Source organism: Mesoplodon bidens (genome assembly GCF_964165515.1).
Source record: "Mesoplodon bidens genome assembly, chromosome: 2".
NCBI lineage: Eukaryota > Metazoa > Chordata > Mammalia > Artiodactyla > Ziphiidae > Mesoplodon > Mesoplodon bidens.
The window spans coordinates 148,226,457-148,470,249 of NC_138177.1; the positions used below are offsets into that span (position 1 = coordinate 148,226,457).

General features: G+C 48.3%; 8 protein-coding genes and 1 pseudogene across 19 annotated transcripts; 3 read left to right on the forward strand and 6 right to left on the reverse strand.

Moving 5' to 3' along the window:
- Window positions 1-20,059: 20,059 nt before the first annotated feature.
- On the reverse strand, window positions 20,060-41,009 carry LOC308605087 (fatty-acid amide hydrolase 1-like; annotated as a pseudogene). Its single transcript has 13 exons — window positions 40,986-41,009; window positions 40,561-40,749; window positions 31,628-31,754; window positions 31,231-31,379; window positions 30,784-30,917; window positions 29,997-30,200; window positions 28,299-28,339; window positions 27,739-27,862; window positions 26,721-26,818; window positions 26,303-26,402; window positions 24,538-24,648; window positions 21,566-21,708; window positions 20,060-20,188 (listed from the first exon to the last, which is right to left on the reverse strand). The product of its transcript is annotated as a fatty-acid amide hydrolase 1-like (transcript).
- A 6,668-nt stretch (window positions 41,010-47,677) lies between these two features.
- LOC308613061 (fatty-acid amide hydrolase 1) lies at window positions 47,678-64,666 on the reverse strand. 3 transcript variants are annotated; one of them, XM_081225999.1, is made up of 15 exons: window positions 64,200-64,664; window positions 58,626-58,739; window positions 56,141-56,275; window positions 55,801-55,934; window positions 55,515-55,721; window positions 55,225-55,265; window positions 54,869-54,993; window positions 53,132-53,257; window positions 52,499-52,605; window positions 51,247-51,346; window positions 50,927-50,967; window positions 50,162-50,201; window positions 49,558-49,666; window positions 48,844-48,989; window positions 47,678-48,370 (listed from the first exon to the last, which is right to left on the reverse strand). In XM_081225999.1, the coding sequence occupies exons 1-15, from the start codon at window positions 64,392-64,394 to the stop codon at window positions 48,242-48,244; spliced, it is 1,749 nt and encodes a 582-aa protein (XP_081082125.1). In that variant the 5' UTR covers window positions 64,395-64,664; the 3' UTR covers window positions 47,678-48,241. The 3 variants fall into 3 exon arrangements, with proteins under 3 accessions (XP_081082125.1, XP_081082126.1, XP_081082127.1); XM_081226000.1 differs by having other exon boundaries at window positions 52,499-52,596; window positions 64,200-64,662; XM_081226001.1 differs by lacking the exons at window positions 49,558-49,666; window positions 50,162-50,201 and having other exon boundaries at window positions 64,200-64,666.
- A 10,906-nt stretch (window positions 64,667-75,572) lies between these two features.
- Window positions 75,573-120,068, reverse strand: UQCRH (ubiquinol-cytochrome c reductase hinge protein). Of its 3 annotated transcripts, XM_081226003.1 has the most exons (8): window positions 119,674-120,068; window positions 116,426-116,452; window positions 102,161-102,331; window positions 97,914-98,257; window positions 93,464-93,618; window positions 90,065-90,225; window positions 83,793-83,917; window positions 75,573-76,797 (listed from the first exon to the last, which is right to left on the reverse strand). In XM_081226003.1, the coding sequence occupies exons 1-8, from the start codon at window positions 119,725-119,727 to the stop codon at window positions 76,521-76,523; spliced, it is 1,314 nt and encodes a 437-aa protein (XP_081082129.1). In that variant the 5' UTR covers window positions 119,728-120,068; the 3' UTR covers window positions 75,573-76,520. The 3 variants fall into 3 exon arrangements, with proteins under 3 accessions (XP_081082129.1, XP_081082131.1, XP_081082130.1); XM_081226005.1 differs by lacking the exons at window positions 75,573-76,797; window positions 83,793-83,917; window positions 90,065-90,225; ... (1 more) ...; window positions 97,914-98,257; window positions 102,161-102,331 and adding exons at window positions 112,594-112,815; window positions 115,529-115,687; window positions 115,800-115,947 and having other exon boundaries at window positions 119,674-119,854; XM_081226004.1 differs by lacking the exons at window positions 75,573-76,797; window positions 83,793-83,917; window positions 90,065-90,225; ... (1 more) ...; window positions 97,914-98,257; window positions 102,161-102,331 and adding exons at window positions 112,594-112,815; window positions 115,529-115,687 and having other exon boundaries at window positions 119,674-119,852.
- Window positions 98,903-101,522, reverse strand: LOC308612668 (sperm head and tail associated protein-like; the record flags this gene model as incomplete). Its single annotated transcript, XM_081225316.1, has 3 exons — window positions 98,903-98,916; window positions 99,437-100,621; window positions 101,519-101,522. 3 exons carry the CDS (start codon window positions 101,520-101,522, stop codon window positions 98,903-98,905), a joined length of 1,203 nt encoding a protein of 400 aa, XP_081081442.1.
- A 47-nt stretch (window positions 120,069-120,115) lies between the features above and the next one.
- Window positions 120,116-138,933, forward strand: LRRC41 (leucine rich repeat containing 41). 2 transcript variants are annotated; one of them, XM_081225991.1, is made up of 10 exons: window positions 120,116-120,371; window positions 123,937-124,023; window positions 125,804-125,874; window positions 132,005-133,151; window positions 136,006-136,266; window positions 136,809-136,973; window positions 137,066-137,164; window positions 137,701-137,823; window positions 138,048-138,123; window positions 138,239-138,933. In XM_081225991.1, exons 1-10 carry the CDS (start codon window positions 120,173-120,175, stop codon window positions 138,456-138,458), a joined length of 2,448 nt encoding a protein of 815 aa, XP_081082117.1. In that variant the 5' UTR covers window positions 120,116-120,172; the 3' UTR covers window positions 138,459-138,933. The 2 variants fall into 2 exon arrangements, with proteins under 2 accessions (XP_081082117.1, XP_081082118.1); XM_081225992.1 differs by lacking the exon at window positions 120,116-120,371 and adding an exon at window positions 121,831-122,361.
- RAD54L (RAD54 like) lies at window positions 133,178-206,727 on the reverse strand (the record flags this gene model as incomplete). 6 transcript variants are annotated; one of them, XM_081225994.1, is made up of 19 exons in its annotated part: window positions 133,178-135,841; window positions 139,038-139,263; window positions 139,364-139,527; window positions 143,249-143,428; window positions 143,739-143,817; window positions 144,171-144,294; window positions 144,455-144,565; window positions 145,076-145,206; window positions 145,353-145,427; window positions 146,464-146,590; window positions 150,176-150,326; window positions 155,609-155,733; window positions 155,959-156,247; window positions 156,366-156,435; window positions 156,880-157,015; window positions 157,749-157,809; window positions 162,717-162,836; window positions 164,229-164,315; window positions 165,047-165,145. In XM_081225994.1, the coding sequence occupies 18 exons, from the start codon at window positions 165,074-165,076 to the stop codon at window positions 139,053-139,055; spliced, it is 2,271 nt and encodes a 756-aa protein (XP_081082120.1). In that variant the 3' UTR covers window positions 133,178-135,841; window positions 139,038-139,052. The 6 variants fall into 6 exon arrangements, with proteins under 6 accessions (XP_081082120.1, XP_081082124.1, XP_081082121.1 ...); XM_081225998.1 differs by lacking the exons at window positions 133,178-135,841; window positions 165,047-165,145 and adding exons at window positions 196,162-196,230; window positions 206,530-206,727 and having other exon boundaries at window positions 139,031-139,263; XM_081225995.1 differs by lacking the exon at window positions 133,178-135,841 and having other exon boundaries at window positions 139,031-139,263; window positions 155,609-155,730; window positions 165,047-165,158.
- Window positions 206,728-210,056: 3,329 nt separating this feature from the next.
- Window positions 210,057-219,434, forward strand: POMGNT1 (protein O-linked mannose N-acetylglucosaminyltransferase 1 (beta 1,2-)). The gene is made up of 22 exons (XM_081258734.1): window positions 210,057-210,159; window positions 210,626-210,795; window positions 211,401-211,515; window positions 211,651-211,769; window positions 212,428-212,493; window positions 212,584-212,697; window positions 213,481-213,598; window positions 213,792-213,890; window positions 214,268-214,395; window positions 214,740-214,810; window positions 215,040-215,115; window positions 215,311-215,394; window positions 215,485-215,526; window positions 215,733-215,791; window positions 216,108-216,180; window positions 216,263-216,391; window positions 216,476-216,601; window positions 217,526-217,590; window positions 217,766-217,810; window positions 218,170-218,305; window positions 218,551-218,660; window positions 218,760-219,434. Exons 2-22 carry the CDS (start codon window positions 210,676-210,678, stop codon window positions 218,845-218,847), a joined length of 1,983 nt encoding a protein of 660 aa, XP_081114860.1. The 5' UTR covers window positions 210,057-210,159; window positions 210,626-210,675; the 3' UTR covers window positions 218,848-219,434.
- Window positions 219,435-221,600: 2,166 nt separating this feature from the next.
- On the reverse strand, window positions 221,601-226,562 carry TSPAN1 (tetraspanin 1). Its single transcript, XM_081226006.1, has 9 exons — window positions 226,548-226,562; window positions 226,235-226,367; window positions 225,738-225,802; window positions 223,170-223,376; window positions 222,885-222,959; window positions 222,689-222,787; window positions 222,454-222,609; window positions 222,271-222,354; window positions 221,601-222,083 (listed from the first exon to the last, which is right to left on the reverse strand). The coding sequence occupies exons 3-9, from the start codon at window positions 225,792-225,794 to the stop codon at window positions 222,036-222,038; spliced, it is 726 nt and encodes a 241-aa protein (XP_081082132.1). The 5' UTR covers window positions 225,795-225,802; window positions 226,235-226,367; window positions 226,548-226,562; the 3' UTR covers window positions 221,601-222,035.
- Window positions 226,563-227,433: 871 nt separating this feature from the next.
- On the forward strand, window positions 227,434-230,135 carry P3R3URF (PIK3R3 upstream open reading frame; the record flags this gene model as incomplete). The annotated part of the gene is made up of 3 exons (XM_081214767.1): window positions 227,434-227,498; window positions 229,560-229,807; window positions 230,092-230,135. The coding sequence occupies 3 exons, from the start codon at window positions 227,434-227,436 to the stop codon at window positions 230,133-230,135; spliced, it is 357 nt and encodes a 118-aa protein (XP_081070893.1).
- Between the last annotated feature and the right edge of the window lie 13,658 nt (window positions 230,136-243,793).

Sequence of the window (243,793 nt, forward strand, 5' to 3'; positions counted from 1 at the left end):
GAGGGATGTGACAGTAACCCGGGGGTGGAGGCAAATTAGCCTGAGTGGTCAAGGAAGGCTTCCTGAGGAGGTGATGTATTCTCTGGAACCTGAATCCTAGGGAGGGACCTGCTCCATGAAGAGCTGGGGGACAGGCCTTGGGGCAGGGCACCAGCCCGTAGCAAGTAGTAAAGCTGGGCGTGCAACTCAGGCTGCCTGACCCCAAAGCCCAGAGGCTGAGGCCCCACCTTTCCTCTTCCACCTGCCCAGCCTAGACTGAGCCCCAACCTCAACACGGGCTGAGGCCTTAACAGCAATGTCCAGACCCAATCGCACAGGCGCCCGTCCAGCTCCACGCTGCCCACTCCACTGCTGGCTCCTGGATTGGCCGGTAGGTGCTGGCCCCTGTGTGCTTCCATATCCCACTGATCAGAGACTGCCTCGGTGGGGAGCCCTGCACCCAGATCCTCTCTGGAGCTAGGGCCTGCTGCTTCCCCCAGCTCCTGAGGAAGCAGGGGCAGGGGCAGGGCACAGGGGAAGCTGGAGGGGCCCCCCTCCCGCACCCTGCGCAGCCATAGCCAAGCTCCCAGGAATCCCTGGCCCAGACTCGGGAATCCCCAGAAACGCTTAATTAAGTCTTGATTACCCACTGTCTCTGCAGCTGCCATTAACCACCTCCCCAGCCTGGGCCCAGTTAGGCCACGTAATTAAATTAGTGCAGGGAGAACACTTCCAGGCAGGAGTAAGGTACTCCTGCTGGGCCTCTTGGAGGTTCTGGGGGACTGATATGGAAAGGCTCAGAGACACCAGGGGAGCATCCAGGGTCACACAGTGGGGCTAGAACTGGGGCTCAAGTGTAACTCCCTCAAATTAGTTCTGGCTCCCTCATCCTACCTCTCTTGAGACCTCTACTCATATTTTAAACCTTAAATGTCTCTATAATGACAAGAGATTTGCTTGCTGTCCTTAATTAAATTTATGCCAATTCACTGAGCTTTTGGAGGGGTGGATTTGGGGCTGGAGAGGGGAGACCGGGATGTCCACGGGTGAGAAGCAGGAGATGGAGGTGAGGGGTGCTCTGCATGGAGGCATTTCCCACCTTGGGGATCAGAGGGCTGGGGCAGAGGGAGATGGTGGCAGCAGGGGAGGGAGAAGAGGGGGCACAGTGGAGGACTGAGACTGTCCACGGGAGCTCCCTGGGGGAAGGGGGAGTCACTTTCCTTTTCACAAAAGAAACCAGAAAAACAGCCTAAAAGAACACCCTGAGGGTGGAAGTATTTGCACCATAAGCCGAGGCAGAAGGGGCTGGAGAATCTGGGCCTATAGAGTGAGGAGGGCCTAGCTGGAGTCTCCACTGCCACATCCCCTGAGCCAGGCCTCCCTCCCTGCATCTTCCCTCCCTCAATCCTGGAGGATGCTGGCTGACAGCCCTCCCTCCCCCAAACCCAGCTCCTTGTCACTTCAGAAAATCAGAAATAAGCCTTAGTGATTAGAGGGAGACGCGAGTGAGATGGGGCTTAGAGGCCCAGGCTCAGGGAGGTGTTAAGAGGCGAGCAGGACTCAGAGTATTAGGGGGGCAGAGCTAATAGCTTCTCTGGATGCCCCTCCCCCCAGGACTGTAGTACCCAGGGGAGGAGGGAGAAGGAGAGAGGGAAGGCAAAGGGATGAGAAGATGTGGGGAAGAGAGCGGAAAGAAGGAGCGGAAGGGGAGAAGGAGGCGAGGGAAAAGAGGAGCTGACGGGGATGGGGTGGGAGAGACCGAGAGAGAGGAAAGGCAGGCTGGATGGGATTGAGGGAGAGGAGGGAGTGGGACACGGAAGTAAAGGAGAGGTGAAGGGAGATAGTAGATGGGAAGAAGAGAAGTACAAATTAAATCACAAGATGTCATTTTACCTATTTGGTTGAAAAATAATTTTAAAAAGATAATAGCCAGTGTTGATGAGAGCAGAGGAAATGGAGAATTGAGAGTACAAATTGGCACAGCCTTGGAGGTTCTGGAGATGGAGAGCATTTTGGCAATAATTATCAGCATTTTAAATATGCATCCCCTGGGGCCAAACAATTCCACTTCTAGGCATCTGTCCCACAGCAACACTGGCCTCTGTGCACAGCCATATAGGGACAGAGGTGGTCGCTGCAATGATGCTTGTCATCCCAAACCTCAGAAACAACTCAATGTCCATCAAGAAAGGACTGACCACATATATCATGGAGCAGCCACACGGTGGATTACTATGCGCCCAGAAGAAGGAAGAGCTCTGTGCACTGACATGGAGAGACGCAGCCGATATGACATATTGTTCAGTGAATACAGTAGGTCATTAAACAACATGGGAACTTCCCTGGTGGTCCAGTGGTTAAGACTCCACGCTCCCAATGCAGGGGGCCCCGGTGCAATCCCCGGTCAGGGAACTAGATCCCGCATGCCACAACTAAGAGCCTGCACGCAGCAACGAAGATCCCCAGTGCCACTACTAAGACCCGGCGCAGCCGAATTGATTAAAAACCAATATGAATAGTAGGGTCCCAATCTGAAATGTTTTTAAAAAAAGAACATTTAAAACTACGTGTGGTGTGTATGTGTAAATGTATGGAATCAAATGTCTGAAAGTAAAGAGAACCCCCGATTACTGACTGGGATTTATGGGGCGGGAGGTAGGGTGGGGATTTAGCTTTTCACTTTGCATTCTTTTGCATTACGCTTTTACAATAAGGTTTTTTCAAAGCTTGTGTTAGTTATGTAATAATAATATTTAAGAATACTGCTTTTTTTTAAGAGGGATGTGGAAGGAAGGGAGGGCAAGAGAGAAGAGTGCGAGGGAAGGAGGGAAGGAAGGAAGGAGGGAGCGGCGGCAGGGAGCAGACTGGCCCAGACAGGAGTAGCGGTGCCTGGCGGGGGAGGAATGGAGGGGAACTACCATCAGGCAGGCCCAAGCACATTCCTTACCCCTGTCCCAATCACGGAAAATCTGGCTGAGGCCTGAGTAATTGAAGGCTAATTGGGTTTTAGGCCTGTTAATGCTCCTGTGAATGTTTGCACTGAGGAGAGCCAGTCTATCCGGATAAATGACTCCCCGTGGGACTCTAGGGTGGAAAGAGACACAGAGGAGGAAGGGCCTTACGGATGATGAGTGGGAGCGCAGAGCTTTGTAGCCCACGCTGAGGGGGGTGGGGCGTGCATGGGAAAGTGGAAGAGTCCTTGCACTTCTGTGGGGTGGGGAAGTGGAAGAGAGAGGCTGGTTCTGGGAGGTTCTGGGCCAAGCCTTCGTGGGAGCAGGATCTGGGCAGGCAGCAGAGAGGGCACCAGGAGACAGGCCAGGACTGGTGACCCCAGCCCAAACCCTCCAGACTGCAGGGTGGGGGTCTGGTCTCCGAAGGGAATGAGGAGATAAGTCTGGCCACCAGTGATAGGCAATGAGGGTGCCACCAGGGCCTCAGCCCACATCCAGGAGCAGGTTATTTGGCTCACAAAGGGATGGGGTCCCTTTTAGAACTATTTCCTGGGCTGGGCTGAAGTGGGCCCTTCATACACACCGGAGCACCCTGCACCTCCTGGCCCACATCACAGCGCTCCCTCCCAGATTCCCCACCACTGAATCCAGCTCAGCAGCCGTCCAGCAAAGAGGCAGCTGGCCTGCTGGGCTGAAGGGTCTCTGAGGCTCCCCATTCTCTAACCAGTGGGCATTATTGGCTTCTGACTGTGGAAGCTTAGGGAGGCTCCATGACTCTGGCGTAAACATATTGCCAGCAGGGAAGAGGCCAGAGGAAGGATGGCACCTCTAGTTCTCCCTCAAGAGACCAGCTGATGCCAGCGGAGGCACCGTGAAGGGGAGTCAGGCCCAGGCAGCTAAGGAAGACAGAGGGAGACCCTTAGCATAGAACGGTTTTGTTTTGCAGAATAGCTGCCTGGGGGAGCTCCGTGTGCCACAGGAACTGGAAATCCCAACTCTTGACTCCTGAGGAACCCACGGTGAGGCCCTTCCGTGGGTAATCCCCACCCTCGATAATCCCTCTTCTCCAGGGGTCAGGAATACAGGATGTGCTTTTAAAGGATCAGCTGCACATTTGTTTCCTTCTCCGCCTCCTCCTCCTCCTCCTCCTCCTCAGGCCTGACTCGGGGACTTGGGCCCCTGTAACAAGGCAGGGAAACATTTAATGAGTTTGTATTCCCGGAGAGCACGGTGACTGACAGCCGCCCCGGGGGTCACCTCTCTTCTTGTCCTGGAAGAGGCTGCAGCAGCTGCTGGGCTCTGTGTGTGCATGTGCGTGCACGCCTGTGCCCCGTGTATGCACACCTGGGGCTGGGCTGGAGAGGGACTGGCCAGGAACACCCTTCCCATGAACAGAGGCCACTGGGACGGTCTGGGAAAGGGGGAAGGATGTTGGGACTGCTGTCCCTCCTGGGGGTACCTCTAGCCACACGGCCCAACCCTCCATCTGGTCTCCTCAGTCACCCTCCACACTCAGCCTGGGCCAGCTTGGTGGGAGGGAAGCCTGAGGCTGCCCGCAGTGGGGTTTGAAGGAATCGGGGGGGGGGGGGGCATGGTCGATGTGGAAGCCTGCGTCTGCATGGGTAATGAGGCCAGGGACTGGCTTGTCAATAGCATTTAAGTACTTTTCTCCCATTTTCAAGCCAGACTGAATTATTTATTTGTTTCTGGTCAATCGCTGGTAATGTCATTAGCATTTGTCCATCAAAGGTAGGGAACAGAGGGGAGTGGTCCCCCTCAACTGACCCCCGCCTCTCAAACTGACTCCCAAAGGTCAATCTGTCCAGTCCCCTAGCCCTGCTCTCAAGTTACCGGAGGACCAGAATTTCTCGGAGACCTTGCTTACATCCAGGACAATCTCTGTCCCTATGTGCCACAGCTTCCAGCCTAATGGAACAAGGACCCATAGTGGGTGCCCCTCCTATTCTTCTCACACACACCCCGTCATTAACTTAGAAACCCAGTCCTCCCACGTTCAGGCATCACAGTGACTGGCTGACCCTTGGGAGAGCAAGCCAAGCCTGGTAGTGGAGGACCTGGACAGATGGTGGTGGGGTGGAGGGTCCTGGGGCAGACAGTCTGGGTAGGGTCTGCCTTTTCTCTTGGTCCAGAGCCTGGTCTGCTTCCTCAGACTCAGCTCCTAAGGAGCATCCTTTCTTGCCCCACAGACTAGGCTCCCCAAGCAGAATTCTGCTGCTCCTCTCAGACCGGGTTCATAGGAAGTGACCTGCCTCCTCCCTCAGGTTAAGCTCTCAGACCAGGTGCCGTCTCCTCAATCAGCTCCCTAGACAGAATCTGGCTCCTCTTTCAGGCCAGGATCCCAGACTGGGTCTCCAGGGCAGGACCTCTCTCCCCACTCAGTCCACGGGATGCCTACACCATTGAAACCAAGGGGCCAAGGATTAATCCCCAGGGAAAGGACTGCCGGTCCTCACCCAGCTGGGCTGCAGGCATCTAGGTCAGGAGCTCTGGAATCTAGGCCCTTCACTGATCAACCTAATCTTCTCTCCCTGACCTTGAGACTTAAAAAGGAAAGTGAAGGGTGAGACTTCTCACAGAGATGGGGGCTTACGGGGAGTGCTCTTGGGAATGATGCCCACAAAGCAGTGCGGGACAGGACTGGGCAGAGGGAGAGGTTGAACTGTGATGCAGTTGCAGCGTCGGCCTCAGCCAATCCCACAGAAAACTCTGGTGCTGGGATGGCCTTTCAGAGTCGCCCCAGATGGAGGTAAAGGGGCCAGAGCTTTGTACTCCTGCATTGACCAGTCATCCTGTGGACTGTCTCCAGGGAGAGGGCATAACCTTGGGGGAGGCAGCTGAGAGCAATACCCCTGGGAGGAACTTGACCATGAGCCCTCAGCAGCCAACACTCCAGCGGCTGCAGGAATGAGTGCCTCGGCCCTCAAGGAGGATCTGGGCAGCACGGATCGATGGGGCACCAGGAGTCTCAGTGGGATGGCTCAGTTCATGGACATGTGGGTAGCTATGAAAATCGGGCGCCATGGCTAGACAGGGCAGTTCGGGTGGGCACAGCAGGATGAGAAGGTTTGGGGTCACATGAAGGGCCAGGGCAGTGTTGGGGACAAGGCAGAGATGGTTGGGGGACCCCAGTGGACCAAAAGTTTGGAGAACGAGCGGGGGTCTTCTGTATGCTGCTCTGGCCTGGGCCCAGGCTGGGCCTGGTGGGCCGGGCAGGTCTGAGCACCCCGGGTGGATGGGAAGAAGCCCCCCTACCCTCAGAACTGCCGGCTCCTCAGTCGCTAAGCAGGATTAGCCTCCTCTTCCTCAGGAGGAGGGGTTCTGCTCCTGCATCAGCCACCAGCTCTGGCCCTAATCCGCCTCGCTTTCTAATCCACCCACGACTTTCTCAGGCATTAACGTTGGGCTCTCAGCTCCCTAAGCACCACCCTGAAGATGGGAGCCAGGCTCTGAAGGGAATTAGGCCAGCCTCAGAGGACAGCTCTGCAGACAACTGGGGGGAGGCTGAGAACCCACCCCGCCTCTCCTCCTCTGCAGCCACCCCGTGTAGACAGGGCCCAGGGTCTCATAGGGGTCTCTTCCAGCTAGAGCCAGGTGAGGAAGGGTGCAGAGAGGGGCTGAAGAGGATCCCCTAAGAGAGGTGCGGAGTCTGGAGGTGGTGTGGACAAGGATATGAAGGTAATCACAGCCCGCCAGCGACAGAGGTACAGGAGAGTTCAGGACCTTCTGTGTCATGTGAGAGACTGGAAGGCCAAACGGAGGCCAGATTGTGTAGGGCCTTGAATTCCACCAGCTGAGGAATTTGGGCTTTACCTTGGGAAGACTAAGGAGTCATGGTGGGGAAGTGGTAGTATTCAGAGCCACTGCTTTGGTGCCTGTGGAGGACTCGGGGAGAGGGGTAAAGACTGGGGGTGAGAAGGCTCTTGCAATGCCAGTGACAGGCAATGAGACCCAAAGAGGCCCACTGCCCAAGGTCACCCAGCACCGGCTCCCACTGCGGCGGGACAGCACAGCGCCCCGTGTGGCGGCAGGGGCAGGTGCAGCCCCAGCCCGGTTCAGGGGCTCCGCGTGCACCTTTAAAGGAATAGCTGGGGGTGCCCTGGGGAGGCGAGATGGAGTGACAGCCCATCGGCTGTTGGCGGCTGCCCAACCAGGGCTCTTAACTGTCCGTTATTCTAGTTATTCGAATCAGGTAGCAGCAGCCTGACTGCAACACAGGACAGAAGGAGTGGCTGAGTGAGCAGGACCGTCACCTGCTCCAGGACACCTCCCTCTAGGGGGTGGGAGACCCGTCAATCCGACTCCAGGCTTGTGAGAGCGACCACACACAGGCTTCTTTCCTCTGAGAGGGGCCCAGGCAGGGAGCTGGGAAGGCAGGAGAGGGTGTGAGTCCAGGGGTGCCCAGGTCCTGGAAGCCAGGAGGGGCCCATGTCTGCTCATGAGCTACTTCCTGGGAAAACCCAGTTTCCCTCTCTCCCCTTCACACCCCCCTTCCCCACCCCATCCCAGGCTAAGTTGTCTGCAGATATTTCTTGGATGGTTATTAGTATTCATTAAACCAGGTACTTACTAAAATTCTCCCTACCCTATCCCTTGGGCTGGGAGGCTGTTGTTTGCCCATTTTTTACAGATGAGAAAAATGAGGCTCAAAGGGAAGTCCCTTTTCCTAGACCCACACAGCCAGTGACAGCGCAGAAACCAGGGAAGCAGGAGAGGATGGCCATCTACAATCCAGGAAGGCAAAGTGGTGCAGTGGTTACAAGTGTAACTGTTGCCATCTGACGGGTTGGGGTTCACATCCAAGCTCTGCCTGCTGATTTCGAGCTGGGTCCCAAGATTCTCATTCATAAATGAGTTAATAATGCCAACTCACAGGCCCCCTTCAGCAAATAGACACACAGTGTCCCAGTGGGAGCCCCCGTGCAGGCTGGGGAGACACAATTGCTGTTGTCGCCACCCAAGGCCACTGAGTGGGCAGGCAGAAGGCAGAGGCTGGTTCCCAACTCTGTCTGCTCCCACAGCTCTCAGATGCACCTGCCCGAAGGTGGTGGCAGGCAGCTGGGGTCCCCAGGCTCCTTGAGGGGGGTGGGCAGTAGGGCCAGTGAGTATCGAGCGGGTGGTGGGATGTTAAAAGGCTGGGAGGTTCATCACCGCAGGTTCGTTAGGCCATCCCGGCAGGCCCTCTCATTGGGCCCTGCTAATGAGCTTCCACTGGATTATCCGCTCCCACCTCCGCTCAGTTTACTCTGTCAAATCGAGTTTGCATTTTAAATGGGAATTTGACAAGACGAGCAATTTGTCTGCTGAGGAGGTTAATGGGTATTAGCCCTGCGGACTGAGGAGGGAGAACCCCTGCCCCGGCACAGCCTGGCCTCTGCCCGGATCAATGACCCCGGCTGCTGCTCCTCCCTCCACTGCAGCCACTCTGGGCCTCCCACTGGCCAGAGGCTGTCCCTGTGTCTGGCTCACCACCTCCAGGCAGTCTTCCCAAAAGTACCCTGCCCTGGGCCACCGGCTACTGCTTAGGCTGGGTGACATTCCTTCCTCCTGGACTCAGACAGGGCTCCTGAGGGCTGGGCCATGTCACCCTTCTAAGACTAATGACCTCCCATCTCAGACCCAGGTTCCCAGGGCAGGACCAACTTTTCCCTCACTGTTGGGCTTCCAAGGGCTTCACAGTATCCCCTCCCTCCCACCTCCCTTCCACTTCCCTCTCCCATAGGGACTTGAAATGGAGCCAGGAGGGCTGGCATTGCCACATCTTAAGTTTCAGTGCTGAGATATGGCTGGAATGGTTTGAAAGCCATCACCTCCAAGCTTGGGGCCCCATCTAGACTAAGTCCCAATGTTGGGGCTCACAGGGGACCTGGGGAACCCTTCTGAAACTTCCGGATGGGGCATGGCTTCTATGAGCCACCCCCTACAAGCCTGAGCAAGAACCCAGGTTTCTGGGACCCCAGCATGAGCCCAGGAGTGGCACCAGGCCAGGGTGGACTCAGGCTATGGAAGAAGACGCTTCAGCCTCCCCTCCTCCCTGGGACCCGGCGCCCTTGCCCGCCCTGGCTAATGTGCCACAATTACCTCCTAAGTGCCCAAACAAATGTGGCTGCTGGGGAAAGTGACACGGGCTCCAGGTGATGGATTCGTGCCATCGGGGAGCCGGGCAGAGCGCGCCCCGAGCGGGGGGGGGCAACACTAATATTGTATCAGCGTCGGCGCCGGCGCCACGAGCCGGTGATGAATATGTGTCACTTTACACGGCGCACACTCGGGGGCCTGGCTGCGCAGGCATGGAAAATAGAGTGTCTGGGATTAATGATATTGAAAATGATAGAGAGCAGATTGGAAATGGCTTCGCCCGCCCGACCCGCGGAGATGGAAACGTACCTCACAGCTATCTGCCCGGCTGGGCCCTCCCTCCCCCCACCTCCACCAGCCGCAGAGGCCCACGCACAGGAAGGACCCTGCGTCTCCTTCCCACCAGCAGCTCCTTGGGATGGCACACATGGGAGTAAACCTGTGTGCAGAGACACAGGCATCAAGGAAATCTCAGCCCCTGACTGACCTTTGACCTTGGTGCCAGATGAGCCTGACCCCAGTCACCCAGTGAACCTTGACCTTGGCCACAGACCAAGCCCTGACCCTGGTTCTAGCTGAGCCCTGTCTCTGGCCCCTGATTGAGTCTGCTGGATCCTGAGCCTCTCGCAAGACCATGAGGGCTGGGGCAGTGGAGCAGGGGGTGGTGCAGGGATGAGACAGGAGAGTGTGGATCACTCAGCACACTGCATCCCCTACTGGAGGGCAGCTCAGGGCCCAGTTAGTCGCTCCATGGTGTGGACTCCTGAGTCAGTAAGCAAGGGAACAGGTTTCTTGTCCATTGATGTCAGTTTTAATGTTTAATTATGTTGTTTTATGACTGTGTCTGCACACCTAAGTACTTGTAGTATTTGTACATGTGTGTGTCTGTGTGTACACCTGTCCACGAATATACCCGTGAGGTTGTCTGGCATGTGTAGGAATATGGGTACTGGGCTTGTCCCTGTGTGTGCCTTGGTGTGTACAGGCATCTATGGGGATTCTATGTATGCATGTGAGTGTGCCTTAACTTAGGTGACTCTGTGCAGGGCTCTGAGTAAGCCTGTGGTAAGAGTGTGTGTGTGTGTGTGTGTGCCTGTGTATATATGCTTACCCACAGGTGGAGGGACTCCTGTATGTGGGCTTCAGTCAAGGAAAAGCCTTTTATGAGGCCTGATCCTAATCACAGGCTAAATTCCCAACATCAGGGCAAGATGCCTTTCCCTGTTGGAATGAAATCTATCCCACTGGGATTCCAAATTTGCCAGATGGACAGCAACCTTGAGATCATCAGTCCAGCCTCAACATCCATTCCAACATCAGTCCCAACACACCAAGGTAAGGAGGATTCACCTACATCAACATCATTCATTCATTCAATAAGTACTTCTTGAGGATTTGTGATACGGCAGTTACTATCTTTGAGGAGCAGGACAAACATGGTTCTGACTTCGTGGAAGGTACAATCCATCAGAAGAGATAGACACTAAACAAGCAAAGAGATAAGTAAACAAATAATGACAGAGTGTAAAAAGGGCCACAAAATAAATATTCAGAAGGCCACAAGAGAGTTTACAGGGTGATCAACCCATCATTAGATGGAGTGGTCAGGATTGGCCCTTCCGTGCAGGTGACATTCAAGCTGCAGGATGAGGAGCCAGCTGGGTGGAAAGAGAACAGTGAGTGCAAAGACCCTGGGCACATTCTAGCCCCTGTCAGGAGAGAGAAGTCAGGGGAGACTCAGGAGGGGAGGGTGGGGTCAGAAGAGCCTAGGCCTAGGAAGCCAGGGTGAGTTTAGGTTTTCTTTTCGGTGGGATGTGGAGTCATTGGAGGGGTGAACCAAGAGAGTGGTATGATCATATCTGCATTTTAAAAGAAATTGGAGGGCTTCCCTGGTGGCGCAGTGGTTGAGAGACCGCCTGCCGATGCAGGGGACACGGGTTCGTGCCCCGGTCTGGGAAGATCCCACGTGCCGCGGAGCGGCTAGGCCCGTGAGCCGTGGCTGCTGGGCCTGCGCGTCCGGAGCCTGTGCTCCGCAACGGGAGAGGCCACAGCAGTGAGAAGCCCACGTAATGCAAAAAAAAAAAAAAAAAAGAAAAAAAAAAGGAATTGGAGGTGTTGAGAGTAAAAGCAGTAACCTTCCAGGAGGTTCTGGTATCAGCACCAGGTCCAGGAACCATGTCCTCCTGGCACCGCCAGCATCTCCCACATGCACCATCATTAATACCACCAGCTGGTGCTTCACTGAGGCCCTCCCGGCAGCATCTGAGGGACTAGGGTCCCCATACTCTCCCCGGTCCTGCCACTACACCACTGCCTGGACCCCCTCTGCTTCACTCTTCATCCTGTGGGGTCTCCTGGAAATGCTCTCTCCCCCAAACCACCTGAGTCTTCCTGGCCCTTCTCTCTTCCAAAGACCAGGACTGGGAAATCTAAAAGCTGCTCTGAAGATAGCAGGAGGGGAGGAGGGGGTCTCACACTGGCAGTGAGAAGCCCAGATCTAGGAGAGCCTCCAATTCTGAAGGTCGAGGCACAGCTCCCAGGCAGCCCACTCTCAGCTGTGGGAGCTCTGAACACCACCACCCCCATCCGCAAGTGTCCCCACGGGGTTCTAGCAGATTTGTACCACCCAGGGAACAGCCCCCAGTCTGTCTGCCCCCTAGGCTGTGAGCCGCTGGAGGGAGGAATACCAGGTGTCTGATTCCCCACTAGCACAGCGCTGGCGTGTGGAGGCCCACGGAAACCTGAGTGGAGGGGAAGGACTTGCAGCAAGTCCCAGGAGGTGGGGCAGGGAGCAGAGCTAGGTGACCTGACTCCACCCCCAGGGCCAGCACCACGCCTCCTGCCCCAGTGCCGAGATGGGCGCCCCCCCCTGCCCGCCACAGGCTCCCTGTTGGTGGCGACTTTTTTGGCAGGGGGCAGTAAGAGGGGGCTGAGGTCTCTCGGGGCTGCTTCTCTCCCCCTCTCTGCTTCAGTCTCTTGTCTTCGGCTCACTCGCTTTCTCTCTCAAGCTCTCAATCTCTCCTGGTGTCTCTCCGCTCCTTTCTCTCCCTCCTTCCCTGCCTCTCTCTCCCTGAGTCATTTGCAGAGCGGAGATGGCCTAGCCCATCTGGGAGCGAGAGCGCGGCCGGTGACGGAGGCGCAGGTAATAGCCGAGTGGAGGAGAGAGACGTGGAAATTTATGACATTGAAAATGACTGAGAGAGAGAGTGTGTGTGTGAGTGTGGGAGAAGGAGAGCGTAGGGGGGTGGGAAGGGAGAGGGAGCGCTTGCGCTTTCTCAAACACACACGCACACATGCACACTCCTGCCCTACCCCTCCCTCCAACCTTGCAGAGAGGAGAGGACATGGGGGAGAGAGCTTCCAGCCCAGAGACAGACAGGCAGACAGACAGACAGACAGTGGGTAGGGGTAGGACAGGGAAGGCAAAGGGAAGGAGGGGGAAGAAGAGGGAGGGAGACCAGGAGACAGTGAGGCTGAGGACCTCTGGGGGAGAGACAACCAGAGTATCTGGCTGTGGTGCCTGCTTCTCTCTGGCCTGGTCCCCACTTCAGAAGCTCTCACCTGAGGGCAGGGGTGTCCCCATGGCATATGGCAACAAGGAGTCTGGAGTCCAAGCTGGAGATTATCTAGGGTTGAGGCTCAGAAAGGGCCAGAACGTGCTCCAGCAGGTCTCCTTCCTCCTAGCATGGCTGTTTCCCCCACTCGGGTGCTGCAGTGAGGGGAGCCAGGAAGTGGATGGACTAGCTCTTGTGAACACCCACAACATCTCCTCCCTGTGGACCATGGGAGGCAGGAGAATGGCCAGAATGACCTGCCCACAGGGACTTCCCCGGTCCAGTGGTTAAGACTCCATGCTCCCACTGCAGGGGGCACGGGTTCGCTCCCTCCTGATCGGGGAAGTAAGAGCCTACATGCCACTCAGCCAAAAGAAAAAACAAAAAGAAAAAAGAAAGACCTGCCCACATCCTCTTGAAGTCAGAGGAGAATCTGTTTCCTTGGGGTGTTAAGCCCCTAATCCCCTCTGCCCTAGCCACACCTAGACCACTCAGGATGGCACTGCTGGAGACAGGAGTAATTAGACAGCCTTCATAGAACTGCACCCCCATCCCATGGCCACCCAGACCCAGCAGGCTACACTCCAGTCTCATCCTCAGCTCCATTCTGCTACCTCCTGGCTCTGATGCTGCTGAGTCCCCTCCCAGTCACCAGACCTTAACCCTGGGCTCAGCTCTTTGCTCAGATTCTTTCCTTCTCTGGGCTGACGTTTCCTCATCTGTAAAATGCCTATGCCCATCCTCCTTGGGCCAGAGAAGCAGTGCCAAGGCTCAGGGTGGACTTTGGTCTACCTAAGTCTAGAGATTCTTCTCCATTGGAGATTGTGGGTCATCTTAGCTCTAGAGACACTCTCAGCGGTTCTGGCTGACTTTGTGGGGGAAGGTGGAGGAGACAGGACTCCTAGGCAGCCCCCCTCCACAAAAACCCAGCCATCTCCCAAGGCAGCCGACATATCAGGTACTCCAAGGGCAGAACCCTCCATGCCCAGGTATATACAGAAGGCTGAGGTCACACAGCTGAGAAGGTCTAAGCCAAGCCCTAGTCTACTAGCCCAGGCCATGCACCAGGCCCCATGCCCTGCCAGATGTGGGCAGGACAGGTGCCTTAGGGCTCTGAGAGACCTTGCCCCCATTCCCAGCAGCTTGGGGCCTAACTCTGAACAGGGGTCCAGGTTTCCCCAAAGTGAGGATCACTCCCCACTCCATGGCCCTGCCCCCTTCTCCCTGCCAGCCTTACACTGAGGCCCCTTTCCCTCCCCTCTCTTCTCCTTCCTCCTCTGCTCTGGAGCCCTCTCTGCTGGAAAACTTTCTTGGATTAATCCCTCCTAGACCAGGGCATCTGAAGAGATGGTAGATGCAGTAGTTGAAAGCATAAACTTTAGGGCCAGAAAGTCCCCTAATCACCACTCTGCCCTCTGGCTGGGTGACCTTGGGCTCTTCGTTTAATGTCTCTCAGCCTTACTTCCTCATCTGGCAAATGGAGATATAAATGTCTGGCCCCAGGATTGTGATGACGATCACATGAAATCATGAATGTAAAGTGACTGGCACAGAGGAGGTGCTTGGCAAATGCCAGCTGGCATCTGGCCCCCAGTACCGCATCTAACTGTGTCTTAGCTTTCTGCTGCACTTAGAGGGATGAGGGTGAGAGCTGAGGGTGGGGAGAGGAGGAAGAGCAGCCAGAGCTACAGTGGGAGAGATTCAGGGTAGCCCCAAGAGGGACCTCCCCATTCTAAGACCCTGGAGGAGGCCACATTTCAACGGGCCTGCCTGGTCCAGTCTGTTCTGAGGCCCGTGCCTTCATCCTAGAGGCAGCTCCAAGGCAGCAGCGGTCGCTCTGGGGAGCAGTGGGGGAGGTGAAGAGTTCACTAGGCCCAAGGGCTGCAGGCCAAGGGCCTCCCACCCAGCCCCCCGTGCCCTGGCCCAGCCCATTGTGGCCGCATAAAAGGTGACGGATGGTTAATGGGGGAGATAACGGGATTCATAAGGGAAATTTATCGGTCACTCTGGTGGTATAAATATGTTTATAGCAGACCAAGGGGAAATGAAGAAGCCCTAATAAATCACTGCGAAGCCACCAGCCATTAATAGGCGAGTGGCCGCAGGAACCCCAGCGTTGGCGCTTGCAGACACCCCCTCTGGCTGCCAGCTAATGGCATGGCGGGGCTGCAGACTCATCAGGCCGGAAGCCAGCCCATGCACACCGTGTTGGGAACAAGACCCCACAAGCCACCTCTGCCGGACTTGAGCTATCCTGCCCAACTTGCTGTGGCCCCCTCAGTAGACCTGGGCTCAGTCAGACTGGAAGGGCTGAAGGAACAGGACAGGGGTACACGGGCCAAGTCTGGGAGGCCCCGTGGCATGGGGGTTAAGGAGTCTCTGGAGTCAGACCTGACTTCAAAACTCGACGCTACTACTTCCCAAACCCTGCCCTTCTTTGAATTTCCTTGTCTGCAAAGTGACTTCACAACCTCAGAAAGCTGTTGAGAAGGAGAGAAAGATAACCCACTAGTCACAGCACTTGGCACCTGTAAACCTCAATAGATGTAGCTATTCTTACTTTAGGCAGGGTCTTTTCCTCTGAGGGAAAGTGCTATGCAGATGTGAGAACACTCATTTTACACTCAGTGTAAAAGTGATTGCACTGTCCCCATTTTATAGGTAAGGAACCTGAGGCTCAGAAGTTAAGAGGCTCTCAGAGACCACACAGCTAGAAGAAAAAGGCTCTGCTTGATTCCTAAGCTTAGACTTTTCCCTCTGCCGTTTAGACCCTGCTCCTTCCTCCTTCCTGGGGGTTCCCTGTCCCCACCCACTGCAGAAGAAGAGGCCCTGAAGCACTAAAGGCAGAGCCCTGGGGGCTCTGGCAGCAATTTGCTGGTGCTGGTGAGCCAGGCCTCAGGTCTCCTGCCGCCAACCCTCCCCTCCCTGCCACTGCTCCTGCCCTCCTCTCACTCACCCTCTGTACAGCAAGGGCTGGACTCAGTTACTGTGAACTCACCCTAGCACCAAGGTTGCTTGAAGCCTTCCATGTGATCAGAACAGAGGCTTTACACTTGGCCTTTCCCATCCAAACTCTGGTCTTTGGTCACATCCTCAGGCCAGACCAAGGTCCCCTCTAGCCCAGCTCACCCCTTGATCCATTCATTTAGCAAATACTTATGTGTCTCCCTTCACAGGGCACAATACTAACCAAGGCCCTGCCCTTATGGTACTTACTGATCACATGGAAAAGTCACACCTGGATCATGGAACATGGGGTGTGTGCTGAGGCTAAGGCAGGCAGAGCAGCTGGGGAGGCCTGGAGTCAAAGAATGAGTAGGAGCCCAGTAGGAAAAGCATTTCCAGAGAGGGAACCGCTTGGGTGAGAACCTGGGAGGCAGACAAGACTTCCTGAGTCCACTGGGGCTGGTTTCACCTCTTCTCTTTCAATGCTGAGAGGCTGCACAGACACCCGCGCATCAGGCTCTGTCCTCACTTTGTCCCTGCTCTTCACCCACTCCTCCTGGTGACCTAACAACACAGTGTCCTGCCAGGACAGGCCCCTCTGCAAACTGTGCTTCTCACCCTATCACACTCTGAGCCCCAGATCTATCCCCAGGGCCCCAGGAGTCCAGCCTCCCCCAGCACAGGAGAATTGGACCCTGGGGGAGAGGGAACGGGCCTCGGTGGTCCTGGGGCTTCACCTCTCCCGCCCCCGCTCAGGGGAGAAGAAACCAAGCTGCCTTTGCCTGTCTGACTCTCCGCGCGTTTCTCTAGATCTCAGGCTTTCGGTCTCGCCCTCGAGTCCCAGTTTCTCTCTCCCTGTCTCTGCGGGTCTCTGGATCTCTTTCTCCCAGCCTCTCTCCCCGTCGTCACTCTCTCCCTCCCGGTCTCGGGCCCCGTCTCTCCAGTCTCTCCCTCCCGACGCCGGGCGGGGGAAATCGCTCCGTAAATAGGCGGATGGCCCCGGGCGCTCCGGGCGCAGACACTCGTTTTTAGAGCCGGTAATTGACTCCTTTCAGTTGATAATTCATGGCTTGCATATGCGCTTTAATGCGGGCGCCCGGGGAGGGCGGCGGGCGGGGCGGCCAGTGCGCGGAGCTGCGAGCGACGGAGCGGCCGGGGAGCCAGCCGGTCTCGGGGCGGGTTGCGTCCGGCCGTCTGTCCGTCAGTGTGCGGGCGGGGAGGGCCGCCTCCGCCGGGTCTGTCTATCCGGCCCACGGGAGACCTGGCGCGGGGATATACCCGATCGCGGTGGGTGGGGCGCAGAGGCCCGGACAGCCGCTGGGCAGCGAAGCGAGGCTGACCGTCAGAGCCTTGGAACTGAATGGGGAGGGGACGGACACCCCTTCCCCTTGCAGCCAAAGGGGAAACTGAGGCCCAGAAAGGAGATAGGTCTTATCTGCATCCCACAGTGCAGAAACTGGACCAGAACTCAAAGGGTCCTAGTCAGGGGTCTCAGTCCCAGCCTTTGTAGAACTAACCACCCCCACCCCCGGGAAATTTCCTGTTACTGAGCTAAACTCCTCCCCATGAGTGAACCAACCTCAGGCTCTCAGACTGGCTTCCCCAGGAGGAGCTGGCTCTTCCCTGGGAATTCTGGACACAGACTCCCAGACCTGAACCAGCCTCTATCCCCACTGTGACTCCCAGGCTGAGGAGGGGCAGCCCATGTCCTCTTCCACCTGGCCTTCACCTTCTGTGGATGTCTCATCCTGAGGCCGTGTCATATGTAATCATTATTTCCATCTTACAGAAGAAACTGAGGCTCAGAGAAGCTGGGAGACTTGCCCAAGGCCTCGGAGGAGGCAGAGCCGGAACCTGGACATGTGGACACTCAGATGAAGCCCTCCAGGATGGAAGTATCGATGGAGTGGGAAGGGGAGAGGGAGGCGATGCCCTGTCCCTGGAGGTCCCATATGCACCCACGCAGGCCTCAGAGCAGCCCCTATGAAGAAAGGCTCTGAGGAAGCCTTTGACCTAGTCACACAGACTAGAGAGTGATTTCAGCTAAAGATGGTGCTGGCAGGAAGTGAGAGATTAGAGGTCAGCACAGGAGATGGAGCTGGGACTGGGGAGAAAGGCAATTGTTGACCCCAAACGTCAGCTCAAGAGAAATGAGAGAAGCCCAGCCTGTAGGGAAGTCTTGCCCAGGATGAGGTTTCCCACTTACTTTGCCCCTTGGGCTGGTATCTGCCACTCCCTTTCCCCAGGCTGATTTCAGCCAAAAATAGGATCTGCCCCCATCTCCTAAAATCTGCAAATGCACCTGGCTTATTCCTGGTTCTCCAATCTCATCTCCACCTGCTAGTCTCCTGATCTGCGATCTGCGCAATGGAGTTAAGTCTGGGAAAGACCTGATGACAGGGGAGAAGGCCAGGTAATGTCTGGACTGTGTGAAGCTCAATGCTGCCCCCTGGTGCCCAGACTGGTGCAGCCAGTGGGACGCAGGGAAAGGAGGCAGGAGGCACTTGAGATAGAAAACCTCTCTGCCCCCCACATCTCTGAGCCTCTTAGACCTCTCTCTTATGGGGGAGGAAGGACAGAGTAGGAGCCAGCCCAATGAACCCTGACTGAGGGAAACCATGAGGATCCTTCTCCAACAGAGATCTCAGACTCTGCAGTAGAGCCTGGAGAGAGAAGGAGGCCATGGTGAGGTCAGCAATAGCCCTGTCCAGCCTACACCTGAACAACCCAAATGATTCCTTCTATTGTAAGCAGAGTCAGGGCTGCCTTTCTGGTGTGATTCCTGGGATCTCCATCTTAGTTAAACTCAGGCCTTTTTCTGCCTAAAATTCCATCATTTGTGTTCAGAGGAGGTACTCAGCAAATGTAGGATAGATGGATGGATGGATGGATAGATGAATTCCATTCATCTGCATTAAGATATTATCTCCTGGGCTTCCCTGGTGGCGCAGTGGTTAAGAATCCGCCTGCCAATGCAGGGGACACGGGTTCGAGCCCTGGTCCGGGAAAATCCCACATGCCGCAGAGCAACTGAGCCTGTGTGCCACAACTACTGAGCCCACGTGCCACAACTAGAAGCCACTGCAGTGAGAAGCCCGCACACCACGCAGCAACGGAGACTCAATGCAACCAAAAAAAAAAAAAAGATATTATCTCCAGGAAATCTGGGCTATCAAACACAGGGAGGAATGAGTTCATTAGTTTGCCTGATTGATTGGAAGTAGGGCTACAAAGAGGAACGGGATAGAGGAAGGGGAAGTTTTGATGGGGGAGAACCTCAAGAGAGTTCAGGTGGAGGGAAGATCATGGGGGAGTTGGGAGGGATCAAATAAGGCTTCCTGGAGAAAGTGGCATTTGAAACAGGGTTTGAAGGGCAGAGAAAACCGTGATGATGTTTATGTAAAGAGAACAGTATGAACAGAGGCAGAAGCACCCTTTGTGCTGGCAAGAAGGCTCCCGTTTGAGGGAATGGAGGGAGGCTGTGCTATGGTGGAGCCATGCCATAGGAGGCTGTGGAGGCCCTCAGGAGGTGCTGGGTGTCAGGCCAAAAAATCAGCAGCTGGGGGACTTTCCTGGTGGCGCAGTGGCTAAGAATCTGCCTGCCGATGCAAGGGACACAGGTTCGAGCCCTCGTCTGGGAAGATCCCACATGCCACAGAGCACCTAAGCCCATGTGCCACAGCTACTGAGCCCACGTGCCTAGAGCCCGTGCTCCACAGCAAGAGAAGCCACCACAATGAGAAGCCCCTGAAACACAGCTAAGAGTAGCCCCCGCTCCCCACAACTAGAGAAAGCCGGTGTGCAGCAACAAAGACCCAATGCAGCCAAAAATAAATAAATAAAAAAATTTTTTTAAATTAGCAGCTGGACTGTGAGCAGGGTTTAAGTCCCAACACAGGGTCTGTTCTGCCTCTGCTTCACTCCCTTGGCCTTGCTCTATGTAACTTTCTCTAGAAAGCAGTGGGAGCCATGGCAAGTTCTTGATCAAAGAAGTGTCTAGGAATCACAGCTCACTAATAGTCAAGTACTGGCGGGTACCATGGACCTCATCAAATCTAAGCGCCCTCAATTTGTAGATGAGAAAACTGAGGTCCAGAGAGGGGAAGTAACTTGCCTAGCATTGCACAGCAAGCCAGTAGCAGAGCCAAGACTTGGACCCAGATCTCCAACCCCTCAGTTTGGGGCTCCTTCCCCTCTGCTGCAATTGGGACAGCATCTTGGGGACTGAGCTGGAGGAGAGCAGCTGGAGGCAGAAGACAACCCGGAGGCTACAGCTCCACCTCCCCACCTAGATCAGAGATCACGAGGCTGGCCAGTCAAAATGTTTATTAAGCACTTCATCCTCTTCCCTATCTTGGGATAATCTGAGGCATCTGTATTGAGCAGACATGCAGAGGGATAACAAAGAAAAACTCTGGTGGGCTTCCAGGAGGAGGAGAAATGAGGCAGATCTGGTATTTATGAGAAGGAAGGGACATAGAGAGCAGACTTAGGTGAGGATGTAGAAAGGCCTCCAGGAGAAGGAGTGTCTTGTCACTTGAATTCCCTGTGCCTCTTGACCAAGGCCTCCACCTCCTTCATGAACCGGAGACACAGTTCCTCTTCTCATGGCAAAGCAGTGCACTGCACAGCCGCCGAAAGCCCCACAGATCCTCTCACCACCTGCATAGAGAGTCTGTGGACTCAGAGCCTGCTTCCTGCTCACAGACCCCTTGTCCAGCCTTCCTCACCACCTTTAGGTGTGCATTAATCCAAATATCTCACCCCAGTCTATATTAAGGTAGAGATGTCCTGGATCTTAGATTTCCAGGCTTCCTCAGCTCTCAGCAAAACCTGGGAAAACAGTTCTGCTTTGGCTACAATTCTCCAGGGTTAAGATATAAAACTTGCTCCCTGTGTAGAGAGCTGACTATAAGGATGAAATATAAAACCGAGTATCCACCCCAGTGTTCTCAGCAAAGGAAAGAAGAATGTGCAAATCCCTGACCCAGAGTCTCATTACACTTCTGCAATGAAAGGGGTGCCTTGACCCCAAACACAGGCCCAGGAACATAGGGGCTGAGCCTGAGTCCCTGCCATGAAATCCAAGCATAGTTGTAGGCATTCAAACATGTTTTCATTGCTTTATGATGATATCATATAAGCCCTTATTTGCCTTTGTCTCTGGAGCCAGGTCACATGGCTTCAAGTCCTGGCTCCTTCACTTCAGCTGGGTGTGTGGCTTTGGTCAAGTCCCTTAACTTGTCTGTGCTTCCATTTCCTCATTTGCAAAACCTCACAGGACAGTTATGGGATTTAATGATTTAATATATATACAGCACTTTTAAACAGCTCTTGGAACAGAGTAAGAGCTCAAAACACATTAGATAGTATCATTATTGTTATCTTCTCAGAATTCAGGTCAGCAGTTCCACTGGGTAACTCTAGCACTAAAATCAATTTCCAGAAAAAATAAGTTACTTAATGTCTGACTCAGACACATGCATACTTTTCAGAGCCAGTCTCTCTCTTTCCCTCTCTCTCTTCCTCTCTCTCACCCAAGTCAGGGTTGTTATTTTAGACCATGAATTAAATAGGTCCATGGAAATATTTCCTTTGTGAAGCGCTCTCTGAATTAGTAATAGTAGCGTTTATTGAACACTTCCTACATACAAGGCATTATGTTAATTGCTTCACTCTTTTTCCATTTAAACTTTAGCACAAACCCGCAAGGTAGATGTTTTAAATCCCGTTTTCCTGGGGAAGAAACTGAGGCCCAGAGAGGGTCAGTGTCCAGTTCAGTTACAGAGTAAGCTCCTAACCAGGGACCTTCGCCCTGCTCCACCTACCCTGCCTCCGGGATCAACTTTCCCTACAGAAGTGTTAAGGAAACCACTGCTTTTGCAAAGTATTCTCCCCTGACAAGGACAGAGGTTGACTTGGAGGTCAAATAGTGTGTCCTCAGGGATGGGGTGAAACTGCATCTGAAGTCGTAAAGGGTAAACACCAGGAATGAACGGCCCCACCCCAACAGGGAGAGAGGCAGAGAGGGAAACTGACCTGGAAATTTTTGTTGGAACGATCTCTGTAGTAGCCCCTGTAGAAGGCCAGTTCCTCCTCATCTTGTAGCATCACGGTGGTGACGGGCACCACACCGGCAGGGAAATTCAGGATGTTGTACAGGGCCAAGTAGGAAGATCTACCTGTAGGAAGATCCAGGTAAGCCCAGAAAATTATCTGCTCAGAAAAGACTCAGTGGGAAAGAATGTGGGTGAGCACTCCCTCAGGGTCCTTCTTGGAACTGCAGCCCTCTGCTTGTAGTAGCCAGTTCAGTGCAGGGGGTGGGCCTGACCACTGTCTCCTGCTCCCCACAGTGGAGGGAAGGAGAAAATCAGAATCCGCTCTGTACACATGGCCAAAACGCACATGAAAAGATGCCCAACATCACTAATTATTAGAGAAATGTAAATCAAAACTACAATGAGGTATCACCTCACACCAGTCCAAAGGGCCATCATCAAAAAATCTACGAACAATAAATGCTGGAGAGGGTGTGGAGAAAAGAGAACCCTCTTGCACTATTGGTGGGAACGTAAATTGATACAGCCACTGTGGAGAACAGTATGGAGGTTCCTTAAAAAACTAAAAATAGAGCTACCATACGACCCAGCAATCCCATTACTGGGCATATACCCTGAGAAAACCATAATTCAAAAAGATACATGCACCCCAATGTTCATTGCAGCACTATTTACAATAGCCAGGACATGGAAGCAACCTAAGTGTCCATCAACAGAGGAATGGATAAAGAAGATGTGGTACATATATACAATGGAATATTACTCAGCCATAAAAAGAATGAAATAATGCCATTTGTAGCAACATAGATGGACCTAGAGACTGTCATACTGAGTGAGGTAAATCAGATGCAGAAAGACATCATATGATATCATTTATATGTGGAATCTTAAAAAAAAAGATACAAATGAACTTATCTACAAAACAGGAGTACAGTCACAAATGTAGAAAACAAACTTATGATCACCAGGGGATGGGGGGGCAGGGATAAATTGGGAGATTGGGATTGACATATACACACTACTATATATAAAATAGATAACTAATAAGAACCTGCTGTATAGCACAGAGAACTCTATTCAATACTCTGTAATGGCCTATATGGGAAAAGAATCTAAGAGTGGATATATATATAACTGATTATTATATATATATATATATATATATATATATATAACTGATTCACTTTGCTGTACATCTGAAACTAACACAACATTGAAATCAACTGTACTCCAATAAAAATTAAAAAAAAAAAGAATGCGCTCTGCAACGCCTTACTCAAGTGCCAGGCACTGTGCTCCCCTCTCTGTGTTGCTGAGTCCTTGACTCTTCTCCACCCCGTGAGATGGGGATTACTATCCCGCATGTACAAATGGGAAACCGAGGTGGCAGACAGGTACATAGGTACACAGCTAGTGGGCGGCAGAGGATTCAGCCATGCCCTCCAGTACATGGGGCTCCAAGAGGGCTGGAGTGCGCAATGCAATCCTGAGTTGAAAAGGCAGCTCCTCCCAGCAGCCACCTGTGTGCAGGGAGTGAGCATCAAAGCAGCAGTGAGGTGGACAGAGGGCACTAGAGCAGAGCCAGGTGTGGGGTGTGCCTTTGGGCAGCCACGTGGGGGAACCCAGAGGAGAGGACTCCAGGCTTGAGGTGGGTTTGCATTCTGCACGGTATCACCTCTGAGACCTGCACCTGCGCTGGGGATGGGTTGCTGCCCTGTGCTGAGGCTTGCATTTGCAGGTGGGCTGGGCTGAGGCCACCTTTGTAAGTGAGACAGCAGAAAGCATGTTAAGAGTGAATGGGGGGGACTTCCCTGGTGGTCCAGTGGTTAAGACTCTGCGCTTCCACTGCAAGGGGCGCGGGCTCAATCCCTGGTCAGGAAACTAAGATCCCAAATGCCATGGGGCCAAAAAATAAATTTTAAAAAAACGTAACATTTGAGGATTTCCCTGGTGGTCCAGTGGGTGAGACTCTGCGTTCCCAATGCAGGGGGTCCGGGTTCGATCCGTGGTCGGGGAACTAGATCCCACATGCATGCCGCAACTAAGAAGTCTGCATGTTGCAACTAAAAGATCCCGCATGCCGCAACTAAAGATCCCGCATGCCGCAAGGAAGATCCCACCCACATGCTGCAACTAAGACCCAGTGCAGCCTAAATAAATAAAATTTTAAAATGTAATGTTTTTTTTTAAAAAGAGTGAATGGATATGCTAAGAGAAAGAAGTCAGACCCCCAAGCTTCATACCTCATGATTCCATTTATATGAAATCCTAGAAGAGGCAAAACCATAGTGACAGAAGGCAGACCAGTGGTTGCTGGAGGTAGGGGTGGGGTGAACTGCAACAGGACATGAGGGAAATTTGGAGGATGATGGAAATAGTCTATATTTTGATTATGGTGGTGGTTATACATGTATATATACATTTGTTAAAATTCATCAAGTTACTCAAAATTGGTGAGTTTTACTGCATGTAAATTATACTCCAATAAAGTTCATTTAAAAAGTGAGTGGAGGGAATTCCCTGGTGGTCCAGTGGTTAGGACTCCACACTTCCACTGCAGAGGCCACGGGTTCGATCCCTGGTCCGGGAACTAAGACCCCACAAGCTGCAGGACACGGCCAAAAGAAAACAGAAAAAAAAAAAGTGAATGGAAATTGGGAGTGAGTGCTAACAGGTACAGGGTTTCTTTTCAGGATGATGAAAATGTTCTGGAACTAGATAGTGGTGGTGGTTGCATGACATTCTGAATATACTAAAAACCACTGAGTTGTACGCTTTAAATGGTGAATTTATGTAACCTGAATTTTTTCTCAACTTAAGAAAAATTTTAAAAATAGTGAATAGCATCAGAGGTCAAGGCCACAGAGGCTGTGGCAGGACTCAAAGGTCCTGGACTCCTAGTCTCAACCCCCACCCCACCCCCACCCCCGCCAAGACTCAGTGCCCTCTCACTTGATGCCATGGCAGGATAGCTGATATAGAAGGCAGGGTCTCCAGAGCTGGTGCCAGCAACATGTCCAGGTCCAGAGACATCCACTTGGCTATGAACTCTTGCTGATATTCCTGCAGGGATAGTGGTGGGCAGGAGGGGTAAGACTGGCAGAGGTCAGTGTTTTCAGGACAAGGTCAGGTGTTGCCAGGCCAAGTTGGAAGAATGCCTAGGCTGTGAGATGCAGACTGAGATGGGGGCAGGATGGGGGGATGTCAGGGTCTTCCCAGGGGCCAAGGCGAAGGGATGGGGAGGGGAATCTGAAGCTACAGTGATTTGGGGACAATGCATCAACCTGGCCCCAGGGAGGCAGACTACATTAACCTCCTAGGTCACCATCCTGGTGCAGCTGGGCATGCCCTGCCGGCCAAGACAGAGATCTACCCCCTGTTGGGCTACTCCTGTCATCACTCAGGTGTCTACTGCCCCTGTTCCGGCAGTCCCTCAAGGTCTCCCCAGGCATACATCGCCTCCACTGCTGTGTGCTGCTCTCACAGTTTCTTGGGTGTCCTTGGGTGTCCTTGGGGAATGGGGAAGACTGAGAAGTCCAAAGGTCAGCACGGGAGGACTCCTTTTCATACAAATGGGGACATGACACCCAGGAGGCAGGGTCTGGCCTCAATGCCGGCTGCATATCAGCTGGCAGCCGATACAGGAAATCACCCTGTATCTTGTCCCCTGGACAAGACACCTTGCCTGTCCAATGTTCCCAAGAGTACACATCCCCTGATCAGAGCCCTACCACCACCACCAGCCAAAGGGACCCACAGTCCCCCTCAAAACCACAGGTCCCCTCCCCTAAACTGCGAGGCCCCAGGTCAGCCTTCAGGCTGCTCCAGCCCCAATTCCAAACAGCACCTCAACTCCAAGCGCACCAGGCCAAGCCCAACAGCAAGGCCAAGCCCAACAGCAAGGCCAAGCCCAAACCAGCCTCCTCTCCCAGCCACATCCCCACCCCAGTTCCAACCTTAACCCCAACCCAAACCCAAATCTAACCTCAACTCAGGCCCAGCCTTTATCCCAGCTTAACCCAATTCTAGCATGCCCTCAGAGCTCAACTCCAATTCTAACCCAGCCCCGGTCCCAGCCACACCCAAAAGTCTAAATCTAACCCCATGTCAGGCATGACTCTAAAACCCTAATTAGATCCCAAAGTCTAAACAGCCCTGTCCCCAGCAGACAAGCCCCCACCAGCCACATGACACTCATCCAATTCCCATGGAAAACCCTTGTGAGCTGGACCTGAGGAGACTCGACTACTCACCCCACTTAACGAATCTCTTCCAAATTCTGGCCAGTCCGGGGCTCCCAGAGGTGGGGAGAGAGGCGGAGACCAACTTTAGAAACCACAGGGCAACACCAGCCTACCCGGGACGGGGGTCCAGGAAGAGCAACTCTGCTCTGTTTGTCCCTAAGTCCCTGACCACCGCACCAAGCCCTGGGCCCCCTCTAGGCCCCACCCGCTCTAAATCCCCTTCCCTCTCACTGACACTCCCCCTGGCTGAGCCTCTCTGAAGCCCCCTCCCCTCTCTGAGAGCACTCCTCTCTTTTGGCCCCATCCCCCCTCTTTCAGTTCCTCTCCCGTTGAGCCCTTCTCTGAACCACCACATTCTCTGGGCCTCTTCTTCCTCTCTGACCCGACCTCACCTCCCTGGGAGCCCCCTCCCCTTTCTGAGCCCCTGTCCTCTCTGGGCCCCTGAGTCCCTCCCGCTCTGGGCCCACACTCACCATGTACTTCAGGATCCAGGCCAAGAAACACTTGAGTGGGTCTGGCAGGCGGAGCTGGCTGACCGTGTCCTTCATGTTGGGGTCCACAATGTCCCCCTTACTGAGGAACCACAGACACAGAGCTGGTCAGTTACAGCCTTCAGCCACCAGCTGGCTCCCACCGCCCAGCTTCCCCTCGGTAGATAAGCCACAGAGGGAGGTCAGACCCAAAGAAACACTCTGTTCCCACCAGCACCACCCCTGGAATGTGTGCGTCCTGAAGACGGGGCCTGAGTGGGTGACTTGCTGCATAAGGTCACACAATTAGCCAGAGGCATCCCACCAGCCCAGGCCCACAGCTCCCCTCCTAGGGCTCAGGTTGCCACCAGCCCCCTCCCCATTTCCACCATGCGCCATATCTGAGTCCCAGCAGACGTACAGCTTCTCCAGAAGACTGGCCCCTCCCTCAGCAAACAGACCCCCACCGTACAGGTGTAAGAAGGCATACACGGCACGGGGGATAGTGAAGGGGATGACCTGGGGAGACAGAGGCTGAGTCAGGGCCTGGAGCTCCTCCTGCTCTGCCCTGTGTTCTCTCTGCATCCCTCAGGATTTAGAGAGAGGGTACCAACTCACCCCTCACCTCCATCCGCCTCAGCCCCGCAGCGGGGCATGAGAAACCTCGTGCCATGCCCACTCCCTCAGCCCACACAGAGATGAGACAGAATTCGAGCTGCCTATTTAGCTGTGACCCAGCCCCTTGCCAAGTGCTTTACTGTGAGCTCACTTAACCTGCACAGCCACCAGGTGTGGTAGAAACCTGAGGCTCAGGGGGGTGAAGAGACTGGCTGGGCCATTCTCAAAGGGAAGGCAGGGCCGCCTGGGGTGGGAGGTGGGGGAGGGGGGATTTCGAGGACAGAGCGCTCCTTACAGGCATTTGATGGAGGCAACAGAAACCCCGGCTATGGGAATCATAGGCGTGAGCCCCGAAGTCCCCACCACCGAAGGGGGATGCCTTCCTCACAGGGTGGGGCCCACCCTGCTCCCACCTCCACCCCATCAGTCTTCTGGTCCAACCTCTTCATTGTACCAGTGTGGAGACTGAGGCCTAGAGAAGCGACGTGACTTGGCCAGGGTTACCCAGAGGCCTAAAAGCCCAGCTTCACTCGATACCAGCCTCTAAACCACACTTGCTGAGTACGCTGTCTGTGTGTGTTGGGTATATGATGCTGGAGTCCCTCCCTCTCTGGGGGTAATATCTTCTACGGCTCAGGGCAACAGAGAAGCCAAAGCAGCGGGCATCCAGCTGGCTGACTGAGCGTGTGGGCTTCCTGCTCACTGCACCCTGGGCTGAGAAAGGAGGGCTTCACAGGGGATGGTCAGACAGCAGACCTGCCAATGAGGAATGAGGGGCGGGGGGGAGGGAGCCCCCCAGGTCTGCCCTCCACCTGGCTCACCTCCTCCCTGAAGGGCAGGGGGGCATGGTGGGGTGCAGCGGGTGAACGTCTTCAATCAGCAGCGCTCGCAGGCACAGCACCAGGCTCTTCACGTCCCGGGCCATGGGGCCAGCCGCTGTGGTCACTGCACAGAGGGGGCGGAGGGAGGCAGTTACACCGCATCCTTTCTGCTCCGGGGACCCCAACTGCCTGGCCTCGGAGAGTGGGACCCAGGCTGTGATCAGGGCAAAAGGAAGAGGTCCTGGGGCCAACCTGGGTCAGGGGTTGAGGACGGGTGGAGTCGGCAGACTGGCTAAAGCGACTCTAGTGCCTGAAAGGAGACCCTCATCTGGGGCAGAACATCAAGAGACCGCTAGGAGACGTTAAAGCTAAAGAACAGGAAGCTCCTCTCAGTGGGGCAAGGGTCACTGGACTAGGGAGCCACGCAGAACCTTCTCCCAGATTCCTTGATCACCAGTGGGGCTAATCTGTCTGAGATACAGGACAAGTGAAAAGTCCTTGGAGAAAGGCAGGCAGGTTTGTCTTTGAATGGATGTGGCCAGAGGCAGACAAGACCTCACCTGATTTCCTGCCCTTGACAGCAGAGGCAACTCCGGAGTAGCTGCAAAACCCCGCCCACCCAGAGCCCAGCTCAGCACCTGAAGGGAAAGACTTGGGTGCCAAAGAGGCTTGAGCACCCAGCCAGTGCACTCCCCCGGGACCCAACACACAAGAATGGGAGCTATTTCAAACCCTCCCATGACTTTCTACTGCCCACAGCATAAATCTGAGCTCTTTGACTGCCCTTCAAGGCTCTAAAATATCAACTCCTTCCAGAACTTCCCCTTTCCACACACCCATATTGCTCCAGGCAAAATAGGCTGCTTACAGAATTACAGCCTTCTAGATGTCACTCCAGCTCTGCATGTCCATCCTTCAAAACCAAGCTCAAGGGACTTCCCTTGTGGATCAGTGGTTAAGACTCTGCCTGCCAATGCAGGGGACATGGGTTCGATCCCTGGTCCAGGAGGACCCCATGAGCTGCGGAGCAACTAAGCCCATGCGCCACAGCTGCTGAGCCTGTGCTCTGGAGTCCATGAGCCACGGCTACTGAGCCCATGTGCCACAACTGCTGAAGCCCTTGCACCACAACTACTGAAGCCCATGCACCTAGGGCCTGTGCTCTGCAATGGGAGAGGCCACTGCAATGTGGAGCCTGCGCCCAGCAACAAAGAATGGCCCGCGCTCGCCGCAGCTGGGGAAAGCCGCGTGCAGCAACGAAGACCCAACGCAGCGAAAAATAAATAAATAAATAAATAAATAAATAAATAAATAAATAAATTTTAAAAATCCAGGCTCAAATGCTGCCTCCTCCAGGAAGCCTTCCCTGCCTTTGACCTGCCTCTGAAAATTTAAAATCTAAGCTTTTAATAAATCTCTATTGTAGAAAACGTCAGCTTCATCCTGTAAGTTCCCACAAGATTTGACCCTCTCTTAGAGCCTCGATCACTTGCTGACTAAGCCATTCAGATGTCTAAGAGCACAATAGGGCCAGGGGCTAGGTCTGAGAGTGTTCTGTGTCCCCATTACAGGGCCCACAAAATGTAGGTACTCAGAGTGGGGTTGAAAGATAGGTGGAGGGGTGGATAGATGTACGGATGAATGCAAGATAGATGGAAAGATTAATGGAAATACGTATGGAGAGGTGGGTGGATGGATGAATGGAGGCAAATATGGATTGACTGATGGCCAGTTGAGTGGATGGATGGAGAGATAAATGGATGAATGGATGAATGAATGAACGAATGGAAGGAAGGATGTGTGTAAGTTCTTCAAGGGCTGGGATATTTGTCCATTTTGTTCACTGATGCATCCCAAGTACCTAGTACAGTGTCTGCCTTTGTCCAATAAATTAAATGGCAGATGAATGGTGAAATTGCTTGATGGATAGAGACTGGGATGATGACTGCATGGGTGGATGAATGGATGAGGAATTGTTATAGATGGATAAATGGATGGGTTGATGTATGAGTAAGGAGAAGGGTAGGTAGATGGATGCATATACAGACAAATGAATTAATGAAGTAATGAATGAGTGGACAGTCTATTCCACTGCCACCCATACCAAAAGTGGTGTGTTTAGCTGTGACTGAGGCAGGAGTTATTTGAAGCCCTCCTACCTTCACCCACTTCCCCTAGTACTGAGCTAATGAGAGTTGATGTGCGGACCAGACCCTTAGTTCCTCCAGGCTGGGCTGGAGGAACCCACCACCGAGTACCTGAGGCAGTATCCTGTGGTCCGGAGGCCACAGACACCACAAAAGCTGGCTGGAATGCAGACACTGCCACCAGTGTTGGTACCCATGCCCAGATGGGATTCCCTCCTGCCAGGAGAGCTCCCTCACCCCATGAGGAGCCCCCATGTGTCTTCTTTAAGTTCAAAGGGTTGAATCTGTGCATGGATGGGGTTGCTGCAATCAAAGCTGAGGGAAGCAGAAGAAAAGGGGCTGGGAGGGGAAGGTTTAACTGGAGAAGTCTGGCCCGCCCACAGAGAGGCCGACCTCCCACAGAGTCACCCCCAGGGCTGGTGAGCTCCACCCCGGGGGCTGGAAACCTCCTGGTGTCCCTTCAGCTGAGGTGAGGGGCTGCTGCAGCAAGAGACCAACCACAACTCCTCAAATAAGGATCAAGGAGCCCACAGCTCTGCTATCAGAACTGGGAACAGGTTCCAAAAACAGATAGAAATAGATACACCAACAGCTGAGTGGGGTGCAGGGGAGGGGAGGAGAATAGAGAATAAGAACAATTAGAGAGAAGCTGGAATAGAAACAGAGATGTAACTTTTCAGAACCTTGGGACCTGAGGGCCTTTAGGGAGCATGGAGTCCACCCACACGTTGTCAGATGAGGAAGTTGAGGCTCAGAGGGCAGAGAAGACTTGCCCAAGAACCTCGGTCCCAAGGTCTGCATGACTGGCCCTCACCTCACCCTCAGCCCTGAGTCTGGACTCTCACCTGCTTCTTTGTCCTGGGCCCAGCCCCGGCCCCGGCCTGCCTGTTGCAGAGAACTGAGCAGTGTCTGGGGGAAGTTGGTCTTAACGAAGGGAATGGCTACCCGGGCCTTGAGCCCTTTCACAATGACCCCATCCTTGGCCACCGGCTTCTCCAGGAACTGGGCCAGGCCACATGTCGAATCATGGCCCTGCAGAGAAGTGACATGAGCTCCAGCCCCTGGGGGCCAGGGTGGAATCAGCCAGCGGACAGACTCTCATCCCCACTCCGCTCGCACTCACACACATTCTCTTGCCCTCTGAGACACAAGTGCTGCACCCTTAGAAGTATTCACAGATGGCAGAAGAGCACGGTGGTTAAGAGATGGCGTTTGGGAGCCCGACCACTGGTTCGGTTTCCCAGTTGGTCACTTTCTAACTGTACAGCCTCGATTAAGTAACTTGCCCAATGTCACACACTCAGATGCTCATGTGTATACATGCACGTGTACCCCCAGGGCTCACCACGCAGTCATAGGTAGCCTTGGGGCTGATGGGGACCCCACAGAGAAGGCCTCGCTCCCTCTTCTTCATCTTCTTCAATGCCTGCAGTTGTTCCTCCATTCCCCCAGGACCTCTGTCCAGCAGTTCACCTCCTGGTTCACTTTCAGTGCCTGAGCAGCACTGAGGGAGACCAGAGGTGGGCTCAGGGGGTGGCCAGGCACAGGGCACTGAATCACCCCATCCCCTCTGCCCACCCTGACTCAGAGCAGAAGTGACAGATGACTGTGGCACGAGTCACCTCCCAAGCTGGCTGCAGCGCCACAGGGTCACACCTGTCCCCCAACTCCTCTAAGCAGAACAACGATGGGTGACATCCCCCACTCCACCCAGAGCCCCAGGGTTGGACCCTGACCCCGACCTCCCCCCCCCCCCCGCCCAGGTAGCTGCAGAGGACGCTCTCCAGACTCAGCTTGTCAGCCCGCAGCTTCTGGGCCAGCTTCTCCTGGGGCAGCTCCAAGAATGGGCTTGGGGTCCAGCTCTGGCTCCTGTGGAGTTGGGGGGCGGGCAGATGTCATACTGCTCCACTCAGGGACCCCCACACTTTCAACATCACGACCACATATCCCAGTGGACACGGTGTGCTCATCACATGTTCCTGTGCTCATCCTTAGCATAAAAGACATCTCCTGGTCTGTCTCCCAGTTGGCATGAAAGCCCTACAGGGACACAGGTGTCCTCTTCTGTGTCTGCCTCCCCAGAGTCCAGCCCAGGGCCTGGCACAGAGAAGGCCTGCCCTCCTCCTCATACTGCTATCCAGCAGGGACACAAGTGGAGTGGGAGTGACTCTACAGGCACATCTTGGGACACAGGGGTTACAGAAAGTGAGGCTCAGTTCTGTGAGGGTTGCCTTCAGGGCTCAGCCCAGCATCCCACCTTTCCTTCTTCTCCAGTCCTCCCACTCCTGCTGGTCTGACCTTGGGGAAGGGCAAGATCCAGCGTGGGTGGCAGGAGAGCTGGGAGCCAGCCTTGACCACAGCACTGGTCAGCTCCCCTCCCATGGCCTAGGTCTCCTCAGAGAAGAAAGGACCGGAAGTCAATCAGGAGTCAGCCATGCAGGTGAGCACAGACAAGCCCCCCAGCTGCTCTAAGCTCAGCCCTTCAGCGTGTGAGGGAGGGCCTGAATCAGCCCTCAGGACTCCAGTCAGGGGCAAGGGTGATGTGACAAGGACCTAGCACACAGCGGGCCCTCAAGAAGGCGAAGCTATCTCCCTCTGCCCTCCACGGTCCCAGCTGAGACCCTGCCGCTGGCAAGCTGGAGTGTGGGTTGGGTGGAGCTTTCTTGGTCCTGGAGGGGAGCAGGGGGAGACAAAGGGGTTTTCTTGGGAGGTTGGGGGCTCCAAGGCTTCTTGGATTCTTCCTAGTCCTCATCTTATTATCCTCTGCAGCATCTGACTCTGAGACACCTTCCTTTTGGAAACTCTCCCTGCCCTCAACTCCCCTGACTTTCCCCTGTTCTCCAGCAATTCCTGCTCAGTCTCCTCTGGCCCTCCTCTCTCCTTACCTGTCCACCTTCCCTGGGCAACCTCAGCGGCCACATGGGCCCCACAGTGCCCAGATCTCCCCATTTCTCCAGTCCAGGCCCACCTCCCACCAGGCCTCAAACCCATTTACCCACCCACGGACCCACAGTCATCCAGGACTCATCATTTTTCTGTCAAACCTGTTCTTCTTCATGAGATTCCCAACTGATGATACTTGTGTCACCCATGCAGTGAACCTCAAGATCACCCTGGATCCTCAGACCCAAGTTTTTTTTTTTTTCTTTTCACACACACACACTCTATTTTATTTGTACAAAACACCAAGCATTGTAAATGGATGACCACAAGAAAAGCAACAATGATTGCAATTACCAAACACTAAACACACTCATCCTATGTCATAATATTGACAGACCCAAGTTCTGACCATGGATTGATAAATGCTAACACAATCACATGTAAGATAGATGTGTTACAACACTTCATACGTGCCAGGCCCCATTCCAAGCATTTTACATATAATAGTTCATATTACTCCTCACAACAATCCTAGGAGGTAGGTCATGTTATTTTCTCATTTTACAGAAGACACTGAAGCACAGAGAGCAGTTTATCCAAGGACCTGGATTCACACCGGCCTGTGCAGCCCCAGTGACCATTCTGTTATCCACACACAATGCCAATAGGTGGTCCTGCCTCCTTCAAATCTCCCACCTCGGACTCCTTCTTGCCTAGAACCTTCTCTGTCTCTCAGTTTTCTTACAGCCTCCTCACTGGCCTCCCTGCCTCTAGACTCTACCCCTCCAGCTCAGCCTCTTCACTACAGCCTGGGTGATCCTTTCCAGAACTTATAAAACCCAAATCTGACGACAGGTCCCAGTTGCCCTCAGAATAAAGTTGCAACACCATTCTCTTCAGGATGGTTTAAAGGCTCTCACCATAAACATATAACGTGTTCACACATAGATACACCAATATTCGCAGTTACCCAGTACTTACAGCACTAGGAACACGTCAAGCACTCTGCCTGTCCCATTTCATTAAATCTTCACCAAAACCCTTAAATGGGTGCTTTTTAAATTTTTTTTTTTTTTTTTTTTTTTTTTTTTTGCGGTACGTGGGCCTCTCACTGTTGTGGCCCTCCCATTGCGGAGCACAGGCTCCGGACGCGCAGGCTCAGCGGCCATGGCTCACGGGCCCAGCTGCTCCGCGGCATGCGGGATCTTCCCGGACCGGGGCACGAACCCGTGTCCCCTGCATCGGCAGGCGGACTCTCAACCACTGCACCACCAGGGAAGCCCTAAATGGGTGCTTTTATTATCATTTCCATTTCACCAATGAAGGCAGCTGGGACACAGAGGTTAACTTTCTTGCCCCAGGTCATAAAGGTGGGGACACTTAAGCCCAAGTCATCTGTAGCTTCACCGTTACCCTCTAATGGTTCTTGGGAGGGGAGCTTTTCTGATGAAGCACTCCCTGGGTGCCAGGCACTGCACTAGGCCTTTTCTCTGCCTGGGTCCCGGTGGGCCCATCTCACCAGCCTCTTCTTGCCTATTCCCCTCCCGTATACTGCTGCCCAATCCTTCTATTCACTGTGCCATTTTGCCATCTCCGTGCCTCAGCTCAGAGCTCCCCAGCCTGTTTGCCACAAGTGAGACAGGCTGGGACCTGGGACCCTTTGCTGGGACCTGGGCCCCTTTGCTGCTGTGCTGCAGAGCTTGCACCTGGACACACCTCTCCTCCAGCAACAAAATACAAAGAAACTGTATGGGACTAAAAATGACTGCATACATGCACGGTTGGGGCAAATTCTGGACCCAAAAGATACAAAGAGACCAAAAACCCAACTGCCACTTTTGAAGAAGCTGGAGCAAAAACAGGGTGTCGGGAGCAGAAGCAGGGTACTGCGCATGCCCCCTGCACACAACACCACCTAAGGGGTGGGCAAAACACCTAAGCCACCCCTCTGGCCTGATCCCTGGACACACCCCTACCCTCACCCCATATATGAAACAAGCTTGCCCCCCTTCGGGGAGCGAGCAAGCAAGGGAACATGTTGTTTGTTCTTGCTCCCCCCACTACAGAAGGGGCCCCAATAAAGCCTTGCCTGCATTTCTTGTCTGGCCTCTAGCCAATTTCTATTGATTGGGGAAGGCCAAGAACCCTAGTCAGTAACACAAGGACTTTCAGGAGGGCCCGGATATGCATCACCCTGGACAGGGCGAGCATTTGGCTAGAATGCACCTCAACAGCTGCACCCTCCGTGCCTAAAAAATATTGAAATCCTTCTGAGTCACTTAGCAAAGAGCCACTGCCCTGAGCACTGCACCACCCCAGATGCCCTAGCCCCTCCCCTGGGATTGCATCCTCTCTTCACAGCCCAGCAAATAAAGGGCTCCTCTAGGCACAGCCTCTGACTCCCTCAGGGGCCACGGAGGGCCAGCCTGTGCTCATCCCTTGCCTTTCTCTCCCCAGTCCTGAGGAGCCCCACGAGCCCCATCAGGGACCACCCAGCACTCGCCGGTCCACGGACACCCCATCAAGACTGAACGCCAACCCTGATTCCCACATAGCTACCTGGAGAGGTGGCACCCCTGGTGGCACCCTGAGGGCAAGTGCCCAGTGTCCATCTGGACCCTTGAGGCTAGCGTTCCCCTGCAGCTGTCCTTGCGTGGCCACTGGTGAAAATGGCAGCCTCTCGGGAAGCTGGGGAGAGGTGGGGAGAGCAGGCCAGGAGACAAAAGTGGAGGCCCTGCAGGCCTCTGCTGGGACTGCTCCTCTGGCAGTGCTGGGGTGGGGGTCTTTCAAGGGCCTGAGGAAACTTTTCACCAACCCTGATGAATGGAACAAATCTATTAGAATAAATTCACTGAAACTCACTAAAAGCCCACTCAGCAAGGACAACATTAGTTTTATTGCTAAAATGAGAACTATCACTTAGATAGTGTTTGCTGTATACCCACTGTAAACATTTATTAACTTACTTGTGTACTATAATTATAATCATCACCCCATTGTAGAGATGAGGAGGTTAAGGCACAGAGAAATTATTTTAAATGTAAGCATCAGAGTCAGGATTCGAACACAGGCAGCCCAGCACTCTCTTAACTACCACACTCTTAACCACCATGTTATACAGGTTCTCCCAAGGCCTGTGAGATCAGGTTTGATGTAATTTATATGACATTCTAATAACAGTTTTATGACTTAGTTGACAACAGAGATGCTTGAATATATAAAATCTTGGAGGGCATTAGAAGACCTAGGAGTTGCGAGTGTCACTGCTACTGTTTCAGCAGAAGCTGAGCTAGACTCAGCCCAAGAATGGATGCATTGGCGTTGAGAGAAAGTCTCTACTTAATGAGACTGCAAGTCACCTAATGACTCAGTTTATTGAGAGAGCTTTGAAAGATAGGGACATCTTCAAAAGATGACAACCACATCAGACAATCCCCACAAATTTTCTAAAAATCAACAAATTATTTGGAAATTATTAGAATAATCTGATGAAAGAATTGAGCCTCAACTTCTATTGCTTTTAAGCCATTTTAGTACATACTGGGTGGGCCAAAATGTCGTTCATTTTTTTCCATAAGACGGCTCTAGTAGCACTTAGTTGTCTTTAACTTCATTTGAAACAATTTTGTTAGATTGTATGTGACAGCTGTCATATCAGAGTGCATTAAAAAAAAGACTTACCAAAATTGGTGAATTTTTGTGTAGCCTTTTTTTTTTTTTTTTTTTTTTTTTTTTGCGGTACGCGTGCCTCTCACCGCTGTGGCCTCTCCCATTGCGGAGCACAGGCTCCGGACGTGCAGGCTCAGCGGCCATGGCTCACGGGCCCAGCCGCTCCGCAGCATGTGGGATCTTCCCAGAGCTGGGCACGAACCCGCGTCCCCTGCATTGGCAGGCGGACTCTCAACCACTGCGCCACCAGGGAAGCCCTGTGTAGCCATTTTAATATTGAAGACGGAAGAAAAAAAGCAACATTTTCGGCAATATTATGTTTTATTTCAAGAAAGGTAAAAATGCAACTGAAACACACAAAAAGATTTGTGCAGTGTATGGAGAAGGTGCTGTGACTGATCGAATGTGTCAAAAGTGGTTTGCGAAGTCTAGTACTGGAGATTCCTCGCTGGACGATGCTCCATAGTCGGGTAGACCAGTTGAAGTTGATAGTGATCAAATCAAAACAATAATTGAGAACAATCAACGTTATACCACGTGAGAGATAGCTGACATAACCAAAATATCCAAATCAAGCGTTGAAAGTCATTTGCACCAGCTTGGTTATGTTCATTGCTTTGATGTTTGCGTTGACATAAGTTAAGCGAAAAAACCTTTCTTGACCATATTTCCGCATGCAAGTCTCTACTGAAACGTCATAAAAATGTTCCATTTTTAAAACGAATTGTGACGGGCAATGAAAAGTGTATACTGTACAATAATGTGGAACAGAAGAGATCATGGGGCAAGCAAAATGAACCATCAACAACCACACCAAAGGCCAGTCTTCAACCAAAGAAGGTGATGTTGCGTATATGGTGGGATTGGAAGGGTGTCCTCTATTGTGAGCTCCTTCCGGAAAGCCAAATGATTCATTCCAACAAGTACTGCTCCCAATTAGACCAACTGAAAGTGGCACTTGACGAAAAGCATCCAGAATTAGTCAACAGAAAACGCATAATCTTCCATCAGGATAATGCAAGACCACATGTTTCTTTTTTTTTTAAATACATTTATTATTTAATTTATTTATTTTTGGCTGCGTTGGGTCTTCGTTGCTGTGTGCAGACTTTCTCTAGTTGTGGTGAGTGGGGACTCCTCTTCGTTGTGGTGCACGGGCTTCTCACTGCGGTGGCTTCTCTTGCTGCGGAGCACGGGCTCTAGGCACGTGGGCTTCAGGAGTTGTGGCACGCAGGCTCAGTAGTTGTGGCGCTTGGGCTTAGTTGCTCCGCGGCAATGTGGGATCTTCCCAGACCAGGGCTTGAACCCATGTCCCCTGCATTGGCCAGCAGATTCTTAACCACTGCGCCACCAGGGAAGCCCAAGACTGCATGTTTCTTTGATGACTAGGCAAAAACTGTTACAGCTTGGCTGGGAAGTTCTGATTCATCTGCCATATTCACCAGACATTGCACCTTCGGATTTCCATTTATTTTGGTCTTCACAAAATTCTCTTAGTGAAAAAAATTTCAATTCCCTGGAAGACTGTAAAAGGCGCCTGGAACAGTTCTTTGCTCAAAAAGATAAAAAGTTTTGGGAAGATGGAATTATGAAGTCGCTGAAAAATGGCAGAAGGTAGTGGAACAAAAGGGTGAATACGTCGTTCAATAAAGTTCCTGGTGAAAATGAAAAATATGGCTTTTATTTTTACTTAAAAAACTGAAGGCACTTTTTGGCCCACCCTGTAGTGTAGAAGAGATCACCCCGTCCTGCCGAGCCCCACAGGTCCAGGGACGTCGGGCCTTCTCCACGCTCAGCTGGTCCTGCCTCCACGTGTGGTTTGAAAATCAAAGAAAATATATTTTGAAGTTTTTAGTAGATTGATTTATTATTCATATTTCCAAAGTGGTTGTTAAATATGTTTAATGTCATAAAACCCCTCAACCCTCGGGGTGGCCACTTTCCACCTGAGGTGACCAGAGCCTCCTAGGCAGCAGCCTTCAGCCAGTGGACCCTACAAATATTATTTTCTAAGTATTCTATAGAAACATTGCCTTATCTCAGGCTTTTCTCTCTCTGGTACTGCCTTTCCTGTTCCTTCCTCCTTTTGGAAAACTCCTACACGTCCTGCAAGGCTTAGTTCCAACACCACCTCTCTGTGAAGGCTTCCCCACCAGCCCTCTCCAGACAGAAGAGATCACCCCTCCTGCTGAGCCCCACACCTCCCTGGGCGTCTGGCCTTCTCCACCCTCAGCTGAGCTGCCTCCCCTCGTGGTCTGCACAGCTCTGTTTCCATCACACCCCACCCAGACCGGGAGCCTCTTTAAGGCAAGCCTGGGTCAGATGTCAGATTCATCTGTATAATGAATCTGTCCCCAGGGTCCAGCAGAGGCAAGACCCAGGGGAATCCTTTGTGAAATATTCCTAAATGGAAATGAATTGGATTTGTTTGAATCTTGTGAGGGTTTGACCTGTGTTTCAACCTCCCACCTGCCTGGGTCAGAAAGCTGGTCATCTGAGGCCTTGAGGGTAACCCTGGCAGAGGAGTGACCTGATTGGGAAGGTGCCCAGGACAGACATGTGTAGCTATGTTGGGAAGAGAATAAGGTGCTGAGAGCCAAGAGGCCTTGAGGGAAGGCTGGAGACACCGTGGGTAACCTCACCCCAAACCCTTTACACTCCTCCAACCAATCAGACAAGCCCCTCCAGGTACCCAGCCAATAACTACCTATCCCAGACACCCACACTTACACCAACCAGACGCCCAGACTCAGACTTCCTCACACATCAGACACACGACACCATGTGTACACACTCAGCCAAACATGCAGACCCAAGCCAGCCGTAGATACCTAGATGAATACATGTCAATCAGTAACATGTACACACCCAGCCAGGCACATACACCAAGGCCCGTAACCAAACCCAAGCAGCGTACAGCCAGACACACACCCATCCAGCACACAATAAAACGCCAGCAGGAGGCACACACAAGCAGACCCTGGTGTTTGCAGTAAAGGAACCTAAACTCACCACTGCACACAGATGCAGCCTCCCCACGCACACAGGAATCTTCTCCATCACACGGATTCGCCGCAGCAACCCCATTAGCCCAGATTTCCTCCTCATCATCCAGGGAGGGGCAGCTGCTCTCTGGGGGCAGATTGATTTATCCAACTAATTAGCCCCAATTAATATTAATACACATTCTCAGGAACTGCAGCAGCTCGGGCAGAGAAGCTGCCTGGGCCATCAATCACCGTCCGGGGGACAGCAGAGGACACTCAGGAACTCCAGAGCACGGGGACAGCACCTCAGGCACTACCCCAACCCCCGCTCCCCGGGCTCCCAGAGGGAGTCTGCCACTATCACCCAAGGTATCAGCAGCCCACCCCTCCTGGGGCAGTTGGGGAGCCCAAGGCCCAGAAAGGGACTGTCACATCCTGCAGGCCACACGGCAAACTGCAGGCATGGTGCAGAGTTGTCTCTATGCCTCTCCTTCCCCAGCTCCCTCTGCCGCTCTGGGAAGGCTTTGCTGACGTACCCGCAGCTAAACCGCTTCACTGCGAGGCCCAGCCCAGGCACAGTGACTTGCCTCAGTGCCTTGCACTAACCCCAGGCAAGCTGTTCAAGCCCCCTTTTAAGAAACATAGCTTCCTGGGAGGACCCCAACTCCAGTGACCCCATGTGCTTTGCACCTGTCATGTGCTCAGCAAACATTTGCAGAGCCCCATGCTGGCGGGGGTGGGGGGGCAGTGAGAGGCAGAATGTGTAGACCAGGGTCCTGTCCCAGTGGGGTCTGGGGGTGCTCAGGGGCTGAAAGGGCCCTGGCCTCCTACCTCCAGTCACATCCATAAGTTTATTTTATTTCAACAAATAGCCCAGGTAAACACCCACAATGCTGCTGAGCCCTGTGCTGGGCACTGGGAGAAAAAGAAAATACACCGCCCCCGACCTCAAGGGGCTCAAAGGACACAGATGGAGGAGGAACTGACAGGGACACAAGGAGCCAGGGTGGGGAGCTGAGGCGGGGGCTGCTCCCTGTCTTCTGAAGGAGATGGGGCAACACTAGGGGCCCTGTCCTGAGGTGGGACCCACCACTGGGACTGAGGGCTGAGGGCCTCAGGGGTCAATGTCCGCTCACCTGCTGCCGGAGACATTGTGCCAGGGCTGCCATCTGCTGCAGCGCCCCCTCTCCGCGCTTCTGCGCCCTGGGATCTTGCTCAGGGCTGGAGCCTGATGCACCACCAGCGAGTAAGACAGCCAAGCCTCCACAGGCGTCGTGTGGATGCACCATCTGCTTCCTCAAGAGCGCTGCCTTCTTATTTGTCAGCTACACAGCCAGAGCACACTCCCACACATCTTCCCCAAAGGGGCAGGAGCCACGGTCCCAGGTGTTGACAGAACCCAACCTCCTCCCAGCCAGTTCTTACTGCCATCTGGACTTATCCTCTATCTGGACAAAGTCCCCTGTTCCTCAGGCCGTGCAGAAGAAGGGGCTTTGGCAGAAACTAGCCTGAAGAGGAGCCCAAGACTGCAGGTGGGCAGGTGACCAGGCTCTGATCGCACCTCCTTCACGTCCTCCTCCCCCATCCCACCCATCAGACACCCCACCAGCACCCTAATCTGACCCGCACCAGTTCTGGATGGGGTTGCCTGTGGCTTGAAGGATAATCGCCAATGCCCTTAACATGGCTCATAGGTCACAGGGAGAAGGACTGAACAGCCCACGGCCGCCCAGAGTTAGCAGCTCACTCTGCGGGTGTCTGGGGCTCAGGCAGAGAAAAAAGGAAGGGACACCGGGGGTGGGGAGCAGGCAGAGCTCAGAAGGCATCCGTCCCAGGGGACATGATGTAAGGACGTGAGGACTGAGGCAGGCAGGCATAGCACTCACCCCTGCCCCCACCAGCCCAGCTAGACTTTCATTCCTGATTCCCAAAGCAAGGCCACACTGCTGCCCCTGGGATTCCAGCCTCCCCAGTCTACTGGTTGTCCCTTCCAGACTCATGTCCCGTTTCTTCATTGGACTAGGAGCTCCCTACCAGCAGGGAGAGCGTGCAGAGAAGGAATCTGTGGGGTGGGGTGGGGTGGGGGGGCGGTGAGGGGATGGAGGTAACCTCCTGGAGAGGGGCAGGAAAGACGGGGAAGATGTGCAGCCGTAGAGCAGGAGGGACTTGATTTGGGAGCCCTTCCACTCTTGTCTGGTTGGGCCCGGTCCTCTGTATCAGAGGAGGAGGGGGGAGCAGTCTGTCACATCTCAGGCTGCCAGTCACCCGTGAACAGGAGAATGGCGGCCGCACCCTCAAGACTGGGGAGTCAGAAGCAGATTTGGTGGGAAGGAGATGGGTTTGTGGCTCGTAGTGTTGGGTCTGAGCACCCAGGGTCACCCAGGGCCGGATGTGGAGTCACGACCTACAGGGTAACCCCAAGGTCATCCACCCTCTAACACTCTTCACCGTCTCCCAGGGGCCTCTGGAACTAGCCCTCCTCATCAGCAAACTCCCCGCGTCCCTCCTCCTCTCCCCCCACCATTCCCTTCCCCACACCGCCCCCCTCACTGAACCCTGGCTTCCCCTGATGGCTCAGCTCCCCCAGGCCATCTGGCAGCTGCACCACCCCTGCAGCACCCGGGGCCTTGTTACATCACCCTTTCCTGATTGCACGCCTCCATTACATCACCCCATTTTATCTCCTCATCACACTTACCATTCGCTGAAATTATCTTAGTTACTTATTTCTTGCCTTCCTCCCTAAACAAAGTAAGTTCCGTAAAAGCAAGTACCTTGTCAGACTTTTTCAAAGTGCCTGGCACACGACAGTTGCTCAGTAATATTTCTTAAGTGGAGGAATGATAGATGGGTCGAACCCTCCCTTCCCGCCTTTATCTCGATGTATCTCTATTACCTCTATGGCTCCTTTCTAGCAGCATGTAACACGCTTAAGTCTCTCCCATCTTAAAAATATAATTTAAAATTTTTTCAAAGATTCTCTCAGATCTACATCCTTCATAGCTGCCACCCTGACATCTTTCCTCCGCTCCCAGCCAAGTTTCTCAAGTTGTCTACACTTGCTGCCTTTATTTCCTCATCTTTCACTCACTCCTCCACACAGTCCAGTCTGGTTTATGCCAAATCATCTCAACAATCTCCCTGAAGTTAATTCAGCAGCATTTGAAGCCATTGCCACCACCCTTCTTGAAATACACTCTCTCCTTGGCTTTTATGACAATGCAGCTCTTGGCTTAAATGTCACTTCCTTCAGGAAGCATTCCCTGACACACACACACACACACACACACACACACACACACACAGGTTGAACCAGGTACCACTTAGTTTACTCTGATAAAATAAAGTAGTGCTTCTGCTTTACTGCACTTCTAACAAGTGTTTTTTGTTTTTTGTTTTTTTCTTTTTTTGCGGCACGCGGGCCTCTCACTGCTGTGGCCTCTCCTGTTGCGGAGCACAGTCTCCGCACGCGCAGGCTCAGTGGCCATGGCTCACGGGCCCAGCCACTCCGCGGCATGTGGGATCCTCCCGGACCGGGGCACGAACCCGTGTCCCCTGCATCGGCAAGCGGACCCTCAACCACTGCGCCATCAGGGAAGCCCCTGACAAGTGTTTTTATGTGATTGTGCACTTGGTGTCTGTTTGCTAGAAGAATGAAAGCTCCATTCAGGCAGGGACTATTTCTGATTGGTTACCCTGAAGTAATTCCTGTGGGAGGAGTTCTATACGTTTATTGGATGGATGGAGATGAAGTGGGTATAGAGATGGGGAACTGGATGGATGAGGACTTGCAGACGAGGAGAAAGTCACAGGTTGAATATATACTGGGAGCTATTTGTCCTTATGGGCACAAATCAAGGTCACAGCAGTAGTTAAGATAAATGTGAAAAGGGCTGAGGACAGGGGCTGACCAGGCCATTCCTGTTTAGGATGAGAAGGAAGTAACAGGTGGGGCCAAAAGGGTTCACTAATAACAAGTCACTCACTCCTCCATTCAACAAGCCTTCACTGGGTACCCACTGAGTACCAGGCGCCGTGCTAGGTGCCGGATATGCAAGGGCAAACCCCACACAGCCCTGACCCCAGGTGACTTCATCTGCCTCAGGTGCACAGGGCCGCCACTCCCAATCTATGTGTAGGAAACCTGGGAGGTCTCGCCAAGGCTGGATGGGACGCTCAGGACTTGATGAGACTGAATTATGTGGCAATATCTTATGCCCAGGTAGTCCGAGCCGGTGGTCTGGGGTGACACACCCCACGGCTCTTTCCATAGCTCTGATCTGATTGTTTATTGGCGACTTGGATGAGGTTGGAGAGGTCCAGTGCTCAGGTTTGTGGATGGACAAAGCTGGGAGGCAGCGCAGAAGGAGTGGGCAACGAAGCCAGGATCCGAAAGGTTCTCAACAAGCGGGAGCCCTGGGATGACCCAAAAGATGGTGCCTTTTAGGGACAAGTGGCAGGTCCTCTGTGTGTCCTAAACTCCAATACCACAACCCTTCTGTAAACAGACACCAGCAGAGGAGCACAGTGCCTGGACGTGGCTTCTGTCTCCAGTGTTGTGGTCACTTAGCACAGAACCTGGCACCCAGAGTGTGTTTACTGCCTATTCTTGGGATGATTGTGCAGACAAGGAAAGTACACTAAGTTTGGAGTCGGGCATGTGGATTCAACTCTTCTCTGTTCAAGTCTTTGCCCTTGGACAAATCAGCAACCCTTTCTGAACTTCAGTTCCCTCATCTATAAAATGGAAGTAATAATGCCTACTTTTTCCAATGAGATCATGGATTATCAACTCCACAACCTAATCAATATTGGATTCTATTATTAAGACACAGCCCCTGCTTTTGAGCATGGACAGAAGCACCAAGAAGCCCTTTCAACACAGCCTGACAGTTGTAAGAGGATGACCACCCTTACCTTGGAATAGTGGGATGGGGGAGGGGATCTTCAGGTGGAGACATGAGGAAGAGCATTCCAGGTAGAGCAAGCACAGTGAGCAAAGGGCATGGCGGTGGGAGGTGTGCAGTGCCCTGAGCACCACCTCAGGGCCCCAAGGAAGGGGAGGAATCCAGAGTGGTCAGTTGCACAGCCAGGTGAAGCGTGGCCTTGTGGGTCAGAGCCAGGAGTCTGGACTGAGCACAAGGTTTTAGGCGTGATGAGATTTGCTTTTAGAAAGGTCACTCATCTGCCATATGAAAGACAGTTGGAGAAGACCAGTCTGAAGAGGGGAGGCCAGGCAAGAAGCTATGGCAGTGGACCGGGGAATAGGGGAAAGGCTGAGACCAGGAAGTAGCCACGTGACTTAGAGGGTATTGAGGAGGCTGGACTGGTCAGACAGGAAGAGGCGGCGGCTGGCTTTTGCTGTCACCCCTCTGTGCCTCAGCATCATGGGACACCAGGCAGAGGCTCTGACATAGAATGAATCAGATATCGATTCTAACTCCCCTGCTTCTAGCTGTGGGAGCTTTCTGTAAAATGAGGACACAAACACCCACAACAGGGTGAATAGGATAAAATGACATGATCACTATAAAGTGCCCAGAAGGTAGATGGCTCATATTCAGAATGTCCTTCCCCCCTTGTCCTGATTAAAAGTCACCTTATCACTTCATTCATTAAATACGTAGGTCTTTACTATCACACCTGCCTGCCTCCCTGCCTCTTTTCAGTCAACGAATATCCTCCAGAATGCAGCTCCGAGAGGACAAGACCCTAGTCTGCCGCATTCATCACTGCAGTCCCAGCATCCAGTACAGCGCCTGGTCCCTAGTAGATGCTCAGTTAATGTTCACTAAATTAACTAAGCACCTTCTAGGCACTGTTCCACAGGCTGAGTATCAGGCTGAGCACGACAAAGTGCAGCTCTCCAGAAGCTTGCCTGAGTGGAGACCAAAAAAAAAAAAAGTATGATTCCAGATAGTGATAATGCTATAACGTACAAAGGGTGGCATGTTAGAAGGTGTCAAGGGGAACTGTTTGCCAAGTGGGTGATCAGGGAAGGTGACATTGGCGCCAAGTGTTCCAAACAGAGGGACAGCTAACACAGAAGCTCTGGAGCAGGGACGAGCTTGAGATGATGGACAGACCAAAGGGTGCTCACGTGGCTGGAGCACGCACGATGAATGAGAGGAAGAGACACCCAAGAGGAGGCAGGGGGGTGGGCAAGGGCCACGTCACGTGGGGCCTCACAGGACTCGAGGAGGAGACTGGACTTTATTGACGGGTGATTGGGAAGCCACTGCAAGGTCTTAAGGAGAGAGGTGGCTCGATCTGATATACACTTTTAAGTGATCACTCTGGCTGCTGTATGGAGAATGGATTGGCAGACAGGTGAGAAAGGAAGCAGGGAGCCCACCTCAGTTATTAGTGTCCAGGTGAGAGGCAGGTGGCTTGGACCACAGTGTAGAGGTGGAGGTGGAACGTAGCCGGTACTCGCTTCCTCGCTGACCACCTCTGCCGCCCTCAGCAGCATTTGGCCCTGTCTACCTTTTCCCCTGGCCCTGATCACAAGAGAGCCAACGTGCTTGCATCCTCCACACACACAGGCCCAGGAGCCTCTCAGGGATGGGAGCCAGGCTTGGCGGAACTCCGGCACCACTAAGCACGGGGCTGGGCACGGCCCTGCTGGGGTTCAAGGGTGACATCAATAAACCAGGGAAGGAATGGAGGAGAGGTGGCCCCCCACGGCAGCCTCGTGTCTAAAAGCACGAGGCTATCATTAACCAAAGAGAGAAATGGGGCAGGAAGCTGGGGCAGATGGCACGTGGTTTTATGGAAGGACATGAGGCAAAGTGACAGAGCAGTTAAGAGAAATCAGGGCAAAGTGCAGCAGCTGCCTGGTCACCCCAATCTAGGCATCCATGTGGGTCGGGCCTTCTAGTCAGCCCCAAGGTAAGGTCTCATGTCTGCCCTGAGATTTGCCCCACTGAGGCAGGGACGCCACTGGCAGAAAGTACAGGTGCCACTGGGCACGTGACTTGGAGGGGAAAGCACCACTGGAGAAGCAGGAAAATCTCGGTGGAGAAGGGAGCCTTGGGAAAGCAGCTTGCCCTGAAAAGAATATGAAGGAGGTCAGGTGGGAGCCAGGGGCCCACCCTGCCCGAGGGCTCAGGCCAGAAACATCTCCGACAGCAAGCGGGCGAGTTAGGGCTGGAGCCAGGGAGGAGCGAGGCAGCTGGTGGACCCAAGAAGCCCCCGAGTCATCCAGACGAGCTAACCCTCCACCCACCAGGCAAAGCAGTCCAGAAACAGATGAGCTGGCAGGGTTTCCCTGGTGGCGCAGTGGTTGAGAGTCCGCCTGCCGATGCAGGGGACATGGGTTCGTGCCCTGGTCCGGGAAGATCCCCCATGCCGCAGAGCGGCTGGGCCTGTGAGCCATGGCTGCTGAGCCTGCACGTCCAGAGCCTGTGCTCCGCAACGGGAGCGGCCACAGCAGTGAGAGGCCCGCGTAGGGCAAAAAAATAAAAAATAAAAAAAATAAAGAGATGAGCTGGCAAACTGGTCAGAGCTGAGCCTGAGCTGAGACAGCTCACTTCCACCTGCCAACCGTCAAGTCCCAAATCACCTCTCTCTCTACCTGGGCCACGGCCCTAGCTCAGGCCCCAGGCCCCCTTCCCCACATTAGGATCATGGAGCAGCCTCGTTACCCTCTCCAGGCTCTGCCCCTCCAGCCTACTCTCCTCGCCACACCTGTCTGATCCTTCAAGAGCGCCCCATTGCCCTTGAGACTGGATTCAAGTTCCTGAACTGGCCCTCCAAGTCCACCTTGATCTGACCCCCACCTACATCTCTGCTGCTCCTCCTCCACCTTGATCTGACCCCCACCTACATCTCTGCTGCTCCTCCTATGCCCATTCTGGGTGTAGTACTGTTCCTTCTCCCTGGGATGTCCTCACCCCCTATCTCAGCCCTGGGGACCTTCTATACTCAGCACAGGTACTCCTCCTTCAGGAAGCCTTCCCAGAACATTCCAGTCCTGGGCTGGCCCTGCGAGCACTCTCTGCCAGATCACCTTGTCTTGTGCTGGCCTCCTCAGTCCTGCGGGTTCCTCTCCCCAGCAGCATCCCAGACTCCCCGCTGCCCTGTGCCCAGCCCTGTGCTGGCCACTGAGGACAAATGTAGAAATAGTATCCCTGCCGTCAAGGAGAGCCAGTGTGCTAAGGGCGGTGACCCACCCGCGGATGCCCACCACACAGCGCAGACTGGGAGGAAACAGCCCACCTACTCCAGGGATCAGAAGGAGAAAGAGGGATCTGAGCTGGGCCTCAGAGGATTTAGTGGTAAGGGAGCAGAAAGGGCATTCCCAGCAGAGGCAAGGAGAAGAGAAAAGACAATGTCTAACAAAGTAGGGCTTAGTCTAAGGGGGGTGGGAGGGGTGGGTGTGAAGTGCTGGGGCTGCATCGCTCATCCTGAGAAGCCTGCATCCATCCTGCGAGTGACAGGAACCAGAGGAGGTGTTGGAGCAGGAGACTGACGTGGCTGGAGTCAGGTTCTAGAAGGTCGGGTCTTCAACCCCCAGTGCCCTAACGATGACTTCCAGAAAGGACACAGACCAGGAACCGATTCTTGACTGTTAGTGGGCCTTTGCCCATGTCATGCCCACCGGCTGCCACGTTGGGGGTGTCAGGGCAGGGAGGGGAACAGGGGAGGGAGCGAGGTCCAGACTCAGTGAGTTTGGGCTTCTTGCAGGGGTGAGGGGGAGGGACTTGGAAGCCTCTGCCCCAGGCTGAACACTTCCTCCAGGGTGGCAGCTGTGCCCTGAGTACGCTGGGCGTGGCTCCAGTGGGTCTCAGGCCCTCTAAGGCCAGGCGGCGGCAGTCAGCATGGCTGCCTCTCAGGGGTCATCAGTCGCTCCACCTCCCGCATGAACCGTAGACACAGCTCTTCCTGCCACGGCAGAGCCACGCATTGCACAGCCACAGGCAGGCCCACGCTCTTCTTCACGGCCTGCAGGGGACACAGGCATCAGGACAGGAGGTGTTGAGGCAGGACCCCACCCTGGGCCCAGGAAGCACCCCAGCTGGAGAGGAGGGCAGCACAGCAGGGCCAGCCCGCAGTCTTTAGGGGTCTTGCGTTAAGAAAGACAGACAAGAGGATGTGAGGGCGATCTGGCTGTGACATCTGTCACCCCACTGATCGCCAGGGTTGATCTGGCTGATCTGGCTGGCTAGGCGGGTGTCCCCTTCCTCCCTCACCACTCCATGTGCGTCCCTCCTGAAGCTGCGTGCTCAGTCGAAGAGGACGACCTTCCCCGATAGAGGAGGACCGTTCTTCAGTCAAGGGTATACGAGTAGCTGCGCTCCCCTGCTAGATCCTCCAAACAAGCTCTCAAGACAGACAGACAAGGATACTCGTGTTTATACTGTCTCCTCCACTAGAGGAAGGGGAGCAGGTGTGAGTCCAGGGGAAAAGGGACTTACCTTCTGCAGTGCCTTGTCCCAGATATCCCCAAAGCAGCCCTTGTAATGCTCCATCTGGGCCTCGTCCTCGGCGGTCACTGTGGTGACAGGCACGACCCCCGCAGGGAAGTCCAGGCAGTTGTAGAGCAGAGTATAGCTGACGGCCCCTGAGACACAGCACATGTGGCTGGAGCAGGTTGGGTGACCTTCCATGACAACTGTCCTCTCTGAGCCCCAGTCTTCCACCCTGTGAAATGGCACCCTGCATCCACAGACAGGGAGAGGTTCTCTCCTAGGGCTGAGACTTGAGTGAGAGTGACAGAGCCCAGGAATCCAGATTCAGGGCAGGCTGGAGAGCCCGCTGATGAGCTTGTCCTGTGCCTCTTCCCTGCAGCTTCCCCCCACCTGGACTGTTGTTGCTGTTTTCCTGGTTTATCCAAATCCCACCTGGACTTCAAACACCACCTCCCAAAACCATAGACTCTGTAACAAGATCTCCAACTTGAATGGTGCTGAGGACAGGGAGCTCGTTCCCTCCCAAGGCATCCCACATGACTCCCATCTCTCCAGTCAACCAGACTGTGAGCCTCTCAAGGGTGGAGTCCTCCCCCAGGGGTGCAACCCACCCACAGGGCTCCTCTTCTTCTACCGCCCAGCAGCCCCACCAGGCAAAGGGCTGAACTCATAGGAGAGAAGAGACAGGTGGCCGGGCTGTGATGGGGCTGCAAGCCTCACCTGTGGCCTTGCCTGGGCCATTCAAGTCTAGAGCAGGGCCCAGCATGGGGGTGAGCAGCACATCCAGCTCCACTGCTCTCCACTGGGCAATCACAGAGTGACGGTACACCTGGGGAGGATACCCGTACACCAGCTGAAGCACTCAGACCCAGCACATTACACGGACTCTCCAAGGCAGGCAATGTGGCTGGGGTGACTCTAGCCCTGCACCTGCCCCGGATGTGAACTGAACCACAGTGGGATGGAGGACCTCGGGGTATTCAGACAGGGCTGCTCTCAGGGGGCATCAACTGCTCCACAGAACCACAGACACCACTCTTCCTACCAGGGCAGGGCCATGGAGTGCTGGCTACAGGCAGCACCAGAGTGGCAAAGAGGTATCCAGGACAGGAGCCCCAGGCTGGCCCAGGCCCCTAGGATGGGTGTCCAGGCAAGTGAGGGTCTGACAGCAGTCCCCAGGCGGCCCAATCCAGGGAGTGGAAGGCAGAACGAAGGGCCACTCCAGGGGACCAGTGGGACCAGTGGCCGAGAGACCCCAACACAGGTGCCCTGTCCAACTCCACCCCCCACCCGCCCCACCCGAGTCTAGAGGCTCTGGCCTCACCTCAATCTCGTGGTGCAGTTCCCAGAGCTTTCCAGCTGACCTGGACAGAGGGAGTGAGGTCACCAACCATGATGATCACAGCCATGGGAATTAGCAACATCAGACCCCTACTCTCGACACCTCCCAGATCTCATTCCTCCTCAGACCCTTCTCAATTCCAGGGCGCTCTGAGAGGAAAGTAGTGCAGGGCACAAGTTCTAATCCCTAAGTTCATGTCCCACTGAGTCCCCAGGAGGGACTTAGGCCTGACTCCTGGCTACCTTCAGGACACAGGAGAGGCCAGAGCCACCCAAGGTCCTAAATGCCTGGTGGTAACAGAAGGAGCAAGTCCACAAGATGTCAGGGCCTGAGAATGGGACAACTTATTCCCAGTTTTTCCGGCGTGAGCCACTGAGGCGCAGGCAAGAGAGGGCGCGGTGCGGTCTGATCTCTAAGAGTAGCACCCCTCATGGGTTCCCAGCATCCCCCGCTCCTGCCGCCTGCCAGCTCCTTCCTGGGCCTTTCCACCCATGCCCAGCCAGGGCAATCTTCTCCTCTCCACCCTCTCCCATCCTGTGCTCTCCCTCAGGTCTTTGCTCTCCAGGCTTTCCTGGACCTTGCTAAGACATCTTCAAGATCCTCCTCGAAAGCCACAGAGGTTGCCACCCTGCCTGGGCCCTTTCCAGCCTCAGAAGCTACTTCTCTCATCTTTTCCTGTTGGAAAGCACTTGGACCCAGGTCAGGGGAAAAGGGGGACAAGCATCTGGGCATGGGAAACATTCTTACCGAGACTTCATGCTGCTGAGAAAGGCTGACAACCTTGGGAGCTGCAGAAGGACAGACACAGTCAGTGACTCAGCTTTGGGCCAGGTGTGGCAAAAATCTTCTTCAGGCCAAGCTGCCCGTGCCTCCTCCCTCTGTCCCTCCCCCCGTGTCCCGGGTCAGCACCCCTTTCAGCATGCATGTTAGCTGAAGATCAAAGGGCATGGGGGGAGGAGAAGAGACTAGGTGAGGGCTGAGAAGAAGAGGAGACTAAGGGGAGGGGGGAAGAGCCCCAGAGGCTCCTGCCCAGCCCAGCCCACCCCTTCTATTCCTTGTGCCCTCACCAGAGGCCTTATCATGAAAGCCAGCAGTCCTTTAAGCCATCTGGGCAGCCTCAGAATTGAGATCAGGTCTCCCAAGCAGGGGTCCACGAAATCACCTTTGCTGGGAGACAAAGGGTCCAGTCCAGACACATCCACCCCAGGCATCCCTCCTGGCTCACTCCCACCTACTGCATCCCCCGGTCTCTACTCAGTGACTCTGCCTACCTCCCTCCTCACCAGACTCCGGCAGCCATGCTCTCCAGCCCCTTCATCTCAGCCTCTCCTTTCCAACATGTGGCTTGTGTCTGCAGACCCTTTGGGATGCCTGGGCTCCACCCACACCCAATGGAGCTCCCCAAGGCAGGACTCCCTGTCTCCCTCCCTGGCAAACTCAGCTTAAAGCAATTAGAACTACAGGCAGCATCTCCCTGGCCAGGGTGTGACACTGAGGGCATTCCCCCCATGGATGCGGATATTGGCCTGGAGGCACGAGTGGTGCAGTCTTGAGTGGGCACCGTGATCCTTGTCTCTGAGGCTGTCTCTGCTCTAGATCTCAGGGAAAGGTCTCAGGCGGCTGATCCTGGAGCCTCATTCCCAGGGCCAGAGTGAGGCGTAGCCCCTTCCGCTAAAGCCTGGACCATACTTAGCTACTGGGGGAAGTCCAGTCAGTCTGGGCATGTCCCCAGGAGGCACCTTCACAGGCCTGTCCTCTGCCCGTGTCAACCTTTAAGGACTGAAAACACCCAAGTGGAACCAGCTTCTCTAAACGTGAGCTCTGCGAAGTCCCTTAAAGTGGGTCTGGTCCAACCTACTGACTTTACAGACAAGAAAACTGAGGTCCTACTCAAAAGAGAAAGACGTGGCTCAAGTGAGAAGAGCCCGGAGTCACAGGATGAGGTCTACACCCCTGCCCTCCTATTTGACCCTACCCTTGTCTCTCAATCTCTCCCAAACAGATAGGCAACTCCCTGCCTACCTCCTACCTCCCAGCCAGCTCAGTTCAGGATGAGGCCATGGATGCTCAATCCAGCCTCCCCCTGCTACGGCACCTTTCCAAAGACTCCCTGGCAAGGTAGTGCCAGGCTCAGCCTGCAGTCAGAGGGGTGGCAAGGTCCCTACCCAGAATGCTCAGACCTTCTTCACGTTCCGCTGAGGCCTGTCCTCCATCTTCCCCCAGCCTGGCCTGTCCTCAGGGTTACAGCACCCAGCTGCTCTTCCTGGGTCTCCCCATGTCCTGACCCCACCACAGACCTCCAAACCCAACATCACTCACAAGTTCTGTAGGAAGCTCTTGCCACCGTCACTGAACAGCCCACCCGTCGACAGGGTCTCCAGAGCATGGGGTATGTTGCTTGGCAGGAAGGGAACCAGCTGCAGGGACTGAGGAGTGTAAGACTCCCAGACCTAGAAACCCTTGGGTCCCACCACCCCCATGCTACCCAGGCAGCCCCGAGCATGGACTGGACCAACCCTGCCTTCACGGTACCCTCACTGGAGCCGCAACGGTGGCCTTGTTGGCCCGTGGTAACTCCCTGTAAGATGCACATCAGGAGAGAAGTCTGGAGCCACACAGAAACTTGTCTCAGATGAACATCCCCAAACCTGCCATCTCAGGGCCCCAGGAACCTCTGGACAGCTGTGCGCCCCTGTCTGTGGTCGACGAGCCCCTCCCAATGCAGCCCACAGCTCACACATCCCCAGCACAGGGGTGAGGTCACCATCAATCATGTACCCCAATACTTCTGATCAGCCCTTTTTTACTGGTCCCCCAGGGACCGAATTCCCATCCCCAACCACAAAACAATCAGGGTGGAAGGATGCCAGGGATGGGTGGCAGCCATGGGTACCAGGAAGGCTACCCTAAAAGAGGGGCGATGTCAGGACTTGTGGGCTCCCACCTCCATACCGTGTGGCCAGCAGCTTCGAGTCTCTTCTTGGTCTCCAGCAGGGCCCGTGTCATGGCCGGGGTGGGCATGGTATAGTTGTCAGTCTCATAATACCCCACACGCAGGGGCTGAGAGCTTGTGTAGACCTGGGGGCAACACACAGGAGTCAGAGTCAGGTCAGGAGAGGGTGGCCCCAAGCAGGGCTCCCAGAGCTCAGAGTAGCTACTCAGCCCCAGACGCAGCTTTGAGGCTACACCCTAGATCCCCCAAAAACTGACTACCAGTGAGGTCAGCCCCTTCTGCATCTGACCCCTTCACAAAACACCTTCACAATGACTTTGCAGGTGGGCAGAGCAAGAATGAGGATTCCCACTGGTCCTACGAGGAAACTGAGGCTTCAGGTCTAGATAGGGAGATAGGCCCAGAGTGGGGCTGGGACTCAGCCAAGGCCACTTGTCAGGGCAGAGCTAACAACACTAGGTCAGGAAGCCAGGTATCCTGTGTCCTGAGCCGAGGCTCTCCACAGCCTATTTCGAGAATGCTAGTCCTGGCTCCCGTAATAGACTGTTTCAGACCTCAGGACAGGAGCCTCACTTCCTCCCCTCCTCTCAGGAAGGGGTTCTTGAACGACTGGTTTCACTTAGAACATCTCCTCTGCTGAGGAGGGGTAGCTCACCCCATCCCCAGCCCAGATCTCCTGACTGCCCCAGGGCCTTCAGCCCTTCCAAGGCAACCTGGGCTGGGTGAGGGCAAGAGGTCTGTAGGGAGAAATGCCAGACTGCTGAGAAATGGCGCTGACATCACACAGACAGCTTACTGTCTACATTAACATGGCTTTAGTATTCCACTGCCCACATCGATCTAACTTGACTACTCCTGAATGTGTTGTACATAAAGCACAGATAACTTTATCAGTCATTCTTAAAAGACCCGTCAATTCTTCAATACAAGCACCAAATGACAGCTTATCCTCTAAGACTCCTTGAACCCCTCTCCTCAGAATCCTCACCTTGCTGTATCCACCAGTCCTAACCTATTACATCATGATCTGTACCCAGTCCTAACCAATGCCCCACACTCAAACATCCATCTGAAACCAACTTCAACATCTAACTTCGCGCCCCTCCCCCACGCTGCTAAGGCTCTGCGGGGCAGCACTCCCCCTCACCACAGAAAGCATTAAACTCAGCCTTATCCGATCAACAGGCTGTTATGATGATATTTTGGGGAGCCAGCATCTGACACTGCCCACAGATCCCAGCTTTCTCTGGGATCTGTCTTTAACTCACTCAGCCTACGCGCCAAGCATCCCTCTGGAGGCTGGGGATATGGACTATAGGAAAGGCTCCTAATTACTGGGGATCAAACACAGATAAGGTACAGGAGTGCTGTCTCAAGCTGTTCTTAGCCTCGAGGCCACTCCTGTTCCGCAGTGACAGCCCCCAGGCTGGGCCGGAAGGTGGGCCTTTCCTCAGCTCTGGCTCCCAGCCCACCAATTTGAAAGCCTCAGAGTTTCCAAATGCAGGCAAGGGCGCCATCTGGTGGCTGTCTGCAGAGACACTGATGCTGGTCTCAGACACCCGCCCCACCCTGTCCCCACCTCACCCCCCTCACCGCCCCCCCACCCCCGGCCCCGCGGGGGTGGTTTGCAGGAGACAGGGCCTCCAAGTCCTGCTGCAATGCGGGGGCTGCTCTCTGGGCACAGGAGCACCAGTGAGACCTGAATCCACCCCATGCCCACCCCCACCCCGGCTCACCTCCTCCCTGAAGGGCAGGGGGGGCACGGTGGGGTCCAGGTGGAACATGTCCTCACACAGCAGGGCTCGCAGGCACAGCGCCAGGCTCTCCACGTCCCGGGCCATGGGGCCGACCGAGAGCTGTACTGTGGGGCAGGGAGGGTAGGAAAGAGAGAGATCACCCAGCCCCAAGGGGCTCTGGGGCCAGGTCCAAGCAAGGGGTGGGCCGTGGCCCAGGAGTGTGAGCAGGGACAAGACGTAGGAACTCAGACCTAGAGTGGCCTGGGGGCCCAACACTGCCCCAAGGAGAGGCAGGGGCAGAGGTGGATCAGGCAGACCCCCCTCCTCCAGGGCATAGAGGGAACCACAGACCTCACCTGCTACCTGTCCATAGACACAGCCCTTCAGGCCACTCTTGCTGGATAAGAAACACAAGATGTTGGCAATGGGAAATGGCCATCCTCTGCCCAACCCCACATCCATACAGCAGCTCCCAACTCTCACCACTTTGGAAACTAGGAACCAAGGACTATGGTGCTGTGATACTACCTCCCAGCAAAACCCCAGTCAGGGAATCCCTGCCTGGAGCCCAGAGAGGTAGGAAGCTAGGCCAAGGTCACACAGCAAGAGACTCAGAAGCTCCCTCCCCCGACCACCTACACCATACCTGATACGGTTCCCTGTGGGTTTGAGGCCGCAGATGCCACAGAAGGCGGAGGGAAAGCGAATGCTTCCTCCGATGTCGGTGCCTAAGCCCAGTGGGGAGCCCCCAGCCGCAACGAGGGCCCCCTCACCCCCTGAGGAGCCACCTGGGCTCTTGGAAGACTTCCATGGGTTCACGGTCTGGCCAAAGAGGGGGTTACCACAGTCATAGCTGGAGGAAGCAGAAAGGGGTCAGCCCATGTCACGCTGGCACCGGTGCCCCTGCCCCTACCCTGAACCCGAGACACAACCTGAACATGGACTGGGGGACATTGGTGTACACGAAAGGCAAGGCCCCCTGCCGCTTCAGCACCTGCACCACCACGCTGTCACACTCCGCCGGTGCCCCCTCGTTCAGGCTCAAGCCCAGTGTCGAGTCCTGGCCCTAGAAGGAGGGATGGGTGAGAGGGATGTGGCTGATGAGCCAGGGGCGCCTCAGCAGCACAGGGTCTGTTCCCACCACCACCCCACAGGCCAAGGCAGGGCATACCCATGGTGCCCTCTCAAGGTCTTTGGACCTGGTACTTCCTCTGAGGGCCCAGGGTGACCCAGGATGCAGAGCTGGCTGGCAGGGACTGGGGCAGGGCACACCTTGTAGCTGAAGCACTCCTTGAGGCTCACAGGGATGCCGTAGAGCAGGCCCTGCCTTGGGACCTGGCACAGCTGAGTCTCACAGTCTGCCAGGTAGGTAGTCACACAGTTAGTCCCTTTGTTCACTTCCCAGGCCTGGGGGAGAGAGAAATGGATACAAGAACAAGGTGAGACTGGCTTTCCTTTTTTTGTTTCAGTTGTGTTAAAATTCCCTTACCACCCAGGGAAAGGGTAACCAGAAACATGACCCAGAGGCACAGCGGATAACCGAGGCCCAGCACTCGCCTCACTAGGGACATGTGGCTCCAGCCTCACCCTGGCTGTCTCTGGCCTTCAACTCCAAAACGGCCAGAGAGAGAGAGTACTCCCAGGGCCAGGGCACAACCAGGGCACTCAAAGGGGCAAGATACTGACCTCAGATGCCCCCCAGAGGCCCAGCTGGGAGGAGGATGACCCTTGGCCACACCCCCCACCCCGTCCTCCTCCAAGCCACACCCTCTGCCCAGTGAGGCTGGCAGATCCCCCGTGTCAGGTCACACTGGGAGGCAGTGCAGGGCAGGGCTAGACCCAGGCTACAGCCTCCCAGCTCCTCTGCCCCAGGAGGTCCCAGGTGAAGCCTCCCCTCCCCCAGGAACCCTTGAAGCTGATAATCAAGTCTCATGGAGGAGTAGTAGGGTAGCAACTGACAGGAACATGGGTGTGGCCCTATTGCCACACTCTGGTATGTGAAATCCGTCTCCTGCCCCGGTCAGAAAGAGAGGAGGCCAATCTGTAGCCAGAAGCAGAAAGCAGCTCTCTGTGGCTGATTAAGAGGGGCAGGAGCTTCTTCAGGGACATTGATTCATTAGAAGCAACCCTGGCTGTTGAGACTGTGTGTCCTCTCAGTGCACCCGGCCCAAGGGTGTCCAGTCCTTTCTCTACAGGCCCTCTCTGCCCCCCTCTCAGCTGCAGTCACTCACACCACTCTCATACACACCCGTCAGTCCCCCTGGCACTCAGGTCCACCTGCTTAGGGGTCCCACTCACTACCACATGCTCTCTTCCAAGAAATCATATCAGATACAAGTCACACTCATAGAAGTAAGTCAGAAAGAGAAAAACAAATACCATATGCTAACACATATATATGGAATCTAAGAAAAAAAAAGGTCATGAAGAACCTAGGGGTAAGACGGGAATAAAGACACAGACCTACTAGAGAATGGACTTGAGGATATGGGGAGGGGGAAGGGTAAGCTGGGACGAAGTGAGAGAGTGGCATGGACATATATACACTACCAAACATAAAATAGATGGCTAGTGGGAAGCAGCCGCATAGCACAGGGAGATCAGCTCGTTGCTTTGTGACCACCTAGAGGGGTGGGATAGGGAGCGTGGGAAGGATACGCAAGAGGGAGGGGATGTGGGGATATATGTATACATTACTGATTCACTTTGTTATACAGCAGAAACTAACACAACATTGTAAAGCAATTATACTCCAATAAAGATGTTAAAAAATGCTATGGCATATATAGACAAGTCACACTTACAAAGCACAATTCCTTCTTTCATTTTGTTTCAAACACATTTCTTGAGCACTTACTATATAAAAGACATAGCGTTCGGCACTAAGGTGCAAAGACAAATAAGACTCTGTCCACCAAAAGCCCACATTTGCCTTGGGAAAGAGAAAGATAAGGCAAGCCCTACAACGTGATGAGAAATGTGCTGTTAGAAAGTGAACACTGAAGAGGAAACCCTAACTCAGGCTGGGAGGGGAGGAGGGTCCTGGGAGGCTTCCTGGAAGACTCCAGAGACTCCTCTCTGAGCCCTGAAGACTCTTCCGGGGGAGCCTGTTGTGCTGAGCGGGGCAAGAAGAAGAGCCTTGCAGGTAAAAGGAACCCCACACGAGCCAGTGCAGGCGCTGGGTGCCAGGGAACTGCCGGCAGCTGAGCCGCTGATGCCCCAAGCTACAGGAGGCCTTGGCCAGAGAGGATGCTGAAGAGCTGAGAGGGCACCTGGCCAGGAGGCTGGAGCTTGGTCCCAGAGGGAGATGGTGGTGGAGGACCAGGGAGGCTGAAGAGGGGGAGACAAGGGGATGGACTAGAGACAGCTATAGGAAGGGAACAGACCAGACTTGGTGACTGATGGGGTGGGGGCGGAAGGGAGAGGGAAGTCTGGGCTATGAGCCAGGTTTCTAGCTAAGACAACATGCTCAGTGTCCCCCCACCCCGCCCCTGCCCCCCTCCCCGAATACACACACAGAGCCATTCTCTCTCTTCTCTCTCTCTTCTCTCTCTCTCTCTCTCCCTCTCTCTCTCTCTCTCTCTCTCTCTCTCTCACAAACACACACACACACACACACACACGCACACACACACAGAGTACCTCCCTGGCACTGTGATCCCACCACGGTCCTCAGTGGGACAAAGTCCAGGCCAGGTTTTCCCCCCAGCCTTGCAGAGAAAGAGGAGGAAGGAGCAGGGTCACTCCCAGGCTTTACCTTTCCCAAGTAGGTGAAGAGTGCAGCCTCTGGAGACAGCTCCCCACTGCGTAGCTTCTGTACCAGCTGAGGCAGAGGTAGGGCCAGCAGTGCCTCTGAGTCCAGGTCAGGGTTCTGGGGAGACACCTCGGATCAGTCCCCCACTCCCCGCAGGCCCCACGTGCCTGCAGCAGACACCAGTGGCCCATGTCCCCAAATCCCCACACCTACCAAGCACATGCTGTCACCTGCCAACCCGTGACAGATGTGCCCACCCGCACCTCTGACGCCACAAACGTGGTCCAGCCTGGGCAGGCCCTTGCCACCTGTGGACAATACAGATCTATCTCTTCAAGAAGCTTACCTGAGGGGGGTCCAGGGAGAGGCCATGCCCAGGCTGATCATTAGACCATTACTAACAGGGACCACCAATGACTACCTACTGTGTGCCAGGCACCATGCCAATGTGCTCCATGTTTGGATTAAATCTTACTACCATTCCCATTGCACAGCTAAAGAAACTGAGGCTCAGCAAGGGGAAGTGCCTTGCCTAGAACTTACAAATAAACTATAGTTCTCTGCCCATTCAGCATGGGCTGCCCACTGGCTGTCCACCTGCACCTAACTACTCAACACCTTGTCAGGGGAGGGCAGAAATAAGAAAACCCTGTCCTGGGTGGTTAGGGTTGGAGCTGGAGCCACATCCAAAAGAGAGGGTTTTTTTGTTCAGTCCAGATATGCATTAGGCACCTACTCCGTACCAGGCACCATGCTAGGCAAGGGGATACAGCAGTGAACAAAAAAGTCACATCCAGGCTTTGGGGGAGCTTACACAAGGTGCAGAGTTGGGGATGAGCAGATAATTCATAAGTAAATAAGAATTTTAGATAGCAAGAAATAAAGAAAATAAAATGGATGCAGTGAGTGGGCGGCACACAGGTAGAGGGTGGTCAGGGAAGAGCTCTCTGAAGGAGAAGGGATGTTTGATCAGACACCTACTGCCAGGCCTCGAAGGCCCCCAGGGTCTCTGGGGTCAGCCCCTGCCTGCAAACATCCGCTGGCTTCCCCCTCGACGGTATCGGGTTAATTAGTAAATAGGGCTAGGAGGACATCTGAGTTGCAGGCACTACATCTCGTCTCTACCCTCCTCCGCTCCTGCCAAAGTCACCAGGGACATCCTTGTTGTCGAATACAACAAACACTTGACTCTGTTCATTCTGCTCCAAGTCTCATGGAGGCAGTCAGAGGGCTCGCTTCAGTTTCCTCTGGGCATAGACATACCCCCCTCCCCGGGGTTCCCTCCCGCCTCTCCGCTCCTTCTGTCATGCGCTCATTCAGTCAACACGTAAGTTCTGAGCATCTCCTATGTGCTGAGGACTAGCTAGGGCTGTGAATTTAGAGATAACCAAGACAGACAAGTCTCTGCTTTCAGAGCTTACCTTCAAGAAAACAAACAAGTTAATTGGGAAAAGAATTTGTAAAAGAATAAAAGAAAAAAAATATTTTTTAAAGAAAGAAAACAAGTTAACAAAAAATGGACAGATCACAGCAAGTGTGAGAAAGGATAAACGGAGTCTGTGACAGAAAGAACAGAGGAGTGACTCAGATGGGCTGGGTAGGTGGCGGTGACATTTCAGATGTGATTTGAAGCATGAGAAGGAGCCAGACGCAGGAGAGACAGAGGCTCCTGGAGGTTCCTCTGGCACCTCTTCTTCCCTCTCTGATGCTGGGAGAAGTCACTCCTTCTCATGGCTTCCACTCCAGGCCCTCTGCCTATCCCACAGCCTCCAGATCATCATCCTTCGACTGACTCAACTGAGCTCAGACCTACTCGCTGGGCTGCTCCCTTTTCTCCCTCTGTCCCTGTGTCGTTCCCCTGAGCTCGGTGCCTCCCCACCCCTCTCCACTGGCTCCTCTTCCCTCGGGGAAGGACGCTGCCCTCCATCTTCCACTCCCCCCCTCTCCCTCCCACCCCCATCCAGTCACCAAGCCCCCTAAGTAGATCTGGCAAATGGCCACCTCTCTGTCCCCTCTACCAAGACCCTCGCCAGTGCACATCCTTTCTCTCCTGGGTCAGACAGGGGCCACCCAATCAGCTGCCCCACCCAAGCTTTGCGGCCAGGCCAGATAGTGCAATGTCCAAGGCCACCTTGCCCCTCCCCTTAAAGTCCCCTTCACACCACAAGCTCCAGGAGATGCTTCCAGGCCGTGGTCCTGTCAGACTCCCCTGAACTCCCTCAGTGCAACACGGGCCCCTCACACCCACCACACGCCCAGAGCTGAACGCCCACCACACACACCCACCACACAGCCTTTGAAGCCTGGCCTCAATATCAGGAACACTACCTCTTCCCTGAATTTGTTAAATGGATACAACACTCACTTGGGATTTTTTTTTTTTTAAATAATACAGGGAGCTACAGGGAAGGAAAAAAAGAAAAATGGATCCATGATCTCCCCATCAACACACGAGACAACCCCTAGTGACGTATTTTTTTAAAGGTATACAGAATGAAAAGTGAACATTTCCCCCCACCTCTAGGGCCACCCTGCCCAGTCCCTCTTCTGAAAAGGAAACCACAGTTAACAGTTTCTGATGAAACCTCACAGGAAAAAAAAAATGTCTGTGAAAAACCCACAATGTGGGGCTTCCCTGGTGGCGCAGTGGTTGAGAATCCACCTGCCAATGCAGGGGACATAGGTTCGATCCCTGGTCTGGGAAGATCCCACATGCCGCAGAGCAATGAAGCCCGTGCGCCACAACCACTGAGCCCGCGTGCCGCAACTACTGAAGCCTGCACGCCTAGAGCCTGTGCTCCACAACAAGAGAAGCCACCGCAGTGAGAAGCCCACGCACTGCAACGAAGAGTAGCCCCAACTCGTCGCAACTAGAGAAAGCCCGCGCGCAGCAACGAAGACCCAATGCAGCCAAAAATAAATTAATTAAATAAATAAATTTTAAAAAATTAGTATGGAGAATGCAGGGAAGTGTACAAATAACGTCTCACCAAGCATGTGGCCATCTGTATGCCTGCTTTTTCAAGCAAAGGATACTATAGCTATCATTGAATCACTGCCCCTCCTCCATCTGTTTTTCTCCTTCTGAACCACCTACTGTCCTAATTTCAGGTATCCTAGATTGTCCTCCAAGTCTTTTTTATTTTCACTCATGGGTTTTTTTTTTTATCGCTTTTGTCCTATTTCAAGGTATCTCTTCCATTTGATCATGTAGGCCACTGATACTGATCGAAACAAAAACCATACTGTTCTTCGCGTTATTCATTGAATTCTTTGGTTTTAAAATCAGCTTCAAGTTGGTCTTGGAGACGCCAGGAGATGGAACTACAGGTCAGATCCAGTTGAAGGAAGTAGCATTTGTAATCCAGTGGGATTTTGACAAAAGGGCTTGTAAGGGATGTGTGGGAAGGGCATTCAGGATAAAACTACAGGTGCGGAGGCACAGAGGGATAAGCAGGTGTTCTGGGATGGCTCTCCCAGCCATAATATTCTGTCCATGGTGGTCCCTCTCTTCAGTCCAGAAAGGATACTGAAACTCATTCAGGGGGCAAGGTGGAAACAAATGCAGCAAATGGGCATGTTACAGGTTAAGCTTCATGCGGTCAACAGAGAATACAAGAAATACACCTCACTCTAAAGTTGCTCTAGAGTCCAGAGAAAGATGAACCATCTTGCGATGTTCAGGAGGTGCTTAGTACTCCCCCTCCTCCAGCAACGCCTCGGAACACAGGAGGTATCTGGGTCCCAACTAGCTTTCCTGCGGTCTATAAGGCAGGAGCTGTACTACAAGCTGCTGTATTCTTCCAGGGCCCTACTAACCTTGGGCCCCTTCCCAAGGCCCTGGATAAGCTCAGTTAAACTGCCCACCTCCTACCCATTCCCAAAGCTATTGTCATGAAGACCTCACCTTTTTGCTGATTGCTCAACACATTGAGGCTCCTAAGATAGTTCTCCCTCTCTTCTCCCAGTCACTGGAAAACCAGAAGGTGATTTCCCTGCTTTCCCATCTGCAAGAGCCAAGTTTTGGTGTTCCGAGGCCAGGCTCTGCCCCATGGAGGCTGTTTCAACAGCTTTTGGTATTTCAGGGCCAAGGCTTCTACCCTTGGAGAGCCAGTTCTTAAAAATAATGAAAGGCTGTTGCTCCAGAAGGAAACTGTGTAGATGCTGATGCTTGGAGTTGAAGTGAGGGAAGACCCACCCTTCTACCACCCCACACCCCTACCAGCTGGTGGGTTCCTTGCAACCAGGACGGGAGTCCTGTAGGCACAAACTGTGGACAGATTCTTACAGCTGCCTCCACACAGCCCTCGGTGCTGGCAGAACTCAGCTAGCCAGCTGCACAGGACCTGGAGCCTCGGGAGCAGCCGAGGGTCTCCAGGCTGAGCCTGGGATCACTGCAAGGATCCCTGAGCGGGGCACCAAGGAGGTCAGCCAGAGAAGGAGGATCAGACAGTGACAAACCTGTGCTCAAGTAGGGAAAGTGACCAGTTTGTATTGAATACCTAAAAACTGACTGTATACTTTTCAGCCAGCTTGATGAGTGAAGGCTGGAACCAGATACATTTTTATTTCAATAAATAACCAAATACGACATTTCCTGGTCCAGGAATGGTGTGGAGTAAATCCATACCATTACATCCAGCTAAAACCTCACGGCCATCAAGGCCATACCCAGGGCCTGGCATTCAAGGCCAGGGTCTCTCTTCCTAATCTTTCTCCCCTGCTCCTCTCCAGCGGAATGAGGCTGGATGGTCCCACCAGGCATCTGGGTTCTAGTTCCAGCTCCTGCCTCGTGCTGTCCCATTATCCGGAATGCCTTCCCACCTGTCAGATCCAAATCCTATCAAACACTCGGGGCAAGTCTTCCCTCCCTCAGCACATAAGAACTGAGTTCAGCATTTTGACTTGGAACTGGGTCCAGTGTGTCATACACCTGGAGGGAAAGCCTCCCCTTCTAGGCCTCTCCCTCGCCCCCATACACACACTGAGCTGATCCAGAGGAGAAAATCTTGTTGACAGATCACCCACCTAAACCTATTCATGGAAAGGGCTTATAACCCATCAGACTCGACAGCCTAGGTGGCAGGGGTCCAGCTCCGCCAGTAACTCCCTGTGGACTTGGGCAAGTCCCTCCCCAGCTGCCTCTTAGCATCCTCAAGCACATATCAATAAGTCTGAACTGTAAGCCCTCCAGATGCCCTTGGCCATCACTTTATGATTCCAAAGACCTAAACCCGAGCATCCTATTGGTTCTCACACTTGCGTTTTAGAGTCCTAATAGTGGTCTTGAGATTCTTTGGCACCAGAGCAAAACTCCTCTTTGACCCAGTGCGCGACAGCCTTCGACAACGTGCCCTGTCCCTTTCGTTTCCCTTCCTCCCCTAGGCCCCACCTGGCTCAGAAAGAGTACGGAATACATTACGGCGAGAGGAGTTTCGGAGAGTTACGAACCTGCGCTGCCCACACACCTGCGCTGCCCGCTGCCCGCCGCCCGCCCCTCCGCGCCCCCGGGCGGCTGAAAGTGCTGCCGCCACCCCAGGCCCTCCCCCTGACCCCGATTCCAACCCCGGCCATCACCTGGAGACGGAAGCGCTGTGCCGCCTTGTCCATGGTCTCCAGGGCCGCTTGCTGCCTCTGTCGTGCCCGGGCCGCCGCGCCCCGCGCCGTCCGGTGACTGGACCAGCGCAGGGCCAAGGCCGCCGCCACCAAGCAGCAAGCCAGGGTAGCCCCAGAGGGGCCGGAGAGCGCGGCCCACAGTTCATCCAGCACCATGGCCTCCCGCCGCCGACCGCTGCCGAGGGCAACCGATGAAGAATCAGCACGCGCGGACTTCGCCGCAAAACCCGGCCTGGATCAACCTGGGATCCAGCGCCCGCCTGCGCTGGAGGGAGGGAGGGGCGGTGCCGCAGCCGCAGACCCGCGGGGCGGCGCGCTGTTGCCTGGCAGCCGGCCAGAGGCCGGTAAAGCGCAACCGTCAAGGTCAAGCGCGGCAGCTGGGCTAGGACTGCTCCCCAAGTCCTCACGCACTGGGCCAGGCGGAGCGGGAGGAGCACCCGATTCCCTTAGGCGCCCTCGGAAGCTCGAGCGTAGCAGCGGTTCGGCGCCCCCGTCCGGCCCGACCTCTGCCCGACGCACCCGAGAGCCCCAACTCCTGGAAAATGCAGTCCAGCCAGAGCCCCTGCGGGGAATAGGACGGAGAGCAGCGATAGGTTGAGCTCCCGGACCTGTTTAATCCCCGCAAACAGTTTAGCAGCATCTTCCTTGGAGAACCTTGGGTTGGGCGGTGCATCACAGGGCACCCACCTCTCCCCTGCATCGGGCTTTGGGGTGCCAGGCAGAGATGGGCACAGGATGTTCCTCTCAGGGAGCCCACCTGCTGCCCCCTCTCCTCCCCCACCCTGGGACCCGGTGTCTCCCTCCCTGGGCTCTTCATGGCCAGAGCACCCATCACTTGTCCTTTTGCTCAGCCACCTCCCACAGACTGACCTTCCCAGGGTCACTCTTTTCCAGTCCTGGGCCCTCCTGGATTTCACACTCAGGAAACAGAAAGAACTGCTTCTGTCTGGGGACCTGACACCCTTCATTAGGGGGGTGGGTGGATTATATATACACACACATAATACTTCTCCCATCTAGGCCTCTCTCACAGGACTTTATGTGCTTTATTTCATTTGTCCTCCCAACAGACCTATGAGGAAAGCATTTTTATTATCCTCATTTACAGATGAGGTAACTGAGGACAAGAGAGGTTAAATGACTTCTGTGGGTCACAGAGGTGGCTGAGTGGGGATTCAAACTCAGGCCCAATCCTAAACCATTGCTCTTAACCATCAAGCAGTACTACCATTACTGCCCCTGGAAATGAGGCTTCGTGGGATGGGATGTGGGAAAGTGCTCTGTGGCTGGAAAACTCTGTCTGCTGAAACACTGCTGTCCATCCAGTTCTGTCTTTACCTCTTTGAATCCGTGCCTTTTCCTGTAAAAGGATGAATGCCTACCTCGCAAGATTGTTAGGAGGAGTCTGTGAGATCCTTGCTGTGAGCTGGGGAAACTGAAGGAGGTACCAGATCTTCAATCAGGCCTTATGGAGCTCAACGTCTGGTTGAGAAGGAAAAAACATGCATAGACCAAGAAACAAAAGACATGCTTTGGTGGAAATGCAGAGATCATGTGGCATGAATCCAAAGAGCCTTGGATGCTGGGCCCTTAGGCTGAATAGCCCTTGGGAAAGCCAGATAGCACAGTGGTTTAAAGTTTGCCTCTGGAGCTGGAATGTCTGGTAACCCATCCTTGTTATGTGACTGTGCCCCAGTTTCCTTACCTGTAAAATGAGGATAATAGTACCCCTGCCTCCGGGCCAATTCTCTAGTACTATTATAAGAACCAAATGAGCTAACACATGAAATGCAGCCAGAACTGGGACTAGCCTATAGAAAGCAATCCATGCATGTTAATCAGCATATTATTGTTGTTGTTATTATCAGAGACCTACAGAGAGGGGTTTTCTGACCTGAGAACCCCAAGCTCAGGAACCAGACTCCCTGAGTTCAAATCCTAACTTTGCCACTTACTGTGTAACCTTCAGTAAATCACTTTAACCTCTTGTGCCTCAGTTTCCTTATCTGCAAAATAGGAGATAATCATAGTGACTGCTTCATAGAATGTGAAGATTAAATGAGTTAATTCAAGGGAAGTTAATTAAAAAGAGTTAATTCAGTTAATTAAATGAGGTTAGAACAGCACCTGGTCCACTGTAAGAGCTCAATAAACATTGACTCATTATTTTAAACAGAGATGTGACACAAATGTTTTGGAAAGGCAATGTGGAGGAGGACGGGGAGAGGGAAGCTGGAGGCAGAGGCTGTGGAATGGAAGAGCAGGTGGATATGAGGATCCAGTGGGGCTGGGTTTCCAGGGCTCCACCTGTGTTACCAGAAAAGCATCTGTAATTCAACGCCACACCATTCCTCGAGACAAAACAGCACTTGCCTGCCCTCAGGTGGTGCATGTAAACTAGAGTTACTTGTATTTGCAGTCGCTCAAGCAGGCCCTGGTGGGTTTCCTGAGCAGGATCAGGGTCCTCCCCCACTAGCTGGTGAGCTTGAGCAAGTCATCCTTATGTATCCTCAGCTGTCAAGTGGGAAGACAGGTAAATACCTTGCCAAGTTCGGTCAGAGGTGGGGGCAGGGCAGAAAGGATGATGGGTAGAGCTTGCAGAAGGGGAGGAAGCTTCTCAGATTCCAGAAGGTTTGAAGCCTGTCTTTGTTCTTGGGGTGAGAAGAGGGAGTGTGCCCCTGTTCTCAGTAACTGCTCTGCTTTGTTTTCTTTCACTTCTGTGAGGCTTTCCTCAATACAGAAGGGGAGGGCAGGAGCAGGGCACAGCCTGGCTCCAAGGAACTCACAGTTCCACAAGTGACATAGGATACCACACTCAGAAGCACTACCTGTGGGGCATTTTATAATTTCAAAGCACTGACAGGTCTTTGACCTCAGCTGACTGAGCTCCCCAACCACCTCAGAGGCCCCCTACTCTTACACTCCCCCCAGAGGGAGGGGAGAGTTTGTCTCCTAAGGCAAACCATTCCAATACCACAGCTTTCTAGTCTCCGCTCTTTGCAAAGAGCTCCTCCCTTCAGAAGGGAGCTATTTCCCCACCCCTGTAAATCTGGGCTGAACTTTGTGACTTGCTTTAACGATCAGAATGCAGTGCACGTGATGTTGTGTTAGTTCTGAGCCTAAGCTGCAAGAGAATTGTTTTCTTTCTCTCTCCTGGAACCCTGCCACTGCCATGAGAAGAAGTCCAAGCTAGCCTTCCAGAGGATGACGCCATGTGGAGTAGAACCTCAGCCAGCTGTTCCTGCTCAGGCCCTTACACAGGTGAGAGCCCAGCCAAGATGAGCAGAGCCACTTGAATGCAGATACATGAGTGAACCTAGCCAACTAACAGACTCAGAATAATAAATCGTTGTTTAAATCACTAATTTGGGGGTTGGTTTATTACAAAGCAATAGCTAATTGACATACCTCCCAATCCCCATGGCCCAGATGAATAACTGAGGCCCACAGACAACCAGGGACTTGCTTAATACTCCATAGTGAGTGGGGGCCCACTGTGAGTCAGACCTGGATCTTTGAGACTCACTGCTACCTCTGTAACAGGGATACACACACACCTAGACTTTAGAACTGTTATTAAAAGTTCCTGGGCTTCCCTGGTGGCACAGTGGTTAAGAATCTGCCTGCCAATGCAGGGGACACGGGTTCGAGCCCTGGCCTGGGAAGATCCCACATGCCATGGAGCAACTAAGCCCGAGCACAACTACTGAACCCACGTGCCACAACTAGTGAAGCCTGTGCGCCTAGAGCCCGTGCTCCGCAGCAAGAGAAGCCACGACACTGAGAAGCCCGCACACCACAACGAAGACTAGCCCCCGCTCGCCGCAACTAGAGAAAGCCTGGGCACAGCAACGAAGACCCAACACAGCCAAAAATTTTAAAAAACAAATTAAAAAAAGAATTTAAAAAATTTCTTGTATTAAAAAAAAAGGAAAGTTCCTAGTCGTTAGCCTGGAAACACACCAACCACATCTCACCCTTAATCTGTTTTCCTCAACCTGTTTTAACCCATGTCATCCTTTGGATATACACAAAATGTTTTCTCCCTCCTAAATTTATTTGAAACTGTGGGGTAAGTTTCTTCACCATTCTGCCCCTGAGTTTCCTCATCTGTTAAATGGAGGTACTGTACTACCTCACTGGTTATTGAGAATTAAATGAGTTAATTTTAGTAAAGTATTTAGAACAGTGCCTGACATATAGCAAGGGCTATATAAAATAATAGAATAAAATAATGTGACTAAAAATGAGCCATAGCAATAGCAATTTTATTAGGGAAACATTTTTTTTTTTTTTTTTTTTTTTGCAGTATGCGGGCCTCTCACTGTTGTGGCCTCTCCCGTTGCGGAGCACAGGCTCCGGACGCGCAAGCTCAGCGGCCATGGCTCACGGGCCCAGCCGCTCCGCGGCATGTGGGATCTTCCCAGACCGGGGCACGAACCCGTGTCCCCTGCATCGGCAGGCGGACTCTCAACCACTGCGCCACCAGGGAAGCCCGGGAAACATTTTTATTTTGATCCTGAGAGCTACATATTTTTCACTTGGCTCTGGTGACATCAATACGAGTATTGAATCAGCTTGTATGCCATAACCTTTGTATCCAAGATGGTGTGGAAAAAAACATCTCGTGGGTGGCAAACCAGTTTTTGAAAACCAGACATGCAGAAAAGCACATGCCCCCCTTCTCAAGCAGCATCGGTAGGACATCATTACATATTTACCTCGTACTTCACAGAGGGTATATTCTTGGTAGGTTGTGTATAAATCAAATCTTAACATAAATCTATCTTATTTAAAGAACTCATCTGGGGAACCATTCTGCAAAGTGAGGATGGCTTTTGTAAAATCAGTATACCTTTGAGGGACATTCAGAATTTTGACTAGAGGTAGACAGCGCTTCTTTGTGTCTAAAACAAATCTACCCTCCCAAGGTTCCCTCAGGTGACTCTGGTCCTTCTCTCTTGGGCTGCCTGCTACTGAATCCTGATACAACCCAAAGAGGCCTCTTTCCCTTGGCTCTCTAGGACTGGAATTTTTGCAATTCCTGGCTCTACCAAGGTGAATCCCTTTGAAACCAGAAGGTGTGGGACCATTGTCATCAGTGACTCTGATGTCACTATGCTGACAGTCTGGATATTCAGCTACCAAGCTCTCTGGCTTCTGCTCAAGCTGGCGACAACCTGCTTACAACTTCCTTCACAAACAGGGGCACCTAAGAGAGACAGAGCCCACAGTTCTAGCGGACGCCCTCATCTGGTTCTGTACGTTGGGTGAACACACGGGTAGGGTTCAAACTCAGTATCTAACGAGTCTGGCAGACTGTCAGAATGAGCACATGTACAAAGGAAGGTCCTAACTCATTTCTCGGCCTTCCTCAAACACTTTAGGTCCCAGTATTATTCTGTGCCTTTGAACACACTTCCCTTGGCCTCTAGTGTCCGATGTTCCTCCAAAATCTTCACCCCAACCCTGCAACACACACTGCCTGGTAAACTTCTATTGATCCTTCAAGACCCAATTCAGAGGCCTCAGGTTCCAGATGGCAGATGATGCACACGTATTTTGCAGATGAAGCACATGCATTTACCTTCTTCATTAAAATAACAGAAGAACATATTTTTAAAAGAATAACAACAACAAAAAGAATAACAGAGGCATTATTGGTAAACAAACAAACCCCCAAAAAAGTAAGATTCTTAGAAGATAGAACGCAGGTGATATCAAATTGAAGGAAAAGGAGAAGCAGTCTAAGACACCAGAGGGAGCCAGGGTCTTCCCCAGGAAAGACCTGGGGAAGGTCCAAGCAGGAATGGGCAGTGAGGACAGTCTTGGGAATATACAGAGTACTCTTTTGGAACTGCTGTGACTTTGGGGCTGTTCCCTGCCCCCTTCAATAAATAAAATAACAGTCCAGGTTCGAGTCTGATAAAATACTCTCTAAATGAAGTGCCCCAGTTTGGGAAGGGCAACCACTAAGGGAATCAGGGCTTGCGAGGAACAGAACAAAGAGGAACTGTGTGACTCTGGTCCCCTAGAACAGACAAGGAAGGGAAAAAAGAGAAAAGGACAGTGACATTGTAGGAGTCCCAGCCTACCTGCCCACTTCTTGGTCACATTCCATCTCCTGACCAGTCAACCCTCTTGAGTCAGGGGAAAAGCCTCCTGGGAGGTAAGACCAACACAACTCAAGAAGAAAGGCATACCACCAGCCACCTTTCTTGACTAATAGTTTGTTCATTCATCCATTTATCTCATCAGGTGCAGAGGGACTGAATTCATCATACCCCTCAGTTCACAGGACATTATCATCATTAATCCATCCAAGCCCCTCTCATATATTCTCTGTTTATTTTTTTATTTTATTTTTTTTGTGGTATGTGGGCCTCTCACTGTTGTGGCCTCTCCCATTGTGGAACACAGGCTCCGGACATGCAGTCTCAGCAGCCATGGCTCATGGGCCCAGCCGCTCCGTGGCATGTGGGATCTTCCTGGACCGGGGCACAAACCCGTGTGCCCTGCATCGGCAGGCGGACTCTCAACCACTGCGCCACCAGGGGAGCCCTGTTTATTTTTTATCTTTGCTCCCCAATTTTATCCTCCCTCCACCCATAAGCAACTCATAATTTAATGCCTATCTTTTTGTTTGTATATGATCTTTTAAAATGTGTTGTTTTCTATGCACATAGCTTTGAGATATAACTGGTGTACAATAAACTGCACATATTTAAAGTATACAGTGTCATGAGTTTTTTACATGTGTATATACATGTAAAATCATTACCACCATCAAGACATCTATCATCCCCAAAAGTTTCCTCATGGTCCTGTGTAATCTAGCCTTCCCTAGGCAACCACTGATGTGCTGTCACTATAGATTGGTTTGCATCTGATATTTTCTATTCTATTCTCTTTTGTTAAAAATATACATAAAATAGATAAGCAACAAGGATTTACTGTATAGTACAGGAAACTTTATTCAATATCTTGTAATAACCTATAATGAAAAATAATCAAAGTATTATGTACATATATGTGTGTATATATATATATATCTGAATCACTTTGCTGTATACGTGAAACTAACACAATGTTGTAAATCAACTATATTTTGATTTAAAAAAATCAATAAGAAAAAAATAAGGAGCTGATCCATGCCCGCTGGATAGGTCAAAAGAGACCAAGGTAGGGACTTCCCTGGCGGTCCAGGAGTTAGGACTCCATGCTTTCACTGCTGAGGGCCTGGGTTCAATCCCTGGTGGGGGAACTAAGTTCCCGCAAGCCGTGCAGCCAAAAAAAAAAAAGAGACAGAGAGAGAGAGAGAGAGACCAAGTTATACTTCAGTAACGACACAAACTCTCAGAGGCTGAACACGGCAGTTGTTTTTCACTCTCGCCCCGTGTCTAATGCAGGTCCACAGGGGGTTCTGCTCAACAAAGTCACTTGGGCACTCAGGCTGATGTAAGTTCCATCTCAACATATGCTTCCATGGTCACTGTGGTGGGAATGAGGTGGCAAACCTGATGTTCACTCTCAACCCTTCCATCCAGAAATGTGGAAGAGAGACACCACTTCTACTAATATTTCATAAAGCAAGTCACATAGCCATGCCCAACTACAGAGGGAGTGGGGAAGGCAACCCTTCTGAGGAAGAGGAGTAACCTTTCCTTCAGGAAGAGGAGTAACTAGCTATCTCTGAAAAATCCTATGCCTACCATATGCACAGAACTGATTCCATGACCACGAATGAATTATGGTTGTGAACCACAGTCCAGAAAGCACTAGTTTAAAGGTTTTCTATTGATCTGCAATCTGGCTCACTACAACTTTCTTCTACTGACCCCAGCTCTACTGACTCTGGAGACACTCAAAACACACCTGCACGCCCTGCCTCAGAACAGTCCTATTTAGATACAGGCATCTCTCATTCTCTCTCTCTCTCTTCTCTCTCTCTCATTCTCTCTCTCACTCTCTCTCTCTTTTTCAGCAACAGAGACATCAGCGGTTTAACTGATAGAGGGAGCTTACATGTCTGTGCAAGGTCCTGGAGCAAAACCCCTCTGCAGCGGGGCTGGACTTGGCAGGCCCAGACTTGGTGGCAGTCTTCACTCCCAGGGGTAGGTGTAGGTTACCAGTTATAGGGGGAATTGATGTTAGGTTGGCTTATTTGTTACCAGGGAAACCAGCAGACGGGCACACCTCTCACTACCCCTATGATAAGCTATCATGGTGGCTAAAGTTAGAACAATCATTAACTAGGGCCTGGGGCAAGCATGTAGGAAGGTCAGTCAGATGAGTAGGGTGCAGGTGAAGCAGGCACTGGTCGAGCAGGGAATGTATAGAGAGCAAGAGAACAGCTGTCTCCTGGCTTAATGCTCCCAGTTCTTCTTCCCAGGATGGAGCTTTCAGTTTCCTTTCCATCCTGGTCACCCTCCCAGGTACACCTGACTTTGCCAGTGTGCCTCCTAGTGGGTCACCTCAAACTTCAGTCTGAACAGCAGGGAATTCAGCAGGTCCCTTTACCCAGACAGGGGAGGGCTGAGGAAGCTTAAGTATTGGACTGACCTTCAGAGCATTTTCTGTTGAATCAGTTATTTAACTTCCTCATTCAGCAAATACTATTGATAACCATACTCCCAGTGGGAGGCCCATGGAAATCTGATCAGGTCACTTTCCAGCTTAAAACTCCTGCATTGGCTTCCAATTACTCCAAGTACTCACTCCTTCAGAGCCTGCCAGCCCTGGTGCAGTTGACTTCCGCCTGTTCTCTGACCTCATATTTCACAAGCGTCCCCTTCTCTCTGCATTGCAACATACTAAACCTCTTTCAGGTCCCGGAATATATCTCTCCAGCCTCAGGAGCTTCTGTCACACAGTCTGTTATCTCTGCTGCAGGACAGCCCTCACACACACACAACCTCCTCCTCTGCCTCACTAATCTACCTCTTCCTCATCCCCAGGTCTGTTTGAACATGTCTTCCTCCAGGCTACATTAGGTCTCCCAGGTATACACACTGTACACTTCTCTCAGTACTTTGCTCACTCGTAATTTAGTTGTAATTCATCTGTAATTTCTTATCTTTCTTGCCCACTAGATTGTACATCCCTTGAGAACAAAGACCTTGTCCATTCTGATCACCCCTCTCTCTAGTATCTTGGATGAGGCCTAGCACATATGAGATACTCAGTGTGTACTCATGCCTTTTATGTACCAAACACATTGGCGCTGGGGGGTTAGAGATGCAAGATACTAGCTTCCTGCCCTGAATAATTCTCAGTTTGGGGATGGGGTGAGGAGAGAAAGCACACAAGGGAAGTGTTATATTCATAATATATACAGAGGGCTGGGGAAGCACAGAAAAGGGAACTCAGTCTGCTTTAGAAAATCAGAGAAAGCTTCCTGGAGGGGGTGGAAATCTGGGCTAGCACGATCAGAGAGAAAACGGCATTTAGACAGAGAAGACAATGTGCCATGATACAGAGGCACCAGGGGACAGGTTATGCTTGGGATACACAAAGAACTTGTGAGAGAAGGGAGCATTGGGGGATAGCAGAGATAGAATCAACAACCAGGAGCCAGGGCAGAGTTTGGACTTGATCCTGCAGGCAATGCAGAGAGAACAAAGGATTGTAAGCAGGTAAATGACAGTCAGATTTGGGTTTTCCACACGTGTCAATTATTTGTTGCTGTGTAACAAACCACCCCCAAAACTCAGCGGTTTAAAAACAACCGTTTTATTTACTCATGATTCTGGGAATCAGCAAGCTAAGCTAGTCTTGACTGGAGTCACTCATGCAGTTTGGGTCGTTTAACCACTTAACTGAGGTTAGAAGGTCTTAGCTTGGTGTCCATCACATGTCTCCAGCAGCTAGCCTGGGCTTCTTCACATGGCAGTAGAAAAGTTCCAAGGTGAGAGTAAAAGCTGCAAGGCCTCTTGAGGCCTAAGCTTAGAATTTACACAACTTTCATTCCACCAAATTTAACGGGTCAAAGCAAATCATACAGTCAGCCCAGATTCAAGGGGTGAGAGGAAAGAGACACTGTGACTTGGTGAAGGAAGTAGCAAAGCCATAATGCATTGGGACAGGATGTGAAGTTCAAAATTTATAATACCAAGTATTAGCAAGGATGTGAAGCAAAGTACTCTACCTTTGGATTGAATCTCCATGATCTGTGTGGGGAATCTTGGCTGCGGGAGAGCTCAGATCTTTTTTATGCTACTCTGGCCATATAGTCAAGCCACACACATGTAACCAGTTAGGCCAGCTGTAAACCGTCAGTAAAGAAAGTGACCTTGGGAGTCAGGGGAGCTTCAGATTTAAATAGCACATTAGAAATGCCAATGCCCCGGGCTTCCCTGGTGGCGCAGTGGTTGAGAGTCCGCCTGCCGATGCAGGGGACACGGGTTTGTGCCCCGGTCCGGGAAGATCCCACATGCCGCGGAGCGGCTGCACCCGTAAGCCATGGCTGCAGAGCCTGTGCGTCCGGAGCCTGTGCTCCGCAACGGGAGAGGCCACAACAGTGAGAGGCTCGCATACCGCAAAAAAACAAAAACAAAAAGAAATACCAATGCCCTTACCTTGGCCAAGAGTGAAAAAACAGACATCCAGATAAACACACAGCCTTTGCAATCCAGCTGTAAATCAACTCTCTCTTCCATAATGTGAAATTCTAGAATAGGCAAAACTATAGTGACAGAAAGCAGATTAGTGATTACCTGGGACCAGGAGTGGGAGAAGGGGATTAAGTGCAAAGGAGCACAAGGAAACTTTTTTGAAGATGGAATTATTTTCTATATTTTGATGGTGATGATGGCTATACTACTATAATGAATTATCAAAATTCATTTAAATGGTACATTTAAAATTAATAAATTATATCATGTAAATAATAACAAAAAAGAATAAAGTTTTATTTTTAAAGGGTATCATGCTACATTTAATCTTTGGGACTAAACTTTTCATTTAATATATTTGTGCTAAAAATCATTCATATTGTTATGTGTTATTGTAGCTCATTTGTTTTGACACCTGTATAATATTCCATTGTGTGAATATTCCATTTTATTTGTCCACTCTCATGGGCATTTGGGTTTGCTTTTGTGACCAGGGCTGCTATAAACATTCTTTTTTTTTTTTTTTTGCGGTACGCGGGCCTCTCACTGTTGTGGCCTCTCCCGTTGCGGAGCACAGGCTCCGGACGCGCAGGCTCAGCGGCCATGGCTCACGGGCCCAGCCTCTCCGTGGCATGTGGGATCTTCCCGGACCGAGGCACGAACCCGTGTCCCCTGCATCGGCAGGCGGACTCTCAACCACTGCGCCACCAGGGAAGCCCAATAGTTTTTTAAAATTTATTTATTTTTGGCTGTGTTGGGTCTTTGCTGCTGCGCACAGGCTTTCTCTAGTTGCAGCAAGTGGGGGCCACTCTTCATTGCGGTGCGCGGGCTTCTCATTGCGGGGGCTTCTCTTGTTAGAGCATGGGCTCGAGGCATGTGGGCTTCAGTAGTTGTAGCATGTGGGCTCAGTAGTTGTGGCTCACAGGCTCTAGAGCACACAGGAGCCACTGGAGCCACTAGACCTCTTCCCAGCCACATTTGGGAAGCAGTGCTGTTGACAGCAGGAGGAATGGCTGGAATTATTCAGCTCAAGAGAGCTTTCTCAAATTAAGTAAGCATATTATTATGCACTGGCTTAACATTTTAGTTACTTGTTCCTTAAATTAGATCATGGGATACATGGAGAAACTTGGTAGGCCTGTTTAAGCCCTTCGGCTGCTCAAGACTTATCATGCAGAACTCACCTCAAGTGTGAGACGGGCTCTGTAACCAGAGGCCTGTAACCAGGCTGAGGTCCTGTGCTTTGGGTACCTGGGTACAAAAGGAACTAACACTACTTGCACTGACGTGAGGCCCCCCAACTACAGTCCCAGCTCCATGTAGCTTCAACAATTTTATTGGCTAAATGCTTCTTCCCAAGTTTACAGCTTAAAGAGTGGCCCTGCTCACTGGTTCCTCCTCCTAAGCCCCTAATGGGGCAGGAACCTTTAGCACAGGCTCAGAGATGGGGAGTAGGGGTTGGAAGTGGGGTGTAATAAGTGAGTTAGAAACGTGCTGATGCTCCACAATTGGACAGCAGGACAGAAAAACTCTTACTTCCTACTGCTGAAAACTGTCTACAGAAAGACATGAATGGGATGGAGATAGGCCAGAGGGCATCTCTGCCACTGGTCTCCACAAGAGTACACCCTTTGTCTTCCTACAACAGGACTTCAGGAACAGGGTGATGCTATGTCATTCTACACATTTTGCAAAAGTACATAGGCCCAAAATTGGCCATGAGGTTTGGGATTACCAGCTCCCCAACCTGGCAGGATGGGAAGAAAGAAAATGTGTCCATGAAAAGCTTTCGGAAGTGAGTCAGGTCTTCCACATGAACCTTGATGCCGTATTGATTGGCCAGGAGCTCAATGGTGCCTTGCACCACATACTCATTCTGTAAGTGTGAGAGTGAGCAGGTGGAATAGACAACGTGGCCTCCTGGTTTGGTGGCAAGGAGTCCAGCCCTGTAACCAGAAAGAGAGAGTAGCAGTGACTAGTGAGCTTCCCAGAAGTAGAAGCGCATCAGAAGAAGCTGGAAGCATAGTATTGTGGGATGGGTAGCTGTGTTAGGCTCTGAAGTGCCTTCCACACTGACACCACCTGAAAGTTGTTCTCAAAGCTGAGAGCAACCCAACCTTACTCCATGGGCTCTCCTCCAAAAGTCCTCTTGAAATGGTCCCCTGATCTTTGACTCTGGTTGTAAACCAAACCCTGATGCTGCCTATGGACTGAGTCCCTACCCCAGCTCTACAGAGCTTTAACCTCAGTAACTATTTTTCAAAATTGTGCTACTCACTGACATGGAGACTAGCATAGAGGTAAAAGTGAATCTGTGCAGCCCATCCTGCTATGCATGTCCTACCACACAGTCTTTTCTTTTTTTTTGAATTTTATTTATTTTTTATACAGAAGGTTCTTATTAGTTATCTATTTTATACATATTAGCATATTTATGTCAATCCCAGTCTCCCAATTCATCCCATCACCACCACCACCCTCCCCATCGCTTTCCCCACTTGGTGTCTGTACGTTTGTTCTCTACATCTGTGTCTCTATTTCTGCCTTGCAAACCAGTTCACCTGTGCCATTTTTCTAGATTCCACACATATGAGTTAATATATGCATATATTGTTTTTCTCTTTCTGACTTAATTCACTCTGTATGACAGTCTCTAGGTCCATCTATGTCTCTACAAATGACCCTTTCAATCCTTTTTATGGCTAATACTCCACTGTATATATATGTATCACATCTTCTTTATCCATTCATCTGTCAGCATTTAGGTTGCTTCCATGACCTGGCTATTGTAAACAGTGCTGCAATGAACACTGGGGTGCATGTGTCTTTTTGAATTATGGTTTTCTCTGGGTATATGCCCAGCAGTGGGATTGCTGGGTCATATGGTAATTCTATTTTTAGTTTTTAAATGAACGTCCATACTGTTCTCCATAGTGGCTGTATCAGTTTACATTCCCACCAACAGTGCAGGAGGGTTCCCTTTTCTCCACACCCTCTCCAGCATTTGCTGTTTGTAGATTTTCTAATGATGCCCATTCTGACCGGTGTGAGGTGATACCTCACTGCAGTTTTGATTTGCATTTCTCTAACAATTAGTGATGTGGAGCAGCTTTTCATGTGTCTCTTGGCCATCTGTATGTCTTCTTTGAAGAAATTTCTATTTAGGTCTTCTGCCCATTTTTTGATTGGGTTGTTTTTTTAACATTGAACTGCATGAGCTGTTTATATATTTTGGAGATTAATCCTTTGTCTGTTGATTCATTTGCAAATATTTTCTCCAATTCTGAGAGCTGTCTTTTCATTTTGTTTATAGTTTCCTTTGCTGTGCAAAAGCTTTTAAGTTTCATTAGATCCCATTTGTTTATTTTTGGTTTTATTTTCATTACTCTAGGAGGTGGGTCAAAAAAGATCTTGCTGTGATTTATGTCAAAGAGTGTTCTTCCTATGTTTCCCTCTAAGAGTTTTATAGTGTCTGGCCTTACACTGAAGTCTTTAATTGATTTTGAGTTTATTTTTGTATATGGTGTTAGGGAGTGTTCTAATTTCATTCTTTTACATGTAGCTGTCCAGTTTTCCCAGCACCACTTATTGAAGACACTGTCCTTTCTCCATTGTATATCCTTGCCTCCTTTGTCATAGATTAGTTGACCATAGGTGCATGGGTTTATCTCTGGGCTTTCTATCCTATTCCATTGATCTATATTTCTGCTTTTGTGCCAGTACCATATTCTCTTGATTACTGTAGCTTTGTAGTATAGTCTGGAGTCAGGGAGTCTGATTCCTCCAGCTCCACTTTTTTCCCTCAAGAAAAAAGATTGCTTTGGCTATTCAGGGTCTTTTGTGTCTCCATACAAATTTTAAGATTTTTTTGTTCTAGTTCTGTAAAAAATGCCATTGGTAATTTGATAGGGATTGCATTGAATCTGTAGATTGCTTTCGGTAGTATAGTCATTTTCACAATATTGACTCTTCCAATCCAAGAACATGGTATTATCTCTCCTTGTGTCATCTTTGGTTTGTTTCATCAGTGTCTTATAGTTTTCTGAGTACAGGTCTTCTACCTCCTTAGGTAGGTTTATTCCTAGGTATCTTATTCTTTTTGTTGCAATGGTGAATGGGATTTTTTCTTTAATTTCTCCTTCTGATCTTTCGTTGTTAGTGTATAGGAATGCAAGAGATTTCTGTGCATTAATTTTGTATCCTGCAACTTTACCAAATTCATTGATTAGCTCTAGTAGTTTTCTGGTGGCATCTTTAGGATGATCTATGTATAGTATCATGTCATCTGCAAACAGTGACAGTTTTATTTCTTCTTTTCCAATTTGTATTCCTTTATTTCTTTTTCTTCTCTGATTGCTGTGGCTAGGACTTCCAAAACTATGTTGAATAATAGCGGTGAGAGTGGACATCCTTGTCTTGTTCCTGATCTTAGTGGAAAGGCTTTCAGTTTTTCACCATTGAGAATGATGTTTGCTGTGGGTTTGTGGTATATGGCCTTTATTATGTTGAGGTAGGTTCCCCCTATGCCCACTTTCTGGAGAGTTTTTATCATAAATACATGTTGAATTTTGTCAAAAGCTTTATTTATCTGCATCTATGGAGATGATCATATGGTTTTTCTTCTTCAATTTGTTAATATGGTGTATCACATTGATCGATTTGTGTATATTGAAAAATCCTTGCATCCCTGGGATAAATCCCACTTGATCATGGTGTATGATCCTTTTAATGTGTTGTTGGATTCTGTTTGCTAGTATTTTGTTGAGGATTTTTGCATCTATATTCGTCAGTGATATTGGTCTGTAATTTTCTTTTTTTGTAGTATCTTTGTCTGGTTTTGGTATCAGGGTGATTGTGGCCTTGTAGAATGAGTTTGGGAGTGTTCCTTCCTCTGCAATTTTTTGGAAGAGTTTGAGAAGGAGGGCTGTTAGCTCTTCTCTAAATGTTTGATAGAATTCACCTGTGAAGCCATCTGGTCCTCGAATTTTTTCGTTCTTTTTTTTTAAATTAATTTATTTTATTTTATTTATTGTTTTTGCTGCATTGGGTCTTCGTTGCTGCACATGGGCTTTCTCTAGTTGTGGCAAGTGGGGGCTACTCTTCATTGCGGTGCACAGGCTTCTCATTATAGTGGCTTCTCTTGTTGCGGAGCACAGGCTTTAGGCGCGCAGGCTTCAGTAGTTGTGGTGCACGGGCTTAGTTGCTCTGCAGCATGTGGGATCTTCCCAGACCAGGGCTTGAACTCTTGTCCCCTGCACTGGCAGGCAGATTCTTAACCACTGCGCCACCAGGGAAGTCCCTGTTGGAGGGTTCTAAATCACAGTTTCAATTTCATTACTTGTGATTGGTCTGTTCATGTTTTCTATTTCTTCCTGGTTCAGTCTTGGAAGGTTATACCTTTCTAAGAATTTGCTCATTTCTTCCAGGTTGTCCATTTTATTGGCATAGAGTTGCTTGTAGTAGTCTCTTAGGATGCTTTGTATTTCTGCGTGTCTGTTGTAACTTCTCCTTTTTCATTTCTAATTTTATTGATTTGAGTCCTCTCCCTCTTTTTCTTGATGAGTCTGGCTAATGGTTTATCAATTTTGTTTATCTCCTCAAAGAACCAGCTTTTAGTTTTATTGATCTTTGCTATTGTTTTCTTTGTTTCTGTTTCATTTATTTCTGCTCTGATCTTTATGATTTCTTTCCTTCTACTAAACTTGGGTTTTGTTTGTTCTTCTTTCTCTAGTTCCTTTAGGTGTAAGGTTACAGTGTTTATTTGAGACTTTTCTTGTTTCTTGAGGTAGGATTGTGCTACTATAAACTTCCTTCTTAGAAGTGCTTTTGCTGCATCCCACAGGTTTGGATCGTCATGTTTTCATTGTCATTTGTCTCTAGGTATTTTTTAATTTCCCCTTTGATTTCTTCAGTGATCTCTTGGTTATTTAGTAACATATTGTTTAGCCTCCATGTGTTTGTGTTTTTTACAGGTTTTTTCCCTGTAATTTATTTCTAATCTCATAGTGTTGTGGTTGGAAAAGATGCTTGATTCAATTTTCTTAAATTTACCAAGGCTTGATTTGTGACCCAAGATGTCATCTATCATGGAGAATGTTCCGTGTGCACTTGAGAAGAAAGTGTAATCTGCTATTTATGGATGGAGTGTCCTATAAATATCAATTAAATCTATCTGGTTTACTGTGTCATTTAAAGCTATGTTTCCCTATTAATTTACTGTCTGGATGATCTGTCCATTGGTGTAAGTGAGGTGTTAAAGTCCCCCACTATTATTGTGTTACTGTTGATTTCTTCTTTTATAGCTGTTAGCACTTGCCTTATGTTTTTGTTTGTTTGTTTGTTTTTTTGGTTTTTTTTGCGGTATGCCGGCCTCTCACTATTGTGGCCTCTCCCGTTGTGGAGCAAAGGCTCCGGACGCGCAGGTTCAGCAACCATGGCTCACGGGCCGAGGTGCCCCGCGGCATGTGGGATCTTCCCAGACCGGGGCACGAACCCGTGTCCCCTGCATCGGCAGGCAGACTCAACCACTGCACCACCAGGGAAGCCCTTGCCTTATGTACTGAGGTGCTCCTAGGTTGGGTGCATATATATTTATAATTGTTATATCATCTTCTTGGATTGATCCCTTGATCATTATGTAGTGTCCTTCCTTGTCTCATAACATTCTTTATTTTAAAGTCTATTTTATCTGATATGATTATTGCTACTCCAGCTTTCTTTTGATTTCCATTTGCATGAAATATCTTTTTCCATCCCCTCACTTTCAATCTGTATGTGTCCCTAGGTCTGAAGTGGGTCTCTTGTAGACAGCATATATGTGGGTCTTGTCTTTGTATCCATTCAGTGAGCCTGTGTCTTTTGGTTGGAGCATTTAATCCATTCACATTTAAGGTAATTATCGATATGTATGTTCCTATTACCATTTTCTTTATTATTCTGGGTTTGTTCTTGTAGGTCCTTTTCTTCTCCTGTATCTCCCACTTAGAGAAGTTTCTTTAGCATTTGCTGTAGAACTGGTTTGGTGATGCTGAATTCTCTTAGCTTTTGCTTGTCTGTAAAGCGTTTGATTTCTCCATCAAATCTGAATGAGATCCTTGCCAGGTAGAGTAATCTTGGTTGTAGGTTCTTCCCTTTCATCACTTTAAATATATCATGCCACTCCCTTCTGGCTTGTAGAGTTTCTGCTTAGAAATTAGCTTAGAAATTTCTGCTTAGAAATTAGGGAGTTCCTTTGTATGTTATTTGTCATTTTCCCCTTGTTGCCTTCAATAATTTTTCTTTGTCTTTAATTTTTGTCAATTTGATTACTATGTATCTCGGCATGTTTCTCCTTGGGTTTATCCTGCCTGGGACTCTCTGCGCTGCCTGCACTTGGGTGGCTATTTCCTTTCCCATATTAGGGAACTTTTCAACTATTATCTCTTCAAATATTTTCTCGGGTCCTTTGTCTCTCTCTACTCCTTCTGGGACCCCTATAATGCGAATGTTGGTGCGTTTAATGTTATCCCGGAGGTCTCTTAGGCTGTCTTCATTTCTTTTCATTCTTTTTTCTTTATCATGTTGTGTGGCAATGAATTTCACCATTCTGTCTTCCAGATCACTTATCTGTTCTTCTGCCTCAGTTATTCTGCTATTAATTTCTTCTAGTGTATTTTTCATTTCAGTTATTGTATTGTTCACCTCTGTTTGTTTGTTCTTTAATTCTGCTAGGTCTTTATTAAACATTTCTTTCATCTTCTCGATCTTTGCCTCCATTCTTTTTCTGGGGTCCTGGATCATCTTCACTATCATTATTCTGAATTCTTTTTCTGGAAGGTTGTTTATCTCCACTTCATTTAGCTGTTTTTCTGGGATTTTATCTTGTTCCTTCATCTGGTACATAGTCCTCTACCTTTTCATTTTGTCTATGTTTCTGTGAATGTGGTTTTCCTTCCACAGGCTGCAGGAATGTAGTTCTTCTTGCTTCTGCTGTCTGCCCTCTGGCAGATGAGGCTATCTAAGAGGCTTGTGCAAGCTTTCTGATGGGAAGGATTGGTGGTGGGTAGAGCTGGGTGTTGCTCTGGTGGGCAGAGCTCAGTAAAACTTTAATCGACTTGTCTGCTGATGGGTGGGGCTGAGCTCCCTCCCTGTTGGTTTTTTGGCCTGAGGTGACCAGCACTGGAGCCTAGAGGCTCCTTGGTGGGGCTAATGGCGGGCTCCGGGAGGGCTCATGCCAAGGAGTACATCCCAGAACTTCTGCTGCCAGTGTCTTTGTCCCTGCCGCTTCTGCAGGAGACCTTCCAACACTAGCAGGTAGGTCTGGTTCAGTCTCCTATGGGGTCACTGCTCCTTCCCCCTGGGTCCTGATGCGCACACTACTTTGTGTGTGTCCTCCAAGAGTGCAGTCTGTTTCCCCCAGTCCTGTCAAAGTCCTTCAATCAAATCCCACTAGCCTTCAAAGTCTGATTCTCTGGGAATTCCTCCTCCCACTGCCAGATCCGCAGGTTGGGAAGCCTGACGTAGGGCTCAGAACCTTCACTCCAGTTTGAGAGTCACCCACCCAGCGGTTATGGGATTTGATTTTATTGTGATTGCACCCCTCCTACCGCCTCATTGTGGCTTCTCCTTTGTCTTTGGATGTGGGGTATCTCTTTTGTTGAGTTCCAGTGTCTTCCTGTTGATGACTGTTCATCAGTTAGCTGTGATTCTGATGCTCTCGCAAGAGGAAGTGAGCGCACGTCCTTCTACTACGCCATCTTGAACCAATCTCCACATAGTCTTTATGTCCCAGAGAAAGACCATCCAATGATGACTGTCTCCTCCAGGCAGATTCCCAGCCAGAAGACCCTTCTACGGGTAATGGTTTTGGCAACAGCTTCTAGCCCCCAAGCTCCCCAGGTGACCAGACCCCCCCACAGCACTCTGGCCCAAAGTCCTGAGTTTCTGTAAATCTATTACTCACGCAAGAAGCTGCACCTGCAACATAGGCAACATCTGCCGCTCCTTCTTCCTTGAACGCTGAAAGATGTTGTTCTCCTCCTCATGAAGGGAGTGGCGATCTGTCGTACAGGGCACATCCACCAGCACCTGCCCAGGAGTGTTAAAGGGTAAAGTATTAGGGCTCCTTACAGGCTCCTCTTCCTCAGGCCAGGGGTATTTTAGGCCCCTAACCTGGAGGGTTCTGCAGAGTGCTCCCCTGGCCCATCCCCCCACTGCAGAGCATCTGACAAAGCTTCTCACTTTAACCTGGTAGACAACTGTGAAATAATCAGTGGGAAAATAGTACATCTAAGTATACTCATGGCTGGTCAAAAACCAAAACCAACATACAAAAAACTGAATTAAAAAAAATTTTTTTTAAAAACTGAATTAAGTAATTGATATCAACCTAAAAAGAAGTCTTCGGTGCTTCAGGGCTCTGTCCTTGACTCTGTCCCTAGCTATTTGAATGAAAACATCCAATTTACAGATGATATAATACCCAAAGGATAGCTAATATATTGAATAACAGGATCAGGAGTCAAAATTATCTTATGCTAAAACAATGTCATATCCAATATGGAAAAGTTTTAAAGTGAGAGATGGAAAGTCATTCATTCATTGAGGAATTCCTCAGTGGTCCAGTGGTTAGGACTCCACGCCTCCACTGCTGAGGGCCTGGGTTCGATGCCTGACCAGGGAACAAAGATCCCACAAGCTGCACAATGTGGCCAAAGATAAATAAATAAATAAAGGTATTCATTTATTTACTAAGAGCCTACTCTGCGATGGGCACTAAAGACCAAAACAAACAAACAAAAAAAAAAACAAAACCTACCCACCCCCGCAAAAAAACAGTCCTGTATTTACACTTCAAAAAGTAAAATCACGACTTCCCTAGTGGTGCAGTAGATAAGAATCCACCTGCCAGTGCAGGGGACATGGGTTCCAGCCCTGGTCTGGGAAGATCCCACATGCCGCAGGGCAACTAAGCCTGTGTGCCACAACTACTGAGCCTGCGCTCTAGAGCCTGCGAGCCACAACTACTGAAGCCCACATGCCTAGAGCACGTGCTCTACAACAAGAGAAGACACCGCAATGAGAAGCATGTGCATCGCAATGAAGAGTAGCCCCCACTTGCCGCAAGTAGAGAAAGCCTGCGTGCAGCAATGAAGACCCAATGCAGCTAAAAAATAAATTAAATAAAATTTATTTAAAAAAAGAAGTAATATCATTTGTGGAAAAGATCTATAAATTTTCAGTCAAGCAGAAATTCCGAGTAAATTAGTAATGACCCAGTGTTCAATATTCTGATGTACTCCTAGGCTGAATGAATTGAATGAATTGATACAATGTATACAGAGTAAGAGAAATAATGACTACCTTGTATTCTGGTCAGGTGGTATCTCAAGAAATGTGATGAGGCTAGCGTCCACAGGAAAAATAGACATTAACTAAATAGGAATGCTCAGAGAAGGGCATAGGAATGCTCAGAGAGGGTCACTGGGATGTTTAGAAACCACACAATAGCAGAAATTAATACCTTCTGTTTCCAGGAACGTAGATATCTATCTTGAAACCCTTGTGATACAAAATATCTAAACATAAAATATATTTTTAAGGGCTTCCCTGGTGGCGCAGTGGTTGAGAGTCCGCCTGCTGATGCAGGGGATGCGGGTTCGGGCCCCGGTCCAGGAAGATCCCACATGCTGCGGAGCTGCTGGGCCCGTGAGCCATGGCCGCTGAGCCTGCGCATCTGGAGCCTGCGCTCCGCAACAGGAGAGGCCACACAGTGAGAGGCCCGCGTACCGCAAAAAAAAAAAAAAAAAAAAATTAAAGGGAAACAAGCCTCCTTGAGCAAGCGTTAGCAGAAACAACCACCAGTAGAATTAAACCCCCAAAGAGTTTTCATATTGAAATTATCTAATGTAGAATTAAAATATAAACCTTCCTGGGACTTCCCTGGTGGCACAGTGGTTAAGAATCCACCTGCCAATGCAGGGGACATGGGTTCGAATCCTGATCTGGGAAGATCCCACATGCCACGGAGCAACTCAGCCCGGGCGCCACAACTAATGAGCCTGCGCTCTAGAGTTCGTGAGCCACAACTACTGAAGCCCATGTGCTTAGAGCCCATGCTCTGCAATAAGAGAAGCCACCGCAATGAGAGGTCCGCGCACCACAACCAAGAGTAGCCCCCACTCGCACCAACTAGAGAAAGCTCATGCACAGCAACAAAGACCCAATGCAGCCACAATTAATTAATTAATTAATTAATTTAAAATATATATATATATATAAAAACCTTCCTAAATAAAGTAAGTAAAACAAACACTGTAAATAATTTGACAGAGCCAAAACCAAATATATCGTGACAATTGTTTTAAAAGAATAAAATTGGGCCTCCCTGGTGGCGCAGTGGTTGAGAGTCCGCCTGCCGATGCAGGGGATACGGGTTCGTGCCCCGGTCTGGGAGGATCCCATATGCCGCGGAGCGGCTGGGCCCGTGAGCCATGGCCGCTGGGCCTGCGCATCCGGAGCCTGTGCTCCGCAACGGGAGAGGCCACAACAGTGAGAGGCCCGCATACCGCAAAAAGAAAAAAAAAAAAAAAGAATAAAATTTACAGATTGGTTCACAAAGCAAAACCCAACTCTATGCAGTATATAAGAGACATATCTAAAAGGAAGTGATTTAACAAGGCTAAATATAAAGAGATGGGTAAAGGTATAACTGCAACACCTATAAAAAGAAAGCTGTGAGTGGGGAGGCAGGTAGGTATCTTGCCATAAAAATGCAGAGCTCTGGCACTCCAGCTGATGGCCAGGTAGAGTTGGGGGAGAGATAGAGTTACCAAGAGTGTATGGAGCCCTGAGACAGTATTCTTCTTTGCATCTAAAGTGCTTCACCCTTGCCTAACACGTAGTATGTGTTACTATGTTATAGTATGCACAACTATTTGTTCAACAAATAAATTAACAAAGATATCTTCAGGACATTAAAGCTGTTTTCAAATGTCTGAAGCACTTTGATGTGAAATGGGAGGCAGCTCACTGTTCTAAAAGGCATAGCTAGGACCGATGAATGGAAATAATAAACATAATAAGGATTGTGATGATGACAATATTATTAAATGCTTTCTATATACCAGGAGCTATGCTAAATGCATTCTTATTTAACCTTCACCTATGTGATAGGCACTACTATTATCCTTATTTTACAGATGAAGAGACTAAAGCTTAAACTGAAAGGTTAACTTGCCCAAACTTCTCTGGCTGATAAGTGATAGAGCCAGGACACCAATCCAAGCAGTATGACTCTAGAATCCCTGTACTCAACCATATACCATAAAATCTACACATCTTAATTCAATAAGAGGAAGAATTTTCTAACAGCAGAGGTGTTCAACCACCAAACCTCAGTGAGCCCCTGTCAATGAAAGTGTGAAAGCACAGGCTGAATAACGATGATAGCTACTACCTGCCTAATCTTCACGGCCAGTTGATGTACTAAGCACTTTCCCTGGATATGCTCATTATGAATCCTCATAATAATCTTACATAGCAGTATTTCCTATTTTACAAATGAAGAGGCTGAAGTTCAGCGAGATCAAGCAGCTTCCCCAAAGTAGGTAAGTGGCAACCTTGTGATACAGAAACAAGTTAGGCCGACAGCAGAGGTCATGCTCTCTCCACTCTGCTGCCCCCATATGAAAAAAGCTGAATAGAGGATTCCTACACAGGTGGGAAGCAGGTCTCTCAAGATATCCAAGATTCTATAAGCCTTGGTCTTTCCTTCAATTTCTTAGAGTGGCTGAGGCAAGATGGTAAGAACTGGACAGATTGGACAAATGTGTCAGATGACAACACAGAGACAATAGCAATATGACAACAATATGACAATACGACAATAAGAAACAATATTTTTTACATTTTTAGAAGTATATGTTTTAAGTAAACGTTTTTAGAATGTGCCAATTAAAAGAAAATACAAATAACTTAAAAATATGAAATGAGGGGCTTCCGTGGTGGTGCAGTGGTTAAGAATCCACCTGCCAATGCAGGGGACATGGGTTCGAGCCCTGATCCAGGAAGATCCCACATGCCGCAGAGCAACTAAGCCTGTGTGCTACAACTACTGAGCCTGTGCTCTACAGCTCACGAGCCACAACTACTGAAGCCCATGGGCCTATAGCCCGTGCTCCACAACAAGAGAAGCCACCGCAATGAGAGGTCCATGCACCGCAACCAAGAGTAGCCCTCACTCGCCGCAACTAGAGAAAAAACCTGCACACAGCAACAAAGACCCAATGCAGCCAAAAATAAATAAAATAAAATAAATAAATTTTTAAAATTAAAAAAAAATATGAAATGACTTTCAACTTCATTCATAACAAAATGCAAATTAGATGCTTCAGTTTGGCAAAAACCAAAAAGTTGGACAACATCAATGGTGGCAGGATATGAGGAAACAGTACTCTTATTCATTACCAGTAGAAATGAAACTGATTTGGCCTCCATAGGGAGTGATTTAGTAACCTCTGTCAATATCCTAAGTACATATAAACTGTTATCCAGCAATTATACTCCAAAAAACAAAAACAAAAGCTTGAACTTCAAGGCACATTATTAAATTTAAATAAATACAAAGTTCAGAAGAGTAAACATAATATACTACCATTCCTTTTTCTTTTTTAAACATCTTTATTGGAGTATAATTGCTTTACAATGTTGTGTTAGTTTCTGCTTTATAACAAAGTGAATCAGCTATACGTATACATATATCCCCATATCCCCTCCCTCCTTTGTCTCCCTCCCACCCTCCCTATCCCACCCCTCCATGTGGTCACAAAGCACGGAGCTCCTCTCCCTGTGCGATGCAACTGCTTCCCACTAGCTATCTATTTTACATTTGGTGGTGTATATATGCCAATGCTACTCTCTCACTTCGTCCCAGCTTACCCTTGCCCCTCCCCGTGTCCTCAAGTCCATTCGCTATGTCTGTGTCTTTATTCCTGTCTTGTCCCTAGGTTCATCAGAACCATTTTTTTATTTTCAGATTTCATATATATGAGTTAGCATACGGTATTTGTTTTTCTCTTTCTGACTTACTTCACGCTGTATGACAGACTCTAGGTCCATCCACCTCACTACAAATAACCCAATTTCGTTTCTTTTTATGACTGAGTAATATTCTATTGTATATATGTGCCATATCTTTATCCATTCATCTGTCGATGGACACTTAGGTTGCTTCCATGTCCTGGCTATTGTAAATAGTGCTGCAATGAACATTGTGGTACATGACTCTTTTTGAATTATGGTTTTCTCAGGGTATATGCCCAGCAGTGGGATTGCTGGGTTGTATGGTAGTTCTTTTAGTTTTTTAAGGAACCTCCATACTGTTCTCCATAGTGGCTGCACCAATTTACAGTCCCACCAACAGTGTGGGAGGGTTCCCTTTTCTCCACACCCTCTCTAGCATTTATTGTTTGTAGATTTAAAATACACATTTATGGGCTTCCCTGGTGGCGCAGTGGTTGAGAGTCCGCCTGCCGATGCAGGGGACACAGGTTCGTGCCCTGGTGTGGGAAGATCCCACATGCCGCGGAGCGGCTGGGCCCGTGAGCCAGGGCCCTGAGCCTGCGCGTTCGGAGCCTGTGCTCCGCAACGGGAGAGGCCACAACAGTGAGAGGCCCGTGTACCGCAAAAAAAAAAAAAAAAAAAAAAAAAAATACACATTTATATTTGTATATACACAAAGAAAATATTTTAAGAGGATACAGTAGAAAATATAGACAATAGTCATCTGGAGGGAGAGGAAGTAGATGGCTGTGAGACAGGAGTAAGAGGGAAACATACTTTTCCCTGGATACCAGGCTGTGCCTTCTGCATTTTGTACCATGTACTGTATTAATATTCAAAAATAAATAAAATGAGCTTATTCATATTAATTTAATGAGGGTTACTATGCAACCAAGTGAGTTGCAAAATAAAATAAGCCTAATAATTTTTTTTCCAGTCAGACAGGTTCAAACTCTTTTTGCTAATTGCCTCTAATGAAGATAGTAGCCAGTTATCTAAACTGAGCTAACAATTCTACAGATGGCTGTTTTCACCAAATCACCCATAGAGAGTTGGCCAGGTCCACAGTCAGCCATACATCCTCAAATATATATGGCTAGATCTCAGGGCCTAGGGCCAGGATGGGGATGCCAGATTTGGCTAGCTGGATGTCCCAGGTCAGGAATCACTCACCCGGTCATAGGTGTCCCCCTCCAGTTCTCCCCACTTCCTTCCATCCCATGATGTGACTCGAACTCGATTCCTATCCCTGACGTCTTGAGGCACATAGCTGTGAAGGACCTTCTGTAGTCTGCCTGCTCGTGAAGTGGAGAGATCATTGGCAGCGAGATTGCCTGTGGGAGCATAAATTTTAGGATTGTTTTTTCTACTTCTGTAAAAAATGCCATTGGAATCTTGACAGGGATTGCACTGAATCTATAGACGTTTTGGGTAGTATGAACATCTTATGCCCGCAGGAATAAAGCAACTTCAGAGGCCACAGCAAAAGAACACATCCCACCAGCAATGGTGCTAATGGAGAGTCAGACCAATTCTCAGGCATAGCCAATTAATGCAGACCCCAGGGTCAGGAGCAGGTGGAGGAGAAACGTTTATTACATGCATAGCACAGTACTAGACACTCCGGAGTGGGGGCTGCAAAGGCAAACACCGACATAGGCCAGAAAGGTTATGTAAATAAATAAAGCAGACCAGGTTAAAACATTTATTTCTAAAGAAATACGTTCTCTCCCACTTTTCTTGAAATATGTGTCTCTCTTCATCTTTGGTAGATACTACACATTATTTACCCAAAATTTATTCTCCTCTTATTCCTTAGTAATAGAACTCCAATTTTATTTTAGGGAGGGGGAAGCAATATTCCCCAAAAGACTACATTTCCCAGCCTCTTTTGACAACCAAGTAAGACAATATGACTAAGTTTTGGTCAATGAGTTGTAGGCAGAATTATTGTGTGGGACTTCTGGGAAAATGTTTAAAAGGAGCTGATACAATCAGGAGATGTGCCCCTTTTGTCCAGTCTTTTCTTCCTGCCTGGAATTTGAATGTGATGACTGGAGTTCCAGTAGTCATGAGGACCATGAGGCAATCCTGGGGATGGAAGCCAGCAATAAAATAGGTTGAAAAAAGAAAGAAGAAGCTCAAGTCCCCTAATAATTGTGGAGTCTCCATACCAGCCCTGGACTGCCTATATCCCAGCTCTCTTATGTAAGAGAGAAATAAACATTTCTTCTTTAAGCCGGTTAGTTGAGTTTTCTATTGTATATGACCAAACCTAATCCTAAATGATTCATCATCTTTCTTTCGTTTTCCCTTTTGTGATATACACGACTTCAAGAAATATCTCACTTTGCTCTTGGCTCTACTATAAGAAATAATATTACTGTAAGCTTAATGATAAATGGCAATTGATACCTGGTCTCAGAGTCAAGGAGTGAAAGGGAGCAGTGGACATTGTGGTGAAGAACTAGAGAATACATACCTTATCCAATGGTGAACCAGCTTAGTCTTCCCACAAAGAAATATGTCCCAATTTTTGAGGGCACTCAAAGAAGTCAAAATTGGATTCTCTGCTCAAGAGGAATTTGCAGCAGGATATCAACTGACAAAAGAAAAGCTGGGTTCCAGTTCTGGCTCTACCTCCAACTCATGTAAAAGATTCAAGTTACTGGGCTTCCCTGGTGGCGCACTGGTTGAGAGTCCACCTGCCAATGCAGGGGATGAGGGTTCGTGCCCCGGTTTGGGAAGATCCCACATGCCACGGAGTGGCTGGGCCCGTGAGCCATGCCGCTGAGCCTGCGCGTCCGGAGCCTGTGCTCCGCAATGGGAGAGGCCACAACAGTGAGAGGCCCACGTACCACAAAAAAAAAAAAAAAAAAAAAAAGATTCAAGTTATTTAATCTCTCTAGAGCTCAATTTCCCCCTCCATAAAATATGAGGGCTGGTCCCTTCTTACCCTGTAATTCCTATCATCTCCTTGGGATCACCGAGTCACTTGAGTGAGGAGCTCGGATAGGGTGAGGTGTTGGTAATTCAGCAAACCTTAGAAAAGCAACTCTCAGTTACTTCTCCTTCGCCCTTCTTCCTCTTCTGAGTTCCAGTCCCTCCTCATCCAAGTAACCCTACCTTATCCATTCCCCCTTCTGAGGGATTCTCACAGCACTCAGTCAGATTAACACAGCCCAGTACACAGGCTGGGCTCCCTTGAATTGGACCCATTAAACCATATCAACATTTCTTCTCCATTCTCTCTGGACTTCCAGAAGCTGGTGATCAAATGTGGTACCTCTCTGAATCACCTGTAGGACCTACCTTGAGGCTGGAAGCTGACTCAAACTGTGCAAGTTGGCTAATGAGAACTGGAAAAGAAGGATCCAAGCCCAACAAAAAGGTTAGGGCATATGGCAAGTTAAGCCTGGCTGAGCTCCAGGATCAGTGTGAAAAATACAGCCCCCTTGTGGATATTTCTCAAGATAAAAATACTGCCTATTTAAGGCAGGATGTCGGCCAACGGATGGCTGAAGTGAATACTTACAATGTACAAGGCCCAGCCTGGGCTATACTACTGAGTAACACTTAGGCCTGTCCTCAAGGAATTTATAATCTTGAGGAGGAAGAAGATGCATACCCAGTAAAGCTCTGATGCAAGGCTAATGTGCTAACAGTTGCAAAGGTGATGCCCATGGTGTGGGAGCACAGGAGACAGAGGCAGCACTTCTCAACTGGCCAGCAGGGATCATGAGGGAAGACTTCCAGGAGGTGGCACACTTGAGCTGAGGCTGGAAAGCTTAAAGGGCGTTGACAGGCCAGCTGCGATAAGGTGGGGGTGTTCCAGAGAGAATCCATAACATGGCAAAGTTGGAGGCTTATTCAGGCAACAGAGAGTAGCAGGTTTTGGCAGAAGCACATAAAGCCTGGGGCAGAGTGACACAGTAAAGCTGTAACGGGAGACTTCCCTGGTGGTGCAGTGGTTAAGAATCCACCTGCCAATGCAGGGGACATGGGTTCGAGCCCTGGTCCAGGAAGATCCCACATGCCTGGAGCAACTAAGCCTGTGCGCCACAACTACTGAAGCCCACGCACCTAGAGCCTGTGCTCCACAACAAGAGAAGCCACTGCAGTGAGAGGCCCACTCACCGCAACTAGAGAAAGCCCGCGTGCAGCAGCGAAGACCCAACGCAGCCAAAAATAAATAAATTTATTTAAAAATGAAAATAAAGCTATAACAGGCTGCTGCAGCCACATCTTATCACTCTAGCTGGCAGGCTAAGGAAATGGAACTTAATCTTAGACACAAAGTAAACAGACGCAGAGGGATGAAAGCATCATGTGGTAGATTAATCAGGGCTCTGTTTTAATCTGCCTTCAGAGACCTTGCTCTGATCAGCAGTCTTCCCTGGCCAACTAACAGAGAAAGAGAGAAAATCATTGCAAACAGAAAAAACACACCAGCTTAGCAAGCAAGCACTATCCTACCTGTGACCCGGACCAGAAAGCCCATCATATTTAGTGTGCCCTTGACTGGGTGAGGTCGGGAGCCCTCCCTGCCAAGACACCAGCCCTCTGACTTACGGCAACAGCCAGTCTGAAGCAATGCTAGTGTCTTTCCCCCAGGGGCGGCACACAGGTCAAGCACGGTGTCACCAGGCTGCAGGCCGAGGGCCAGGACAGGCAGCAAGGAGGCAGCATCCATCAGGTAGTAATCCATGACACCCAGGCTGCCAAGCCTAGAAGAGAGGAGACCACCTTAGAGTTAAATGCCAAGTCAGGAGACCCGCTGGAAGTCAAGGTCACAAGTCCATGCCCTCAGGAGCTACTGAGCTCTACTCAGCAAAAACTAATTTCTCAGACCCACACTCAGTTGTGTACTTACTCACTCATTCATCTACATAGCAGCCAGAGCAGCCTTTTAAAACATAGATCAACTCACTCTATTTCAGCCACACCAGCCATCTTGCTATTCCTTAATTAAGCCATGCATACTCCTGTCTCAGGTTTTTGTAGTTGTTGTGCTTTCTGCCTACAACACTCTTCCTCCAAATATCCCTCATTTGCTTCCTCATTTCTTTCAGGTCCTCCTCAAAAGTTACCTCATCAAAGAGGCACTGGCATACCCTGACTACTCCATCTAAAAATAGCAGCCCCCTACTCCCATCTATCTATCTTGCATTCTTTTTCTTTAAAGTATTTATTATTCACTTTATATGTATAGGTTTGTGTGTATTTTACCCCTTCTCTCTCTCCCTATTAGAATGAAGGTAGGGACTTTTTCCTGCTTTGTTCATTATAACATCCCCAACACCTGAAACAGTGAATGGCATGTAGTAGGAACTCAGTTTTACTAGGTTACATATTGAGATACAAAGTGCTTTGTGGGTTCAGGAAAGAGTGCCATCCACTGTGCCTGTCACAGTCAGAGTTACCTGAGTTAGATCTGATGAAGGAATGGGCCTTCATTCGGTTAAAAAAAAAAAAGGGAAGAGGAGCATTCCAAGCAGAAGAAAAAAGAAAAAGCAAAAGCACAGATGCATGCAAACTCATAACTTCTTTCAGACATAGTGAGAAATCTGGTGTGTTAGAAATACAAGGTACATGAGATTGAAGTTGGAAAGCAGATAGAGGCCAAGGGTGTAAAAGGTCTTAAACCCTATGCTAAGGAGTTTGGACTATAACCTGTAGGCAGTTACCAAAAGTTTTTAAAGAAAATGACATGATCGGCTAGTTAGAGTTTTAGAAAGCTAGGTGGGCTACAAAGAACAAATTAGAAACAGAGACACCAGTGGGAAATCTGTTACAAGAGTCCAAATGAGAGCTAATAAGGCATGGAGAGAGGCAACACCCATGTGGGTAGAGAGAGAGGGACAACAGACAGATTGTTGTCACAGAAGGCCCTCTCACTCCCAACCCACTTGTCATAAGGGCAACTGTGGTGGAGCCATTCAGCCTGAGACACGGTTCAGCACGGACAGCCTTTGGCGACAGCCTCAAGGAGGCAGAAACTTGGTCCTTGCTGACCTGACAGGAAGGCTCTGGAAGAAAGATGCGACAAGATATAAGACAGAGCACCACTGAGAATCAGCTCCAAGACCTACAATCCCCAGTCTCGAGGTCACAACACCTCTGGCGTTCACAAATGGGCTCAGGCAGTGATAGGATATTTTCAAAGTCAAATCACACTTTGTGCCACAACTACTGAGCCTGCACACCACAACTACTGAAGCCCGTGCACCTAGAGCCTGTGCTCCACGACAAGAGAAGCCACCGCAATAAGCCCACACACCACAAAGAAGAGCAGCCCCTGCTTGCCGCAACTAGAGAAAGCCTGCGCGCAGCAATAAAGACCCAACACAGCCAAAAATAAATAAATAAAAAATAAATAAACTAAAAAAAAAAAAAAGCAGCACGACAATTTCTCAATTTCAGGAGGTTCCTGGACTCCCTAAATACATCCTTGAACTCCCAAGAGATTAAGATCCCCTTGATTTACAGGGAGCCCATTAAGACAAGAAGGAAAGAAAACTCAAACATAGAGGGCTGCTTCCTCCACTACTCTCTGGATGTCCTCAGGCAACTTAGGAAACCACATGGGTCTTACTCCATAGATCTGCCTAAAGCCAGTGCCTCCAAATTGGTCTCTAATCCTGCTCCAATCTATGCCCTCCTCACAGTGACTAAAATGATCTTCCAGAAGCACAACCTTGATGGGAATAACATCGATAGTAAGAGATACTATTTATGAGTGCTATATTACAGGTACTATACTAGGTGTTTAATATGCATCATTTCCTTAATCCTCACCACAACCCTGAGAGGCAGGAGAACCCAGATTCTAGAGCCTGACTGCCTGGATCTCAAATCCAGCCCAGTTGCTCATCAGTTGTGTGACCTTCTGCAAATTACTCAACTTCCCTGTGCCTCAGTTTCCTCATCTGTAATAATACCTATCAGATAGGATTAGTGTAAGAATTAAAGGAAGTAATAGAAGACAAGTACTTAGAACAGTAGCTGGCACATAGTGAGCTATACTGTCAGCTATTACTACCATTACTTTCCAGATTATTTTCCTGATAAGGAAACCAAGGCTCAGTTATCCAATGCCACATGTCTAATAAGTGGTGAAGACAGGATCCAAACCTAGGTTTTCTTTTTTTTTTTTTTGCGGTACGCGGGCCTCTCACTGCTGTGGCCTCTCCCGTTGCGGAGCACAGGCTCCGGACGCACAGGCCCAGTGGCCATGGCTCACGGGCCCAGCCACTCCACGGCATGTGGGATCTTCCCAGACCAGGGCACGAACCCGTGTCCCCTGCATCGGCAGGCGGACTCTCAACCACTGCGCCACCAGGGAAGCCCCAAACCTAGGTTTTCTTAACCACTGTACATTATTACCTTTCCTCTACTCAGAAACCCTCTTCAGTGGTTCTCTAGAACAGATGAACATATTGCAATTACAGCAATATGAATTAAAAGGCACATGTCTGAAGCTGCCCAGCCTTCGTAATTCCAGCCATTTAAAAGCAACCCTGGACCACCAGGAAAATCCCCTTCCCCCAACCTGCTAGCTCATGACATTCAAGATTCCCATACATGGCCCCCATGTACTTTTCCAACCTCATCCCTTACTTCTCTTAAGCATACAGTCTTCCCTCAAACCAGCAGCTAGGACAATTGCAAAAGCCTCCTAATTTACAACACCATTTCTAGCTTTGCCCCTCTCCAATCTATTTTCCACACAGCAGCCAGAATGATATTTTAAAAATTCAGATCTGATCATGTTGTTCCCCAGCTTAAAACCTTTCATGGCTGGGGCTTCCCTGGATGCCCAGTGATTAAGACGCTGAGCTTCCACTGCAGGGAGCACAGATTCGACCCTTGGTCAGGAAACTAAGATCCTGCATGCCACACGGTGTGGCCAAAAACAAACAAAAAACCACCAACAACAAAACAAATAAACAAACCTTTCATGGCTCCCTCTTCCTTTTAGAGAAAAAGTCCATGATCCCATAAGGCCTGTAAAACCTTCAAAATCTGGCTCTAGCCCTCTTCTGTAGCCTCACATCACACTCCCATCCCCACTCCCACGCCACCAGCTTTAATTCCTACTCAGCTTTCAGGTCTTAGCTTAAATTTCACTTCCTCAGCATTAGATCTCCTAACTATAAGACTTCATAGCATCCTGTACGTTTTTTCTGTGGCACTTATCACAACCATAAATAGTTTTTTTAACAGTTATCTCCCTCACTAGGCTGCAAGCTCCATGAGGACTTGTGCACTTAAGAGTGCCTAGCATTTGGTAGACAATAAATATTTGTTGAATGAATGAATCAATCCTTCAAAGATCAATTCCCACATCCTACAGCTAACACTGAGCTCTCCTTTTCTCAATTTAGCATTTTATTACAGTCTTTTTTCATTCAACTTCATATACATCTGAGCATTGGATAAGATGACTGGAAGGTCTCCTTTTTTTTACCCCAGTCTGGTCTGGTACTAACTTTGTGTCCCTAAGCAAGCCCTATTTCCTAGGCAAGTCCCACCTCTTATTTGGTATCATGAGGTTACTTGTCCTACTCATTTTGATGGGGGCAAGTGAGAAAGCAGTTGTAAATAACACACATTTTAACTGGAGAGGGTGCTCATGTAAAAAGGTTTTTTTGGTTTTTGTTTTTTTTCTTACTTAGGCAGTAGAAGTGGGGCACTTAAGCAGGTTCAAAGTGCAGGTTCTGAGGTCAGACTGCCTGGGTCTAAATACTAGCTTCACCACTTACTATCTAAGGGACCTAAAGCAAGTAAGTACCTTAACTTCTCTGCACCTCAGTTTCCTCAAATGTAAAAGAAAAACAATAATATTGCCCACCTCAGAGGGCTGTTGACAGAACAAAAGGAGATAATGCCCAGCATGTATACGTACTCAGTAAATATTAGCAATATTAAGATCCCTATTAAACAGGACAGGAGCTGCGTCTCTTCCTGTCTACTTCCAGCAGACACTCAGGACAGCCCCAGCCCCAGCTCCATATCCTACCTGGCAGGAGGGAAACGGCTGACATCCCCTCTGGCGAAAGTGAAGCATCGAAGGTTTGGACTGCAGGCCCAGGAGGCAGGGGGTGGAGCTACAGTTTGGCCATTCTCAGGTTCTGGTTCCCCGTGGAAGATAGCTTCATTCACGAAGTCCCTGGCACTCAGCTGCTCCAGCTCAGCACTCACACAATCCCAGGCAGCAAAGTTATTGACCAGTGCACCATACTTCTGCTCTGAGAGGAGACTGACCCGGATCGATGGCCAAAGATCCCCAAATTGCACACTGTAGGTCATGTCAAAATTCTGCAGAGCCAGTCGAGTGGCAGGAAATTTGGGCTCTGTGGCAGCCTAAAAGAATGAGAACAGGCCTATTGGTCTTCCAGTCTTGCCTCTATCCCCTTCCTGCCTGACCCCACCAGTACTTCAGAGCGCTGGGGCAAACGTGGATCCAGCTAGTGCCCACTCCTGTCTTTGCATCCTGTCTTTGCATCCTGCCTCTGCCTGCCAAAGAAGTGTGTGAGAGACAAGCAGTGGGGAACCAGCCTTTCTCTCTCAGTGTTGTGAAAGTAAGCTATAACTCTCACAATAGTATGTGGGGGTCACCAATAAAAAGGATACTCCTTTGAGGCCTTGGAGAGGACTCTTGAGAAGAGTCTACAGAAGGTTGGTAGAAACTATGTAGGCCCTGGGTGAAGCATCAAGTTTAAATATAGAAGATGTTTTCTTTCTGAACAGTCCTTCCATTTTCTAAAGCACTTTCATGTCTCCTAGTTTAGGTGAGCACCACAAGAGATAGCGCAGTGGGATACAAAAAATATCAACCTTCTACATTTGATGGAGAGTGAGGGTAACTTACCTAAGGTCATGCAGTGACTGACACCACAAGGCTCAGAATCACAGGGCTGAGGGTCATTTTGGGAAAGTCCCCAGACTCCAGGAAGGTGGGATGAGGAGAGCTCACAGAAACTTTGAGGTGTGAACAAAAGTGGGGACTTACAGGATGACTGCTATGAGGGTAGCAGAGAGGGGCACGAGTCAGGCTTGAAGAGCGCAAAAGAAGACTGAAAGGGAAGAAAGGCCTCAGCTGAGGAGTCCACAAGTTGGTCCTGGTTGCCACAGCTGGGATGCTTGCTATGGCTGGCAGCCCTGTTACTGTCTATGAATTTTGCTTTAGCCTGGATTTTTGGTCAGAACTCTTTCTGTGCCCTCATTTCTTGTTATGGTGGGGACTCTTGCTCCGACCTTGACTTCTGCTATGGTGGGGACTCTTGCTCTGGCCACGACTTTTGCCACTGCAAGGACTCTTGCTTCGGCTCCGACTTCTGTTATGGAGGGCACTCTTGATCGGGCCCTGACTTTTGCTATGTTGGGTACTTTCACTCTGGCCCTGACTTTCAAAAAGTTGAGGACTCTCACTCTGTTCCTGATTTATGCTTTGATGGGTCCTATTGCTCCCACTCAGACTTCTACTAAGATGGAAACTCTTTCTGTGACTCCATTTTGTACTAGGGCTATGGGTACTCTCACTCTGGCTCCAACTTGTGCTTTGGAGGGTGTTCTTGCTCTGGCTGTCACTATTCTGGCATTCACTAATAACAACAGTCGAACTACAGTTGGCATTAGTGCTACAGCTGGAACTCTTGGATGAAGACAAAGGACAGCTGTAGGGGATCTGGGGAGACTCCTTGTGGCAGTCTGGAGAAGCCACAGAGTAGACATGGAGGCCACAGGGCATAGTATCAAGATGGCCCCAGGCTCGGGGGGCAATGGGTAAATTTGGGGGGTCAAAGGGTGTTCTCAAAGGGATAAAAGAATAGATATGCGTAGAACAAGAAGGCGCCACAGGCTGGCGATGAGGTTGGGGTGGGCCCCTGGGAGTGCTATAGGTGCCACAGGGGGGCACCACGGGCTGGTTATGACACTGAAGGGGACCTGTGGATTGATTGAGGGAACCAGAGAGTAGGCAGGGATCGCGGCGGGTGGGGGAAACCACAGAATATACATGGGTGCTGCAGGGGGGTCCAATGGGGGGTCCTCGGGGGCTGGTCTGAGCATAACTATTGGGGAAGACAGGATCACAAGGAAGGCGAAGGGGAAGGGAAGTGGGGATAACTGTTTTGAGGGTTCTAGGGACCACAGTAGGTGCGGTAGTCCTTTGGGGAAGTTCTTTGGGGCAGGAATTTGAGCAAGTTGTGATGGATGTCACCATACAAGAAGGACCGGAGAAACCAGAAGGGCAGGAGGGAGGTGGAGGAGAGGTGCTGGCCTTAGGGGACGTGGGCTGGTCAGGAGGAGTGTGCTGGGTGACCAGGGAGTGACATCTGTGAGGAGCACTTGGCTGTTTTAACTCTGAGGATTTGGGAGACTTAGCTTGGGGGCAAACTGGGATAGGGAGAGGGGGTTCCTTATAGCTTCTGCAGTGGGGTGCCTGGGGTGGAGACATAAACTGGTTGCCTGGAGGCGAAGGAAAGAAGGCAGAAAAAGGACAGTGGGAGGACAGGGGAAGAGGTGGTTGCTGGGGACAGGGTGGACCAGAAATTGTAGTGCCTGAGGTTGTGCAGGGACAAGAGCTCCCACCAGTCTCCCAAGAGTAAATGGACTCAAAGCAAGGCTTCCTGGAAACCTGGGACTGGGGCGAGCAAGGAGAGCCAGTACTCCCAGGGGGTAGGCGGATGGCACAGTAAGGGCTCCCAGCGGCAGGTATGCGGGCATCTGGGGGAAGATGGGAATAGTGATAAGAGCCCTCCTGAGGTGAGCTGGGACAAGATGTGCCTGCCTGAGAAGAAAGTGGGGAGCCACAGTAATTTTTTCCAGGAGGGGCGTCAAGCTGTGGTTTAGGTTCACAAGCGTCTGGATGCTTAACATGGCCATGGTAAAAGCTGCCAGTGGGTGGGGAAGATGTTGGGGAAAGAGGAGGATCATTGTAACTTCTCCCTGAGGACCAGGAAGAGAGCAGAGTGGAGGTCATGGGCCCAGTTTTCAAAACCCTGTGAGAAAGGGGTGGGGAAATTATAGGTCTAGTTTCCACGGGCCAGTGAGCATGAGGAGGTGAAATTATGAGGCCAGTTCCCAGGGGCCTATGAGTAAGAGGAGGTGAAATCATGGGGCAATTTCCCTGGGTCCCAGCAGTGATGGAAGGTGAAATCATGGGGCCAGTTTCCAAAGGCACATGAGTGAGGGGAGGGGAGGTCACCGGGTTGGTCACTGGGGCTGAAGGGTATCCACCACAGTAACAGCGATAAGTGTGTTGGTCAAAGTAAGGGCCTCGGGGACAGGGACATGGTGTTCTCAGGGGACTGATCCAGCTGCAATAAGGGCTCCGCGGACGGGCAGGGGGTGACCCCACAAGGCGGAACCTGTCAACACAAGGACTTGGAGGGGACGAACCCGAGAGGATAGGCTCCCGGCAGTAGGGCCTTCCTAGGAGTGGAGAACAGGGTTCAAAAGAACATCTTCCTGGGCGCAGGGGAGTCTGTGGGGGTGGGGAGAGGGGCGATGGGGGCGGGGAAGGAATCACTCGGGGTAGGGTCGGGGGCTGGCCGGTTATGGAAGAAATTCCAGGGCTACAAGTGAGGCCAGAGAAAGGACCCCTGGATAAGTGGGGAGAACCCATGGGGTGAGAGGAGTCGCTGCACCTTTTGCCTGGGCTTGGGGAAAGGCCGGGAGGGTGGCTACTGTAACTTCCTGGGCGCCAGAGGCGGCTCGAGACTGAGGAAGGAGTTGAATCCTTTCCCGGAGGGCAGAGGAAGGAGGGAAGGGGAAGTCGCTATGTCACCTTCCTAGGAGTGAGAGAGGCCGGGCTGGAAGGTTTAGGAGGAAAGGAGTAGAAGAGGTCATGCGGTGGGGGAGCGGGGGAGGGGAGAGGGAGGAGGAGAAAGGGGGAGGGGGGGAGGGAGGAAGGGAAGTGGAAGGGTTAGTGGGGGCCCAGGGGAAGGTAACCAAGAGCCGGGAAACAAGAGGCGAGACAGAACTGAAAGAATGAGGACGGGGGTGATGATGTAACATAGAGAGGCGGAGTCTGGAGTCTGCAGACTTAAGGCTTGTGACGAAATAAAAGGGCGGACAGAGGCGATGACGTAACAGATGTGAGAGGGAGGCGCCTAGTCACGCCCCCTGAGGGGCGGGGGAAAGGAGGCCCAAGGCGTTCCAGAGGCGCGGGAGTAGCGAGCCTAACTGAGGGTGCGGGAAGTGGGAGGGCTGGAGAAGTTTCCCAAGGGGTGGTGGCGAGACACTGCTGTCACGGGACCTTACCCATTTCTTCTTATGTCGTTGTCTCCGCGGAACCGTCATGAAGTCCGCACGCTTCAGCATGTCCCGCACACCTCTCCCTACCAGCGCAGCCATGTCGGCGTGCGCCGCCGGGTAATTCCGACCGGAACCGCAAAGGGAGACGCGCAGGTTCCGGAGAGGTGGTGCGCCCCACTGCGGACGAAAAGGGGAGAGAGTTACGGCTCTTTTTGGGGGCTCTGCCCACCGATACGTCGCAGATGCAAACCCAGCCCAGCGTAGGGATCTTTTGAGGGTCTGGAAAAGAAGCATTTTTCGCAGAGAGTGTTGGCTCCGTCTGGATTCTTGTACAGACTCTGTAAGTCCCGTAACCCAGTTGGGGGATCAGGGAGGACTGGTAGCTGACAGTTGAGTACTGAAGGAGTTAGGTAGGCAAAATGGAGCGAGAAGAGCCTTCTAGGCAGAAGTACAGAGAGAGATCCTGAGGTAGAGAAAAACGAGGCTAGACTTCTAGGCAGAGGCGGTTTTATAGTGAAGCTAATTAAGCTTAAGTTTCAGGACCTGTCATTTGCACTGCCCTTTTTAAGGCTCGTACCTAATTTTTGTATTATTTTTCTTAAAGAGGGTCTCCCAAATTTTTTAAGCTTCCACAGAACTTGACTCCACCACAGGAGCCAGTGGAAAGGAGGGTCATGATCAGATAATTGTTTTTAAAAATGAACATCTGATAGCCAGCGATCGGAGTAGGTGGGAGTACGGCAGGGAGATCAGATGAGAGAAGACCATGGTCTGGATTAGTGTGGTGGCAGTGAAGATGGAGAGAAGATGGATTCCCCTTATAGTTCAGAGAAAGAAGTACAGGACTTGTTGACTGATTGACCCTATCTACACTAGTATATACTACACCACCAGTCAATAGCTGTCCTCTTACTCTGTTTTTATTCTTCTGATTTATTATCAACTGATATGTATTTATTTTCTTATAGTGTGCTAAATAATAATTTTCAAAAGGTTAAAAACATAACTTATAAAAATATAAAATGAACACATGCCAAAGATTTTATTCATCATAATAAACTGCTTATCCATTATTATCCTAAATAAGGAGGGAACCAGTGATATGGTAAGACTTGTTCAAATGAGAATTTGAGTTTCAGAGATTTAGATTATCAGCCAAAGGAATGCTGAAATGAATTTGCTAATAGTTGCGAAAACATTAATATCCTATTAAGCAATAAACTATAATGTTGGGGGTTATCTTTTACCAGAGAGAATTAAATTCCATCTCTACTGGACAAAAATCCATTTGCATTTCTATGGATAGGAATTATTTGCATTGCTCTCAGACAAGGTTTGCATTGCCATCAGTTTTCTACAAGTTAACCTCTACCCCTACAAAGCTGTAAGATAGCCTAGTCAATGTAAAGTCAATCAAAGGTATACCCCAGCACTACAATAAAAGATCACCCAGTAATCCTCTTTCTGCCCATTTACAAGTTCTGGACGATTTTTCTGGATTTGTCTCCCCTCACTAGGATGTAATATTTAAAGAGCAAGGGTTTTGTTTGATTCATTGTTGAATTATCAGCACCTAGAACTGTATATGATACATTGTTGGCTCTCAATAAATATTTATTGAATGAGGGAGTGAAAAATGAGAAAGTAGCGATGTGAGTTTAAATTTCTTTGAGAAGTTTGTTACAAGGACCTAGCAGTTGTAAGGTGGAGGGAGGTACATGTATAGAGAAAGGCCTTTTTTAAAAAAAAGCTCAGGGTTTCCCTGGTGGCGCAGTGGTTAAGAATCCGCCTGCCAATGCAGGGGACACAGGTTCGAGCCCTGGTCGGGGAAGATCCCACATGCCACGGAGCAACTAAGCCCATGTGCCACAACTACTGAAGCCCGCGCACCGCAGCTATTCAAACCACTTGCCTAGTGCCCGTGCTCCACAACAAGAGAAGCCACCACAATAAGAAGCCTGCGCACCACAACAAAGAGTAGCCCCTGCTCACAACTAAAGCCCGCGTGGCAACAAAGACCCAACGCAGCCAAAAATAAATGAAATAAATCTATTAAAAAATTAAAAAATAAAAATAAAAAGCTCATAATAATAACCTATATGGGAAAAGAATCTGAAAAAGAATGGATACCTGTATAACTAAATCACTTTGCCGTACACCTAAAACTAATGCAACATTGTAAATCAACTATAATATAAAATAAAACTTAAATTAAAAAAAGATATTTAAATCCAGATAAGGATCCAGTGAAGAAAGATTCAATACACTAGAGAAGAGATATCCCAGACACATCTGTTTTCAAAGGCTTACACCAAATATGGAGTGTCAGAACCACAGCCACAGTCTCCCTGGGAAGGGCCCCTTCCCACTCCAAACCTCAGTTTAGTTTACCCATCTAGAAATTGGGGGAACAAGGGAGAGAGGGTTGGACTAGATCAGTGATTCTCAAATGTTTTGGTCTTGGAACCTCTTTAAAATCTTAAATATTATTGAGAATTATTGAGATGTTTATTTTGTCTATCAATATTTACCAGCTTAGGGCTTCCCTGGTGGCACAGTGGTTGAGAGTCCGCCTGCCGATGCAGGGGACGCGGGTTCGTGCCCCGGTCTGGGAGGATCCCACATGCTGCGGAGCGGCTGGGCCCGTGAGCCATGGCCGCTGGGCCTGCGCATCCGGAGCCTGTGCTCCGCGGCGGGAGAGGCCACAACAGTGAGAGGCCCGCGTACTGCAAAAAAAAAAAAAAAAAAAAAACATATTTACCAGCTTAGAAATTAAAACTGAGAAATTTTTAAAAATATTTATTCATTAAAAATAACAATAATAAGCCCATTACATGCTAACATAAATATCTTTATGAAAAATAATTATATTTTCCTAAAAGAAATTTAGTCAGAAGAGTGGCATTGTTTTACAAATCTCTTGCAAATTAATGTCTGGCTTAATAAAGCTAGATTCTCAGATATTCTTCTTCAATGTGTTGTAATATGTTGTTCTAGTTGAAGTATATGTAGAAAATCCAGCCTCACACAGATATGTAGTTAGAAAAGAGAGGGGTATTTTTATAGCCTTTATAGGTAACTGTGAATATTCTTTGATACTACACCAAAATTTGACAAGTGATAGTTTCCTTCAAGGTTAGTGGCAGTGTAGAATCTGAAACCATATCAAAGAACTTTTCATAGTCTGTTACATTAAGATCTGTTGGTCTATCATGCATAATTTTGTCAGATCTTACAGTGGTTATTTGGAAATTGTTGGTTCACTGAGTTATGCAGATCTTCCTTTTTTTTTTTTTTTCTGGCTACGTTGGGTCTTCGTTGCTGCATGTGGGCTTTCTCTAGTTGCAGCGAGCAGGGGCTACTCTTCATTGTGGCTTCTCATTGCCGTGGCTTCTCTTGTTGCGGAGCACCAGCTCTAGGCGAGCGGGTTTCAGTAGTTATGGAGCACAAGCTTTGTTGTTCCGCAGCAAGTGGGATCTTCCCAGACCAGGGATCGAACCCATGTCCCCTGTATTGGCAGGCGGATTCTCAATCACTGTGCCACCAGGGAAGTCCCGGATCTTCCAAATGTTTTCACATTCATTATACAATATATATATTTTTTTTAATCACATTTGTTAATATCACTACTGATCTCATCAGAAAAGTCTTTAAATGTTAGGCAGCTTTTAAACTCACAGCAGCGCATACAAGTTTTTCAAAATCCTAATTTTTCATTGAAAACGCAGATTTTATCTTTGGCAACAAATACTGTCAATTGTTTTCCTCAAAGTGGCAGGCTTACTTTTCAGGAAAATGCTAGTATATTAAAATACAATTGATTTTTTTTTTTTTTGCGGTACGCGGGCCTCTCACTGTTGTGGCCTCTCCCATTGCGGAGCACAGGCTCCGGACGCGCAGGCTCAGCGGCCATGGTTCACGGGCCCAGCTGCTCCACGGCATGTGGGATCCTCCCGGACCGGGGCACGAACCCATGTCCCCTGCATCGGCAGGCGGACTCTCAACCACTGCACCACTAGGGAAGCCCAGTACAATTGATTTTTGTCAACAGATCTTGTATCTTGAAACCTTGTTAAATGCAATTTTGTTTTGGTAACTTTCTTTGAAACCTTTTCAGATTTTCTGTGCACAAAGTCGTGTCTTTTATGAGGTCACGTTTACTTCTTTTTTCAAATCTGTATACCTTTTTTTCCCTTTGTCTTACTCCACTGGTTACGACTTACAGCACACTGTTGAACACAAGTAGCAGTAGTAGACAAGACGTCTTTCCTTGCTTCCATTCTTAGGGGGAACACATTCAGTATTTCACCATTATACATGATGTTAGCTGTAGTGGTTTCTATTTGTTTGTTTTAATATTTATTTGGCTGTGCCAGGTCTTAGCTGCAGCATGCAGGATCTTTTTTTTTTTTTTTCAATTTTTGGCTGCATTGGGTCTTTGTTTCTGCACACAGGCTTTCTCTAGTTGCGGAGAGCGAGCAGGGGCTACTCTTCATTGCAGTGTGCAGGCTTCTCATTGCAGTGACTTCTCGTTACGGAGCACGGGCTCTATGCACGCAGGCTTCTGTAGTTGTGGCACTCGAGCTCAGTAGTTGTGGCTCGTGGGCTCTAGAGCACAGGCTCAGTAGTTGTGGCACACAGGCTTAGTTGCTCCGCAGCATGCGGGATCCTCCCGGACCAGGCCTCAAACCCGTGTCCCCTGCATTGGCAGGCGGCTTCTTAACCACTGTACCACTAGGGAAGTCCCTATAATACATATTTTCTGTTTAAGATTTTCATCACTGGTTTTCAAAAAGTTGAAAATAAGTGACTTGTGGTTTCCTTTGTGTTTATTCAGGTTGGGGTCTGTTGAGCTTCTGGGAACTGTGGGTTTATAATTTTCATCAAATTTGGAAAATTTTAATAATTACTGCTTCAAATATTTGTTCTCTCCCCTCCCCCTCTTGCTCTCTTTCCTGGGCCATTCGATATTGTCCCTCAGCTTACTTCCTTTGGTCATTTATTTTTATTATTTATTTATTTGTTTATTTATTTATTTATTTTTATTTTTGGCTGCATTGAGTCTTCGTTGCTGCGTGCAGGCTTTCTCTAGTTGCAGCGAACGGGGGCTACTCTTGGTTGCGGTGCGCGGGTTTCTCATTGTGGTGGCTTCTCTTGTTGCGGAGCACGGGCTCTAGGTGCGTGGCCTTCAGTAGTTGTGGCATGTGGGCTCAGTAGTTGTGGCTCGAGGGCTCTAGAGCGCAGGCTCAGTAGTTGTGGCACACAGGCTTAATTCCTCCATGACATGTGGGATCTTCCTGGACCAGGGCTCGAACTTGTGTCCCTTTCATTGGCAGGCGGATTCTTAACCACTGCACCACCAGGGAAATCCCTGTTCATTTATTTTTAGCGTTTTTTTCTCCTGTTCTTCAGTTTTTATAGTTTCTGTTACTGTCTTCAAGAACATTCTAGTACACTAATTTTTCCTTCTTTATCAGTGTCTAATCTTTTGTTAATCTTGTCCAATGTATTTTTTATTTCAGATACTGTATTTTTAAGCTTTAGAAATTCTATTTGATTCATTTTTATATTTTCTACTCATTATGTTGATTGCCATTAAATCCTTGAGCATATTTGTAATAGCAATTTCAATGTCCTCGTCTACTATTTTATCATCTCTGACGTTCTGCGTCTGTTTATTTACTTTCTTTATTTTTCATTGAAGTATAATTGATTTACAATGTTGTGTTAGTTTCAGGTGTATAGCACTATGAGTCAGATATATATATATATATATATATATATATATACACACACACATATATATATATTCTTTTTCAGATTCTTTTCCCTTATAGGTTATTACAAAATATTGAGTATAGTTCCCTGTGCTGTATAGTAGGTCCTTGTTGGTTATCTATTTTATATATAGTAGTGTGTACATGTTAATCCCCAACTCCTAATTTATCCCTCCCCCTCTTTGGTAACCGCTCCCCTTTGGCAACCATAAGTTTGTTTTCTATGTCTGTGGGTCTATTTCTGTTTTGTAAATAAGTTCATTTGTATCTCTCTCTCTCTTTTTTTTTTTTAGATTTCACATATAAGCGATATCACATGATATTTGTCTTTGTCTGTCTTACTTCATTTAGTATGATAATCTCTAGGTCTATCCATGTTGCTGCAAATGGCATTATTTCATTCTTCTTTGTGGCTGAGTAATATTCTGTGGTATATATATATATATATATATATATATATATATACCACATATTCTTTATCCATTCACTTGTCGATGGACATTTAGGTTACTTCCATGTCTTGGCTATTGTAAATATTGCTGCAGTGAACACTGAGGTTCATGTATCTTTTTGAATTATAGTTTTCGGGACTTCCCTGGTGGCACAGTGGTTAAGAATCCGCCTGCCAATGCAGGGGACACAGGTTCTAGCCCTGGTCTGGGAAGATCCCACGTGCCACGGAGCAACTAAGCCCATGCGCCACAACTACTGAGCCCGTGTGCCACAACTACTGAAGCCCATGGGCCTAGAGCCCGTGCTCCACAAGAGAAGCCCTGCTCGCCACAACTAGAGAAAGGCTGCATGCAGCAACAAAGACCCAACGCAGCCAAAAATAAAATATAAATGAATTATAGTTTTCTCTGGCTATATGCCCAGGAGTTTGTTTATCGACTATTTTTTTCCTGGTCACATTTACCTGCTTCTTTGCATGTCAAGCAGTTTTTTTTTACTGAGTGCTTGGTATTGTGAAATTTACATTGTTAAAGGCTGGATTTTGTTGTCTTCTTTAAAATGTCTTGGAGTTTGTTCTGGCAGGCAGTCAGGGTTTTGTTTGTTTGTTTGTTTGTGAATCAGCTTGATCCTTTTAAGGTTCCTTTTTTTAAGATTAGTTATACCCTATCTTGAGTAGCCTCTCTCTATGGCTAGTTTTAGCTCTACTGCTGAGGTGCAAGTTCAACAGGAATTCTAGCTGGTCAAACTCAAACATCTTGGGGACTTCCCTGTGGCACAGTGGTTAGGAGTCTGCCTGCCAACGCAGGGGTCACAGGTTCGATCCCTGGTCTGGGAGGATCCCACATGCTGCAGAGCAACTAAGCCCACAAACCACAACTGCTGAGCCTGCCAGCCACAACTACTGAAGCCCATGCGCCTAGAGCCCGTGGTCCGGAACAAGAGAAGCCACCACAATGAGAAGCCCGCCCACCGCAACAAAGAGTAGTCCCTAATCGCCACAACTAGAGAAAGCCCGTGTGCAGCAAGGAAAACGCAACGCAGACAAAAATAAATAAATAAATAGAATTACAAAAAAAACCCCACCTCAAACATCTCCTAACCCTCTGCTTACAGCTTTGGGAATTATTTTTACAGCTACCCAGTAGTTCTTTGCCTGGCTACATGGAGTTTCATTCTATTCATTTGCAGCTTAGTATTCAGCAACAGACTTAAGCATCCTCTAAGCAGAATTCAGAGCTTTCTCTCTGGTAATTCCCTCCTCTTTATGATAAAACTAGCAGCACTTTGCTAAATATTCGCTAAAATCTGAGTAATGAGTTTAGGGCTGTTCACTGTAAAATTTCAGCTTTGCTGTATGTTTGAAAATTTAATAGATGTTTGAAAATGATCAGATTACATACAACAAATATAATAGCACCATGTATATAGGTATTTGTGAAGATTATACATCACTGTGAAATGGGTTCTAAGTCAGAAATGGCTGGAAAATGCTGGCCATCCCTGTAGCTAAGGACAATAGGTTGAAAGAGCTTCTAGGTTAAAGTGGCCCTTTGCCCCATTTTTACAAACATAATCCTTCAGCTTCTCAGACGCTCCATTGCCATGTTTGTCTATGAAGCCTCAGTATTGCAGGCTATATTGAATATCAGTATGCTGATTACTTCTGAAGCACAAGGCACTCATTTCTGGCATGGCTCACTTTCTGTGTATGACTGTTTACATATAGGTCTTTCTCATGTGCAACCAGAGATTGCAAACTAGTGAGGCAGAGCCAGCCCATAGATGTGTTTTATTTGGCCTAATGCTTTCAAAAAGTTGGTTGTCCACATTTAAAAATTGGGACATTTCACATAAAACAACTGATCTGGCAACAGTGGCTGTGCATTTCCACATAGCAACAGTTGACTGCAGTGAAAAGGCAATTTTCTTATGTCTGCAGGGCCTGCTTCCCTCAGTTATCACTCAGGTAGTTGTTTGCAACTCCTAGTCCTCTACTGTCTAATGTGATAACCACTAGCCACACAAGACTATTGAATATAAATTAATTCAAATTTAATTATAATTAAATAAAATTTAAAACTCAGTACCTCAGTCTCATTAGCCACATTAGCATATTGGACAATACAGAACTTTGCCATCATTGCACACTGTTCTATCGGAGAGTGCTGACCTAGCCTGTCTCCCCAGTTGGAACAGGCAACATTTTTCCTATCCCTTGGGCAACATACCTTATTAGCGATACTTTGGAGCCTCATCACTATTTACTGTTTTTATGGGGAAATATGCCATGTCCTAACACTAGACATAAGCTTATGGATGGCTCACAGCACTAGCTGTTGCTTTAAGTCTGAAACTGGCCTCTGTTTTACACGTTTGGAACTTATTGTGGTTTATTTTTAATAATTTCAAACTTTAACATTGATACATCATTGACATCTTTCAGACTCCATTTAAGTTTTAACCAATTGTCTCAATAATCCTTAACAACAAAAGGATCCAGGTTAGAATCACATTGCATGTCTTTGTCTCCTATCTGAAATGGTTCTGCAGTCTTTCCTTGACTGTCACGCCCTTGACACAAGTTAAGGATTATTTTGTACAGTGAACAATTTTATAGAATGTCCCTCAATTCGATTTATCTGGTTGGATTCATCTTATCTATTTCTCACAGAAATCCCGGTGATGCTGTGTTCTTCCTATATTACTTGTCCCATTATTGGTGATGCCAGCTTTCATCTAAGCTGTCTGCGTGTCTTCTACAGTGTACTTTCTTCTTTTGTAATTAATATGTATCCCCTTCTCACCAAACTTTCAGTTGATTCATTCATTAGTATGGCTCATGGATTTGTTTTATTCAATGAGTTACAATCCAGTACTTTCATTATATATTTTGATGCTCAAATCATCCCAGATTTGGCTATACTCTTGATATGTTCCTATCATTCTTTGAGCACTTCCTTCTTTCTGGAACAAATGTTCAGGCTCATCTTATACTTTCCCCATCCCAGCCCTGGAATCACCCATTTCTCCAAGAAGCCCTGGTTCCTTTTACTGGAGAATGAAGCCCTTTGTGGGCCAAGGTAGGGAATGTATATATTCCCTACATACACAAATTGGCATCTGTATTTACTAAAATTGAAACCTGTATTTATTTAGTTCATACAAATAACACTGCAAGCTTCATTCTGGTTTTATCCTTTTCAATATTTGTAACTCCATTCTCTGCTAGCTCTCGTTATCTTCAATATATTTACTTATTGGATCAATTCCCCGTGTATGTATGGAACAAATCTTCCATTGTCAGCACCGCCTAGCCAGGTGCTCTTTTCTCACCCTGCTTTGACTCCAGTACCCCTCTCCCCTCCCCCTTAAAAAAATTAAAAAAAAATAAAATAAATTTATTTATTTTAGCTGTGTTCAGTCTTCATTGCTGCACGCAGGCTTTCTCTAGTTGTGGCGAGCGGGGGCTACTCTTCGTTGTGGTGTGTGGGCTCCTCATTGCCATGGCTTCTCTTGTTGTGGAGCACGGGCTCTAGGCACACGGGCTTCAGTAGCTGTGGCACACAGGCCCTAGAGCACAGGCTCAGTAGTTGTGGCACACGGGCTTAGTTGCTCCACGGCATGTGGGATCTTCCCGGACCAGGGCTCGAACCTGTGTCCCCTGCATTGGCAGGTGGATTCTTAACCACTGGGCTACCAGGGAAGCCCCACAGAAAAATATTTTTAAAGAAAAGCAATCTTGGGGATTTCCCTGGTGGTCCAGTGGTTAAGACTCTGCGCTCTCAATGCAGGGGGCACAGGTTCAATCCCTGGTAGAGGAACAAAGATCCCATGTGCCAAAAAATGAAATGAAATGAACCATCTATAGATTTCAAATAATAAAAAAGAAAAAGGGGAAGGGGAAGGGGAGGGAAGGGGAGGGGAGGGGAGGGGAGAAGGAAGAAAAGCAATCTTATTGGACACTGAGACCAAAAACTGTCAAAAGACACTTTTGAGATAAAAGAAACATTCATATGAACTGAGTATTTAATGATATGAAGCAATTACTGTTAATTTAAAGTGTGATAATGGCACCAAGGTTAAATTTTTATAAGTCCTATCATTAGGAAAGATATACTTGCTAGGTAATGGGTACATGGGGGTTAATTATTATTCTGTCTATTCTTATGCTTGAAAATTTTAAATTAAAAAAAAAGGACAGAGGCAAGATTGCTGATCACTGGACTTTATTAAGATGGAATCATTGATAATTACACAGAAGCTACCTGCCTAAGCCAAAAATCCTTGAGGTTCACGTGAACTTAGTTACATAAATAAGAAACAAATGTCATGTTCAAAACCATAAGGAAATATCCCGAAGCCCGGGTGATGAAGGCTGGGGTGAACGAATCTGCACACTTACTTCAAGCTGTTAAAGAGTTTGTGGGCCACCTAGATGGGGGAAAGAAAAGGATGTCATCAACTCGTATCTCTAATGTCATGAGTTACAAGGGCCTTCATAACCTGGAACAGTACTGCCTCTCCTCCCACCACTTGCCTTCTGACACCCCCACACCCTTCGGGAGCCCTAGTGAACTCCCTTCAATTACCTGAATCCTAGCTCCCTTCTAACCGAACTCTCTTTCTCACTTTTTCATCTTTTAATTTTCCTTCAAAATCTAAACTTACATGTTATTTCCTGCAAGCTGTCTCTAACAAGCTCCTGTCCCTCCTGTCTTCCCCACAGAAACTTATGCCTCCCATATCACAGTGCTTATTAATTCAACAAATATTTATAAAACATCTATTACATGCCAGGTACTGTTCTAGGTGCTGAGTGAGTCAACGGTAAACAAGACAATATCTCTGTCTCCTCTGGAACTTAGAGAACAATGAGAAATATAATATATATATACTTTGATAGTGATAAATGCTATGAGGAAAATAAAATAGGGGTGGGGGGAGGGAATAGCAACTTTAAATAGAAGGGTCAGTAAAGGCCATCCTGAGGGTACACCCAAGAGATTTACCGTTTACTAACCGTTCTACTTCTGCCTCTGCTGGCTTATAACTCAGTGTAGAATGGGACTATGTTTGTCTCATTCCCAGATCTTAACCTAGTGTTGCCTCATAAAAGTATTTAAATAATATAACATTTACCATTTTAGCCATTTTAACCTATCCATTTCTGTGGCATTAAGTAATTCACATTGTTCTGCAACCATCAACTTCCAGAACTTTTTCATTTTTCCCAACTGAAACTCTGTACCCATTAAATAATAATTCCCATTTCCCCTCCCTCCAACCCCTGGCAACTACTATTCAATTTTCTGTCTCAATCAATCTGACTACTCTAGATGCCTCATATAAATGGAATGATATTTGTTCTTTTGTGTTTGGTTTATTTCACTTAGCATGTTTTCAAGGTTCACCCATGTTATAGCATGTGTCAGTTTCCTTCCATTTTAAGGCTCAATAATATTCCATTATATGTGTATACCACATTTTGTTTATCCATCTCACCAATGGACACTTGGGTTGCACCCACCTTTTGGCTATTGTGAATGTTATGAATATGAACATGTGTGCACAAATATCTATTCAAGTCCCTGAACAGAGTCTCAATTCTTTTGGGTGTAAACCAAAAAGTGGAATTGCTGGATCATATGGTACTATGTTTAATTTTTTGAGTAAAGTACTTATTTCTTTTTATTGCCAAATAATATTCCTTTATATGGATAAATCACATTTTATATATCCATTTATCAGTTGTTTTGTTTCCAATTATGGCTATTACGAATAATGCTTCTATGAATATCTGTATATAAGTTTGTGTAGAGATGTTTTCATTTCTCTTGGGTATATAACTACGAGTGGAATTGCCGGGTCATATATTAACTTTACGTTTAACCTTTTGAAGAACTTCCAGACTTTTCCATAGGGCTGTACCAATTTACATTCCCATAAGCAGTGTATAGGAGGTTTCCAGTTTTTCCACATCACCAACACATTTTTTTTTCATGATATGGAGAATTGTATATAAATGTTCCCTCTTTCCACTAAAATCATGTTGAAAAAAAAAGTTGTATGAATAATTGTATATAAACCAGAGGATGGATAAAATATGAATATATATCAGTGGAAAAGAATATAATGCCTCTTCATAATATTTTACATGTACATGTGCTTATTATGATTTCATTTTTGTTTAAAAATCTGATAGTATATACCAGAAAACGTGATAATCTCTAGACAGTATAATCTCAGTTGGATTTTTGTCTTTATAAAAAAAATTTTCCAGGGAATTCCCTGGTAGTCCAGTGGTTAGGACTCCGTGCTTCCACTGCAGGGGTTGCAGGTTCAATCCCTGGTCGGAGAACTAAGATTCTGCAAGCCACGTGGTGCAGCCAGAAAAAAAACCAAACAAAAAACATTTTTTCCTTAACTATCACAATGTGTTTAATATGAGCCTGTGTATGAGTATGTGTACATGTACATTTGTGTGTTTGCATTGTATATTATAGAATTAAAACAAAATACCTAAATTGGGATTGCTGAAGCATAAATTATGAAAGTTGCCTGAGTGGAGATCATTAACTATTTTACTAGTTATTTAAACTATTAAACTATAAACTAGTGGGGAGTTTATTGATTTATTGACCCCCTTCACCCATTTCTCCCTACCTTTTTGATTATAGCCATCCTTGTGGTATGAAGTGGTATCTCATTGTGGTTTTGATTTGCATTTCCCTAAGAGCTAATGGTGTTAAGCATCTTTTCATATGCTTATTAGCCACCCAATCAGTTTTAATATAAACAATTATATTGAACTTTGCCTACCCTGTAATTTATTAAAATACCTTACTGTTATATGTAAGGGAGTCAAACACAAGTTTACTTAAAAAAAACAAAACAAACAACTTTTGTACCAACTATTATGTACAAGACACACTGGAGGATATAAATTATTTTAAAGAGTAGACTTTCATACTTAAAAATACAAAATCCAGTTTCCCCACTGTTTAGCAGTGTAAATTAGAACATCACTTCTCTTCTCTGAGCCTCAGTTTCAGCACTGTCCTGCCTCTAGGATGAAAAGGTGGTCAGCACCAAGTCTTCCCTGGCCACTGTAAGCTTTCCCCTTCCTGACCTTAGGCTGACTTACGCAGTGGTCCCTTGCATGCAAGAAGTCCAAGAGCTCCTCTGTGCAATCCTCTGTCTGTGACCTGGAGGATACACGCTCATCACAGAGCTCTAGCTGCTCCCGAGCCTTTACACATTTCTCCAGCTGCTCGCATTGCTCTCTCACTGTTGTTAGGGGATCCTGAATGAGAAACACCCACACACAGAAAACCAAAATGGGGGTTTTAGGAAACCCACAAACCGTATGCTTTGATTAATACAACCACCAAACCAAGGTGCTGCCTCTGAATTACCGTGCAGAAGGCCAGCTGGCAGAGCCACACTGCCGCCAGAAATGGCAGAATGGGGTCTCCCATTCAATTCTGATGCTAAGTAGTAGGGGAAAGTTTCACATTCCTGCCTTCCAGGGTTGCCAGTATGCACTGAAAGCCTCAGTCCTATCTGAAAAACAAGGTGGTAAAGGAAACCTGGCCAAACCTGAAGTAGATCTATAGGAGGCCTTACTTGTCAACACAGCATTTTGGGATATGTAATGTCTGTGAATTTCAATTCCTCTCGTCTGACAGCCGGGCCTATGCACCCCAGCTGCCCAGCTAGAAAGGCAATGTTACATGGAGAAGGACAATCTAAGAAAGGTTCCTTCTAGAATTTTTATTAAACCACAAAAAGCATATGACTGAGTACCAGGCCTTCAAGATCCTGCTCTGCTCCCTGACACCATGACTGGAGAAGCCCCAAACCCAGAGAAGACTCAGCTTCCCAGGCCCACACGCCCCCCAAACACTGTACAGGAGGTATTAAAGGATTTTTCCACTCCCATTCTCTCTAAGGTGTCAAGACTCCTTAAATTGCCCTTAGAGTTTCATGAAACTCAAACTTTCTTTTACTGAGAAGCTTCCAAACCTGAGACAGCTCTTACCACTAATTCCTCCTCCTCCTCTTCTTCCTACAAAATGAAAACAAAATTAATGTCAGCAGCAATTTTGTAACACATATATTCCCAATCATACAGATGTTATAATCACTGAGGATTATAATTATAATCACTGAGGATACACATTATTAATCTTTTTCTGTATTTTATGACTTGATGTTTTAGGAGACTTGCTAATCCTGGAGAGAGTCCCTCCCAGGACTGGCTAATTTCTAGAGTTAGCAAACAACTTGCCTGGGGGCACGCATTTCATACCAAACCGACCAATCCAAAACCCTTCTCAACAACCAACTTTCTCTAACTCTCCTACACTAAACCAATTATTGCCCCTGCACTAATCACATCAGGGCTAAGTGTCAAACAGGGACCAGCCCAAAGCCCAGAGCCCACCACGAAATTATCCACTCTTAAACTTGCTAGAGCACACCTATCCTGCCTCACTCATTCCTTTTTCCTTCTGCTCCTGATTGATCCAAGCACTTCCCCATGTGGCCCTGGGTGGTATGGCCTGCCCCCTTCTCTTGGGAACTATAAATAATAAACTCTTCTTTCAAAAACAGTTGTCTCATCTTAGTTATGCTTTGAAGAAGGGTGATAAATATCATTCTAGACAGGGCCACTTATATAAACAACTTTTTACCAATTATACAATTTAAATTATTTCTGAATAAATTATAAAGTAGTTTAAATTTTAAAAAAAGTTGTCTCCATGCTTGTAACCTTACCCTACCTGATTAAAACAAGTCCTGGGTATATTTCAACAAGGACACACAATCACGTTCATCAGCAACAAACTTAAGTGCGCACAACACTCTAACGTTAATAAGCACTTTCATATTTGTAATGATTTGATTAATCACAACAGTCCCTTAAGGGGCTCCCAGTTTAGGAATAACAAACACTAATTAAACGTTTTCTGATATAGATTCAAGCTGTCATATTAAAACTGCCATATCAATTTTAATGTATAGATTTTGCAAATACTATGCTATATGTAATACCTAACTGTATCTGTAGTGTACATGTAATATATTTATGCTCATTAAATGTTTTAATTTTTTCTGAAAAGATTCAGGCTGTCAGATGTTCATATGGAATCTGCATAACTTAAGTATTTCATTCTAAATTCTGGTAGGTCCCAGTATTACCAGAAATAGCTAAATTTAATCCTCACACCCCAAACCAAGTTAGGAAGAAAGCTAACATTTTTTTTTCCTAGGCTCTGACCTTGAATTGGGAACATGAAAATGGCCAAACCTAAACTCTACTTTAGCCAGAGCTTAACTAAAGATAGTTTCGGTCACTGCTTTTTGGCTTGCTGAGCTCCCAGGACACTAAGTAGACTATCAACATAAGTGCACCAAAGGTCTACACAACTCCATTCACAAGCTCGAAAACATCAGGCCCTACCTGTTACTCCTGATTCAGGTGCACAACCTTCCAAGAGGAGCAGTGTAAAAAAAATTCCCCTTGGGAGCAACAGCATAGGCCTAAATCTGTGGCTTAGCATAGTCTGGTCAGTAACTCAACCTGTCAAAAGTAAGGCATTTGCCTGACTGTGCATGCATGTGTCCACATTTGGGGGAAGGGAAAGAAAAGGTATACATACAGAAAAAAAGAACTAGCTCAGAGATCCTTCACTGTGTTTTCAAAATTCCAATACAATCTGCCCCATTCTCTACCATGACCTTCAGTGAAAGGACCAAAGCTCATGAAAGCTGGGAGTGAAGGGTAGGGCAGGGTCAACTGTAACCCAGGCTATTTATTCTTACAATTAGCAAAGGTGTCTTCTAAACATGAAGATTACTTAGGAGGTAAAATTCTAGTTTTCCATTAAACAAGGTTTCTTAACCCTTTTTTAATCTCTTTAAAAAAATTCATCCTGAATAAAGTTTTTCCAGGAAACAAATCACATTCTGCCTGAGTTAGAAACCGGAAATTAGCACATTCTGCCTGAATTAGAAACCGGAAATTAGCTTCTAGGATTAGCATCCTAGAAGCAAGACCTTTATATCCTTTCCCTATTAGCAATGCTACTACACTGATCATTTTATGTCTTTGATAATTTTGTGACAAAAGTATCATGGCATGTTTTGGGAAAACAAATCCAAATACAAGTCTGAATATAGACTACTTCATGTAAAACTTCATGTCAATGAGAAGAACCAAGGTCACACTACATAAAAAGATTCAGTCTCCAAGAGGAACAGGTTCTTCATAACAAACTTCAGTTTTCTTATTTTAAAACTGACTACTTGTTTACTTTCTTCTCCCTCATCTACTGCTGTGGTGAGCCCTACTTAACTTTCTGGTATACTTCCAGCTGAACTTCCTGAGGCTGGCTCCATTTCTTTCTGGTCCTCTTTCCGATAATAAGACTAGAAAAAATTATGGGATAAACTATAGTTTCCAACTATTCTGAACCCACAGCTGTCAGGAAGTGACCAGAAAACAAAGAAAAGACAGGAAATATGATGGGAAACAAAAAACTAGCTGGCTTCTGTAAAACTGTGTAACACTGTGGCTAAGTTTTGGCTCTGGAACCATGCTGCTTGGGTTCAATTCCTGGCTCCAATATTTACTAGCTGTGGGTCCTCAGACAAGATATTTAACCTCTCTATGCTTGTTTCCTCATCTGTAAAATGGCAACACTAAGAGTACCTAATACTTACCTCACAGGACTATTGTGTGTGGCTTAAATGATTTAGTACATACAAAGCACTTGGAATCGTTAAGCAGCCAATACATTATTATTACATTGGCATTCTCAGCCAGGGAAAGAGCTCCCTCTTTTATCACAGAATTATACCGCACATCCCCACACTGTCCCCAAAGACACCTCCCCCTCCCTCCACCCAAAGAAAAAGAAAACACGTTTTCACAGAAACTAGCGTTAAGGCCAGCTGCCCGGAACCTCCACAGAAGATATGGCAGGATTCCCGACCTGAGCTGAGGCGAGGGCTGGGTTGGTCCGCTTGCTCCCCAAACCCGATAAACTAGGGGCTCTGAACACCTAACTGACTAAACCTTCACCACATTCACAGAATGGGGAAGCCAAGGCCCAGAGAAAGCCTAGTCATCTACTTGCCCAAGGTCACTCGACGAACTCCTGGGAAGGGTAGGGGGAACCAGCTCTCCCGACCCTGCAAACTCTACGGGGGAAACGTTTTTTGGCGGGCTAGGTCCTGAGCCTCGGGGCTACTTAGAGGGTCGAGTCGCTTGCCTGGTCTTACCTCATTGGGATCTCCGGACCCGGTCAGCATCCTTTGCTCTTCCTCCATCACCATGTCCGACTGCTGTTGTGGATTCAACACGAGCAGCTACAGCGGCACCTATTCCACTTCAGGATCAAGAAGGACTTGTAAGGGTCACTCAGCGGATATCCGGCGATCTGGCCGGAAGTGCGGCAGACTAGTCGTGGTCGCGAACACACGCTCCGATTGGCATGTACTACTGCTCAGAGGCAGGGAATGGGGGTAGCTGGTATTTGCACCAGAGGAGGATTTGCTAAGGAATTATCCCCTTAGTCACTCCAGACCCAAAAATATTGACCCTTGGAATTTACTTGAATTGTTGGCTTCTAAGCGACTTGGAAAGTATGCAGAAGTATTCGATGTTCCTTTAGCGCAATTCCCAGTCTTCCCCACATCGCTGATGGAACCGTCCTAACTGCTGACCTTTTCAAGATGGCGGCCCGCGAATGCTACTCTCGGGCTCGCGCACCTCCCCAAGATGGCGGCGCCCGAGGCCTGGCGCGCCCGGAGTTGCTGGTTCTGTGAGGTAGCGGCGGCAACGACCATGGAGGCCACGTCCCGGGAGGCGGCGCCAGCGAAGAGCTCGGCCTCGGGCCCCAGCGCTCCCCCCGCCCTGTTCGAGCTGTGCGGGCGGGCGGTGAGCGCCCATATGGGGGTTCTGGAAAGCGGGGTGTGGGGTAAGTCGCGGGGTGAGGGGCTACCTCTGGCAACGAGCGGAGACGGCCCAGCGGCCGGGGGGCGCGGGGGGCGAGGCCGGGAGGCCTGGAGCAAGGCCCAGCCCGGGGCACTGGAAGCCAGACCTTTGGGTCGGAGCATGAATTCCGTGACTGACAGGACTGGGCGCAGTAAAGGCGGAGACCAAACCGGCAGGTGGACCCGCACCGCGGCCTGGCCGGGGGGCGCGGGGGGCGAGGCCAGGAGGCCCGGTCTGGGGCGAAGCGGGCCGGACGACAGAGGCAGGACTGACTAGCCGGGCTGTGGGCTCCGAAGTGACACTCGGGCTGGGCCGGGCTGCGGAGTCTCGGATGTCGAACGGACGGTCAGGGATGGCCCTTCTGCTTGGGGGCGGGGGCCGAGGTTGCGAGGCCCGGACGGAGGCCAGGAGGCCAGGCCCGGGGCCTCCGGCGTCTGCCTGACAGACCGCGGGGGCCGAGACTCCGGAGGCCAAGCCGCTGAGCGAGGGCAGCCAGTGGACTGGAGAGCGAGGAGATGGGGCTGCCGGAGAGGCCGAAAGGCTCGGGGCGCCGAGGCCTGTCTGACGGCCCGGGGCTGGAGGGAGCGAACAGACGGCCAGGGCCTCGGATGCCAAACTGACTGAGCGACGGACTGACGGGCTGGGCACGGAGTGCCGGAGGCCGCTCGGATTGGCCGGAGCGGCGAGGAAGGGCCAGAGAGCGGGTGAAGGGAGGCCGGGAGAGGATCAGCAATCGACGGAGGCGCGAATGATGGACAGGCGGGAAGGGCCACGGAGGCCCCAGGCGGGGCGACGGCCCGGGGATTCCGAACTGGGAGGGGGCGCGGCGCCGCTAGGAGGCCTGGGTCCGATTGGAGTGAAAGGAGGCCCGGGCCTGAGAGCGGCCGAGACCGCCAGGCCCCGCCTGGGTTGAGGGCGCCCAGGCTGAGGAGCAGAGGCGGGCGGCCTAGGGCGCTGGGGTGAGGGCCTGGGAGGGTGAGTCGACTAGCCCGGCTGGGGGCCTGGGAGCACGGCGGCGGGGTGGGCCGAGTAACGGAGGAGGGAGGCCTGCGGGCGGATGGGCACGAGGAGGCCGGGCCGTGTGGTGGGTACCGCTGGTCGCAGTCTGGCAGCTGAGGAGGAAAGCGCGGGTGGGCGACCTGGGCACCGACGGTGTGAGTGAAATAGAGGAAAGTGAGAGCTCTGGGGGTAGGCCTGCCCGCACGGGGCGGAGGGAGGCCTTGGGCCTGACTGACTGCTGGTGTGAGGGGGTGGGGCCCGGAGGCCGGGGCTGAAGTTGGGTGAGGAGATGGCAGGCCAGGCCGAGGGCCCGGGGAGGGGGAGGGGGTGGCAGGAGAGGAGGCCCTGGGCCTGGGGGCAGGGGTGTCTAGAGTAGGCCTCAGGAATGGTGGTGGTGGTGCCTTTGCGAGGAGGAAGGCCCGTGTAAGGTCAGGAGTGGGGGCTTGATGTCCTGGGATGGGGGTTTGGGTTACATGCGTGAGGAGGCCGATGTGGAGAAAAGGCCCTGGCGTTTGGGGGGTTGGGCCTCCAGGAATGAGCCCCAAAGCTGTGGAGTGGTTAAGGAGGTCCAGGGATGGAGGAAGGCCCTTGGTGGTGGTGGTGGTGCTGGTGGGGACCGATCCTGAAGAGGCCCAAGTGCCTTGTCTGCTGGGGGAAGACTGTTAGAAGTCCTCAGGCCTAGTGAGGGAGAGGGGATTGTGGAGGCCCTGGACCAACAGCTAAAAAGAGTAGGGTCAGGCTGACTCATGGGAGAAGAGTCTCAGTGGATCTGTGCAGGAGGCTCAGAAAAATCCTGGGGAATGTGGAAGAAGGTACAGTGGATCTGGCTGTGTCAGCCTGGACCTTCCAGAATGCTAAACCTGGCTACCAGGGCAGAGGACTGGGGTGGAGGCCCGAAGTTGGGAAGGGGAAGCACTGAAGATGTGGGCTGGAAAGAAGCAAGGAAGAGCCTGGCTTAAGAAGAATGGAGAAAGGTACAGAGGAGTTTGTGAATAACGGGATGAGAATCCCTGTGGCTGTGAGAGGGGATGGCTAAACAGGGGAGCATTATGGACAGAGGAGGAAGAGCTCCTATGGGCCTAGCCCAGGTGGACAGTCACACAGAATCAAGCTAGGTCTCTTAGAAGGGCCAAGTAAGAGGCCTGCTAAGCAATGCTATTTTGGAGGAAGGTCTCAGTGTGGGCTAACAGCCAGGAAAGCCTTCCTGGAAGTAGTGCACTAGCATTTCTTTGTGTAGAAAGAGAAGAGGGGAAAATGAGTAAAGGCAGCAGGAAAGGATATAATGAGGAATAGAATAGGTATGTTATACCTTAAATGCCAGGATATGGAACTTGGACTTTATCTTGAATGCAGTAGAGTGACTACATTAGTATAATAGCATAGGGAATTAATGCTTTTCTTGAGCAGGTACGTTGAGTACCTACTATGTAGAAAGAATTGTACTAGGCTCTTGGATATCTAGACTCAGTTATTGCATAAGTAAAGATAAAAGGAGATCCTGGAATGTAAGTTTTGAAAGAATTTTCTCAAGTATCAAGATCTTAAGACTTGTTCTTGGCAGGACAGAGATGCTTTTGACAGGATAAGAATAATAATAGCTAAAATTTAGTGAGATTATGGACAGGCATAGTCTTCAAAAGATTATGAGCATGGTCTCCTTTAATTTTCACAACAATCTTAAGAGGTAGTTATTATTATCTCAATTTTAAAATTGAGGAAACTGAGGCTCAAAGACATTAATTTGTCCATGAATTCATAATTAAGTGGTACAATCAGGATTTCACCCAGTTTTGTCCAATCTAGAGACTAAACCATTTAGCCACAATACTGTAATGCCTCTCAGATCTAGGGAAGTTAGCAAGAGCAAGTTTTGTTTTTAAGATATATTGAATTAAGAGTATAGAGCCTAATTATTTCTATTCTTCATAGGAAAGTGCTAGTTCAGGGTATAGTGGGAGCCCAAAGGATGGAAGTGGCCAGTTTGGAAGAGTGGGAAGGGAATTCAGGAAAGGCTTAATAAAGGGCATGTGATACGTGAAAGATGAGTAATTGATATGCTGAAAATGGCAAGAACATTCCCAGTGGAGAGAACAGCATGACAAAGGCACAGGCAGAAAGCAGGGAGTTAGGTAACTGAAAAAAGTAGTTTAGTATGGCTGAAGTGTAGGAGGCAAAGCAGGGAGCTGGAGAAGTTAGTAGGGCCCAGATTATGAAGAACTTTTTTTTTAATCACACATATTCAAAAGGACCTTTTAAATGCGGAATGGTCCATTAGGCTTGGGCAGAAGTGAACTGCCAGCTCCTAAATGAGCCTATCAGCTTGCTTTGTGGGATTATCTCACCCTTGAAGACATGCATGCCCCTGAAATTCCAGCTGCCAACTAAGTGGCTGAAGATAAGTGGACCAGAGTTTGAATTAAACTTAGGTTAGCTTCTATAAGTTCCACTCGTCAAGTGAGAAGTCTGCCCTTCCGTTTTCCTTTCCAGTAGGATAAATAATGCTTGCAACTCTGGGAGAAAAAAGTAAATTTTATGTTTGGTTTTTGTAGCCCTCCCAGGCCCAATACTTCAAAGCATCTTACCTCTGCTCAATATATATTACTTGGAGAGGATTGAGGAAACTGCCCTCAAGAAAGGTGAGTGTTTTTCTGTCTTTTTTTCAGTCACTGATTGTAAGCAAGGCACCATGATGTTCTTCAGGTAAATATTATACCTGATACCTGCATAGAACTTCATGCTTTTCAAAAGTACCCTCACACCTATTTTCTTATCTGATTTCTCAGTGTCTTGCGAAACACAAAACAAGTATGTGATCCCTATTATACTAATAAAAAAGAAACCACAGGCACACAACAATTAATAGCAAAGCCAAATAGAACCCAGATCTTTTGCAGGATCTTAGTTCCCTGACCAGGGATTGAACCCAGGCTCGGGCAGTGAAAGCACCAAGTCCTAACCACTGGACAGCCAGGGAATTCCTGAACACAGATCTTTTTTTTTTTAAGTTATTTTTTTAAATTAATTTATTTTTGGCTGCATTGGGTCTTCATTGCTGCACACGGGCTTTCTCTAGTTGCGGTGCACGGGCTTCTCATTGCAGTGGCTTCTCTTGTTACAGAGCGTGGACTCTAGGCACATGGGCTTCAATAGTTGTAGCTCACGGGCTCAGTAGTTGTGGCCCGTGGGCTCTAGAGCGTAGACTCAGTAGTTGTGGCGCACGGGCTTAATTGCTCTGCACCATGTGGGGTCTTCCTGGACCAGGGCTTGAATCCTGTGTCCCTTGCATTGGCAGGCAGATTTTTAACCACTGCGCCACCAGGGAGGCCCCAGATCTTTTTTTTTTTTTAAATAAACTTCAGTTACGACAATTTTTTTTTAATTCATTTTTTATTTATTTTATTTATTTTTGGCTGCATTGAGTCTTAGTTGCAGCACGCAGGATCTTCGTTGAGGCATGCAGAATCTTTCATTGCGGCGCCCGGGCTTCTCTCTAATTGTGGCGTGTGGGTTTTCTCTTCTCTAGTTGTGGCATGCAGGCTCCAGGGCGTGTGGGCTCCATAGTTGTGGCTTGCAGGTTCCAGAGCGCGTGGGCTCTGTAGTTTGTGGCATGAGGGCCCTCTAGTTGAGGCGCGTGAGCTCAGTAGTTGTGGCACGCGGGCTTAGTTGCCCCACGGCATGTGGGACCTTATTTCTCTGACCAGGAATCGAACCTGCGTCCCTTGCATTGTAAGGAGGATTCTTTACCACTGGAGCACCAGGGAAGTCCCGAACCCAGATCTTTTGAATCTTTTTTTTTTTTTTTTTTGCGGTATGCGGGCCTCTCACCGCCACGGCCTCTCCCGTTGCGGAGCACAGGCTCCAGACGCGCAGGCTCAGCAGCCATGGGTCACGGGCCCAGCCGCTCTGTGGCATGTGGGATCCTCCCCGAGCAGGGCATGAACCCGTGTCCCCCGCATCGGCAGACGGACTCTCAACCACTGCACCACCAGGGAAGCCCCTTTTGAATCTTTTGAACTAGTTTTTCTAATTTATCAAGCTGCCTCCCAAACTCCTCATTGGACACATCTGTTAACAGCTAACGTTCATCTAACTAACCCTGTTCCAAGCACTGTCTTAGGCACTTTACCTGGAGAAACTCACTTAATATTTTCAACAACTCTGTGAAATTGCTATTATTAACTACATTTTATAGATAAGGAAACTGAGGTACAGAAAAATGAAGTAACTTGCCCAAGATTACACTGCTAGACTATGGTTTGCTGATATTTGAAGCCAGGCAGCTGTCGTTAGAGCCAGTGCTCTTTACCACTCTGACATGTTGCTCCTGTGAACCTAGAAAAGGACATTAAAAGGCTGATGTACTTCACTCATGGAGACCAAGGAGCAGCCAAGTAAATGTGATATTTCTCTCTACAGGCCTCTCCACTCAGGCCATTTGGCGCCGACTATGGGATGAGCTGATGAAGACAAGGCCTTCCAGTTTGGAAGTAAGTTAAGGCACCAGGTAGAACTCTGGCCTGACTTTGCACAGTGAAAGCAGGAATAGCACACAAACACAAGCTGGGTACTGGTAAAGTGCAGGGGCAGGCATGGAATGAATTTGGGAAGAGGTCTCTGATGGCTTGTCACGAAGTTCTTTTCATTTGACATTTGTCACTGACTTGCTTGTTCACCATGTTTGCAGGTGACACAAAACAGGGAAAGGTAGTGATCACAATGGATGGCAGAACCTGGATTCAGATCTTGACAGGGCTGGAGCAATGGTCAAACCTAACAAGATGAAATTTAGCAGAATAAACCAACTCTCCACTTGAGTCTAAAAAATTCTAATTGCATGACCTCAGGGTAGTGGGTGGAGGGGTCCGGCTTAGCAGCAGCTAGAATAAAAAAGATTAAGGGGGTTTAGTCTACATTGTGCTAAAGCTACTCATATAATGACTGTATCCTGAGCTGTGTGAACTAATGTAACTATAATGTAGACTGAAAGACAAGGGGGATGATAGACCTGCTTGACTCTGCAGTGGTCAGGCTATCCCTGGAATATGTATGGAGTATGGAGAAAGAAGTCAAAGCCACATCATGTGAGTCACATTTGGAAGACTGGAGATGTTTTTCCCGAAAAAGAGAAGACTTGGGGAACATGAACTGTCTTGAAATATTTGAAAGAGGGATTAACAGACTTGTTCTGGGTGGAAGCTAAAGGAAGATAAATTTTTGCTAAACTGTAGAATTTTTAAACTCTGAGGTTATTGGTGATGAAACAAGCTAATTCCAGAGGTAATAAGCTTCCCATCACTAAGTGCTTAATAGAGTCTGGATAACCACCTGACACAAGAGTACTGTATCAATAGAAGAAGTTCGGCATTGTTGGAGATATTGGACAAGATGACTTTTAGGGGTCCTCTTAGCCCTTAGAATAATAAGATTCTATTATTCATTGGTTCAAATATAACTCACTGGAGCTCTAATTTAAACAGAATTCCTTTTACCGCTCCATAATTAGGTGACAGGACAGATTGAGTTCAATAAACATTTACTCAAACTTACCACATGCCACATCTTATGCTGAATATTAGAGGTACAGACACAATCCCTAGTCTTGAGGAACTATCAGTTTAGTGGGGAAATCTGCAAACAAATACATCATGTATGGTAGGCCAAGTGGTATGATAGAGTGTAGCGAGGAGGTTGAAGGAAAAGGGAGTAAGAAAGTCTTTCCTGGGAAGTAGTATTTGAACTGGGCTTTATATAGTGAATGAGGCCAAATGACAAGAGAACAAGCTCTTATCAGAAATTGGAGATTTATTTATTTATTTACTAGGTTCAGTAATAACATTCAGCTCCATCTCCTTCAGCTTTTCCACTTCCAGATCTAGATGCAACCCCTGGAGTTCAGCATAATGACATTGAGGCCCAATGAAATTATCAGGCATTATGTATGGGAGTTAGGCCTTATGAGAAAGAGAAGTGGACACAAGAATGTTAAGAAACGGCAACAGCTTCCTGCAACCTTTAAAGAAACATGAGATTCACTTTGTCACAGTGTCTCCCAAGTAGTATGGTTGACTAACAGGTGATGGAGACTGTAATATCTTTCTCTTTGAGAAAGCTTTTTCCACCATTATCTCAAGCTTCCTGGGAAGGAATGTCTATTTGTTATCTGTTTCCTTGTCTCAGAGTATTTCAGAATATATAGGAAGCCCCAGGCCTGGTGGCCTAATAGTCACCTACACAGAAGTCCTGACTTGGAGCATCATATCCATTCCAGAGGGTGTCTGCTTCCACTTCCCACTTTTGCATAACAGTAACCTTCACTTCATTCATAATTCAGACAGTTATTGAATGATTATTCAGTTCCAGGCACTACGTTAGGTTCTAGGTATACAGTGGTGAGCAAGATAGAGTACCTGATTGCTTATAGAGCAATAGTATTTCAAACTGTGTAGTACTAGTGTATATGTGTATTAAGAGATCTGCAGAATAAAACAGATATTCTGGAGACAAAGCAATGGGGAAATGAAGGATTATTCAATCAGTGGTTCTCTAGTAACTGGTTAACCATTTGGAAAAAATTAAGTTAGAGCCTCACTTTACAATATACTCAATTTCTATATAGATTAAAGATTACATTGTAAAAAGTAAAAGCACAAAACAATTTTAAAAAAGAATAAAGGTGACTGGTTATCTAATCTCAGGGTGGAGAGTGCTAGTAAATAGGCAGAACCAAAAAAGAAAATATGGACACATCTGGCCACATAAAATGCCAACACTATAAATACAATTTAAAAGGCACGTAAAAGAATGTTTGCAACAATATTTGCAAAATAAAAGGATACAGAAGATAAGACAGGTGAACAGTAGAATAAAATGAATACAGATTTGGACAAGTTTCAAAATAATACAAAAATCTCCAATAAAGTAAAATATGTTCAATCTCATTAATAATAAAAAAATGGGAAAGTAAAATTATACCTCTTAAATTAGTGAAGTCTTGTTTTAATTTGGTTTTTTAAAAGATAATTCCAGGGGTGGGTAGGACTTGCATTTTAATATGCTGGTGGTGGGAGCAGAAATGTTACAACTTTCTTGGTGGGCAATCTGGTGATAATTGTCAAGAGTCTTTAAAATATTCAAATTCTTCAACTAGAAATTTTAAGAAGTATATATCTTATGGTATATAAAATTGAGATACTCATGAAAATTTATTTCCAGATGTTCATTACAGCAAAGTTTAATATAAAAAGCTAGAAACAATTTAAGTATTCAATAATATAGAAATTATTAAATATAGTACATCCATATTTTAAAAATATTAATAAAGTCATTCTAAAAATATTTAAATACGTGGTGGTAAAAATGTTTAATGATGTGGTGATATGTAATTTTTTAAAAAAAAGCCCAGCATTTGAAACTGTTGAGAATTGTCTCAGTGTTATAAACACAAATACCTATAGCTCATCACATATACATATACACTCCCAAAAGTTGGTTTACACATGATTTTTGATTTGCTTCCTTATAGTTCCACAAACAATATTTCTGTTATCAGAAAAACAGTGGACGATATATAGTTTATGAGCATTTGCAGACTCTTAACAGTTTAGTACAAGCAAATATTTAGCTCTCCCTAGTTTGTACACACTTCTTCCTTCCCTACCAGTACCTGAGCTGCCAGCCCGTTGTGGATGGGCCAAGGACTGATTGTGTTGGTAAGCAAATGTCATGTCACCTCTTTGGTGGTGCCTCATTTCCCTTACTCTCCCCCAAAAGAAAGTATTTAAATCACTTTGCATTGTCTGAACTATAGTGTGTGAACTATAGTGTACGAGTCCACAAAATGAGTGGCTTGGGCTAGATCTCTCAGGTATTTTTCAGCTTTGAAGTTTTAGCATAGAATCTTCTTCAAGGTGGTGATGGAATAAAATGCAGTGAATTGCTATCTGTTTATGCATTAATTCATGAGAAAGAAGCCATTGCAATAGTCGTCAACTAATTTTACATGCTCATTTAATTTTCACAACAACGCTGTCATGTAGGTATAGTTATCTTCCTCAGTTTACAGATGATGAAACTGAGACAGAAAGAGGAAAAGTGACTTAACCTAAGGTGACAGTTCATGAATGGCCGACCTGACATTCAAGTTGAGGCAGTCTGGCTCTGGAGTGCATGCTTTTAATCACTATGTCATGCTGCTTTCACTGCGGTTATCACAGGTCTGGGGTGTTCCAATTTCAAATATTCTCTCCTGTTGTCTTTGTAAACCAATAAAATGTCTGAAAAACCCAAGTATTTAGTTATCTAAAGTTCATATTCCGCATGCCTTATAGTCGGAAACAGCCACAATATCTTGGTTCATGTTCACCTCTTTGTCCATATTTTAGGCCCAGACCTCATGGTAACCATCTATTTCACTTGTGAAGTTGAAGCCTTGCTAGGGATACCTGCAAGTATTTTTCAAGGCTGTGTGGGCCAGCAAATGTGTGAAAAAAGTGCTAGAATGAGGGAGGATTAAAGGATTCAGGAATACCCTCTTTGCTTCCACTTAAGGCTGAGTAGAGATTTGGCTGCCAGGTATTTTTTTCTGCTGCCCTCAGGCCCCCACACTGCTGCTGGAGGGGCCTTTCTCACTTGTTGCTGCCATGCAGTTAGCTTAAACATGAAGTTGTTCCTAATTATTACCACAGCAGGGTCTTGGGGAATAGCTAGGGCAAAGGGAATGACACTTTTGCCTGAGAATAGGGGCCCACCTCCTGCCAAGAACCTCATATAAACTGAGGGTCAATCTGGTATGAGGGAATGCACAGAGGCAGGGTAGACACCAAAGGAAGTATCTTATTTTTAGCCTTTGGGAACCTCAGGCCCCACTACCTTCAGGCTGAATAAGGACCCTGCTTAACAGGCTCTGCCTCCATCCAGTCCATTTCACATTTCCCATGTGGGGTAATTATTATCATTAACAACAGGAGAAGTTACATTTTGTATTTTACAGTTTACAAGGTGCTTTAAACTTGCACTGTCTCATTTGATCTTTACAACAAACCTGTGAAGCAGGTGATATTATCCACATTTTACAGATGAAGAAAGAGGTTTAAAGAGGTCCAGAGTATAGTGGCAGAGCTGGCACTTTTATCAGTCATCAGACTTTCTGTGCACCTTAGGAGAGAATGGGGACTTAGAGAACTATCAGTATTTGTCTCAGTGTGTCCTTTTGGGGTAGGTAGCAGTAATTCCTAATCTCTGATATATACATCAGAATCATCTGGGGAAGGTTTAAAAAATAAAGATGCAGGGACCTTACCTCAGATGTAACATAATATAATCACCAAGTCTGGGTAATGGCATATGAATTTTGGGAAAAAGCTCCACAGTAAATTCTGATGTATATCAAAGCTTAAAAATCACTTGTGGAAAAAAAAAATCACTTGTGTTCAGTTCTTCTAAATGTATCAGAATAGCCTGATGAAATCTCATACCCATCAAAGTACTGCCTTGGAGAAAACTAAGATTTGCTGCCTCCTCTCCAGGAATTTCGAATCTGGTTGGGATGAGATGTGTATACAGGCAGAGACTCAACACCATGAGACATGTACCAACATCTAAGACCTGAGTAGTCAGTATCAGAGTTCCAACAAGAGAGGTAGGGGGGAGGGGTAGAAAGTGGGGCAGACACTCAATGAGACGAACAGCCTCAAAGAGCAAAATGTTGGTAGGTCCTTTCATGAAGTCTGTTTGATCTGGCAATGGAGAGCATTTCTGGCAGAGGTAGGAAAGGAAAAAGGCGGCACGTTTGGGTCAGTGAGGTGACCAGTTTCGCCAGAGCAAAGCATTCATGAGCAAGATGTGGCAGATAAAGCTGCTCAGGTAGGCAGAGGCTATATTGTGGACAGCTTTCCCTGCCAGCCTGAGGAACTTCAAATGTGTTGCAGCACTGATCCCCTAAGCCCTGGGGAGACATTAGGGGTTTTAAAGGAGAATAATGTAATCAGAGTTTTGGTTTTTAATACACAGATGAACCCAGTGGACTTGTGCAAAAGTTTGGGAAGGGGAACAAGCAGAGGAATCAGGAAGCTAATGAAGTAGCCAGGTGTTAGGTGATAAGGGTCTGAACAAAGGTGGTAATGTTAAGAATAGAAAGTTAGGATCAGGTTGTGAAAACAAGTGTGGAAGAACTTACAGGGTTGAGTGTTTCACTTGGGAGGCACTACAGTAATAGTCTCTGAAACCAAATTTCCTGGGTTCAAATCTTTTTTTTTTTGGCTATGCCGTGCAGCTTGTGGGATCTTAGTTCCCCGACCAGGGATTGAACCTGGGCCCTCAGAAGTGACAGCTCAGAGTCCTAACCACTGGATCACCAGGGAATTCCCTCCTGGGTTCAGATCCTAATCCTGCCCCTTAACTGTGTAACCACAGGCAATAACATTTGTGCCTTGGTTTTCTTACCTGTAAAATGGATCTAATAGTAATATATACCTCAAAGATGTAAGGATTAAATGAATTTGCATACATTATTTAGAATGTTACCTGGCTCAGTAAACAGCTAGCTATTGGAAGAAAGGAAACTGGGTTCCATGGGTAGCACTTAGTATCACAGCTGTCTGGAATGTTCTCTGCTTTCAGAGTGTGACCTGTTGGCGAGCCAAGTTTATGGAGGCCTTTTTTTCCCATGTTCTACGTGGGACCATTGATGTGTCTTCTGACAGGCGTCTTTGTGACCAGCGCTTCTCACCTCTCCTGCATAGCTCCCGCCATGTCCGGCAGCTCACCATCTGCAACATGCTGCAGGGTGCAACTGAGCTGGTGGCTGAGCCCAATCGCAGGGTTCTGGAGACCCTGGCCAGTTCCCTGCACACCCTCAAGTTCCGCCACCTGCTGTTCTCTGATGTGGCTGCTCAGCAGTCACTTCGGCAGCTGTTGCATCAGCTTATTCACCATGGGGCTGTCAGCCAGGTGTCGCTGTACTCCTGGCCTGTACCTGAGTCAGCCCTTTTCATTCTTATCCTCACCATGAGTGCTGGCTTCTGGCAGCCAGGCCCCGGTGGCCCACCCTGCCGCCTCTGTGGAGAGGCCTCCCGAGGCCGGGCCCCGTCCCGAGATGAAGGGTCCCTCCTGCTGGGCTCACGCCGGCCTCGCCGGGATGCTGCTGAGCGATGTGCTGCAGCCCTGATGGCCTCCCGGCGGAAGAGTGAAGCCAAGCAGACGGCCAGAACCACACCTGCCGCTCGGGTAACACGCCGGAGCACACAGGAGAGCCTGACAGCAGGCGGGACAGACCCTAAGAGGGAGCCGCTCCCTCCAGCCACTTCCTATGAAGCTCCTGGCACCAAACGCCCACCCTCTGCTCCAGCCACCACCTCCTCTGCCTCTGCTTCCTCTTCTTCCACATCCTCATCTAAACGGGCTCCAGCTAGCTCAGCCCCCCAGCCTAAGCCCCTAAAGCGTTTTAAGCGAGCTGCAGGGAAGAAGGGTGCTCGCACCCGTCAGGGGTCTGGTGCTGAATCTGAAGACCTATATGACTTTGTTTTCATTGTGGCGGGTGAGAAAGAGGATGGGGAAGAGATGGAGATCGGGGAAGTGGCTTGTGGAGCATTGGATGGATCAGATCCCAGTTGCCTGGGGCTTCCAGCACTGGAGGCCTCCCAAAGATTCCGCAGCATTTCCACCTTGGAGCTCTTCACAGTTCCACTCTCCACAGAGGCGGCTCTGACACTGTGCCACCTGCTGAGCTCCTGGGTGTCTCTGGAGAGCCTCACACTCTCCTATAATGGTGAGTGCCCTGGAGGGGCAGGGGTTGGGTCTCCCAGCAGCACCAGCTGTGTGCCCAACCCTGTGGAGGGGAATAGGGGGTGTGATCAGGAAGCTGCCTCCTCACAGGGAGGCAGAAGGCACACACATGATATAGTGGCAGACCGTCGGTGCTAGAGATGAACACCAGGTCTACAGGCTTGATCTAGTTGGAAGCAGGGGTTCCTGAGGGACAATTAGAATCTGAAGAATGAGTCTACCTTAGATACGGTAGGCAAACCAAGGACAGGTGGGAGAATATAGTGTATACAGGGCCAACCAGGGCTGAGGTTGGATCTCACTAGTCATATCAAAGCAGCTATACAAAAAGGTGTGGGACACCTTTTTTTAAAGAAAATCAGACCAGCAACCTGCAAAACAGCCCTCAGTTCTTCCCCATCTGGTTGTGCCCAGCTAGCCAAATTTCAGTTCTGGTTAAATCCAGCAATCTGCCTAGGTTGCTGAACACTGCTAGAGAAAGTCACACAACTGCAGATTGGTGCTACTATATACATTCATGGTCATCATCCGCATATGAACCCTGTTTGCAACATCAGCTCCGTTCCTACCCTACCACTTCAAACCCTTCCTTCTTTTCCTCTCAGCAGATGACCACCTACTTCACAGAAAACAGAAGCCATCACACATGAACTCCTTCAACTTGTTAACCAACCTATAAACTCCTACACTTGCACTCTTCCTTTCTTCCTTCATCACAATGGGAGAAATGGCTGCCCTATCTAAGGCTAACTCTTCTGCCTGTGCTCTGGATACATACCCTCTTACCTCCTTAGGAAAGCACATTTTTCAAATGCCTCAGTAAGAGCTAACTTTTATATACTGCCTACTATGCATCTGGCATATTTTAAATATTCTTTAACTAGTTTAATCCTTACAATTCTAAGGTCAAGTGACTTGCCCAGGATAAGTTAGTAAATTGTAGAGCTAGAATTCAAACCCAGGTAACCTGGCTCCAGAACTCATGCTTATAAACCACTTAATGCTGCCTCTCTTTTCTCAATCAGGTATCCACCAAAAACTACCAGCACCACCTCCATCTATTCCATTTATTAACTACTGTCCTATTCTTTCATGCCCTTCAGAGACAACCTTAAGAGTCATCTGTGCCCTCTTCTCTCACAGCCACTCCAGCCTTGCTTAAACCCCATCTACTGCATCAAGGACCTCGAGGTGACCAAGGTCATCCTTGTTGCTAAGTCCAATATATACCTTCCAGTCCTCATCTTAAATTAATTCTCGGCATCATCTGCTATTAAGTATTGTCTTCTTCAGGAAATAGTCTCATTTCTACTACCTCAAAATTTTCTGATTTTTTTTCCTCCTCCCTTTCTGGACATTACTTCTCTCTTAATGTTCAGAGATCCTCAAAACTCTCCCAGTTTACACATGCTTCCTGGACTTGGTTTCAAAGACCAACTATGCTGAAGACACCCCCATTTTATGACATTAGCCCAGGTCCTCCTCCTAAACTCCAGACCTATTTATTCATCTGACAACTAGATATCACAGGATTCATAAACCACACTCCCCAACCTGAATGCATCTTCTTCCTTCTAAACAGACCTTCCTTCTCTTCTCAGTGACATTACAGATGATTCAGTTGCTCAAAAGAAACTTGGATTCTTACTCCACATATATTTGGTTACCAGGTTGTACAATCTCTCAATTCATTTATCTCCACATCTGTAATTCAGACTACCATTACCTCACCTGGATTCATCATTTCAGCAGTTCCTCCTGACTCCATACACACCATACAACTCATTTTTTACACCGCAACCCAAGCATTTTCAAAACTGCAAATCTGTCAATCATCTAAAAATTCAATGGCTTCTTGTCACTCTTATGTGTTTTACTTAGAGGGCCATTCATGTTCTTACCCTGCTTACCTCTATAGTTGAATCGTCAACACTTCCCTCCCTCATACTTTACACACCAGCCACATTGAGTATTTCTCAGTTCTTGGAACCTGCCACTCTTTCTCCTTCAGGTCTTGATATATGCCAAGTTTACTCTGCCAGTCACTCCTCCTCCTTTTAGCCTCTCTTTTATGTTCTTTAGGACTCAGCCAGAGTCTTTACTGACGAAAGCTAAACTGGGTGTTAAGTACCCATCCTTTTACTTCCACAGCACTCTACTTCCCTAGTTCCCATCATATGCTTTTGTTATCAGGCTGTATAGGCAGGAACAAGATCTGGTGCTCATGACTACCTAGCAAAAAAAACATGCTTACCAGCTGCTTACCATGGGTAAGGTTTAATTGAATGAATGAATCAAAAGGAGCCTGCTCAGTCCACGGAGAGATAAAGGTGTGGCTTCCAAGGAATTACTTGTTCTGTGGCATTAAGCAACTGCCCTAACCTTTCTGGATCCTACTCCCTTCTGTGGGATGTGGTTATCGTTTTCTGCCCCATTCCCACCCAATGAATTTAAAAGTATTCCCTACTGGATCACTGTCACTCTCCTGCTTAGTTTTCAGATGTTCCCCATGACCTATAGCAAAAGTCCAGAGATCTCTGCTGCTGTCTAGGCCCATCATTCAGCTAGCAGCCACATGCTGTCCCACCAAATCCTATCTTCTGTTTTGTGACTCTGCCCTGACTGATGTTTGAGGGCATGGCCCAGTAGAGGAGGCATCAGTAAGCTGGTTACCTGAGGAAAAAGCAAGACAACGGATGAATAGCTGAGAATGATTTAAAATAATCTGGTCCAAAGCTCAGATTTGGTAGTTATCAACAGAAATATTTGGAGTTGTCTCTGAATATTACCCCTACTGATACTCCCATGTGACTGACCCAATCTCTTTCCTGCCATAGGCCTGGGCTCTAATATCTTCCGCCTGCTAGATAGCCTGCGGGCCCTGTCAAGCCAGGCTGGATGCCGCCTCCGTGCCCTGCATCTCAGTGACCTGTTCTCACCACTGCCCATCCTGGAGCTGACACGTGCCATTGTGCGAGCCCTGCCCCTGTTGCGGGTCCTCTCTATTCGTGTCGACCACCCTAGCCAGAGGGACAACCCTGCAGTACCAGGGAATGCAGGGCCCCCTAGCCACATAATTGGGGATGAGGAGATACCAGGTGAAGTACTATGCATGTGTGTCTATCTCCACAGAAGTGTGCAGGTGTATTTGTGTGGGGAAGGCAAAAGATCTCTAATCCAGGCCTGTCACCACACGTTCCTGGCTTATCTGTAATTTGTTGCCTTTAGAGCCTGTTCTTAAAGATAACCATGGGTTGGATAGATCCCAGACCAACACCAGCCCCGTAGGGAGTGACTATGGCAGATCTGTCTCCAGAAAGGGGTCTGAACCAAGAACAGACCTGACCGTTAGACTAGATTGGGTGCCCATGCTGTATGTTCCCTTAGTTCCTGCATGTCTCATATCCCACCATTCTGCATACTCTATTTGTGTCTGATTAGTCATCTTCTTGGATTAAATGCACCATTAAGGACAAGGACTAAATCGTATATTAGCATACTGCCTCGCATATAGTAGACACTCAAGGACAAGTAGACGAATAAATGATTTTTCAGTGAATCCTTTAAGGACAGGATGGGACCTGCAATGGGAGTGAAGTAGCAACAGCCAGCTGTAATCTTCTCTCCCTACCATATCCAGAAAACTGCCTGGAACAGCTGGAGATGGGATTTCCACGGGGAGCCCAGCCAGCCCCACTGCTCTGCTCTGTACTGAAGGCCTCAGGTTCTCTGCAGCAGCTGTCCCTGGATAGTGCCACCTTTGCCTCTCCCCAAGATTTTGGGCTTGTGTTGCAGACACTCAAAGGTAGGACCCAGTTAGAATGGTAAAGGGAGAATAGAAGGGGACTTTGCATTGTTCTTTGAGAACACTAAGGTCCATGAACTTTCCCGATCCAGAGTACAACCTAGCCCTGAAGAGGCTGAGCTTCCACGACATGAATCTGGCTGACTGTCAGAGTGAGGTGCTGTTTTTGCTACAGAATCTGACTCTTCAAGGTAAGTTCATCCAGAGCCTGGGGCATTCGTGGGTCCTCACTGCAGATCTGCCATGGTCTCACTGAGTGAGCAAGCCACTGTTCTTTTCTTGGCCTTACGTCAACTATAAAATTATCACAGAACCTGCATCACCTTCCTTCTAAAGGGTCCCCTACTCAACTCTTCCTATATTAAACATGGGAAATTACTCACTTGGAGTGCCTCACCTAAAAGTTTTTCTTACCTTCCAGTGGCTGACAAATGATGGTGGTGGGAAGGGATGAATGTGCTGCCAGGAGCCCCCTCATAGACTTGTAGCTAATGCCCACCCCTGCATAGAAGGAAGTGTATGGAGGTCTGCAGAGAGCCTCCCCTGTAGGCTCAATCTCTGGTTTGAATACTGACTGAGTTGCAGCCTTGCTTGGTGTTTTGGATAAATTATTTTCTCCTTCTGGGACTCTGTAAAATGTTCATACCCCTTGCTAAGGCCCTGGGGCCGGAGGGGCAGCACCAGTTCTCATGCTGCCATCAGAACTTATTCCACTTTCTCTTGACAGAGATTACCTTCTCCTTCTGCCGTCTGTTTGAGAAGCGCCCGGCCCAATTTCTGCCTGAGATGGTTGCTGCTATGAAGGGCAACTCCACACTGAAGGGCCTCCGGCTGCCGGGGAACCGCCTGGGTGGGGGCAGGGCCCTGAGGAGGGAGAGGGGGAAGGAGCCAGTCCTTTGACCTAGAAATTCAGTGGGTGAAGGCATACACCTCTCCACTGGGAAGACGGGGGTTGGGATATAGTTGTGCTGGAGCTTTAGGAGTCTGAGCTTCTCCCCAGCCAGAACTGGGTTGGGATACCCTTGTTCCCTGTTCTTGGGTAGAGGTGATGAGTATTTCTCCCCTTCTCCCCAGGGAATGCTGGCCTACTGGCCCTGGCAGATGTATTCTCAGAAGATTCATCCTCCTCTCTGTGTCAGCTGGATATCAGGTACATGTGGGCGTGGGGAAGGTGAAGGGAGGGCAACGACAAGGGATGGAGCTGCAGGGACACAGACCAGGGATTAGTTGACTCCTGGGTGTCTAATCCTTCTCACCCCTACCAGTTCCAACTGCATCAAGCCAGATGGGCTTCTGGAGTTTGCCAAGCGGCTGGAGCGCTGGGGCCGTGGGGCCTTTGGTCACCTGCGCCTCTTCCAGAACTGGCTGGACCAGGATGCAGTCACAGCCAGGGAAGCCATCCGACGGCTCCGCGCCACCTGCCATGTGGTTAGCGACTCGTGGGACTCATCCCAAGCCTTCGCAGATTATGTCAGCACCATGTGATGGGCCCATGCCTCACAGGCCCATACTCAGTACCATCAGCTTGCAGGGGCTGAGGCATGGGCTGCCCAGAACTCCCAACCACCAATTCTATCTTTCTCTTTCTGTCACCTTTTTTCTCTTTCTTCCTTTTTCCCTTGCACTGAGGTCTTGGACGCCTTGATGCGGCCTAGCAAAGGCATTCCCACAACTGGGTTGAGCCTTTGGGCTCCTTACTCAGTACCCTGGGCCAGGAGGTCACAGTGGTCATTAATCACTGAGGACAGCCCCCACCCCCTTCCCTGCCCCGGGGTTCCTGCTTTCCCTCCTCAAGCAGTTACCCAGGCTTTAGTGAAGTGTAGGAGTGCCCACTACCAGGCCTTTCCTCTACTGGGCTCACCATGCTGCTCCCAGGCCTCAGTCCCTTTCATACCTTTATTCCTTTCTTTTTTTTAACCAAAAAAGTTTTTCTTATAAAATAAATTTTGGGCAAACATCATGCAGCCCTTCTTGATGACTTTTCTCTCAGAGAACAAAATTCAACAGTGCCCTATGGGGCAGGGAGCCCCCTTTCCCCAACTTCTTCCTCTAACAGCTACACACCAGACCAGCTGGTTATCAGTGGAGGCCCCGCTGCTCCTCATGGGAATGCTGGTGGAAGACGAAGGTGATGGCAGTGGAAGCAGCATCCCAGGCAGCCTGGAGTACCTCATCCTTGAGCCCCCGCTTATCAGTGCTGTGGTTCCACTGAGCCAGGTCTGAGGTGCAGTCAGAACCATCAGGGGGTGGCCAGACCTGGTAGTTGTTGACACAGCGGCGGCAGCGCAACCTGCGGGCAGAGGACAGAGCTGTGGTTACTGTAGATCCATCCCATCTCCATGCTGTGTAGGGTGTTCAGAAGTAATGGCCAGCAGGGGCACTCCACCCACCTGTCATGTGTGTCACTGAGGCTAGCCTCATCCAGGGTAAACAGCTCCTTCAACTCGCCTAGAGAGAAGTGCCGCTCCACATCCTGCTCCTCATCCACCACACAGCTGCTCAGTGCCTTCTTGTGGCTCTGACGCTGAAAGATCTTCTCCTCAATGGTTCCTGCCTGGGGGCGGGGTAGGGGTGGAAGCCAGGGGTAAGTCACCTCCAAACATAGGGGGCAGGAAAACCCAGGGGTTGAAACTATAGCCACCCAAGAGAAGGGGAGATGAATGATAAGAGTCTTGCAGCAATACCTCTGTTCACCTAAGCCAGTGGTCCGCAACCTTTCTGGCACCAGGGACTGGTGGTTTCGTGGAAGACAATTTTTATACAGACTGGTGACGGGTGGGTGGGTGGGTGTGGGGAATGGCTCAGGTGGTAACACGAGCAATGGGGAGCCCCAGATGAAGCTTTGCTGGCTTGCTGCTCACCTCCTGCTGTGTGGCCCAGTTCCTAACAGGCTGTGGACCAGTTCCAGTCCCCGGCCCAAGGGTTGGGGACCCCTGATCTAAGCCCATTTTCCAAGTCTATCTTTTGGAAATATGACTTGTGCATGTCTGCCCACCCAGGATATTTTCTGTACCAATGAAGGATTCCAGGGCCTCACTAAATTTCTTCAGGATGGGCTGAGGTTTGTCTGCAGCAACAGATCTCCACACCAAGTCCAAATCTCACTCACTCAAGTAAATGTCATTTGGGTATCCTATGCCAGGCCCTGTGCTAATGCCAGGATACAAAGCAGAATCCAATATGATCCTTATTCTTAAACTCATAGACTACTGGGGGAGAGAAAGATGTATAATTGGTACAATGATAGAAATCTGTATAGGATACCCAGGGACCCACAAGAGGGATGGTGGAATGCAATAATGTTGAAAAGCTTGAAAGTAAGGATTATCCTTGAGCTGAATCTTGAAAAATGAACAGATGGTTTACAAGGAAAGAGAGAAGGCATTCCACATATAAGAACAAAATCAATAAGCCTGGCCTACTAGAGGACTGTGAGGAGTTTGGCCTGTCTAGAGGATGGTAGGAGTATAGTACATAAGAGCTGGGACTGAGAAAGCCCCATACTGGAGAAACTTGGATGCCAGGCTAAAGAGCTTGGCCTTGTCTTGGAAGTGAAAAGCAAAGTTAGAATTTTTGGAAAGCTCATTCCGGAAGTAGTTGTGAAGAATGGGCTCTGATAAGACCAAAGGTAAAGAATTAGGAAGTCAGATGACTGTGATTTTAGTATGGGATGGAGAGGAAGGTTAGATTAAGGAAATTTTGAGAAGGTAAAAATCAATGGTATAATTAGAATCTGGTTAGGAAACAAAGAACAGTCCAGTAGGATGATACCCAGATTTGGGTTGGGTGGATAACAGAGCCATTAAATGACAAAATTCAGAAGGGGATACTCGTAAGACATTTAAGTAGAAATATACAGTAGGTGATGGAAATATGGGTCTAGAACTCAGGTAAGAGATCTGGGCTAAAGTTAATTAGAGACTTGTCAATATAATGAGTGCATATAATCAAAGCGGTAGGAAAACCAGAGTGGAGTTTCCAAAAAGAAAAGAATTTTAAGATTTGTAGCCAACAGTGTCAGATACACAAAGAAGAAAAATCAAGAGTCTCTTGTTTTAGCAATTAGGAAGCCAGTACATCGAAAGCAGGTTCAGTGGCCTAACTGGTGAGATGAGTGAATAGGAGATGAGATGAAGTAAATCTGTAGGCTTTGGGAAAATCTGACAGTGAATGAATGAAAAGTAACCCAAGGTAGTCACTGCAATAGGACAGAGGGTTGAGAAACTTGTTTTTAAGGTGAGAGCTACTTGACAATGTTTACAGACTTCAGGGAAATAAAGGAGAAACTGATCAACCAAGAAAGGAAAGGATAGGAAAGGGGTCTAGAGCAGAGCTGGAATGATAAGCCTCGAACAGAGAGGAAGGAAATGATTTTCCTTTGAGAATGGAAGGGAAGAGCAGGTGTAAAGACTGACAGAAGAGAGGAAGTTAGGCAAGAGAATTCAAGCTTGGTAGCCTACATTTTCTCTGTGAAGTAGAAGAGAAAGTCTCTCCAGAAAGAAGGAAAGACAGGGCCAGGTAGGAAGCTTGAGGAAAGTGGTGAAGGCTTGAAGTAGCTGGTGAAGGAAATGAGATATGGCCCCGCTCAAAATGGACAATGAATCTGTGGTAGCGCCAATCCGTAAATGCAAGCTGTATCTGGCGCAGAAGCTGAAGCTAAGGATCCACATGGAGTAGGTATTAGGGGAAGAGTGGCTGAAAGGATGCACGATGAGGATCAGGCTGAATAGAAAGGGAAGCCAGACTGGGAGGAGCTGTGGCGGGAGTAACTAGGGACATTAGGTTGAAACAGATATAGGAGGTATGAGAAAGCTGGAAGGACAGGAAATGAGAGTAGAATGATAGGTATTAAAGTTCTGGGTACTGTGTAGTTTTGGTACTGTTACAAGTTCCATACTGTGGCCTTTGGAATAATGCGAGTAAAAAAATGAGGGGGAGGACTTCCCTGGTGGCACAGTGGTTAAGAATCCGCCTGCCAATGCAGGGGACAATGCAGGGTTTGAGCCCTGGTCTGGGAAGATCCCACATGCCACGGAGCAGCTAAGCCCGTGCTCCACAGCTACTGAGCCTGCGCTCTAGAGCTTGAGAGCCACAACTACTGAGTCTGCATGCCTGGAGCTTAGCTCCGAAACAAGAGAAGCCACTGCAATAAGCCTGTGCACCACAACAAAGAGCAGGCCCCACTCACAGCCAACTACAGAAAGCCCGCAAGCAGCAATGAAGACCCAACAACGAAGACCCAATGCAGCCAAAAATAAATAAATAAATTTATTATTTTTTTTGTTTAAAAAGGGACTTCCCTGGTGGCGCAGTGGTTGGGAATCTGCCTGCCAATGCAGGGGACACGGGTTCGAGCCTTGGTCCGGGAAGATCCCACATGCTGCGGAGCAACTAAGCCCGTGCGCCACAATTACTGAGCCTGCGCTCTAGAGCCCGGGAGCCATGACTACTGAGCCCGCGTGCCACAACTACTGAAGCCCACGCACCTAGAGCTTGTGCTCCGCAACAAGAGAAGCCACTGCAATAAGAAACCCGTGCAACACAACGAAGAGTAACCCCCGCTCGCCACAAATAGAGAAAGCCCGCATGCAGCAACAAAGACCCAAGGCAGCCAAAAATAAATAAATAAAAAATAAATAAAATAAAAAATGAGGGGGAGTTAAAGAGGTCATTAGAGATGAAGTCAAGGAAACGTGAAGGCCAGAGTGCTGGAAAATTGCATGGTCCTTGAAGTCAGCCAGGATGATAGCTGGATTTGGGGAAGAAATGAAGACTGAACTGGTGTCCAAAGTTATTGATGAATTAGATAAACAGCAGAAGGTAGATGACTGTAGCAAGGAAAAGAGGGTAGTCCAGACAACATGAGCTTCAAAAGAGGTACTATAGGATGGATGTTCTGACTGATCAGAGAACTTGGAGAATGCCAATACCACTTCTTAGCCCCGTGGGACATGGAGTGTGAGAAGACTACAAGGCAAGCTGTACAGAAGAAATCAGGTGTAAGAGAAAGCAAGTGTCCTGTGAAAAGGATGAGGCCACAGGGGAGTTTGTTAACTACTGCACAGGCATCCAGAGGGCATAGTAAGAAGGATCTGAGGAACACGGTGGTGAGAGAGGGAGAGAAAAGAAGAATAAAGAGCTCCAGGCTAAGCCCATAGCCTGGCCACTGTTACGGGCAGAGGGGCCAAAGAGAGGCAATGAGAAACAACCCAAGGTGGTCCTGAAAGTCTTATTCCATGACCCACACCTATGCTGACCATTATCACCGTCCTTACAGAGAGCAGGCGATAGATATAACAGGTCTTCTTTTGACCGTCACGCCAGACCCGGGCCATGGCTTGTTCATCATTGGCTGGGTTCCAGTCAGGGTCAAACATGACCAGTCGGTTAGCCCCAATGAGATTGAGGCCACAGCCCCCAGCTTTGCTGCTCAGCATGAAGACAAAGTCAGGACTCTGGAAAGAGAAGAAGGAGAAAAAGAACCACTTACAGCCCAAACTAAGAATCCTGCTCAGCCCAGCCAACTGTTCTCTCATGTGCAGACCAATTGTGAGGACCACCAGTTTGCCTACCAGCCGGTTTACCAGCCCACAAGGTCAGTTCCCAGTACAGCCATCACCAACCTATCAGCCTAACCCTACCACACCCACCAGAAAAAAAAAAGTCAAGAGAGACCTAAAGCAGAGCCCCTTTGTAGATTCTCTGTCAACCCTTAGTTCTGATGTTATTGCATTAGTGGTGTGGGGACAGGAGCTGTGCACTTACGGACGGATTGTTGAAGCGCTCCACAACCTTGGCTCGCTTCTTAATGGACATTGTGCCATCCAAGCGAACATATAAGTACCTGAAGGGGAATCCAAAGATCAAATCAAGAAGGAAGCAGAACCCCCTTGGAGCCAGAGCTACTGAAGGGACTGAACCAACCATGCTGGAAGGCTGTTCATATACAGCCTGAAACCCTAAACTCCCAAAGGGAGTGGCAGGGAGCTAAGGGCTAGGACTGTCCTGTGGAGTATGTGAAGGACAAAGGACTATTCTGCTTGGAGATGGAGGTATGGCCATTGCAGCAATAAGGGCACAGACATCTTCTGGAAAGTCCCTCCTGCACCCACATCTTCGTCCATATCCACCAATCAGAACACCTACTTTTCCTAGGGGTACAGTAGGAGAGGTACCCCTTTGACAGCTCTTCCCTACCTTCGGGCCCGGCAGAGTTTCTCAAAGAGGTCCAATGTCTGAGTGTAATTGGACACCAGCACTACTTTGTCACTGCTGCGACTTCGGGTCACCGCCAGAATGTAATCAAGGACCAGCATCTTACCTGGGGAGATCAACAACCATCAGCACCCAATGGGCCATCCCAATGGCCCAGGATTCTTACTCTTGATATCCTGCCGTGAGACAGAATAGATCTAGCACAAAGAGACAACCTCCCACCCCTCTTCCCAGAGGAGCCCAAAGACTGGTAGGAAAGGACTCACCTGACAGCTGAGGCTCTAGAGCCTTGGAGCTATACCCAGGGGGAAATATGTCCAAGGTACCTTCAAAGCCATCCTCTTCCTCCACACACTTGTCATAGATTAGAGCTGGATCTGAAAAAAACCCCAAAATGCCAGCTACATTGCTTTCAGAAGTTTCCACTTCAATGCTCATTAGAACGCCCTCTAGAACCCTACCCAGACCTTCCTCAGCACCAGATTTGCTTGTTTCCAAATCCCAGTGTGCAGTCAGTGCCACCTGGGATCACGAGTGGACAATTTTGCTCACTAGTGTGTTCTGTCAACAAGAGGCGAGCTATACCAGACAGGGCAAAGTTTGTTATTTTTCCCCGTCCAATATTTTATATGCATATGTGTGTGTGCACACACTCTCACGCACAGTCCTATATATTCCAAGCATCAAGCATGGGTCAGGCAAAGGATAAGCTAAATTTTCCAAAGCAAGGTCTGGTTTAGAGTATACAATACATGAGCTCATGCCTTGTGGAGGCATAGAATTACATGTGGCCTCTATGAGGACTATGGACAAGTTTTAGTGAAGGTGGTTGAACTACCTTCCTTGCTCACTCTCACAGAGGACCCCAGCACATGGATCCAACTCACGATTACATAGTTTCTTTAGTGAAGTGATGGAAGAAAGGGAAGACACACTCATCTTGCCCTCACGCAACTCTTCTGCCGGCTTGGCCTGTCTCAAAAACCTCTTGTATAATTCAGTCTGAAGGGGTGTCAGCCTGAAAAAGAAAAAAAAAAAGGAGCTGGGTCAGCAGGAAATGCTGGACCACACTTCTGCCCTCTAAGGACACACTGAGAGCCCAGCCATACCTCAGGGACTGAGCTTTTACCCACTCACTCCACACCCCTCAGTTGAGTTCAGTACCTACAACAAACCACCTGCTCGATCTTCACAGGCAGATATTTAGAAAGGATATCAGATGTCCTCCGTATCAGGCACCTGGGAGAACAAGATAAAAAGACAAGGGGCTGATAAAACTGCCACACTAATACCAGAATAAAAGCTACCACCCAAAGGACCAAGAGTGATTTTCTTTTCTAGTAGCAAATGTCAGAAACCCATCAGCCCTATGGCAAAGATATCTATACCAAGGTCTCAGTCACGGGAACAGAGACCCTTTCAAACAGTTTAGTGCAGACGGACAACTCTCTCTTCCCCTTCAAAAGGTCAGCTGCCTTTCAAGAGAAGGCAGAGGTCTACTAAGCCTGGTGCTCTGACAGGGGAAGTAAGCCGTAAACCACTGAGCCCTAATGGGAGTTTCAGCTTGCATTTGCCCAAATGCCAGCTGCCACATAGCCCAAGGTTCAATGAAAGTATGCCCATACTACCTGGCAGACCAGGAAGGACAGGATCAGGTACCTAGCAGCAGCTCCTAAGAGCACACTAACTCTCCTTCCTGCCATCTTAACCTGAGAGGGAGGTGCCTGTTGGCAAAAGCAAGACTCTTCAGGAAGCAAATCATCAAGTACACATAACTACAACAGAGGACTCCAGAATGTACCTGCCCCTTGAGCTATGTGGCCCCCCTGGAGAGAGCCTTGTCAGCCTGGGAGCCATACCAATCCTTCAGATCTACTACCTGTCACAGAAAGCTATGGGACGTGGGAAGGGATGCCTGGTGCTTTAGGGATGAGACTGACTGAGAGGAAACTTCTGAAGTACTAACAATGCTCCAAGGGATATTCTGCTCAGAAAGTCTAGCAACAGAAAAAAGCTTCCTCAGCAGGATGCTAAGCAGCACCAAACCAGACCACAGGGCCCAAGGTCAGGGAGAAAGCAGGGAAGCAGCCTGCAAGACCCCTTCATTTATTCAGTGACTACTGTCAGGGCACAATCCCACTCTCTTAGGAGAATCCCAGACCTCAAGGCCAAGGCCACAAAGGATTGGCTTTGGATGGCTAAGGAGGCAATTCTGATAACCTAATGTGGGGGGACCCAAAGGGAGGTACTACTGTCTAGCCCACCCCCCCATTACCTATTCACAATGCTGATGAGCTCCCGCAGTCGCTCCTCTCCTAGATGCCTATCTTCCTCACTGGCAGCTGCATCTCGACCCTTCAAAATTGGCAATTCAAAATGCTTCTTGAACTCCTGGGCAGTTCCTAAGCACAGGAGAAAAGGCATTAAAGAATATAGAAAAGTAATGACTTTCCCACTGCTAGTAATAGCAGACTACTTTGTCACAGACCAACCTTTTATTGAGAACAACAAAGCTGAACAAATTATAGGCAATTTCTGTTTGAATGGATCAGAGAGCTACCAAAGCAGCAAAGACTTGATAAGGCCAAATAATAAGATAGCAAGTAGATCAAAACCCAAATATATAACTAATTACATTAAATGTAAATGGACCAAATAATCCAATTGTCAGACTGGATTTTTTTTTTTAATAGCCCACCTATATACTGCTTATAAGAGATGAAGTAGCATGTACAATGAAGTACAAGACAGTCCTCAACTGGGACTTCCCTGGTGGTCCAGTGGTTAAGACTCCACGCTTCCACTGCAGAGGGCACAGGGTGGGGAACTAAGATCCCATATGCCATGCAGCACAGCCAAAACAACAAAAAACAAACAAAAAACAGTCCTCAACTTATTATGATGGTTTGACTTATGAATTTTCGACTTTATGATTGTGTGGAAGCAATATGCATTCAGTAGAAACTATACTTCAAATTTCTAATTTTGATCTTTTCCCAGGCTAGCAATATGAAATACCCTACTCTCTCTTGATGATATTGGGCAGCAACAGCGAGCCACAGCTCCCAGTCAGCCACGTGATCATGAGGGTTAACAACCGATATACTTATAACCATTCTATGCCCATACAATCATTCTGTTTTTCACTTACAGTACAGTATTCAATAAATTACATGAGATATTCAGCACTTTATTATAAAATAGAATTTGTGTGAAATGCTTTTACCCAACTGTAGGCTAATTTAAGTGTTCTGAGCACATTTAAGGTAGGCTAGGCTAAGTTATGATGTTTGACATTAAATGCTTTTTTTCCTTAAAGGTGTATAATTATTTTATATGCCACATACCACTTTATGATTTTTTTTTTGTTTGGGGTGCTATGCCAGGATCTTAGTTCCCCGACAAGGGATCAAACCTGCACCCCTGCAGTAGAAGCGTGGAGTTTTAACCACTGGACCACCAGGGAAGTCCCTTAAATGCAGTAGAAGCGTGGAGTCTTAACCACTGGACCACCAGGGGAGTCCCTTAAATGCATTTTTGACTTAAAATATTTTCAACTTACAATGGGTTTAGCGGCTCAGAAGCCCATCATAAGTTGAGGAAGATCTGTACTGATACATGCTACAATACGGATGAAACTTCAAAACATTATGCTAAGTATAAGAAGCCAATCACAAAAGGTCCCATATTATATGATTCCATTTATAGAAAATATTCAGAACAGGCAAGTCCATAGAGACAGAAAGCAGATTGGTAGTTGATAGGGGTTGGGGGTAAGTGAGGATAGGGAGCAACTGTTTAATGAGTATAGAGTTTTGCTTTGGCCAGGAATTTAAAAGGTCAGGTACCTCACAAAAGAGGATCTCCAAATGGCCAATGAACATATTAAAAGGTGTTCAACTTTTTTTTTTAAACAATCTTTTTTTTTTTTTAATATTATTTATTTGGCTGCGCCAGATCTTAGCTGTGGCATGCAGGATCTTCGTTGCCACGTGCAGGGTCTTTAGTTGCGGCATGTGGACTCTTAGCTGCTGCACATATGTGGGATCTAGTTCCCTGACCAGGGATCGAACCCAGGCCCCCTGCACTCACCGGGAGCGCAGAGTCTTAAACACTGGACCACCAGGGAAGGCCCAAAGGTGTTTGAGTTTTATTCAACATTAAATAAATGCAATGAAATATCACTAAACACCCACCCAGAATGACTAAAAATTTTTTTTAAATGTGTTCTAAAGATAAATATTGGTGATGCTATAAAGCAGAGGTCAGCAAACTATAGCCATGGGCCAGCCACCTGTTTCTATAAATAGTTTTATTAGAACACATCCATGCTCATTCATTTACATTTTATGGCTGCTTTCATAGTGCAACAGCAGAGCTGAGTAGCTGTGACAGAGACAGTATGGCCTACGAGCCTAAAATAACTATCTAGCCTTTTTTTTCTGGCCACGCTGTGCAGCATGCAGGATCTTAGTTCCCCGACCAAGGATCAAACCTATGTCCCCTGCACTGGAAGCACAGAGTCTTAACCACTGGACTGCCAGGGAAGCCCACTATCTACCCTTTTTTTTTTTTTGCGGTACGCGGGCCTCTCACTGTTGTGGCCTCTCCCGTTGCGGAGCACAGCCTCCGGACGCGCAGGCTAAGTGGCCATGGCTCACGGGCCCAGCCACTCCGCGGCATGTGGGATCTTCCCAGACCGGGGCACGAACCCGTGTCCCCTGCATCGGCAGGCGGATTCTCAACCACTGTGCCACCAGGGAAGCCCTATCTACCCTTTTAAGAAAAAATCTGCTGGCCCCTGATGTAGAGATACTGGAATTTTCATATACTGCCGGTACAATCACTCTGGAAAACTGGAGTATCTACTAGGGTTAAACACATGCACAGCATATGACCCAGCAATTCCACTCTTACAACAGAGGAACGCATACTATGCTCAGGTAAAAAATATGTACAAGGGCTTCCCTGGTGGCGCAGTGGTTGAGAGTCCGCCTGCCGATGCAGGGGACGTGGGTTTGTGCCCCAGTCCAGGAAGATCCCACATGCCGCGGAGTGGCTGGGCCTGTGAGCCACGGCCGCTGAGCCTGCGCATCCGGAGCCTGTGCTCCGCAACGGGAAAGGCCACAACAGTGAGAGGCCTGCGTACCGCAAAAAAAAAAAAAAAAGTACAAGAACGTTCACAGGATCATTATTCAAAATAATAAAAAACTGGAAACAATTCAATTGTCTATCAACAGTAGAACTAATAAATTCTGGTATATTCATAAAATGGAATAGTATACTAAAGTGAAAAACTACTGCCATAGGCAACAACATGGATGAATTTCATACACATAATATTGAACAAAAGAATCCAGATGCAAAGGAAAATATGCCATATGATTCTTTAAAGTTCAAAAATGGGCACTAATAAACCCTTCCACAGATATCTATGTGCAAGAACTGCCCAAGCTATGGTTGCCAGGGGCTGAGGGGAGCGGGAAATGGGGAGTTGCTGCTTAATGGGTAGAGTTTCACTTTTGCAAGATGAAAAAAGTTCTGGAGATGGTTGGTGGTGATGGCTGCACAACAATGTGAACATACTTAATGACACTAAGTTGCACACTAAAAAATGGTTAAAAACAAAACTGCCCAATACAGAGTCTGCTCTGAGGCCAAAGCTCTTGTGAGGCAGCTAGGATGTGATGAGCAAAAATGTCTGGGGATAGTAGTTCCATCCCCAGCTCATAGAAACAATGCCCTGCGTAGCCCCTGCCACATCTGCAGTGGAAAAGAAGACCAGAGTGGGCCTTGCTGAGTTGCTCAGCAGAGCCAAGGTCTCCCAATGGCTTTGCTACTCCTTGACATGAGAAGTCTTCCTAGAAGAGTGCCTAGTGACCCACATATAACTAGTGGTCTCTCCTCTCTCTCCTCAGCTAGCGTTATAATCCCAAGGCTAAGGCAAGGCTCCTCTCCAGTACAGCAGACAAGGCCAAGATTCTTACCCAGGATTCCCGAATTAACAAAATGTACCAAGCTGAAATACTCAAGGAGATCATTCTGGATGGGAGTCCCGGAGATGAGGACCCGTCGGCTGGTGTTCAAGCTGTCCAGGGCCTGGTAAGTCTGATTCTCAGAGTTCTTGAGCCTGTGTCCCTGCAAGGAAGTTAATTCTCACTTAGGCATGGGCACAATGTGGCCTCCCTAACAGTAGCAAAATCTTGTATAGACAGGCAAAGAGGAATCATGAGCATTACAGGTCCTGAGGAATCATGAGCATTACAGGTCCTGAGGCCTTGGGAACTGGGCAGGGGGCAGCAAAAGCGAGAGTTTACCCACTCTCTTGGGGAGAAATGCCAGGCTCAAGAGACAGACCTTCAGCTTCTAGACCAATGCTATATCCATAAAGCATGGATTCTCTATTTCTTCCCCTCCTCTTCCCTGCCCCAACCTCCAGAGCCATGGCAGCCTGCCTATCCTCTTCAGAGATCATTCAGACATGTTAGAGACCCGTGCTTTCAGGGAATCCTCCCTCTGTACTAGCCCAACCATCCCATAACCTCCTGAGCCAGATGCCTTCTGTATTAGTCTCCAAGCTATCAGTGCTAAGGGGACTTGGTCCAGGCTCGTCCTCTCCTCTTTGCACAGAATCCAGCCAGCTCAGATATCTAAAGAGCGAGCCTCTCTTTGCATCTCTTCCCCAATCCCTGTATCACCCACCCCAATACATACCTGTTACTTCTCTTTTAAGCCTTTTTCAACAAAATGGTAAAGGACCCTATCAACTTTCCTCTCTCCCCAAAAATCACACGGGCAAGGTCAGGCCTGTGCCTTTTCTACCCCCAGTCCCTTTCAGCCCCGCACTGGGCAGGGCACACAAAACACAACCACCAGTGAAAGAATGAACAAATAAGCCAGCCTTTCACAGTGCAATTAAACACAGACTCTCTACTGACTCTCCCATCTGTGGGATCAAGCCCAAGCTCGTTAGCTTAGTACTTCTCAATAAGGACCCAGCTGACTTCTGTGACACTCTCCACAGCTTGTCACAGTCCAGGAAACTATAACTCACCACTCCTAATGCTGGATTTCCTTAGGTCTCATTGCCCATGCCATTCCTCTGCCCACAATTCTCTTCCACAGGCAAATTCCTCAAATGTCACCTCCTATGCAAAGCCTTCCTCAATGACCCCAGGCTGTTGGGGTCTCTCACCTCTGGCTCTTATGGCACTCTGTACATAACAGCTGTGCACTGAATCCTTTTAATGTGCCAGGCACTATACTAAGCACTTTACCTATATTCTCTTCTATAATCCAGATAACGATCAGAAGAGAGGAAATTACAATACCCTTTTAGAGAAAATGAGGTTCAGAGAGGTGAACAGTTATCCAAAATCATGCTGGTATCAAGTAGCAGAACTGAGATTTGAACTCAGGTGTGTGAGATTCTGAAGTCCGGGCACTATACTACTCTGCCTCTCATCTACTGCTATATACACTAATCACATTCGATTGTACTTTATCTCCTCACCAAGGCAGGAACTTTTAAAAGCAGAGACCACGTCAGATTTGCCTTTGTAACAGTTCACGGGACAGAGCCCCACACAGAACACTGCTCAGTGAACGCTTGCTGAAGAATGAATGAATAAGCAACATTGCTACTTAAGAATTAGACAGACACCCATAGAATTTTAATTTAAAAAAAAAAGACTGTATGTTGTATACCTAAAATGAAAACATTGTATACCAATTATATGTTTAAAAATTTTTTTTAAAACATCCTAAACAAAGAAAATAAACTTAAAAGTGACTGGAGGATCCAAGCAACAGCCCTGAAACAAAAGGCTGAGACTTCTGAGCTGAAGAGGGAAATAAGATTTGAAACTTGTGAAGATATTACCCAAAAGGCCCTGGGGAAATGGGCATCCATTGGATCCCTCTAAACTGAAGCTCCCTGACGGCTGGCAATCATGAGATCCCCAGGGCCTGACACATAACAGGTACTTAATATTAATAACTCAATTAATGAACTGAACTGATGCACTACCCCTGTGGGTCTCTGTGAAAGGGAAAGCCAACCCCAGCTCCTGGGGGACCTTCCTGGCTCCAGACCCGGCTCCTGCCACCATCGGCCACGGATTTAAAACCCAAATGCTGGCATCTCAGCAAATCAGATATTTGGCCGGATGAAAAGTTGTCAGAGTTCTTATTTATAAGCTGCTGCTGAACTTCTGTTCTGGCAGAATTCTCAGCTTATCCATTTAAAAGCAAAAAATGATACCAAGATTAAATACCACCACTTGTCTCTTTGAAACATGAGCCCCATGAGTAGCTTCTTGTTTTTAATGCATTTCCCAGCATCTGACTTGCTTTGTGTTATAGCACTTGTAAAGGAACATACATGGGTCCTGATGAGGCATACAGGGACAGTCCTTCCATAACCAAGCCAAGCTTCTCCCTACACCAAGCTTTGGTTACAACCAAGGCATTAAGAGAGAAGAAAGAGCCAGGACTTAAAATCTCAGACCTGGATTCAAGTCCCAGCCCTTCTCTGAGCTTCAGTCTCCTCATCTCCAAAACTAAGATGATGATGATGATGACGTCAATCCCTCCCCTGTTCATACACCTTACAAAATGCTTCCCTATATCCTCTTTCTTGATCTGTATCATGTCCCTTTCAGGTAGACCATGTGCTATCTACTCTATAGTCTCAGAGCAGTCTCATCTGCAGTCATGCTTACAAGTGGCAAAGCCAACACTGATCCCAAGTGTTCTGACTTGCCCTGTCTAACTCAGATTACAATGTGGATAAAGATTTTGAACAGTTATTATGCTATTATTATGTTATTATTTCTGTGTTCCTGAGAAAAGCATCAGTTGGGAACATGAAAGCCTGGGGCAGAACCTTCTCTTTCCCAGATCCAAACAGGACAAACTTCTAGAGTAGGCTGACTATCTTTCAGGGCTTTGGCTTCCTCAGGTCTCTGACAATTAACACACTGCTGACAAATAAAAGGTAGAAAAAAAAGAAAAAAAACATAAATAAATAAAAGGTAGAAGAGCAGAAGGGAGGGCCAGGACCCTGCAGTCTGGCAAGAGGCAGCCTGGTCCCTCATGCCAGTCAGCTCAGAAAACAGGAGAGAATGAGGAAAAAAGGAAACACTATAGAGCAGAAGAAAATCTAGATGCCCCCCAGTCCTCAAGGGCTCAACAGCCTGCCCTGCCTTCCCTTCCCTTCCCCAATGCCCTGGCCTCTAGTCCAGGCTCCTGGCACAGTCCCCCTCCATGGTGATGAAGCAAATGCCAGGGTCCTGGACAGTGGCCACGTGCATACCCCATCTCAATCTGCTAAATCTCTTACTCCTACCAGGGAATGGCCCATCAGGGTATCGGAAGTTGGCAGACATGCCAGACTCTTCATAAGGACAAAAGCTCAACTGGGAAACAGCTCACTACTAGCAAGCATGGTACCCCAAAGTAAGCTTTTCTTCTCTGTCCTCTCCCCAAACCCTCAGATACAGGGTAATCTATAGTCCCCAGAGCACAGTCAAGCCTGCCAATCAGTTGACAGATGGGGCCAAGTCTTTCAGCCACCTCTCCACTAAAGCCCCAGGGGTGTGCAAAGTGACCTTACTTTCCCCAAGATGTAAACAATGGCAGCAGGCTCAGGGTAGCCAAGCCCCCTAAAGACGTGGGAAATTCTTTATACTGGGAAGCTCCCAGCCACCCTCACTCCCTTCCAAGTAGTTGCATCCCTACCACCTTTCATGTACAGTGCTGGAAAAGGCCAGAGAGTAACAACTGCCGTATTTTCCTTAGTCCCAGAGAGTCAACACAGACTCACAAGGTGTATGGACTATCCACACTGGACTTTCCTATCTCCGTGCTTCTGTTCACGAGTCCTCTCAGCCTAGAATAAAAACCAAAGCTGAGGGGACTGACTTGGTGGTCCAGCGGTAAAGAATCCGCCTTCCAACGCAGGGGACGTACGTTGGATTCTTGGTCGGGGAACTAGGTTCCCAAAAGCCGCAGGGCAGATAGGCCCGCACACCACAACTACTGAGCTCATGCACCTCAATTAGAGAGCCTGCGTGCCACAAACTACAAAGCCCACACACTATGGAGCCTGCATGCCACAACTAGAAGAGAGAAAACCCGCACGCCACAATTAGAGAGAAGCCCACACGCCACAACGAAAGATCCCACATGCCTCAACGAAGACCCTGCGTGCTGCAACCAAGACCCGACGCAGCCAAAAAACAAAATTAAATAAATAAATAAATAGGTAATACGTACATAAAAAATAAATTAAGGGACTTCCCTGGTGGCGCAGTGGTTAAGTATCTGCCTGCTGATGCAGGGGACACAGGTTCGAGCCCTGGTCCGGGAAGATCCCATGTGCCATGGAGCAACTAAGTCCATGAGCCACAACTACTGAGCCTGTGCTCTAGAGCCCGTGAGCCACAACTACTGAGCCCGTGTGCTGCAGCTACTGAAGCCCGCGTGCCTAGAGCCTGTGCTGAACAAGAGAAGCCACCGCAAGGAGAAGCCTGCGCACCACAACGAAGAGTAGCCCCCACTCACCACAGCTAGAGAAAGCCCACACACAGCAACCAAGACCCTACGCAGCCAATAAATGAATGAATGAATGATATAAATAAACAAATAAAAGGCCCTGCATTAGATAGATAGATAGATAGACAGACAGACAGATAAGGGACTTCCCTGGCGGTCCAGTGGTTAAGACTCTGCGCTTCCACTACAGTGGGCATGGGTTCAGTCCCTGGTCAGGCAACTAGATCCCACACGCCATGTGGCGCATCCAAAAAATAAAAATAAAACAGAATTTAAAATAATTATTTTTAAAGGTGAATTATTAAACAAAACAAAAACAAAATATCACCCAGAGCTGACATGTACTAAGGTCTTATGACATACCAGGCACTGTGATAAAAGCTTTCTTTCATTTAATCCTCACAATAATCCCATAAGGCAGATATTATCACCCCATTTTATTGACACAGAAAAAGAGGCTTGGGTGGTTAAGTAACTTACCACTTACTCTGATAAGTGGCAAGCCAGGATTTGAACAAAGATCTCTCTGATCCTAGAACCTGTTCCCCTAAACACTGTACCATGTCTCTCCACCCATCCAAATCCCTCCCACCCTTCAAAGTCCTTTGGTCTAGGAAAACTGTCTAGAGGCAACAAAATCAATCAGCCCACAGCACCTCACTCTCCTTGGCATTCCAAGCTCTGCTTAACCCCTCTTTCAGCAAATTGGTACCATGGGCTCTCCCTCCCATTTGCCTCCTCCAAGGCAGTATGTTCTGTCCTCTGCATCCCCCAGTAACCGGCACAGCTCTTGGATGGCAGTTCTCAGTGAGAAGACTTTGACAGACTTTCTCCTACCACCCAGACAGCTGAGCGTCAAGTACCTCATCACATATGACCAGTCCAACACTCCCTCTCCGGAGGACTCTGACATGAAGGCGGAAAGTCTCATAGGAAATGATGAGGATGGGAGAAGGCACTCTGGCTCCACGCTGGTTCATAAATCCTTCTACGACAAAAAAGGTGTCAAGGGAACAAATCTGAGAATATCAAAGAAAAAACCAGTTTGACGATTCTTTAATTTAGCCTGGAAATAACTATTTCAGCTCTTTCCACAGGAATTCTACTTTCTGCCACCCCCTCCCTGCCCTCAACCCTGGCCATCAGTGAGGATACACTTAAGACAGGAGCAGGTTGTATGGAGGAGTGCGGCCATGTTTGTTAAGGCTCCTACCCAGCTTTTGGTCTATCTCATCCTTAGAGCCTCCGTCGATGGCTAGAGGTTGGATCCTCCCTCCAAGCCATTTCCCAACTTCATTGTACCAGTTCTTCACTAGGCTGGAGGGCGACACCACCACTGCCTTGTCAATTTCTGGCTTGCACTCTGGACTCTGGCGCAAAAGTGTCCACATCAATGTGATGCACTGCAGCGTCTTGCCCAGGCCCATCTCATCAGCCATGATGCAGCCATGGCTACCAGGGATGCGCCGACTGGTGACACACTCCCACAGGAACTTCACTCCCTGGGGAATAACAGCACTCAGCCCACTTTGGCATCCACACTGCTGCTGCCCCAGGGATGAGAGCCCCTTAGGTGCAGCCCCTACCCTAGCCCAAACTCACCCCCCCATCCCCATTTACCTCTCTCTGATGAGGCCTCAAGACCTTACTGAGAATAGGATCAACGACCACATGGACAGGGAGTTTTTCCCTGAGAAAACACAACAAAGAAAACACAGAGCTCAGCCACGGGCAAGGGCACACCCTCAGAAAGTTGTGTCCTGTTGATTCAGAGGCAGCTGCCTAAGAGAGGACCTCCTTGGCCTGGTGCAATCAAACCATAGCAAATTCCTCTCCAGGATGAGAAAGTTAGGAGATGGAGATGGGTTCCCTATGTCATCACCTTAACCCTCCCTGTGCCCCTGAGTGAGCCTGGTAGGAATGGATGAGGAAACCCCACTAACTGGACATGTCCACATGTTCTTCCCCAGGCACTCTCCTTCCCCACCTACTCACTCTGGATGGTACAGTAGTCATGACAGCACTCTGAAAACTTATGCAGGTCCCAAGGTGAAATCACACCGAAATGCTCTCTGCCCTCCAGGTTTGTACACTTAGAGGACCAGAACTGCTCAAGAAATACCAGTGCACATACTTGTCAAGCTTCAGCTGGTCGTGGGCGCTCAGCAAGGGAGGCTCGTACAGAACCAAGGCACCTTCTTCCAGAGGGTCATGGAGGGCCCGGCGGACCCCAGCCCTTTTGAGGCCCAATGCCCGAGAGCCCAGAGGACCTAGAAACCAACAATTTGTCACCTGAGCCTCTAAGTTGAGGAGCTCCAGCAGGCCCAGCTCAAATGCCTATCCTTCACATAAACTTTCCTAAGCTTCCATATGACCCCCTCTCCCAAAAAGCTCTCCAAAAGCAGTCTGGGCACCTCTGCCTGACCATTACCCCAGTCTGCCTCAGATCAGAGTCTTCCCCATATGACTTCTCCCAATCAACTACAAACTTCTGGGGGGCCAGGTCTCGTTCATCTTAGATCAAATAAATCCTGGAAAGGTCTGAAACCCTAAAGGGGCCTTTCAAGACTGAGAGGTCTTGAGAATTCGCCTCCTCCCTCCCAGCCCCCAGTTTTAGCACAATTCTATGCCCTACATAAGGCAGAGGGAAACCCTATAGAACCTAGGCCTCTGACAGAGCCAACCTCATAAAGGAAATGCTACTGAACTCACTTGCACTGAATGCAGCCTGGGTCCATCAGCCACCCTGGCCCACCAGGAGCTTCCTGAACACTGACATATCCCCACCAAGAAGATGAGGGGCAGTCAGTCTTGGTAGCCTTTGCCGAAGCTGTCAAACACAGACTTCATGCAGGCCCCGGGAAGGTCACCCCATACATAGTCACCACTGGACTGGCATCTTTAATTCCAAGGTAAGCTGTACTTACAAAAGCAGAGGTTTTAATCTATTCAGGCATATTCACACGTGACTAATTTAAGAAATAGAAAAGTCTCCATTTTTACCTTGATAATTTGGAATGGGGATTTTGAAAGGCTTTGACAAAATGCTTCGAATAAACGCTTCCTAAAAAGAGAAGAAACAGGGATTCAGGACTGATTGGAGATGTTATGGGATAATATTTTTACAAATGCAGTCTAAAATGCCTGCTTAAGCGTCGTAATACATTCAGAGCATTGTATTTTGATTACGTTTCATTCAGATGCATCTAGAACAGGAGATGTGCTCCATATTAGATTATTAGGTTTTGTACAATGGCTTTTACCTTTGAGGCTTTGCATAAGGTTCCACAAATCCCCAGGGACAAGAGAGTGCCAAAGCAAATACCTAGCCTTGGTCAACCATAAGGCTCAGAGCCTTTAGCTCATGAAAGACCATGCTAAGTAAGGACACCTAACTATTCCCTAGGCTGCAGCGCCTTAAGAAGAAAGCACCACAAACTCACCCAATCCCAGTACTAACAGAACTCCAATGTCTGGATTCAACCACTGTCCTACAGGGTTACATCTTTCCAAGCATAGCGCACATTTCCTTTTTTGTCATATCAGTTCTGCCTACTGCATCCAATTCCCATATCAACTCTCATATCAGCCTCCTTGGGAACTAAACAGCCCTTCAAAGAGTAGTGGTAGCAGGAGTAAAAGGAGCGGTAGTATTAGTAAAATAATGTTGACAACAACAGCAAAAGTGACAACAATAATGATGATTAACAATGTATGCCAGATGTGATGCTAAGCCCTCGCATTCATGTTACCATTTAATTCTCATTAACAGTCCTATGAGGTCCATATATTACTGGCATCCCCATTTTACAGATGAGCAAATTGAGGCTGAGTGGTTTCCCAAGTCACACAGCCATGACATTTGCAGGACTTTCCTGATTCCAGGCCCTTACTTGTAACTACTGGGCAATATGGCTTCCCAATCCAACCTGTTTGAGTATAGCCATGTGGATCAGCCCAGAGTCAGCAGCTTCCTGCCATGGGAAGGCACGAGAGGAAAAAACATGAGAAAGAGGACATGAGAGAGAGGGGAAGCCAATCACCAAGAAAAAGCAAGGGACAAGGGTGACAGGAAGTCTCTGTGCCATCACTTCGGCCTGGAATCAGCACTGGGCTATGGGGCTGGGGCAGTAGGCAGGGGAGTCCACAGTGCCAGCTCCTGAGCTAACTGAAAACTCCCATCAAAGTTCTATCTATATGCACCTGAGCCCTCGGGGAATTACAATAGACTGTAAACCTCAACAAAATAAGAGCTAGAACCCAAGAGAGCAAGGCGAAAACAAGAGCAGAAACCCTAAAGGTAGTCTTAGTGGAATACATTAGTGGAAAAAGAAGTAATGAAAAATACTCTCTTCTAGCAATAAGGTATTTTAATAGGGAAAAAAGCAAGCCTGTCTTGCCCTGAAATTCTTACCTTTTTAATTCTGACTCACTTCTATACAGATTATAAATTAAATTCTAGAAACTCAATGTACTTTAAATAGGAAAAATGTAATGAATATATTTGGCAATCTATTGGAAGATAGAAAAGGAACGTGGAGAACTGAACTTCATCACCACACTAAATAACACGACAAGCCCAGGGTTGGAGAAAGGCCCAAATTCTTTATTTGCATATTTCTTTTTGAATAAAATCTTTTGACTATGTTTAATTACCATAGCAATGATGAGAAACTCATATATAGAACATTCTAACAAAAAGCTACCTTTAAGTCAAAGGAGAGGAAAAGGAAGGAAATGGACTCTAATTTCTTTCCTAACTTGGCATCAATTCTGCTTTTAATTCTGAAACTATTATTTTCAAGACTGTCAATATAAGAGGCTAGTATTGAAGCTCTAAGTAGCCAAGAATTTATGCTCCAAATTTAAAAAGACTTTCAGTAAAACCCAGGAGCCACAAGTTCTGCAGGTAGAAGTGCAGGCTTGTGCAACTACTGTGGAAGAAGGTGAGGACCCATGGCCAAAAACATCTGAGGGCAGAGCCTGCAAGACTTGCAATGGCCAGCCTCCAGGAATCTGGTCTGGTAGTACTCACTAGACTCTGACAGAGGCAGAGGAGAAAGCATGCTCTCACTTTACTTAGTTACTGAAAATTCATACCACCCTTTCCTTCTGATGATAGAAGAGGAAGAACATCCCTCCTCCCCACCAAGGTCAAAGCTTCCCTCTTCCACAGAGAGTCACTCTATCAGGTCTGCCTGATCTCTCCTGTTGTCTCATCTTCTCCCGCTCCACTAGCTCTTTCTCACCAGCATTTAAAACATGCTCAACTCTCTCCTATCTCAAAAACAAAATGTCCTTGTACTTCTTATCTCCTCCCCTTCAAACTTCTAGAAAGAGTACTCTGTCTCCCCTTCCTTATCTCTCACTCCTCCTATCTATCTTCTGCCCCTTCCACTCTTCTGAAGTGATCCTGGCCAAGGTCACCAATGGCCTACAAGACCTTAACTCCAAGGGATATGTTTCTACCCTATCTTACCAGTCAAAGCTGGCCACTCCTTCCTCTCAAATATTCTCTGCTTTTGACTTCCATGACACCACTCTCCCACTATTTTGCCTTTCTGGGACCTCATGCGCAGTGCCCTAGTGCGCTCTTCTTCCTCTGCCCAATCCCTTTAAAAGTCAGTGTTCCTCAGGGCTCAGTCCTAAGCTCTTCTAACTGTACATTCACATGGACACTCCAATACACTTTGCAGGTGTCAAACAAACTCTATGCCAATCACCCCAAATCTATTTCCAGTCCATAACTCCCTCCTACATACCACACCCACATCTGCAAACCCAGACATCCTACAGGACTTAAAACTGATTGTGTCTAAGGCTAAAGTCTTCATCTCCAGAGCTGCACTGACTTTTGTGGTCCTGAAGCATTTCTGCCTTTGGAGACCCTTCCTCCACAGCTTTCAAACAGGCTGTTCCCTCTATCTAGAACACTTCCTGTTCTCTTCACCTGGCAAACTCCTCGCATCCTTCAGAACTCAACCTAATCAGCATGTCCCTCAGATTCGGGTCTCCACCAGCCTCCAGACTGTTAGGCGCCCTGTTTGCATACTCCCACCACATCCGCACTTATGTCATATAGTTCTATAGGACAACAAAATGAATCCAGAATGAAAACAGTCCCGGAGGACTACACACCACTTCTTAAAGCTCAAGAAAATGATTAAACAATGTATTACTTAGTGAATTATATATATATGGTAAAACTATCACAAAAAGCAACGGATGATGAATATAATTCAGGATAGTGGCTACCTCTGGGAATGAGAAAAGGGATTATGAATTTGATGATGTTCTAGTCCCGGATGGTGGGTTCACAGGTGTTTATTTTGTTTTATATTTTATATACATTATACATATGCTTTTGTATTTATCAAATACTATGTAAAAATGTTTTTAAGCATTTGCTGAATGCACAAATAACTAACCTCCACTACACGTTCCCATCAACATACTCCCATTTTTCCTTCAAAATGTCCCTGTTGGGCTTCCCTGGTGGCGCAGTGGTTGAGAGTCCGCCTGCCGATGCAGGGGACGTGGGTCGTGCCCGGGTCCGGGAAGATCCCACATGCCGCGGAGCGGCTGGGCCCGTAAGCCATGGCCGCTGAGCCTGCGCGTCCGGAGCCTGTGCTCCACAACGGGAGAGGCCACAACAGTGATAGGCCCACGTACCGCAAAAAAAAAAAAAAAAAAAAAAAGTCCCTATAAAGGAAAAACACGATCCTGTGTCTCCTCTACTCTCAATACTACACTTCTTCTGACACCAGATGTGTGGGTTTTCCATACATGAAGCAAATCTTCGGCTCCGCGTGGGTGCCCTACAACTTAATTCCAACACTATCTTCCAGGAGAAAGCATCAGATCCTAAAAGGGTTCAGTCCCACGTGACTGCCTTCCCCACTGCTTCAGATGCAAATCTCAAGTCCAGGTGGTTACCTGTGCTTCTGACCACAAGCTATAAATCAAATGTTCCCACAACCCCCTCCTTGGGTTCGATTAATTCGCTAGGTGGCTCACAGAACTCAGAGAGTTTACTTACTAGATTACTGATTTATCACAAAGGATATTAAAAGATATGAATGAATAGCCAGATGAAGAGACACACAGAGGGAGGTCTGGAAGGGTGGTGAGCACAGGAGCTTCTGTGCTAGGGGAGTTTCGGGTGTGCCCCTTCCGACTTCCAGCTCACCAAATCACCAACCAGGAAGTTCTCCAAACCCTCCCATACCTTTTGGGTTTGTAAAGAGTAGGACTGATTAAACATTGGCCATTGGTGGTTTGGTTCCCCTGGCAACCAGCCCCAAAGTTAAATGCTTTACAAAGTCATCTCATTAGCAAATTCAGGTGTGGCTGAAAGGGGTTTGTTAGGAATAACAGAAGACACTTTTATCGCTCTTATCACATTCCAAGGGTTTTTGGAGCTCAGTATCACTCTGTCCCTCAGAAAGTTTGGAGGAAAAAGCTTTGGATGGAGCTAGGCAGATCTGACAACTCTGTAACTTTGAGCAAATTACTTAACTTCTCTGAGACTCAGCTTCCTCATCTTAAAAAATGAGAGTTACATGAAATAATGCACAGAACCTGCCACTTGATTTTACCTTTGATTTTACTAGAGGATACACGTAAAAGCTGTAGGACTCTAGTACTTCTTAGAAGCCATATGCAGAGTCAGAGACAGTTCTCTGACAGGTTCCAACACCCTGCCATAGCCTTCACTCTCCTGCACCCTCTTGTCCTCAGCAATCTGAGCCACCTGAGATCTGGTGCCCAAGTAGCTATAAACAAGGGGAATTCCAAGTCAGGCACACAATCTCTAAGGAAAGAGGTCAGGCCTTTTCCAGGCCCCAGGAGCTGTGGGCAGGCCCAAAGCCCCCACTGAAGCAACTGCTGGCTACTGTGTGAGGACCAAGGGAGCCTCCCTAGACAAAACAGGGCACACACAGACATTGGCAGGTTGCAGTTAGGGCTTACATGTTGACTGCTGTCCAGACACGGTGGTCGATTCGTTAGTTGAGTCAAAGGTTTCCGAAAAGGAGACAGGAAACACTCCTGGCTCTGGGTCTCACTGCTGGATTTCCGTTTCTTAGGAGTCTAGGAGACAGAATTGGGGAAGGTAAAGTCTGGAAGATAGAGTTCACCACAATGGCAACTAACATTTTAAATGCTTATTAAGTGCCAGGCACTGTGCTAAACTCTTCACACGTACAATATTATCGTGTATCATCTTCACAGTAATCCTAAAATACACGTTTATATCCTGATTTAACAGGTGAGAAAACTGGAGCTTAATGAGGTTAAAGAACTTGCCTAATCTGAGGGGCACTAGAAGAGGTAAATGAAGTGGGCCTGTGAAGGGCAAGTCCATCAGTAGCACAGAGTCATGCTGCCCGCAACTCTTCACTCTAAAAGCCCCAAGGAATACTGAGTGACCCTTTGCTTCCCTCCCTGAGTTTACCAATGGAGGATAAGAGTTCAGCTGCTCCCAACTCCCAGGCCTCTGAGACCACTCTCAACCAACCACACCATAGCAGTGAGAACACCAGCACTGAAAGCATTTTCTGGAGCAACCGGTAGCAGACAGTACCAAATACTGCCCCAGGTTCAAGTCTGAGACCCATGTGAGTGGCAAGGGGCAGGCAATGTGTCTCCCTCACACGTAGAGGAGCCGCCTGCACACCAGCAGTACAACTACAGAGTAAGCCCCACTGAGCCACCAGGCAAGAACCCACTTGCACCAGGTTGCCAAGGTATTTGAAGCTATAAGGCATACCTGAAACAGAAACACCAGGCCACTTCCGCTCTCTCTACAGGCTTTTACTCACTCACTAACCCCGCCCAAAACTGCCTTTGAGAAGTTCCTTACCTAATCTCTTCCTCCAAAGCTCCAGTGGCCAAACACTGCTTCTTGAATTGCTCTCTGAAGTACATACTACATCTTCCTACTGATTTTGGTTACATAGGTCCTGCCCACAGCCAGCCCCAGAAAGCCTCCAAGGCAGAGCCCAGTCCAAAGTCGAACATAGTGCCCTTGAGTACTTGCAGGGACTGGAGGGGCATTACCCCTCCAATCTAGGCCCAAGGGAACTCAGACTCTAAGGTAGGCCCAGTACACTCTACTGTTCTGTGATATTGGGCAGGTGACAAAGAGCAAAAGAGCGGGCTGCTAGTTGCTGTTGGGGACCCCCCCTTTTTTTTTCCAAGGGAGCCAAAGGGCCCAACCCAATCAGCTCTTTGTTTTGGAATGCCCCTTCCTAACCAGGAAAATTGAGGCATATTAGCTTCTAATAAGCACCTTGAGAACAAAGATTTTATTTATGTGGTTCAATGCCTGACACATAGTCAGGCATTGAAGTTTACTGTAAGAGGCTTCTAGAGGTGACGGGGTTCACTCCATGTAACCCCAGAAAACAGGTTTAGGGTTCCTTTCTGCCTCAACAGCCTGCACCCCCACCTCCCCTATCCCCTTGAGGGCAGAGGACTCACCACTGCTCCAGGCCGCCAGTCTTCCTCATCACCGGGTCCGCCTTCCGGTTTTCTCTTGGCCAGCTGACTGGGAGCTAAGCTCCTCCTCTGTAAGGAGAGGACGGAAGGTGAGCCCATTAGACACCGCCATAGGGCTAGCCACAGCCTCCCCTAGGCCCATATTTACCATTCTGGGCCAGGAACATAAAATGTCAAGTACCCATCAGCCAAAGGTCAAAGGCACCCAACAGCTGAGAACGCAGAAGCCTGGTAAAGAGCGGGCTGCTACATTACTGAGAGCATGGGCTAATTAAAGAGGGAGCATGGATGGAGGGAATACAGCCAGGGGCTGAGGTTTGGGCCCAAACTGTGAAAGTGTCGGTCTCCAGTTAGCCGAGGCAGCCGAGGCGGAAGAGAAGGCCAAAAAGGAAATACCCAAGCAGAAATGAGTAGAGGTCTGGGATGGGGCAAAGAGGCAAGGTAGACTGCCAGACTGAGCAGAGTGGAGTCGAGATAATGTTCCCAGGTGGACGTGAAGGCAGGGGGTAGCTGCGGGGGGGAAAGGGTAATCACAGGCCAGGCGAGAGGTTACGGTGAAGATTCGAGGCCTGGGGAGGGCGAGTCCGGAGGAGTGCGGATGCCGGACTGAGGGAGGCCGAGCAGGGGTCCAGGCAGGACAAGTAGAAGATCCGGCCTTGGGAGGGTAATCCCAGGCGAGGCTGGAAAGAGCGGCAAGGCTGAACCTCAGCCCAAGCACACCCCCTCAACCTTCCTCTTCCCAAAGCGCGCGTTAACAGCCGCCAGGACTCCCGGGACCCGCCAGGCCCGGTCAATCGAACCTCCCGCGGTGCCGCCACCGCACCATCCATTGGCTGCGTTCGATGACTTCGGCGCTCGCGACCCAAGGACGGGGGCAGGCCTAGCGCTGTGGTCGCTGAGAGTCCTGGACTCTGGAGCTGGGTAGGCTAAATGGACGAGCGAGGAGGAGGGACTTAAGAGGTAGGGCGGGGCCTGCAGTGGCGGGAGCCGTTGGGCGAAGTGGGCGGGGCGAGCGCGACCACCGGGTTTTTGCACCCGCGGGCTGGACTACGGCTCCGGTCCACTGCCGTTTGCGGGAGGCCGGTGAGCTTCCCAGACGGCAGCTGAAGTGACAGTTTGCCTCCGACGGGGCCGCGGAGGACCTGCCCCTGTGTGCGGAAGGCTGAGAAAGGCGGCACGTGTGTGTGTGTGTGTGTGCGCGCGCGCCGGACCTGGAGAGGAGGTCGAGGTTCGAGTCAGATGTCGCTTAGCCCGGCCCTCTCCTTCCCACCTCCCCCGCCGGGGGTGGAGGGAGTTTTTCCTCCCGGACTCCCTACTACGTGGTCAGCTAGAGCAGTGAAAGCCCCCAGGGGACGTGAATTTAAGGTCTGGGGTGTCTCGGAGGAAGCTACCTTCCTTTCCTAGGGAAAACCGTGTTGGTGGTAGTGTGGTTTCGGAGTCAGGCCTAATCCTATACACTCAGTCTACCTGTAGACTCCGTCTCTCAAAAAGTCAATTACTTCATACCGAAAATGTACATTATATTAGTACTTTGGCTATTCTGAGAATTAAATTAATGTGCTTAAAATTCTCAGTATAATGACAGGCACAACCCAGGTGCTCACTAATAATAGTAAGGGTATACACATAACATTTACTGCCAGGCACTTCTAAGCTTCTTAGTTATAATAATTTATTTAATGCTCACAACGGTAAGTTAGGTTTATTTTTGTCCCTGTGGACTAAAAATCATTCACAACCAAAAAGTTGAGAGTTGTTTTCTTTGGCGGGAATTTTTAGGACTTCAAGCCCAGGAGGCAGCATCTCAAGTAACCCTGAGAGAACTGCTCTGAGGAGGCGAGGGGGGAGCTAGGATATATAGGAGTTTTGCAACAAAGGGCAGGTAGTCTGGAACGTAAAAAGATGACTACTAGTTAAAGAAAACCAGAAATCGCAAGTTAAAGAATTTACCGCTTTTCTATTTATGGGAAGATGTAAGATTCTGGGATCAATGAAATCACTCCTTTGATCTGCACCTCAGCTATCGGGGGCCAGTATCCTGTGCTTTCGCATTCAGGGCTCACCTTAGGGAGTGGCTGCAGTCTGAAGGCTGCTAGATGACAGGTATTTGTTTCCTTCCTGAGTTCCCTCAGGGCTCACCACCTTCGGTGCTGGCTGCACGGCTGCAATCGCTGATGACTGTGACACCCTTTGTTTTCTGATATGGCAGGCAATATTCCATTTATCATCCCTATTTTACAGATGAAGAAATGCTCAGAGACACTAATCTAAGGTCACACACCTAGTGAGAATACCCAGGATCTGAACTTAGAGTCCCTGTTCTTAGTCACCATGGTATGGTAAGGAGGGGCTGAGCCAAGTTTTGTGGGGCCTGAAGCTTTTGTAAGTACTTACTGAGACCTTCTAAAATTAGGTACACATTAAAATTAGGTACACATTAATATTTAGAATGAGATTTTAAAAATTACAGAATCTTGGAAATTTAGGTCCCTTTCTTCTGAAACCTCTAGGCAATTTATCAGAAAGTCTTCCTGTTGCAATCTGGCTTCTCCCCAATTAGAACACTCTGATTGCAAATCCCCAGTAACTTCTGGGACTCCCAGGGTCTGTGCAGGTCGGCCCTGAAGCTTACCTTTAGCTTTATGGTAAATCTGCCTCTGATGATAACTGTTACTATTTGCCTGGGGTGGGGCAGGGGATAATTTCTTACTGATTTTTAAATTATTTATTAAATTTTTAAGGTAATTGCAGATTCACATGCAGTTGTAAGAAATAATACAGAGATCCCATGTACTCTTTACCCTTTACTCCATTTCCCCTAATGGTAACATTTTGCAGAACTATAGTATGACATCAAGACCAGGTTATTGACAAAAATGCAGTCAAGATACTGAACATTTCCATCACCTCCTGAGAATCCCTCATGTTGCCCTTTCATAGCCACACCCATCTCCTTCCCCCTCTCACTTCTACCCCTTCCTGAATCCCTGGTAACTAGTAATCTATTCTCCATTTCTATAGCTTTGTCATTTCTAGAGTGTTATATAGGGCTTCCCTGGTGGCTCCACCAGCCAATGCAGGGGACACGGGTTCGTGCCCCGGTCCGGGAAGATCCCACATGCCGCGGAGCGGCTAGGCCCGTGAGCCATGGCCCCTGAGCCTGCGCGTCTGGAGCCTGTGCTCCGCAACGGGAGAGGCCACAGCAGTGAGAGGCCCGCGTACCGCAAAAAAAAAAAAAAGAAAAAAGAAAAAGAATGTTATATAAATGGAATCATATAATAGTAACTTTCTAAAATTGGATTTTTTCACTCAGCATGATTCTCCAGAGATTCATCTAGATTGTTGAGCGTATGTATATCGATATGTTTCTTAATATTGCTAAATGGTGTTCTGTGGTGTGGATGTACCTCAGTTTATTTAGCTAGTCACAGGTTGAAGGACATCTAGGTTGTTTCCAGTGTTGGCTATTATGGACTGCTACAAGCATTCATTTGCAGATTTTTATGTAAACATAAGTCTTTATTCTCTGGGACAAATGCCCAGGAGTGCAATTGCTAGGTTATAGAGTATTTGTATGTTTAGTTTTTTTTAAAAAAACTCACAAATTGTTTTCCAGAGTGGCTGTATCATTTTACATTCCCACCAGCAATGTTTGAGTGATCCAGTTTTTCCGCATCCTCACAAATTTGGTGTTGTCACTATTTTTTACTTTAGCTGTTCTGATAAGTGTCAAGTGATATATTGTTGTGATTTTAACTTGCATTCCTCTTGTTGCTAATGACATTGAACTTTTTTTTTTTTTTTTGGCTGCGCTGTGTCTTTGTTGCTGCGTGTGGGCATTCTCTAGTTGCGGTGAGTGGGGGCTACTCTTCGTTTTGGTATGCAGGCTTTTCATTGCGGTGGCTTCTCTTGTTGCGGCACACGGGCTCTAGGGTGCACGGGCTTCAGTAGTTGTGGCGCGCAGGCTTAGTAGTTGTGGCCCACAGGCTTAGTTGCTCTGCGGCATGTGGGATCTTCCTGGACCAGGGATCGAACCTGTATCCCCTGCGTTGGCAGACTGATTCTTGACCACTGTGTCACCAGGGAAGTCCCCAGTTTTTCCTTTTTATGGATCATGATTTTGGTGTCAACTCTAAGAACATTTGACCTGGGAATTCCCTGATGGCCCAGTGGTTAGGACTAGTGCTCTCACTGCAGGGACCCGGGTTCCATGCCTGGTCAGGGAACTAAGATCCTGCAAGGTGTGTGGCGTGGTCCAAAAAAAATGGTTTAAAATAAAAACAAATAACACTTGACCTAACCCTAGATCCCAAAGATTTTCTCCTATGTTTTTTCATAAAAGTTTTAGGTTTTATGTTTTGCATTCAAATATGTGATCCATTTTGAGTTAATTTTTGTATAATGTGTTATATTTAGGTAGAGACTCATTGCTTTGCCTATCGATGTTCAATTGCTCTAGCACCATGTTAAAAAATGATTAAAGATAATTTAGGTGATACAAACTTAATTTAGCACTTCATGAAGCAGACAGTAGCCATTCAGAAAACTGCTAAATGGAGCAAAAGACAGGAAGCTTTTATAGGATAAAGAATAATGAACAGGAAGAGAAAAATAGAAAATATCTGATTGACTGGGGCCACATAGTCAACCCTATTTGGGGTGAGAAGGAACAGGAAATAAGTATAGAGCCCGAAGCTGGCTTGATATTTGGGGACTGGCTGATGATACAGTGTGTTTCTGTTGAAGTGGAGCATCTATGGGAACATGAAGGTTATCTAAATTTCTGTGTCACCATGAGCAGGAGTGGCTCCATTTGGGCCTAGACATTTATTTCAACAACCATTTGTTGAAAAGGCTATCTCTCCTTCATTGAATTGCTCTTGTACCTCTGTCAAAAATCAATTGGGCATATTTGTGAGTACATTTCTGGGATCTCTGTTCTGTTTCATTGATCTATGTGTCTATTCCTCCATCAGTACTACACAGTCTTTTTTTTTTATAAATTTATTTTCTTTATGTATTTATTTATGGCTGTGTTGCGTCTTCCTTGCTGCATGTGGGCTTTCTCTAGTTGTGGTGAGCGGGGACTACTCTTTGTTGTGGTGCGCGGGCTTCTCATTGCAGTGGCTTCTCTTGTTGCGGAGCACGGGCTCTAGGCACACGGGCTTCAGTAGTTATGGCACACGGGCTCAGTAGTTGTGGCTCGCGGGCTCTAGAGCACAGGCTCAGTAGTTGTGACACATAGGCTTAGTTGCTCCGCAGCATGTGGGATCTTCTTGGACCAGGGCTTGAACCTGTGTCCCCTGCATTGGCATGCGGATTCTTAACCACTGCGCCACCAGGGAAGCACCTACACAGTCTTGATAACGGTAGGTATTTGTCTTGAAATTGGGTAGACTGATCCCTCCCACTTTATTTTCTTTTTCAAATTTGTTTTAGCTATTCTAGTTCCTTTGCCTTTCTGTATAAATTTGAGAATAATCTTACCTATGTTTACAAAAAACTCTTGCTGTGATTTTGATAGGAATTTCATTAAAACTGTTTATCAATTTGGAAAGAATTGACACATTTACTGTGTTGAATCTACCAATCCGTGAACACAGTATGTCTCTCCATTTATTTAGATTTTGTTTTATTTCATTCACCAGCATTGGGTAGTTTTCAGTATACAAATCCTGTACAGTACATGTTTTTTCAGATTTACACCTAAGTTTTTTTTTTTGAGTGATTGTTAATGGTATTGTATTTTTATTTTTGTTTTCCTCGTGTTCATTGCTAGTATATTGAAATGCAATTGGTTTTTGTATGTTTATTTTGTATTCTGTGACCTTGATGAACTCACTGATTAGTTCTAAGAGGCTTTTTGGTAGATACCTTGGGATTTTCTCTGTAAACAATCACATCATCTGCATTTAGGGACACTTTTATTTCTCTTTCTAGTGTGTATGCCTTTTATTTACTTTTCTTGCCTTGTTGCACTGGCTAGAACTTCCTGCACTATGTTGAATAAGAGTGACAAAAGAAGACATCCTGTCTTGTTCCCAATCATAGGGGGAAAACATTGTCTTTCACCATTATGTATAGCGTTAGCAGTAGGTTTTTTGTTGATGTTCATTAACAAATTGAGGAGTTCCCCTCTATTCCTTTTTCTGGGAAGTTTTATCATGAATAGCTGTTGAATTTTGTCAAAAGCTTTTTCTGTATCAGTTGATAAGATCATGTGACTTTGCTTCTTTAGCCTGCTAATATGGTGGATTACATTAATTGATTTTTGAATATTGAACTGGCTTTGCATCCCTGAAATAAACCCTGGATGGTTATAATATATGATTCTTTTTATAGATTGTTGAATTCTATCTGCTAATATTTTGTTAAGAATTTTTGAATCTACATTCATGAGGGATATTAATCTATAGTTTCTTTTTTTTTCTTTTTTTTCTTTTTTTTTTTTGTTTTGCTGTACGCGGACCTCTCACTGTTGTGGCCTCTCCCGTTGCGGAGCGCAGGCTCAGTGGCCATGGCTCACGGGCCCAGCTGCTCCACGGCATGTGGGATCTTCCCGGACCGGGGCACGAACCCGTGTCCCCTGCATTGGCAGGCGGACACTCAACAACTGTGCCACCAGGGAAGCCTCTGTAGTTTCTTTTTTTTGTACTGTTTTGTCTGGTTTTGGTATCAGGGTAATATTAACCTCATAAAATGAATTAGGAAGTGTTTCCTTCTCTTCTATTTTCTTTTTTTTTATCTTTTTTTTTTGCTTTATAACAAATTTAATCAGTTATACATATACATATGTTCCCATGTCTCTTCTATTTTCTAGAAGCTATTGTGTAGAATTGGTATTAATTTTTCTTTAAATGTTTGGTGGAATTCTCTAGTGAAATCATCTATGCTTGGAGATTTCTTTTATGGGATTTTTAAAGTAGGAATTCAATTTCCTTAATAGTTATAGAACTATTCAAATTATCTATTTCATATTGGATAAGTTGTGGTAGTTTGTATTTTTTTTGAGGAATTGGTCCATTTTGTTCCAGTTGAGCTTATAGTGTTCCCCTACTATTTTTTTGATGTCTGAGCATCTGTAGTGATATTCCTTATTTCATCCATAATATTAGTAATTTGTGTCTTCTCTCTTTTTTCTTGGCAGTCTTACGAGAGCTTTATCAGATTGATCTTTTCAAAGAATCAGCTCTTTGTTTCACTGATTTTCTCTATTGCTTTTGTTCTTACTGTGTTTTCTTAGATTTTACATTTGTCTATTTGGCACCCATTAATCACAGGGACAAACTAATGATTAAAGTTGTTTACATCTCCCTTGCAACCTAGCTTTTGCAGGCATGTGAAAATCATTTTACAGACTGTTCAACCAATCCCAAGTCTATATGCCAGCCACTTTCCTTATAACCCTCATACTCCAAGCCAATATTTTCCCTGCCCTAAATCACCCAGGGCCAAGTACCAGATGACCAGGGACAGACCAAAGCCCACTAGAATTATTCAAATTAGCCAATCCTAAACTATTTTCCTGCCCTGCTGTGTCTTTCCTGTGGAAACCCCAATAAAGATTGTGCCCCTCACTCCTTTCTGCCTCCTGACCAATACTGGTGTTTCCCCCATGGTCTTGCATAGTGTGCTATGCCTCCCCTTTGTAGGGGAACTGTGAGTAGTAACATTAAACTTTTCTTTCAGTGACATTAACTTCTCTATATAATCATTCAGTCAGTGATCAACTGAGACCTGTTAATCAGTTTTCAATTTCATTGATTTCTGCTCTTGTCTTCATTTTTTCCTTCCTTTTGCTTGCTTTGGGTTTATTTTGCTCTTCTTTTTCTAGATTCTTGAGGTAGGAGATTACATTATTGATTTGACATTTTTCTTCTTTTTTAACATATGCTACAAATTTTCCTCTCCACACTGCTGTAGCTGTGTCCCACAAATTTTGTTGTATTTTCATTTTCATCCAGTTCAATGTATTTTTTCCCTTGAAACTTCCTCTTTGACCAATGGATTATTTAGAAGTGTATTCTTTAGTTCCAAGTATTAAGAAATTTTCTTCTTATCTTTCTGTTATTGATGTGTAGTGATTCCATTGTGGCTAGAGAACACACTCTATATGATTTCAACTCTTTTTGGTTGTTGTTGAGATTTGTTTTATTATTGAGGATATGCTCTATCTTGGTATATGTTCAGTGAGCACTCAAAAAGAATGTGTATTCTGCTGTTGTTTGGTGGAGTATTATATAATATTCATTAGATTTGTTAGTTGATGGTGTTATTGTAGATGTCTATATTTTTGCTGGTTGTGTGTCGAGTTGTTCTTTTAATTGCTGTGAGAAGGATACTGAGGTCTCCAACTATAATTGTGGCTATGTTAGGGCTTAATGCTTAAGTCTGCCATTTTGTTTTGTTTTGCTTTCTGTTTGTTCTCTGTTTTTCATTTCTCTGTTTCCTTTTGCCTGCATTACTTGCTCCCTATGGGAACATTTTTAGCATTTCATTTTGATTTATTTATAGTGCTTTTGTATAAATGTATTTTTATTTTTGGCTGTGTTGGGTCTTTGTTGCTGCACGCAGGCTTTGTCTAGTTGTGGCAAGTGGGGGCTACTCTTTGTTGCGGTGCACAGGCTTCTCATTGAGGTGGCTTCTCTTGTTACAGAACACAGGCTCTAGGTGCGCGGGCTTCAGTAGTTGTGGCACGTGGGCTCTAGAGTGCAGGCTCAGTAGTTGTGGTGCACGGGCTTAGTTGCTCCGGAGCATGTGGGATCTTCCCAGACTGGGGATCAAATTTGTGTCCCCTGCATTGGCAGGTGGATTCTTAACCACTGTGCCACCTGGGAAGTCCTATAGTGCTTTTGAATGTATGTCTTTGTATAGCTTTTTTTTAGTAGTTGCTCTAGGTATTACATTTTATCCACAATTTGTCCCAGTCTACTGGTGTCATCATTCTACTAGCTCAAGTATAGAATCTTTAACTGTCCTTACCTCCTTTGACTCTCCCCCATTTATTATAATTGCCTTAAATATTTCCTCTACAAACACTTAGGACAATATCAAAAAGTGTTGTAATTTTTGCTTCAATTAACGTAATTTAGAAAACTTAAGAGGAGAATGAAATCCTACTGTGTTTACCCATATTTTTTCTTACTCTATTCTTTCTCCTTTCCTGATGTTCTAGTGTTCCTTCTTTTATATTGTTTTCTTCCTGCTTAGAGAACTTCCTTTAGTTATTTGTTTAGGTATGTCTGCTGGTGATAAATTTTCTTAGTTTTCCATTATCTGAGAATGTCTTGATGTCCCCTTCATTCCTGAATGACGTTTTTACTGGGTATAGGATTCTGGATTGACAGCACTTGAAAAGTATTGTGCTCCTTCCTTCTGGCCTCCATGGTTCTGATGAGAAATCCGTTGTCATTCTAATTATTTTTTACCTATAGCTAAGGTGGGGTTTTTTTTGTTTTTGTTTTTCTTTTTTTGGTCTGGCTGCTTTTAAGATGTCTTCTGTGTCATTGTCAGAAGTTTATGATGTGTCTTGATGTGGGTTTCTTTGGTTTTATCCTGTTTGGAGTTTGCTCAGTTTCTTGAATTTGTAGGTTTATGTTTCTTGACAAATTTTGGAGATTTTCAGCTATTGTTTCCCCCAGTACCTTTTCACCCCCTCCCTCTTTCTCCTGTCCTTCTGGGACTCTGACATGAATGTCATATCTTTTGCTGTAGTCCCACCAGTCCTTGAGCCTTTTTTTTCTCTCCCTGTTCAGACTGGAGAATTTCTGTTGTGGTATCTTTGTGTTCACAGATACTTTCCTATGTCCGCTCTGTCCATTCTTCCATTGAAACCATCCATTGAGTTTTTTAAATCAAAAGTTACTGTATTTTTAGTCCCAAACTTAGAATTGGTTCTTTATATCTTCTATGTCTTCACTGGACTTTCTGTTTCCATGCTGAGACTTTCTATTGTTTTGCATTTATTTCAAGCATGTTTGTATTGGCTCACAGAATTTTTATGATGTCTGCTTTAAAATCTTTGCCAGATATTTCTAATATCTCTGTTATTGTGGTATTGGCATCTGTTGGATTTCCTTTTCTCTCAAAAAATAGAAAATATGGCAAGTGTCTTTTTTGTTTTCTGTAACCTGGATATTTTCCTGAATGTTATGAGACTCTAGATCTTATTTAAACCTTCTGTTTTAGCTGGCTTTTTTTTTTTTTTGGGACACTGTTCAGGCAAGAGAAGTGAGGGCAGTGCCAAGTTACTGCCAGGTATACATAGAAGTCCAGGTTCCTTACACAGCTTCCATTGATACCTGAGGAGGGGGACTTCTCCTTACTGCTGGGCAGAAATGTGAGTGCAGCACCCTACTTGACCTTTTCTGACACCTCCCAAGTGAGGATGTTGGGGTACCCCCAAAAGCAGGAAATCTAGGCTGCACACTTGGCCTTTGCTGATATGGGTAAGGTAGGGCTACAGTTTTTTTCTGTGTTGTTTAGCTAGGCCAGAGCACTTATTGTCTAGATGATTTTCTCCTTGCTGAGCTGCTTCTTTTTCTTGGTCCTTTGGCTAGAGAAAACAGGCTTTTATGGGGCTCTTTTGGTCTGTACTCGTTGGCATTTCTGGTTGCCAGTTTCTTCAGCTCTAAGAAAACTCAGGGAACTCACCACCATGTCATTCCTCAGGAATTCCTAGGAATCCCAAGATTCCTAGCCAGTCTCTCCTCTCTCTATCTTTCAGAGTCTTCTTATTTTTGTTTTATATATAAAGTCCAGGATTTTTAGTTGTACTTAGTGGGAGGAATAGGGAAAAATACATCTACTCCCATATTCCCAGTAGCAGAAGTTCCTATTATTATTACTTTTAAAGGATGTTTGAGCTAGGTTGTAAAAAATAAAAGGAGGAATAATTAATTAATACAACTGGCAGAGAGCAGAATCTCAGAGAGAAGGAGCAGTGTGTATTAGAGCACAGGTGTATGAAACTGAAAGCTGCGATGCATGGCCTTGGTGAGAGCAGGAGACTGAAGAGTAGGGAAAGGTCACACTGGGGAAAGCCTTCCTATTGAGCTAAGGGTCTCAGCCTACTTTGCCTCCTCCATATTCTATCCCCATTCTCTTATCCTGTGTGGCTGACCTCTAGTAGGGGCCCCAGGAGGTAAAATCTGGCAATGAGACAAACAAGTGAAATCTGGATTCTTATTATTATTATTATTATTATTATTAATTTATTTATTTGGTTGCGTCAGGTCTTAGTTGCTGGAGATGGGCTCCTTAGTTGTGGCAGGCGGGCTCCTTAGTTGTGGCATGCAGACTCTTAGTTGCGGCATGCATGTGGGATCTAGTTCACAGAGCAGGGATCGAACCTGGATCCCCTGCATTGGAAGGGCAGAATCTTAACCACTGTACCACCAGGGAAGTCCCAAAATCTGGATTCTTAAAGGGCTTCCTATCTGCCCTAGACAGAGAAAGGAAGCCTGATGGAGGCTCCTGCCTCCTAGGAGCCGAGCTGGTGGACCCTGAGCTGGCAGACCGGAGCCAGCTGAGCTGAGCTGCGGACTGGAGCCAGGCCAGAACTGCTGGACCATGATCTCTCTTCCCCTCTCAAAAGCCTGGTACATCCATATACATACATAAGCCACAAGCCTGTACTTCATCATTGCATCTGTGGGCCACTGGAAACTGACCAGTGGTCAGAAGACTGCCTCTAACTTGATGTGTGACCTTGAGCACATCATTTTCTCTTTCTGGGCCTCAACTTCCTCATCTATAAGATGGAAATAATGGTAATTCCTGGGCAGCCAGCTTCACAGGACTATTGTGAGGGTTAAAGCTGAACTTATGGGCTTCCCTGGTGGCGCAGTGGTTGAGGGTCCACCTGCCGGTGCAGGGGACACAGGTTCGTGCCCTGGTCTGGGAAGATCCCACATGCCGCGGAGCGGCTGGGCCCGTGAGCCATAGCCGCTGAGCCTGCACGTCCGGAGCAAAGCTGAACTTATGCCAAATGTCCATCAGCTGATGAGTGGATAAATAAAATACAATGGAATAGTATTTAGCAGTAAAAAGAAATGAAGTACTGATGCACATTACAACATGGACGAACCTTGAAAACATTATGCTAAGTGAAAGAAGCCAGACACAAAAGGCACACATTTTATAATTTCCCTTTACATGAAATAATCAGAATAGGCAAATCTATAGAGACAGAAAGTAGATTAGTGGTTGCCTGGGGATAGGAGGGAGGCAGGGAAGAGTAGGACTGCTTATGAGTACTGGGTTTCATGTGCAGGTGATGAAGATGCTCTGAGATTGATTGTGATGATGGTTGCCCAACTCTGTGAATGTACTAAAAACCATTGACCTGTACACTCTAAACAAGTGAATTGTATGGTATATGAATTATATCCCAATAAAGCCATTTTTAAAAGCAAAAAGATGAACTAATAACCACAATTACATTAAAATCATAATAATACTTGTAGCTGACTTTTAGTCAGCATTCACCATATGCCTGGCACTTTCCCAATCACTTCCTACATATTATTTAATTCTTAAAAACCCTGTTGGTAGGTATTGTTATCCTTATTTTATTTATTTATTATTTTTGGCTGCATTGGATCTTCGTTGCTGCACGTGGTCTGTAGTTGGGGGCTACTTTAGTTGGGGCGAGCGGGGGCTACTCTTTGTTGCGGTGCACGGGCTTCTCATTGCGGTGGCTTCTCTTGTTGCGGAGCACCGGCTCTAGGCACACAGGCTTCAGTAGTTGTGGCTCAGGGGCTCTAGGGCACAGACTTAGTAGTTGCAGCGCACAGGCTTATTTGCTCTGTGGCATGTGGGATCTTCCCGGACCAGGGCTCGAACCCGCATCCGCAGCGTTGGCAGGCAGATTCTTAACCCCTGCGCCACCAGGGAAGCCCTATCCTTATTTTATAATTGAAGAAATTGAAGCTCAGAGAGAGACCAGTGCACCTCTTTCATTCAGTGACATGTGCCACCACAGACCAGGGGCAGCCCAGCTGCTGAGACCCCTCTAGGCAGCCCCAGATACTAGAAATGATTGGGCCTGCACACACTTTAGCCCCACATACGGCTTCAGCTCCCTTCAGGCCACAGGTGTGGAAGCCTGGGGATTTCCATTCATTTCACAAGTATTTATTGAATACCTACTCACTAAACAGGCATCTAAGAAGCGGGATGGAGTAGTAGTTAATAACTAGATTGCCTGGGGACTTCCCTGTCGATCCAGTGGTTAAGACTCTGCACTCCCAGTGCAGGGGGTGTGGGTTCAATCCCTGGTCGGGGAACTAAAATCTCTCATGCCACATGCCACATGGCGTGGGCACAAAAGAAAAAAAAAAAAAGCTAGACTGCCTGGGTTCAAATCTCAGCTGTCCACTTATTACCTTTATAACCTTGGCATATATTATGTTCCTTAACCTCTCTGAACCTAAATGAACATAATAATGGAGTAATAATAGCCACCTCATACCTATAACTCATAATTACATGTTATATATATAAAACACTTAGGACAATGCCTGATACATATAAAAGTGCCAGATGTGGTTACTACCATTATCATGTGCCAGGCACTCTGATGTCAGGCACTGGGGAAAGAGTATTGAATAAGATATAGTCTCTATCTTCATGAATGTTATAACCTACCTTATTTATGAATTTATAAATATACTCTAGTCCTTCAGGGAGAAAGGAGCTATATTTATTACAATTAGGTTTGGCTGTAAGTTGTAGAAAATCCAAAATAACAATACCTTACAAAAGATAAGTTTATTTCTCCTTCGCAGAAAAGGCCAGAGACAGGAAATTCAAGGCTGGTAGTGTGGGCTTTACAAAGTTGTCAGCTTCTTTTTTCTTCCCCATCTTCAGCATGTGAATTCCACCTCACAGTCAAAATTGCCTGCTAAATTTCCAGATATTCTGCCTGCATTTAAACCAGCAGGAAAGAGGAAAGGACAAAGAATTGGACTTTCCACCCTTTAAGAAAACTTTCTGGATGTTGCCCATCAAGGTAGACACGGATGATGTAAGACAAGGATGATGTAAGAAATGACTTGCTGTCTGTGATGGCTAATTTTATGTGTCAACTTGACTAGACCACATGGTGCCCCGATATTTGGTCAAACATTCTGAGTGTATCTGTGAGGGTGTTTTGGAGGTGATTAACATTTGAATCAGTTGATTGAATAAAGCAGATTGCCCTCCCTAATGTGGGAGGGCCTCATCCAATCAGTTGAAAGCCTGACTAGACCCAAAAGGCTGACCCTCCCCTGACTAAGAGAGAATTCATTCTGCCTGACTGCCTTCAAACTGGGACACCTGTTTTTTCCTGCCTTCAGACTTAAACTGAAACATCAGATCTTCCTGGGTCTTGAGCCTGCCAGCCTTCAGATTGGAACTACATCATTGGCTCTCCTGGGTCTCCAGCTTGCCAATTCACCCTGCAGATCTTGGGACTTGTCAGCCTCCATAATAGTGTGAGCCAATTCCTTATAATAAATCTCTCTCTCTCTCTCTCTCTCTATATATATATATATAGATAGATAGATAGATAGATAGATAGATATAGATATAGATAGAGAGATAGAGAGATAGATATAGAGATAGGTATATGGATATATATATATCTAGATATAGCTATTCTATTGGTTCTGTTTCTTTGGAGAACCCTAATGCACTGCTCATCTGTAGAGCATGTGGTTATTATCAAACAGCCTCTGGCAGTTGGCTCCTTCATGCTACACAGATCCACTTTACTTGGGGTCATACTATCCCATAGTAGCTTGCATCAGGTGACTGAGAGAGTGGGACTATAAAGGCCCAACAATTTGGGCCCAACAAGGTACACTCTGACAGGCAGTAAGTGATACAGAGCTCCCCACTGAGTTGCCTGCATCTTCACAGTTTGACTTCTTTCTCTGCCCAGTCCTGTTTCTGCACCCTTCTTCTCATAGCTGTTCATTTGTAATGAGTATCTAGCACCCCAAATTCCTTCTCATCTTCTGACTCTGAAGAACCCGACCTGAAAAACCTATATTACATTACCTCAGCCACATATAAAGGCAGAAGCTGGGAAATATAGTCTTTATTCCAGATGGCCTTGTGCCCATTGAAAAACAGGGAGTTCCACTACTTGTGAAAAAGGGGGTGCTGTAGTAGATCAGGGGGACCCAGGGGGGCCCAATGTGGAGTCAAAGGCTTGTAAAGGAGAAGAGGCTCCCTGAGCAGGTAAAGAAGGTTTCAGGCACTTGGAAAACGTAGATTTTTGCTTTGCCACAGCCAAATGAAGTGTTTCTGGTTCTGGTTCAGTCAGACTAACCTTTCATGAATAACAATTACAAAATTTGGGGAAAATTTTTTTTTAATTATTTGAAGGCACTGGAGAGTGACCAAAAGTAAGCAAAACTGGAGGTAAGTAACCTTGGAAAACAACTGCAACTGGTGAGATTTGTGAATCTGTGGCGTTTTGCTGAGAGCATTCCCCAACCTGCAAGCAGCTCTGGTGGGGAAAAGACACAGCTTTACTGCCTTGAGGTGTTAGAGATTAGAGTTCGGGGCTGGCAGAACAACCAGAGTTAGAGGAGAAATCCTGGAAAGCAGAGAATAGCAGGGGGGGATCCCCAACATTTGCATAAAATAATCCGCCCCAATCCTTGTTTGACTGCTAACCTACACTTGCATAGGGTTAACACCAGGCAGCCCAGTTTAAAAAAAAAAAAAAGCAGCAGCTAGAAGGTGAAAGAACTGGGTGAGGATATCAGCTTTTGCCTGCTGGAGAGAGGATTTGGAGTTGAAGTCTAGCCAAGCTAGCTTCCTGCAAGAACAAAAACTATTCTTCAAAGGAACATAACAGAATCTAGAATCCTGGGACATATCATTCTTAATGTCCAGTATCTAACAAAAATAGTGGGCAAGTGAAGAAACAGAAAATGTTATAAGTCAGTCAACAAAATCCTCAAGATGACTCAGATGTTAATTTAATTCAGCTGTTATTAAGTTTCAGCAACATAAAGGAAATGTATGCAAATGAAATACCACTGCATAGCTACTAAAATAGCTAAAATTAAAAAGACAGACAATATGTTAAGTGTTGATGAGGATGTAGAGCAACTGGCACTCATATACATTGCTGGTTGGAGTGTAAAATGGTATAAGCATTTTCAGAAAAGTGTTCGTAGTTTCTTGTAAAATTATACTTACCACATGACCCATCCATTCCACTCCTATATTTATCCAAGAGAGCTTTTATTTGAGAAACAAATGTTTACAAAATAGCCTGTACATGAATGTTCACAGAATCTTAATTCATAAGAGCCCCAAACTGAAAACAACACAAATGTACATCAATAGGTGAATGGATTAACAAATTGTGGTATATTCATACAGTGGAATACTACTCAGCAATTACAAGTAACAAACTTTTTTTTTTTTTTTTTTTTTTTTTTTTTTGGTACGCGGGCCTCTCACTGCTGTGGCCTCTCCCATTGCGGAGCACAGGCTCCGGACGCGCAGGCTCAGCGGCCATGGCTCACGGGCCCAGAGGCTCCACGGCATGCGGGATCCTCCCGGACCGCGGCACGAACCCGTGTCCCCTTCATCGGCAGGCGGACTCTCAACCACTGCGCCACCAGGGAAGCCCCAAACTTTTTTTTTTAAGGTTTTTTTTTGTTTGTTTGTTTTTTTGCGGTATGCGGGCCTCTCAATGTTGTGGCCTCTCCCGTCGTGGAGCACAGGCTCTGGACCTGCAGGCTCAGCAGCCATGGTTCACAGGCCCAGCCGCTCCACGGCATGTGGGATCCTCCTGGACCGGGGCACGAACCCGTGTCCCCTGCATCAGCAGGCGGACTCTCAACCACTGCGCCACCAGGGAAGCCCAGTTTTTTTTTTTTAATCTTTATTTATTTATTTGGCTGCATCAGGTCTTAGTTGCGGCAGGCGGGCTCCATAGTTGCGGCTCACAGTCTCCTTAGTTGCAGCTCGCCAGCTCCTTAGTTGTGGCATGCAAACTCTTAGTTGCAGCATGCATGTGGGATCTAGTTCCCGTACCAGGGATCGAACCTGGGCCCCCTGCATTCAGAGTGTGGGGTCTTAACCACTGCACCACCAGGGAAGTCCCAGTAGCAAACTTCTAATCCATAAAATATGTATGAACCTCAAAAACATGATGCTGAACAAAAAAAAAAGCCACACATAAAAAAAGTACATGTTGTATTATCCTACTTACATGAAATTCTAAAACAAAATACTAATCTTCATTGATACAAAGCAGATCTATGGTTGCTTGGGGCCAGGGCAGTAGAGAGACTGACTGCAAAGGGTCATGAGATAAATTTTTGAGGTGATGAAAATGTTGTATGTATTGATTGTAATGATGATTACATGAGTGTATACATTTTCAAAACTCATCAAACTGTAACTTAAAATGGGTTCATTTTCTTATATGTAAATTATATCTCAATGAAATTTATTTTAATTAAAAAAAACAAAATAAAGACAATTTCAGATCAATAAAAACAGAAAATCATCACCACCAGATATGTACTACAAGAAATGCTAAGGAAAGTTCTTCAGACTAAAGGAAAATGACACCAAATAATCCACAGGAAGGGAGATCACCAAAAATAATAAGTATGTCAGTATTGTAGGCGGAATAATGACCCATTAAAGATATCCCTGACCTAAACCCAGAATCTATGAATATGATAGGTTACAAAGGAGAATTAAGATTGAAGATGGAATTAAGGTTGCTGATCAGCTGACCTTGAGATGGAGAGATTATCCTGGATTATGTGACCCAGTGTAGTCACAGATGTCCTTATAAGTGGAGGAAGGAGGCAGAAGAGTCAGTGTCAGAGAGCAGATGGCCTCTAGAAGCTGGAAAATGCAAGGAGACAGATTCTGCCCTAGAGCCTCCAGAAAAGAATGCAACCCTTCTGGCACCTTGACGTTAGCCTAATGAGGCCCATTTCAGACCTCTGACCTCCAAAACTGTAAGGTAATAAGCTTGTGTTGTTTTACACCACTAAGTTAGGTAACAAATTTGTGTTGTTTTACACCATTAAATTTGGTAATTTTTTACAGTGGCCATAGGAAACTAATACTGTTGGTTATTATAAAAGTCTGGCTTAAAAAATTGTTTTTCTTCTCTTAATTTCTTTAACATGCATATGACATGTTAAAACAAACATTATAGGGCTTCCCTGGTGGCGCAGTGGTTAAGAATCCGCCTGCCAATGCAGGGGACACGGGCTCAAGCCCTGGTCCAGGAAGATCCCACATGCCTCGGAGCAACTAAGCCCATGTGCCACAACTACTGAACCTGCACTCTAGAGCCCGCGAGCCACAACTACTGAAGCCTGTGCACCTAGAGCCCGTGTTCCTCAACAAGAGAAGCCACCACAATGAGAAGCCCATGCACCGCAACAAAGAGTAACCCCCCACTCGCCCCAACTAGAGAAAGCCCGTGCACAGCAACAAAGACCCAATGCAGCGAAAAATAAATTAAAATATAATAAATAAAAACAAACAAACATTATAAACTATATTCTGGGGTTTATGACATGTATAGGTATAGTACAGCGACAACAGTAGCTCAAAGGATTGGGCCAGAGAGGGAAAATGGAACTATACTGTTGCAAGATTCCTGTATTTTACGTAAAGTAGTACAATACTTGTTCTCTCATCAGTGAGGAAGAGTGTTAAAATCTCCAACTATGATTGTGGGCTTGGTTTTTTTCCCTTTAGTTCTTCCAATTTTTTCTTCATGTAATTTGAAAGCTCATTTTATTAGGTACATATGCATTTTAATTTTTTTCTTTTTTTGCCACACCAGGTGGCTTGCAAGATCGTAGTTCCCTGACCAGGGATCAAACCCAGGCCCTGGGCAGTGGAAGTGTAGAGTCCTAACCACTGGACCACCAATGAATTCCCATACACATTTAAAAATTTTAAGTCGTCATGTATTGATCCTTTTATCATTATAAAATGTCCCTCTTTTTCTCTGGTAATACTCCTTGTCTTGAAGTTTATTTTGCCTGATATTAATTTCCAGCATTCCTTGGATCAGTCTTTGCATGCTTTATTTTTCCCAAACTTTTACTTTCAACTTATTTTTATCTTTGTATTTAAGTACATCTCTTGTGGAGAGCAACAGTTGGATCTTGCTTTTTTATTCAGATTTGACAGTCTCTGTTTTTTAATTGCAGTATTTAGTGCACTTACATTTAATGTAGTTATTGATAAGTTTGGACTTAAGACTGCCATTTGCTATTTATTTTCTATTTGTTTCCTCTATTGATAGACCAAGTGGATAAAAATTCACCAAGGAGATAGAAGACTTGACCAATACTATCAACCACCTTAACCTAATTGACATTTATAAAACATTATACCTAACAACGGCAGAATGCATGTATTTTCAAGGGGACATGGAACATTCATCTAGATAAGCCATCTTCTGGGCTATAAAGCAAATCTCAATAATTTTTAAAAATTGAAATCATACAGAGTATATTACCTGGAATTAAATTAGAGATCAATAAAAATAAGCTCTCTATAAAGCCCCAAATATTTGATAGTTAAGCAATATACTCCTAATTATTATGGACCAAAGAAGAAATAGCAAAGGAAATCATTAAACATATTTAACTGAATAATAAAATACAACATAAAAAAATGTATGAGGTGCTTCCCTGGTGGCACAGTGGTTGAGAGTCCACCTGCTGATGCAGGGGACATGGGTTCGTGCCCCGGTCCAGGAAGATCCCACATGCCGCGGAGCGGCTGGGCCCATGAGCCATGGCCACTGACCCTGTGCGTCCAGAGCCTGTGCTCTGCAACGGGAGAGGTCACAACAGTGAGAGGCCCACGTACCGAAAAAAAAAAAAAAAAGTATGAGATGTAGGTAAAGCAGTGCTTAGAGAGAAATGTACAGCTTATATTTTTAAAAAATAGAGGCTTAAAATCAATGATCTAAGTTTCCACCCAAGAAGCTAGAGAAAGATAAGCAAATTAAAGTAGAAGGAAAAAAATAATAAAGATTAGAGTAAAATTTGATGAAATAGAAAACAAATAATAATAGAGAAAATTAATAAGGCCAAAATTTGGTTCTTTAAAAAAATTAACAGGGCTTCCCTGGTGGCACAGTGGTTGAGAAGTCCGCCTGCCAATGCAGGGGACACGGGTTCGTGCCCCGGTCCGGGAAGATCCCACATGCCGCAGAGTGGCTGGGCCCGTGAGCCATGGCTGCTGAGCCTGCGCGTCTGGAGCCTGTGCTCCGCAGCGGGAGAGGCCACAACAGTGAGAGGCCCGTGTACCGCAAAAAACAAAACAAAACAAAACAAAAAAACTGTAACCTACTATTTGAAAACAAACTAAAAGACACTAAGAAAATGATATATGAATGAACAACATAAATCCCAATTAGAAAAACTCAGCACTTGAAGAACCTAGGAGCAGGACAGGAATAAAGACGCAGATGTAGAGAATGGACTTGAGGACACAGGGAGGGAGAAGGGTAAGCTGGGACGAAGTGAGAGACTGGCATGGACATATATACACTACCAAATGTAAAACCAATAGCTAGTGGGAAGCAGCTGCATAGCACAGGGAGATCAGCTTGGTGCTTTGTGACCACCTAGAGGGGTGGGATAGGGAGGGTGGGAGGGAGACCCAAGAGGGAGGAGATATGGGGATATATGTATATGTATAGCTGATTCACTTTGTTATAAAGCAGAAACTAACACACCATTGTAAAGCGATTATACTCCAATAAAGATGTTAAAAAAAGGGCTTTCCTGGTGGTGCAGTGGTTGGGAGTCTGCCTGCCAATGCAGGGGACACTGGTTTGAGCCCTGGTTTGGGAAGATCCCACATGCTGCGGAGCAACTAAGCCCATGTGCCACAACTACTGAGCCTGTGCTCTAGAGCCTGTGAGCCACAACTGCTGAGCCCACGTGCCACAACTGCTGAAGCCCACGTGCCTAGAGCCCATACTCCTCATCAGGAGAAGCCACCGCGATGAGAAGCCTGTGCACCGCAACGAAGAGTTGCCCCCGCTTGCCGCAGCTAGAGAAAGCCCGCACGCAGCAACAAAGACCCAACTTAGCCATAAATAAATAAATTAATTTTTAAAAATGTTAAAAAAGGAAAGAAAAGAGAAAAACTCAACACTATCTCAGGCAAATAACATTCAAATCTTTTTTTAAATGAATTTATTTATTTATTACTGGCTGCGTTGGGTCTTCGTTGTGGTGCATGGGCTTCTCATTGTGGCTTCTCTTGTTGTAGAGCACAGGCTCTAGGCACGTGGGCTTCAACAGTTGTGGCACGTGGGCTCAGTAGTTATGGCTTACGGGCTCTAGAGCATAGGCTCAGTAGTTGTGGCACACAGGCTTAGTTGCTCCGCAGCATGTGGGATCTTCCCAGACCAGGGCTCGAATCCATGTGCCCTGCATTGGCAGGCGGATTCTTAACCACTGTGCCACCAGGGAAGTCCCTGTTGAAATCTTTTGATCTGAATCTCTTACCTCACCCAGCATACTAAAAAATTGACAGTGGTCCTTGTGCCTTTTCTATCAAATCTAAAATTTGATCTTCTTTCAATCTTAAAATGTCTTTACTTTGGTGCCCCCACTTTAAGCAAGCCAGTATGCTTTTTTTTAATCCCACCATTCCTTGCTTCCAAGGCCATTTTATATATCCTATGATGTCCCTACCCTCTTGGCCAATTGTTCTTAGCCAAATGCACAAATCAGGTCTCCCTGAGAAATTCTTTCCAAACTTAGTCCCCATCCCATTCAGATGATATATTTATTTGTTTTCAAATGTATGTGTATATTGTTTTCAGCACCAAACTGTATATTCCTAAGATACGTTGGCATCTGCTCAGGGGCTCCCTATACTGGACTCAAGAAAAAAATCAGTTATTATCTAAGCCAGGGGATTCCAATCAACTGGTCAAGTTTAAGACATGATTAGTTGAAGCTACTGATGGTCACACTTGAAAATACGTCTCTCTTTAATACCTTTCCCTAGTTCTTGCACATGAGCTCTCATTTATTCCTCCTATAGAACCATTTATTTGTGATATATTAGTATAACTGTGTGCTCAAATAAGTTTGGAAAACAATACTTGCTCTATATCATGTCCTTTTTAAAATGTTGATAAATAACAATATATGTTTCATATAATAAAAAAAAAAAGAAAAACTCAGAAATGAGGTGACAGGTCTCAGGGAAGAATTAGAAATGAAAGAAAAAAATCATTTTAGAAATGAAGACCAAACTAGAAAGTACACAACAGCAAATAAACACAATAGATAATGCCTTAAATAAATAAAATGGAAAAGAAAAAATTTTAAATCAAAAAGGAATGAAGAAAGGTAAAAAGGATTTGAAAGACAATGACCAATACTGAAAATAGGCAAAGAAGACTAAAATAGAGATAGATAGACAGTTAGATAGCTAGATAGAGAGAGAGATAGATAGAGTCCCTGAAGAAGAAAACAAAAACAAGGTAACAGAACAAACACTAAAAACCATTGAAGAAAATTTTCCTGAAGTAAAGAAAAATTTGAAGCTACACATTCAAAGATCATACTTCAAAGCTGAGAATATAGTCCCCAAATGACCAGCACCAAGACATTCTAATAAAATGACTGAACTTTAAAGAAAAAAATACTTTGGGCATCTAAAAAAATACACACACAACACATGACTTAGAAGGAAAGATTAGATTATCATTAGACTTTTCAAATACTTTATGAATGAAGTAACATATTTAAGAAACTCAAGAAAGTAAAGTGTGAACCTAGCAAAAGACTTAGTAAGTATAAAGGGCACAAACTTATCAACATGTAAGATCTCAGAGAATACTGTTCCCAAGGACTTTTCCTGGGGAATCTAGTAGAAAACCAACTTGAGACAACCAAAATGAGTAGAGTGACTTAAGGACTGGAGGTGAGTATTATAAGATTACTTGTAGAACTAAAAGTACATAGGGGCTAAGAAGAAAAAAGAGTATAGCATATCATGACTATATGCCCTGACAATGTAGGTTCACTACAAAGTTGTTTAATGAGGTGGAGAATGGTAAGTGCATTTCCAAAATACTTTTTAATGTTTTCAGTAATCATACTGGTGGTAGTATTAATATTGTTATTCTGAGAGTGCTTTGTGTATGGGATAAAAGAAATGAGTAATTGTGGAATATTCTAATTCTATCATCTCCTGTGTCCTTAAAACTAAGATTCTCAGTATGGAAGAAAGGAGCCAGAGAAGAGATTAAGTAAAAGTTCTTGAGTCTTTAATTTGAATTGAAAGTATCACTATGTACTCCTGAATTATTTTAGTGTGTGTATGTGTGTGTACTATATATATAGTCTATCCACTGAATCTGTAGTTCTGTCCCCTGAAAAGGCCTGGCGGTGGTCTTGAAATATAATTTCTTACTTAAAAAACTGAAGGCTTCTTAGAGAAATGGTTGATTGCAGTCTGGGGCAAGAAGTATAGAAGATGACCGAGGAATATTTTGTCAAACCAAACAGAAGGAAAGCTATCAAAGATTACTAGAGTTACTACCACCTCCCTGGTGGCACAGTGGTTAAGAATCTGCCTGCCAATGCAGGGGACACGGGTTCGAGCCCTGGTCTGGGAAGATCCCACATGCCGTGGAGCAACTAAGCCCGTGCGCCACAACTACTGAGCCTGCGCTCTAGAGCCCACAAGCCACAACTACTGAGCCCACACGCTACAACTACTGAAGCCCGCTCGCCTGGAGCCCATGCTCCGCAACAAGAGAAGCCACCGCAATGAGAAGCCCATGCACCGCAACAAGGAGTAGCCCCTGCTCGCCACGACTAGAGCAAGCCCAAAAGCCCACGCGCAGCAAAGAAGACCCAACGCAGCCAAAGGAAAAAAAAAGATTACTAGAGTCACGTCAAAAGAACCAAGGAGACAGTTTAATGAGACTCCACTGGCCAAAGTTGGGGCACTTGGCAGTTCAATAATGACAATTATTCTAATTAATGATTGAAACCCATCAAATATATATAAATCCATAGGTTCATAATGATATATATTTTTTTCATAGTGGTATTTTTTAGGGTGGTCAACTTTGGAGGATGATAGGGATTCAATTCATTATCTTCAAAACTGGTGAAAAAAGAATCAAACATTTATTCTGCCTTTCCTATGTGAACCGTACCCTCAGAAACCAAATAGTAGATAAGAGGATGTTTCTCTTTATGAAAGTATTTCAATGAATAAATAAAATTGTAGAATTAATGGCATCCTCAACGTATAAATGGCTACTGGCAATAAACATCAACACCTGAAAAAAATTGTAAGCGTAGAGACTGGATTTATATGCTTCTTAGAGTCTTGCCGAAGTGATCAAATCTGAGTCTGATTCAGCCTCTGGATCCAGCTGCCAATTTGCAGGAAATATTGAGAACACGGGAACATTCAGAACTGCATTATGAGTACGTAATCAGCAAAATCCAGACTGTGGTAAACTCTACACTTCAAATGGCCCAGGTTGTTCAACAAATAAATTGTAAGGAATTAAGAAAGGGATGAAGGGGGGACTTTAAATTAAGAGACTTAAAAAGACATCAAATGTACTAAGTGAAGTAAGTCAGACAGAGAAAGACAAATATCATATGATATCACTCATTTAGAATCTAATTTTTTTTAAAATGACACAAGTTAACTTATTTATAAAACAGAAACAGACTTACAGATATCGAAAACAAACTTATGGTTACCAAAGGGGAGATGTGTGGGGGAGGGGTAAATCAAGAGCTTGGGATTAACATATACATACTATGTTGGTTGTCTAAGGTAGACAGACAACTAACAAAGACCCACTGTATAGCACAGGGAACTCTACTCAGTATTCTGTGATCAGCTATATGAGAAAAGAATCTGAAAAAGAATAAATATATGTATATATATAACTGAATCACTTTGCTGTACACCTGAAACTAACACAACATTGTAAATCAACTACACTCCAATAAAATAAAATAAAATAAAAAGACATCAAATGTTTGCAAGTGGACAAGACTATAGTATCTAAGAATGTCCATTTGGATGATAAAGATATAAAATAAAATACAAAGAAGTGAATACTGTAATCAGGAAATGGTTGCTTATCAGCAGAGGAAGGGGATTATAATTGGGATGGGGCACATGGACAGGACTTCTGGGTGGGTTCTAGTTCTTACCATGGCAGTGGTTATAGGAGTATTTGCCTTAGAATAATTCATTAAGCCTTACATTTGTTTTGTGTGTTTTCTACACTTGTCCTTTATTTTACAATGAATACTTTTTAAAAGAATAGCAAGGTGCTCGCTTCGGCAGCACATATACTAAAATTGGAACGATACAGAGAAGATTAGCATGGCCCCTGCACAAGGATGACATGCAAATTTGTGAAGCGTTCCATATTTTTTGATGCTCCATGTACAAAAAAAAGAATAGCAAGGCAGTATTATGAACAAATTCATGCCAATAAATTCAACAACTTAATTGAAACAAATTCTTTGAAAAACACAACTTACCAAAACTAACTCAAAATGAAATTAAAAGTTGGAATAGCTCTATATGTATCACAGAAATTGAATTTGTTATCAAAAACCTCCCCCACAAGGAAAACTCCAAGCCCGTATTATTTCACCGATGAATTCTATCAAATACTGAACAATGCTACCAATCTTACACAGATGCTTTCAGAAGACAAAGAAGGAGGAAACACTTCCTAACTTCTTTTAAGAGGCCAGCATAATCCTGATACTAAATTTTTAAAAAATTTTATCAGAAAATTGAATAGTTATATTTTATTATATTGAGGAATTACTAATTTTAGGTGCCATAATGGTAATAAAATTCCTTATCTTTTAGAGGTACAAACTAAAACATTACAAATGAACTGGAATCGTATCTAGTTTTGCTTCAAAATAATCTTGGTTAGGGGGAGAGTAGCTGAGGGAATAAATAAACCAAGATTGGCCAGAGTTGATAATTACTGAAGCTGGGTGATGGATGCATGGAAATTCATTATACTATCTTCTCTACTATTGTTTACACTCAAGATTTTTTATAATATAAAACAAAAATAACTACAAATGATTAAAAGACATTAAATAAATATAAGCTATAAGTTCACAACAATAATTTAAAGAGAAAGCGAAACAAAACAAAATCATTGAACACCAAGTTGCTAGGACATCAACTTACTACTTTGAAAGGGATAAATAAGGGAAGAGATTTAAGCATTTATTTTGTCATTCTGGTCTGAACTTTATTTCAGGGTAACCAGATGGTCCTGGAGGATGTGAAAATGTTTTTCTGTACAAAATTAGAATAAAAGAAAAAATAATAGCATTAGGAAATCATCATTTTGTAATTGCTAGTGAAATAACCAATTAATAAAATGGTCATTAATGGATGGTAAAACAATTTGGTGAAAAGTTGACAGGGAACTTTATGATGCAGGATCAGGCTATCACCACCTGAAAATGGAAGGAGCCTGGGACCTGAAATGGGCAGTGAAGGAGAGCCGTACAACCAAGAATACCTGTGCTCCTGTGTAAGTGAAAAATAAATCTTTATTGTGTTAAATTACTGTAATATGGGGCAATTCATTATAAAGGCTGGCTTACTATTTATATATATTAAAACACATAAGCACATAATTATTTATATTTTCAAAGATACATACATATCCAAACACATACTGAACACATTAACGTGTATGCCTGGGTCAGGGAGAGGAATGACAATAGGGATCAGCGATTAAAAAAAGATCAAACAAAAAGAGACTTAGTATCAACAGATGATGAGAGTTCACCCCGCTCTGAGGAGCATGGTTTAAATATTAATGAATAAAAAGATAATAATTTTAAAGAGAGACAACTAATCTACCCTTTCTAGAGAGAGCTCAGGCTAGTTAGCTGGTAGTTATCTTCTGCCTTGAGGGGGAGCACGGAATCGTCGTGGAGAGGAGGCAGTGTTGAAGATAGAGCCTGTTAGAACCCTCCACCATGTTCACCAGGGACATCTCAGGCCTGAAAAATTCCCTAAATTGAGAATTTCTCCCAAGTCTGACCTTCACTCTCAGCTCTCCTTGGTAGTGAAGATGCAGGAGGCACTCGCCATTCTCCAGACATGGGGCCTGGGCCTGGCTAGCTCCCCTTGGCACCACCTCTCACTCCAGGCCGAAGGAAGCTAGACAAAGCATAGAGGCTCCTTCTGGGTGTGGATGCATCCTCCTGCCCACCCTCCATCTCTGCTTGTGGAAGGCTGAATAGTGGTCCTTCCTCCAAAGATGTTCAAGTCCTAATCCCCAGAATCTGAGAATATTTTACCTTATATGGCAAAAAGGACTTGGAAGGTATGGTTAAATTAGGGATCTTGAGATGGGGAGATGATCCTGGATTATCCCAGTGGGCCCAATGTAAGCACAAGGATATGTGATCACAAAGTAATCCTCCTAAGAGGAGACAGAATTAGAGAAAGATGTAAGAATGGAAGCAGAGGTCAGAGAGGAGAAATACTATGCTGCTAGCTTTGAAGATGGAGGAAGGGACCATGAGCCAAGGAATGCAAACGGCCTCCAGAAGCTATAAAAGGCAAATAAATGGATTGCTCCCTAGAGTCTCCAGAAGAGACTCCAGAAGAGGCCTGCCAACACCTTAACTTTTAACTTAACCCAGTGAAATTGATTTCGGACTTGTGACGTCCAGAACTGTAAGATAACACATTTGTGTTGTTTCAAGCCGTTAAGTTTGTCACAGCAGCAATAGGAAACATGTACACTGGCCCTGCTGCTGGGCAGCATAACCTGTTCTTCTAGAAGCGTAAGGTCTGTGAGAGAGGGGAGTGGGGAATCAGAGAAGACTTCCTGGAAGCCCCTCCAGTCAGACTGACGTAGGTTCCTACCATAGTTCACTTATGATCTGTTAATAATTCATTGTACAGTGTTGCTAAGAATTAAATGGAATAATACTTAAAATTACCTATTACTACCTAATTACCCACTTTTAAAATTATAAGTCACATCTCTTCGTGGGTTTACATTCATTTCTCCATTCATTCAACAGGTATCACTGAACATCCAGTATGTGCCTGGCACCATGCACAGAGTGAGCCTGCATCCAATGCAAGATCCAAGCATTTCTCACCTAAGCTGCCACTGAGCTTCCAGTCAGTCCAGTGCTCAAGTTCACCACCTCATCCTAAATGCAGGCACTTACACTTGCCCATTCACATGGTCTCATCTCCTTGGTGGACTCATCCCAGCCAGCACCACCCCTTATACTCCCAGGCACTGTTTCTGCAGCTGCCAAGAGCTCTGTCATCTCTGCCTTTACCCCAAGCCCTGACAAGTCCCCAGCCCACTTGGAGGATAGTATGCTCCCTCTGATCATATCTTCAAGCCTCCATTTTCATCCCATTCTCTTTTGTCTCTCTGCCTCTCTCTCCCTTTTCACCCTTTTCTTCTTTGAGCTCCTAAACAGGTCCTCCTCATAACCCAGAAAGGTCTAAACTAACAGGAGAGCTAAGCCTTAAACAGTCAGTCCAGAGGCACGTAGGAGGGACCAAGAATGTGTGCTTACCAGAGTTCCTGGGCTTCTCTAGTAGTGAAATGGAGTCTAAGGTATTGAGATGGGATGTCCAGGCTACCTGGAGTTCCCAGGCAGCCCCACTCACCCACCTCTGCAACCCCTCAATACCCTCAGATGCCAGTCCAACTGAGTTGTAATCCCCTGACTTTGGAGCTCCCCAACTCCACAGGACCCAACTGGATCTCGTTATCTCTCATCTCCCACGCCTATCCCCTGCTTCTCACGTCCAGGTCTGGAATGTTGAATTCTGCCCCCATGATGTCTGGGCCTACTCACCCTACCTTCCCAGGAAAATAGTTGTTCCAAGATTGATCTTCCCTATATCTGTGGTCCATATTAATGCACCCTTTACCCAATCCTGGTCCAAGGGTCTCTTTCCTCAGAGCCTGTGGCTCTTTCTCTAAATACCGAGCTGCCTCTCTAGGGTGGGGTAAGAACCTATTAAAGCAGGGAGAAAATTGCTTTCAGATCCTTTGGGCTTGGGTGGTGACAGGGTGGGGTGGGGAAACAGTCTGGCCAAGTGATGGAATTGTGGGTGGACAGGCAGGCAGGCAGGCAGGCGGGCGATCTGGGTTCTTTAACCTGAGCATGGTCACAGATTTACCATGGGTGACACTGGTAAAGTCTCTGCCTTCTGTAGGCCTGTCTCTCTAACCGGTCTGTGCAATGAGAGGGCTGGTCTTCTTTAAGGCTATATTTGAGCCTGAAGGTTTCACCCAGCTATTCCAGCAATGGTGCATAATGGTCACAAGAGGGCGGACAACCTCTTCAGCTCAGAAGTTTACAGATTAAATGAATAAGCAAGCTTTGAAAAGGAATACAAGAGTTCCAAGTGGAAAGGTAGTTACCCATAAGTCACCACAAAATGGCAACAGAGTCAGGGTATTGGGAAGGGGTATTTGAATTCCCAGCCTGAGGGGAGGTCAGGAGCCCCAAGACCCAGAGGGGTAAGGAGAGGGCTGGTGGGCAGCAAAGAAGAGACTTACGGATATTCTTTAGAGATTTCAATCAGTTTGAGAGGAGAGAAGGAAATGTATTGCCCCAAAAGGATTGGGGTGGGGGGGTTGCAGAACCAGACTTGAGGAGTTTAGGGGAACTGGAGATAATCAACTTGGCTTCCATCCCTTCCTCAGCATAGAATGAAAAGTAGAGAAACTGCAGGAGTTATTCCAGGATTTGAGGAAGACTCCTCCAACTCACGAGGGCACAGCAAATAGGCAAGGATCACCTGACATCCTTTTTTCTCCTTTTTGCCTTCCAATAATCTAGTTTCAGGGCCCAGGAAAGACAGGGACCAACATAGGGGCAGTTACCTGGGGTTCAAAGGGTTAACCTCCAATAATTCATACTCTGACTTCAGCCACAGCCTTTGTCCCCACCCTCTCTCTGGGCCTGTCCCCTCCCTGAGCCCCAGGTTGGCAGGTTCCGAGTCTCTCCTTTAGTGTAATTCACTAGGGCCCTGGGACCCAGGCCCAGAGCCAGTGCCCTGCTCCCTCTGCAGGTCTGGGGAGTCTAAAGCTTGCTCTAAGGAAGAAAGGAAAGCAGCCTTTCCCTCCTACTCCGCCCCCTCCCAGGATGTGGGCCCTAGGACCAAAGAGCCTCTGTCTTTCTCTGCCACACCCCCCATTGTAACCCAGACAAGGGGATTCCTTGTGTCCTGGCCTCAGGCAGGCATCCTAGTAACCAAATGGTGGAAGGTCTGGGGCAGGATGGGGGCAGGGGAATCACGGGATCTGAGAAGATACCTCCCCCTTTCGGAGATTCTGGTACACCCCAAGCTTCTCCTCCCTCTGGCTCCCATCAGCGTTGGAGAGAGAAGGCTGAGGAACTCATCTGCATATAAAAGGTCTGAGGCCCAAAGTGGAAACCAAGAAGGTGTGAAGACACAAAGGCTGAACCTCCTGGCGGACAGATTTGGAGCCAGAATACAAGAATGGGGGCAACCCAGGGACAGAGTGAGACAAGGGACTGTGGCAGGGCAGGCCAAACAGACTTTTGAGAGCTGTAGGTGGAGGCTCCTGCCAGTTTCCTCCCTAAAAGCACAGATATAGGAATGCTGGCAGCAGACAGGCGTGTGGTCAGAGAGGAAGTGAGAATCCCTAGGATAAAATGAGAACTCCCCGTTTAAATACTAAGAACCTCTCTGAGAAGAAGTACAAACATCTGACTGAGAAACCTTCCTGCGAGGAGGGTGGCATGTTCCCACTCACAAGAAATAATGGTAGGGAGAATAAATGATACGGTCTCACTTAGCAGCAGGGGCTCAGACACCCCTATACTGACCTATCATCACTAAAAGACTGGTACAGAGGAAAGGCTAATCCATCCTGGCAGGAAATGACATCACTCACCAGACAGGAAGGGGTGGCTCTACCAACCCCAAAGGCTTCTGGGAGGGCCAATCCATGGAGGGTTGGCCTTGAATGTCCATGTCCCTCCACAATCCTCCATCTTGGCCAAGAGGGGAGCCAAGGCTCCTAGATGTTGGGTGAGGCAATTATACCCCCATCTCTTCATCAGTGATCTCGCAGGGATGCTAAACCATCAAATCCCAGTTGGGAGGAAAGGGGAAGAGATACCATCACACCTGGAGCCACAGGTCAAGCCTCTAGAGTCAATGTAACCATGAAAATAGCTCTAAGGACCCTATAATTGAAGGATAAAGGCAGAGCCTCCCCAGGGACCAGAGAGATGGTGAGGCCAGGTTTCCATGGTAACTGATTTCAATGCAGCCTCTTCCTAATCCCAGATTGAGGGAGAATAAATTTGAGGGAGACCAGGGCCTAGCGATGAAAGAGCCATAGGAGTACAAAAGGGTGGAAGAGTTGTTACAGGAAGGTCACATCATCCTGGCACTGGCCCCAGTACCAGTGGGTCTCAAAGCCCAGCTTGGTACTCTCATCCTCTGGTGGCTCAGGAGGTCCACCTTGGAGCCCCTCCCCTGGGGGCTTCCATACAGCCCTCAAGCTTCCTAGCCTGGTGGCTGTCAGGTCCACCTCAGTCCTGGTCCTCTCCCCACCGGGTATAGCCTTTGCCCAGTCCATCTCGGGACGGGGAGCCCCTGGAGGGCCCTGTTCATCCAGCTCGCTGGGGGCCACTGTGTCCAGGAAGCTGCCAATGGAGACACTGTCCAGCCGGTCAGTGAAGCTGGTGTCTGGCAGGCTGTCCCAGCTGCCTCGCCTTGAACGGCCTGGGCTCCCGCCTGTCAGGCTATATTGGCTGCTGGTGAGGCTGCTGCAGTGGCTGGTCAACGTCCCCCGCTCCTCCAACAGCCAGCGCACTGCCTCAATGCCCTCGTTCAAGGTCACCAGCTGCTGTAGGATCTTCACGTCGACGGCTCGCAGGTAAGCCTAGGGGAGTGGGAGAAGGAATCAGTTCCAGGTTCTGGGCCACGGGTTTCCCCAGTGTTTCTAGAGGCCTCTACCTTGTGATCCAACCAACTATGCTTCACTTTCAAGAAGCATGGAAATAGAATGGTTTGGAGTGTAGGCTTTAGAAGCAGAGAAACTGCTGTTTAAAATCTCAGCTCTACAACTGATTAGCTATATGACTGTGGGCAACTTTCTTACCTTCTTTGAGCCTGGGTTTCCTTGTTTGTGAAATAGGGTTAGGTCACTCACCTCATAGGGTGGCTGGGAGAATTTTGTGATGTTGTTTTCTAGGCACTGAGCACTGTGCCTGGTACAGAGTAAAATCTCAGTAAGTGTTAAGTGCTAAAATCCAATCCTACTGAGATTTGAACTTCACAGATAGGGTATTAACTACTGAACCAGTCCAGATTCACCAGTAAGACTTAGAAGCAGTCATCCAAAGAGTAGCCTGGGGCTTCCCTGGTGGCACAGTGGTTGAGAGTCCGCCTGCCGATGCAGGGGACATGGGTTCGTGCCCCGGTCCGGGAAGATCCCACATGCCGTGGAGTGGCTAGGCCCGTGAGCCATGGCCGCTGAGCCTGTGCGTCCGGAGCCTGTGCTCCGCAACGGGAGAGGTCGCAACAGGGAGAGGCCCGCGTACCGCAAAAAAAAAAAAAAAAAAGTAGCCTGATAGGCAGCCAAGTGTTAATTGGGAAGTAGACTGGGCCAAAATGAGGCAGGAGCTGGTGGGGTAAAGAAGGCACTAACCTGGTCCTCCTTCAGGATGTTGGTAGCAGCTGCTCTGGGAGGGAAGTGTTGGCTAGAGCTTCAAAGGGTCAGAATCTCACTGGCTGGGGATTCGGGGCTTCCCTCTACTATACACCAGTCTCCTTGTCTGCACTGGGAGTTACTGGGTAATCTCTAGGGTCCCTTCTAGCTCAGATGCACTGAGTTATCTTCCCCAAGCACAAGTGTGAACTTGTCCCTCCCTTGCTCAAGAACCTTTTCAGGCTTTGCACTGCTCTTAGAGAGTAAAATCTAAGCACTTTAGCAGCAGGTATTCAAAAGCCTGTCATAATACAGCTCTTGCCCATCCCTCTAACTTCACCTCTAGCATATTTCTGTGGGAACCCCAGGTCCTGCCACACACAACTTTTAAAATTTCATTTTATTTAGCTTTACTTTTTTTTTTTTTGGCTGCACTGTGCAGCATGTGGGATCCCAGCTCCCTGACCAGAGACCAAACCTGCAGCCTCTGTAGTGGAAGCATAGAGTGTCAACAACTGGACTGCCAGGGAAGTCCTAGGTTTACCTTTTTTTTAAAAAAAATATTTATTTATTTATTTGGTTGCACCAGGACTTAGTTGTAGCAGGCAGGCTCCTTAGTTGTGGCTTGCTGGCTCCTTAGTTGTAGCATGCAGCCTCCTTAGTTGTGGCTCGCTGGCCTCTTAGTTGCAGCTTGCCAGCTCCTTAGCTGCAGCATGCAGGCTCCTTAGTTGTGGCATGCGAACTCTTAGTTGCGCCATGCATGTGGGATCTAGCTCCCTGACCAGGGGTTGAACCTGGGCCCCCTGCATTGGGAGTGCGGAGTCCTATCCATTGCGCCACCAGGGAATTCCCTACCTTTACTTTTAATAAAAGTAATAGATGTAATAGATTAAAGAAGCAAACAGTTCTCAAAGATTTATTATGAAAAGTAACAGTTCCCCCATCCTAGTCCTAAATCCCACTTTCCAAAGACAGCTACTATCGCTTTTTCAGCTGTTTATTTCGGTACTTACCTTCTAATTCCCAAATAACTGCTTATTGATTTTTAAGTTTTAGGTATTTTCTATTGACTTCACACACAATAGAAGTTTAAGGATTTAACTCTTTCATGCTACTCCCTACTCCACTGCCATCTCATACCCTTCCCATCTCCCCACATGCCCAATATATGCAATAAAATTAATTATTCAGCATTTACCTTATTAGGATTTGGAAATGCTATTCACAGCTAAGCCATGTGGTTTACTATGGTTACTTTTCCTTTCTTATAACTTTAAGTTTTCCTTTTTAGATAATAATAATTATTATTATTACTACTGCTACTATTTTGCTTAGTTTGGTATATCATTATCAGTAAGTCATCCCTAAACTCTCTCCCAGTTGTCTGAATTTCCCTCTCAAGGCTTTTAAATGCAACATATGTTCTATCTATTCCATCTTCTTAGAGGCAGCTCTTTAGGAGCCTTCTGATCTGCTCCAATCTGTCCCTGCTGCACAACTGTCCTCCAGAGATCTCCCTTCACTATCACCTTGGGGATTCAACTTTGCCTCTCTCCTGAGTTGGATCCCTGTTTGCTGGATCCCAGATCTTCTTTATTGATTACTCCTTCATGTGTGTGGTGCTTTTCCTCCAGTAGCTTCCTGATAAAGTCTGCATAGACTATACCTGCATAGGAGGTATATTTGTTGAAGCTTCACATGCTTTAAAATGTTATTTGCTCCTCACACTGTTGACTGTTCAGCTGAGTATAGAAATCTAGGTTGAAAATAATTTTTCTTCAGAATTTAGAGCATTGTTCCATTGTCTTCTAATTTTCAGTGTTACACTTAAAAAGTCTGATGCCATTCTGATTTCTGATTCTTTGTATGTGACCACCTTCCCACTCTTTCTAGAAGTTCTTAGGATCTTCTCTTGGTGCCCAGTTTTCTAAATTATCACAGTAATTTGCCATGGTGTGATTCTGTTTTCATCCACTGAATTCGTCACTTGTTGGGCTCTTTTTTTTTTTTTTTTTTTTTTTTTGCGGTACGCGGGCGTCTCACTGTTGTGGCCTCTCTGTTGTGGAGCACAGGCTCCGGACACGCAGGCTCAGCGGCCATGGCTCACGGGCCCAGCTGCTCCGCAGCATGTGGGATCTTCCTGAACCGGGGCATGAACCCGTGTCCCCTGCATCAGCAGGCGGACTCTCAACCACTGCACCACCAGGGAAGCCCTTGTTGGGCTCTTTTAATCTGTAAACTCAGAACTTCAGTTCTGGAGATTTTCTTTAATTATTTCATTGATGATTATTTCTCCTCCAATATATGTTTTTTTGTTCTTTCTGGAAATACCATTATTTGGATAGAGGGCACCCTGAAAGGATCCTCTATTTTTTTTCTCTTCCATCTCTCCCTATAGGTATTCTAGTTTGTGAAATATTTCAACATTATCAACCCTTCTATTGAGTTTTTCATTTTTTTCCTATCATGTTTTTATTTCCAAGAGTTATTTCTAGTTCTCTGAATGTTTTTTTAATAACCTCCTGTTTTTGTTCATGGCTGCAATATTATCTCATCTCTTTAAGAATATAATTAATGATTGTTTAAGTTCTTATTTCCCTGAATTATCTCCATTTTATTCAAGTCTCTTTTTTCTGTTTGTATAGGTCTATATAGTTAAAGGGCTTCATCAGATGTCTTACAATCTTTAGCTGCTGCTTATACTTCAGAGTGGTCTCTAAAAAGCTGATTGGAAACTCTGTGCCTGAGGCTTGCCAGCTCTGAACCTCACTAAGGGTTATTTTGCTAGGATGTCTGATTGGGTAAGGCCTGTAGGTAGTACCTTGCGTGTGTGGTTTTTTTTTCTTGGGTACATCACATTCACTATATTATACCCATCTAGAGAGTATAATGTAAGCAAAGCTGCCAATGTTCTGGGAGCCAAGTAAAAAGGCTGGGAGGGGTATTACATAGCATTTAGTATATTTTAATTTAATCCCTCTTGCTCTCAAACTTTGCTTCGTGTCTCCCAACCTGGAGACCTTTGGTTCTATTATTTTTTAAATATATATTACTTGATAAATGTTTATTGAATTATTCAGGAAATAACTGCTTTAGTCACACCTACAATGATAAGCCAGAAATCAGACCAAGTATTTCTACACTGAGAAAAATATAGGCACTGGAATTAAACAGACCTGGATTCAAGTTCCAGTTTTGCCATTAATGAGTCATATGAAATTGGAATATTTTTTCCCTTTAAACCATCATTTCTTCATTGTAAAAAGAGGATACTATCTAATTTAAAGGTTTATTTTCAGCAATAGAAGGAGCATTAATGGGCATAGCATAGTGCCTGACAAGTATTCACTAATCAATAAATGGTAGCTATTTGGCTTTACACATTACTATGGTTAACTTATCTACTATGGCATAAGCACAGAAAATTTTGTACCTGAAATTATTTGTGTTTTTGGAAGAACATCACAACATTTGGAAGAATATTTGTTAACTTCAATTAAACAAATGATTATTGGGTACCTGGATTTTCAATAATTACAAAGATAATGGAGAAACTCTCCCTGCTTAACAGAAGCTTACAGTTTCAGTAAGGAGATGTGGACATAAATAACTGAAGTATCACAGACTGCACAGACTATTAATGACACAGGATAAAAGAGATCATCTTCAATTATTTCGTGCTGGGGACAAATTTATTAACAGTGAAACCATGTAGTACATGACCAAACTAAATGTATTAAACAAAATTTTTCATACTAAAAATGCTTCTCCTGCTTTGTTTTCTCCCCCCTTCCTCTCCTCTTTCCTCCTTCCTTCCCTCCTTCCCTCCCTCCCTCTCTTCCTTCCTGCCTTCCAGTCTTCTTCCCTTCCCCTTCCTCCCTTCCTTCTGTTCTATTCTTTCCAAAACTTACTTTCCAGTCTTCTGCGATGATAAAGGAGTTGTGGGCACTTGGTTGCCCAGTTGGGGAGGGATTCTTAGGGTATGATTCTTTTTTTTTTTTTTTTTTTAGTATTTTATTTATTTAGTTTTTGGCTGCGTCAGGTGTTAGATGTGGCACGCCAGGATCTTTCATTGTGGCGCGGGCTCTTCATTGCAGTGTGTGGGTTTCTCTCTAGCTGTGGCACGCAGGCTCCATAGCACATAGGCTCTCTAGTTGTGGTGCGTGGGCTTAGCTGCCCCGCGGCATGTGGGATCTTAGTTCCCCGATCAGGGATTGAACCGGCGTCCTCTGCATTGCAAGATGGATTCTTTTTTTTTTTTTTTAAGATGTTGGGGGTAGGAGTTTATTAATTAATTTATTTATTTTTGCTGTGTTGGGTCTTCATTTCTGTGCAAGGGCTTTCTCTAGTTGTGGCAAGTGGAGGCCACTCTTCATTGTGGTGTGTGGGCCTCTCACTCTCGCGGCCTCTCTTGTTGCGGAGCACAGGCTCCAGACGCGCAGGCTCAGTAGTTGTGGCTCACGGGCCTAGTTGCTCCGCGGCATGTGGGATTCCCCCCAGACCAGGGCTCGAACCCGTGTCCCCTGCATTAGCAGGCAGATTATCAACCACTGAGCCACCAGGGAAGCCCCAAGATGGATTCTTAACCACTGGAACACCAGGGAAGTCCCAAGTATGATGCTTTTCTTTTAAAATAAATTTTATTTGTTTATTTGTTTGTTTGTTTGTTTGTTTATTTATGGCTGTGTTGGGTCTTCGTTGCTGCATGCAGGCTTTCTCTAGTTGTGGCTAGTGGGGGCTACTCTTCGCTGCAGTGTGCAGGCTTCTCATTGCAGTGGCTCCTCTTGTTGCAGAGCATGGTCTCTAGGCATATAGGCTTCAGCAGTTGCGGCTCGCAGGCTCTAGAGCGCAGGTTCCGTAGCTGTGGCGCACGGCCTTAGCTGCTCTGCAGCATGTCGGATCTTCCTGGATCAGAGATCAAACCCATGTCCCCTGCATTGGCAGGTGGATTCTTAACCACTCTGCCACCAAGTAAGTCCCTTTTTTAAAAAAATTTTTCTTTTTTTTAAAGATTTTTTTATATGTTTATTTAATTTATTTTTGGCTGCATCGGGTCTTTAGTTGCAGCACGCGGGCTCTTCGTTGCGGCGTGCAGGCTTCTCTCTAGTTGTGGCACGTGGGTTTTCTCTCTCTAGTTGTGGTGCATGGGCTCCAGAGTGCGTGGGCTCTGTACTTTGCAGCACATGGGCTCTCTCGTTGAGGTGCGCGAGCTCAGTAGTCGTGGTACGTGGGCTTAGTTGCCCCATGGCATGTGGGATCTTAGTTCCCTGAGCAGGGGTTGAACCTACGTCCCCTGCATTGTAAGGCGGATTCTTTACCACTGGACCACCAGGGAAGTCCCCTGAGTATGATTTTTTCCCCCAATTTTATATCAGTAATATAAATGAAAACCAGTATTTTTAAAATTTATTTATTTTTGGCTGCATTAGGTCTTCGTTGCTGCACGCGGGCTTTCTCGAGTTGCGGTGAGTAGGGGCTACTCTTCGTTGCGGTGTGTGGTCTTCTCATTGCAGTGGCTTCTCTTGTTGCAGAGCACAGGCTCTAGGCGCACGGGCTCAGTAGTTGTGGCTCACAGGCCCTAGAGCACAGGCTCAGTAGTTGTGGCACACAGGCTTAGTTGCTCTGCAGCACATGGGACCTTCCTGGACCAGGGCTCGAACCCATGTCCCCTGCATTGGCAGGCGGATTCCCAACCACTGCACCACCAGGGAAGCCCCCGAGTATGATGCTTAAACAGACATTCATCAACCCTTTTGTGTTCAGCTCTATTTGCACTCTCAGATCTAGAAATATCTGAGACCAACTCCTGAGACCTTTGAGGTGCAAAATGGGTTGCTTTTCAACCTTCCTCATTGCTGGCTTGGAATTCTGCTTTTTTCAAGTCTACTAAGTTAGTTACTACTCTTCCTTCTGCTTTCAGCTTCCAAAATTTTGTTCCTATCATATTCTCTCCTGTTCTTATCATAATGGCTTCTTGGCTTTAAAAATAATCTTTCTACTGGCTTTTAGTGGAGTTTCAGGGGGGAATGGAGGTAAATGCATGTGTTTAATGTGCCATCTTGAACTGGAACTCCCACTGACTTTATTCAAGGCACAACTCAAATGCCACCTCCTCTAGGAAGTCTTCCCTACACTTCCTTAAGGTGGAATTAAGCCATTCAGTCATGGAACAATATTGATTGAGTGTTTCTTATAGGCATGGCATTGTGTAGATAAAGCAAGAAAAGACACCATTTCTTGCCCTCAGAGAGTTCACAGTCTAGTGGGTTAAGATAAGACAATAACACAAGCACTTAAAATGCAGTGCAGAAAATGCCAGGGGATGCAAATGCTGGACAGAGAGCTGTGGGTACCTAGAGGACCATAACCAGAGAAGTAAGGAAATGCTTCCTAGAATAAAGGACATGAGCTGAGACTTGAAGGTCAAGTGGAACTTAGCCAGACAAAGCCATGGAGAGTCATTCCAACCAGAAGAAACAGCTTGTCTTCTCCAGTTCAGTTGTGCCTTTCCAGAGCACAAATCTGACTATGTCACTCTATAATGAAGACTCTTCCAGAAAGTCCTCCCTGAGTTCCAACAGCACCTGTGCCAGAGTGGCTAGTCTGTCTCTCTCTTCCCTAACCCAGGCTATGAGCACCCTGAGAGCAGCAGGTCCTGCCCAGTTCGTTTATGGTGCTTAGCCTAGGATTGGGTAGGTCAGATTCAGTTCTATGATTCTCTTGCCTTTACTATCCTGGGTCCCTCTGCTAATCCCAGGGTTCAGGGGGCTGGGTTTTATCATGTTGGCAGCAAATGAACCTGAGGACCAGATTCTATAGTCCTGTGACAGTGGGATTCCCTGACTTTGACAGCATCACTGCCCAGAATAGAAGAAAGCAAGGCTTTCTTGCCAGAAAAAGAAATAGTCATTTCACACCATCTCTTTGGAAACAGAAAGGGGATAAACAGCTCAGGAGAGATGCAGCCTCAGAGGCCACTCCAACCCAATCCTCTTCCCAGGGGGATTCAGGTTCCCCATTCTTCCCCTTAACATGTACACAGCAAACCCTCTGAGCAGCCCTAAAATCACAAGTATGGCTCACTCATGGCTCAATCTAAATCAAGCCCTGGGATAAAAGCCTACAGATCTCAGTCCTAGCTCCCTGGTTTTAGAATGAGATTCCCAGACTATTGTTACCCCTCTCTCCCCTCGCCCCCTCCCCCAGGAGGTAGACAAACTGAGGCCAAGAGAGTCAGGGCTCTGCTCAAGATCACAAAATGATTTAGGAGCAGAGCCAGGACTTGAACCCATGCCTTCTCTCTCCTTGCCTAAAGCTTTTTCTCAAACTGCTCTGTGGGGGTGGGTTGTCATAGCAACAGTTCTCTGGGTGGGAGGATTAAGTAGGGGAAGTTGCCATTGTTTCCCCTTCCCACAAATCCCGGAGTCTGTCTGGTTCAGTCAACTTTTGAGTAGGGGAGGGAGAGGCCTAGAGGCAGTGATGACCTTGGCCTCAAGGGCAGGCCTGCCCCCTCCCTGCAGGAAAGCTGAGTGAGGGACAGTTGAAGGACAGTACTTAGAGGGCTTGGACTAGTTCTGCCACAAGCGGCTCCAGGGGAAACCCCCTGCCCCACCCTTGTCCCCCTGGGTGCCACCCAGTGTGTAGGGCAGAGTGCATAAAGAAACCTAAGATACCTCTGCCAAGGAGGGAGAAAGGAATGGAGTAGGAATCTGTGGGGCACATAGGGAGCCTCTCCCTGTGCTGGACCCCAGAAGGCTCCCTCCCTTGAGTTCTTCGTGGGCAGCCTTGGGCCCCAAGCCAGGCTAGGTCAGGAATGCAGAGAGACCCAATCAAAAGTAAAATGTACCCCTTAAAGTTTACGAACAGGTAATCTGCACCAAAGAGAGAAAAGAGTTAGAGCCAGAGAGACTAGGCATGGCTCCTCCCAGTATGAGCTCAGGCAAGCCCCTTAACACCTGCAAGCATGTTTGCTCTGTGAAATGGGAAAATAATGACTGCTTTTCTCACTCCAGTGACATGAAAGGCATTTAATGCATCTGGCACAAAGCAGGTCTCAATGGTGAAGATGTAAAGTGTAGGCAAATCACCTGAGTTCAAAGCCTGGCTCTGCTTTTTACTTTCTGTATGACTTGGGCAGTTACTTAACCTCTCTGTGCCTCAGTTTCTTCATCTATAAAATATCACGTACCTAATAAATCTCTGTGAGGACTAAGAGAATATCTTGTAAAATGTTTAGCATGATACCTGGCACATGCACTTGGTGAAAGTTAGTTTCCAAAGCAAGACATTCTAAGTTAGCTCCTTCTGGGCCCTGAGCTAAAGTTTGTACAGTGAGGCAAAGCCAGACCCCTCCCTTAGGTGGGCACAGTTACAGCCCTACTCTGGAGAATTTGGCAATAGCTTCCAAACTTCAAGGCCAAGTGCACATATGGCATTCAAATCCTTCCCCCAGGGAGCTTTTCCTGATTGCTTTGCCCACAAATCTCTCCTCCCAGCCTCTCAGGCTCTCAGGTAGCGCCCATGACCTCCCTCCCAAAGGCACCCCCTCCATATACACACATACACACACGCACACACACACACCCCTCAGCCTGGCACAGAGCTGGGCACAGTGGGGCTCCAGGAAGACCTGTTAGCTGACACACTCACTGTGGGCTCCTGGTTCTGGGCCGGAAAGTGGCTGGCAATTCCTCAGTTCCCTAGAATTGGCCGCAAAGTGGTGGCAGGTGTAAATCACCCCCTTCAACAGAATCAGGGCCCTAGGGAGCCTGGGAGGCCCCAACTGCCCTTTTGGCTCTGAATCTAGACCAGCAGCAACAGGGAAGGGGTTGGGTGCCTGTTTTCTCCTCTTCTCCCCAAGGAAGTGCAGATGAGATTCAAATATCCAGTGTACTTGGGGGTTGGTAGGAAGGAGACTGAGTCTGCAGTGATGGGACCAACACTGCAGGTGCTGCTACTCTGTGTCTGCTAAGGTTCTAGGAACTTTCAAATATTTTAAGTGGGTGTGGGGGAATGTTGGGGAAAGAGGATGTTTTTAGTGGCCCTAGCCCAGGCAGTTTTCACCCAGATCTCTTCTGTGCTGAGTCTTGTGGTGGATACTGGAGCCTCTGAGGAACAAACCCTGGGCCCAGTTTGCAAGAGGAGAAAAAACTGGTTGCCCTATAATGGTGGCTGGGGGCAAAGGTGGCCCCAAAGTGAGGGGAGAGGGGGAAGATTTGTGCTGTGCTAGGTTCTCAGTGCTTCCCAATGCTCACCTCTCCCCTCCCAATTATTTGGCAAAAAAAAAACCAACTGAAAAAACCCCAGCCTGCCACCCCCAGTGCTCAGGGCCCATCAATACTCCACTCACCCTTCGTGGGGAATGCAATTAATGGACCCCAGGGCTTAAAGATTGATCTGATAGGAATCCTGAGGACTTAGGCGGGGAATTTTAACTCCCTCCTCTCCAGCCCAACTCTGGGGACGCGAGTCCATCCCTTCCGGCCCCATGCTGGAGACTCCGTGCCCCTGGCCCGTGTAGCCCACACTCACCAGCTCCATCCTTAGCGCCATGATCTTGTCCCCCAGGCTGTGGCCCGTGCTAGGCGCCCCCGGGAGCAGCAGGGCGCCAGAGGTTCCCGGCTCCCACTCGCCTCGCAGCCCGCGGAGCAGCCCTTCAGGGGTCTTCCTGCCCACCTTGCCCTCCACGTCTCGCAGGTCAGGCGTCTGGGACTCCGCAGTCCCCTCCATGCGGGCCTAAGCCTGAACAGGTTTGGGCGACCGGACGCCGGGATCCCGCTCCCGGGGGTCCTCCTTTCACAGCAGCTAGTGCAGAGCGGAACCGGTGGGTCCCCGCCCGCGCTGTGTGGGGGCGGGAGGAGGGCGCCGTAACACTCAGAAAAGCCGCGCAGAGTGTGTGTGTGTGTGTGTGTGTGTGTGTGTGTGTGTGTGTGTGTGTGTGTGTGTGTGTGTGTGTGTGTGTGTGTGTGTGTGTGTGTGTGTGTGTGTGTGTGTGTGTGTGTGTGTGTGTGTGTGTTTTTACACATTCGAGTGCTGCGCACACACCTCTGGCTCCGGAACGGGTAAGGCTGGGCGATGCTGGATATGCACCTGAAAGAGCTCAGCACCTTCTCCTGACTCTGACACTGAGTCCAGCCAGGCACTCAGCAGGCGCCCAATGAATGTTTGCTGAACGAGGTTAAGCATCCTCAGCTAGGGATGTGGGATTTTAAGGAACATTGGTAACAGAACTACAGAGGGTTTTGGAAGGCTTCCTGGAGTAGCGGAGCTGGATCTTAAACAGTGCTTGGAATTTAGTTAGCCACTGATACACACACACATCCAGTGTAGCCAACTAAATTTAGACTAAAGGAGCAACCAGTATTGAAGCTGAAGAGGGCTATATCATGCTTCATCTTGTAAACTGATGCTTCTTAACCTTGACTACGCATACATGAATTATCTGCGAATCGTTAAAATGCAGATTACAATTCTGTAACTCTGGGGTGGGGCCTGAGGCTCTGCATTTCTAACAAGCTCCCTGCTGATGGCCATGCTGCTGGTCCAGGGACCACACTTTGAGTAAAAAGGTTATAAAAGATGGTTCTACGGTGCTGGGATTTTAGTCTATGGGCAATGATGATCCTTAAAAAACATTTTATGCTTTGGCTTGATTTTGTTTTGTTTTGTTTTGCGGTACGCGGGCCTCTCACTGTTGTGGCCTCTCCCGTTGCAGAGCACGGGCTCCGGACGCACAGGCTCAGTGGCCATGGCTCACAGGCCCAGCCGCTCTGCGGCACGTGGGATCTTCCCGGACCGGGACACGAACCTGTATCCCCTGCATCGGCAGGAGGACTCCCAACCACTGCTCCACCAGGGAAGCCCCTTGATTTTGGTTTTTAATCCACGTAATTCCAGCCCATGGTTACAGAAGGATTTATAATGAAAAGATAGTAACCACAACCTATTCTTTCCCACCTCTAGTCCCACTCCCCAGAGGCAACCACTTTCAGCCATTTTTTCCTGGTGTTTATACTCATAACTCCACAATAGACTTATACCACTATGTCTTAATTTTAAGCATTGTCTACTGACTTCCTATTATGATAAATAAGATCTACCTCACACTCTGTACTTCCTTCTTCCATTGGCCCTATACATTTCTATCATTATTTTTCAGCTTGTTACCTTTGTAATTTTAAGTAACATACTTTTCCTTAGTATGCCTTGAACCATGGAAGGGTTTTAAATCAGAGATTTACAAAACAGATTTGCCTTTTTGAAAAAATACTCTGGATTTTGCAAGGAGAAAGAATTAAAGGGGTAAAAATCTGCAGTCATGGAGACCAGCTAGAAGACAAGAAACTAAAATGGCCTGGACAGTGGCTGGTGGTAAGGTTGGAAAAGAATTAGACCTGAATGGAGGAGGACTCTTTAGGAGGTAAGATTGACAAGACTTGGTGACCAGTAACATTTGTTTATACTGGCATTTGATAAATATTTGTTCAGAAAACGAATGATTTCAAAAAATATTATGGAGAATCTCCTATGTTCTAGCCATTGTATGTGGTGCAAACAGACCTGGACTGGTTGCTGGAGAGAGACAAGGAATCGAGGGTGACTCCCAGCTGTTTGATCTGATGCCATTTATGAAGGAAGGGAACACAAGAAGAGGACTGGGAGTGAGAAGAGTTGATTCTAGCAGGAGTTACGTTGGAGGGACCTATGAGAATGTCCAGCCGGTAGTTGAACACAGGTCTGCCTGGAGCTCAGGAGAAAGGCTAAGTCTGCAGATATGAGTTTAGGAATCTAGATGGTCAGAGAGCTCATGAGAGTGGATGAGATCTTCTGTGGAGAGTGAGTTTGAGGAGAGAAGAGGGTCAGGGAGGAACCCTGCGGGACACCTTTCTAAAATGCCGTTTTAAAATGTGTTGGGATTTCTTCTATTCTAACACATACTTGTTAGGAGAAATCACTGATTGCCTCAACTACTGAGACAAGCACTGTTAACATTTTGGGGATACCATCCCACCATTTCCGGAAGCAGATGGAATATGGAGAGCTCAAAAAAAATCTAACCTATCTTCTGGCTTCTTCTGTCTCCCTTTCATCTGTTATCCACAAAACAGTAAATGTTCTCTTAAATTGGATTATGTTGCTTCCCTGCCTAAAACTGTGCCATGGCTACCCACTCACTTCAAATAAGCATCACCATCACCTAGAAACTTTTTTGAAATGCAGTATTCTGCTCTGCCCCAGACTCCTGAATCAAAAACTCTAAGAATGGGGCCCAGCAATCTGTTTTAACAAGTCCTCCAAGTGATTCTGATGCAAGCTAAAGTTTGAGAACCACTATGTTAAGCTAAGTGCTTCGCATGTGTTAAACTCTATAAGTGTTATTATTGTCAGTATAGTGAGGGTTTAAGAGTGGAATCTGGGGCCAGGCTGCCTGGGTTTGAATTCTAGCTTTACCAACTTCGTGATATTGGGCCTCATTTTCTTTGTCTAAAAGATTGGGATAGTAACAGTACCTACCTCATGGAGTTGTTGTGGAATTAAATTAGTTAATATAGTAAGATGCTTACTTAGAACAGTGACCGCCATGGAGTAAGCGTCAATATGAGGTCATACTCATTTCACAGAGAAGGGAACCTAGGCTGAGACGTTGAAGTGACTTGCCCAAGGTCTAGGTGGGTGGTAGAACCAGGTTTTTAATTCCCCCGCAGTCTTCAGTGGCCTCGCATGTTCTAGACCTGGGTGCAGCCTTGCCCAAGCAAAGGGAGGGGTATCTGGGTCCGAGGCCTGTAGCCCCTCTGACCCTGGCGTGCCCTGCCGTCTACTCCAAGGCTCTAGGACTCCGACCCCAATCGGGTTTGCCACCACGCAGTGTTGGGAGCGGGGAAGCTGCTCTCCCCCAGCCGCCCACCCGGCCAGCCAGCTGCAAGGCAGCCGAGGGACCGAGCAGTAGCGGCCCTCGCTGGGGGAAGACACCAGCCGCCGCCCTAAGCGCCTCCCGCCGCCCTCTCACCCTGCGGCGGCGGCGGCGGCGGCGGAAGCGGGGAGGCGGGCCGCCCGGGCCGGGGCGGGGCCGCGAGCGGCATGGAGGAGGCGGAGGCCGCGGCGCGCCGGGCCGAGCAGTGCGGGCCCGAGCGGGGCCCGAGCGGGGCCCGGGCCCCCTGAGCCGTGAGTGTCTCTGGGCGGGGGTCCGGGAGGGGTGGCATGGCCGGGGCGGGTCCCCGAGTGCTGGGGCGGCCCAAGGCCCGGGAGGAGAAGAGCAGGGCCAGATAAGAGGGGGCGAGGGCGGAAGGGGGTGGAGAATGGGGGGGGTTGCTGCCCTTCGCTCACCCTAGGACTAGGAAGGCCTGGGGCTTGGTTCTTGTAGGGACTGATAAGCCTTGAGAGCCGATTATTTGGCCTCCAGCCTTGGGACAATGGGCAGTCCTGTCAATTTCCCCAGCCCCAGGGGAGTTTCCAGGTGATCGGACCCCTGTGAAGGTTTCCTTTCCAGAGAAGTTGAGCCACTTTTCCCAGGTCACACAGCATGGATGCTGCAAGGAAGAGTTACTGGGGGGTCCTCCTTCATCTCCCCAAGAAAGCATCAGACTTTGGGAGGAAAACCTTACCCCATGTGACCCTCTGGTCTCTTCAGATTCCTGAAGGCATGGGTTGGCCAGGACAGTGGTGACCGCCCAATCCGGCATGGACGACTGGAAGCCCAGCCCCCTCATCAAGCCCTTTGGGGCTCGGAAAAAGCGGAGCTGGTATCTTACCTGGAAGTATAAACTGACCAACCAGCGGGCCCTGCGGAGATTCTGTCAGGTATAGAGGTGTCCCATACCTCCCAGGGGCTCCCTCCCAGCTTTACCCCAGCCTAGACTATGGGCACTGGGACCTACCTTGGCTGCCCCCACCCTGGAAAGAGGGTGGGAAACCTCTTTGTCTCATGTCCCTACCAGGTAGTGGGTTGGGTCCAGAGTTCTGGAATCAGGACCCAAGTACAACCTCCTAGGCTTCTGACAAACCTGAAGTTGGATCAGGAAGGCTTTGCCCAGGACCCACACCTGTCAGGCAGTCAGGGCTAGGACCCAGGTCTTCTGATCCCCAGCGTGGTTCTCTGGGACTGGCTCCCTCTCTAGGAACTAATTGTGGAGGAACCAAGGGAATCAAGGCTCAAATGGAAGAATACAGGAGTTCTGGGTAGGGAGCGCCCTGATGAAGGGGGAAGGGTCAGGGGAGGGTCCCTGAAGGAGGTGGTCGTGCAACTGAACCCAGGTCTTGGGGAGTAGAGCTGGTCAGACAGAGGGAAGAGAGGCAAAACCCAGGTTCTCCCTGTGTCATTGCTCCAGCCAGAGCCCTCCTTTCAGGAAGACCCGCAGTGATCTGGAGGGGGTGCCCCTCTTTAGTTGCCCCACCCCTTCCCTCAGACAGGAGCTGTGCTTTTCCTACTGGTGACCGTCATTGTCAACATCAAGTTGATCCTGGACACACGGAGAGCAATCAGTGAGGCCAATGAAGACCCGGAGCCAGAAAAAGACTATGGTAGGACCAGACTGAGGATGGGATTGGTGGTGGAGGGGGCGTCCTCTGGGATCCTGTGGCTGAAATGGTGGGCAGATCCCAAGGGGTGAGACACTGCTGGAGGGACCATCTCCCTGACCTGTCACACACCCACAGATGAGTCCCTGGGCCGACTGGAGTCCCCACGGCGCAGAGGCAGTGGTCCCCGACGGGTCCTGGATGTGGAGGTATACTCAAGCCGCAGCAAAGTGTACGTGGCAGTGGATGGCACTACGGTGAGTGGGCTGGTGTCTAGTGTACGGTCACTCCATTCTACTTACGGTATGGTCCGCTGGCTCTGGGTCCACTGCCTGAGTGGGAACTGCAGCTCTGCCAGTTTCTAACTGTGTGACTTCGGAGGCCTCAGTTCCTCATCTGTAGACTGGGACTAATGATTTCTGCTTGTCAGGATTAAATGTAAGGTATGTGAAATGTATTATATGTAGTGGGATATTATCAAAAGTGATCATTAGTATTAGTAGGCAGTTAATTCAGTGATTTATTTATTTCGTGGTCCCTTCTTTGGCCTCGGCCTTGTCCTGGACACTGGGAACCTGGAGGTAGTCAGCCCTGGCCCTACTTTGAGGGGCTCCATCTGTTAGACGGTGATACCTCCAGCATGAGGCAGAGATAGTCAAGGGCTCTAAGAGTCGTGAAGGCTGGCGGGGGCCTGGGGGGTGTTGTAGAAAGATGGGATCTCTTTTGATGGGGGTGCTATGGAGGCTTCCTGGAAGAGATGGCCTTCAGGCTGGGTTGGAAGAGAACTGTGTGAACAGAAGCAGAGGAAGGAGGGGAGGTTTTGTTTCATGCAGCTGTTTTTTTTAAGTGCCCATGAGACAGAGAGACCTCAAATGCCAGAGTGAAGAGTTTGACCTCGTTTCTGCTACCCTGTAGGTGCTGGAGGATGAGGCCCGGGAGCAGGGCCGGGGCATCCATGTCATCGTCCTCAACCAGGCCACGGTAAAGTTCTAGGGGTAGGGGACCTAGAGGGCCAAAGCTGATCCCTCCTTGCTGGTGACACTAACTCACGAGAGGTGTGTCTCCTGCCAGGGCCATGTGATGGCAAAGCGGGTGTTTGACACGTACTCGCCTCATGAGGATGAGGCCATGGTGCTGTTCCTCAACATGGTGGCCCCTGGCCGAGTGCTCATCTGCACCGTCAAGGTCAGTGACTCTGCCTTGGCCCCATTCCCAACACCCCTAGCTCCAGCCCTGCTTATGGCCCTGGGTTCTGTGCCCCTAATATGGCATAGTGGCAAGAGCCTCTGGAGGAAGGTGAGCAGGTTCCAATCCTATCCTTGTCAATGGAGAGCAAGACAGAGTCCCTACCCTTATGGGGTTTACACCAATAGGGCAAGATCAACAAAAAGCAGCCAAATAAATCTACAATGTCAGGAAAAGATAACTTGTATGAAGAAAATTAAGCAAGGGAGACAGGGTGATGGGGGTGCATTTTAGAAAGGGGAGGCCTCTGTAAGGACATGACCTGTGCACAGAAAGCTGGAGGAAATGAGGAGTGAGCCATGTGAATATCTGGAGGAAGAGCATTCTAGATAGAAAGAATGGCAAGTGCAAAGGCCCTGGATTGGTAAGGTGCTTGGTGTGCTTGAGGAACAGCCGGGCTGCCAGTGGAGCTGGAGCAGAATAAGGGAGGGGAGGAGAAGGGTGGTGAGAAGAGGGCAGGGAGGTAGCAGGGGACAGAGGTGCAGACTGTGTGGGATCGTGTTAAGGACTAATTAGCCTAGTGACCTTGGGTGATTCTCAGAATCTGTCTAAGCCTTTAATTATCTGGGAAATGATAGTAACCACAAAGGGTGGTTGTGATAGTTTAATGAGCTAATTTAAGTACAAGGTTTTACATGGTGCTTGACATGTAGTTAGTGTTCCCTGAGCCTAGGTCTGCTGGAGCTGTGCCAGCCAGGCTGACCACCTTTTCTGGTCTCCCAGGATGAGGGCTCCTTCCACCTCAAGGACACAGCCAAGGCTCTGCTGAGGAGCCTAGGCAGCCAGGCCGGCCCTGCCCTGGGCTGGAGGGACACCTGGGCCTTCGTGGGACGAAAAGGAGGTGCCAGCACCGTAGGCCATCCACCCTGTAGTACTGAGGGGCTGGGAGGAGCAGAACTCCAGGAGCTGGGGTGGGCTGGGGGGCAGATAGGAGTCGGTGGTGGTAGGCTGGATGGAAGTGGGCGGGGAGATGGGAAGAAGCTCCAGAACTGCAGCCTGGGCCCCCATTGCCCCTCATTTCTGCCCCCTGCCAGGTCCTGTCCTCGGGGAGAAACATTCTAAGTCACCTGCCCTCTCCTCCTGGGGGGATCCAGTCCTACTGAAGACAGATGTGCCGCTGAGCTCAGCTGAAGGTGGGGTTAGCGGGCGCTGGGCTCCAGGGCAGTGCCTGGGCTGGGGATAGGCATTTGGGTTCTCTTTACGGAGCTCTATTCTTTTTTTTTTTTTTTGGCGGTACGCGGGCCTCTCACTGCTGTGGCCTCTCCCGTTGCGGAGCACAGGCTCCGGACGCGCAGGCTCAGCGGCCATGGCTCACGGGCCCAGCTGCTCCGCGGCATGTGGGATCTTCCCGGACCGGGGCACGAACCCGTGTCCCCTGCATCGGCAGGCGGACTCTCAACCACTGTGCCACCAGGGAAGCCCCGGAGCTCTATTCTTGACGGGGTGCCTGGTGTTCTCCAAACCACACTAGCCTCGTGCCCTCATCCTGTTGACCTCATCCCTCCCTCAGAAGCAGAGTGCCACTGGGCAGACACGGAGCTGAACCGTCGCCGCCACCGCTTCTGCAGCAAAGTCGAGGGCTATGGGAGTGTGTGCAGCTGCAAGGACCCCACACCCATCGAGTTCAGCCCTGACCCGGTGAGTGGGGCCTTGGGCAGCGAGGCCCGGACTCCTTCCCAGCTTGGCAAGGGGCCCCAGGAAAGGTCTAGGTTGGGCTTTCCCTACCCCAGCCTGGGAGGGAACCAGGAGCTGAGGATTTATACTGAGCTCTGAAAGACGGGGCGTCTTGGTTGCGGGGAAGGAGCAAGCCATGTGAGCAAAGGCCTAGAGTTGGAGTTGGGCTGAGTGTGTGGAGGGGCCAGGACAGGGAAGACCCTCTGCCTTTTCCCTTGAGTCTCCCTCTCCCTCAAGACTCTTCCCCAGGTGGGGATCCCAGTTTGAAGAGAGAGTGAGGCAAGAGCTGAACACTGTTTCTCCCTCAGCTCCCAGACAACAAGGTCTTCAACGTGCCTGTGGCTGTCATTGCGGGGAACCGGCCCAATTACCTGTACCGGTGAGCCTGGGAGGGGGCTGTATCCAGCACTGAACAGGAGGGTGCTCAGTGGTGGGAACCCGAGGCTCATGTACCTGCAGGGGGAACTCTTGAGGTGGGCGGAACAGAAACAGATTCTAGGTGCATTCACCTTTGGGGGTGAACATGGAGAATCTGGGCCCATCTGTAAGCACAGGGGAGTCCTGATTTGGGGGGACAAAGAGGCCTAATCCAACCCTGGGCTCCCCAGGATGCTGCGCTCTCTACTCTCAGCCCAGGGGGTGTCTCCCCAGATGATAACAGTTTTCATCGATGGCTACTATGAGGTGAGTGGGGCTTGGGGACTTTGGGCGGAGCAGAGTGCAGGGTTGCTGGTGCTGACTAGCAATGATCACAGAGGACTGGCAAGGGAGACAGCCCGGGCAAGGGCCATGAAATGTGCAGGGCTTGGCGTGTCAGAGCCTGCAGAGGTGGGCAGGGGGCGGGTGGCTCACATGATGACCAGCGGCCATGTCCCTTAGGAGCCGATGGACGTGGTGGCGCTGTTTGGTCTGAGGGGCATCCAGCACACTCCCATCAGCATCAAGAACGCCCGTGTGTCTCAGGTACCGCCTAGGCAAGGATGAAAGGGGTGGACACCTGGCCCCACTGTCCACCCCAGAGCTCACGTGCCCTATTCTTAACTCCCCACCCAGCACTACAAGGCCAGCCTCACTGCCACTTTCAACCTGTTTCCGGTGAGTAGTAAAGACAAAACTCTTGGACCTAGAGAGGGGAAACATGGGCATAAGTCTGGTCTTATTATATAGCAAGCTCTTCCTCTCTCTGGGTCTCATCCTCCTGATGTGGAAAATGGGGGTAGTGCTGCCTAAGTGAGATGGAGGTGGAAGAGACGGGATGAGAAAGTCCCCCTTGGGATTATGTTGTCCCCCACTCCCTACAGGAAGCCAAGTTTGCTGTGGTTCTGGAGGAGGACCTGGACATCGCTGTGGATTTTTTCAGGTGAGGAAAGTGTCCCTCCATGCAGCTCCAAGCTGCGTAGGGCCGCTTTGCTTGACTGGGTCTCCAGGGAGGAAGGCAATGAGGGGTCTTGGAAAGCTTTCCAGAGGAAGCAAGCTCCAAAGTGGGGAAAAAGCCTGAGCAAAGGTAGGCTGGCGGGGGTTGGGGCTGGAGTAGAGAGTAGAAAGGATGAATGGAGACAGTGGGGCTTTGGAGGAAGGAGGCATGACTCCTGAGTCCCATCTCCAGTTCTTCCAGCATCACTGTGTGACTGGGTTTGTCCTTGCCCCTCCCTGAACCCCTGGACCCTGCCTCTCAGTTTCCTGAGCCAATCCATCCACCTGCTGGAGGAGGACGACAGCCTGTACTGTATCTCTGCCTGGAATGACCAGGTAGGCTGAGTGGCCAGGGGTCAGCTGTGGAGTTGGTAGAGGCCCCGAGCTAATACCTCCCATCACGGCCCCCTGTCCCCAGGGGTATGAACACACGGCTGAGGACCCAGCACTGCTGTACCGCGTGGAGACCATGCCTGGGCTGGGCTGGGTGCTCAGGAAGTCCTTGTACAAGGAGGAGCTTGAGCCCAAGTGGCCCACACCGGAAAAGGTACCCTGGCAGGGTAGGGTGAGTGGGCTGAAGTCCCCTACCAGCTCGGAACCTTGTAACTCTCTGAGTCTTCCACGCCCCCAGCTCTGGGACTGGGATATGTGGATGCGGATGCCGGAACAACGCCGAGGCCGAGAGTGCATCATCCCTGACATTTCCCGATCCTACCACTTTGGCATCGTTGGCCTCAACATGAATGGCTACTTCCATGTGAGTGGGAGGCAGGGGTGTTGGGGCATAGGGCACAGTGTGGTAGATGGGGCAAGAACATGGACTCGAGCAACCCCAGCTCTGCCACTCACTAGCCATGTAGCCTTAGGGAAATTACTTACCTTCTTTTGCCTCAGTTTCTTTATTTGTGAAATGAGGATAAAAATACTCCTACCTCATAGGGTTGTGAGGTTATGAGGTTTAAATGAGTTAATATGTATAATATGCTTTGGACTGTAAACATTATATAAGATTAGCTGGTATTATTTTTATCATTACTATTCTTAGCACTAGACTGTGGGTGTGGGGAGGATATTTCTGCTGCCACGCACTCGTCCAGCCCAGCAAACTCTGCCCCCTCCTGTCCTTGCAAGTGCTGAGGCCTAAGCCTCAGCCTGAAGTGAACAGAGAGGGCCCCAGGTCCCCACCCCTTCATCGCTGTGTCCAAAGGGCCACTCCCCAGTTATAGCCAGGGAGGCCTTGAGACAACCCAGTGTAAAGAATGGAGAGTTTCCAGCTTGGAACCTCCTAGAAGCCAGAAGGGCCTTCAGAGGCTGATTACTACAAGACCCCCACTCATCTCCGAGAGGGACGGGGAGTGACCTCATGTCCCTCACCCTTAGTACCTTAGTCATAGCAGTTTTCTCCCTCCCAGTCCAGACTGTCCCTTTGCAGGGGCCATTCCTGGCTTCTGTGGCCCTAGAACAGCAGGCCCAGGGAGAGCCACTGGGGACAAGGACTAGCTCAGGGGTCAGTAGCATGAGATGCCAGTATGAGCATGAGCTCTCTGGCAATGGTGGAGCCAGAGGGACCTTTATAGATCTAGGACTTCATTTGTGGACCTCGTGGATATGTGGTGGGTCAGCGGGCAGGTGTGGGCCAGACAGTGTAATGCCCTGATTTTCACCTTCACATCCGTTCCAGGAGGCCTACTTCAAGAAGCACAAGTTCAACACGGTTCCAGGTGTCCAGCTGAGGAACGTGGACAGGTGGGGGCTGGGGACGGCCAAGGGGAGGATATTTAGGGGCCTTGATAACCAGTGCCTGACAGGCCCTACTAGCCCTGCGGTCTGTGTGTTTACCCCAGCCCTGCCGCCCCCCACTCTCCATGTCATCCCTTGAGGGGCTACTCCCTCCCCTGACCCATTTCTCCCTCTCCTTTAGTCTGAAGAAAGAAGCGTATGAAGTGGAAGTTCACAGGCTGCTCAGGTATGGCCTAGGGCAGTGGGGTATGAGGCAGGGGGTAAGGAGAAGTCAAATACTGGGAGTCTTGGCCCCATAATTTGTGGGGCCCACTTCAAAATGAAAACCAGGGTCCCTTGTTCAAACATTATTAAGTGGGACTTCCCTGGTGGTCCAGTGGTTAAGACTCCACACTCCCAATGCAGGGGGCACGGGTTTGATCCCTGGTTGGGGAACTAAGACCTCATGTGCCAAAAAACGCCCCAAAACAACAAATGTTAAGAATTCCAAGATGGCAGCAGGAGAGCATTAAAAGCGCAGGGCCTGTGTGACACACTCATGAGGTGGGCCCTGTCTTGGCCTTTCTCCCCCACTCCCTGCTACAGTGAAGCTGAGGTTCTGGACCACAGCAAGAACCCTTGTGAAGACTCTTTCCTGCCAGACACAGAGGGCCACACCTATGTGGCCTTTATCCGAATGGAGAAGGATGATGACTTCACCACCTGGACCCAGCTTGCCAAGGTGCCTCAGTACCACACCTACCCCAGGAATACCCCTCCCCAAGATACAAGGAGCCTTTCTGGAATTTTCCACCTCAGAACCTTCTCTTCATACTCAGAGCCTCTCTTCTAAGCCCCTTTACAAATCCATATTCTTGAAGATGCTACCTCTTGCAAACCGAGGAGGCTGCTGAGGAGAGGAGGGTGGCCAAGGGCCCTCCCCACAGCTCTCCGACTCTTGCCTTTGCCCCACCCCACCCCCACCAGTGCCTCCATATCTGGGACCTGGATGTACGTGGCAACCACCGGGGCCTGTGGAGATTGTTTCGGAAGAGGAACCACTTCCTGGTGGTGGGGGTCCCAGCCTCCCCCTACTCGTGAGTGACTCTATTCTGTCCTTGGAAATGGAAGACTAGTGGGGTTAGGGGACGTAGCTAATGACCTCCTCCCTATTCGTTTTCCTGTTATCTTCCCAGAATCAAGAAGCCACCATCAATCACCCCAATTTTCTTGGAGCCACCCCCAAAGGAGGAGGGAGCCCCAGGAGCTGCAGAACAGACATGAGACCTCCTCCAGGACCCTGCAGGGCTGGGTACTGTGTACCCCCAGGCAGGCTAGCCCTTCACCCAATCCTGTAGGATTTTGTAGACACTCTCAGGGGCTGGGGCTGGTTTGTTTTTAACATGAGACTTAATTACTAACTCCCAGGGGAGGGTTCCCCTGCTCCAACATCCCTGTTCCTGAGTTGGAGGTCTATTTATTTACTTCCTTGTCGGGAAAGGGCAGGATAGTACCTGGGAATCTTTGGGATCCCTGGGCAGCTGATCCTGCCCTTTGTATACTCCCTCCTCCCAGGCCTGGCTCAGAATCTAACCTATTTATTGACTGTCCTGAGGGCCTTGGAAACAGGCGGAAGCCTGTAGGGCCTTGATTTTTTTTTTGGACTGGGGTGCTGCCCTGAGGGTGGGGCAGGCTCTTACTCAGGAAACTGCTGTGCCCAACCCATGGACAGGCCCAGCAGGGGCCCACCTGCTGATGCAGACTCACTCAGAGACCCTCAGACACTGAACCAGGCCTCTTCTCAGCCTCCTCCTTGTCCAGATTTCCAAAGCTGGATGAGGTGGTCATTGATTAAAAAAGGAGAAAAGCTCTGGGGATTGTCTTGTGACTCTGTGTGTGTGTGTGTGTGTGTGTGTGTGTGAGAGAGAGAGAGAGAGAGAGAGAGACATAGAGACAGAGAGAGACAGAGAGAGAGATGGGTGGGAGAGAGGATGGTCATGACGGACGTAAGTTTTCTTTACTGTCCTCCACAGGTTTATCTTCCATTTGGGGCCATTTGGCCAGCAGGGGACGCCCAAGTCTCAAACTGCAATATTTTTACCCTAGAACAACAGAGCCTGACCTTTGCCCCACCCTACTTGGGGCTGAGCTCAGAGCGGCCACCCTATACCCCATTACCACTGTTTAATTAACCATCAGGCTCTTTCCTGCCTAGCTCGTGTCTGGGCCAGGGCACCTGTCCCCAAAAATGGAGCGAGAGAGAGCAAAAAGGGATACCTGGGGATGGGGGCGGTGATAGAGAGCAGGTGAGTGTCGTGGAGGTGGGAAGGAAGTGGATGAGACAGAGCTGAATGGGCATCATTCAGGAAGTGAGGACTGGGCTGCAGGTGGAGACACAGGAACAAGGATGTCGTGTCTGTGGCCCGTAGGGTACTTTGTACGCAGATTCCATATCTGGGCATTTTTCTGGAGAAAAGCCATCATTTTCATCAGATCACCCAACCAGTGATCCAGAGAAGTCAGGAAGATCTAAGTTAGTCATGCTAGCACCAGAAAATGGATGAGATTGTCCAGAGGAAGTGGTTGAGATAGCCCAAGGCAGAGGGCATGACATTTAAGGAATCTGTGAAGGACTTAGGTTCAAGAGAGTAAGTGTAGGACACTTGGAGAAGGGGTCTGCCTGCAGAGCCCTTGCAAAGTGAGCCTCGTGAGCTCCTTATATAGAGCCTTGGCCAGGGAGGCAGGAGCTGGCTGGAACTCTGCCCTGTCACCAGCTCTCTGCCCTTGCCTCTCCAAGCGGTGCCTGGAGCCCCGCTCGGAGATGGCACGGGTGGTATGTGGCTTCAGTGTTTGCTGGAGGTAGAGATAGCACTTGAGGTGCCACAACAGCCAGGTTGAGGAACAATTAGCTCATAATGAGGTGGAGGAGGCCCACCCAGGGCAGACAAATCCCTTGTAGCCTCTATATAGGTGCCTGGGGGCGGGGTAGTGTGAGAGGCATAGAAAGGTGGTAAAGGTGGGAGGGGGCTAAGTGTTCTACCTGCCCATCCTCCCAGCAGGCTGCTGATCTGGGCCTCAGACCAGCTCTCAGGCACTGTATTGCACTGGCTAGGTCACAGTTCCTTTTTGGATTCACGAGGGGTGATGGATCTGGGTTTCCCTAGTAAAACCTGGGAAGAGGAATCCAGGGCTCAGAGGCAAGCAAGGAGGACTGGTTTGCCAGGCTGGGCTTTGCTTCGTAGTAGACACCATATCCTCTGGCTACAGCCTCCCACCCTAGTGCTATGTCTCCTGCAGCAGCAATCAGATCTATGTCTGGGACATTCTGGCCTAAAAGTAAATCATGTTCCCATGTCAGCCAGGATCCCACCTGGCTCTGGAGTCAGATGTCCTGGACCCACATCCAGGCTCAGCTCTTCATGGGAGGTTGTGGGCCTGGAACAAGTCACTTGGCCTTTCTAGGCCCAGTTTTTGGAACGTGGGGGTGGTTAAGACTCAATAAGAGATCAAATCTATAGAGCCCTGGGCAACCAAGACCAAGAGTAAATGAAATTCTTCCTGAAATCCCCAAAGCAGGGACAGGTGGGGGGCTGTGCCTGCATGAGAAGGGTAGGCAGCTTGGGTCCCTTGACGGGGGCTTCTGGAGGGCTTCCCAGAGCCTAAGGAATGACCCTCTTCCATCGCCCTGGCAATATTTCTGCTCTCCCTGCCCCCACTTGGGCACAAGCTTTTTATTTTCATAGTTTTCCAGCCCAGTGCTCCTACCCAGGAGAGGGCAGTTTCAGGCCAGAGTCCTCCCACATTATAGGACTGCAGACTGGCCCAGCCCCTGCTTCCTCCCTCAGTGTCCTCTTGGCCATCCTTGTTAGGCTCCCTCCCAGGCCTGGCATCCAAATGAAGGTGAGAAATAGCCACCCACCTCCATGCTACTTCCATTCTGCTACATTTCTAGGAGCCTTCTGAGTCAATAGCCCCACAGGAATTTGAGGCCAGTTTAGGCATGATGGGTCCCTCTCCTGAAGGATGCACAAAAAGAGTGCAAATGGAAACATTTTAATGGGTGTTTGAGTTCTGAAGTGCTTTCTACACATCTGCCTGGTGACTGCTGATTTTGCATATGCTCATGCTACCGGTGCAGTGCCTTTAATCCCCGCTGTGGAGTACTGGGATCACCAAGAGCACCCCACCCCATGGCCTGAGAGGGTATCGAGGGTTTAAGAAACAGACTGGAGGAATGGGCAAGAGGATTGGCTACCTTAGAGGCTCTGAAATAGGTGGACCCCAACACCACCAGTGGAAGGACAAGTCTGGCACAGGTTGAAGGGGGTGGTACCTATTTGGCCCCAGGCCCACTCCAGCCCAAGTGACACTGTTAGATCCTGTCCCCATGCTGATCACTGCCTCTTGGCAGTGCTGGGGTGCCTCTTCCCAGTTCCTGTATGGCAGCAGCAGTGGCGGAGGCAGAAGCCCACTTATTTCAGATTGCAGTACAGATACATGGACACAATCATGGCCGCCAGCTGATGAGAAAGGAACAGGCAGAGAGGAAGAAACATGATCAGGGTCCTTAAGCTTTAGTCCCCTGGCCCCCAGACATTCGACATGAAGCTTTGTTAGAAGTCTGTCTCTTCCAGGAAGGCCTCAGACATGGGTCAAGCAGCCCTGAGCCCAGTGGGATATCCTGCCCCAACCCCCTCTCCTCCTTACCTCCAAGCCCCCAATTCCAGCTGCCACACCACCCACGGTAACTGCATTGGTTTGGATGTCATACAGAAGCTGATTGAAGCAACCCTTGGAGGGGAGAGAACATCTATAGTCAGCAGCTGCCCCCACTCACATGCAGCACTCCGAGGCCATTAAAGCAGCCCAACCTCCCAGGCCAACCTGTACCTCTACTTCCTGGTGCTTGGCATGGGCCTCAGTGCAGGGTTCCACAAATGTGCTATTGTCGCGGTCAAAGCAACAGTATCGGGGAAAGACGTGGTTCTCTTTTACATAGGGAGAGTCCTCAAAATCTGTGTAGTTGTTGAAGCCACAGCACTTGAGCTGAAGATGAGGAAAAGAGGTGGTCAGTGGGGCCTTGCTTATTTCTCCTCACCCCAAAATCTCCCCCAGCCCACCTTACCCCTTCCATGGTGGAGTTCCACACTTGGGTGAAGTCTTTTTGGGAACCGTACTCTTTCTTGATGGTGGGCACTACCATCAACGTCAGGAAGTTCTCAGCCTGGGTGGGGAAGGTCAGTGTTGAGGGCCTGGTAGGGAGGGTGGCCATCCGCAGTGCTCTGCCCAGTTGTCCCCCCTTGCCCATCCCCCCTCCTCACCATTGTGGTGTACACCAAGGCAACCACAGCAGCTGCAACCTCAGCAATGAAGATGACGAGGAGGATGAAGAAGAACTGAGTGGAGAACAGGAATCTTGAGTTTTAGGGAGACAGTCCCTCATGCATTCCTTGCCCTAACCCACCCCCACATGAAAACAAGTCAGGGGCCCCACTGGCTGAGGCCCCTGGAGTCCAGAGCAGGGCTTGGGGATCCCCAGGGCCTGGGGTCAAGGGTGAGGGACCCTGGGCCTCGGTTACGGGCCTGTGGAGCTGGGTTTGACACACCATCATGAGGGCACACTTGTTCTCAGTCTGGGCACCATAGCAGCCCAGGAAACCAAGAGCGAAGAGCACAGCGCCAGCTGCGATGAGGAAGTAGCCCACGTTGACAAACTGCATGGCACTGGATGATACTGGCCCAAAGATCTTCATGAAGGATGGTCCGTCGACTGACACCCAGATGCCCACTGCCAACAGGGCCGCACCACACAGCTGGAGACAGAGAGGCAGACCTTGAAACAGTGCCATCAAGCAGCTCCCTACCACACAATTGAGTTAGGGAGATGGGAGACGAGAAACTTCCCCCTTTATTGACTATGGAGTCTAAAAACTCATCTTGGAAATACATCCTTTAGAACCAGAAAGACGGGAGCTGGAATATCCATAGCCAGCACCAGGCTGCACACCTAGGCAGATATAAATGGGATCAGGGATTCCAGAAATAGCTGAAGGGTGGGGGGAGGGGCAAGGCTTTCCCTCACTGCTGCCAGGGTCATGCCACATAGCTAGGGGTGAAAAAAGTAGGTGAACATCCCCCCCAGCAGCTTCCCCACCCCACCCCCCTCTCCATTCCCCCCTCCAGGTGCCTGGAACAACTGTCCTCTGATAGGTGGAAACGGGGGTGGGAGCCTTGAGCAATCTCCACAGTCACCATAGCAACAGAGGCATGGCTGAGGTTTACACCTGCTCCCAACATTGGAGGGGGTGGTGGTGAGAAGGGATACCCACCCCAAGGCCCCATTTGGCTCCCCTCCAGAACCAGCCTAGACCTCTCCTTGCCACCCAAGTGGAAACTGAGGCACCAGAGAGGGAGTACAGCCAGAGCTCTTAGAGGCTCTCTGGCTCAACCCCCAGCTCAGAGGGAATCCTGAAGCCTAGACTGGGGAGGAGGGCACTGCCCAGTTCCCATATCTCTTAGAGCAAAGCCTTGCTGATCCAGAGCTTCAGTGGATAAATCAGCCTGACACTGCCTAGGTGTCCAGTCCCCACTTTCTGGCTATGGAAACTGAGGCTAGAACCAGGAGTGAGGTGGCAGATTGTGGGTGGATCCCAGGCATGTTTGCCCAAGGACAGAAAGCTGGGCTTTTAGCCTACAGGGTCAAATTTCAAGGAGTCTGAGGCCTGCCCTGCCCAGTCTGGCAAGGCAAGGACAGCAGAGGCAGAAACCAAACCAGATTTGCCTTTAACTCGCTCGGGCCAGAGTCCCTGCTCTCCAAATCCCTGCAATCCTGTTGCCTTCTTCAGATACATGGATAAAGTCTAGTTCCCTGAAACCAGAGGAAGCCCAAGGCACAGACCACATCGGAGTCAGAGTTTACTCACCCCCAGCCCAGTTTCTCCAAATTCATCTATACTTCATGTCTCCATTTCCTCCCTTTTTACTCACTCTAACCCACTCTCATGTGGCTCCAAGGTCTCTGGTGACGTGCTTAGTCATGGGCGTATCCTCTTTGACCTCCCTGATACCTCGCTCGCTCTCCTGGTTTGCTTCCTGCTGCTCTTTCTTCATTTGCTTCCTGGTGGCCATTTCTCTGTTTATCCCTTGTAAGCTGAGTTTCCTGGAGTTCACTCTCCCTGAGTGCTCTCACCCCTCCCATGGCTTCAACAACCACCTATGGGCACATGACTTTCAAATATCCTGAGCTGCAACCCCACTGGGTACACAGCTGCCTGTGAGATATCCCCCAGGTTGTTCTTGCCAGAGACGTGGTCATAATGTCCAAGATGGTGTCTCCCTTGCCCCTTCTTCCATCCCTTAGCCACCATCCAAGGGCCTTGTCCTTTGTCCACTTTGTCCATTTCTCCCCATCTCTAGGGTTCATGCCTCATTGCTCAGCTCCTCAAACATGCCCTATATAATCTGTTCCTGGTTTTCTGAACAATATCTGATCTCATTGCCTTTGGGCCTTTCTGCATGCTTTACCAACCCCCTCACTCAGTGCAAATTCCTAGCCTCAGCTATTTCCTCCTAGAAGTCTTCTCTGACCAGGCAGGGTTCAAGCCCCTCCTATGGGCCCCTGTGCTAAGACCACATATACTATGTCGAAACTGTCTGCCTATCTGGCCTGCTGGACCTGAGATCCCCAAGGGCAGAGAAAGGGCTTGCTCACCTGTCACCCCAGCACTCAGCACAGAGTCTTAGGCAATGTGTTTGTTGAATGAATAAGGGCTGCTTGCAGCTGACACTCTGCTCTGATGTCTCTGGGCCTTCTGTGCTTTTGGTTCCCCATCATACAGAGGCCACTGAATTTCCTTCCACACTAGGTGACCTTCAGCAAACCCCTTCCCCTCACTGGGGGCCCCAGCCTGTTAGCCTACCCTGCCCTGCTGTAAGCCTGCCTGAGCTGAAGCTTCCTGGAAGGGAGAGGATGCCCCTAACCTTCTCCACCCCAACTGTGTGGCAGCCAGGCTGCTACTGGGACCAGGACTCAGCATCTGGGGAGACTTCTGCACCTCCTCAACTTGCAGGAAGAGTCTGGGCATAGCAGTCTCCTCTTCCCCAGTTCGAGCTCTGCTCAGGTTAAGGCCTACTCCTATAGGGAACCCCGAAGAGCCCATAACCCCCACACTTACAAAAATGAGCATGTTGAAGAGGATCATCGTGGTCTTAATGAAGCTGAAGCACTGCATGGTGGCTCCTGGGAGACAGATGTGTGTGTTAGGACCTTGCTCCCTGCCCCCACCCCCAACCTGGGCTGACATACCAGACTCCAGCATCCTGGGCTCATATAATCACCAAGCTTCTCCTGCATCTGAACTCTGACACCTCAGGACTTTTCCCAATTCCCATCCTGATGCTCCTATCCCTCTGTACTGCCCAGGCCCTCTACCAACACCTGGCACTCTGAAATCCTAACATCCCAGGTTCCTCTACTGGCACCCCAAGCCTGACTCCCACGCTACAAGGTCACTCCATGCCCTTCCCTGGCACCTGTGTATCCTGGGCTTTCCACTCCCCCCGAAACCAATCCTAGACTCTTCCAAGACCCTCCCCATGGCCCTTCCAGCTCCCCAAACCTGTTTCCAGATTGATTTCACTTCACGGGATAGTCTCTATCCTATGCCATCACCTGTTGAGGGTTCTTGGTAGTGAGTTCTGAAAGAGGGATCTGCTGAGGCTCCAGAGGGAACTGCAGCTCCGGGGAACTGCCAGTGAGTGGGCAGGCGGGGAGACGGAGCTGGCTCTCACACAGCACTGCTCACCTGTGGGCGGGGCAGGTGCTTTAAAGGCCTCCTTTCTGCCCGCCCGCCTACCCCACCTGCAGCTAGTCCGCCTCCTCCAGCGCCTGCTGCCCCCCTGCTGCCTGGCGCTCCGTCCTCACAGCCCCAGCCGCCTCAGGGCTCCGCCTGGCAACGCCAGCCACGGGCAACGCCCCTCCTGACCTGAAGAAGAGAGAGGTCTGGGGGTGGGACAAGTGGCCCCCCAGATGTGCCCTCCGCCACGGCAGCGCACCGGCGCTTCCTACCCTGCACCTGCTGATACTGTCGTACACACCCTGCGTGCTCGAGGAACACACATCTGCCCAAGCTGTATATTCACACACACACACACACACACACACAAACACCTCCTAGTGCTCTCGAATGCACACTCACACACGCACACACACACATTCTGAACTGCGTGGACTGACTCCCAGCAACAATCAACAGAGCAACATCTGAAGTACGTACTGAAACACACTCTCTCTCTCTCTCTCCCCCTCTCTCTCTCACACACACACACACACTCACACTCACGCAGGCATGCCCACACGTGCTTTCAAGGAAACGGCCAAGGCTTGGAGTTTTCTGCCCCCTCCCTCCTCTGAGTGGCAAACGACTCCTAATTTTCTAGTCTTTTTTTTTTTTTTTTTTTTTTGCGTTATGTGGGCCTCTCACTGTTGTGGCCTCTCCCGTTGCGGAGCACAGGCTCCGGACGCACAGGCTCAGCGGCCATGGCTCACGGGCCCAGCCGCTCCGCGGCATGTGGGATCTTCCCAGACCGGGGCACGAACCTGTGTCCCCTGCGTTGGCAGGCAGACTCAACCACTGCGCCACCAGGGAAGCCCAATTTTCTAGTCTTTTTCTCCCCACAAAACTTCAACCCCACACCATTGTAAAGCAATTATACTCCAATAAAGATGTTTAAAAAAAAAAAAGCCTTCAACCCATCTTTCTCCTCCCTGAGTCTTTCCTCCTCACTCTTCTCCCTCCCCACCCTTTTTCTCTCCTCAGTCCTCTCAGCACTCTGCATACACCCCTTCCATTCCTGCCAGCAGGGGGCACCATGGTCCCACAAAAGCACTGCCCCCATTCCTCCCCCGACCCCTCCCCACCAAGTTCTACAGCTCGGTAATCCCCATCATCGTCAATCCTTCCGGGGCTGCTGGTCCTGGAGGTCGAGGTGCTGCGAAAGTTCTGGCTTTTAAGTCACTCAGACCAAGTGCTCGAATCCTGGTTCTGTTGCTTATTAGCTGTGTGACCCTAGGGGCATTTCTTAGACTTGGGTTTAAGCCTCTGTTTCCTGGTCTGTATAACAGAATAGTTATGGGGCTTTCAAGTGAGATTTAAAATGAGATTTTTCTTCCCATTCTGGGACATAAGGGAATGACCACAGAGTGAAAAGTTCAGAATAAGGAGGGTCACAGCCAGAGGGGGTGTGGGATGGAAGATTTTTAAAATTGTTTTGTTTTTATAATGGGAGGAGGCAGTTGAAGAGACAGGAGAGAGAGGAAGGCTGTTAACACTAACATTTGTACATATCATGTTTTAAATGCATAACTTATATAGTAAGTCTTTTTTCCCCTTTCACAACAATCTTATAAGATTCTCTTTTCGTTTGCTTTTTAAATATGGGGAAAGAGAGGCACAGAAGGTTAAGTGCACATTTCTGAATGAATGAATGCTTGCAGAATAGCAGGAGTTAAACATCTGGGCTTTGGGCCTTGGCCATCCCAGATTTGAATCCCTGCCTACCTCTAATTGTGTGAGCCTAACTGAGCCTCAGTTTCCTTGTACAGTTGATCCTCATTATTCATGGATTCCATATCTGTGAATTTACCCACTCACTAAAAATGATTTATAACTCCAAACCAATACTCACAGCACTTTTGTGGTCATTCATGGACAGTGCAGAGCTGCAAAAAATTTGAGTTGTCTACCATGCTTGTTCTCAGCTGAAGTTGAACAAGGGGATGCTCTGCCTTCTTGTTTCAGCTCTCACAATGTAAACAAGTGTTCTTTTTGCGGCCTATTTACAGTCTGTCATGTTTTTTGCATTTTTGTGCTTTTTGTTGATGACTTTGCTATTAAAGACTCCCTCCAGCGTAGTGTTGAAGTGCTCTCTAGTGTTCCTAAGTGCAAGAAGGCTGTGATGTGCCTTATGAAGACAATACATGTGTTAGATAAACTTCATTCAGGCAAACGTTGGCCATTTGTTGGCCGTGAGTTCAACGTTATTGACATCGATATATTTTAAATGAAGTGGCTTTAACAAAAACACAAATAAACTAGGTTATTGTTCAGTTGACAAAATGCTGTGACCAGAGGTTAGTATGAATCTAATCCTGTATTTCTCCTGGGAGCATTGGCTCAATATTTGCTAATACAGTGTTTGTGGTGACTTTATTAGGGCTAACTACCACGAATAACAAGAATCGACTGTATATGAAATAGGAATAATGACAGAATCTCCTTGTAGGCTTGTTGTGGGATTAGATGAGACTATGTTTGTAAAGGACTTGGCACTGTGTTTGGCACATAGTAAGTACTCAATAAACATTGTTAATGTTAATGTGGATGAGTGAGAAAATGAGGGAGGGGTTTTTTTACTCAGAGTTCCTTTTTCCAAGGGGCCAAGCTGAGGTTTTCTGGCTCTTCGGCTGGACCCATGGAGAGAACTGTGAGGGATCCTGACCCCTAAGGGAGGGGCTGGGAATCTGGACCAGTAATAAAGAGCATCACTCTTACACAGGCTCTGTATGTTATAGAGGCCTCAGCTGCCCTGGCCAGTAGCACCATCAGGCACATGACAGAAGCTCCCTGCACCCATAGCGCCTTCTCAGCTTGTCTGTGCCCCTCGGCCCCAGGGCTTGTTATTTATTTGTTTATTTATTATTTATTTTTGGCTGCGTAGGGTCTTCGTTGCTGCGCGTGTGCTTTCTCTAGTTGAGGCGAGCGGGGGCCACTCCCCGTTGCGGTGTGCGGGCCTCTCACTGCAGTGGCCTCTCCTGCTGCGGAGCTCGGGCTCTAGGCGCGCGGGATCCAGCAGCTGTTGCACTTGGGCTCAGTAGTTGTGGCTCACAGGCTGTAGGCACGCGGGCTTCAGTAGCTGTAGCACATGGGCCCAGCTGCTCCGCAGCATGTGGGATCCTCTCCGACCAGGGCTTGAACCTGTGTCCCCTGCATTGGCAGGCAGACTCCAAACCACTGTGCCACGAGGGAAGCCCGGCCCCGGGGCTTAATTTCTCCCTACCGGAGGCCAGGTATGGGCTGGCCTCGGCTCCGGTTTCCCAGGATGTTCAAGTGTAGCCACAGAAGGTACCGGCAGAAATCCCAAGGCCCAGCTGCCACCACTGCAGCCACCAATCTTGCCACCATGGCCACGGATATCAACAACACCCACACTGCCACCACCAGGGTGTGGATCCTTCCACTGCAAGGTTAGCCGAGGTTCCTGAGCCAGGGTGGGGGGTGGGAAAATGGGGCCACTCAAGTTTTCCCCACATTAGCCCTGTGCAGGCACTGTAGGGGACACACCTTCTGTGAATTATCACCCCAAAGGTATGGTGGGGTCTTGATGGCAGACATCCCAAAGGCTGAGAGCCTTAACGGAGGATGTATTGGCTGGAAGTGGAGGGCCTGGGGAAACGGGAGAATCTAAGAGCAGTGGAGCTTCCAGAACTTCTGCCTTCCTCACACTCTTCCCTCTCCTTCCTCTCCTCAGTACTCAGACACCTTTGTCAACCTCGCAGCTTTCTGATCCTCTAGAAATGCCCAGAAACTAGTCCAGAAGCTTGGCTGGCTCTGGACCTGCATCTCCTAAGGGCTACGGGTGGTAAACAGCAGACAAATAACAATCCTTTCTGCTCCAACTCTTTACTCCACTCCAAGGTGTTTCCAGCTGACTATGTAGGGTATGAGGGCAGGGTTGGGACTGAATGCTCCCAGGGATAGGCTTCGGCGACAGCAGCAGGCCTCACAGTAAGACAGTGGAAGGACAGAACAAGGTCAGCAACACACACCGTCTTTGGCCTCAGCTTTTGATCTGCCCTACGAGGTGGGGGAACTTCCTGCCTTGCACTCCCATCTGCATAGGGAAAAGGATCTCTGGAAACATCTTGGAAGGTATAAGAAGCCAGATCCTTGGAGAGGGAGGTAGAGGCACAGATCAGAAAAGGATAGCATGAAAGACAGACTTCACTGCTCCAGTGTAAACCATGAGTGCCTGAGTGAGTGGTGTATGTGGCTCTGTGTGCCTGTTATGGTCAGTGTTTGTGAGACCAAGAGAAGGGGGATCTAAGCAGACATGTGGTTGAACGTGCCTTTGCAAAGTATGTGCCTCTGTTGCCAGCTGTGTGTGTCAAGGTGTGTTTGTGAGCGTATGAGCAGGTTGGAGAGAGAGGCCTCATCTCCATGAAGAGGAATGAAGGTCAGGAGGCGGGTGCAGGCGGCCGGAAGGAGGAGAGTGTCAGCTTCTGAGGGCGGTGTACCATCTTCAGTCCCCCAGCCTTTCTCTGAGGTTGGTATTTTCCAGGACTAACAGCTTAGCTGGGGTGTTTGGGGGTGGGGTGAGACTGAGTTAGAGTCCAGAAAGTGGAACTCAGGCCTGGGGATTTTCCACTTGGATTCCCGCATGTGCGCCCATGTGTCATCGGGTGTAACTGGATTTACGTGGGGTGTGTCTCCATGAAGTTGTGTCTCAGTGGCAGGAAACATTGTGAGGGACTGTGTCTCTAAGGTGTCACTTTATGCACAAGTTAGTGTGTGTCCCAGTGTCCTGAGGTCTGGCTCCAGTTCCAGGGCTCCCTTCCTTGAGGGTTGGGGGTAGGAGTGAACACTGAGACCTTTGGCCTGGCCCCCTAGGAAGCCTGTGAGGAGAAAATGAATTCTGATGCTTTCATCCACTCCAAGGCTTGCCAGAGACTGGGACCCTGGGAGGAGGAGGGGGGCAGAGAATTCACTGACACATCATGCCCAGACTGCACTGGCGGAGGATGAGGCTTCTCAGGGTTTAGGGGGAAGGTGCTGAACCCCAGTCAGAGCTGGAAGCTAGCTAGGCTAGTGCCCAAGGCCCACAGTGGGGCTCACACATATAGACACATGACAGGAACACATGTAGACATGTAAATACAACTGGACTCACAGATACACAATGCAACAAATTCACACATGCGTACAAGTACATGCCTATAAACAGATATATGCAGTGACACAAATGCATATAAACCTCTCCACATGACACATGTAACAACACATACACATGCCTACAAATGAGCACACACACACACAAACATGCATGCTCCTAGACACAGCACACAAGCATATAGACAGACACTTGCAATCACACTCATGCAAACCCAGGTACACACACACATACATGCAAACACACTCACCAGGCTTCCCTGCCCCTGCGGCCCTGGGACCCAGAAGAGTCTCCCTCCCCTATATGAATGTATGTGTGTGTTTGTGTGCAAGTACATGCATGCATGCATGCCCACACTTGTGTCTGTGTGTATCTGGGTCTGTGAGAGTGTGTATGCATTTGTGTGTGTGTGTGTGTGTGTGTGAGTGAGCGGGGTGCTGAGCTGTGGGAACCCGATGACATCAGCTCTTCTGGCTATTTTTAGCTCCCTCTGCAATGATGGCTGCTTCACTGCCCCTCCCCCTCCCAGGTTCCCATCTCTCCTCCCGCTTCAGGCTCCCAGAGGCAGCCGCAGCCAGTGGGCACCCACCACCCCAGTCTAGGTGACCCCCCGGTTGACCGAATACAGTTCATTCTTTCTCACCCCAGCCATAGCTCCCTGGAAGCTGAGAACACCGGGCTCCCAGGCCAGAGGAGGAGGCTTGGGCAGTATGGCAGCCCAGAGAAGGGGCCTGGGTTAGGTGAGCTGAACTGGCCGGTCTCCAGCCCCTAGGGCGCCTCTCCTTCTGCTTTTCAATCTGAAACTGTGTCTTGGTCAGTAGTGCCTGCTGTGTGCCAGGGAGGATGCCAAGTTCTGGGGACAGAGCAGTGAGCACGACAGTGGGCGTTCTTCCTGGCTGGAGTTATGGCTCGGTGGAAGACAGACATGAAACAGAGCACACAGGCACCGCACTGGACCGCGGCGAGGGCTCTGAAAATTGGTAACGAGGGGATTTAGTCTGGGATGATGGTCTCTGTCTCTCACAGAGGTGACCTGAGGGAACCAGAGGGGCACTCCCTTTACCTTGCACCTCGCACCCCAACAACCACACCTCCAGAATCCCACAGAGTACTGCTTCCTTCTCACACCCCACTCTCTGCTCCCAGCACTGCAGCAGCCCACCATCCAAGGGGTGGCCCACCGCTACTTGTGTCTCTCTTTTCTTTGGAGCTTCCCCACAGTCGATCCCCAGGAAGCAGTCCAGTGTTTCCCATCTACAGATGAGAAAACTGAGGACCAGAGAGGGGGTAGTGCTGGACCACATCCCTCAATGCCCAGGGAGCAGCCCAGGCGAGATGGCAGGCAGGTGGAGGAGGAAGTGGTGGTGGCACTGGTGTAGAAGGAGCAGGGATGAGGTCAGGAGGTCGGAGAGGGGAGGACCGCAGCCTGAGGGGCTCGTGCCTGGAGGAGGGCTTCCTGCTCTACCCAGCCAGGGCAACTGCTGGAAGATCAGGTTTGGCAGCTTCAGCTAAGCCGCAGGGCTGGAGGAGTGGTCCAGACCACACCTGGGAGGTGGCCTGGAGGTGGGCCCATCCTCTAGCATGGAGTCTGGCCAAATGGTCTCATTGCAGGAGCATTTTATAAAACTGGGGCCCTTTGGAGTATGTGGAAAATAGCTCTGGGCTGAAGTCAGGAGCCCAGAGTTTCAGTCATTGTTTTGCCCCAGACCCCGGTGTGATCCTTAGAAAGTCCTGCCCCCTTTCTTGGCCTCAGTGGGCCCTTCCGGGAAGGAGCTCTAGAGGATCAGTTTCCCCACCCCCAACTCCTGCCCTCCGTGTTTTCCTGGGAGTCTGACTTAGGCACAGGAACACAAAGCCAGTGGGTAGGGGCTAACCAGACAGCCTCTAGGGCGCCAGGCTGGAGGTCCCTTGTCACCAATGGATCAATGGCCGGAAGCCCAGCTCCAGCCCCACAATGCAATACCAGTCACCCCACCCTTACCAGTGCCCTCACCCCCACCCCCACTTCCGGCCTCTGTTCCTTCCTCACCTTCAGGGAAAGCTGCAGGACTCCCTAGGGAATCTCCCATATCTCCTCCACTGGCTCCCTGCCCTGTGCTTAACCCTCCCCCTCTGCCCGTTTGGCCAGGCCAGTCTCCCAGTCAACTTTCTTTTCCTGGACCCGCAGGCAGTCCAGGGAGGAAAGGAAGCTGGGTGGGAGGGCTGTAAAGGAGGCTGCTTTTCCTGCTACCCTCAGATACTGGAGCCTAAATAAGGGGCTTGGGGGAGGCAGGTGGACTGAACGCATGGGCCTAAGACTGGGCTGCCCTGGGCATATCCCACCCCGGGCAGCCCCAGGGGAGGTAGGAGTGCTACCCTTCACCTATCCAGCCATCTTCTTCCTCTGCCTTCAGCGAATTCATAGAAAACAGCCTAGAGCTGAGACTTGCATCCTCTGGAGAACAAACACAGAAATCCAGGCCAAGTGAATCCTGTTGTCACCATGTCAATGACAAATTCATGAAACACAAAAATCATAAAATTCTGGATGCATAGAATCCATAGTCACAGAATCTTAGCATCACAGAATTCTAGCATGGTGCAATCTGAGTTACAGAATCTTAGAAATACAGAATTCTGGCATCACTGAGTCCCAGATGACAAGGTTAGCATATCCTTGAGATGGAAGTCTTGAGAAGTCAATTAGTAAAGGGTGGAGGTCTAAACCAGGGGATTCCCCACTGGGGATGGGCACAGGAGTTCTACATGAACACGAAGGAGGAGGCAGAGCCTGGGACACATGAGCTTAGTTAGGGTGAGGTAACACACCTGCAGCAAACCGGACAGAAGACAGACCTCTTTCATAAGGACACATTCCTGGTTCCTGAGGATGAGGGGAGTGGGGTGGCAGTGAGGAGAGAAGGGGAACTATATAAACAAACAAAATGTAACCTGAAGAAAAAGTCATCAAGTAGCACAATACACTGGCCCTAATGCGTCCAACTGCCACAGGATTTGGGGTTAACATCAGCCCAGGACATTTTCAAAGGTTAGTAGGTTAGTAAGACTCTTTATGACATTAGAATGGTGACCCACGGCTGGCTTTTTTTTTTCCTTTGGTCAGAAAGGTACCAAACAGAAAAAAGTCTATATACTACACTTTTCTCGGGGCTGCTGGCAGGAGCAGCCTCTCTCTGAAGGGATGCTGAACCTGGAGCAACATGGTGTACGCCAAAACCAGCTTGTGGGGTGGGGTTCAGAGCCCCCAGCAAGGCCCTGGTAGGGGGCCTTGTGGAGGGCATCTGTCTGGGGTGGTGTCTGTTGGGGGCAGGCATCTCTATGGAAGGAGCCAAGTTTGAGGCAGCACTTTGTGTGGGGACCCTTGTCTGATTATGGGGTTGGTTACTCAGTAAACAACAGGGATATTTACTTACTATTTCTGGGAAACTACTGCAAACTCAGGAACCCAGAAGGAGCAGCTCCAGAGAAAGGCAAATGCCAAGACCTGCTGCTCATGGGAAATGGGGCAATGTCAGCTGGAGATCCTCTTGCTCGGCTGCCTGTCCTTGGATTCAGCTCAAAACCTCAGCCTCGACCTCTACCCACACCCCCATTTACCTCCCTCTCCCTGCCTGCCTTCTGTTCTACCTACCTATACCTGCTGTGTGACCTTTGGCAAATGCTGTCCCCTCTCTAGGCCCCAAACCTCCTTTGCTCTTTTTTGAAGTCTATAATTGGGTCCTAAGTGAAGCTTTTAGTACTTTATAGTCCCGCTTTTGTCCAGATCAGTTTCAACTTCAGATATCTCCATTCTCAGCTTCCAGAGAAAGTGTCTGGAAGCATCAGGGGAGAATACAGGGAATAGGGAATAGAAATAATGCTCACATTTGACATGCTATATGTGTCAGTGCCCACAATGAGTGTTTTTATAAATCTTATACAATGCCCACAACCACCCTGTGTATATAAATCATTGCTCCCATTTTATAGATGAAAGAACTGAGGTTCAGGGAGGGTAAATAACATGCCTCAAATCATTCAGTAGGGAGCAACAGAAGCGGAATCTCAACCAGGTCTGTCTTAATTCTGAGTGCTGTGGTTTCAGATTAGCATTATTTCATGTGGCTTCAATAGGTAAAAGGAAAGCCCATGGATGGGAGTTTCAGGGAGAAGTGGTCTCTCGGGCTGGATCTGAAAGGTGATGAGTTGCACTTAGAAAAGTTTGCAGGGCTTCCCTGGTGGTGCAGTGGTTAAGAATCCGCCTGCCAAGGCAGGGGACACAGGTTTGAGCCCTGGTCCGGGAAGATCCCACATGCTGCGGAGTGGCTAAGCCCATGCACCACAACTACTGAGCCTGCGCTCTAGAGCCCACGAGCCACAGCTACTGAGCCCACGCGCCTGGAGCCCGTGCTCCACAACAAGAGAAGCCCCTGCTCGCCACGAAAGCCTGCACGGAGCAACGAAGACCCAACACAGGCAAAAATAAATAAATAAATTTATTAAAAAAAGAAAAGTTTGCAGTAAGGACTGACAGCTCATACTGTGAGAAAAGCTGAACTGAGGCTCCTCTTGGGAACCCCTGGGAATCCTGAGCTCAGACTGGAGATAGCTGGGCTGGGCTGAGTGTGAGGAGGCTGGCTTGGAGAGTGGGGTGGTCCTGGTCTGATCTTTAGGGTGCTCAGAGGCTGCTGTCACTGTTCCTGGAGATGGTGTGTGCATGTTGGGGAGGGTCAGTGAATGTGGGCTTCTTTGCCTTCTGGGATGTGCCAGCCTCTGCCACCTGAAGCTGGAGCTGGTTGACAGGCCTTTGGGACCTGGGGCAGGGGACTTTCCAGCTGGGATAGCATGGTGTGTTGGCACTAGTCTCACTGCCTTGAGGGTCCCAGCACCTTTTGGATCCCTAAGACTCAGCAACCTTGCACAGCTACCTCAGTTAACTGGCTCAAAGGAAGTGGAAGGATTTCAGATGGACAGCTAACCCCTGCCCTGTCCAAGGTTGGGTCATCACAGGGGGCTGGGAAATCAGGAAGTCACTGCCTCACAGGGTCAGGACTGGAGGCACCCCGGCGGGGTGGGGGGCGAGAGGGCAGTCATCTCTTCCAGATCCTTCACTGTAAGGGTGAGGAAAGAGTTTGAGGTCCAGAAAGAGAACAGGACTTGCCAATGATTGCTTGGTAGACACACCAAGAAAGATGTCAGGGCTAAAAGAGAGGTTCAGACTTTGTATACTGGGAGCTTAGAGAGGCAGAGGCACAGACCCCTAAAGGCTTCATCAAAAACGTATACGTGGTTTTAAAGCTGGGCTTAAAGAAAGGACAACTTTTTAGCTGATGCAAAGGGATAAAAGACTTTTCCTGGCTGAGAAACACCATGAGCAACGGCCTAGAGGGGACACTGATTGGCTATGTGGGATGAATAAATTGCCCTACAAGGCTGGCCCATGTGGTTGGAATAGAAGTCTGATGGGCAATAGTATAAGCCAGGGTCAGGACTTGAGGTCAGGACTGTCTGTGCTCTGTGAGTAGTCACAGAGGTGGAGGCCGCAGGGATCCAGGTCCCCGAGGCGGTTGGTACGGCAGTCTGAGGAAGACCAGGGCTGGGAGAGTCTTAGCAGCAGGGGTGGGGTCTGCTGGACTCTCACCACCCCAGGGCCCGGTCTGTTTCCTCCAGTCCTAGGCTCTGCCCTGACCTCCCTCGACAGGACTCAGGCCCAGCGTGAGGTCGGGCCCAGCTAAGGGGAGAAGATTACACCCCGGTAGCTGCCTTCCCGCCCCAGGTTTTCCGGCCAGTGCGCACACCTCCTCCCTTCAGCAGCTTCCCGATCCCGCCACTGCGGGCGGGGTGGTGAACGGGAGAGGGACGTCCTCGGCTTTAGGGCTTTGGCTGCTGCGAGCCCTCCCAGTGCTGCTGTGATGCAAATCCGCTCCGGATTTATTCCCGGACGTTCTTCCGTAAAGCGGGACGCGCCCGGCGCCAGAGCTTGGCTGGACGTGCCTCCCCCGGCCCTGACCCAAGGGCGCCAGGGCCTAGAACTAGGCGGGGGTGCCTTCCCCGCTAGCCCGGGGATAGGGGTGGTGTTGGGAGTACGGGTGCTGGGCCGCCGCGGCTCCGGCCTGGGGGCGGGGCTGTAATTAACCCGCCGGAACGCCAACGCTGGGTGTGGAGCCGGAAGCGGTGGTCTGGAAGACCAGCAAGAACCCGGCTAGGAGTGTAGGGAATGGGGAGCAGCTTGGGCAGGCTGAACTCAGGTCCGGGCCTGAGGTTTTTGGTGGAGAGATATGAAGGTTTAGGGCTGGGGAGCGTGTATAGCGCTGGAGATCGTGGGGTGGAAGACGAGGGGGAATACCCGGGCCTGTGATGGGCCGCCCCAAGCCTGGCAGGGAAGCCAAAGCTGGAGTTACACCTCGGAGGCCTGAGTGCCTGACACTACTGGGAGGAGGGTGGAGGAGAGGACAGGCGGAAGTAGGGGTGCTGGGTGCTGGGGCTCCAGCTTCAGGAAGCAGACCTGCAGGAATGGTGTGAGCAGTTAATAAGGAAACGCTAGCCAAATCAGGATGTATGTATAGGAATAGGGAGATGGCATCTATTGAGTGCATACTGCATGCCACACCAAGGATATTCAACAAATTGACAAAAAGAGGGATTGGGAAGAGTAAAACATTTGAGGGGAAGCTGAGTACAGTGTTGGACATGCCTTTGACCACACCCCTGGACAGACCCTCAGTAATTGGGGTCCTTTTGTCCCACCTGGCGATTCCTCTGTCCATAAGATGGGAGGGGTATAATTAGCACTGCTGGCTGGCTGTTCCCTGGCTGCGACTGGCTGGAGGTCTGGGTGGGGAGGCTGGGCTGGGGGTGCTGCTACCACTGGGCCGGGTCTGGCGAGTGTTCCTTTGTGGTTCTGGATTGCTAGGCAGTTTCTTTGGGCACAGTCATGTTATAGGAGCTCAAGGACTGAGTCGTCTGATCGTTCCCAAAGAGAGTCCCTGGAGGGGGCCAGTGCTCTGTGCTGTGGAGATTACTGTGTCAGTTTTATAGCTCAGGAAACTGAGGCTCAGAAATTGAGTGGCAGAACAAAGGTCACTGGAAGTGAACAAAGGTCTGTGTGATGTCTTCTCACAGTTCCAGCTGCCGCATCATCAATGGTGACATTTGTTCTAAGAGGGGCAGGGAAGGCACCAGAGCCATGGCTCCTTGGGGGAGAAATGCAATCTAGAGGGGGTAAAGGGGATTGGGGGAGGAGGCAGGGAAAGCTTCCTGGAGGTGGTGCAATTTGTGAGGTCACAGAAGCGCAATCTTGTTTTCTGTCTTCCCAGCCAGCGATCATTGACAATCAGCCGTTGCCTGCCGTGAGGGAGACCTTGTCATCTGAGGGACCTCTAGGTAGAATGTGTCCACAGAGCCCCAAAAGTGGCAGGCTGGAATTCCTGCAGGCATTTCAGGCCTGAAATGGAGGCACTTCTACCTCAGTCTCTGACATCTGTCAACCTGAGCATCCCTTCTGCACAGGCACTTCACTGGCAGCTGGAATCCCAGTGCCTATTCATTTTCATATCAGTGTTCAGCACAGGTTTCTGTTCTGTTCCCAGGTTTTGTTTTACTTTAAAAAAAAATCGTGTGATGAAGTGATGCGTTATTTCTAAGGGAGGACTGACAATTACAAGAAAAACTGATCTTTCTGTGGATGATTGGGGAAAAGTTTTAAGATACAAAAAAACATTGCTAACTTTCGTCTGTCACTCATTAAGTGTTTTTTTCCAGGTGTCCAAATAACTGGCATGGTAAGGGGGTGGCTGCATTTTAGGAGCTGAGAAGGGGTAACTTTCCCAAACAATGTTTAAGTAATATTTGATCATTGTAGAAAATACAAGTAAAAAGAAAATAAAAAAATAAAGCATCCATTAAGAGAGAAATACTGCTAACATTTTAAAGTATTTCCTTTTTTTTCATTTCTGGGCATTCCTGGTTTTCTTTTACGTGGTTAATATACTGCATAGATAATTTTGTGTCTTGCTTTCTTTTATTTATTTATTTATGCCTGCGTTGGGTCTTCATTGCTGTGTGCAGGCTTCCTCTAGTTGCAGCCAGCAGGGGCTACTCTTTGTTGCGGTGCTTGGGCTTCTCATTGTGGTGGCTTCTCTTGTTGCGGAGCACAGGATCTAGGCGTGTGGTGCACGGGCTTAGTTGCTCCGTGGCATGTGGGAGCTTCCCGGACCAGGGCTTGAACCCGTGTCCCCTGCATTGGCAGCGGATTCTTCACAACTGTGCCACCAGGGAAATCCCGTGTCTTGCTTTCTTATTCAACAAAATTATAAGAACTATCTCATATGATTTAAAACTGTTAAAAAATGTTTTAATGACTACATAATCAGTATATGGAGTTACCATATTTCATTTTACCACTCCCCCCATCCTTAGACGTATAGGCCCTTTCTTTCTTTCTTTCCCTCTTTCTTCCTTCCTTCCTCCCTTTACTTCTTTCTTTCTTTCTTTCTTTCTATTATAAAAATGCTGTGATGAAAATCTTTATACATATATCTTTGTCCATATTTTGGGTTATTTTCTTATAATTTTCTTCTGGAAGTGGAATTACTGGGTCAGAGGGTCAAAATATTTTTAAGGATCTTTTAATTTTTTTAATTTTTTATTTTTTTTAAAAAATTAATTTATTTATTAATGGCTGCTTTGGGTCTTCATTGCTGCACACGGGCTTTCTCTAGTTGCGGCGAGTGGGGGCTACTCTTCGTTGCGGTGCACGGGCTTCTCATTGCGGTGGCTTCTCTTGTTGTGGAGCACGGGCTCTAGGCACGCGGGTTCAGTAGTTGTGGCACGTGGGCTCAGTAGTTGTGGCTCGTGGGCTCTAGAGCGGAGGCTCAGTAGTTGTGGCGCACGGGCTTAGTTGCTCCGCAGCATGTGGGATCTTCCCGGACCAGGGCTCAAACCCGTGTCCCCTGCATTGGCAGGCGGGTTCATAACCACTGAGCCACCAGGGAAGTCCCTAAGGATCTTTTTTAAATTGAAGTATAGTTGATTTACAATGTTGTGTTAGTTTCTGGTGTACAGCAAAGTGATTCAGTTATACATATGTATATACGTATTCTTTTTCATGTTCTTTTCCATTATGGTTTATTACAGGATAGAGTTCCCTGTGCTATACTAAGGATCTTGATATGAATTGCCAAAATGCTTTCCAGAAAGGTTGTGCCAGTTACACCCCATCACCCTGATATAAACGTACCTGTCTTATGGTATAACACCGAGTAAAAAATTCTTCTAAGTTGATAAGTATCAAACTGGAATCTCATTTTTGTTGTTGTTGCTGAATAGTTTCTTGGAGGCCAGAGTGACAGGGGTCTACTAGGTCAAAGATTTGGTCCAGTCTGACCGGTAAATTCTTCTACAGGTCGGACTGTCTCCTTCACTAACTTGGTGGGGGTTGGCCATTGTTGTGGATATCTGTTGTTTTTACCTGCCTGGAGTTCCCTCCTCCTTGTGGTTACAGTCTCCCAGTTTTCCTTTGGGAAATTTCCTCCTCCATTTTGGCCCTTGTGATTCAAGTGGGCCTTCTCCACCCCCAGAATTCCAGGGATGGGCATTGAGACCCTGGCCTGGCCAGTCATCACAGTGACTGGTTTAGTAACGGACATTTCACGCAAGTGGGGCAATGATGGCCTTTTGCTGGAACACCTGGGGGACAGAGGCCACCTCTCCTATTAGGGGATTAGGGATAGAGAGAGTGAAGCTAAAGAATGCAGGCCTGCATTTCCAGATAATTTATATATTCAAATTCGTTCTTTCCTCCAACCCTCCTAGTGTCACTATTCCTCTTTTAGCAAAGGGAATATTATAATTTTTAACAAAGCAATTTTATAAGTTCCTGAAGCAATGGATGTATGTGTGTATACATAATTGAAACTGACCAAATACAAATATATATATATATATATAAAAAAGAATGCAGGCCTGGAACTGGCTGGTGGCTGACTTTGCCACTCAAGGGGAGAGCCCACCTAAGACAGAAGCTAATACTAGATAAGTGGTGCCCAGAAATGGAGAAGATATACCTGGAGACTTTTTCTGAGCCCCTGGATTCAGCTGTCTGGCTTTTCATTTACGTGAGGCAACAAATACAATCTCCCCTCCCCCTTAAAGGCAGTTTGAACTAGGTTTCTGTTATATGCAATTGAAAAAGTTCTATGGTTTTTGCATGGTGTTCAGAAAAGGCAAAGATGCCTAAATTGTTACAGAATCATAAGTTCTGAAGGTTGAAGGATCTTCACTGTGTTCTTCATTCATGTTCTATATGCAAATCTCCAAGTGTTTTAGTCAGGTATTAGTCTAGCCTTTGCTTGCATAATTCAAAGGATGGGGTACTCACTACCTTCAAAGGTAATCTGTCCCATTGAGTCAGGAGATAGATGGTCCCTAGGCTGAGCAGCTGAAGTCTGTGCCCACCCCCCCCACCAAGATACTCCAAGATAAGATAATGGCAGGAGCAGGGAGGAGCTGAGCCCTGCCAAGATAAAAGATAAAGGAACCATATATTTCTCATTCTCAAGGTCAAGGAAACCTTCCTGACTACACGTGTGTTCGCAGAAAGACTCCTCAGGGGCCAAAAAGGGAGGGGCACCACCCCATAGCAGGTGATGTCAACCTTTCCATAGGCCTCTGTGCTAGAATCCATCTTGGCTAAGAGATGGGCGTGCACACAGGGGAGCACCTTGAATTATACCAAATACAGACTCAGAGCCAGGTAAGCAAGATGACTGGCCAGAGGAAACCCAGAAGAAATGCCCCATATAAGTGACTTAAACTACCACGAAGGCACGACCCTCTCTCTGAGCCCAACCGTGTGTGTCTATTCACACGTACTTTTTTCCTCCTAATACATCATTTACTTGTTTCACTACTTTTCGTCTCTTTGTTGAAATTTATTTCTACAAAGAAGACAAGCCAGGGCCTTGTCACTGGCCACTGGCCCTTGTGGTCTAGTGGCTAGGGTTCAGTGCTATCACTGCCATGGCCTGACTTCAATCTCTGGCTGGGGAACTGAGATCCTGCATCAAGCCACTGCAGGTCGAGGCCACTCGAGGTCACCATCATTGGAAAGTCAACATCGAAGGAAAGTTTTTTTTTCTCATGAACTGGAAGAACTAAATTACTTCCCATGACTGAAACTAAGACAAAAGACGGGAAGGATCTAATCTGATGACCAAGTATTTTGGCCAAATCCTTGGCTTTAGAAAGGAAGAGGTTAAAGAGAGCTGAGTTTGGGCAGGAAAGAGGTTAAATGGTTTGAATAAGATAATGGGTGTTTTGTTTGTTTGTTTTTGCTTTTTTTTTTTTTTACAACTTTATTGGGAGTATAATTGCTTCACAATGGTGTGTTAGTTTCTGCTTTATAACAAAGTGAATCAGTTATACATATACATCTGTTCCCATATCCCTTCCCTCTTCCGTCTCCCTCCCTCCCACCCTCCCTATCCCACCCCTCCAGGGGGTCACAAAGCACCAAGCTGATCTCCCTGTGCTATGCGGCTGCTTCCCACTAGCTATCTACCTTACGTTTGGTAGTGTATATATGTTTTTGCTTTTGAGAATTAGGGGGCCAGGAAGTGGGGGCTGGAGAGAAAGAAGAAGAGAAAGGAAAGTCAAATAATATGGCATAGTAGCGGAAAGGCTTTGAAGAACAATAATGTCTAATACTAAATTTCGGAGGTTTTCCGTGGTTATGCTAAGTTCTCTCTGTCCCAAGTTTGGTAACAAAGCTTCTGGGTAAGCGACCGTTTTTGATGACAAAGGATTGAGGACCAGGAACAGGACAGGGATAACACACAGGGGATGTGAGGCAATCCATAAGCTAAATTCAGGTAGTGGAAGCAGGGAGGCAGAGACAGAGGTTATTATGACAATGTGTGTGTAATTGCCCTGGGAATTTTCAATAATCTTTGGGAATGTTTCCGGGAACTTTTGGGAATGGGGGTTTGACCAATATTATCTGTTTTTTGTTTTGTTTTGTTCTGTTTTGGCTGCACTGTGTGGGTTCTTAGTTCCCTGACCAGGGATCAAACCCAGGCCCTCAGCAGTCCTAACCACTGGACCACCAGGGAATTCCCTTATCTGGTTCTTAAGAGGCAGAGAGAACGCCAGCTAACAACTCTACTGTACTCATATTAAGATGAAATCAGCCTCCTTAATGCTTCCCCCATGATCAAAGGCATTTGCCTTTGGGAGCCATGAAGACCAAGGCTACTTCCTTTGCCCCACCAGACTATAACTTTGTCATCTGGCTTTGGAGTCAGAA

Coding starts and splice junctions, on each gene's coding strand:
- LOC308613061 (XM_081225999.1), bottom strand. CDS start 64,394: ATGGTGCTGGATGAACTGTGGGCCGCGCTCTCCGGCCCCTCTGGGGCT. Junction 58,740..64,199: donor CACAGCGCTTCCGTCTCCAG/GTGATGGCCGGG, acceptor GTGTCTCCCCAG/AACCCTGACCTGGACTCAGA. Junction 50,968..51,246: donor CTTTCATGATAAGGCCTCTG/GTGAGGGCACAA, acceptor GTCCTTCTGCAG/CTCCCAAGGTTGTCAGCCTT.
- LRRC41 (XM_081225991.1), top strand. CDS start 120,173: ATGGCGGCGCCCGAGGCCTGGCGCGCCCGGAGTTGCTGGTTCTGTGAG. Junction 136,974..137,065: donor TGTGTTGCAGACACTCAAAG/GTAGGACCCAGT, acceptor TTCCCGATCCAG/AGTACAACCTAGCCCTGAAG. Junction 137,824..138,047: donor GCTGCCGGGGAACCGCCTGG/GTGGGGGCAGGG, acceptor CCTTCTCCCCAG/GGAATGCTGGCCTACTGGCC.
- TSPAN1 (XM_081226006.1), bottom strand. CDS start 225,794: ATGCAGTGCTTCAGCTTCATTAAGACCACGATGATCCTCTTCAACATG. Junction 222,788..222,884: donor CCTTGGTGTACACCACAATG/GTGAGGAGGGGG, acceptor TTCCCCACCCAG/GCTGAGAACTTCCTGACGTT. Junction 222,610..222,688: donor GGAACTCCACCATGGAAGGG/GTAAGGTGGGCT, acceptor CCTCATCTTCAG/CTCAAGTGCTGTGGCTTCAA.
- POMGNT1 (XM_081258734.1), top strand. CDS start 210,676: ATGGACGACTGGAAGCCCAGCCCCCTCATCAAGCCCTTTGGGGCTCGG. Junction 210,796..211,400: donor CCCTGCGGAGATTCTGTCAG/GTATAGAGGTGT, acceptor CCCTTCCCTCAG/ACAGGAGCTGTGCTTTTCCT. Junction 216,602..217,525: donor ACATGAATGGCTACTTCCAT/GTGAGTGGGAGG, acceptor CATCCGTTCCAG/GAGGCCTACTTCAAGAAGCA.
- UQCRH (XM_081226003.1), bottom strand. CDS start 119,727: ATGGTGATGGAGGAAGAGCAAAGGATGCTGACCGGGTCCGGAGATCCC. Junction 93,619..97,913: donor AGCCGTTTCCCTCCTGCCAG/GTAGGATATGGA, acceptor CCTCTCTTCTAG/GCTTGGCAGCCTGGGTGTCA. Junction 76,798..83,792: donor TTGCAGGTGCAGCTTCTTGC/GTGAGTAATAGA, acceptor TTCTGGTTACAG/GGCTGGACTCCTTGCCACCA.